The sequence below is a fragment of the Dermacentor silvarum genome, chromosome 11 (genome assembly GCF_013339745.2).
Source record: "Dermacentor silvarum isolate Dsil-2018 chromosome 11, BIME_Dsil_1.4, whole genome shotgun sequence".
Lineage (NCBI taxonomy): Eukaryota > Metazoa > Arthropoda > Arachnida > Ixodida > Ixodidae > Dermacentor > Dermacentor silvarum.
This window is the reverse complement of record NC_051164.1, coordinates 77,159,198-77,447,555: the sequence shown is the minus strand read 5'-3', so window position 1 is coordinate 77,447,555 and position 288,358 is coordinate 77,159,198. Positions and strand designations below refer to the sequence as shown.

At 48.5% G+C, this 288,358-nt stretch overlaps 2 protein-coding genes and 2 pseudogenes across 2 annotated transcripts in view; all 4 read left to right on the top strand.

Annotated features, from left to right (window-relative positions):
• Window positions 1-81,429, top strand: part of LOC119434143 (serine/arginine repetitive matrix protein 1-like) — a 124,915-nt gene extending 43,486 nt beyond the window's left edge. Inside the window, exons 4-12 of the mRNA XM_049659074.1 lie at window positions 16,219-16,276; window positions 20,624-20,903; window positions 23,229-23,412; window positions 24,080-24,172; window positions 44,532-44,584; window positions 45,607-45,770; window positions 54,943-55,412; window positions 63,179-63,356; window positions 81,138-81,429. Coding sequence (XP_049515031.1) covers window positions 16,219-16,276; window positions 20,624-20,903; window positions 23,229-23,412; window positions 24,080-24,172; window positions 44,532-44,584; window positions 45,607-45,770; window positions 54,943-55,412; window positions 63,179-63,356; window positions 81,138-81,208 — 1,551 coding nt within the window. The 3' untranslated portion in view covers window positions 81,209-81,429. The remainder of the gene's footprint in view (window positions 1-16,218; window positions 16,277-20,623; window positions 20,904-23,228; window positions 23,413-24,079; window positions 24,173-44,531; window positions 44,585-45,606; window positions 45,771-54,942; window positions 55,413-63,178; window positions 63,357-81,137) is intronic.
• Window positions 81,430-101,488: 20,059 nt separating this feature from the next.
• LOC119433767 (uncharacterized) lies at window positions 101,489-229,580 on the top strand. The gene is made up of 9 exons (XM_037701015.2): window positions 101,489-101,722; window positions 117,194-117,235; window positions 127,491-127,703; window positions 158,237-158,410; window positions 161,717-161,872; window positions 163,406-163,573; window positions 187,858-187,976; window positions 189,357-189,507; window positions 227,172-229,580. Exons 1-9 carry the CDS (start codon window positions 101,635-101,637, stop codon window positions 227,675-227,677), a joined length of 1,617 nt encoding a protein of 538 aa, XP_037556943.1. The 5' UTR covers window positions 101,489-101,634; the 3' UTR covers window positions 227,678-229,580.
• On the top strand, window positions 154,147-154,290 carry LOC119434205 (U2 spliceosomal RNA; annotated as a pseudogene).
• Window positions 182,511-182,681, top strand: LOC119434208 (U2 spliceosomal RNA; annotated as a pseudogene).
• Window positions 229,581-288,358: the final 58,778 nt, after the last annotated feature.

Sequence of the window (288,358 nt, the reverse complement as noted above, 5' to 3'; positions counted from 1 at the left end):
GCGGTATACGACATGCATACGCAAGGTTCCTAGCATGTCGCGTACTGCTGTACGTATCACGTACCAATAAAGAATAAATCTCTCTAATATCGCCAGTAATGAGACAGTTACGGCCGGAAATATATTTCCCTGCGCAAGGATATTGCCTGTGTACGCATCGTACCTTCGGCAGAGCGGCAAATGACTTGTGAGATGGGGAGTGTATGTGGAACATATTTGCAAGAATCATCCTCTTAGTTGAATTATGTGGAATGAGATTAAGAGTGTAACTCTGCAGGAGAAAGAAAAAATAAAGGTGAAAGAGTGAGATTAAAATCCATTATCGTCGTTCTAAGCTGAGATGAAACGGAACTTCGTGTCGCACCAGAAAACAGTTTAAGTGCATCGTTTAGAATTTCGTTCTTTTTTAAGGCTTTTGGCGAATAGAAAAGAAAGAATTCATTGGGAGCTTCCCGAACGTTGTTCATTTTAGCCCAAGGGCACGAAAATACACATTTTCGATAAAGGTGTTTAGCTTTGGAAGACTACGCGGCCCGGTTAGTTCAACCGCGGCTAGAAGTTGCAGTACTTTAGGAGGTGCAGAGAACCCTTGGCGATGACTTAGTGGCTTTGACGTTCTTCTGCTAAGCTCGAGGTCCCCGGTTCGATCCCGCCCAGCGCAATCGGCCGCATTTCTATGTGGGCGGAATCCAAAATAACGCTCGTGCACCGCGCATTTGTGTGCACGTTGAATAACTCCAGGTAGCCAAAGCAACCCGTAGCCCGAAGCTATGGGTTGCTATGTTTGGTCTGCAATTCACGTCTAAGGTGCCCATTATTTCGTGAAGTTTAATACGTTTACGCGGAAGGTAAAAAACTCTAAACAAGAAACGGGCTGCATCCTGAAAAGTTAGAGGAATGCAAAGGGAATCTGCGAGTCGTTTGAATGTTTCTACTTTGGCGATCAGTGGATAGGGTGTGACAATGATTCGACCCCACGCTGCTTTGCTATGCTTCGTAAGTCTTTTTTTACGACGCTTGGCTGTGGAAAGTTGACAGCTGCCACAGCGCGGGTATTTTGCGGTCGCCTGCATTTCCCGCGCTGTGAATATGGGCCGCTTCGTAGTCGCCTTCGTCGGCGCTAGATGACGCCACGGTGCGCGAGTGCTTCGACGGGTAAAGAATATTACGCATCAAGAATATGTGCCGGCGTTTCGGTTTCTGTCGGACATCGGCAGCTGACGTTCCTTTCAGTGAACTTCCATTCAGAAAAGCCGGGTGTTTTTTCTTAGTTATTGAAACATTTTTCTTCACGACTTGGTTGACCGACCAAAGCATAACAGCGATGAAAGTCGTAGTGACCTAAGACGGCCTTGCATAAAAACTCGCCTACGCACTGCAACGAGTACTCGAGTTCCCTGAGCGCGGACGCATGACGGAGAACAGCTCTAATAAAAGCAACATTATACAGGGTGTTTCATTTTAGCTGCACCAAATTTTTAAACATTGCCTGTGGCTCCTAGCACAATTATAATCCTCGATCTAAACTACTCGATGAGGCGGCCATTGCTTCCACGAAAGATCAAATCGCGTAATTGAGTAATTAACATAATTACGCTGGTTAGCTTTTTAATTAATTGTTTTACGGCACATCTTTCAAGCTACGAATTATAGCCGCTGAGTTCGCAAGGCGTATCCACTTGGAACGAATTCTCAGGACTGAACCAGTTTCGAGATAGTAATTTTCAAAGGTTCCGACGAAATGCATGGGCGTTCCAGTCAACTTTTTGAAGAAAACTCTGTTTTATGCATTGAAGCACCCCCCCCCCCCTTTTTTTTTTGTTTAACCCTCACGTGGCTTCCAACTTCGAAAGTCGACTTACATACGTTGCCGACCGAAGCTTTATAGGCTCACAAGTTCCGGCGGTGGTGGTGCCACGCTGAAAAGTGGGCCGATCCTGGCGATAGTGCAGAAAGGGTCCAAGCTCAATGGTGCATACCAGGGAGAAAAAAAAAAGAGAGAGAGAGAGAGAGAAGGAGAGAAATGAAGCGAGGAAGAGAGAGAGAGAAAAAAGAAAGGAAATAATAATAATAATAATAATAATAATAATAATAATAATAATAATAATAATAATAATAATAATAATAATGATGATAATAATACTTTTATTGCAAATAATAAAATCAATACATACATACAGGCATACCAAAGCCTTTGAAGGTTTGAGCGGCAGAGCCTGGCAGGCAGCAAAACCATACACGGTACACTAATAGATTTATAAGCAACCAACTCGAGTATAGCATTGGAGAAAAAGTTATTAAAAGTTATACACTGTTTATGAAGGGAATTTCCGTTGAGCATAATTAAACAGAGAAAAACAGCAATCCGTGTGAACAAAATGACCATAAGATAATATGTAACCATACACCTATCTGACCGTCATGGTGCTAAGAAATTGCACAATCACATGCACGAACACAAGCAATAACGGTAAGCAAAAGGAACAAATACGCCTTTACAAACAGATATGCCTTAACAGTCTCTCTAACTTGTGTTTCGTTTTTGCACAGAAGGTGCTGGGGGGTAATTTATTGAAGTAGGTTGGAACGTAATGGGCGCGAGCTCTAGTGCTGTACCTTGTGGAACAACGTGGCCTCCAAAAGGGGTCCCTGGGCCTTAAGCAACGGCAAGAAGTGTACGGAACTAGGAATTCACTGGACCAGAAGTGTTTTAAAACAACCGTTTGTAATTAAGGATCATTGGAATTCGGCATCAAAAGTATTTTGAAACGGTCTGCGTCAGCATTCAGGCTCAGATCATGTGTTTTTTTAAACAGGGTGTGCAGTATAGCATTTATTTTGTTGTGCCAACGAACAGCGCAGTGCCCGTAAATTGTTGTTCCATACCGCAGCAGACTGTAATCTAAAGCGTGTGTTATTGTTTTCCTTACCGATAAGGGCATGTAATATCTGATATTGTACAGTAGACATGATACGGCCCGAAGTTTTTTGCAAACATAAGCAAGGTGGCTGTTCCAAGAAAGGTCGCTATCAAGATATAAACCAAGATACTTTACAACAGATGAATACTGTGATGGTCTACAAGAACAAGATAAACAATCTGAACAATGCAAAACAAGAGGATAATCAAGGGTTACCTTCCTCAAAGGATTATGGAAGCAGATTAATTGCGTCTTGGATACATTTATATTAATTAGGTTATTTCTAAACCAGTCCATAGCAGCAGACTGTAAAGAAGCAATTGCATCATAGTAGCTGTTGGCAGAAGTTACGATCATCGTGTCATCGGCGTATTGATAAAGAGAAACTGGTATCATGCTACAGAGGTCATTTACAAAAATATTAAATAATAATGGGCTGAGTATAGATCCCTGCGGAACTCCAGCATTAATAATGGATAATGCACTATGAGCTTGTCCAACTGAGACGAGCTGACGCCTATCCCGAAGGAAATTAGCTAACGACGACCAGAAAGCACCCCGAAATCCTAACAAGTAAAGCTTATTTAACAACATACCATGGTGAACACTATCAAAAGCCTTGCTACAATCAAGGAGCGCACAAGCAATTTTATATTATCGAGAGCTGCATTCAACTGATCAGAGAAATCTTCCAGAAGGGGTTGAGTGCTTTTGCCGGGCCGGAAACCATACTGACTAGGCGATAAAATGCTTTGGGTTTCCAGAAAACTTGTCATCGTTAACAATAAGTGTTTTTTTAGTTTGAGCAATGGAAGGCAGAATTGAAATCTGCCGATAATTTTTCAATTTTATTACGCGCACCGCTTTTCTGAAGAGGTATAACTGTGGCTGTTTTCAGTTTTACAGGAATTTCACCACTTGATATTATGCGATTGAGTAGTGCTAGCAAAACCTCTTGGATGTATTCATATGTTCTGTGCAAATCATTGATGGAAATACCGTCAATTCCAGGAGCCTTATTACATTTTAAACTGAAAGTAATTGATCTGAGCTCTTCCTGAGAAATTGAAGGCAGATATGCGGTTTCACTAATGCTGTGATGCAAAGTGCACAAACCTATATACCTATAAGTTTGTGTTTCTTATTACACGAGAGAAGTGGTTGTTAAACTGATCAGCAATATTCTATCTGCCGCTGGATAGACTGGGAGGAAAATAATTCATTATATTAGCTCGCGTATTAGCGCCTCTAAAGCTGTTAATTAACGACCATGTTTTCTTATTGCTGTAACTAGCAGCCCTTTCCCTGTCGAGAAAATGGGTTTTTCGTTCCCTTTCCTTCTACTTTTATTTCCCTTTCGTGCAATTTTTCCTTCCGTTGCGTTGTACGTTTCCTTCTCGCGATGCATATATTTAATAACGTTTATGTTTCATTACCGTGCAATTAGGAAAAATAAATGAATAATATATAATCGTATCATAAGAAGCCAACAAACAAAGACACCGAGGACAACAGGAGAAATAACTTGTACTTAATAATTGAATAAAAGAAAATGATAATATAATGGAAATGAAAAGAGGGATGGAAAAAAAAAAAAAAAACGGCCGGCAGATCCCACGCCCTGTGGGAGTCGATTTTATGCGAAGCAGTGTGCGGGGAGCCTACCAAGTTAGCGAAACGACCATGAGAGCACCAAGATGTCGGCGGCAGTTTCATGACCTGCATGACACGCATGTCATGACATTCATGTCATGAGTCCTCAGGAGTCCCTTTAGCTACGCCTAAAAGACCTTAAGGCGAAAGACTTAGCCATGCTCATGACTATGACTGCGACCATTAACCTTTATCCTTCATTTAATTACTACAACATCCGAACCGATTTCGTTCGTTTTTTAGTGTTAATGTTTTTTCGCTGAGTCATTGTCATTTTTTGCTGAGTCATGGTATGACTGGCTTCTACCACCATCTATTAGTGTTTCCTTCACTTAGTACCCATGTCCGAACCCATTTCTGTGGTTTTTGAGTGTTAATCTTTTTGTGCTGAGTCATTGCCATGTTTGATGAGTCATGTTCATGACTATGACTCCTACCATCATCCTTTAGTGTTTCCTTCACTTAGTACCCACGTCAGAACCCATTTCAGTGGTTTTTGAGTGATAATATTTTTCGCTGAATCGTTGTCATTTTTCATGGGTCATGCTCATGACTATGGCTTCTACCATCATCCTTTAGTTTTTCCTTCACTTAGTACCCACGTCAGAACCCATTTCAGTGGTTTTTGAGTGTTAATGCTTTTTCGCTGGGCAATTGTCATTTTAGACGGCTGTTTTATTACCTGCATGACACGCATGTCATGACGTTCATGTCATGACCTATCATTTATGTTCGTCATACATTGTTGTCATACTATTCTAATTTTGGTACCTGCCAAGTTAACGATACGATCATGAGAGCACCAAGACATAGGCAGCTGTTTCATGACCTACATCGCGCACATGTCATGATGTTCATGTCATGACCCATCATTTATGTTCGTGATACATTCTTGTCATAGTATGCCAATTTTGGTAAATATCAAGTTAACGATACGACCATGAGACCACCAAGACGTAGGCGGCTAGATAGATAGATAGATAGATAGATAGATAGATAGATAGATAGATAGATAGATAGATAGATAGATAGATAGATAGATAGATACTGTCAAAGTGGCAAATGTTCGCCAAGAAATGCTTCGCATTTAAAACAACTTGCCGCAGGTGGGGGAGCGATCCCACATCTTCGCATTACGCGTGCGATGCTCTTAGCATTGAGCTACCCACCTGCGGCCGGTTGTTTTTGTATTTGGATATTGTATCTTTTTCGGAATTCTCGTTTCCGTTTAACTTATGTTGACGTCAAGTACGAGACTTGATGTCAACATAGTCACATTCAACATGTTTAGTATTTAAGAGATTTGCGGCGCTGCATATGCTAGTACGATATTTATTTAAAAAAAAAGCAAGTTGTGATGCAGCCACTGCACTGCAACTACGAGATGGCGAAGCTGTTGTACATTAAATAACAGGCATAGTCTTCTGGAACAATAGGCTTCAGTCTGGCCTACCATGGCAGTTACCGCGGCAAGCAGTCACATCTCGCCAAAAGCGATCTCGATTTGTGTTTTCCTTCTCGTCTTTTTGTCCTTTTTGTTTTTTCTTGTCGTTTTTGTTTTGTTTGTGATGGAATTACGCTAAAAATGGGCCCCACTGCGCGCCGACAAAATGGTTAGCGGACGAGACAAACCGCTGCATTGCAGCAGTGGAGAGCCATTGCGGTTTGATACTTCAAATATGTCGTGTATATATATATATATATATATATATATATATATATATAGTGTTTTCTTAGTTCTTCACCTAAACACGCGCGACAGTTTTTCGCAGCTGAGTGAGATGATTTTTCCCCCCGTTGCAAACCGTGCCGTGCGGGAGCTACATTTCCAACATCGGCGAAGTGCAGTTCGGCGTCCGATAACAACGATTTAGGAGTGCGGAGTAAAACTTCCCAAGAAGGAGCCGGGTTGAGGTTTACGTGTTCGGAATAACCGCGCAGCAGATAGAAGCGCCATCTGGCGAGTCTGCTCAGACTAATGCACCGAGGCTGCCACTTCCCTATGCGCCACTGGGAGTGTATTTGTTCGCGTAATTTGTTGTAGAGCTGGTTTGAAGAAAGAAAGAAAGACAGACAGAAAGAAAGAAACAAATAAAGAAGTAGAATTGAATAAAGGAAAGAGAAAAGAGAATGGTAGGTAATCCTGAATCATCATCATCATCATCATATCATCATCATCATCATCATCATAATCATCATATTTTTATGTCCACTGCAGGACGAAGGCCTCTCCCAGCGTTCTCCAATTACCCCTGTCTTGCGCTAGCTGATTCCAACTTACGCCTCAAATTTCCCAATTTCATCACCCCACCTAATTTTCTCCCGTCTCGCTTGCGCTTCCCTTGCATTTACACCCCTTCTATAACTCTAATAACTCCCTACCCTACGTATGGTATCTACCCTACGCATTACATGGCCTGCCCAGCTCTATTTTTTTCTCTCAAGAGGAAGCTTTAGCTCGGGTCCAACTCCGATGCCGCCTATACAAATACATGTAAGACGCAGAAGCTATTTTCTGAGATAGCCACACGGCCAATTTTCATGAAATGTATTTGAGAGAGAAAGTTAAATTATAGTGACTGTTCGAAGCGGAATATTTATTTAAGGCCTAAAAGTTTTTAAAAAACGTTTCCATAATTGCATTAAGTTTACAAATTCGCAGCTGTGCACCCAGAACAGATGCCGCAGTTCTGCAATATGAGCCATCAGGTAATTAGTTAAAAACTTAATTATTGAATTTCTGTTAATTATGCCATTATGTACTGTCAATTTCATTGCGCAGGTAATGTCCGCTTCTTCGAGTAGACCCGCTCATGAACTAGAATTGGGCTATTTGCGACAGGCAACCTTTAAGAATTTTTGAAAGTGTTCGCTGAAACACCCTGTATATATATATAATTGGTGTACATGCACATGTACAAAAAAGTGTACATGTGTGAAGTGTGGGATGCAAGGTTTAGTGTTACGCTTGGACTCCTCGGACGGTGTTCTAACCGTACGCGGGTGTGACCTGGCAGCTCCTGCTGTGGAGAAGGAAACAGCCCCGGCAGCTACCAGGCGTCTCATAACGCTGGCGCGACGAGGAGCCCCGCCAGTGGCGCTGCGGGCGTCGCATTCTTGATATGGCAAGCGAGACGAGGGCGACGAGCAACCGTCGGCGTTCGGCAGCAGCCAGTGACGTGACGTTCAGCTGACATTTATTGCCCGTTACGCTCGAAGCGTAACGGGAGATTGAAAAGTGTGCCATCATTGCATTCTACCGGTGCTACCATACGGTGCAGCAACTTGGAGGTTAACGAAGAAGCTCGAGAACAAGTTAAGGACCGCACAAAGAGCGATGCAACGTAACGTGCTAGCCCTAACGTTAAGAGACAGGAAGAGAGCGGTCTGGATCAGAGGGCAAACAGGGATAGCCGATATTCTAATTGAAATTAAGAGAAAGAAAATGAAGCTGGGGCCGGCTATGTGATGTGTAGGATGGATAACCGGTGGACCATTAGAGTCACAGAATGGATACCAAGAGAAGGGAAGCGCAGTCGAGGACGGCAGAAAACTATAGGTGGGGTGATGAAGTTAGAAAATTTTCAGGCGCAAGTTGGAATCAGCTAGCGCAAGACAGGGGTAATTGGAGATCATAGGGAGAGGCCTTCGTCCTGCAGTGGACATAGACATAGGCTGATGATGACGATGATGACGATCAGAGCAGTGCATACTGTAACGTGGTAGGGACGGTAGTCACGTGGTAGTACACATGTCAATACACAACAACTCAGCAGGAACGCTATATAGTGTGTTTATCTCTGAGTGCGTGCTCGCAACGCTTATGCCAGCTGCGGAAGGCAGAACGCTACCCTTGCTCCGCCACCGAGGCGGTTGAGCGTAGCGTTGACGTTGCTGTGTTCACGTGGCTTCGTCTTTTTCGCAGCCAAACGCACTCGGAGCCGCTGGAGACTCCGCGCGCGAACCGCGCATGCGCAGTCGAGCGAGACAGCAATCGCGGGACAGCGTTCGGGCATGCGCCTCGGGCGTCCGTACGATTGTTATCGCGATAGAAAGAAGGAAACGGAAGAAGTAGTAAATTATGGACGGAGAATAAATTAAGAAAGCAGAAAAGAAACAGTGGGAGGAAGGAAGGTGTGAACCTTGTAGACAACGAGGGAAGAAAGCGAGGAAGAGGAAGCACGGTAAATGGAATACAGAAAGGAATAAATGGGAAGGGAAGGAAGAAACGAAAGAAGGATGGAAGGTATGAAGTGGGGTGAAGGAATGAAAAAGGAAGAGAGGAAGGAATGAAAGAAGTTAAATAAGGAAGGACCCATTGCGTCTTCTGTGAAGCAGCCATAGAATGAACACCATAGCAGGTGTTGCTGGAAGGAGGAAGGTGAGGCAGAAGTAGGGCGTAGAAGGGAGAGGGGGGGGGGGGCTGAGGAGGAATTGGCGTTAGATGAAATCACTCTGAGTGCGCACGACGCTGTGTCTCAATATGTGGCAGTGTTGTGCGCGCCCACCGCCCGCTCCCCCCCCCTCCTCCTCCTCCTTTGGAAGTCACGTGACGGCGTCCAACCATGCTTGCCAATGGCAAGCACGTACCGGAAATGACATCGGCGCACTCAGCCCGCTTCCTGTTTTGCAGTTTGACGGCGCCGTCACGCGCGCGCACACACATACACGCGCGCATGCTGTCGCCCACTGTCTGTCTCTCTGCAGAGTGTTTTCGCGTGCGCGAAGTTTTTTTTTTTTCTTTACCGTTCTTCTTGTTTCTTCCATTGCATAGCGCACCGGCATTTTCCGACGTCAGTATTCCTGACACTGCGGCTGCCGAACTGTTGTCGATCGAAAGTGTAAGGCCTTGACGGCGGTTCGTCGTGGTATGCTATGTACTTTTTTTTTTTTTTTGATAGACACCAGGGCGACAGAAAAACTATATTCTCCGTTCCCTTTGGTTCTTTCTATACTTTTTTTTTCTTTTTGTCTCTTGATAGTCTGTTGTTTCGCCGATGAAGCCGCACGGTGAAGTGCTCGAAAATCGACATTTACACTCGATAACGAAGGCGCGTTACGGAGCTGCCAAACATGATCGAAATACAATTAGGAGGCCCCGCGGACACCGGGCCCGCGTAGCGGCACGCTTTCTTTCAGCACTTCGAACTAGTTACCCAGCAACAACGAGAAAAAAACAAAAAACAAAAGCGTTAGCGAGTTCTGCGGTGCGCCCGATAAACACGTCGGTATGACGCAAACAAATCGCCGCGTCTGGTTTGCGCGTGCGTGCGTGCGTTCGTGCGTACGTGTGTACGTACCTGCGTGCGTGTTCGCGCACGCTGATAGGAGGAAAAATGGGGAGCTGAAAGGGAGAATTTATTAGCGGCAGAGGCGGACAGGGGGGTCTGGACTAAGTCTTATCTGCGTGCTCATCATCATCCTTCACGACCCTCTTTTCCGTTCTTTTTTTTTTATCCTTATTCCCTTCTTGCAGTGCAGAGCTGGATGCTATAAGGCGGATTGATAAAATGACGCGGGCTCCGTCGAGCGAAATAAGTTCCGAGGGAGCTTGCAGAAAAGGAAGTCGACAATGCGGTTTATTTCAGTGACATTTCACCCCTTTCATAAACCCCTGGCGTATGCGCTTGCTACGTTTAATGCGTAAGCATTAAGTAGAAAAAAGTGCATGTATGTGTGTGTATGTGTGTATGTATAATATGTATGTATGTATTATGCATGTATTTTTGTATGTATGTATGTATGTATGTATGTATGTATGTATGTATGTATGTATGTATGTATGTATGTATGTATGTACACACACACAGAGATAGAGAGGCAGGACGTGGAGCGAGTGAGCTCCTGAAAACACTTTGTAATGTGGTGAACGCGGTTTAAATAATGGATCCGGGGCCTCAAAGAGGTGTGACATAGTGCTATCGCATTTTTGTCGCATTTGCCGCTACATCGCCACTGAATTCCTTTTTTTTTTTTGCAATTCTAACGAAGAGCAAATGAAAAGATGCAATGCTTTATCTGACAAGACAAAAATTACTGCTCGAATGTAGTCTTTTGTTTCGTTTGGTTCGTTGGTTTACGTTTGCTTCGCGTGTCGTAAGTGTTGAAAGCCGAATTTCAACTTTAAAGTCAGTTATTGCAATCGCTATATTTGCGGGCAATAAATTGACTGATTTATTGAATTATTATTTAGTATTGATTAATATTTATTGTTTAATTCACTGATTAAGTTTGATGTGTACGTTCCACAGCAAGCATAGAGGCTCTGAAAGCCGCGGTAATGGCAAGCTTCGGGACACTCCAGATGTCGTGATTCACTGTTATTCATCATAATTGCGCGATAAACGTGCAAAAAAATATATAGGGCTGATGCAGGAAACCAATATAGTGATTCAATGGGTTTTCCGTTGTCGTGGGACCATGTTTAAGATTCAAATTCAGTTCGGCATTGTTAAAACGCGATACGCTCATCTAAAATAACATATTGTGGCAACCAGCGTAGGTGTAGTGCTGTAATATGATTATTATTATATTAGTATTAGTAGTAGTAGTAGTAGTAGTAGTAGTAGTAGTAGTAGCAGCAGTAGCGGCAGTAGTAGTTGTTGTAGTAGTTGTAGTATATTAAAGTGAAGAACATTTAAAAGGTAAGTCTCTTTAGGACCGGATAAAAGCTTATTCGAAGCGAGCGCTAAACAACAAGCACGTTCTGTCATTCCCGAAATATAGCATGCGTGTTGCACGTTCCAATCGCCGGAAGCTGCGCGCCGCTAACAAGCGGCTGGATGAGTTCTTTGAGAAAGAGCGCCGAGGTCGTGGCATAAGGCGACTCGGAACGCCTCCGGGTCTGTTGCAGACATCCCGGCGTGATCTGACTCTGAACCGTGAATATCAAAATTACGCGCGTGTCGTATATACTGCCGAGGAGCACGCTGGAACGGCGGCTGTATATACTATGTATATATGGCTGTATATACTATGTATATACCATACATAAGCTCTCGACGACGCATTAAAGCCGACTATCATCATCATCATCAGCCTATATTTATGTCCACTGCCGGACGAAGGCCTCTCCCTGCTATATCCAATTTCCCCCGTCTTGCGCTAGCTGATTCTAACTTGCGCCTGCAAATTTCCTAACTTCATCACCCCACCTAGTTTTCTGCCGTCCTCGACTGCGGCTCCCCTTCTCTTGGTATCCATTCTGTAACCCTAATGGTCCAACGGTTATCAATCCTACTCATTACATGGCCTGCCCAGCTCCATTTCTTAGCCGACTATAGGCGCTATAGCCGACTATAGCGGAGGTAAATAGTATTGCAGCCGAGCGTGTAAGTGGCTTTCGGGAATTGTAGCTCCAGTGTCGGCGGGAAGACGCGTTCTCCTTCCCAAGCTAAGAAACAAAAGTGTAGACAGTCGAAAGAACGTTTCTTTTTTAAATTAGTTATTAAGACGTATAAACGTAAGAATGTGGGCTACGTCATAACTAGCATAAGTGGGGCCTAAGCCAGAGTAATGCCTGCGCTCCCACGGTTCGACTGGCGCGCGGCTGCGAAGCAAGACAAAGGTCAAAGCCGAGCACGAACGGATCTCCGAGAGGCTCGCGCACTTGTGTGTACGGGGTGGTGCCTCGGTGGGGTTGCTGCTTTTGGTGCAACGTGGTAAACGCGCCTATCTGTTTGTTTTGCAACAGCAACAACAACAACACGTTTCTGTTAGCTGACTTTTAGAGCGCGGATCTTAGGCGCCCGTTCTGCGGCGAATGTCGGCGTAGCCGAGCGAACGAGCACAACGAACGATGAAAGAGCGAATGCGGAACGCAGCGGGGGATGAAAGACGCGAGTATGAAAGCGGAAGAGGGAGGGTATGGCGAAAGCGTGAGAAAAAAAAAACGTAGTGCGGCGGCGATGGCTACGAGTTGGCGCCAGAGTAGCGCGCGTCGTCTGGGAGGTCTGTCGGAGGCGGCTGCTGTGAACCGCGCCCACGCGTCACCCACGCGCTGCCTCTCGCGATGTCCCGATTAGCGAGGCAGTCGCGCCACACTTCGCTCCGTTTGCAACGTGCCGCACGAGACAGACTGTCCGCGCCAGCCAATATATCGCGAAATGAAAAACACGTATAGAGCGGGGCTCAAATTTCGCATTAGGGAGTATCGTAATCGTCGGTGAACGTTTTAAGCGAAGCTTTTATAGGCTCACAAGTTTCGGCGGTGGTGGTGGTGTCACGCTGAAAAGTGGGCCGATCCTGGCGATAGTGCAGAAAGAGTCCTAGCTCAGTGGCACATACCACTGTGGGCTCGGGGACCTGTAACGCGTCCTTTTAACTACCCTTTTTCACACGTGGGACCCAAAGAGACAAAATCACACCAGCCCTTCCCCTGTCGAAAAAATGGGGGTGAGGGAAGCTTGGTCGTCTGATTTTAGCGTGAGCGCTTTCGAAGCCCAGGCGAAACGCCAACGAAGAGCCGCGCACCCCGAGTTTCGGGAGCGTGATGTTGAGGCCGAATGTCAGCGAAGAGCCGCCGACCCTGAGTTTAGGGCAAACGAAGCGGAATGCCTGCGACAGTGTTGTCTTGCCACAAGCTTCGCTTACCCCCATTTTCTCGTCAGGGGAAGGGCTCTGAGTTTTGACTTCCCTTCTCTTTTTTTTTTTGCTTTAGCGTCGTTCTTTAAAGGATGGAAAGGAAGAAAATTATCCAGATCCAACGCACGTGGATGCTGGAATCTGTCTGAAGCGAAGCTACTGTGAAGCGCTTACCTAAATGTCATAAAGCCAAATGCGATGGGTACAGTTTAGTGTCTATTGTAATCAGTGCAACGTCTAATCTCTAGTGCACTGTTTATATTTATGCACCGCACCTGTCACAACAATAATGTAACAGAACGTTTATGTTTATACGCTATACCATTTACAGTGTAAAAAGTATGGTTGATCCCTCTTTCATAGGAATCTGTAAAACGTGAAAGTGAAACGTGTCTTCACAGACGCTGTTGCATTTTTGCTACGTGAACTCACGGTCCTCTGCAGCGAAAGGCGCAGAATTTGCGGGTCGGCGACCACGTTGCAGGTTTGCTTAGCGCGCGGCGCCCTGTTGGCGAGCGCCGTCCTGCTGGCGAGTGGCTTCGGCGAAGGTGCGAGCATTCTGGTCCGGCTCCGCAGTGGCTACGGTAGCCAGTTGAGTTGCGACCTGCACAGCTGCAGGAATGTCAGCGGCAGAATTCGCACTGTGCGCCGCGAACGCGCGAAGGCGTTCTGCTTCACGCTGGAGTGACTCTCGCGGGTGCAAAGCGACATTCGCCCGGCGACGTCGTTGCCTTTCTGCGCCTTGCAGCGCAGCAGTTGTCTTAGGTGGTGCCATCGCAAGCGAAGCAGTAGGCGATGCACTGCTGATGCACGTTGAAGCCGCAATCCGCAGGTGACGAGAGGCGCCTTGGGCCAATCCGACGCTAACTGCCCACACGAGACCACAGAAGTACATGTATTTGTCTGATCTTCGTGCTTGTGGATTTAGACGGTCTTGTGACTTTGTTTATTGCGCTTCATACGCCTTCATTGTTGTAAATTTCCGAGCAATGTATACTTTTCGAAGTCCAGAAGACGCTGCGAACACGCACAGTCGATGCTAATTACAACGGTTCAGCTTGGCTTGCCCTTGATAAATTCATAAGGGCGTTTTATGGTCGCGTGTCGAGGCGTTCGTCCGTGGCGTAATGATTTCAACATCGGGCTTCTCTTCCAGAGTTCCTTTGTTCGAATCCTGCCGTCGGACAATATCAATAGTTTTTTATTGTATGATTATTGTCTGAAACTATGCACGAGGCTATACTGTTTATTCTATGGCTACACCGCGTTGGACCCTCCGCTGTGCTGTGACTACCGAAGCGCTCCCTGTCGGAGCTCGTTAGTGTCACATGCAGTGCTTTGCTTCACCGCTCCCAGATGGCGACTATCACATCCGTTACATGCGTTTCCGGAGGCACGCCGTAATTGGGGCACTTTAGGTTAATTTTGACCACAAGGGTTTCCTTAACGTGCCGCAAATGAAGGGTACACGGGCGTTTTTGCATTTCACCCCCATCGAAATGCGGCCGCCGTGGCCGGGATTCGATCCCGCGCCCTCGGTATTAGCAGCGCAACGCCGTAACCACTACTCCATCACGGCGGGTTCATTTACAATTTAAGCCATAATGCAAACAGCAGCCCATGTGAATGTACACCGCGAGACGTCGACGCAGTGACGTCGTGAGGAGGACGGTGTTATGTGTCCTTGGAAGAATGGCGAGGAAAGGTGTAAGCTGAGCGCAGTACGACACGAAAGACACTGGTAACGTTGACTTGTATTGTCTCACAAGTGTCCGATGGCATCACGCAAAAAAAGAAACCGCTTTTCCCAGATACCCGGTCGGCAGGATTCCAGCTTCGCCGGCGCCAGATCACGTGTCGCGCGCGACCAATCAGGGTCGTTTGATGTGTCGCGGGAGGGAAAGGGAAGGAAAGGGGGTTGGCGTGTGCTCCGCCGGGCTTCCCTCGCCTCAGACCAGTCTCGGCCACCGTATGGGAAGGCACGCGTGGTGCGTTCCGCCGAGGAGCAGGCTGCGTTTGAGCAACGGCGCCGTGAACTCGCTCGCGGAAGGGCGAGTTTCTCAACCGGAACTTCGGAGCCAGCTGCAGTGTGTGTGACCGGTTGTGGTTTGAGCACAACGTGGTGCTCGTAAGTGTAATTCGTTCCGACGAACACCGAAGAAACACACGACAAGCTTCGCTTACAGACAGAAAATTACGGTAGGATGTCGACACGGACAAGCGACACGGTTTGCGCTTGTCCATGTTGACATCCCCTCATGATTGTCTGCCTTTGGCCCAGCATCTTAAGCGTTATGAAGCAACTCGCCTAACACTCAAGTTTCATTGCCTTTTTATGTTTCAGATGTGCTCTAAAGGGTAATACTAAATTTGTCCTTGGACCGTACGCCACATGCGTCGCGAGCTCAGAAAGTGACACTTACATTATTACAGTTACCTTAGCCGACAGACCTCAGTGACTGGCTGCAGTCACTGCCCGTACATGCAGTGCCAGCATGTGCGGGTTCCTTGGATAGGTCTTTTTATGCTTAAAAAAAGATGCTGCGCCAAAGGCGGGCAATCATGAGAGGATGTCAACACGGACAAGCGCGAACGGCGTCGCTTGTCCGTGTCGACATCCTCCTGTAATTTTCTGTCTTTGACGCACTATCTTTTCTTAAGCACAAAAAGACCCATTGAAGAAGCCCGTACATGCCGGAACTCGTATATCCAATACCACCGCATATCGTATGAGTCTCTAATAAGGCCCCCCAAAGCACCATTCGTTACTGTAGTGTATCTGCATACGATGCGGTAACCATATATGATTTATCGCGTTGCTTGATGTATGGGGTTAACGCTGCTCATGGGCACTTTTGAAAGTACGGCTTGGTTACGACCAAATCGTCCGCGAGACCGCTAATGTACTCGCAAACGGTCAGCTACCGGACAGTTAGCTGAGAATTCGATCATTTCGCTCGTCTGTAGCTGATCACGTAACGCTCACCACTGGTAACGTTGCTTGCCTCCGAAGCTTTGAATGAAATTTCTAATTCACTTTGTTTTTTCGTGCACGTTGCAGAGACCCGCCGAGCGAGGCTTCAGAAACCAGCGGGAGTCACTTCCGGCTACGAGAGGCGGTAAGTTAAGGACGGGGCTCCACGGGGACTTTACAGACTGTTTACAGACTGTTACCCTAAGTATGAAACATAGCGATACCTGGCGATAGCTGGCACAACTGTATAGCCGTGATGAGGATCTTGGTGATGACGGTCCCGAAAGCTGCCGACGGTGGTCCTTCCACTGTCTGCCCTGAGTACTGAATCGGAAACGTTAATTGTGGGCTCTTTACAGCGAAGCTGTTAGCGGTATTTGTGCAACAGTTGTAGCCTGGTGCCGAGGGCAGGCGCGCGACGCGGTGTGGTCGATATCAAATTTAATTGGAACGAGAGGCGTGTCAGAGCCGTGACTTTGCTTTGAAACGTAATGCAAAACGATTACAATATAAAAGAGACCTTGCATTTACCGCACTGCAATATGCAACTTCTCTGCGTTGCGTTTTTGTTTCGCCAGAAATCCGTAACTGTGTCTTGTCACGTTGCGTTTTACCATCCCCACACGGCAGGCCAGGTAGGAGTTCGTAGGGCTGCGGCGGTTAAAGCTTGTCGGTGATGAATCATAGGAACCGCCAACAGATGCTTAGTACTTCAGAAGGGTGTCTGAAGTCGCTCGTACACCTTGGCTGTCATTGATTTACCAGTTGCTCAGATTGGCATATATATGCGAAGGATACTTTGCTCGTCTTGTGTCTGGGCTATTCCCTTCATTTGCTGTGGACACATATGTCTACGCGACTTATTTTAACCCATTTCTGTGCAGTTGTGCAAGGAACAGACCACAAATACTAATCTTAGAGTAAGTTCAAGGAGGTTGAAAAAGAAATTCTGGAGTGGCAATGCTGCTTTGAAAGTGAAGCCAGGCCGCCGCCATCTTACTCAGGGTACGAAGAGACGTCAGGGAATAGTGGAATATTGGAAACGCCTGCTTTTCGCCTCCTTCATGTTTGAGGTGGCTAATTTAGCTGTAAAAATTCTATTAAATGTGCACCTTTGTTTCACAAGCTTTAGGAGCAAACCTGAATGCCGTGGTGCATTTTTTTTAGAGTTCTTTATACCAACATTTAGCCAAATATAATATTTTAGCTAGAAACAACGCCCTGTTATTTTACAATTATCCTAGCGTTTACATTCGGACAACAAAAGCACCTAAAAGTGAGCGCGGACTGCAGCCTGCGCGGCATTCTTTCAGAGTTGGTCAGGGCAAGCGCTGGCTTCACCCCTGCTGGTAAACATTAGTGGGCGCCGCCACTCCAGAATGTTTTTTTTTCAACCTCCTTGAGTAAATTATACGTTCTGCTTACCTCTAGTACCTTCATTTTACTTTTGAGGGAAATCTATCGCTACCAAAGATCGCTTTGGAGAAGGCACTACAGTGTTTGACGGGAGGTTCACGTGGCGTGGGACGTTTCTGAAGCTATCACGAAATAATGTTTTTCTTTCTAGTAAAGCTTGCAACCAATAATTTACTTGTGCAGGTAATTAACACTAGTGATTCAATTCTATTTTAGTAGGAAACGTATCATACAGGGTGCACAATAATTAGATACTTAATCACTCTGGAGTTATGGTGACTGATCATAAAATGCAGAAAGAGCCATTCTACCACCTTGACTTGCTCTTAATGGAGTCTGCAGCACCGTGGCATAAAATTATGTAAATGTTATGCATTTTTGGATTGTCGATCATATATCTTGAGTGAAGGGGCTATCTTATGCGTCGCACTCTGAATACAGCTATATCCTCTTGAGACACGGAGAGACGTCAGGGGCGCAGTCGCTTTTCAAATCGGTTCTTACGACTGAGTGGAATGTTATCGAGGTAAAAATCACATTTTTTTTCTTCCGATTTCTTCAGCATCTCAGTTGTCGTGGACAGTCGTTTCTACGCGTGTCCTTGAAGTGGGAAACGGCGAGGCAAGACGAGGGCTGACAGGAAGTAGAAAACGCACAACACTTCCTGTCTACTTCTAGTCAGTCCTGCGTTGCCTGTTTCCGGTCAGTCCTCGTCCTGCCTCGCCGTTTCCCTCTTCAAAAGCATTCATTACCAACAAGCTCGGCCTCGCCCACCGCTGTCCTTGTTTGTTTGGGGGAAATGCACTTTTCTCTGCCTGAACGCAGAGAGGAAAAAGGGGCGAGCGGCATCGCGGGGATGGTTAGTATATTGATGCAGTATCCTGGATTTTTACGTCTTCCCCCGCTGTTCAGAAATCACTTCGCATACTCTTTTAGTCGTCCCTGACGACTTAGCGGTCTCGATCAAATGCGTATAAATTTTTCTGCAACGGCGCGTGGCGGCAAGTATCTGGCTTTATACGGGGTGTCCCAGCTATCACGCAGCACGATTAAAAAAAAAAGAATAGGAATGGCGTTACGAGGAGCAAACCTAGTACGTATTGTTTCCAGTGCAGTGGAGTAGCCGCCAGTAATTTTTTAGTTCTCGAGGTCTAATTAGCTAATTGTAATTAATTATCTAACTCGAGAAGTACTGTCCCAATTAATTGTCAATATGTCAATGAGAAATTGTAGAGAAACGGCCGTATCGGCCGTTTATCGGCCGTATCGGCCGCACAAGCAAACATGAATGCATCTCGCTCGATAACCGCGGGAACTCGCTGTCAGAACGCTGCCGTGAATGAACGCTGCAGCAGCAGCGAGCGAATTGATCGTCCTGCCGCCGCTCGCATCAACGCGAACTTAGCCGCAAAAAATCACCGCATATCCACGACGTGAACGATGATGAGTGGGCGAAGCACCGGGGGATCATTCGGGTAAACCAGAGCTACGGACGAGAGAGAGAGCGCGCGTCGGGAACGAGAGAGATAAAGCCCTTTAGAGAGAGAAAGTTAAACACCGCATATCTACGAAGTGAATGATGATGAGTGGGCGAAGCACCGGGGGATCATTCGAGCAAAACGCCGGAAGCGTTCTTCGGAAGCCGGAAGCTGGCTTCCGGAACCGGAAGCGAAACCAGAAGTGGAACCGGAAGCGGAAGCCAGCTTCCGCTTCCGGAGCTACGGTCCTACGTACTACGAGTCTACGAGGGACAAGGCTCGGCCCTAAGGTGCTTCGCCCCTAAAACACGGGGCAGGGAGGACTCTTCCGCCTCCGCAGATGGCTTTCAAGATACAGCCGTCCGTCCGGGCGGGCGCACGTGGCGCAGAACGCGGCCCCTCTCCTGCCTACCCTCCCCCCGGAGCTTTGCGGGCCGGCGGGTGCGCGTGGTCGCTCGGCCCGCGCGGAGTAGAACCCCCCTCCGGAGCGTTGCGCGCGACTGGAAGACGGCGTTCTTCCTTCCCGCACCGCGCCCTTGCGTGCGCGAGATCGATCCGCGATCGCCGGCTCACCCTCGCACGCTTTCACTCTCAAATACTGGATACGGCGCGCGGCGACGACTTTATCGCCCGTGTACTTTATACGGAACCTCATGGCGACGACGGCGGTAGAAATGCACCTGGAGTGTCCATACAATTGGTATCGCAATAAAAGAAAATGCATGGAGAATGATGTGAATACGTGTATATAAGTGCGCACGATAGCCCTGCGAGTGTTGACCAGTTGAATAACATTCCCATGACTAGTGTAGAGTACGCATACGCAAATACCCGGGCAATTGGACAGCAGGATGGCCGCCGTCGTAGGCCAGCTAATAAAAAACACCGCACGTGTAATACCGGAAATGTGGGTTCGGCTCCGCTTACGGCATGCTGTTTTTTTTCTATCAGCTTTGCTTTTGCGTTATTCTTGCTATTTCAATGAAGGATAAGAAATAATTTTTGCTGTGCTATCTCTCGCTTCTTGGTCTATTTTCTTCGCATGGTTGTAATTAACAAAGATCCGGCCCCCTCAGATTCAGCTACTCTTCTCTGTAGCGACCGTCACGTTTCTTTTACCTCTTATCGCGATCAAAACGTTGACGAAGCCGTAACGCTACTCTTTTAACTTTTAATAATGAGATCGGTAAGAATAACTTGTTTGTCGTCACTGTCGAACGCTGAAATATATACTAAAAAGAAAGCATAATTAAAGTTGAATTTAACCGCCGGCGACCTCTGCGTTTCTTGGTTTGTTGTTTGTTTGTTTGTTGTTTGTGTTAGCCCAAGTTGAAGCTAGCCCTAAGTAATACCCGGGTTCCTCTCGCGGGCTTCAGTGCTATAGGTAGTTGAGGTTTCCGCATATATACATTAAGAAATTGACGGTTCGCCTAACCCGAGGCGCAGCTACAGCGCAGGTCCTCAACCGAGCTTCAGTTTATAGACAGGTGGAGAGGGGGAGTAGAATTAGTGCAACTGTTGAGGAGACCGGGTCCCAGCAGTTACACCAGTCGCGCCCGTCGCGTTTGCCCACGGGTTGTCTTTGGTACGCATCGCAGAGACCGCCGCTCCCGCGCACCTGAGCCGGCGCCTGGAGCAGGACCTGCTCAGCCTGGTGTGCGAGAAACGCGACGGCCCACGCGCCAGACAGCGCTTGTCGTCGCCGTCGCCGCAACGCCCGCGGCAGAAAGGACGCAGCCGAGAGAGCCGCGGCAGCAGGGTCCAGCGACGGAGGAAGAGCAGCAGGCCAAGAAGGGCCGCCCCATCGCCGTCCACTTCGCCTTCCTTGTCGTCCTCCGATCGGAGCCGCGAGGAACGTCTCCGAAGCCCTCGCCGGAGGTAACTTTTTTTTCTCGGAAATTGGAATATTGAACCCTTTCAGTGTCGGGCTTTTGTTCCGGGGGTGACGTGGGTTTTTTTTTCTTTTTTTTTCTCGAAGAAGTCGAACCTCGATATAACGAAGTTGTATTTAGTTTAAGTTGGACAAGAGAAAGCACATATGTCTTATTTGCAACAGAAAATCAACATAAATACCCCAGAAAGTCTATGGGAAAACGGCGCCGCGGTAGCTCAATTGGTTAAAGCATCGCACGCCTAATGCTAAGACGTGCAATCGTTCCCCAACTGCGGCAAGTTCATCCATTTTCATTTCCATTAATTTATCGTTTATTTAATTGACTTGGTAATTACAAGTAATTTCCCCTATGTTGTCCCTGGTGTCGTTGTTCGTTGGCTGCTTATGATATGATTAATAAAAATCGGGCCCCGCGGTTCCCTTTCTTCGCTGACAAGTAAGTGTGACTTATTTCTCTGCTTTTTTCTTTCCGGATTTGGGCGAACGCGAAAGCATCACACGTGGAAGCCAGGCTGATTAAGCCCAGTGTCTGTTTCAAGAAACCAAAAGCGCTGTCAAACGCTGCTGGAATACTTAGCGCGATAATTAACATGCGTTCAGACGCCCCGCCCTTAAAACCTTCATCGCCGCAGAGTGTTGCCCGCGAGTTTAGGTTCATGCTAAATCTCATCTAATACAAAAGTTTCATTACTACAGATGTAATATTCGTTATGGAAGTTTAGGTAATCGTACAGAGAGAGAGAGAAAAACATTTATTTAGACCATTCAGATCGTTGATCTTGAGGACGAGTGGGTGGTGTCCTCATTCCAGGACTCCACTGGCCATGGCTGCTCGACGTACGTACAATCGGCTGGTTTTTACCGCTCGCCGACTCGAATTGCGACTATGCAGACACCTTTCTAAATCGGAGTCAAACAGCGTGCTCAAGCCGAACGTGCAGCCGCTCGTCAAAGTAGTCACGGGCTGGAAGGTTAATTAAACACGTGAGCGCTTCTTGTGTTGTAAACAAATTTAACACGGCGCACAGTGCGCCAAGGCGTCCTCCCGGTACCGCCGCGGCCAGCAACGGAAGCTGTCGGAGTCACGTGACCGGAACTCCGCGAGGTCTCGTTCGCCTTAGCTGACTGAGCTACCCCGGCGGGTAGCTGTCGGAGTCACGTGACCGGAACTCCGCGAGGTCTCGTTCGGGATCCCAGTTCAAGGTGAGAGCGCCCGGCCTGCGAGCGCTCTCAACTAAAAGCCTTCACTTATGTTTTGAATTACTTTTTATTTGTTAATGGACTATGCATGTTTAATCACGTTAGCGCATGCTTGTCTCATTCCTGTACTACCTTCAGTGACTTTCATTGACTCGCGTGCCGAACTTCTTTATGTATATGTGCTCTGTGACTGTGTTTATAGTTTCGTTGTGCGTTTTGTGATTTCGTGTTAATCATACGAGGAGGACGATAGCCGGTGCCGCTAAAAACGCCAACCTGGCCTGTAATATCTTGGTTGAAAAGGAAAAAAAAAGTAGGTACGCGAACTGCCCCGATGCCTTGTCAACCTTTTCCGGCGCCCATTTGCCCATATATTGATGATGGTGATCATGATGACGGCATTAAAGGCAGTGGAACCTACCCGTGCCCCCTTCGAATCCATTCCTTCCTCCGTGCTGGACATGGTTATATTATCTGCCATATCTTCAAATTCCGCCATGTTGACGCTTTGAACCACTCAGAGAAGGGCATAGCCGCCGTGTGAGTCAATCAGAACAGACAAGATGACGAATTTGACGTTATTCCTGAGCTTGACGGGGTCCAGAAAAGCGCTCCCTGGATGGCAGCATTAGCGGCGGCCATGACACCTTGTGGCACTATGTTTCAACCACAACTTGCTAAAAACTTTTTTGTTCTACTTTTTATGTGTGTGTAGCACGAGTGTTCGTCGACGAAGGATCGCTGTCGAAGAGCTGCTCTATGGTAATAAATATGCGGCTTCCAGTGCCTTTGTGCCAGGAGCTAAGGAGGCTTGGTTGAATTCATCCTCACGAGGTGACATCAACTGCAACACGTGCACATAAAGACTTATACCTCTTGTAACACGGCTATAGGTGCGAAGATTAGGAAGATTAGGCGCTATTGCATTTTCTTAAATAACTGTGCCCTTGCAGCAGCGAAATTGTTGAACGTGCCTTAGTATGCGATCGGACGTCAGCTCCGACTGCCAACGCCGTAGCTTTGAAACCTTACGAATACTGTAGATGTCGATATATGCCTACAGATCCCTCCGGTAACCGATTGACGGCGATGATGTTGCGGCTCCGCAGGTCTCACCGGAGTGGTTCGTCGGACGAGCGCAGCCCCGAGGCTCGGGCACCGCCGGCGGCTCCCATGGTTCGGGCTTCCTTTCGGCGCAACGCTCGCCAGTTCAGTCCGCCCGCCCGTTCGAGCGGTGACGTCATCGGGAGTGGCGGCGGCTCGGCTGGCTGCCGGCAACCGAAGCTGGCGAACGTAAGCACTCCTCGTTGCAGCCCTGCCTGGTACAACTACAACAACTCCGGATAATACGAATTATTTTTTATATCGAACGCTCGGGATTCACTGACCGATGAGCATCGAAAGTACCACTCTCACAGATAACTAGACACCGGATATTCCGCTAGACATTGGACAAGCATTAACAGCGTCATAAAGTTGAACGCGAGGAACAGCGTCGCTTGCAGTCATGGTTGAAAAAGAAACCGATAAAAAAATGATTTAGGCAGCCAGCGGCCTGCGTACAACGCCTGACATTACATCTGCATTAGACTACGTTACCTCCGTGTGGAATAATAGTTTGTCTTAGCGGAAATGTTCTTAAGAATAATTGGCTGAAAGTGCAAAGCACTATGCTGGCTGATCTGCCACGCGCGCGGACTTCACGGCGGCGCTTCTAGATGGCGGCACGTGACCAGAGGGGTGCGCGAGACGGGTACCCGGCTGCAGTACGCGCCTCATCGATGACGCGTTTCGGCGTTGGTCGCCACATTGCTTCAGTGCTAATCGCATTAGCATCGACATTTATCGTGAAATGGGTTCTGCCGGGTATTTTGTGTGTGTGTGTGTGTGTGTGTAAGTGATTGTCTATTTTACAAAAACACGTAGGTTTCGTCCTTACGATGACACTCACCTGTCGCAGGAGAAGCGAGAGCAGCATATCCTGGCGCAGAGTCTGCTGCAGCTGCACGAGGCCTTGGACGCTAAGCGCCGTCAGCTGCCCTGGGGCACGAGTAAGTGTACGCACGTGTATTTTGTTTCGCTTATACAGGACGTAACCTTACGCCCACGAACGGCTCTTCGTTCAGGAAGAGCGTTGTCTTTCGTAAAAAGAAGGGGGGGGGGGGGGCTTTCTTAGTCTTAAAGGAATACTAAAAAGAGAGAAAAAAAAAGAAACATCGCAGTTTCGCCTGAAAGGCGAAGCATCCATTGCGATAGTAAATTAGTGAATAGTGAGGATAGTAGTTTTGTCGGCCGTGTAAACTTGTACACATAGGCACACTCACTAAATTAACAAGCATCGTGTCACGCGCGCACCAGGAAACATGAACGCATCTCACTCGATGACCGCGGAACCTCGCTGTCAAAACGCTGGAGTCAGCGCACCAGCAGCAGCGAGCACATTGAGTTTCGTGCTGGCGATCGTATCAACACGATCTTAGCCGCGAAAACACGGGGATGGCCGTCTCTGCCGCCGCCGCAGATGGCTTTCAAGATACAGCCGCGCAGGCGGGCGCTCGCGGCACATAACCCCCCCCCCCCCCCCCCTCCCCTCGAAGCCTACCGGCGCGGCGGGAGCGCGCGGCCGCAGTAAAGCGCGGCCCCTCCACTTCCCTACCTTCCCTTCGGAGCGTTGTGCGCGACTGGAAGACTGCGCGCTTCCTTCCAGCTTCCCGCCCTTGTGTGCGCGATCCGCGATTGCCGGATCACCGTCGCATGCTTTCACTCGCACATAACAGCGTACGGCGCGCGGCGACGATGTTATCGCCCGTGGAAGTTATAAGGAACTTCACGGCGACGGAAAAACCTCGCCTAGAGTGTCCATATAATTGCTATCGCCATAAAAAAATATTTCAGCTGTCTTAGCAAGTCTAATAGAGGTGGGTGCATATCAACTTTTTTCGAATACGAATCCAATACAAATGTCCGCTGTGATTGCTTAGGGGCTTTGGAGTTGCGCTGCTAAGCACGAGGTCGCGGGATCGAATCCCGGCCGCGGAGGCCGCATTTCGTAGGGGGCGAAATGCAAAAACGCCCGTGTGCCGTGCATTGGGTGAATCTTAAAGTACCCCAGGTGGTCGAAATTAGTCTGGAGTATCCCACTACGGCGTGGATCATAACCCTCTTCCTGGTTTTACCACGTAAAACCCCAGAATATAATGTTTTTTTTTTATCGAATACGAACAGTAAGTGTCGAATACCGAACTGAATATCGAATAGTCAAACGCAGATGTATATTTTTACAGCAGGAACATTTATTCCGGCATACCTAGGTACCACGCCTGAAGGGACCAGCGCAAGAACGGCAGCTGACTTCCAGGGACAAATGAGCAGTTTTAAACACAGTGCACTGATTGTGATTAGGGAAACTGTTCTAATGTCCGCACAACCTTAGAGCCGGGTTGCAAACAAGCTTTTCGAGAAAAAAAAATGGCTGCTGTATGACTAGCTATTCTATAAACGCTACATAAACTGTTACGAAAAGATTAGTTGTGGAAGGGAAAAAAAAAAACGCTGATGTACTTGTGTGCCGTACACACGTGTTTTGAGGGCCTGTTTCGAAAAAGCCATCGCTGGTTGTAGCATAATGTATAAAACTGCTACATGATTAGACTGCGCCGTCCACTTCCCCCCGAACCGCGAAAAAAAAGTAATGACTGACTACACGCAAAAATTACAGGCTCTAGTGTACGCGCTTCCGCCGCAAAACTGAAAACGAAGCTTGCATTACCCCTTGTGTTTCGGCATTGTCTCGCTTCTGATAACTTGTGACAATGTTGAGCTAACGGATGAAGGTAACCAGAGTTGCAAATTTGGTTGTGTTGAAATAGTTGATTAATTTCAAATATTTTATAGTTGCTTTTCGAACATGAACACGAATAGTTAATCGTTTAGTATTCGATTCGTATTCGAAACTTGGAATGTTCTTCCAGCCCCAGGAAATTAATTAGCGTTCTGAAGTTACTTTACGATAAGTTACTGTAGTAGCTTCTACGCGAACCAGTTTCCATTTCGTTTCCTGGGAGATGTATGGGCCGTGACGTCATGGCGCAGAAGGCTTTCACTTGGGACCAGAACTTCGTAAAGATTTGGCACTCGCTTAGGCTCGCTATGCTGCTATGATGTGTCTGTTATGCTGCTAAATCAGGCCGCGTAGAGGTACCTTTTTGAGCCAACATGGTAGGTACAGTCGTGAGCAAAGAGTGAAGCACCCCTGCGAGCGCGCGCCGAAGAGAACGCCAGCGCCACCTGGTGCCGCGCCGCTCAAGCTCGCGTGACGTCACTTCCGGCGCAGTGCGCATGTGCGAACGTTATGCCGCCGAATATGGAAAAGCGCATGTGCACTGCGCCGGAAGTGACGTCACGCGAGCTTGAGTGGCGCTGGCGTTCTCTTCGGCGCTCGCTCGCAGGGTGCTTCACTCTTTGCTCACGACTGTACTGGTTTCGTGTAGTAATTTATTACTTTATTAGGCAGAACAAAAGTGCGCTTTGTGACATTACCGTGTATGTCTATAAATTCCGTGCCATATAACGATGGCGGCTACGGAGTTTCTCAAGAATGGAGTGTCGCAAATACAGGAAAATCACAGAAGCGCTATCATCATATGTGCTATATACCGATAATACGTCGGTGTGCTTTAGACATATATCTGTGTGCCAATGTTATACGTACGTGCTTTACGTCGCCATTTATTGTTTGATCACTCTGAACAGAAGTGCCTTCACTGGAACGACATGGTCGGTTCTAAAGCTTGGCTCGCGCGTCCGTTATGCGAGAAACCGACGACCCACGCTGAACTCGCAGATTTATAGGGAAGAAAAGCTTATCTTTAAAACTGCGTATGTTCCGTCTGGCTTATTTATATAGCGCGCCATCAGTGTTTTGGGCTTACAAACAATAAATAAGTACATAAAACCTTGTGGGAACGCCGACATTATTAGCGGCGTCAGAGCCAACTGTGGACGAAGAAGACGAGGGACGCGCGAGCTGCGGCTGGGCGCCCTTGGGCGCGGCTGGCCGAGCATGGAGCCTGCTGGCGTGGGCTGCGGGATTGAGCCGTTTCCCACATTGGCGCCCAACGTGGGGCCAATGAAATCGCTTATAATAACGGCCTATAGGTATTTCATAGCGCACATACCTCGTAATAGGATTTATCATAATAGAATAGACATGATTTTCAGTGGTTTCATTTGTTTTATATTATTTATAGTTGCGGTACCAATTCTTGGGCCACTGGTAATGTGCCATTAATTGGGTATGTGGAACTGTGACATCATGGGTACGGAAGCCTTAAATCGTAATTTTAAATTCTTAAAACCTAAATCCGTTTACACATGTCTTGCACCTGTCTCTGCGTACATCTCTCCTCACCATTCATCACCCCTAGACGAACATCGTATTCGTTCTCCTCACATTTCTGCGTACAGGTCTCACACGTTGTGCAATCGCATGAACTGCGTTTCGAATTTCGGCATAGCTTGCGAACGGTGTAGCGCATATAACCATAAAAATTGCACGAAAAGAAAGATGGTACCGATACGGTGCATAAACCTTGCAAGAGATTAGACGTTACATTGGGTTTATTATTTTGTTTTATAGCATTTAATTAACCACTTCCTGAACGCTTCGATTCACATAAATTCCAACGTTTGTGTTGGACCTGCATAATCTTTCTACTTCTGTATTTCAATTTAATAAACGCAGTTTATTTGATTTATTTGGCTTTATACGATTGTAACTGTGAAAAAAGAAAGTCAAGCCCCTCGGTCCCCCTGATTCTTCTCGCTTTACAAGCCACATGTGTCATATCATCTTTAGCTACTCCTTTTTCTGGCTGCCTCTTTCACGTCTACACCTTTTGTTTCGAGAGTCGAAACCTATACTTCGGAACGACCACAAGAAGAAACATAATATTACTCTGCGTATTTATAATATCCTACGAATGTTCCGTACGCCATGCGCCCGCCAACCAGATGACCTACACGTTACTTACAACTCATTCACGGCGTTAATGAGACTACGTAGCTAATTCCAGGGAGCTGCTCAAGTCTTAACGTCGAACGCTCAGCGTTCCGGAAAGTCGCGCCACGCCTGTCCTCCTCGCACATCACACGTCGCGCGCGTCTCGGCAAATAATGCCGTCCGCCTTTACTCGTCGCTAAATCTAACGGACTAGACGAGAATTGCCTTCCCTGGCCAGAAACTGCACTGCAGTGCCCATAACGTGGTAAGAAGGGGCCGCTCGCAGCGCGTGCGCTTCTATTAAACGACCATCTAATTGGCGTGCGCCGAAATCGACCTTCTCCTATAGCGGCGCCCCTCTACGGCCGCACCCATACTCCCAGCCCTCCCTGGCACGGCGTTTGCCTGTATATACATACACATATATATTAGCCCACCGCTGCCTTCTTCGTTAATCGTCGACGCAGCCCTTCGAGACAAATGCTTATTGCCCGCGGGCCCACTATGTTTCGTCAGCGCTGCTGCAGCGTTAGGCGTGTGGCCGTTCGGCCTTCCAAGGGGCTGTCGGAGCTCTGAGAAGTTTTGGGTCGCTTCTCAAGTCTTGAAAGGAGGGAGGTGGGAGGGAGTGGGCGGATCCGTAATGCGCCATATTTTACGGGCGTCTTTTCCCGACTCTGTCAAGTTTCCCACAAATTGCTTTCATCGTTCGGCGCTTGTTCCATTGCTTCTGGCAGAACTCTTTGCAATACTGCTTGGGGTGACGTCGCTGGCAGGCGTGCTACACGCAATAATGACGCTTTGAGTCCCCGCCGCTATGAGTCACGATGCTAAATGTCCCGTTTCTGGGACCATTGATGCATTATGAATAAATAAGTAAATAAACGAGAAAGGGCAATGCGAATTAATAGGGCTGTTGCGAATAGTAATCTGGGAGACCGAATCGAATACCAATCGAATAGTGCCGGAAGCCAATCGAATATCGAATAGTTTTAGAATGGTTGTCGAATAATGAGCAGCCGTTTCCACAATTAATACAGAACGCAGTTAACATACTTGCATATACATAACGTTAGCAAACTCCTGCCACAACATTGCACACTATGGAGCGTTGTTCACTAGAAGCACAAATTCTAGCATTAGGAACAAATAAGCAGTCTGTTTTGCATGCCTAGAACTCTTCGGTTTCGGTGAGCGCGAATGATAATGGTTTCGCTAGAAAGGTCTGGCTCGCTGAGCGATGTATAGCGTGCTCTACTATCTTAACTTCTCGTGTTCTATGTCTACTGTGGCCGCCGGGAAGAAAATTATCACACTTTCTGTCATAATTTGTATGTTGCGCACAGCTGGCGATTTTGACCGCGAGCAGCCGACTAATAGCGACCATTCGATTACTCGAAGACCGAATCGAATTGGACAAATATTTGATTCATTATTCAAAAGTTTCGAACATTCGCACATCCGCTGTGCTGACTTAGTGGCTATGGTGTTGGGCTGCTGATCACGAGGTCGCGGGATCGAATCCCGGTCACGGCGGTCGCATTTCGAGGGGGGCAAAATGCGAAAACATCTGTGCTAATTTAGGTGCTCATTAGAGAACCTCAGGTGGTCCAAACTAATCCGGAGTCCCCCACTACAGCGTGCCTCATAATCAGATTGTGGTTTTGGCGCATATAAGACGCATATTTTTGAACATCGGCACACCCCTAGAAATTAGCATTAATTGGACCTTGGATTCCTGAAATTTGCATAAATTTCAGTGACTGTAGCTGGAGCAGTGCAGATTTTTAAAGGAGTACTTACATAATATTTTTTACTCAATGAATTTTTTGTTTTTGCGTGAAATGAAGATCCGAGACTTCGAAACTATAGAAAAAATGCAGCAGATTCAACGCGCCTTTTTGGAATATATATATATATATATATATATATATATTGTGTGCTCACGAGGGTTTCGACGGGAATTCGGGACGCAGGCTCCTTTCCCAGGCGTGTCACCCCTGAAGGAAGCCGAACGCCAGGCAGGGGGACGCTTGTACCCATTTGAACCAGTGGGTGCCCGGTGGCGGTGGGAATCGAACCCACAACCACACACATCTAAACTTTCCGTAAATGCATAAGGAGTGCTGAAACACGTTTTGTGTTTGTACAATGTCAATACCAAGTGAAACCGAACGCTTTATTCATGTTGGCGAATAATGCAATACACCTTTGAACGCAACCAGCGCTACAGGGCTTGAAAAAAATGTCACAGTTTCGCCCTAAGGGCGGAGCAATGAATGCGATAGCAACACAGCAATGTCATACGAAGTAAGGTGAGCGGCTTTGGTAGCAATATGAATTGTAGTAAACATGAGCTGATTAAGTAAGCAGGTGTGCTGCGGCGTAAGTAGACCGACATGAAGAGAGACTCGATGACCACGAGAAGGCGCGTGTGAAACGGTGGTGTTGATGAGCGCGCGTGCGAAGGGACACACCTGTAGCGCTGCAATGCCGATCCGGGCAGCATTACATGTGTATCGTGCGTTGGAAAATGTGGCCCGACTATTACTAACTGAATGAACAAGCTTGGTGTGAGCGCGCTCAAACAAACATGAATAGATCACACTGAATGACTGCAGACAGCGACTGTCAAAACGCTGGCAGCAAGCCCATACGCTGCAGCGGGCGAAGGTACGTGCGGTCTATCGCTTCAACAGAAACTGAGCGGCGAATGCACAGTGCATAAAGGTCAGAGCCGTGTGGAGATAAGAGACGGTGCGGCGAGCGACGAGCGCGATTGTTGGCAGAGTAGAAGTGCCCCCCCCCCCCCCCCCCCCCGTTCCCTCCGGCGCTGGCTTCCTGCTTCCTTGCTTGCGCGTGGGAGAGATAAAAGACGGTGCGGTCGCGCGACGAGCGCGGTTGTTGGCAGAGTAGAAGTGCCCCCCCCCCCCTCGCTCCCTCCGGCGCTGGCTTCCCGCTTCCTTGCTTGCGCGTGGGAGATTGAGTGCGTTCGCTCTCCGTGATAGCGCGCGTCCCCGCACGCTTCCGCTCGGACATACGGCGCGCGGTGAAGATTTTATCTATACGGAACCTCACGGTGACGGCGACGGCTACGGCGACGGCTACGGCGACGCCGACGGCAGAAATCCGGTTGAAGTGTCCATATAATTGCTATCGCAATAAAAGGCAAGCTGGCTTTCTGCGCCATTTGTTCGGAGTACCCGACCTCCACTTGGAGGCGCAGATGCGACCGCTCACGCGGTTGCCAAGCGGCACAACGCATGCGCAACGTGAAGCCATCTCCTTCGGTGCCCTCATCCCCGTCTCATCGCGGTTTTCCGCGTCGTGGCCTCCACGCCCTTCCCACCAGCTGCAAACGACCAGCATCAACCCCTCCTAGATAGCAGGCCTGTGCACTCTGCTTTATGACGTCATGCTTCGTGGACCGAAATTTCCATTGCCAAGCCTGGCGTGACGTCAAAGTCACCGCGGCTTACTTGGGAGCATCCCCATTAGATGCTGTGGCAGTCGGGCATGGTAGCATGACGTCATGGGTTGAAGTGCACAGGCCTTGTGCTGTCTAGGAGGCGTTGCCCGCATGCGCAGGCCGGTTTCCCCCCTCTACCTTCCACTGCTGCGGAAGAAGTAGTGTGACCCATCGCTCCTAGATGGCGTCGCCGTCCCGCCGCCGAAAGTGAGCTATTCGGCGAGAACGCACGAGCAGCAGCAGCAGGCAGCCACGGTCAGCAAGAGCGGCGCAGTGGGGGTTCGCAATGAAACCTTCGCTCTAAAATGCTGACAAGCCTCGGAGCGCGCTAAGTAATTTGTTATAATAGCTTTTATGCAGGCCAATTTTGTTTTCCTCTCCCAGAAGGTGACTGTGTCGTGACGTCATGACGCAGGAAGGTGTGGTCACGTGGAAGCAGTACATGCGGACGTTTTGACACTCGGACTCGCTTGGTCTTCTGCACCGCTGCTGTAGGTCGGATCACCCTGAGTAGCAGCATAGGTGGCGACAGAGCAGAACCGGAACGAGTGGCAAAACGTCGTGATGTCCGCCTCCCGCGTGACCAGCCTCTGCGTCATGGCGTCACGAGGTAGACACCTCCTGAGAAACGAAACCGGAACTGGCTCTAGAAAAGCGATTATATTAAATTCTCTAGGCCGCTCTGAAGCTTCCCAACGATTTCTCTCCGACAGCAACTGCGCATTTCGCGGCCGCGAGGCGCAAGGGGAACCGACGCTCGCGGCTGAATCTCGCGCGCGCTGGGAGGAAAGCGGGGAGACAGCGCGGGAGGGAGGGAGGGAGCGGAGCGCGGCTTTCTACTCCGGTACCAACTTCGTACTTAGCGCCGCCACGTGCGGTAGCCTGCGCCTCATCTTGAAAGCGATCTGCTGGCGGCTCATTCCTTCGCGCATGCTGTGTTCCCGCCGCACAGTTTGCGTTGAAGCGATGGACAGCACGAAGGTCACTTTGCTCGCTGCTGCTGCTGCTGCCGCGATTCCTCACGCGAGCGTTCCTGACAGCGAGTGTCCGCGGTCGTCGAGTGTGATGTGTTCATGTTTGCCCGTGCGCGCTGACACCATGCTTGTTAATTTAGTTAGTAAGGGAATGTTTCCAAGTTTATACGGCCGATAAAACTACCATACTTACTTCTTATGGCTGTATACTAATTTGCTATCGCAATCGATGCTTCGCCTTACGGGCGAAACTTGCGATTTTTTTTTTTTGTGCCTTTGAATTCGTGCTCTCCGATTGCACCTTTCTTCTGCGACATACAGTTTAGCACAATTCACTGCGCTTAGTTGTCGATACTGGAATTTCGCAAATCTATTCAAATGTCAGTCATCATTTTGCTTTACTTACCAGATTCTTGGCGAGTCTCCCGTAGCGAATATGTGCCATTGTAAAGGACAAACAGCACCACCAACAACAACCATCTTATAACACGGGTATCGCGAGATAGAAGTCCGAACCGCTCCTTTATAAGGCTACAACGTTGCCAGCGCGTGCTTGATCGTCCCAAGCTTCCGCGCAAGAACCCCCAAAAACTGATTTTTTTTTTTTTTGCTCACGTTGTACAGAATTCAGTTGGACGCACTCGCGATAGTCTCACTTTTTCTTTTTTCTGGAAGATCGCGGTTTCATCCCTTCCCCGACATGCATACATAGCGGCGCTCACGGCAGTGCAAGGTTTGGCAGCAGCCCGTGTGCCTCGCCGCCCCATCGGGCCGTTAGCGTCCGGCCCGTTTGTCTCGAGTAACGAGCGTCGCGCGCGCTCTACAGCGCTTGCACGTGTACACGCACGCGCCAACCAGACGTTTGCCGCACGTTCCCGTTGGCCCGTGAAAGATTTACGAGAACGGCCGTTATTCGGCCGGGCAGGGCGGAGCAGCTCGGCTTTTTTTTTTTTTTTCTTTGCGATGCTGCTGCGGCCTGCTTCCTGTGCGCTTGCTTGCTCGGTGGCGGCGGCGGCAGGCTGTATAGGTGTCGCGTGTTGTTCTCGCGGGGTTTGCATTTTTTAACGCGATAGCGTTAAGGGCCCCGTGTCGCAGAAAATCCGGCGTCGGCGTGCGGCGTCCGCGGCCAAGAAAAATCATCCCGTATGATCCCGACCACACAGGCCCTCCGCGTGGCGCAGAGGCGCTGGTGAACTAATTGAATCTCTCGAAGTAAAATTTGTCAGGAAAATCGGAAAGCACGACTTAACCACAATCTACAGGCATGATAGCGTCGTAATGTGATTTCAATATACGAGAAAACGTAGTTCTGTTACGCGGAAAGCCAAACACAAACCCCTTTTCCAGCATTTCTACCTCTCATGGAGCTGTGCGCCCCGGTCGGTGTTCCTTGCAAAAATAACATCCAGATGGCGCTCGCCTCGTTTTCTTTCTCGTTTTTTTCTTTTTCTCCCTTTTCTAAGTTCTCCCTTTCTTTCTCTTTCTTTTTTTTATCGCCATGTATAATTATTTGCTCCGGCTCCGGCACCATAAAGCCCCTGTAGAAGAACTAAAGTAGCGCCAACACTTCCCCTTCGCATCCTCTCCTAGCAGCTGCAGCACTCTTTGGTGTCCACAAGGAAACTATGGACGCGAGAGCCATGAACACGACCGGGCTCGATGGCATGCGCTCGATAGCGTGGAAGCTACATCTTTCGAGCCCCTCGTTGTCCTTGTGCGCGTGCTGCGTTGCGTCAAGTAAACACAAAAGTGAGAGAACATTCAAGATGGTGCTTGCTCGACCTTCTAAAAAAATGTCGCATTTTCGCCCGAAAGGCGAAGCATCGATTGCGATAGCAAATTAGTAGAGAGCTATTCGGAGTAGGGATAGTGGTTTTATCGGCTGCATAAACTTGGACACATTCGCTTACTAACTGAATTAACAATCGTGGTGTCAGCGCGCACAAGCAAATATTAATAGATCACACTGAATGACCGCAGACAACGACTGTCAAAACGCTGGCAGCAAGCGCAGCCGCCGCAGTGGGCGAAGGCTCGCGCGGTCTATCGCTTCAACGGAAACTGAGCGGCGAATGGACAGCGCATACAAAGGTCAAAACCGTGTGGAGATAAGAGACGGTGCGGGCGACGGCCACTGCCGGGCAAAGTGCAGAGGATTTGTGCAGAGAAATTGTTGGCATAGGAAAAGCTGCCCCCCCCCCCCTCCGTCCCGCGCTGCCTTGCCGCTTTCTTGCTTTCGCGTGGGAGATTGAGTGGCCAGTTCCCCTTGCGCCCGGTTGCAAGATAAGCATTTGGTGAAGCAGCACACCGTCGCCTCCCTCCCTCCCTCCCATACCCCCACGGCCTTTCGCGCGACGGTCGCGTTTGCTTTCCGCTGTGCGTTCGCTCTCTGTGATAGCGCGCGTCCCCCGCGCGCTTTCACTCGCGCATTAGCGCGCGGCGACGATTTTATCGCCCTTGGACTTTATACGGAACCTCACGGCGACGCCGACGGCAGAAATTCGGTTGAAGTGTCCATATAATTGCTATCGAAATAAAACATAATGCGTCACATTTCAACACCTGCGATTTCTCAGCGCCGCCGGGATAACCTGGATGTCCGTTGCTAGCGCAGTGGCGTTGCCTTCAGGAGTGTCATAAAGCGCGTCAACGCCGAGCGCGTCTGCATGCAAACGCACTCGCGTCCGGCCCTCTTTCTTGCGCGGATGGTTTTTGCCACTACAAGCGTTTTGCGGACTGAAATCTTCTATGAAGCACCTCCATGACACGGTGTACCCTTAACATAGTGAACAAGTGGTACAACACCAACTTATATTGAAACGTTGCGAGGCGAGAAGAGGTAGCAACTTCCGACGATACTCGTCAAGGGTCCAATTCACTGGTCGAAACCTGTCGAGCTGCCGCCAGGAGCATCGGCTGCAGTCACGGACACCGCGCGTGTTCGGCGCGAACGCGGGGAAACGCGGACGGCGTCGGCAGCAGCTCTACGCGTTGCGCGTTATCCGAAAGGGCTCGCCGCACAGAAGCACCTTCTCTTATCGCCTCTCCTCCTCGCGCCCAGCGCGGCCTCTCATTGGTCGCTTCCTTCCCCCTGCGCGCGCCCTTTGATCGCCGCCTCCCCCAGCATGCCACTCCTCCTCTGCTGGTCACGTGACCGGGCCTCCCCCGGCGCTGCTCTCATCCTCTCCTGGTGCACGTGACTGCGTGACGCCGAACAGACGGCGAAGGTTCGACTAATAACAGCGTCGCTGTTAAAAAAATGTCGCAGTTTCGCCCGAAAGGCGAAGCATCAATTGCGATAGCTATAAGGAGCAGGGATAGTAGTTTTATCGGCTGCATAAACTTGACACATTCGCTTACTAACTGAATTAACAAGCGTGGTGTCAGCGCGCAAGCAAACATGAATAGACTCGATGACCGCAGACAACCACTGTCAAAACGCGGGCGTGGGGAAGCGCGGCCGCCGCAGTGAGCGACGGTTTGTGCGGTCTATCGCTTCAACGGAAACTGAGCGGCGTATCCACAGCGCATACAAAGGGCAGAGCGGTGTGGAGATCGCTGTCAAGATATTGTGCGCGCGACAGCCCGCACCGGCGCAAAGTACAAGTACGCACTTGTTGGCAGAGTAGAAGCCGTCCCCCCCCCCCCCCCCTTCCCGCGCTTCCTTCCGGCTTTGCTCCTTTCACGTGGGAGATTGCGTTGCCAGTTACCCTTGCGCCCGGTTGCAAGATGCGCATTTGGTGCCGCAGCACAGCGTCGCCCCCTCCCTCCCTCCCAAACCCCCACGGCTTGGTGCGTTGCGTGTGAAGGCGCACGTGCGTGCTTTCACTCGCACATTGCGTCGATCCACTTGAAGTGTCCAGCTGTAGACTATTAGTTCAATCATTGAATGCCGCGTTTCTTAAAGGTGCCCTGGAGACAACATTCTAGCGACGCGTTGGAACGCTAGCTTAATAACTGTACGTTGCGTCGAAATAGACTATTATTGTAAAAAACACTCAAAAGACAGGTTCCGTAGACGTCAATGGTGAAATCGCGACCGCGAGTGAAAGGGCCTTTCACGAGTGAGTTCGTCTGTGCTCCCTTAAGCTGCAGAAGTAGGCGTCTCTTTCTCCTCTAGAGATTTTGACGCACGAAAGGCGTGGGGGGGGGAGGGAGGGAAGGGAGGCGACGTGCTCGTAATTAGAGGCTCCGGCAAATTTTGAGCGAACGCGGGCAAAACGCCGACGGCGTCGACAACAGTTCGTTTGCCGGTGCTGCTGCATGTCCAAGTATCGATGCTTCAAAAATAAACTTTCAGTGCCGCCATCTTGGGCGGTTAACGCTGCTTAATAAGCCAGAAAAAGACAAGATGGGTGGCGACCGCTGCCTTGAAGTTCGTGACGCCAGAGATTTTGACGGCGTCTGCTCGTAGTTAGTAAATCGTTTATCGGTCAAAAATAAACTACATTGTATTCTGAAAGAGCCGATGACTGCTCGTAGCTAGTTTAGTAAACATTTACTGCTACAGAACGGCCTTAATATGAAAAAAAGAAAAAAAGGAAAAGATGCATTGAAAGTCGTGACGTTAGACTACGTAGTGGCGTGGAGGTTTGGGCGCAAGAGTCAAGAAATCTAACTCATCACCGTGAAATCCACGAACATAGAGCCCACACACACTTAGTTAGTGCCAGATAGATAGATTGATTGATTGACAGCGTTAACATTTAAACGGGCGGTTCGGACATGTCTATCAATTCAGCAGTTGTTGTCGTCGTTCCAGGCCGTCTGGTCACAGCTACATTCCGAACGTCGCGTATAATTACATCCACAGAATAAGAACTTGCAGCTCTTCGTGCCGCTGGTGAATATGTTGTACAGGGATCGCCATATGAACGGGCAGTGTACTGCGATTCTAAAGCAGCCCTTCAAAACCTGCAGGCAGCTCTGCCCCGTTGTGAATGATGAACAGTTCATTTCAAACATAGTAGAAATCTACGATCGGCGCTCTTGGAAGACGTGGTGATGTTATTTTCCAGTGTCTACCTCGTCATTGCGGCATTTTCGGCAATCACCTCGCAGTTGAAGCTGCCAGATCAGCCCACGGCAACTCACAGACCATACTCTAACCACTATCAGGAACCGACGCAACCAGAGGACTTCAATGAATCGCTCGCGATATCACGCCGGCTTCTTTTGAAACACTCCGAAGTCTTCGAGCCGTCGTTTGTACGCATGCTTTTATCCATCACTGCAGCATGGACTGCCATGAAAACCTCTCGCGGTGTGAATCTAAACACCGCTTGCGACTGGGTGTAGCCTTCAGAAATTCATACTCCATCCTTGCTACAATGGCTGACTGCCCGATATGCGACCGCTGTAACTGTGACGAGACCATCGAGCACCTGCTCGACTGCTGCACCCGCTTTAACGTCGGACGTCAGACCCGCCTTGCGAACTCGACGGCAAAAATTAGTAAATTGCGATATGGGCCATAAAGTGATTAGTTAAAAACCTAATTATTGCTTTGTGTTAATTAGTCGATTATGCATTTCAACTTTTTTGTGCAAGTAATGTCTGCCTCTTCGAGTAGACCAGCTCACTAACTAGAATTGTGCTATCTGCCACAGGCAACCTTCAAACATTTTTGAAAGTGTTCGCTGGAACACTCTGTATATCAACTGCGTTGTAGTGTAAAGGAGCCAAAGAGAGTACTTACAGAAAGTTCCAAGAATTTTTACTTCGTTGTATAAGCCCAAAGACAAGAGAAAGAGAGAGCGTGAGACAGGAAAGGCAGGAAGGTTAACCAGAGGCGAATTTCCGGTTTGCTACCGTGCACTGGGGTGGGGGTATACCAGGATATAACCGCCGTAGTTGCTCAGTAGCTATGGTGTTGGGCTGCTGAGCACGAGGTCGCGGGATCGAATCCCGGCCACGGCGGCCGCATTTAGATGGGGGCGAAATGCGAAAACACCCATGTACTTAGATTTAGGTGCACGTTAAAGAACCCCATAATTTAATTAATTTTATACCAGGGTATACTTTGCAACCTATGAGGTCACACTAACATGCCGACACTGAGTTTCCTGCGCGATATTCGGTAAATTAAAATGTGCCCTTTATTTCTTGTTTTTTTTAGTACCTGACGTGCCTCAGCGAAATTAACTAAAGTTTTGAAAGGGTACTTTATCAATGTAAATTAATTTAGCCTTTGTCTTTACCGCCCTTTCAATAAAGCTCAATAAAAACGGGTTGTTGGGCTAGCTGGATGCTTCACTTTTGGATGGAATTAGCGTATAGACTCGTGTAAGGGCCGCACCCGTGTAATGTCGCACCCCCAACTTGGCAGGACAAAATTTGGAGAAAAAAAAAACATTTTCAAGGGCGAAGCAATCGTGTTCGGTGCCCCGATACCGCGCGCGTGCATCGGCGAAATTTCGCGCGCTGTGTACTTTCGCGTGCCGCTACTAGATAGCGAGAGCCGGGGCGTGCACAAGGTCTGGGGGAGTGCACAAGTCGCTGGCTGCGCCGGCACCATTTTGACCAGAAGGTTCGGTCCCATGTAAGGGCCGCTCCTCGTCAAAAATTGCGAAAAAAGTGCGGTCCTTATAAGAGACTATATACTATGACGCAGCAGTAATACGGACGACAAAGATGACGTAGACAGGCGCACATAAATGTGTGTCGTTATCGCTGCGCCATAATTCTTTCACGGTGTCTCTTTAAGTTCTGTCAGTAAGAAGAAATATTTTGTTTCCAAAATCTCGTTTTTTTTAATAATCCGAGACAATCGTCGGCAAAAAAAAGAAAAAAAAAAAAACACGCGGCGTAATACGTAGAGTTCTTTCAATCGGACTGGGAAGCTAACGTACGCGCGCCGCCAGAGGACTCTCTTCGCACGGGTGACCCCCGGCTTAATTTGCATTTCGGAATGACGCTGGGATTGCGTTCCCCGCAAATTGTGCGTGCCTATACAGATCGCGCCACGGGTCTTGACGCGGTGTTGATTGCTCGGTTGGGATCCGCGCTAGCATGGAGGCGTGAAAGAATTCCCGCGTAATACGTAGCCCGTCGAGGTGAGCGCGCGGTTCACCGGGCACAGTGATGCGAGAGAGAGAGAGAGAGAGCGTCCTTGACAGACGTCCTCTCACAGTAGACGACGTGCTTGGACCGGGGTCATTCACTGATAAGTCAGGGGCGAGCCGTCAGCGCCCTTCGCGATTTCTTTTAGTCAACACGAATCTCGTGGGTTGCCTATCAGTGACACTACGCTATTCAGCTGCAGGTCTTTTTTTCGTCTTTTTTTTTGTAATTGCGATAGCAGTTATATGGACACTCTAGGCGCATTTATGCAGTCGTCGGCGTCGCCGTGATAATCTGTATAAAGTCCAAGGGCGATGACATGATCGCCGCGCGCCGTGTGTTGTATGTGCGAGGGAAAGCGTGCGAGGGTGAGCCGACGACGGTGGCTTAATCTCGTGCGCGCAAGGGATGAAAGCGGGGAGGAAGCGCGCCGTCTTCCGTCGCGTGAAATGCAATGGTGGCGGGGGGGGGGGGGTGGAGGCGAAAGAGGAGGGGCGTTCTACTTCGGCTGCGACTGCGTATGGCGCGGTCGCGTATGCACTATCTGGAAAGCGGTCTGCAATGGGGACAGAGTGCGCCGAGTGCTGATAGCTTCGTGTGCGCTGCGTTCTCGCCGCTTAGTTCGCGTTGAAGCGAGAGGCAGCACGAAAGTCAGTTCGCTCGATCCTGCCGCCGCGCCTCCTCACTCCAGCGTTTGGACAGCGGGTGTGCGCGCTCATCCAGGGAGATGTGTTCGTGTTTACCTGCGCGCACATGCCACCTGACTTGTTAATTTAGCTAGTAAGCGAATGTTTACAAGTTTATACGGACAATGAAACTACTATCCTTACTTCGTATAGCTGTCTACTAATTTGTTATCGCAATCCATGCTTCGCCCTTCTGGCGATACTGCTACTAATTTTTAAACGTATGCATGCCGCGACCATGTCGTGCTTTCCGCGGTCAGGTTTATGAGCAAATACGGATACATGAAAGGACTTATGTGGGCGCCACGCTTCTATAAGGTGGGTGACTTTTGCAAGTGCCGGATCGTGTTTGCGATACTGGTGACCGTATAGTGTGCTTGTGACTTGCGTTCGTGCGCGTCTGATGCTTTGTTGATATATATATATATATATATATATATATATATATATATATATATAGTGTGTGCGTGTGACTTGCGTTCGTGTGTATGGGGTCTTGCATTGTCATGTAGTAAGAACCAGTCCTGAGACTGCCACAAATCAGGGTGGCGACATCAAATTGCTTCTCGCAAACGTTTCAAGACTTCGATTTAAAGAGTTTGCTTCACTTTTGACCTGGAGGAATATACTCATTGTGAACCAATCCTATACTATCAAATAATGCGATCAACATTGTCTTTGTTCTGGAAGGTTGTCGTTAGACTTTTTTCGAGGCTGGTGATACGTCTGGCTCTATCCAATAGTTCAGCACAAATTATTCGTTTTCCTCTTTCTGTTCGTCTGTTAGTGAGTGACGGACGATTTTTGCAGTAAGTTTCTGTTTCCCTAAATCTTTGCGTAAAATCTTATGACATACATCACGATTGAAATTCAGTTCTTCTGATATTCGCAGTTACACGACGGTCTTTTTGGAATAACTGCCTTACACGCTCCACGTTTGCATTGGTATGTGCTGTAGACGGGCGACCAGCTCTGGGATGGTCTTGCACTGAATCTCTGCCTTCACGAAACCTTTTGTGCCACTCGAAAACACGACTTTGTGAAAGTGCCTCGCCTGCATATGCTCGCTTAATCATGTTCCACGTTTCACTAGGGGTTTTCCCGAACTTAACTCAGAACTGAATGCTCACTCTTTGCTCACAATCAGCCTCCATTGTGTCACCTTAACTAATGCGACGACAACCCGAACAATGTGTTACTAAGCACAGCTCTGCCACCTAGTGAGTTTGCGCGGATATATGGCCAAGGTCATGTCAAGTAAGAACACATACCAGGTAACATAAAAACAACGTTTGTTCCTTTTTAGTATTGCAAACTCAGAAATAAAAACAATTGTCTTGGAACTCATCTGACAAAGGTTGTGTGTGTGTGTGTGTGTTGCTGCTGCTGTTTTTCTTTCTTTCTATTCTAACTGGAGTATTGGGATTTTAGGATAGCCATGCCCTGAAGAGGGTTACCTTGCTATTTTTTACATAAAAATCCGAGGGCACTTAAGCACTTCTTGTGAGTTGTGAATGCGAAAGCATTAATGTCCAATTGAGCGGCGCTGAGCGGTCCTTCGAGTTTGGCGCTTCGAGTAATGTACCATAGCAGTACGTGCTGCCCGAGATAGCAAGCAGCAACAGCAGCCTTCGGTGACAACGCCGCATGCCACCGACGTCCTGCGCGACGAGAGACCGAGGAAGCAGCTGCGGCCACGAAGGCCGACAGGCGCGCGCAGCAGCTAAGCCCAGTGGGGGTGAGAGAGAGAGAGATACGGACCGCGCTCCGGCTTCCGGACCAGACCGAGGGTGACGTGGCGTCGCGGCGACGCCCTCTCCCCTCACACGCCACCTGGCGCGCCATCGCCTAGCAGGTGTTGTTCCATTGGACCCGCTCTGCCCCGTCGAGGCGCGCTCGTGACGTAGCGTCGCAGGCAATGGGAATTTAGGTGACGTTTCGCCGCTACTATCGGCCATTTGACGCTTTCGCATAAAGCAATAGAGATCCTATGCCCCTGAAAACCCGAATACAACGAACTGTTGGGCTGAGTTGGTTGAACCAGAGTCCAACGTTTTGAGGGACTAGGCGTGCAGTACTTTCCACGATCATGTTTATGTGTAAATATGGATGGTGCATATGTGTGTACTACACGACAACATTTATAGTGACATTGTGTGCTTGAGACTTTACGAGGCTTCTTTTTGCAGTTTTTATTTTATTGGTCTCTCTTTTCTTTTCTTTGTTTGTTCGGGCCTGAGTAGTGTAGTTGACGTAGCCTTCTCTAGTAACCTGGCCGACCCCCCCCCCCCCCCCTTCCCTAAAAAAAAAAAGCAGGTGGTTTGCGGTAATTATAGAAAAGTACAATGCGATTAGGAAGAATGGGTGTGTTCTTTTGTGTGATTTTCCGTTCTTCCCGTCGCGGCAGTAGTTTCCTATTGATGGGTCAACTTGGCAAGGGATAAAGAACTGCCCACTTAGACAACGACGAGTGGAATCCCCGTAAAGAGCGGGAACTCCCAACTGCGCGTGTTGTTATCGAAACGAGTGTTGCCGGCGTACACTCTTCTGCATAGTGCAAGTAGTACAGCGCGAAAAGATGACGACGAAGAAAGTCTAGACACATTGACACACAGGACCAGCACTGCCTGGTCCTGTGCGTGACTGTTCTTTTTGTCGCCATCTTTTCGCGCGCTGTGTGTCGCAGTATTTGCAGGATTCCGCACCAACTTGCCGAAACTGAAGCGCTAATCTTCTGCATGCTATCCTGCGCACAGTTGTTCTTCAGTCGTATCAGTTTTACTCGGCTGCTCATCGGACTGTAGACATGATAAGAGTTTCTTTTAAAAAAAATACTAGAGCGAAATCTGGCGCCGCGGTCGTTTTGTTGACACACGGACTAGTCCAATATTCGTCCCTGTGGCTTCAAGCGTTCTTGTGACGTAACTTATTACGCCTTATCTTATCCGAACTTCAATGCACTCACAGTTTTCTGAACGCAGCGAGGCATTCATTGAGAATGGCGGCATTTCGAACGCAATGTGTTCTCGAAAGTGATCGAATGGCGAAGCCGTTTGAAGCCAGAAGGATAAAGCTTACACAAATTCACGTACTAGCCATTCTTCCCATGGTGGCTTCAACCCTGTAGCTGTTCACTTGCAGCAACGTTTTTGTAGGGTATGGTAGTCATATTCAGTAGGGTCCTGCGGGATTGTCCGACAGCAGCGACACCGATGAGCGACGAAATGAAGCTTGAAAGCTTGGGCGCTTCGATGCCGTCGTGGCGTATCGTCTGTACTAAGCGCTAGCTCGTATATTATAAGTGTTAGGAAGTATGCTCAGATTGCAGATCCGGCTAAAATGACCATTGTCGTTTACTACTCTGCGCGTGTCTAGAACTGTGATGATTCCTTTCTTCTTCTGGTGCCTGACGAAGTGACGGTATTTCGCAGACACAGTGGTTTTGTAGTTGCGATTCACGTGCACTACACAACCTGCACTGTTGCTTGATAAATGTGTTAATTGTCCGCTTAAAATCAAAGTTGGTTGCGACTGGCGCAATTTCTAAGCTATTTCACTCGCCTGTTGCGGGCGCAGCGGTTTTTACATGCAAAGCCCGTTACCAACTAATTGAAAGAACGAGTCTGTTTGAAACATATTGGGCAGTTTTAGCACGGCGTAGACTTACAAGCGTATGAGTACACCGAAACATCCTATGAAGCTTTGTTCAAAAAAAGGCGCGTGGAACACCTATTGGAATGTGCTGCTTTGTTGTACATATTCTTCAGAATCTACATAAGACCATAACACACGCATATATTGCTCTTTTTCTTTCTTAGTTTTTCTTTTATTCAAGGATGTCCATGGAGTAACATATGGTTGAATACAGCGGAGCGGCGCAAAATGTTTCGGTTGGCGCTGTTCCCGGCAACGTCGTTCGGCGTTCGCGGTATGCGTTTGCACTGGTACAGACCTCGTAGATGACTAGAGCACACGAGTGCGTTATTACTGAATGTCGCGACATTTATACCCTGCTTGCTGAAAGCTGCTGTTTGTGTGTGCAGAATACGATTTGTATTGCTGAATAAGAATAGAAAAGCTGTTTACAACGCCCAGAATTACTAAAAATAACGCGGGGGCGCGTTGTTATTGGCAGTTTTGACATGCGCCCGCCTATACGCTAAGCTGAAACGTTGTGACTCAATATAGCGGGCTAATGTGCGGATGTCACTTTCTCGCAGGTCGTGCTGGCTGATGTGCGAAGTTACTGCCGGGAAATTGCTCGCCAGGCTCAAAGGTGCGCTGTCTCGTTTTCTTCTTTTTATTTCGATCGCTTTTTCAGTACTTCTTGACTCCTGCGGGTTTCAAGCAAGCGCTTACGTTGTGCACGCTTCATGCTAGATACGTTGCGTGTCGTCCCTGCCTAAGTGTGCACACTGTATGTAAACTGGCAATTTCGACGCTTCGCGATCGCGCGTGTGGTTGAAATTGCGAGCGAAATAGCTACGCGATATGTTTTGAGCGAAAATTTAGAAGCTAGTAAATACTGCAGAAGCCGAGTATCGACGTACACGGATAAGATGACGTCACGAATGAGCACTTGTGTCGTCTCTTGTTGTTCGTGCCCATTCGTCGCTCTGCTACATGATGCGCTATTGACATGCGCTCTACCGTCGCCGCGCCGACAGGCCGGATCACTATTGAGCATGACGCCACTACCGTACGTGCTTTTGATCAGCAGTTGCCGCTTGAAGTGCACCGCTGAGGAGTTTGCGCTAACAAGGCGTAGATCAATAGTGCATGTTGTTGGGCTTCACGTCCATGTTTGTATCGCGCAGCATCTTGCTTAACGAAGGCGTAGATACTACGAGCCTTGGTGAATACGCTGTGTTTTCTGCGGCCCGGTATATTGCGGCGCCATCTAGCACGCACTTATCAAATCATGGCTGCCGAATCCGAGTTTCCGGTGCATACTTTTCTGTTGTTTCGTTTTTTCTTTCTTGTTTTTTTTTTTTTGTTGAAATTATTAGACAGATAGCGCACAAGAAGCTTGCCTGATTACGTGGGTCAGTGCAAAGAATAACTATAACGCGCTATAGTAAGTAACATTTTGCTTGAGAGCACACTCGGAGGCACATATGACACCGAAGAGGCTTCAGACAAGGCGCTTCACCAACAATTGCGAAGGTAAAGTGTAACTTTCTGTCGCAAGTAAAAAAGAAATTACTGGTTAAATAAACGCTCGTTGACACGGCTCCACCGGAGTTTCAGCACCGTGTTGCGCGACAGACAGCAGCTGCGACACTTTCACTTCCATAGCGAGGTGCCACCGATGGAAGAGGGGCTGTCGCCGTCACCGCAGCCGCAGCCAACGGTGGAGGAAGAAGAGGCCGTGCCTGACCCTAATTTCATCGTCCTCGACGAGGAGCCCGGCGACGACGAGGTGCTCTTCATGGAATTGTCGTCGGAATCATCGCAAACCGGTGAGCGTCAAATTTCCATTTCTTGCGGGGCGTTTACGTTTCAGCACTAAAACGTATACGTGGCCTGCGCTTAAAGCGTGCGCACGAACACATTGCAAGCACCTGAAAGGACGTCTGCATGTGTGCGCATATATGTGAATGTGCACACACACACAAGCACATAGACGCACACATGCACGATCACACACGCACTTTACTTTGAATTCAGTGGGACTTTAAATCCCCCCCCCCCCCCCCCCGCAAATCCTTAACATTCCCGCGAATACCTCCTTCCCCAATTCTGTTCATGGCGTCGGTTTAGTTTCGACTCCACAGCGGCGCTTTCCGGTGGCGCAGCCCGCGATGCTTGTATGCCGTGAGACAAAACAGCAGGAACAGTCATTGCAGCGTTAGTTGCGCTGTTCCAAGCTCGCTTTCTCACACAGAGCCAGGAACGTTTTCGGCGCGTCCACTTCGACGCGCGATATCTTACGCGATGTCTTGCGAAGGTGATCGCCCAAATTACCGCGCGTAAGGTCGAGCTCTAATCGCGCACCGAAGGCCGGCAGTCTTACGACCACACGGGCAAGCCCAACGTTCGCGTGCGTTTCGCAGCAGCCGCTTAACACGAAAAAAAAAAAAAGAAAAAAGAAAAAAAAGCTGGCAGATCCCACGCCCTGTGGGAATCGATGTTATGCGAAGCAGTGTGCGTGGACCCTACCAAGTTAACGAAACGACCATGAGAGCACCAAGACGTAGGCGGCCGTTTCATGACCTACACGACACGCATGTCATGACATTCATGTCATGAGTCCTCAGGAGTCCCTCTAGTTATTCCTAAGAGACCTTAAGGCGAAAGCATTAGTCATGCTCATGACTATGACTTCTACCATCAACCTTTAGCCTTTTCCTTCACTTAGTACCACATCCGAACCCATTCCATTGGTTTTTGAGTGTTAAACATTTTTCGCTGAGTCATTGTCATTTTTGCTGAGTCAATCTCATGAATATGACTTCTACCATCATCCTTTAGTGTTTCCTTCACTTAGTACCCACGTCCGAACCCATTTCAGAGGTTTTTGCCTCCTCGTCCTCTTTTGAGTGTTAATTTTTCTCGCTAAGTCATTGTCATTTTTGCTGAGTCAATCTCATGACTATAACTTCTACCATCATCCTTTAGTGTTTCCTTTACTTAGTACCTACATACGAACCCATTTCAGTGGTTTTTGAGTGTTAATATATTTTCGCTGGGTCATTCTCATGACTTACATTACACGCATGCCATGACATTTATGTCATGGCCTATCATTTATGTTCGTCATACGCTCTTGTCATACTAGGCCAATTTTGGTACCTACCAAGTTAACGAAACGACCATGAGAGCATCAAGACGTAGCCGGCTAGATAGATAGATACTGTCAAAGTGGCAAATGTTTGCCAAGAAATGCCTCGCATTTAAAAGCGGCGCATATTAAATCCCGTGCCGAATAAACGCTGGGAGTTACCTTATAGTGCAGTACGAAACAAACGTAAAATCGCAAAGGACTATAAGTGCAGACCGCAGACCGCAAACCACAAAGTGGTGGCCCGAACATTTAAAACATCAGCCGAAAGAATGGGAAAAGTATATAATTATATATATAATATATATATATATATATATATACGTAGCGTTGAAAGCCTAAACGCTCAGGTGCTACATGCACTCGAGAAAGAACCGCGGTTCCTTCCTGCGTCAGCTACGGGCTATAGATATATGAGGTAGGCGGGGGGGGGGGGGGGGGGGGAGGCGGGCGTTTTTAATTAGGCAGGGCGCCGTCGTCGGCCGACCGGCGGCGTTTCACGGCTCTACGAGTTCCTCCTGGAAACCCGCGCTGTATTATACGCGCACGCGTAGCTCACTCTAACGGCGCGTAAGCAGACGTGCGTGCTACCGCGCATGCGCGTTCCGGCGGCGGCGGCATGCGTAGGGATGACGTAGGAAAGAGGAACAGGGAATTGAGGAAGAAAAACACACACGCAGACGCCTGGAGTCTTGCTGCTGCAAAAGTTCGCGCGCACCCAAGCTCTTTTTTTTTTTCTCCGGTTCTACAGCCCACTATGCTTCAGGGAAAAGTTCCAGGTGAAAGCGCCGACGAGGCTGTTTCCATTTTTTTCCCTTTTTTCATCTTTTTTTTTTCTGCTGGCCTGTGTAGGAGAGGATGGGAGATGAGGGGGAGAGAGTTAGACTTTTCTCGCTTTGTTCCGGGGTTTCTCGGAGAGTTGAGGAGAAACAGGAGCAAGAAATGGGGAAGCGAGGCAGAAGGAAGGGGTCGGATGGGAACGAACGGGAAACGTACAGGGAGGAATGCGGAAAGACGAAACGCAGCACAACGGGGGAGGAGGTATGCGAAGGAGGTATACAGACACGGCGGGAAGAAAGATGACGGCGTATAACTAAGGAGGCTAACATAGAGGTTGCGAAGAATTCCGAGAATACGCGGATTGCAAAGAAGAAGAAAAAAATACAGCGAGAAATAAGCGGGGGAATGAGGAAGAGGTTCGGGAAAAAATGCCGGTGAAGAAAGAAAAAAAAAAAAAACAGAGAAAGATACGGGAGAAGGCAACTAAGGTAAATCAGGAACAAAGTAGAGCGATAACTAAGAACGACTGAGGAATAGAGGAATGGTGGGGAGACGGACGAGCCTGGAAATAGTTTAATAAGAGGAAAGAGAGAGAGTGAGAGGAGCAAAAAAAAAAAAAAAGGTAAACTAATGAACGCTCCAGAGATGGAGATAACGCATAGAACCCGTCGTCCAGCTTATTCCCTTCCGCGGGCCGCAGCGGCAACAAGCGTCCGCCGCTGCTGTTTCTGCTCCTGAATTTCCGGGGTTTCTTCTGCGCGCCAGGGATAAATTAGATCCGTTCCCGATTCGACAGCCATGCCGGCGGGAAGGTGTGCAGAGGATCCTGCCCTCCCTCTCTTCTTGAAGGCGACGCCGAGGCATTTTTTCCCCTTCTACGTTTCTTTTTTGTTTCAGTGCATGGTCGTGCTTCGCTGTACACATGACAAAGGCTACAACGTACAGAGCGGACCCTGCCCCGCCCCACGAGTCGAATAAGGTTGAGAGAAGGGCGGTGGGAAGGATGGGGGGGGGGGGGGGAGGGCGAGGCGAGTTAATCGCCTTAAGAGAACACGGAGAGCGCTCCGTCGGGGCTGCAAAAACTAAAAATAAAATAAAAACGAGAGTCGAACGGGCGTCGACGAATAGAAGCGGTAACGAAATTATTGTTTCTTTACTTTATAATTGAGTCGCGGGCCCCGGCCGCAAATTAAGATGGGCAAGGAGCGCGGCTGCCACTTCCTCCGCTTCACTCTTTACACTTTCTTCGTGCGATTTCTTATTTGACGTTCTTTCTTCTTATTCGAGTCGCGTCACACCCGTGGCGAGGTCGCGTCTGCGGCGAGCTTTGTTCTCAAATTAGGTTGAGGGCCGCCACCCCCTGCTCTCCCGATCTCAATCTTGCTCTCACAAGCACGCGCACACACGCACGTACAGGCGCGCAAGGACACACGGTAAAGGTGTCGTGTTCTCTCACGCTTGCGCGCAGCGCCGAATGCACTTGTCACTGTAAGTCGGCGGCGGTGTTCCTTGAGCGCCGTGCTCAAAGCTCGGGCTCCGTTACTGGAAGCGCTCTTGTCTGGCGAAGTGATTATACGACGGGTGCCACCTCAGGCTGTTTCGTGAACAGCGCTGTTCAAACTGAACACTTCGCTGGAAGATGCGCTTGAGCTTTGGCGGGTGCAGGATTACTTAAAGGCGGGTAATGGAAAGCTGGAAGGGGTAGCTGTGCGACTGAATCAACTGACAGTGCACTGAATGCCGCAGTCTCGGGATATATCTCGGGATTTCCTACACTGGCTATATATATATATACAGGGTGTTTCAACGAACATTTTCAAAAATGTTTAAAGGTTGCCTGTGGCTGATAGCACAATGCTAGTTCATGAGCTGGTCTACTCGAAGAGGCGGACATTACTTGCACAATAAATTGAAATGTGTTATCGAATAATTAAGAAAAACAACACTAATTATGTTGTTAACTAATTATGTTATGGCCCATATAGCAATTTACAAATTCTAGCCGCAGAGTTTGCAAGGCGGGTCCACTTGAAACGAATTCTCATGATGACGCGAGTTTTGATATATTTATTCCCGAACTTTGCGGAGAAATGCATTTGCGTTCCAGTTACGTTTGTGCGTCATTGCATAAAACGACGCCCCCCCCTTTTTTTTCTGTAAATGTCACCCCGAGAAAACGACGACACTAAGAAATGGAATCACATTACATGGCCGATCGAACGTTCGAGTAATGGATCTTGTTCTTCTACTTTGAGGTGAGTTTTAGCACTTACCCAGCAGAGGCTAAGCAGAACACAACTTCAAATTTTGGCAGTATTTCTACGCACTTGTGTCCGCGAGACGTCTCAACGGGCGCTGTTATTGCGGACCAGTTCTGTGTCTCGCGGCAGTACGATAACGCTGATCTATGTGATTCCGCTTAAAACGAAGCAAACGAATAAAAATCAAAGAAAGAGAGGGAGAAAGAAAGACAGACTGGTCTAGTAAATGGCCATAAGTGCCCGCTTTGTGCCGGGTGAGCTCTCAGAGGTACGTTAAACGCCCCCCACTCTATTCGTTAGTCCCGCTTAGTCCCTGCTTACAGTAATGGGATCGCGCTGAGCGATCATCTGCAACGTTGCTAAGTGTTTAGCGAGCCTTGATACACCAAGCGCGCTCTGCCGCGCAATGCTCTTCGCTGCACCGTGCATTGCTGGGTGTAGTTAGTCTCGCTAATGTAAAGACCGGATTGTCTACCAGTGCGTGTACGGCTGAGTAGTGGATGGAGGATGAGGCGGTAAACCCACCGCGCTTAGGATGGATGGATGGATGGGTGCCATGAGCGTCCCCTTTGGAACGGGGCAGCGGGTTGCGCCACCAAGCTCTTGTTATTATTTTGACCAATGTCTTACCTATCATCAAAAAAAGAAAAAGAAAAAAAAAGAACGCGAGGAATTCTCATCGCCAATCTTTCTGAACCCATATTGGGAACCTTGTTTTTTTACGCCTCCGTTGCTTGTCGTCTCCCTACTTTTCTGCCACCAAACTTCTAGTCGCCTCTTGCTAAACTCTGTTGCGGGCATGATTACTATCCCCCTGCTATCGCTGAACACAAGGGCTTCAAGGAGGCCAGAAGGGCCTAAATCGACTGCTGGGCAGATATCTTCACATTCCAATAGAACGCGCTCCATCGTTTCCCTAGCTCAGGGGTGGGACTCCTGCGCCAATTGCGCCATTTTGATACGAACGCAGATTCGTGCGCCGCACTGCGCCAAACCCAGAAAATTGACCGAAACTGCGCGACGTTGCGCCAGAGCGGCTTCGGCATGTGTGCTCCGGCAGTGGCCGCGAACAGCGAACGGATTCGTTCTCGAAAAAAGAGTGCAGCCGTTCACATTCCGCAGACCGCGCGACGGTGCCTCCCGCAGTTTCTCGTAATTTTCGCGCTTGTGACACTGGACTTTTCGGCGCTTCCGGCAAGTGGCCGCCGGCGCGCGCGCGGCCACTCTCGGCTGTTGTCGCTACGGTCGGGACGGCCAGGGCGGTTGTATTTAGAGTGCTAGAATACGGTTGAGTGGGCTGAGCGGCGCGGCGCTCCTTAGCTGAGGCGGAAAACTACGAAAATAGGCTTAGGGCTCTGCGAGCGAACTAGATATTAGCAGATATTGAAGGACCCTGATATTAGGGAGGCGCGCGCGCTGCAGCGGGTTCAGCGGGCGGGTGTCTCTGTCCCTAAGGCCGGTATGACGTAAAACTATTTCAATCTGTTTTTATGCCCATAGGAGCGAGGCTTGAGTTATTTTGACCCATCACGAAGGGTCAATGCCGGATTTGGAATAAAAAGTCGCAGTTTCGCCCCAAAGGCGAAGCGGGTATTGTGGTAGCAAATTAGTAGGACAGCCATACGAAGTAAGGATAGTAGTTTTATCGGGCGTATATGCTTGTAAACATTCGCTTACTAACTAAATTACCAAGCATGGTGTCATGCGCGCACAAGCAAACACGAACACATCTGACTGGATGATCGCGGAAACTCGTTGCCAAAGCGCTCGAGTGGGGAGGCGCGGCAGTAGCAGCAAGCGAATTGACCTTCGTGCTGCGTCTCGCTTCAACGCGAAACTAAGCGGCGAAAACACAGCGCAAACGAAGCTATCAGCACTCTGTCCCCTTCGCAGATGAGGATCGCAGCCGCCGGAGTAGAAACCCCCGGCCGGTGCATTGCGCGCGGTGGAAGACGGCACGTTTCCTCCACGCTTTCTTGCCTTGAGCGCGAGATTGAGCAGGCACCGTCGGCTTTCATCGCGTGAAAGCGTCTTTCGCGCGGCTTTCACGTCGTCAGCTTTTCGTCGCGTAGACCTTCATTTCCTCATCGCGCTTCCACTCGCACATGCAGCATACGGCGCGCGGCGACCATGTTATCGCCCCCTGTACTTTATACGGAACATCACGGCGACGATGACGGCAATAATGCGCCTGCAGTGCCCATATATTTGCTATCGGAATAAAAACAGATAAGAATGGTTTTACTTGATACCAGCCCAGGGTTGATTGCGGCTCTCTGGCTCTGCGGGGACATATGGTGACTCAGAAATTGCTACCGCGTCGACTGGACCGCATTGTCTGAGCACATTTTACGCTATCATCATGAGCGTCGGCGCCGGAATATAGTTCGATCGTAGTGCTACCGATGTTTTCGGCTTTACAGGAAAGCATGCGCTGTGCCGCCGCTCGACCCATTCTTCGAAATTCTACTACGCTATGGATATACAAAGCGCGCTTCTACTACGCGCTTCGTGTTCGGTTATTCTGTCTCGTCGTGGTTTCGAAGGGCGCTGCCATATTCCGTTATGCCACCAAAATTCAGATTGGCCTGCTCCAAACTGCTTCAAAACGAAACTTTACCTGCTCCAAATCGCTCCAAAATGAAATTTAGTCTGCTCCAAGCTGCGCCAAAATGCAATTTTGTGTGCTCCAAACTGCTCCAAAACGCAATTTTACTTGCTCCAAAAATGGCTCCAAAATGACTTTGTGCAGTCCCACCCCCGCTAGCTTTACTGCAGCAAGCAGATGCTTATCTTCCTCCTTATTGTAACTCACTTTATACGTGCGCGTTCTAAGGCATGCTATCTCGCTTCGAAAAGTAAAGAGCTTCCCAAAGCTTGCGCTGCTTAGTGCGTGCGCAATCAGTGTCACCTGCCGACGCCACTACCCCCCTCCCCCCCCCCCCCCCCTGTTTTTTTTTTTTTTTTCATGGTCGTTGCTTTCTGAGGCTACCCAATGCGAATAGATATAGGAATGTTAGGAAATAGTACGTTTACAATCTATTCATGTTAGATTCCGAAAGTTGAAGCGTTTTTATTATGCACTTATTACGAATAAAAAAAAAACGAAAAGGTAAGATCCAGTCGTTTGCAGACATTACTTAACTAAAGAAGGTGTTCGTGCCACTTACATAATGTTGTGTTAACTGTCTTTCCACTCACGGATGTATAGTTATGTACGTACGCACGCACGCACGCAGGCGAGCACAAGCGCGCGCTCGTACACTTCTTAGTTGGCGGTAATGAGTTATAGGTTGTTCACGGAGCCCGGGCATTGAGATTGGAGCTATATCAGGCTATTTCAGCATCGATGAATCCAGCGCTACAAGAATTTGGTCTCGGCGGGGTGCTATAGGTGCTGCTGTCTATATCTGGACGACTTTACAGCCTCAGGGTTGACCTTGAGGGTCTTGCCATGTATGAGTGGAACCCGTTTCTGGGAGCGATGAAAGTGCCCGCGTACTTGACAATGGCCCCCAAGCCCGTACACCGCCTGCAGCACCACGAATATAGATTCACAGCTAATGAGGCGATAACTACGCTCTCGCATCTAGGGACTAACGGCACGCGTCTATCATGGTTGTAATTTGGGCATGCTGGTATACGTCAGTATGAAGGCATTTAGCGTAATGCAACTGTATAGTACATGGACGCAGAACACGTGCGCGTATACGTCCTGTTCTTCCCCTGCGTCCATGAACTATAGTTGTGCTGCGCTGAACGCCTTCGTGACACGCGTCTGTGTTCTATGTCGTCTCTCTGTGTGTGTGTTGTTTAATGCACGTATAAGTCGTAATGCGAGATTCGTTATATTACGCCTCGATTCCTGATTATGATGATAAGGATAGACGCCGAGTTGTGTTGTTCGATGGCGCGTTTGGTGTGCAAGCGTAGCTGTGTGCGTGTGTGTGTGTGTGGGGGGGGGGGGGGGGGGCGGTGTCTTGGCTGATAGGAGGGTAGGGCCGCATCTGACTAGGATTTCCAGTCTACACGAACTTATACGCCCACGCACCTTATACAGTCGAACCCGCATATATGGGATCCGCATATAACGAATTATTGTGTACAACGAACAACACTAAATTCCCCTTAAAATTATTGTACAAAATTTTTATTTTATATATCGAATTACCTATATGTCGAGATTTTTGTGGTCCCCTTAAGATTTGATATATCCCGGGTTCGACTGTATACGCTCAATATACTCGGGGGCCTGCGCGCTTCTCAAGGTGGCCAGCTACCCTAAACGGAAGTTCCGATTGCTTGAGGGGAGCTTACAAAAGTAAACGAGACGGGAGTATTAGCATATCTGTAGGGGCGTGGTCGTCGCGTCTTTCTTCGCCCGTCGGGGAAACAGTTGCGAGGGCGTTCTATAAAGGCGCGACCCGCCGTGGTTGCTCAGTGGCTATGGTGTTGGGCTGCTGAGCACGATGTCGCGGGATCGAATCCCGGCCACGGCGGCCGCATTTCGATGGGGGCGAAATGCGAAAACACCCGTGTACTTAGATTTAGGTGCACGTTAAAGAACCCCAGGTGGTCCAAATTTCCGGAGTTCCCCCACCACGGCGTGCCTCATAATCAGATCGTGGTTTTGGCACGTAAAACCCCATAATTTAATTTTATAAAGGCGCGCGAAGTTACGCTTAATTGTGCATGCGGTTCCCGCACGACCACCTGCGACGTCAACGTGCGCAGGCTGATATGCGCGGGAGCGAGGCGCAACCTATAGCGTCGCCGCGCGCATTTGTTCGCGTGTCCGTGTACGCGCAGCGAGTCCGGCATCTAGCCTGCTGCCTGACTCCCCCAGGGGGCAGCAGCAGCAGCAGCCGTGGCGCGAGGAAGAAGAAGGAGAGCGTCTCGGCGAACCGGAAGAAGAAGACGTCGAAGAAGCCACGGACGTCGTCGCCAGCGTCGGGCACTGGCAGCCGGGTGGCGACAACAACGCCGCCGCCGCCGCCGCCGCCGCCAACATTCCGGGCACTTCAGCCTCGTCGTTTCTGGTGCCGTGGAACCGGCCCGCAGCCGCGCAGGCTGGTCCGCGTCTAGCGCCGGAGCCGGCGCCCTGGGTCTCCTCCTCCGCCTCCACCTTCTCCTGTTCCTCCTGGCCGGCAGGGGGCTGTCGCAATGCCGGAGCCCGGGGCCGCTGTCAGGGCTGCCACCGCGTGGGGAAGAAGAGCGCCGCTGCTGCCGACGCCTGCTGCGGCGATTGCGGCAGCGCGGCCAGTGCAACGTTCCATCAGGTTTGGCGTGCCGGACGTTTATTGCCCGGTTTCCAGCGAACTTGTTGCTGTCCTAGTTGGTATACAGTGAACGACACACTTTTACGGAACACGAGATCTGAGGAAAAAGCTGGACATCTGCGCAGCCTCACAGCGCAACCTAGTACTCGCATTTGCAGCCTCTACCAGTGTATGCGAACAACATTATGATGTTCGGTTTTAATGACTGGTGTTACAGGCTGCTCGGAAATTGATCGTTTTATGAGATCCTGTGGTCCGTAAACTTTTGTGGTTGACTGTACCTATTCATGTCGGTAAAGATGGCGCAAGACAATTCGACAAATAAGAAGAAGACAGGATAGGTGCCTCCTGTCGCCTGCTCTTGCTTGTCGTCTTGTATTTTTGTGTCATTTCTAACCAAGTGTAACGAACGGGCTTATGCGCTCAGGATAGTTCGATACATCGGGTAATTCGATACACCGAAGCTCGCTTATAGCGAACATCAACAAAATTTGGTGACGCATTCGTTATGTGCGGATCTGTTATCTCTATCCAGCGAAGAAAAGAAGCAAAGAAGGAATCGTAGATAACAGAACAACGCCGTGGTAAGCGGTTAATATTTGCCTCTGTTTAAACTGTTTCTTAGCGTGACCTAAAATATAGTTCTCGATGCGCTAGATTGTGTAGACCTGCACCAGTTCATTTTCCTCAATGTCGGCAGTGGTGCCGGAGTACCACTTCCAGCTGAAGTGTCGGGCGGCGCCCCGATTTCGCTAGTATCCAATGCCGAGTTAATTAACAGGGAGTTATTGTGCGTGCGTATCGGTCGGTTTGTTTCGCTTTTTCGATATAGAGAATAATTCGCCTTATACAGCTCGAGAATCTTGCTGCCAAAATCACAACGGCTTGTGGGGTAACGCCAGACAGCTGACAATATCGCTGTTGAGCGCCACTCTTGTGCATAGATAGAAAAAAATATAAAAAAAGAAGGAAAGAAAGGCAATAGAAATGCCTGCATTAGATATGTTACACATATTAGCCGTTACATACAAAGAAAAGTCGACGCTGGTATTTGTCCCAAAGAACAGCGTCGACTGTAATCGCCTGTCTACCTATGTCGTCTCCTTCGCAGCCCCTGCACCCGTTGAAGTCTGCAATTCAGGGACTTTTGTGATGAAGCGTACCTGCTCTTATACTTTCCTATTGCTGTTCACACCCCCACTCCCCTCTGTAACGCCTTGCGGTGAATAAGTAAATGAATAAATAAATAAAAGTGCAGCATATTAACAATGACACAACTAAGAAATCAATCAGAAAATCGCGCAATATAAATTTAGCTCGTCCGCGACTGCAGCTGGAAAATATCTCTTCTGGCACTTTGTTAAGAGGAAGCTTTAGCTCAGGCGCTCCTGTCTAATTACATGGGAAAGGAGAAATAGTTTGTCTGTGCAACCACTGCGCCAATTTCGATAAGGTTTGTTGCATATAAAACGAAAAGCTAAAATCTAGTGGCAGTTGGTTGTGAATTATCGATTTTTAGACCGTCAGTATTTGAATACAAATTCTCGAAAATTGCAAGTTTTCTGAAAACTAAACGATCGAGTTTTTAACCTCTGTAACTCTGCAATGAAAAACAATATCACAGTTTTCTAAATTGAACATAATAGTGCATCTAAAGCGGGCGAAATTTATGTATTACACATGGCTCTGAATTGAATTGTGGTGTTTTGCGTGCCAAAACGACGATTTGATTATGATGCACGCTCTAATGCGGCACTCCGGAGTAATTTGGACCACCAGGGGGGATCTTTATCGTGTCCCCATGGCACGGGACACGGGCGTTTTTGAATTTCGCGCCCACGGAAGTGCGGCCGCCACGGTCGCGATTTGATCCCGCGGCCTCGTTGCTTAGCAACGCAACACCATAGCCTCTAAGCCACCGCAGCAGGTGACGTGACTCTCAAATATACCACTACTATGCGAGTAAGACTCTTGCAACACTCTTTTATACATTGTAACAAAATGGTGTAATATATAAATTGACATATCAAATTTGTCTGCTTTGGATGCCCTAACGGATGCCGTTTACTGAACTGCGATATCTGTACTTGGTGCAGAGATGCGAATTTGTAAACTTCGTGTTTCTATTCCTTTTTTCACGCTTACAAACATTTGAAAATTCGTTTTAAAAGGTCCAGGCCATTAATCAGAATTTTGTTTCTCAAGTGCAACAAATTTAATTCAAATGGGCCCCGTGGTCGTGTCGTAAAAGCATTTCTGCGTTTTACATGTGTTTGAATAAGCGAAGTCGGAGTTGGGCCCGAGCTAAATAAAGATAGAGAAAGGTAAAGGAAAGACAGGGAGGTTACCCAGAGATTATCTACGGTTGGCTACCCTGTACCGGGGGAGGGGTGAAGGGATGCGAAAGGAGAGGGAGAAGAAAAATAAGTAAAAAAAAAGGAAAGAAGAAAATCACACACACAAAACAGAAATGTTTCTCCGGGCACTGTCACGATGTCTGCGAAGGCGTTCTCGTGTTGGATAGTGTCAACGTTTCATCCTACGTCACACAGTGTAGAGTCACAATTTCTCACTGAGTCCGGTGTACTTTAAGTAACGCAGCAGTGCCTTCAGGGCGGCTCGCGCCGTTGTTTGTGTAGGCCAGTTTCCAAGGATGTCGTTTTCTGTTATTGGGCGTCTGTCCAGTTTATCTATTGTCGCTGAGAGAGCTGCTCTCTGCGGGTTGAAATGAGGGCACTCGCAAATAAGGTGTGCGATTGTTTCGTTGCACCCGCAGGATTCACAAAGTGTGCTATTGGCCATTCCGATAAGAAAGGAGTACGCATTTGAAAATGCTACTCCACGCCGTAGACAGACTAGAAGTGCGAGCTAAATAAAGCTTGCTCTTAAAACAGAAGGCACGTATACTATTTTCTAATACGTTTTTCATGGTAGTATTGTACAACGAAAAGATAAAACACACACACACACACACTTGCACACACACACACACACACTTGCACACACACACACACTTGCACACACACACACACACTTGCACACTCACACACCCACACACACACGCACACGCACACACACACATACGCACGCACGCACGCACGCGCGAAATAATAGACGGGATACGGCACAATCTTTTACTTCAACGTATCGTTTTATTTGGAACGGGGCACAAATACATTAATATATTAAATCACAGGTGACTTGGCAACGCAAAGGTTATTGCGAAAAGCCGACAATAGCGGGTCAATTCGGATTGTCAACAGGTGTAGCCCTCGGAAGGATGGGCGAAAAAGCAAAAAAAAAAAAAAAAGCATGGAGAAAGTAGGCATGATCGCTCATGATGGTGGCCGGTTATTACCGGCGCTGCATGTGTTACACCGGGGCCTAATGAGCGCCATACCGGTCACTCTCCTATACAGAGGCCTCCATTTCACCCTCTTCTCCGTCGCTCGTTCGTTGCTCATTCTGCCTTGCAAAGTCTTTAAAACTTGAGACGAAATCACCCAGCGAGCGCACACCGCTAATTAAAAATGGATTCGCGGGCACCTCGTGGGAGAGATTGCAGCTGCCACTTAGCTACCACTAAAAGAAAGAAAGAAGAGAAAGGTCTGTGCAAGTTCTTCGCCCTGACACTCGTGTTTCTTGAGGGCCGAACGACTTAGAAGAGAAGGGCCGCTTAAAATGGCGGTTGAACACCTTGAGCATCAGCGAACTGTCCTCCTGGACCAATAGACCTTTCCATGATAAAAGTCTATGTCTAGCAAGTCCCCTTGGACTGTTGTGCATAGGAACGAAGCTCTGCCGAGGCCAGCGCAGAAAGTTCTCGTGACAGCGGAAAGCGAAATTGACCGGGTCTCATAGTGCCGTTGCCTGGAATTATGGATGTAACTTTATACCATGCGATCCATTCGAGAGTGTGAGTGAAAGCTTCTGCATCCAGTGGCAGCGAGTATCAGAGCGTGACGCTGACAGTAAGCCAGAACGCCTGCGTTGCTTCATTCCATCTAATAGCTCATTGTGGTAAAATTCAACGAGACATCAATAACGCCGTCAGTCAAAACAAAAAGAAAACCTCACAGTTTCGCCCGAAAGGCGAAGCATCGATTGCGATAGCAAATTAGTAGACAACTATACGAAGCAAGGATTGTAGTTTAATGGGCCGTATAAAGTTGTAAACATTCGCTTACTAACTAAACAGACAAGCACGGTGTCACGCGCGCACAGGTAAACATGAACACATCTCGCTCGATGACCACGGAAAGTCGCTGTGAAAACGCCGGAGTGAGAAAGCGCGCCAGCAGCAGCGGGCAAATTGACCTTCGCGCGGTCTCTCGTCTCGATTCAACGCGAACTAAACGTCGAAAGCACAGAGCATACGAAGCTACCGGCACCCGGCGAATGCACTTTGTCCCCATAGCAGGTCGCTTTGTAGATGAAGCCCGCGCGGGCGGCCACTTCGCCCAAGTCGCAGATCGCTTTCAAGATACGGGCGCGCGGCCGCGATGGGAGCAGCAGCCGACGGAGCATAACCCCCCTCCCTCCCTCCCTCCCTCCCTCCATCCCTTCCTCTCCTTCTCCGTCACCTATAGCCCCCGTGCCTCGCGTGCGAAACACCGCGCGCTTCCGGCCTGCCTTCCTACCGCGCGCGCGCTACATTGTGCCGCGATTGCCGGCTCACCCTCGTACGCTTTCACTCGCACGCACGCCGCACGCGCGTACGGCGCGTGGCGACGATTTTATCGCCATTGGACTTTATACTGAACCTCACGGCGACGACGACGGCGACGGCATATATGCGCGTGGAGTGTACCGTATAATTGCTATCGCATAAAACTTCTTGAACAATGCCTGACGGGAGTTTATTTGAAGTTTCATTATACTGGCTCAGTCAGGTTTGAAAATGCATTGAATTTGATTCGAATCAAGGATAGCTAAATAAAACGACAACGGAAATTCAATAATAATTTTTGTAGGGTGAGACAAAGGCACTTGCGGCAACTTCTTCAGCAGCTTTTGAGACGGGGCGCATCTGCGCTCGTAACAGTCCAGAGGGCATTATGGTAACGCCTATACGATGCTCTCGTTGGAAAAGTCTATACGAGTACCGGACTAGGTGTTAGTGCAAAATGTTTTGCAGTCTCGAAAGGCAGGTCGGGTCCCGATCAACTGAATTGTTTTTCAATAGATTTTCAATTCACAGAAGCAAAGGTCTTGGGAGCCTGGCCTCTGAGCTCATCAGCCAGAAAGCCATTCGAGCCTTTCTGCAGTGCCTGAAGACTACAGACTTGAGTGCCCGACTTTAGATATGCTGCACCTGCCTTAGTGCATGTGAAAGTGCGATTGAGACTCGTGTCTTCTCTCTCTCTTGCTTTCACTCCCCCAACCGTGTAGGGTAGCAAACTGGACAAAGTCTGGTTAACCTCCCTGCCCTTCCTTCCTCCCTTCTTTCTCCCTCTCTTATGTGAAACGAAACAGCCGACAAATGCGGACACCCTTGCATCGTTGATGCCCCTCTTTAATTATGCAAGCGCCAGAATATCCGAACGCTTTTCTAGAAAGAAACCTGCTTGTGGCTAATTTACTTGTTTCGACTGGGAATGCATGTTGCGTTGTGCCTTTCTCAGTAACGGCGCATGCTCCACGAATAAGGGCCGCCCTCCCTCCTCATGCATTTCTGTATTACGCCCGCGCTCACGTGATGTGAACCTCTGCAAGAAGACGCCGAGCGCCAGGTCACGAGGCGTCCCCTAACATCAAAGTGCAAAGTAATTAAGAGGCACATTGCGAACGATGGTGCTTGAATTCGGTTACAGTGCCTTCTTCATTCGATGCGAATGACCGTTTCGTATTTGGCGCGCGACGCTGTGCAGGGAAGCTACGCAAGAAGTTCGGTCATCAAGATGTGTCACTCCGCGCGTTTCTTCGTGAAGTCTCGTGGTAACACATGCTTGCGCGAGCCTGTGCGTAATGTTGTCGTGACAGGCTGCTAATGAAAAACCCGAAAAACGGAAGAATGACCCAGAACAATGTATTAACATCCTTACAACACAGTTTGTTCATTATTAGGGATTGATTTTATTGCGATAGCAATTATATGGACACTCCAAAGCAGATTTCTGCCGTCGTCGTCGCCGTCGCCGTTGCCGTGAGGTTCCGTATGACGTCAATGGAGATGAAATCGTCGCCGCGCGCCGCCGAACGCTGTATCTGCGAGTGAAAGGGCGCGAGGGACGCGCTCTTTCACGGGTAGTGAACCCACGGCGGAGAACAAACGCGCTTTCTGCGCCGTGCTTCCTTAAGGGCTGCAGAAGTAGGCGTCTCTTTCCTCCTTTACATTCACCATATATGTAGAGCAAACGCGCCTTCTTCCGACGCGCGAAAGGCGGTGGGGGGGGGGGGGGAGGGGGAGGGAAGGGAGGTGACGTTTAGCTGTGGCACCAAGTGCCTATTTATATCAGAGGCTCCTGCAACAGTCGGCAACGCCGCACGCATTTTGTGCGAACGCGGGCATAACGCCGACGGCGTTGACATTAGTTCTGCGTGTTGCCGGTGCTGCTGCATGTCCAAGTTTATACAGCTGATAAAGCTACTATCATTACTCCGTATAGCTCTCTACAAATTTGCTATCGCAATTGATGCTTCGCCTTTCAGGTGAAACTGCGACCACTTTTTTTTTTCATTTATTAATGAGCTTTAGTACAGATCGCTTTCACATAATGGCTGGCAAGAAACACCAAACTATTTTTGTTGCGATCGCAGCTATGCTGCAAGAATTGTTGTTAGCCTCCATGGCGCATGAACGCTGTGTTTGAAACGCAGTATAGGCCGTCGCTGCTGTCGTGGGGGCCCGCCATGTCACCAGGCGTCTCTTACTCATTAGAAGAAAGTAGCAGTGTGTTCTCGGTAGAGCTGAGATTCGAACCCAGTACCTTCTGCATTCGAGGTGTAGTCTTTGACATTATGCCGTCGCTGTTGTCACGGTGGCCGCCTCGCGCTGGCGTCTCCATATGTACTCTCCGGCGCAGCTTGAGATCTATGCCAAGCTCAGCTTGCTCCTCTTTGAGGGGCAACACGGTTAGAGAAATCCATGTACTGCCCACTGTTCTTATGGTAGCGGAACTTTCTCTGCAATATCATTTGTCGGCGAGTTATATGCGCTGAGGGTTCTATGGATTTTTTGTGTCTGTCAACAGATCGGCGTGTTCGGAAACTCAGCTCCCGAATTTGATGCAAAATCGCTTCATTCTGTGCAAAAGCTTAAACGTCTCATCACTTGGATATGCATTTTCAGTAGATTAATTATCAATAGGCACCATTTTCAAAATCAGTAGACTCTCAGGTAGATTATAAGGGTTTCTCAAAAATTTGAGAAATTTTTGGTCGAGCGTACACGTGGTCGACGCGGGTCTGTGCGACCCGCGTCGACCATGTGTACGCTCGCAATGCACTCTCTTTGTCGTCGATCCAAGCGCTTGCGTGCCTAGTTTCCGTCCACTCTTCCGGCGTGGTGGTCCCGTCGTGCTTGTCTAGTTTCCTCCGGCTCCCTGAGATGGCGGTAGTCTTGCACGTGAATGTATATGCCGCCGATCAAGACCGCCTATCAAAATAGAAGTCTTTGTGCGAAAGGGAAATAAAATGTGCTTACACCTTTGATCTAAATTGTGTGTCACCTCTTATGTCGTGTGCTAAAGTGCTTCGCTGGTAATCCACCTACGCCGCAGTGGAATGGCGCGTGATTTTTTTTTTTTTTTTTTTTTTTTTTGCAGTTGGCGCGAGGGGGCGTACCTGCCGACGGCGCCAGCTCCCGCTCGGCCTTCCATGCCGTCCTTGTCCGGCCGGTCGTCGTGGCGAGCTCTTCCACCGTCAACGGTGTCAATGTTTTCGGGAACACTGCGAGCGCCACCTCCTCCGCGCGCGCCACCACCGGATTGGCAGCGCCCAGCCGTACGCAAGATAGGCTGCTCGCTGTTGATTTCTCTCTCGAAACACACCGCTCGGGCGCTCTCGAGCGGGAACCTCGTGAAACACATTTTTTTCCCGACAAGTATTCCCCGCGACGTCGCGTGCCGTCGACGGGTCGATTTCATGCTCCGCCATTGGCTACGCCGTTATTAAGGTCAAAGCCTTAGATATGGCTCATAGGTCGAAAAATCCGACAACCGTCCGGGGTTATGGCGCCGAAATTCAAGTGACGTCTCAGACACATTAAATGGCACGATAACTGATTAGAGATGATACGTTTAGTTGTGAATTAAGTGCTTCAAGTGTTAAATGTGAATCTAAGGTAAATTACGTGAACGAAAAAGTGAATTGAGTGAAGTAAAGTGAATTAACGCTAATCTAAGGTGAAAGAAGTGAATCAAATGTTAATTAACGATAATTCAAGGTGAAAGTCAATCAAATGTTAATTATGTGTCTGCCATGTCTACCGCGACCAATCATACCTTGCCTGCGTTTACATCCGGTTACGCGCTTCATGGGAAAAACCCGTGCGATGACGTGACGCCTCATATAAAGCGCGGCGCGGAGGCGGCGCGCTTCAGTCTGTCTCGCCCTACTGAACGCACTGTATCGCGTGATGGAAAGTACGTCTTCGGAGGATGAACTACCTATACCTGCAGCGAAAAAAATTAAGTAAAAATAAAACAAGTAATAGGAAGTAACAACGCAATCGAATGAGAATGTCAAAGTAATTTAAATGAATGTCTCGTGAGCGCGCAGGCTTTCGCCTTCGTCATCTTTAGCGTATGCTAAAGTGACTGTCAACATTTCGTATTAGCAGTTTTAGCCCGTCCCTAATCTTCTTACATTTTACGCGTAGAATATGTAAGTAACGGCAGCATTAGCTGAGCGTGTTATCTGGTTAGACTGTGCGTCACCAGATGTCGCTGCAAGCGTTGTTGCTACTGCACACCTCTCTGGTAAACCTGGTATTCCGCAAACGCGCTAATGCGTTTACGTGTCAGCTAAAGCTCTTTAGTATTGGGTCTCTAGTTCAGTATAATGTGGTTAGTCTCTGCAGTGAAGCGGTTTTCTTTCTGTAGTTACATTCTACGCCGCAAGGCGGCGCCAGGAACTCGGCTGTTCACGCCTGTATCCGGCAACTCGGTAATCCGTAAACTGCTATACGCTTACAGACAAGATAACTTTAGGTTGACCGCGAACTTCCTACCTTTTGCGGATTAACGGGCTACCGGAGGCGTAAACCTGAGTGGTTTTGTTGGTGGGGCCACCTGGTGGCACATAGCTCAACCAGACAAGCACAGAGATATTACTGCAGCGTCAAAGTGTATTGTACTTCGCAGTTGGTGTAAAATTTCGGCAGTTGTTTAATCGAGAACACATTACCTTTTTTTTTAATGTGCTTTTCGGCAAGAACACTAGCGGTTAGACGAAGCTTTACAAGATGTCGCTACGATCGTTGTTGCTGCCGTACTCCTCTCTGATATGCCAGGAAACTGCAAACGGTAAGAATCAGGACTTGTTGCTGGGCTAGTTGGTTCATCTTATTCCGTAGTGTTTAGACGCAACCAAGAACGGGGGAAAAAAAAGATCAGGATAGGAAAGAGCTCTTTCCTGTCCTGATCTTTTTTTTCCCCCGTTCTTGGTTGCGTCTAAACACTATACGGAATAAAACGGTAAGAAACTTGTGGACGAGTTAAAACTTCCTCTTACCGTTACTCGACGTGATGTTTTACTCGCAACTTTTTTTCATAGCGTGGCGCGATATGGATGCGTCTGTGATGGGCGTCGTCGCTTTGAAAGTGTGTCGGAGGTACTTTTCGCTTGGTTACCACTTGAGGCGTCAAGATGGCGTCTATAAGAAACCCCGATTCTCGGCGTCGCCTCATTGTCGGCTCGGCCGAACTACCCTATAGCCGAGCGGTACCGCGTTCGCGGTGCAGGTCGATCCGACTCGCCCACGTGACCATCGCGGCGACGCACGCTGATGGCGTGTCACTCATTACCCTCGTGATCGACCACCGCGGCGGTCTTGTGCTTTTCAGCTTTTGCCGTTCGAGGTCAAGTCAGTCAAGTGCGGTCTATAGTCAGGACCAAATCTCAAGGCCTTAAGGGCTCTGCTGAAGTTTTTAAAGGCTTGTGAATTGTGCGACCGGCTTTGAACGTTGTAGCGCGTAGGGTCGCGTTATTGCGCAAATTTTCTTACTTCAATGTTTTTTTTCCTTCTATCATCTTTTATTCCCTTTGCCCCTTTTCCCAGTACAGGGTAGCAAGCCGGTATTCACACTGGCTAACCTCCTTGTCTTTCTTTCTCTCTCTCTCTCTCTCTCTCTCGGGCAACGAGAGAGCATTGTAGCGCGAACGTGCGGCCATAGATAAGCTGTTGCCGATAATATGTAGATAAGGTGCTGCCATGGATAATCTTGCAGAGATTCACATTCATTGCATGGAGGACACACAGGTCATATAGCCAGACCAGAGCAGTGAAGGTAACAAATTCAGTGGAGGGGCTCGGTGCCGTAGCCTCGTAGTCGGTACTTCAATTTTCCTATTGGAGCACCACTTGTTGTTCCAAGGAAAATTGACATACGGGAAATCAAACGTTGACAACGATTATTTGGCGAAGTTATTTCTAGCAGCAAATTTTCAGAGTGGCACCGCGGTGACGAAAACCGACGTTGGTAAAATGGGAATTACGTAACCATTACGTAACCATGGATCTGCATATTCATTGAAATCTAAACCTTTGTGGCCCTAGCGTGTAATTTCTGTCTAGTACTTTTGCGGACATTTATTAAGCGCTCCTCCGTCATCTGTATACTGTCATCATCATGCGTGTTCCTTTCTTTTTCTTCGGCTTTGAGGGTGCATAGTCAGCTCGGACTGCGCCGTGGTGTCCCTCGCCGTATCTCTCGGGCTAAGATAAGATAAGCCCCAGAGGGTGGAAACTTTTCTTAAGAGTGAATACAATCTTTTTTTTTTTTCAAGAATTTTTGATCAATTCACAGCGTCTTCGCGCGGCACTCTGTAGAGACACCACATTACGAGTAAGTGGTTCTATTGAGTCTGCGTCAACGTGTCTTAGATCAGTAGCTTCCAGCAGTAAGAAAGAGCTATTTCGCAAGAGCCGCTGGACCAATGAAAGACCTTTTCCTTGCGTCCTGATTCTTATCCCCCACGAGGACTATTTCTTTACCTGTGCATTGTCGGTCATCCCCCCCCCCCCCCCCCCCTCTTTTACATTACCGCGGTGTTCACCCGGTTTACTCTTTTCCGTTCAAGTCTTAAAAAGGAACACTTAAGTGGCCGTCTTAGAGGTGTTATGGTTGCTCCTCCTCTTTATTGTCAGCCTTCGAACATTAAACAGAGACATTCTTTTTGTAAACGTTGGTTAAGCGTGTCCAACATAATTTTTTTTTTACAGCCCAGCAATTTTTGTTTTTGATTTGTTCACCCTCGAGGTATCCTCAGGCGTCTACCCGTTTAGGGAAAATCCACAGAACAGCTGCCATCGCTTCGGCGCTCTCTTGTTCGCGATAAAATAGAACGTCACTTTTCACCAGCCGTTTTCATCAAACTCGGCACAAAGCATCTTTTCTTACAGGTAAAAAAAAAAAAAAACTTTTACACGAGGTTTTGCGAGAGGCGAGCAATACATTTCAACTATACTTTTAGTCTTTGTCCGAATAAACTGCTTGGGCAGTGTGCTGCTTTATAAATACGTGTGGTTACCTTGACGGTTTTCATCGCCCTCTTGAGGAGGAACGCATCTGAAAGCTTTGGTCAGACCGGGACAGACAGTACCAAGCTATTGTTTGCGGACCGTCGCGGAATAAAGGACAGCCCGCTCCTGCAAGTTCCTCTTGGCGACGTTCCGTCTTGATCCGGCTCTCTGGACTCATCCTCCGCGAGAACAGGTTAGCGTGCTGTAAATATGTGCGCTTCCCATCCGATTGCGGAGTGGGCAGCTGCTCAAAATCCTTTGAGTGAAGCGCAAGCCGCCGCCTTTCGGAGGCCCCGGCAAAGCTCGTCGCGCGTTTCTCTTTATTGGTGGTCGTTGACGAAAATGTTCACAACTACTCCCTTTTTTATTGTTTCTCACGATGTGCTAAAGTGAGCCTGAATGAAGCGCCGACGGTTTCGCCGGATACTTTAGTCGTTGCATTTTTTTTCTGGAGGTGTAGTGAACTGTTCACGAGCGCGAAAAGAAAGGGGGGGGGGGATTAGAAGGATTAGAAGGCACGCGTACGTCTCTGTTAAGACAACCGTCTAAGCACACAAGCAAACATGAATCCACAAGAGGCTACGGCGTCGTCTACTGTTTCGTATTCTTCCTTGTACTAGCGCTCGAGCTGAAAGATGCTGCGACTATCTACACAGAGAGAGAAAGGCATAGGAAAGACAGGGAGGTTAAGCAGAGGTTATCTCCGGTTGGCTACCCTGTCCCAAGGGAGGGGTAAAGGGAGGCTATAGGTGCGAAAGAGAAAAAAAATTAAAAAGCCCCCCCCCCCCTCCCTCCACACACACACACACACACACAAAACCGAACTGTTTCTGTGGGCACTGTCACGCAGTCCGCGAAGACGTTCCTAGTTTTACACAGTGTCAACGTCCTATCCTATGTCACAGCCTTTGTGAAAAGTTTACGGGCTCCTCGCGCCTTTCACCACATGTGTCCTTCGACTGTGTGCTGCGTTTCCGGCGGCGTACCTGACACTCCAGACGTCTGGATGATGAATATGATAGTTATCGTCATATCAGGATGTTGGAACTTAGGGCTTGCCACAAAAACTCATTTAAAGAGCCCGTAGTCAGTCAGCGTGGCGGTCGGAGGCAACGTAGCTGCAGCTCTACTTCGACGTTTTTTAGTGACGTCGCATTAAGCATACCTCGTGCTTAGCAGCCCAACACCCCTAATGCAGCCCATAATGTGCGCGCGACGCCCGTTATGTGCTTTCTCGTATTTGCTTGACAGCACAAGCTTGCTCGGTAACGTTTCTGTTGTAGCAAGTTGCAAACGATTGAGCGCTTTATTTTAACGCGACAGCTAAAGGCCCCGTGTCGCAGAAAATCCGGCGTCGATGTTCGGCGCCAGCTTCCGCGGCCGAGAAAATCATCCCGAACCACGCCGACAACGCAGGCCGTCCGCGTGGCACAGAGGCGTTAGTCAACTAATTGAATTTCTCAAAGAGTAGGGCGTCAGAAAAATCGAATAGTACGACTTAACCACAGCCTACAGACGTGATAGCGTCGAATTGTAATTTGAATATAGGAGAAAACATAATTCTCCTACGCGGAAACTCGAACACAAGCCCCTTTTCCAGCATTTCTGCCATTCATACAGCCGCGCCCCGGTTAGTTCCTTGTAAAAACACCATCCAGATGGCGCTCGCTCTCTTAGCCAACCGCGCGCGGAGGCGAAGTTGGAGAAAAAAGAAAGCTGCAGTTGCCGGGAAGCCTGCCAAGCTTTTAATGCTATTGCGTTCCACTCTTCAAGGCGAAGCTTAAGCGTCCTCCAAATTTTTTATGATTAGGTAGCCCATTTCTAAAAATAATGCGGACCGCAATGTGAGCAGCGTGTTATGTTGCGAGAGGATCGAGGGCAGCGTTAGGTTGAATCGCTTTAGCTCGCGGTCGTTCTTCAATACAGGTGCAACGCGGGCACTTTAGATCGCGATCGAGCCCGATACACGTCAATGTTTTTTTTTTTTTTTTTTAGGTAGCGATCAAGAATGGTAGCTGTTACACGCTCCAAAGATCCGGTTGCGCTCAGTTGCGCTCAGATGTTGGTTGCGCTCAGTCAGCATTACGGTGCAGACGACAGCCTACGATCGCGATGCACTGGATCCGGATCGCGTAAAATCGTGTTCAAAAGTTCCCGTGTAGAAGCACTCGATCCGGACCGAACTCGACCACGATCCAAAGTGCCTGTGTGACACGGGTGTAAATTTATCACGGTTTTCGACACCTCCGAGATGTCACAGTCGTTGTTTCGCGTGACGCGATGGTAAAATCGTCTATCTCGGTACTTGTGACGCGGGTTCCACGCGAGCTTTTTCACGCTTCTTTTAGTATTCGACGAATCCTTTGCCTGCTTCTTCGTCTTCGTTTTTTTTTTAACTTGCTTGCATTGATATCGCATCGATTCGCTGCGCCTGCGCGAAGCCGCCGCTCCTGCCGACGCTCGGCGGTGGCGCCCTGCGGAGTTACACCCAGGCGAGAGCCTCGATCCTCGACCGACTGCTTGATGACCAGGATAAAATTTCACTCGCGAATGCCTTAAATTGGCGTGAGAATGTAAACAAGCGCGACTTACTTGACTCTGCCGACAACAGCAGTGGTCCATGCTTTTCTCCTCTCTTTTTCTGCCGCTACCTGCTCCGGAAATATGTAAAATTTCACGGCCGAGTGTCGGCCCTTCGTGTTTTCGAGGCTGTTGTGGCAGTAAATGGCAGAATTATGCGGACAAGTGCACGGAAGACACAATCTCGCAGTACGTACTCCCGCTCACAACACACCTACGCAACCGCGCTGCCTGGCGACCTTTTCATTTGCCCCCGCGAGCGGCGTTGTCTAGGATCATCTGTAGCGCCACCAAGCCCAGGTTGAGAAGTCTATAGATGGCAATACTTCCAGGTACGCGTCTTTAGGGGCGAAGCTCCTTAGGGTGTGGGTCGTTCCCTCCTCTGTAGTAGTAGTAGTAGTAGTAGTAGTATGTAGCCACCTCTAGTTTATCAATTGCTCAATAGATGGCGTTGTGTGTCCATAGCCACCTGTAGTTTTATGAAGTGTTCACTAGATTGGCGTAAGTTCGTAGCTCTGGTTGGCATCGAGACCGCTATGTATGTATGTATACGCATATATACATATATATGTATAATATAACCGGAAGCCGACTTCCGTTTCCACTTCCGGTTCCGGAAGCCAGCTTCCGGAGAACGCTTCCGGCGTTTTTCTCTCTCGTCCGTGGCTAGGTGCGCTGCGGTGCAAAGGGCGTTCGTTCCCGACGCGCGCTCTCTTTCTCGTCCGTAGCTAGGGGCGCTGCATTGCACAAGGGCGTTCGTTCCCGACGCGCGCTCTCTTTATCTCTCGTCCGTAGCTGTGGTTTACCCGAATGATCCCCCGGTGCTTCGCCCACTTATCATCATTCACTTCGTGGATATGCTGTGATTTTTTTTGTGTTGGTGCGCGAGCACACGTGGGTGTGGGTGCAAGAGCATGCGCGCACCCACACCCACCTTCAGTAGCAGCCGCTGGATGAGCGATGAACCATGCTTGCGCGACCCAATTACAGCAGAGGAACGAAAGATTCTGGGGTTTTACGTGCCAAACTCACCATCTGATTATGAGGCCCGCCGTAGTGGCGGACTCCGGAATAATTCTGACCACCTGGGGTTCTTTAACTCTTTCCGTACCGCGCCCATTGGGCATGGTTAGCCCTCTAGCGATGGTTTGAAACGCCGCTTTCGAGACCTTCCGCGCTTCTCACGGACATACTGCGCTATCGGACGTGAAGGAGGAGAACTGTATTTTAGCTTTCTAAGCAGTTCGCTTTTTCCCGCGAGGCGGTGATTTTTAAACGCGCTCCGAAGCTTCGCGATCGTCGAAGGAGAATGAAAAAATGACCGCCCGCTATCGATGGTTTGAAACGGCGCTTTCGAGACCTTCCGCACTGCTCACGGACACACTGCGCCATCGGACGTGAATGAGGAGAAACTATATTTTTGTTTTCTGAGAAGTTCGCTTTTTTTCCCGCGAAGCGGTGATATTTAAACGCTCTCCGAAGTTTCGCGATCGTCAAAAGCAGAACGCAAAAATGTCCGGCTCTGGAAACGGCGCGCGCGCTTCGGGAGATCGCCAATATCGCGATTCCGCTGCCTCTGAAGCTGATATTATCGATGCATCGAATAGCAGCGAGTCAATGAACGCTGACTTTTCATCGGACTTTGAGTTTGAAAGCGACGACGACGCAAACCAGCCCTGAACATCGGTGGCCGCAGCCCGGCACGCCCAACTGTGGTGCTTGCAGTTAAATTTTTGTAGCGGAATACCTGTATAATTAAAAATTTAGATTTTATCGGAGATAGTGCCTAATAGACGGTAATACATTTTCTATATCTCAAAATTTTTGTGAATTTTTTTCTAGAAGTTACAAGCGTGTCTTTACAAACTTTGTTCAGTTTTGTCGCACAATCTTGATTTTAACAATTTATATCTTTTTTATGACATACATCTCGGTAATAAAACTTTTATGCGTGAAAAGTGCATTCATCTTGCTTTCTCTTTATGTATTACATAAATATTGAGTGCAGTAGTTCCTTCAGAAAAAAAAAAAACATCTGCCGTAACATACAAAAAACACATTTTCCCCATGGTAGGGAAAGAGTTGACGTGCCAATGCACGGGACACGGGCGTTAGTCCAGCAGCACAAGGACGACGGTTTAATTGGGCTGGATGTTTACGGTGTAGTCGCGCCAGTATTCCGGTAAAGACTACATTCGGAACCTAAAATAAACAAGAGGGCAGACCCTCTCTTATCGAGGAAGAACAAAAATTTATGAGAAAGTGAGGTGCTACGTGTAAGGCCCTAAGTACAGGCTCCCACAGGCGGTTCGCGTAAGGTCTTGCTTGATGTGGGCCTCCAGGTACACTTACGTCATATACTTATGGCATACCAACCGGCCCAGTTAGCTATACGTTAGTGAAGTACATCTCCAGGTACACTTGGCTTTTCAGGAGCTTAGCGGTGGTCAGCCACTCCGGCGAGAGGATAGCCTATATCGAAGAGGAGCTGAAGCGAGCAGACAGCCCAACACATCTATTCACACGTAGTGTTTTGCAAACTCTATGCACGCGCTCTTATCTTGTTTTTCACTATCCGTAACGTGGAAGCTGTCGCGGGACCTTCGTATCGCGCTTTAGCGAGTGGCGCAGTTTGTTTTCCCCCGGCGCTATCAAGGTTCCTCTTCTTGAGCGCCCACTTCCTTCCCGACCGAGCAGCGCAACCTTCCACAACAGCGATCCGAAGTGCGCCAGCCTGCATGGCGGCTGATGATGAGGCTTCGCCGGCTTTCACGTGTTAGGAAGCGCTTCCCGTTGACTCATCTTTCGGGCGTCTGCGCTGCGGCCGTGCCCGACGTTCGAAGCGCGTTGTTGACTCATCGCGTCAATGCGCGATGTACTAGGACGCAGCAACGCGACGAGCAGTCGCGACACCGAGCAGAATACGTGACGAGCGCGTGGTAAGCGTTCAATTGAACCGCGAATGCGACGGAAAGAGAATGTTTCGCGCGCGATTACTCGAAAAGTGCGATGTTGCTACGCGGACGTCACGAAGTAGGTAGGTGGGTAGTAAACTTTATTGAGGTCCTGAAGTAAAGAAAAAAAAAATACTGAGTGGCGATTTAGCGGTAAAAGTGAGGGAAATACGTTAGGCTTTTGCAACGCACCACATTGAGGTCCCAGATCCCCGTTTTAAACCGCGTTCACCGCATTGCAAAGTGTTCAACACACCAACACACACACGCGCGCGCGCACGCGTTTTTTCCGCTTTGACACTTCTAATGCAAATGCATTCAATGATAGAAGGAAGCGTCATGTGATAGCCTTAAAGTGCACCCGAAAGGAGAAAAGAGAATCCAGGGGTATGCCGGGAATTCTACTAGAAGCGCATGATTGTTTACCATGATAGGCAAGCACCATGTTTACCATGATAGGCGTCTGGCGGTGCCCCGCGTTACACGACGGCGACGATGTCACGTCGACCAAATGGGAGGCTGTCCTAAGCAGCCCCGATCTTGAAGCACAGCTATGGGCTGTCCATCGGGCCCGCGACGCAGCAGAGAGGCTCGGCCTTTCTGTGCCGACGTGGGAGCGGCCCGCTACGTGCTGACGCGCGTTCCGACGGACAATAATAAAGTTTTACCATACCATACCATAGGCAAGCAATGTGCCGCACGCCCGACCTCGGCGCACTCTTTTCGTCTGTGCTCACGCGAGTTCCACTAGGCCGTCTTTCAATGCGTTTAGCATTCCTCGCGTTCTTCGGTCATATTTAGTCTATCTACCCTCTTACGCCGACCCAGCGGCCCAAGTTGTCTACCAACTTCGGTCACACGGAATTTGCTCGTGGTGGTGATGCTGTCGCGGTCATTCCAGCGTCGTCATTCCAGCTTCGTGAGACGTGACTCGTCAAACGGTCGTCGTCGCGCTATCGTTGTCTTACAGTCGTCGTGCATTCGTTGTCACGCTGTCGCCGTCGTGTCGTCGCCGTGATTCCAACTTCGTCATCCGGTTGCCATCTTCCGGTTGTCGTTATATACTGTAGTTTTCGTTTCAGGATCGCCGTGTCATTGCCGTCACTGTTGACGTCATACCGCCTCTGTCGCTCCATCGACGTCATTCTCTATTCGTCATTCAATCGTGGTCACTCTGCGTCGTCGTCTTTGATTCGTTGTCGTCTTGCCGTCATCTTCATGGCCAACCTTGGCAAGCGAGCGCCGTGGCAAAGTGGGTCGATACCGGATATAGTGTATGTCGCACACAGCCGAAGCAACTGACGTCTCTGATTGCATCTATGAAATGGACCTGCATGCTTATATTTAGCTCTATTGTAACGTTATGCCTAAGACCTAAGAGCAAGAAAATGAAAGTACAGACCTGAAATAAACGTGATTCATCGACATGCTTTGGTCGCTACATTGCCTGAATACTAATTGTATTACTGCCGACAATCGTCGTAAGACTGGTTATGCCGTAATTTTTATTGCGATAGCAATTATATGGACACTTGAACCGGATTTCTGCCGTCGGCGTCGGCGTCGTCGTCGCCGTCGCCGTCGCCGTGAGGTTCCCTATAGATAAAATCTTCGCCGCGCGCCGTATGCCCGAGAGGAAGCGTGCGGAGACGCGCGCTATCACGGAGAGCGAACGCACCCACGCGCAAGCAAGGAAGCAGGAAGCCAGCGCCGGAGGGAGCAAGGGGGGGTGGGGGGGGGGGGGGGGGGGCGCACTTCTCTGCCAACAACCGCGCTCGTCGCTCGCTCGCACCGTCTCTTATCTCCACACGGCTCTGACATTTAAGTGCATTCGCCGCTCAGTTTCCGTTGAAGCGATAGACCGCACGTACCTTCGCCCGCTGCGGCGTATGCTTGCTGCCAGCGTTTTGACAGTCGTTGTCTGCTGTCATTCAGTGTGATCTCTTCGTGTTTGTGCGCGCTCACACCACGCTTGTTCATTCAGTTCGTAATAGTCGGGCCACATTTTCCAACGCACGCTACACACGCAATGCTGCCCGGATCGGCAGTGCAGCGCTACAGGTGTGTCCCTTCGCACGCGCTGCCCACGGGAAGCGCTTCTCATCAACACCACCGTTTCACACGCGCCTTCTCGTGGTCATCGAGTCTCTCTTCATGTCGGTCTACTTACGCCGCAGCACACCTGCTTACTTAATCAGCTCATGTTTACTACAATTCATATTGCTACCAAAGCCGCTCACCTTACTTCGTATGACATTGCTGTGTTGCTATCGCATTCATTGCTTCGCCCTTAAGGCGAAACTGTGACATTGTTTTTTTTCATTCTCCGGCTAGGTAAAATTCCCAGCGTGCAGCGCGCTGAACAGCCAGCGGTAAAGCAGAAGAAAGTGGCTTCAGGGGAGGTTTACTTGTGAACGCTAGTCGCGCTCCCTCGCAATCTTTCTGTCTGAGTTTAAGCAGCATCACAAGCACCATTACGTGACTGGAACCGCAACGTCGCACAATGGGTCCAAAGTTTTAATTGCGGAGCAGCGGCGTGACTAAATCACGAATGCAGTGGGTAGCAGGCTGTTCACTTGTCGCCTTCCCTATTCGAGTGCACGGCGTTCTCGGTTTCTACTCTAGATACTTTGAGATTCCGCCATGTTGATATTTGGAGCCAATCACAGAGGCCGTGGCAGCCTTGCGAGCCAATCGGAGCGGAGCGAGATGACGAATTCGACAATAAGGTGGAATATGAGAGCGTCCAGAATTCACTTGTGTTACGTCATGGCTTGGGGTGGTAATGCAATGGGTTAGCGGGGTTGTGTTGGTCTTTGCACCGGCGATTCGTGTTCGGTAACGTTTCGGACCTTGTATCAGTTGCTGTCTTGTTGCGATAGGGTGGAGCAAGCAGTGAGAGAAAGAGAGGACGCAAAGATAGAAAAGGCATGGAGGTCAACCAGACGAGCGTCCGGTTTGCTACCCTACGATTGGTGTAATGCAAAGGATGATTGAAAGAGAAAGAAAAAAGGGGGGGGGGGGAGGGGAATGACCACTGCGTGCACCTGGGAACGTACACAAGAATACTATAGACGGTCACTCAGGTCGGAAGAGCTTCTAGCTTTTCTTTCATTTTCGCCATTCACCTAATTTCATAGTCCGATCCGGCATTGTCCGTTGATCTCCCGTATAAAGGGATGTGGCTGCGGACACAATCGTCATTAGCGTCAAGGAGGGCAGCAAATTCTGCCGCCTTAGATGTCGTCATATGTGAGACACCTTAAACGTATGTAGTTGTGACCTTTGTCGCTGGAGCCACCAAAGCTGCTGCTGAGCTGGTAGGGACGGTCGAATCGTCGGTATAAATAAATGCTCGCGGTCTCGGTATGTCTGGTCCGCAGTGACAACAGCGTCAGCTGCTATTAATGAAGTTTTAGGAGTTGCCGCGCGGTCATGCTTGGTTCTCTTTCGCATTTGGCCACGCGGATAGCTTGTTTTCCCACATTGCTGCTCGGTATTCCCTGTTTTCAGTGACGAGACGTACCCCGGTGAACAGGCAGATAGTGTCTGTTCTCTCAGTCGCAAAGACAGGCCAGTACATAACTTTTCAAGTCGTTTATTATTTTCACTGGTACCTTGTGAAGATAAAAATCGTGTCTCTTTCTTCTTCTCTTTTAATACCGCTGTTATAGGCTGAAAAGAACATCTTTGTGGACGTGGTCAAAGTAACCTTGTCCAATAGTTTGTTATGGTAGAAACAACTTTTTCCCTTGCCTCTAATGCCTAAGCACAAATATAAAGATGCAATATCGAGGTGTGGATTGGCGTGTTGACGCCGCAACGTCTTTTTTCATTTTATCTCGTGGTACTCGAAACGCACTTTATGGGGGGCCTTCTTTGTCGTCGTCGACGATGCAACGTTCTAGTTCAAACCATAGTATCAATTTTCTCGAAATCTTGGGGAAACAGCGCAATCAAATCATTTCCATAGAGTTCTCCGTGCATCAGACTTCGTATCAGGAATTGTTATCTTGAGTAATCGCTTGTGACCTCAGAAGGATATAAACGGACGGGCTTGTTTTGAAGTAGTCAAAAGCAGGGGTAATATACGGGGCGATCACTTTTAAATCTTACAGAATTTAAAAAAATCGCCTGTGGCAGATAGCGTAATTCTAATCATTTAGCTGAATTATTAAAAGAGGCGGACATTAGTTGCACGAGAAAGGAAACACATGTTCCACTAATTTCTTAAAGTTTACTAATTTTCTTGGTATCGGGTGAAAACAGACTCCGATGACGCCTGGTCGACGAAAAACGTCACCCACATGCATGGTCTTCGAAAGCCGTTGGCTTTGCCAAAATGTAGCGTTCATAACTAGAACGGCGATGCAAAAGACGTAATCTCAGTGAGACGGGTGTCGTCTGCCATTTAAACTCAGTTCTTCATCCTCACTTCTCCCCTAGCCGACCTCTTCGTATTCTTTCATGCATTCAGTGCAGGCCACTTCAATTAACTTATTTAATTACTTTACGCCTCATATTGCAATTTACAAATTGTCGGTGAGCTTTCAAGGCGTACCCGTTTGGAAGTAATGTCCAGGGCGGCACCACTTTCGAAATATGCGCCATCAAACTCGCTTTAAAAATGCACTGTTGTCTTACTTATTTTTTTTATTAACAAAACGATCTTTTAGGCATTGACGCACAAAGGTAACTGGAACAGCCATGTTTTTCATCCCACACTTTGAAAATTAAAATATCTAAACTGCTGTCATCCTAGAAATTCATTCCAAGTGGATAGCCTTGTAATTTCACCTGCTACAATTCGTACATTGCAATATGTGCCGTAAAATATTTGTTAAAAAGGTTAATTAGGGGAATTTTCTCTGATTAGTTTTCTGTATGTTTCGATTTCTCGGTGAAGTAATGTCCCCCTCTTTGAGTAATCCAGCTCAAGGACTAGAATTATGCTTTGTGCCTCAGGCGATTTTTTTCAATTCTGTAATAAGTGATAACCTTGTATGTTTCTCTGAAAAGTCTTAAAGACTCTGTTCACTCGAATAAAACAAATTTTGTACATAATGTTCTCGTACTCCTCTTGGTTGATAGCTGAACTGGCTAAATGAAAAAAAAAAAAAGTACTTGGTTTAACATTCCTAAGCTGCGCATTGGGCTATCAAGGAAGCCATTTTGAAGGACGACTGGTTAATTTGGACCACCGCGGGTTCTTTAACGTGCGCCGAACTGGCGGTACTAGAGCGCTTTTGCTATCCGCTGCCATTGGAACGCGGCCGTCGTGGTCGGGACTCGAACCCACGACCACGTCAGGCACGGCAGCAGAACGCCACAGTCACTGACCTGCCACGATGACTGACCTCAGAGTTGGGTGAACATGCCTTGAGGAACAACGGCAGTAAGGTAGTAGCTTCGAGCAGTTTATTATGACACTACCTTGCACTTGGAAGCGGTAGTGATAGCTATCTAATTAGCTCTAGGTGTTCCGATAGGCCTGATTAGGCGTGCAAACTTTTGCGTTCGAGCATGGAACCGCCGAAATATCATTGGTATGCTCAGCGATAGCTTTCCGGTTGCCCGTCGGTGTTTTTCACATTTTCCTTGGACTGTGGGGTACCTCCTCCTACGTGCGTGGCATCATCGCCTGCGCCAGCCTATCATGTGCCTCCCTTCTCCTTCTATGCGCGCATGCGCTTCCATCCGCGCTCTCTACTCGCCTCCTACTCGCTCTTGTTAGCCAAACCGGATTGTTCCCTTCTGGTTAACCTCCCCGCCTTTTCACTTTCTTGGCATTAGAGGCCTTCACGCGAAAATCGATGACTGAATACCCTGTGTCTATTAATGGCCAGCCTATCTTGTACAAGAGAACCCATCGATATTTAGGGATCATTGTCGAACGCGAACTCTCCTGGAGCCCCCACGTATCCTACCTAAGGGACTCCTCTCGATCAGTTACCTTTTCAAAGCGATCACCGGAATAGCATGGGGATTCCATGCGCTCTTCATGGATTTCTTGCTTTACATCACTGCGGTGTTGTCAAGCGCCCGGAGGACAAACCTCACAGTGCTTGAGAGCATCTCAAGCACTTAGAACTTGTCTTGGTCTGCAGCGATGCGCTTCAACAGCCGCAACAATTGCCATCGCCAGGAAACATCCCATCAGTATACGTATGTCGCCACTTCGAAATCATCTTCGACACCTTTCCCGACTACAGTCTCAACGCCTTGCTTCTCTCTCGGAAAGTAGACCAGATGCAACTTTTTCGGACATTGTAATCACCTACCGATGCTCTCTTCCATCAGACTTCACGCCTGCAGCAAGATCACCATGTCCTTGGTGGTGTCTCCGGCAGCCACAAGTGCGGCTTTCCATTCCAGGAGTTGCAAAGAAGTCCGACTTGCCTACTTGTGCCCTGAACCAAGCCGCTTTAAATCTACTGCGTGATTCCTACTCCAATCGAATTCACATTTATACAGATGGCTCTTCGACTCTGACCAGCTCTACTGGTGCGCTAGTTATTCCGTCGCAATCATTCTGCAAGAAGTTCAAGGTCAGCGCCGTCACAGCATCGATAGGGTCTGAACTTGCCGGCCTCCGTAGCGCAGTGCTTTATGTGCACCAACAGTCACCAAATCAATGGGCGACAATTCTGTGACTCAAAGGTCAGCCCTACAGTCACTCTTATCAGTTCTGCGCCGCAGCCCACGTGAACAATGTGTAGCAGAGATGCGATTACGCTACCATCAAGCCACGGCATTGTATTTCAGTGGCTACCTGGGCACTGCAACATCAATGGAAATGAATGTGCCGACAAAGCTGCCCGTGAGGCATATGAAGAATGTGAAAGAATCTCGATACCATTATTGAGAACGGATGCAGCGCGGCATCTCAGCGGTCTTGCCCATATTATAACTCTAAAGGCTTATTCACACTAGGCAGACACGACACCGATTTTGGTCTGCCGACTGTTGGCGACAGCAGTTTACAGGACGGAAAGCGCTGTGGCCAACGGTTTAAAGGAAGGAAAACGCTGTCGCCAACAGTCGGCAGGCCAAACGGGGTGTCGTGTTGGCCTAGTGTGAATGAGCCTTAAGAAAATGGAATACACCGGAGTTTACCAACCGGCGCCTATGTTCCATGGACCCACAGATACAATTACATTTACCCCGGGTTTACTGTGCCGCCTGCGAATAGGCGTTTCTTTTACAAACGCCTATTCATTCCTAATTGGAATGGCGGACAGTGCCAATTTCATCACATGTGGCGTTGAAGAAACCACCAGACATCTCTTATGTGACTGCCGCAGATACGAAGATGAGAGGGGTGCCCTTCGGACGGCTTTGGGGCGCTTAGATGACAGGCCTTTTACGGAGGAGAAGATCTTGGGCCCGTGGCCTCGTGCGTCGGCTATGTGCAAGGCTACAAAGGCGCTGCTGCGTTTTTATGTGCGAAGCACCTTATGCGCTCGGGCTGTCGGCGTCTCCCGTCGTAATCGTCTTCGTCGTAGTCACGATAAGCAAGCCGCTCGTGCTCGAGCTCGGAACACGCTCGTGCCACTGCTCCCGCGTTCGTCGTCGTCGTCGTCTTCCACAGCTGGCGGCGTTGCCGCTCATCATTACAACGTAGAATTTCACTTCTCTTCGGTACTCGTAATGAGAAGGCCGCGTTTACGGGGTTATGAGATATTGCTTAAGGCAGTATGAGCCCATTAGCGGTGCATCACTGCATGCTTCGCACCTCCCCAGGTTTCACGTTAGTGGAGCTGCATTTCGCTGAATGGGTCATTCGATCACCTGAAGAAGAAGAACGTAAACTTTATTATCAAGTCAATGAGATTGGAGTCCGGCGTAATTTTAGTGGGTCTGGGCACCCGTCCAGACCCACTGTCCTGTATGACCACCTGTGAGTACCTCAGCGATGAACGCTTGACTGTGTAACTGTGCATGGTGTAACTTCTCTCTTCCTTCCCCTCTTTCAATCCCTTTCCCCCTTCCCCACAGCAGGGTAGCCTACCGGACTCAGCCTGGTTAACCTCCCTGCCTTTCCCCTATGACCGCTTCCTCTGTCTGTCTTTGTCTCTCTTTCTCGCTCTACTTTGTAAGACCCGGTGAACCCGGTGAACTAGCCCCCTCCCCCTCTTCCCGGCCCCAAAAAAAAAAAAAAAAACTGTCCCTTTGATTATTAAGGCAAAAGCCTTGTATGTCTCATTGGGGAGTTGATTGAGCAAACACGCGTCGGCGACACGAAATGTACAAAAAGGCTACGAACCCTCGACCTTTGGAATTAAGAGGGATGGCTAAGCGAAGTACACATAGCGAATTAAGGGCGCTCGCTAAGCGAATTAAGAGGTATGACTAAGCGAATTAAGGGGGATGTGTCCGTCTTTAATGCTTCGGCCTTTCGCCTTCGAGTCGTCTTAGGGATAACATAAGAGACCCTGTGAGTTTTCGAAAGCCTTTCTTTGACTGGGCTCAACTGCTGCGTGCCATGTCCTTTCGTTCGTGCAGGAGGAGTTCATCACGGTGATGGAGCCGGCGGGATGGCGTGCGGCGCGGCGGTGCTTCAGCCCCAGCCCTGACTACATCGACCCTTTGCCCCTCCAGTACCAGCCGCACCTGCGCGCTCCGGTGCCGCGGCCGATGTACACGAACCGCGGGCACCCGTCTGCCGGACGTTACAGAATGGAGGGAGCGTGGCGGTTCTCGGGAAGGAGAATGTTTTAAATTTGAAAAAAGAAATAGAGGAGGGGAGGGGGCGCCAGCAAGCAGTGGCACAGTCTGGTTAATAAAGACACGGCCTTACTTACATGTTCTTAACGCACGCCGTTTTCCTTCAGCGACGACCTTCTGGATTGCAGCAGGTTGCAGTACTGACAGCCCGCCAACGTTCTTCGTCAACAGTCCTCGCCGGAGACGCGGCCATGGTAGCTAGGTTGGCTTGCGATCGAACTTGGGTCCTCTAGCACAACACCCTGGTGCTCTGATAACGTCTGATAACTTCTGATAAGGTGAACAGATTCTACTTGTTAAGCGCATGATGTCGTTAAACGCCAGGGGACGTATTCTCGGAAGGTTACTTTCAGTAAGATTGTGATACTATTCGGTGATATTACTTTCGCTGCGAGCTTATTTGCCGGTTAAGCACTACGCCACGCGAAAACGATAGTGTCGCCAAAAGTGATTGTCTCCGAGAAACCGTCCCCAGTATGTGCTCCGAAATTCTGGTGACCTTCTCGTGGAAAGCGAGCACGCGGACTACACAATGCTCGGAGGAATACAAGATAGCATACAGTCCAACCCGGATATATCGAATCTGAAGGGGATCACAAAAAAAGTTCGATATATAGGTAATTCGACACATAAAATAACAAAATTTATAACGAAATTTTCGAGCGGATTTTACTGCTGTTCGTTATACACAATAATTCTTTATATGTGAGTTCGATATATCCGGGTTAGACTGTATTACCCCGTTCCTCCGAGCTTGCCGCGGATATTCTTTCTTTTACACCAGCTGAGCTATGCGTATAGTGTAATTGTAGTCATAAAAGGGGTCTGTGATCGTTCGGCAGGTCGCGCCGCCGGTGCAGCAATCGATGAAACACGAAAACCCGAGATACGTTTTTTTTTCTTAAGCGTGTTTGTGCTTTTATTATTTCTACTGTTATAACTCGAGGATGATCTGTTATAAGGAATTCATAAGTTGGCACAGTTATTGTTCTTATGACAAGATTATCTGCTCCCTGGTGCCACCGTGTTTGCAGAGAACCCGTAATCTTTGTTTTAGTATTTATACATTCTTTATAAAGTGAAGATAAAAGAATGTAATTTGCGATATTCTATTACAGCGTGATTCCCCTCCGTGAGAAATGTTTGCATCGGTGAATGGAATGATAGGTTTAGCTAGGGGTTCAGTTGGAGCGGTTAGAAGCACTTACTTCCTGCTATGATTTATTTCATGTCTATGCGGGCTAAATCGTTACGAGTTCTGAGAATTCCTTGAAACAGGAAAACGATGATAACCTTAGATAATATAAACTTTGGGCTTCGTGCGCCCTACCGTTATAGTTTTCGGGAACACAACGCGCGAGACAACGAAAATTTTTTGTCGCAACCAAATTGAGTCCGCCTTCGAAATGATACTTGTAGTTTGTACTTTTGTGACGCACGCTCGCATAGCTCAGCTGAATTCTAGGCTGGGATGTCAAGCCTCGAGGAGATCAAGCTTTTTCGAGAATTCCGTTCTCCAAAAAAGCCTTTGGGCGTTGACTGTAGTGTGGTCGCGGTTTAGTAATGGCATTTCGTTTTTTGGTTGCGTGTTAATGGGATTACGCCTATCGTTAAACCCTGGCAACTGCGGTAAAAAAAAATTATAATGTAAGGGCATCTTGTAATGTGCGAGTGGGCTCCGCATATATATTTATATTTTTAGTAAAGCACCCTGAAACGAGGCACGCCAGGGACTAAGGGACTACCTACAGCAAACGTGTCGCACATGAGGCAAATAACGGTTCGCATTAATAATATTTAAAAAAATGTTCATAGAAAGACTTACAGCCCCCGCACACATCTCTAAAGCATGACCTTGCGTTTTGAGCAGTGTTATAATGTTATAAGGCATCGTGCGTAAACGGGTAACGCAGGCGAATGGTTCCATCGGCGTCGTTGATTGATTCGCGATATCGTTCGCCACATGCAAAACTCCAGCACCTATGGTTCATGCGGCTGCAAAGTGGATCCCGTATTCGTGCGTATGGCGGAGTGCACAGAAGTTAGATGTTGATTTGATTTCGTTTCAGTTAGTTGCCCCAAGGACCCATATTTTAAATGTAAAATTACGTTGGAAAAAAAAAAAAGGGGGGGGGGGAGGGGAGTATAACCACAAAGTATGTTCATAGAACTAGGATCAACACCGAAATTGTTATAATGAAGCATGAGGGTACAATAAAATGCACTGAAATGGGAAATTAAGGAAATGTAGTGCATCTGTAGTAGAAGTAAAAGTAGCGATAATTACAAACGATATGATCACAATAATACAAGCTACAATACGAGTTTCTATAGTAATGCTGTGTAATCATAGGTGTATTATAATACATTAAACAACGGTAAGCAGTAAAAAGCAGTGCGAAAGCACGGATGAAAGGACTGTGTTTCTCGTCGCGGCATTTTTAACTGCATTTTTAAGAAGTTGAACAGCCCGCATTAATATCAACAGCAGAACATACGGGAAAAGATTCTCATTGCGATATATAGTCACGTCTCAATTCGGTATACTTGCGTTCCGTCTTTTTTCTACTGGTACGACAAATTTCGCATTCCCTTTGATGTCCAGCGTTTACATTATTGCTTAGGACAGTCTAGTTTTCGATGCTTACATACGGGTGCTGTCAAAGTTTGGTTCGATACCGCCTGTCGTTTCCAATAACTAGACGAGGAACGAACCTCGTAGAATACGGCAACTGCTATATGGTACTTCAGAGCTTAGCAAAAGCGTGTGATGTACGCATGAAAGTTTGCTTGCGCGAACTTCAAGAGGCCTCCGGAAGTTGTTCGCACAAGCAAGAGTTGTGTTCAAGATAAACGTAAACGGACGGATTCCTACCAGCGTGGGGATTTTGTGTTATCGTTCAAACTGACAGGTTTCTTATCTTCGAGCAAATGGTATTTAAATGTATCGCTAGGTTCCTAGTAACTTAGGTTAGTAAACCTAACGAGAAAGCTGATCAAGTGAGACAGGAATATAGTTGTCCTGTCTGACGGACACGAAAACAATACGGCTTTTTATTTAGCCATCAACTTAACATCGGCGGGCGAACTGCCCGGTTCTACGTTACAGGAATGAAAGCACGTGCCAGCTTGAATGTCGGCGCTTTTGAAAAAGCACAACCAAAGGGTGATAAAACGGTCGCGCCGCTGCCACGTCGCGTGCTTAGCTGTGACGCCTTGTCGCCTACGCGCGCGACATATTAATAGTAAAGACGTTTCTTACTAATTCGCGACATTTCGGCCAATCTATGAATACCAGACGCCGAAATGTACAGCTCCAGTAAGCACGAAAATTGGCAAGTTTTATAGTAACGCGAACTATATGACTAAGGTATATGTCACACGTCGTTGATATTACTGTCATTGGGAGTAGAAACAGCTTTCACAGATCGACTGCCACTGGCATCTCACTCCTACTTAGTCTTCGTGCCGTCTGGTTTGGTCCATGTGTAAGATGTGTCTGCGTAACCGCCTAATGACCACTAATAGCATTTTAGTCCTGAAAGGAAACCCATATGGACTGGTTCTTTTTTTTTTAATTTTTTTTACCACGTATGGTGCTCTCGCGATTTTGTATTCCACTGCACCGAAATTGAGTCACCATATTTGGGACTCGAACTCGCTCCATCGCTCTCAACAACTGTAAATGCCTTGAGAGTTTCAGTGCCAAATAACAGCCAATTGAATTTCAACGCACATTTGTAACTTACACGGAAGGTATACGTAGTCAGGATTGCATGGAGTTCAATGGAGATGTCCGAAGCGGTAGGCCTTCGTCTACTCCATTTTATTTATACAAAAATAGGCTTGCTTTAAAAAAATCAATAAAATAAAATGAGAAAGTTACAGACCCTTTAGCACGCGCTAACATGACGCACACAAGAGGAGGGAAAATGCGAAACTACAGCGTACGTGAGGCGCTGTGCATAAAATTGTCCCCGATATTTTGAGCACATGTTCGTTATACTGAAATGCACTAAAATACTTCTTTCATTATTGACGCTGCGCCGTGAGGAGCAGAAATAAGCGTCATTTTCTTCAATAAAATCACTACTGCTACTTCTTTCATTAATTTTATGCTAGGGTGCTCAGCCAGAGCTGCCGCTGACGATATGCTACCTTGAAAGCTTACAGAACCAGGCCGTCGTTTTTAAGGATGCTGCGTGAAACTTTCAAACGTTAGTGGTTTCAACTTCGTTAGTGGTTTCAAACTTCGTTGCGTAACGCAACCGCCTCATAGTGGCTGACCGTCAAGCTATCACTGTCTAAGTTAACGAACCAGTCACCTGGTTTCCCTCGGACTTACAGCTACTCGATGTACGTTGCGAGGAGTGTTCAGAATTTGAGATGGGCAGCTGTCTGTCTCTGCATGAGAATCTCCTGAGTAATCAACGGCTAGGGTAATGATCCGCGCGTACATCGCGACATGACGCAAAAATGCCGTCGCTGCTGACTTGAAACACGTAACCGCCTTGCCGAGAAAGCAGTGATCTCGTTCGAGTCAGGTTTGATCTTATAGAACGATCAAGGCGGGTCTCGTGGGAGATTTGAGTTTTAAATGTCGGCGGAAAAACTTTTGATGTTTTTTTTTTTTTTCTTTTTGAACAGTGGAGCTGTATATCTTTACCCTCCCATAGAGTTTTCAATGTCCGCGCCTGAAAACTCCCGCGCCCTCTTGAGGACGCAAATCAAACCCGTAAGACATGTGCTGACACCTGGAGTACCAAGAGGAAAGCTAAGAAACCACCCAATAATAGAAATAGTTTCATACAATAACTACTAGAGGGAACTCTGGCTCAAGTGCTTAAGGGAGCTGCAACAATTCGATCGATTCAGCCAGCATGGGAATTATGGGAAGTACACGAATTTGCCTAAATTCTATCCTTTGGCTTTAAACGTCTCTTCGACTTTGTAAATTCGGCATTTTCAACAAAGTACGGTGTAATAAATAATCAAATAAACATCGTTAAAATCATCCGCCGGCAGGATTCGAACGCAGGATCTCTAGCGCAGAAGCCCGACATTGAAACCATTACGACACGGACGCATGCATCGACAGGTGGCATAGAACGCTCTAATGAATTTGTTGTGGGCGAGCCAGCGTTTTGACACGCCTGGAGCGTTTCAATTTGTGCACCTCGACAGGTCGAGCCGCTATAAGTAGCGAGTGTGCGTGTTCGCAGGGTTGTGCGTTGTCAATAAACGTTAATTTTCGTAGTTACTCGCATAGTGATTTTTGTGTAGTTCTGTTACAGCTCCGCTGGTAGGTAGCCCACATTCACAGAGTGAAATGCCTGCGAATTTTTCTTCCCCCCCCCCCCCCCCCCCGCTGACCTTCGCATAATTAGGCAACAGTGGCTAACAACTTGTCGAATCGAGCGCCCGGCTTCGTGAAAGCTTCCTGTCCTAGTCTGGTTCGCGATCCGCCGCCTTTGTGCCCATGGGCTCAAGTTCTCGCTCGAGGAACCTGATAAGGATTGACTGCGTCCCCGGAGGCCACTTTGAAGTTCGGCACCCCGGAGCGGACAGCGAAGTTGCATTAGCCCTCCCTCCCTACCTCCCTTTAACCGACTCCCGACGACGACCCATCGCCTTGACCGGTCAGCTTTCGGGAAACGTTGTGCGACACCACCAGGCTTGTTACGAAGCTGCGTCGAAGACTGGGGACGTTAGTCAATTTGCGCTTCCCCTATAGCGGGGATGCGTGTTGACAAAGTTGTGTGAAGGCCGACGCCAGCGCCAACAGTCGCCCGGATCACAACGTTCCTAAAGAGAAAGTTATGTCGCCGATATATTTTCTGTCAGTCACGTTGGACTCCTCCTTGTCCTCCATATTGATTTTCGTTTTGACTCTTCGTAGCCACACGAAAGCTGTGGGCAATGTAGTTGAATCAAAGTGTAAGGCCTTTCGCTTGCGATGCATCATTGCGTTGCATATGAACGAAGCTTTAGTAGTGCACATGGTTAAATATCTGGTAGTTTTAAACTGATAAATGTTTATAATCCTTCTGTTGACTGGGGAAAAAATACTAAGAGGAGCACACTTAACGGGCATTCATTAAGGCTGACACCCGTGCTTCTGATAATCGCCTGGTAAAAAAAGTAATATATTTAAAAAAAATGTTACATCCAAAGGTGCTGACTGATGTTCTGTTGAGATTTTGCATAATTTATTGTACGGTATGTTGGCAGCAAAAATTTAAGGCAGACTTCAAATGAATGTAAAACGAACTGCTGTGAATTGTGAGGCTAACTTCTGTGAGGAGAAACCAGCAGGACTGCTTCAATGTTATTCCTGTACCGAGTCCTCTTCGCTTATAAGATGCGGCAGCGAAGTCATTAACGACTGCTTCATCGAGCGGTCATCGAGGTCAATTGCACTGAATTCCGAGCCCCATTGGTATAATTACAAACGAGGTAGCCGACCGACTGGCGGTGGTGCTCACTCATTGAGCCGGAGTAACCATTTTCAATATGTTCCTTATACTCCGCGAATTTTTTATTTAGCAAACATAAATACCGGCCATGACCCGCCATGCTACCTCAATGGCAATTGCAAGGTCACGGGTTCGACTCGGGCCGTGACGGCTGCACTCCTCCGATGAGACGGAATGCAAAAGCGCTTGTGTGCTGTGCATTATGTGCGCGATAATGAACCCCAGGTGGTCAAATCAATCAGGCAGCCTGCCTCATGATCAGATTGTGGTTCTGGCACGCAAAAGCCGAATATATATATAAGTGAGCAGCACAACTTCGCGATACTTGATTAAACGTGTGCACCGTTAACGAGTGGGCGTGGCTTGCACCGCTTGGTTTCCGCACCTTCTGAGAAAAGGGTACAAAGTCAAAGTGTTCACATACTGTGACGCCGTGGATGCCATCTGTAGAGTATTATCTCATCTACTATTCACAACATAATGAACGACGAGTCTCTGTGTTCAAAGGACCTGGTCTGTGGTGATGATCGGTTGCACAGATACGTGCTTTGACTGCCCTACGCGATTATTTACTTATGAACAGCAACCTGATTCTTCTTTAATTCTTGTTCGTCGCTGCTGTTTCCAACTGGGCTTACACTGAATAGTTGGTCTCATGTATATTTGAATTATATAGCATTTGTGGGTCACCAACGCTACCCTTTCCCCTTGTGATACGCGTACACACATTACAGAGAGGCTTAAGGATAAAATAGAAATCAAAGCGAAGAAATAAGACTATTCAAAGAGACATTTAATACGCACAGTCTTATGCAAAAAAAAAAAAAAACAATTCACAAGTTGATGCAATAACAGCACTATATTAATGGTAAACATGAAAGGGCATGGGCTCTCCCACTCTCCTGTGTGATTGATGATTCTCCCAAGGACGCTATAACGTAAAGTTATTTCTATCTGTTTCTATTTTAGCTCTGAAATGAGTCCTCTACGATCGGTCAAACTTTTTTTCGGGCCACCCCCACTTCGCCTGTCTGATAGGATGCAAGCTGATTATACATGATTAGACCGAACAAAAGAAATTAATTTATTTCCCATTGCTGCACCCGCTTCGCCTGTCTGTCAGGCGACGTCGCAAAACCGCAAGAACTCACCACGCAAAGGGGGCGTTTATACATTAAAGATTCATTAATACGCCGAACAAAATTGAATTCTTTAATATAACGGTAATATAACGGCGTCGAGCCCTTTCGGCACGTATACGACATCGCTCTGCCAACTTTTGTCCGCTGAGGATCCGTTCTAGCGGCATTTTTTTTTTTTTTTTACCTTCCGTTGCACGTCGCCGAGATTTTCGACCAGCCACCGCAAGCTAAGCAAGGGGAAGCTGGCCAATCGCAGACGCCGGTGCTACCCTCCTCATCAGGTTATCTACTTTCACTGCGCTAGCTCGTCCCCACTGAAACCCTCTCCACATCTGATGGCTCCTCGCCTCTTGTCCGCCAATAGAGATAAGAAATGCTTGTCAAGGTAGACAATGCAATTCGCTTTGAAAGCAAACAAATGTGACCTCCTATAAATGAGAAGAGAGTTTGATTGGGCGGTTCGAACAACGCGGCAGGTCACTTCCCGATCCTTGCCTCGGCGGTTACTTAAAATTTGACGTCAGCAGATTGGAATAAAAACAGATTTGAATAGTTATTCATTATGAGACCCCAGGTACTGGGCTGTACTGCCGATGCTAATGCCGGTATAGTGAGACTATTTGAGCGCTTGTGTCTTGTAATTGAGTGCCTAGTGCGTGCAGGTTTTTTTCTTAATTGCTTTATTTTTCTCATTATACTTGCCTGAGTAGGTTATTTGAGATTTCTTGATAGCCGAATCTAAATATTCCTTTTTTGTATACTTAAAATTTTAATAATAGTATGGACGTTTGTGGTAAGAGTGCATAGAAATCTACCTACGTCTATTCAACCAATATATGTTTATAAGCACGCTATGAACTAAAAATTAACTATGTAAATTATATTCAGGTGGAGTGCAAGTTTATCGAAAAATGTCTGCAAAATTCCTGTCAACGTCCCACTAGCTTAAGATGGCTGCAGTGTTCCCGGCATACTGCACGGATTTATCAATAGACTCGGCGTAGACCGTGAATCGAAAAGACAACTTTCATGCGCCGACTTTCAAGGGCGGCAAGCTTTTAGCGCCACTCTGCCAGACACTGGCCGTCGCCTCAAGAAGTGGCTTAACGCCTGGCTTGCCTCTTTTATAACAATCGTTGTCGCCGCCGTGCCGAAAACAAAACAGGAAGAAGCTTGGGATTTGCCAACAGGATGAGAGAGACGCCGGCATGTGACGCCGCTCCCGAGGCGTCGCGACTCGAGACAATGTGCGACACTGTCGCAAGCGCGCAAAGCCTGAGGGGTTGTTTATCGGGCGCGAGTGGGATGCGAACGCCCGGCTCATTGAACTCTGATTGCCTTGACCCTCCAGGTTCGAGCAGCGTGTGTGAACACTGACACAGCTTTCTTCTTTGCGTTTCTTTTCAAAGGCGGAATGAATGCAGGCGACGTTCATGGGGGGTAGGGGGGAGGGGGGGGGGGGGGTCATGTTAGGTAGCACACACACGCACACAAACACACAATGCTCGTGAGAAAATTGACTTGCGGCACTAAATATATACACACAGAGCGAAGCCGTGAGCTCTCGCAACGAATTTGCGAGAGCTCACAAACACTTTTCAAAGCGGGCACTTTCAGCTGCACGCTGGAAAGTCCAACAGAAAATGGAGTTGAAGCGAAATTTTCTTTCTTTATAGAGTGGACACGTAGTAATGCTTTTCTTTACTGCGTATTAGGGTTGTGCAAATAGTGATTTTTGAGACCGAATCGAATACGAATCGAATAATTCCAGAAGCGAGTCCAATATCGAATATTTTTCGAATGGCTTTCGTATAAAGAACAGCCATTATCTTAATTATTATAAAACGATGTTCACATTCTAGTATCCTCAAGTTAGCAATGTTCTGTCATTACATAGACGTTATGAAGCGTTGCTTATTAAAATCACGAATTGAGCACTAGGAGCAAGCAAGTAGTTTCTTTGTATGTACAGGACTCTTCAGAAAGTGCGAATTATCAGTGTAAAGCCTTTAAAATATGGCTACATAAGTGTGTTAGCCTGCTACACTGCGCGAGTTCTCAAATTTTGTCTTGGGGATGGAAGTTTACCGTACTTTTGCACTAATTGTCTAATTGGACGCAGTTGGCGTTTTGAAATATTCGAAATGTATTCGATAAATATACGCATTTGCGAATAGTGACTATTCCATTTGAAGACCGAATCGAATAGGGTATTCGTAAGTTTCGAACATTCGCTTACCCCTACTACGTATCTCGTGCTTGGGCAGCGAGGATTGTAATTTGTGCCTCTCGGGACGCGCTGTATAGCGGACGACGCGCGGGATTTGTCGTACACGCTCGTTTGCGTCTCGCCCTAACAAATTTCCGCTTGCGCTACTTACATCATACCGTATTTTCTGGAACCGCCCCTAAGCGTATTTGAAACCACAATAACCTTGCTATATTTAACCTGCAGGCGAGGGGAAGAATCCGGATAAAGTATTATAATCAGCCGCGCCCAACGGTTCGTCTGCTTTACGGCGTGAAGTCGTTGGATTATGAAATGCTGGAACTATTGAATCTCCGTCCAGAGATATAGTGTGCATGGTGTTGCAGTCTCAGTCTTGTGTCACCATGAAAAATCTAATCAAGCTTCTTGCAGGTCTAACTGTCCGATTTCATTGTTTAATCACGACTTATCGTAGATAGGTTAGTGAAAATGACCGTGGTCGAATGTGCAGAGCCATTTCAATACAAAGTGCGTCACTTCTGACTTTGTCGATTTCATTTTCAGGCTGTTTCTAAATAAGAGTTACACAAGCACTTATTTACTAAAAGGAGCAAGAAGAGCAGATATTTCATATTTTTGAGAAATGAGGGCAACTTTTTGCTGACGTGTACCGAACATTTGAACTGTGTCGGCTGCTTGTGTGCGCTGAAAACAGTTACTTAATACTCGCTTTATTCGAATTTTTATCAGGTATGCATGACATGTAGTTGTTTTTCCCCGGTGTCCTTGGTAAAATATGCCGGGTACGGTGTTTTTATTCATTCAGATTACGAAGCAATGTTTTGACGGACGAGCGATAAATGTCTATTCGGTGTAGGTTCGAATCATTACTGGCTTTGTAGAAAGTTACTCATTCAAGCGTTCTAGGGTGTCGCGCTGCCGCTAATCGAAATGTTTCCCTGGCTCCTGAAACAACAGCAAGGGATACGGACTTGAAATTCCGTGAACATAGGGAGAGCTTTAAGCGCAGTGCTCTGAAGGGTTAGGGTTAGGGCATGCTTTAAATGTACATGTTGCAGATAAAACTGAACCCTTGTTCTTCCATGTGTTTTCGTGCATCATACGAGATTCGTAGTTTGTTTCTCCGGTGTCCACGGTGAGCTAAACAAGGCATCTTGTTTATATTTGGGGACAATTATGGGTCTGGTATGGGTAAAGTATAGGTAATATGTTTCAAATAGGTGTATTAAATGCGCTTTGTTTTAGCAAAATACGTATGAAGGTGGTCCATAGCGCTATTAGTGCGTTTTAAGAGCGGCGTAAAACGCAGACTGCTGCGCTGGCATAATTACAACTACAACTGAGGTCAAATTTTGTAAACATAGGGGAACAATGCGCCAAATTTTTATGTGATGGTAAATGCGTTTTGATCAAATACATATTTTAAAAAATCGTAATCAGGTATTCGAAGGTACCACGCTGCTGTTATTGGCTAGGTTTCCCAATGTCCCAAGAGAACTCTGCGTTTCAGAAATTTTATACATTGAAGGAATGGGCAGCATTTTAAGTGCAATGTGTCGCGAAGATTTAATGTTTCTGGCTTATTCAGATGCGTTACGAATAATTATTGAACTCTTTCTATGTTTATTTTTCAGGCGTTATATATTAGGTTCGCGTGGTCACCTCACTGAACTAAAGGAGACTGCTTCTCTATGTTTGGCGACTGTAAGGACCAGGTAACGGGTGATGTGTAGGTAAAGTTCAAGATACACGGGTAATTAGGGCTTTCGCAATAAATTACGTGTGCAAGCGCTCTAGAGCCTTATGAGCGTGTCATGAGTGTTATGTGTTATGAATGTTATGTTAGAGTGTTATGAGCGTTTTATGAGCGGGGCAGACTAGAGTCCGCTGCCGTGGTAGAACTATATATAAACGCCACCAAGACCAAATTAAGCGAACATTGCCGGTACGCTATGGAAACTCTGTGCGAGGTTAAATGTGGTTGGATCAAGCACAGCCTTTCAATATATATATATATATATATTCAAGTGTCGGAGCGTGTGATAAATGGCCGCTATCATCTATTCTCCCCGGTGTCGCGACGTAGTTGTAGGTTACAACAGCTCTATATTTCAAAGAGGAGGGGGGTCATGGCAAATGCAATCTGCGACAAAATTTGTGCGTTCCTGGTCGTGTTGGAAGCGTTGCCAATAATTACTGAGCCGTCGTTTCTTCCCCCTATTTTTATGCGCCATAAGACGTTTCCAGTTGGTTTCAGCGATGTCCTCGGTGAATTAGCACAGCACTTTGTTTATGTTTGGCGAAAATTAAGGATGACTTTTGGGCAATGAGTATGCTAACTTCGTAGTCAGAGGTCTAATTATGACATCTGCAGTAAATTGCGCGTGCAAGCGATCCGGAGCTTTATGAATGTGTTTTACGAACACAGCAGAATTTATCTCGCTGCCCTGGGAGAATTGTGAACTCAAATGATATCAAATCTAGCGAGAATTGGGTGGGGGGAGGAGGGTTGTAGGAGAGAGGGAGGATATCATGAAATTGTCCAGTGAAGGAAAATGCGTGTTGAAGAATTACTGACTTTTCAAAAATTCCAAACAAGTCGAGCCCCTAACATTAAATGCGAGCAAGGTTTCAAACGGAACAGTCGTATGCGGGTAGCATCTTAAACTGTGCGATATAAGTTCGACTTTTCTTAAAAATTCGTACGCGTTGTTTCTGACGGTGAAGAACGAAACACTGTCAAAAGGACTGGTGAAAAAATGTAACACTTTATTGAGCAGCTTGTGCCCAGAAATACGAGCAACCTGTATACACCACAACAGTGGCGAGAACAGTCGCTTAACAGTCATGAAATCTGAGCCCATAGGTCAAGTCCGACCGAAGTAATCGCTCGTGCCCGCTTACTATGGAGAATGTATACAATGTAAAGTGTAAAGAAAGAAGCAGAAGGACTGAGCTGGATATCAACACGGATGAAGGAAGAGGAAGAGGTGCACCCGCCGTCGTGGCGTGGTGGCGCTTTGGTGCTACGCCGCTAAGTCCAAGGTTGAGGGTTCGAATCCCGACCGGGGCGGCCACATTTCGATCGCGGCGGAATGCAGAAACACCCGTGTACCTTGCATTGGATGCACGTTAATGAACCCCAGGTGGTAAAAATTAACCCGAAGTCCCCTGCTACGGCGTGCCTCATAATCACATCGTGGTTTTGGCACGTAATTGCCACAGAGAGTAATTTTCACAAATCTTCATTGTCCGCTTCTGAATATTCGCATCTAAAGTTTTCTTATAGCAATAGATGGTGCTCCACTAGAAAAGCTGAAGTGTCGCTTACAAGACTTCGTTGCGAGTCCTCTCCCCCCCCCCCCCCCCCCCCCGAACGTTTACCCTCACAGGTCTGGTTTGGCGATATCACCATGGTGTCATTTCTGCAATTACAGTGAATCTAGAACATTTCCTTTTAGCATGTCTCTGTTTTTAAGGTTAAAAAAAAGATTGTTGGAAGAACTATTGCGCCAACTTGACGTTGACTCTCCCGGTGGTTCTTTCCTTCGGTGCTACCGAACTGCGTTTTAGCCACAAGGACATTTGTGATGCCCTTTGCAATTTTTCTGTGTGAGACTGAAATAATTCAATGCTAAAATTTCCGTTTCATTTTTGTTTTGTAATTCAAATTGTATTGTGTAATACGTAGATACAATAGAGTTTATACGTATATCACATTCACTTTAAGTCACGCAAGTTCAAATTACCAGTTTTTATTTTATACATACGACACAAAATTACTATCTTTATTCTATTTTTAACCCCTGCACCGCACGATTCATGACCGATCCCCCAGAATAAGTTGTGCCACGTTATTAAGGAACAACAAAAAATGTCGCAGTTTCGCCCGAAAGGCGAAGCATCGATTGCGATAACAAATTAGTAGAGAGCTATTCGGAGTAGGGATAGTAGTTTTATCGGCTGCATAAACTTGAACACATTGGCTTACTAACTGAATTAACAATCGTGGTGTCAGCTGCGCACAAGCAAACATGAATAGATCACACTGAATGACCGCAGCCAACGACTGTCAAAACGCTGGCAGCAAGCGCAGGTTCGCGCGGTCTATCGCTTCAACGGAAACTGAGCGGCGAATGCTCGGCGCATACAAAGGTCAGAGCTGTGTGGAGATAAGAGACGGTGCGGACGACCGGCATCCCCGGGCAAAGCGCAAAGGAGAGGTTTGTTGGCGGAGGAGAAGCTGCCCTCCTCCCCCCCCCCCCCCCCTCTTCCCGCTTTGTCGCTTTCGCGTGGTAGATTGAGTGGCAAGAGACGCCTTTGGTGCCGGAGCACAGCGCCGCCCCGCCTCCCTCCCTCTTATACGCCCACGGTCTTTCACGCGACGGTCACGTTTGCTTTCCGCCGAGCGTTCGCTCTCCGTGATAGCGCGCGGAGGGGGGGGGGGGGGGGGGGGGGCTTCGCCCTCCGTGATAGCGCGCGTCCCCCGCGCGCGTTCGCTCGCGCATACGGCGCGCGGCGACGATTTTAGACACTTTTAGTTGGGCGTACGTAACGAGCCTACGTACGCAGGACGATACGTTGCGCACGGTGCAAGCGAAGCGCGCAACAACACTTTTGGCAAAGTTATCTATCACCGAGATTCGCGAGGGCCTGGCGCCACCTACTCACCTGGCGCCACCAGGACGGCATGATTCTCCGCGAGTCACCAGAACACTGTCTGAGGACTGCGTCCAGGCCTCCTCCGCAGCTTCAAGGCATGGCTGTGTTCATCGACTCACCGACGTCGTCTCCGCGCTTGTTAAGCAGCTGCAGATCATAGCGTTGTATTAAACTTTTGGAGGTGCCACCCGTCCAACGAAAGCAACAACAGTTCTTCCAGAGTTTCCCGGATTCCAAGCAGGACCCCGACATATGGATTCGAACAGTGGACTCTGTTGCCGCAAGCCACGCTTGGCCGGCGGTCACCAAGAAAGCTTTCGCGGAAGGGCCGCTCAGACGTGGCACTTGTGCGAAGGCCACAACTACTTCTTGTAAGGCTGGAGTCGCGCCTTCATAGCTGCATTCCTTGAGCGTACAACACGCGTTTCATAGAGATGAGATCTTGCCAGCTATAGCACCGTGAGGATCTATGACAATTAAGCTACGGCTTCTGGATGCTTGAAGCCTTTCCTGGGCCTCTCAGGGTGCGCGGCAGTATGTACTGGACGTCCTCTACGACCCTACTGATAGTGGCATTCTATCCGGACTGCCAGCGGACATTACGCCTCAGGCATTCGTCCGAAACGCAGCGGAGCTGCAAGACACCGAAAATCGGCGTGTAACGGTCCCGATACCGGTCGCACTTGCAACAGACGCTGATATGCGGCGATGTCCTTCCCACGGACATCTGAAACGTGGCTGCAAGAATTCTATCCCCACGATTCACGACAGCGCGTACACTACCAGACGTCCACGGTTCCTTTTGCCAGCATCCATGTCGAATGTGTCGGGAGATTTGATGGCTCTTCTCGGTACCGCAGCGGAGCGCACAGCGTTGCTTCGACGGCACGCCCCGCTTGGACTCCAGTCCTGGACGGAGCCTGCCTTCCCTTCGAGGGCTAGGGGTAAACACACTGCCAATGGGGTCGTGGACTCATATCCGCACTGATGCGGGCAGAAGTAACCTGCAGGGAGTTGTCGTACATGAGGACCTACCTGCCGGCGTGATTTTGGGAGATGATTACCTGCTATCAGACGACGTTCAGCTCATCAGACGTGATGTCACACGACGTGCAGGCTTTGCCTCTGTCTCGTACAACTGCAGTATTCGTTGCGTGCGCTATAGCTGATTGTAAAGTATTATTTCGTTGTAGAGCTGGCGACAACATCAGACATTCTGGATACAGTGGACGCGTCTTTCGTCTGACGACAACTCGATGACTGTGAAGCACAGTAACGTAGGCAAGTTGTTACGGTTCCATCGTATGATCAGGCCGTTGTTTGGCTGATCTTGACTTTTGATTTATGAACGCCTCAGCATGTGCCACGCAATATTTCATCTACAGCAGAAATTTAAGGATCAGAGGTGCCGCTAAAATATTTTTTTTCTTCGCAGTCTTGACATAAAGACTGAAATCAAGTGGTACTGCCTACGTCGCCTGTTTGAACATCGTCATGCATTAATACAATTTCACGTTTCACGGCTGTGCTAGAAGAAGAGGAGGAGGAGGAATAAACTTTTATTGTGGAACCAGCATGGGAGGCCTCATGCATGTGGAACCAGCACGTGGAACCTCTCATGGGAGGCCTAAGCCTCCCATGAGGGGCTAAGCCTCCCATGAGGGGACGTCGAGGGCTTGCCTCGCCGCCGCCTCACGGGCGTGCTGGGTCGCCCAACATCGTCATGCATTAATACAATTTCACGTTTCATGGCTGTGCTAGAAGAGGAGGAGGAGGAATAAACTTTTATTGTGCAACCAGCATGGGAGGCCTCATGCATGTGGAACCAGCACGTGGAACCCCTCATGGGAGGCCTAAGTCTCCCATGAGGGGACGTCGAGGGCTTGCCTCGCCGCCGCCTCACGGGCGTGCTGGGTCGCCCAGGTTTGGTCGTCGAGGGCGGAACTCCGCAGAGCCTCACGCAACCTCGACGAGAGGGTCGTGGTGTTAATTTGTGGGTACTGTACTAGAAGAAATTATTATGATTATTGTTGTTGTTGTTGTTGTTGTTGTTGTTGTTTTGCTGATGCCGCGGTCTCTAGAACTTTGCACTCTACTGTACCTGTATTTAATACTCGTTTTTCTCTTAAAAACCTTTTTTGCAAGTTCTGCGAAATATCGGGCTCTTTTTTTCTTGAAATGTGTGTTCGTGCGCTGTTTTTTTTTTTGTGTCTTTTTTAATACAGGATACGAGGACAACAGTGGTGATCCAGTGAAAAGCGGTCGCCGGCAAAAAGTAAGACAGTGTGCGCGTGACAATATCTTATACGGGCCGCTGTTTCGCGGCGATTGTTTGCGACGATACTTTCGCGTGACGTATAATACGCGGCGTTATGCGCATTCGTGCGCACGTGTGCCACACCGCTTTGCATAATAACAGCCGTCGACCGCACGACGGCTTCTCTTGTCAATCGCTCAACCGTCCGCCCACATGCGCGCGTTTCTGGTGCGTGAGAATAATTCAGGTCTTCAATTCCGCGGGCCTCTTCACCTATCGATGCGCACGTCAGCGCATTTTGTTCGGCATAAAGTGTACAATGCAACTACAGGAATGTTTAGGCTCCGTAGCTCCAAGATGGGTCGAAATAGATAGAAGTTGAATATTACAAGCAAAAATTGATTTGCGTAGACACGTTGAAAGCAAACACAAGGAAGGTTTGCCCTAATTTCGCCCTGTTTAGCTTAATAAAAGAGAAAAAAAGTGTTGAAAATGTAAAATATTTGCCTGCAATGTACCAGCAATTATTTTCTTTATTTCCTCTCTCCACCTTTTCATACACTTCCAGCAGCGCAGGGCTATAAACTGATCGTTCGTCCAGTTAAACACTCAGCTTATTTCCTTGCATTCGCTCTTCCGTCGCCCCCTGAGGTATTCGTCATTAACTCATGCGCGTTATCTTCGTTCGGAAACTTGTCCTTTTTCAAGTTTCGAAATTTCCCCTTTTCTCCTCAGGAAATGGCACGTGCCTTCCATTAAGCGCGATGGTTATTTATTGTAGTTTGTATGCCTACTTTTAGAGACCGATGAAGTATGCGTGAACCATCTGCTAGCAGCGGGCAACCAAAGTTTTTTTTTAAAAGATAGCTAAACAGAAAGAAGGTGCGGAATTAGTCGTCATAACAGCGGGCAGCAAATTGCCTCAACTCCCCCGTTTTGTTTATTTTTTGGGGGGGAAACCGAGAGAGCGTGTGAACCTGGCACTGACTAAGGAAGAAGGATAAATCAAAAAGAAAGAGAAAGTTTACTTCGAGTCAAGCATCAAAACTTCGTCGTGTTAGTCAAAAATTGTGCGCCGTAAATCTTCCACAAGGAAGCTTGATGTTTGTTAACTTTCATGTTGGTGAAGAACTGTAGTTTACTTAGCCGTCATGCGCGTGGTACGACGTCCAACGCTTCTCTCTCTCTCTCTCTGGACAGCTTCAAACCGGCTGGACTCCAGGCCATTTCGCGAGTCAAAAAATACTGGCACCGCGGCCACATCCGTCGTTGGCACAAAGAGAGCTATTCGTGCACTAGTGCAGTTCTTGGAACGCAACGGCCAGGGCCCTGCGCATCCTATCGCACACCGGCACCGTTCACACTCTGCCTCACGGCTTTAAAGCCTTGAGGCAGAGTGTGAACAGAGTGTGAGGCAGAGTCTTTGGCTCTTCCTTCGACTTCCCCGCTGCTGCTAACTTGCTGAACAGCTCATATGTAGGACGGCGCTCCTAACTTGACTACCGCTACTTGGGATCATTCCTCTGTTGTCATGTCGTCGTGGTGTTCCATCGTCGTCATTCTGTCGTAGCGATTCCAGTGTCGTCATGCCTTTGTCGGGGCGCCATCTTCGTCAATGCGTTGCTGTCACTGCGTCGTCGACATCCTATATTGTAGTCGCTGCAGTCGTTGTAGTGTCATCGTTGTCACCTAGAGCCGTCATGCCTTTGTTGTCGTGACGTTGTCGCATGGGCTAGGGTAACTGGGTGAGGAAGACCGCGCACTGTTTTGTGAAACATCCCATGTTATACGTATTTGAGTCACAATGAAGAGGGGTGGCGCGCGTCTCACCCGTGCAAGTCAGATTCGTCTCAAAGACAAATTCAACCTTCGTCTCACTGACAACGAAAGGAAAGAATGGCAGATAGGTAGAGAAACACCACTGCCACAAATTGCCGCGAACTTCCGAAGCTCCCTGCCACTGGCAACAATTTGTACGACGTCGTGCGATCACCTACAAAAGCTCGGAGGAAACAACATCAAATCGCCTCGCGAACTCCAGCCATCCATTCTGAACAGGAAGTTTCTGAACCAAACGCTCGAGCGCTTCACCGGCAGACATCGTGCACTTCAATGACGTGTTGGCTTAGAGCTGTTGGGTACTCAATACATTAAATATTGCCTTTCAAAAAAAATTACAAAAAGGACAAGAAAGAAGTTTTGAAGAAAAAGTTAAGAAGACTGCTCGAAGACTAATAGCCGGCTCGAAAACAACAACGACGATGTCAAAGGACGCTATTCTGGACGTTCTCAAGTTCCGCCGTATCGTCAAGCTCGCCATCTCAATTTGTCTGTTCTGATTGACTTGCAGCGCTGCTATGGCCTCTCTGATTGGCTCAAACACCAACATGGCATTATATGAAAGTGTCCAGAACAGCACCTCTTGACTGCGGCATGACATCATGAAGGCAGGGTCAAATCCTCATGCAGTAATAATTTTGTTTTCTGCCCTAGTACATACTTTTGCCAAGGGAACGTGATGAATATACCTGCCACAGACACTGCAAAAACAATCTGACGTACCCCTAAGAACTATCGAGATGAATAGTAAGAAAAAAAAATGAAGTCATAATAAAGGGAAGAAAAGTCAAAGACTCCACCAACCAAACTAGGCGTAACTGAAGATACTTTGGCATAACGTAAGTCGGGTAATCATTCGAAACCTCGTTTCACAGACACCGCGTGTGTGTATGGCAACGCGTACAAAACATCATTCACATCCACCACAGTCAAACTCCTCAAGCATTAGCGTAATGCTATCGTGTCTTGATACGCCTAGCCATTTGATGCTGATGACTAAGTGCTTCCGCACCGTCACGGCGGATGAATGAGAAATTCTCTCGTTATCTCTCTCTTTCTCTCACTTCCAAAATCCTCTCAAGCCCGCACACGTATCTCCCGCGTCCCCACTGAATGATTCGGAACCGCATCATTATCACGCCGGCGAAGAACCAACGATCGCGCCGACGTCACATGAAATGGGACTCGCGCAATGCCCCCCTCGATCCGTTCCAAATCTGCCAGCTCGCTCGGTTAGAATGAGCTGTTGTCACCATCCCGTCAGGCGGTGTGTTACACACACTCGCCGAAGCGCATATACGAGGCGGAAGAACAACAAGAGAGAGAAAAAAAAGACAGGGTCGAACAGCAGGGGTTGCCCACGCCAGCAACCCATAGATGCTGCTGCTGCTGCCGCCGCTAGTTGTTCTGGCCGGGCCAATTACGGGCCCGGCCGGTTCCCCGCGCACTGGCTAGGTCCGATACGCTGATTCCGGTGTCGTATCCGGTTCGACTCCCAGATAGGACCGATGGCTTCCGGTCGGAACTAGTGCCGTTGCATGCCGCCTCCGACGACCCCGGACATGCGGAATAAGCTGCGAGAGGGCCCTCCGCGCGCGGGAATCGAGTCTTGTCCGCAAATCGAGACATAAAGAAGGGACGCCTTTGGTGACCTTACACGGCCTGAAGGATGCCACGAGGGGTCTGGATTTTCGGCCTCGCGCTGCCGATGCTGCTACAACAAACGCTGACGCCTGTGAAGGCTCAGCGGTATCCAGGTCAGTGTACGGTTTCCGTGCTAGGCGGGGGAAATTGCTTGCAGGAGATACACTTTGGGCGTGACGCGCTGCTGCGAGCTCTGAAGCCGTTTGTTTATGTGTGTGTGGTGAGCTGTTGTCTGTGGCCGAACGTGGCCGTGCCAACTGGGACTCTCCTGCCACCTGACAGTGGCAGAACGCTTTGCCCCAGCCTGCTATATTAGGTTGAACAAGATAACCAGCAAGCAGGCGACTATAGGTTACGGATTCGCGTGCTTACGATTCATAGTTGAATTGTTTATTATAAATTGCGCGTTCTTGTGACACAGCGATGGGCCACAAAGCGACGTACAGGCTCCTGCTTTTGTCGTGTGACTTGTAACTTCCTAAGCCTACGTCGAACTATTGCAAGTGGAGCAGTTTGGTGTGGCCTTCGAGATCTTGAACTGTTGTTTCCTGTGTGCACCACGAGCCGTGACAGGATCTTGGAGGCAATGCTTTTCTTATATTGCATTAGGGCAGCGCTTCTCCTCAGAAAAGTGAAAAACATCCTGTAGACGAGGTCAAATCAATCGCAAAAGCCAGATTGGTTCTGCGGCGTTAAAGTCGTAGCTGGTAATCCAGCCACAAAGCACTAGTTGACATTAGCTTTCTAATACGAACACAATACGAACAAGCGGGTGGTCGGTAACTCCCGAGCATGCATTAATGGCGCCGTGCATGGACACCAGCTATACATTTTAGCAAGACGAATGTGGTTCTTGACTGATTAGCGCAATACCCTGCACGTGGGCTTTTGAGCGCCGAGTGTCGAAACTCCGCATATGTATACTTTTCACGGAATAGATGGCCGATTCGTTCTTCGTATAGTTTCTGAATAATTTTAGCTCCTGTCAAGTCGCTTTGACTTTGGCTCTTGCTCGCGCCTTGCTCCACTAGATTCTTCGGTCTCTTCGGAGTGCTCTGACTCGAGTTATATCATTGTGTTCTTCAATTTGCGAAGACAGGTTCAAAGCCCCGTTTGAATCGCGCTGTCAAGTCATTGCTTGTCACTCCACTCGGTGCGTCGGAAGCGTGCAGCTTTCACCCGTTATGTCTCTGAGCTGATGGTGGCGCTGGTGGGGTTGCAACAGGTGGTGTTAGTCTGGCGTACTTGGCCGTCAGTTGTTCGGCCTGAGCACTTCTTATGCTACTACCGCGGGTGTTTTACCAAACATTCACGAACTCGGTGTCTCGGTGGAAGGCAATTATTAGGCGCATAACTATTTTTCTTACTACTACGGACTTCTCGTGGGTCACTACGTCTTGAAAGCTTGCGTGTGGAATAGCCCTCTTCCGTAGGCCTGCGCTGAATTTTCTCATAGACGGTAACTTTTCTGTTGCGAATACCCAGAGGGAGATCCGTCTCTTATTCCCAGAAAATCTAGGAGAACAGTATAAATCTGTGCGAGAGGGCAAAGCCACTTTGTTGATATTCGTAGCATCCAGATGCGAAAGAAAAACAAGAATTCGCTGGACCTTTATCAAGCAGCAACCTTTGGTGTATACCATCGGGAGTACTTTTGCTTACTTGCGGAGGGTAATTTTTGGGTGAAACCCTAAAACTTTAAAAAATTAACCTTACAAAAAATCTTGCATGTCTCGAACCGGCTAATGAGCGCCTCAGATGATAGGCTTCGCGTCGTGCTGTAAGGGTCAACAATCTGTCTCGTTCGGTTAAAATGGTAATTGATCTAACATTCAGATTACCTTGTCTAGTCATTACACCGAGTCGTATTATCATGTGTGCCTCTATACCAAATGCAAAATCAGGGAAATCGCTTAATTATCGCGCCTTTCTGATTCTTAAATAAGTTCTACGCATTTTCTGAAGCGCGTACCCCTATATATATGCGGTCCTTTCCGGTTGCCCGACATCCGTGTGTGCGTTGGGCGAAATTAACCAATCACGTATCAGGCCACTATGTGCCGAATAAAGGATGGAATGCCGTACAACTCTTAACACTGGTGATACTTAGCGCGAAAACAATAAAACAAGAAGATAGAAGAATAACACGAGCATACAGGACAGTACACTTAGCACTGTGCTTCTAATGTAAAAGCATCTGGCGGCTTTATAGCTGCGCACTTCACAAGCATACTTATAGCACAACTTATACATTGCCATTTGATCCCTATACCCCTTTCAGAATTGAAGTCGGGTGTTCTACTGCAAATCTGAAAGGGGTATAGGGATCAAATGGATCAAAAGTGACAGGGGACCCTGATCACGAGAAAGAAATTTACAGAAGAATAAAATTGGGTTAGAGTGCATACGGCAGGCATTGCCAAATCCTCACTGGGAGCTTACCACTGTCGTTGAAAAGAAAAGTGTACAATCATTGCATTCTACCGGTGCTAACATATGGGGCAGAAACTTGGAGGTTAACAAAGAAGCTCGAGAACAAGTTAAGGACCGCACAAAGAGCAATGGAACGATGAATCTTAGGAGTAACATTAAGAGACAGGTAGAGAGCGGTGTGGATCAGAGAACAAACGGGGATAAACGATATTCTAGTTGACATTAAGCGGAATAAATGGAGCTGGGCAGGCCATGTAATGCGTAGGATGAATAACCGGTGGACCATTAGGGTTACAGAATGGATACCAAGAGAAGGGAAGCGCAGTCGAGGATGGCCGAAAACCAGGTCGGATGATGAAGTTAGGAAATTCGCAGGCGCAAGTTGGAATACGCTAGCGCAAGATAGGGGTAATCGGAGATCGCAGGGAGAGGCCTTCGTCCTGCAGTGGACACAAATATAGGCTGATGATGATGATGATGACCCCTTTCCCCCAGTGCGGGATAGCAAACGAGATTTGCGCCCGGTTAACCTCCCTGCCTTTCCTCTCTTCTATTTCTCTCTCTCTCTCTCTCTCTCTATACATGCTCATGCCGAACGTCTTTAAGCCTGGTTATGCGCGTATAGCCTGGATTTGGCGAGACGAAGGTAATTGGCAACGAGCTCTGATTTAACCATTATAGTAAACGTTTGCGGCCTATTGAAAAAAAAAAAGCTAGAAAAAAAAAACAGCTTGAAATTTGGTTTGACGACAGCGATCTCTGGCTAACTGGGCAAGGCGATTACAGATGAACAGGAGCGCGTGCGACATCATGTCCTACGTTACCTAATCACGTAGATTCTGACTACAATTTTAACCATAGGAAGATTGATTACACCCTAAAACGGTGGCGTGGTAGCCCCATTATTTCGTGCTCAGCTATTTCTTGCGCACTCGCAACTGCGAAACAAAATGGGACATTGTTTATCGCCGCATAATAAAGCTTTGCGACAGTGTATACGTTGCAGTATTCCAACTGCCTTCTCGTCCGCTTTTATTTTCTCGCTTCATTACGTTCCACTGACGATGTCGGCAACATGGTCTCAACCTGTCAGCATGACGTTAGTTTAGTTCGATAGTTTATACAAAACGTTGCTTCCCAGTTGGCTAAAGAACCAGCCGGGTGTCGCCAACCACCGTCAGGAACGCTGTCATCACGCGTCTCTTATTATTATCGTTTTTCAAGACATGGAATGCCATCGTATCTGCACAGCGCTTCATTTCAGTTCCCTGTCGCTGATGACGTATAAGACAGGCACGCCTGCAGCGCTGCATGGGATTCGAAGCGTGCCGTGCCAACGCCGTCGCACGACAAATACCGCTTCGTCACGACCCAAATGCGGCCAGGCACATCCGATAAGAGAAAGCGCTCAGTCACGCCGGTCGTTTGCGAGCAGCACAGCACTCAGGTCTGGATAAGGCCGCCGTGGATTTATCCGCGGCTTGCTCTTGGCGCTCGTTTCTGACACGTCTCGAACCCAGCGGCCACCGCCAGGGGTCGTAGGCGCAGTCAGAATTGTGTACTCAGCCGCTTCGGACGTGCGCGGCCTTTTGTTTTCTTTCTTTTTGTGCGTCGGGAACATTCTTTAGCTAAAGCAGGTTATAATAATGTTTTAATGAAAGCCAGTGGCATGTATGTTTCGAGCTTCGCGGATGTGTATCGTGGTCAAGTGGGACACCTTGTAGACGGGCATTCTGCGACAATCTCGACTTCTTCCTCTCCGGCCAGGTATGTGCGTTGCTCATGCTTGTGTTTTCAGTGGCGTCGGCTAGTTAGCGTTAAGCTCCCGTACTCTGCAGCTGACGACGTTAATGTTCGTTGTATAAACGCGCGTCCCTGCACGAACATATTGACGCTCGTGTCAGCACGAAGTAAACGGAGCACACGTTATCACGTGTCGCATGGCCATCTTCCGCCACCAGTCGCAGCTATTGTTGTCTCTTGCAATATTGTTGCCTCTGGCAATATTGAAACGGCCATTGTGCAATCTCTGTCGTATCGTGGCCACTGTGTACGCGATTTTGTCGGCGCCTCGGATTGCATAACCGGTGTTTTGTCTTTTAAGCTACACAGAATTAAGAAAAAAAAGTCTCCTACGGCAGTTTGCGTAATTATTATCATTGAGCTGGATTACTGGAAGAGGCGGGCATTACTTGCATGGCAAATGAAAATGCGCGATTGACTAATTAGCGGAAACTTTCCAATTAACTTCTTAATTACTTTAGGGCACATATTTCAGTTTAGGAATTGTACGTAGCCGATGAGTTCGCGAGACGTGTGCCCTTGGAACGAATTATCGGGATGACACGTTTCGAGATAATCATTTCCGAAATACATTAGCGTTCCTGTTACTTTTTAACTTCAATGCATGATGATTAAGCTTTGTTTACTGGGATGGCTCATTGGCCTATGCTTCAATGCATGAAACGGCGTTTTCTGCAAAAGAGCAAGTGGGTTAACAGTGTATTTTTACCGCAACTTTGATGGTGTATATCTCGAAACAGGTGCCAACTTCATAGTTCGTTTCAAGTTGATATGCCCTGCAAACTTATCGGCTACACTGCGTAAATTGCAATATGATCGTAAATTATTCAGCGACATTTTGTTAATTACTTACGCAAGTAATGTCTGTCTTATCGAGTAATCCTGTGCGTGGATTACAATTCACGCAGGCTATATGCCACGGGCTATTTTAAAGAATTCTGTATAGCTTTAAAGAAAGTACCCTATAGGCTATATATTTGTTCGGAGCTTTATCTTTCCTTCTTAGTTAACGCAGCCAACAACGCAGTAACTATTCACCGGCTTAGACCTCCCCGAATGCTGGAGTTTGTCGCTTCTCTTTACAGGTCACATGCCTAAATAAAGATTTCATCGCGCAATTTCGTAACACTTTTGAGTTCAAGTCGCGTGTTTGAGTGGTAAAGTCGAATAACTCGCAATCCGAGTCTGTCTGCTTCTTCTTTCTGCAATATTTTTTTTTGTTATCAAGACACGTCATATCTACAGCTAATATAAAGCTGTTCTTAGAGAGTTATTGACGCAATGAAATGTGCGCAGCGCGCTACCCATTTCCCTGCTTAATTTGGTCGTCAGCTGACCCTTCTAGTTCTCATTTTTTTCTCTGGATTGCTACGAATTGCCCAAGCGTGCATTTGTACGAAAATGGTGGGCTATCGGGCGTGAAATGAAACGGCGAAGAGTGGAGAACTCTTAGCCGAAGGTATGGACGGGTACCAAAAAAAAAAAAAACCGTCTGTGCCAGATGATGCAAATTATCTTTAAGCCCCGTCATGCCCGACGCAGAGCAAGATTTCAAGTAGCGCCGATTCTGGAATACGGCGGTGCCTTTCGCTCTCTGCCCCCTTAGTCTCGTCTACGTCATGCACCCATGGCGTTCCGAAAGTGATTTTACCCTTCGCTTCAGCTCCTCGCTCGTTCTCAGCTTTGCACGCACTGTCCCTCCACTTACCCCCTCTCCCGGCGATTATGCTATCTGCTCAGAGTTATGTCTGGGTGAAAACCGAAAACGATAACGCCGTTCAAGCTAGCATTTCGCGGCCGAAAGCCAACGCTTAACCACGCTAGCGGCAAAAACGCGCGCGTCATGCCGCGAGCGGCAGAAGCGGCAGGAATCGGGGGGGGTTTGCGGCGTGCCGCGAGATGAATGACAAATCAAGATCGACGAAGGTGACGTCACGGATCCATGGCAACCGGACCGCCGCCGCTCCGCGCCGGGTTTTCAATCGACGATCGTCATCTCTCGCGGTTCCATAGAGGGATTTCTGGACGCTGTCCGATCGTATCCTTTCCGCTCATGGCGATGATCGCGCTGCTGCGCGGCGAGATGCGCTTGTCGCGAATGGTGGCCTTCGCGGCAAGGCGCTGACGCGCGGCAACTAGCCGCTCGCGGCATGACGCGCGTGTTTTTGCCGCTAGCGTAGCCGTACTCGGTGCTCCTTTCCAGCGTCGTCAGCTACAATAAACGAGTCTGTGGCGGGAAGCCGCCGTCTGGTATATCTTCCGAAGACCCGAGCACACCTATGAGACATAATCGCTCGATCTTCAAGATGGTTTTTATTGTCTACTGTTATGTTTTAAACTGAGGCACTACGATTTCTTTCCAAGGAGCCTCCACGCGCATGGACGATATTCTGCGATTCCAAACCAGCTCTTCAAACCATTGACTGTGTCCACAGGCGGGGCCCGTATCATTCAATGGCTATAGAAATCGCAGAGCTACTCGACCATGCAAATAGAAATGGCCATATCACCTTTCAGTGGATACCTTCACACTGTGGCGTGATAGGGAACGAACAGGCAGACGCTGAAGCGAAAGCTGCTTTAAATAATGCGACTGAAGTACGCATTCCATTCTCACGAACAGACACAAATGCCCTACTTTGTTGCGTAATACGCAATTGTACGTTGGAGCACTGGACCCAACCAGATCGTCAACACAAGCGAGTGCATAAATAGGACACAGAAATTAAATACCGTATTCCTCACAAGCTCAAAAGAAGCCAAACAAGCATGGTGCACCGGATTTGCCTTGGTGTCGCATTCACGAATCGTTATAGACATACGATTGGTTGCAGTGACACTAGCCCCAATTGTGAATACTGCCAGATACCAGAAACACTTGATCATATATTTTGCGTTTGTCCCGGCTACGCGCAAGAATGACAGAAACTGGTCTCGAATTCAATTGTAAAAGTCGATAAGAGGCCCCTATCACACGAGGGAAAACAAGGGGAATGCGGGAGATGTCGATTCAAGACGATGAGTACCACGAGAACAAGGTGAGAGCAGGAGCCAACGTTTCGATGTTCTCGTGTTACTCATCGCCCTATCAGACGAGTTTCGTTTAGGTCCTTGGCCCAACGCAAACAGCGCAGCCCTGATAACCAGTGCCGCTTTAGTCTTTCTACAAGCCACTGGGCTGGACGCACGGCTTTAGAGATGCCACAACGTTGTAAACTTGTATATACACACCTTCTCCTCTTATCATCATCATCATTCATTAACCCTTTTCCTCCCCGTCCCTTTTCCCCAGTGTAGAGTAGCAGGCCAGAGCAAGTTAGAGCTCAGGCCGACCTCTCTGCCTTTCTGTAAATAAATTTTCCTCTCTTGAAAAACAAGTTTGAAAATTTATATACCACCGTTCGATGCCAAAAAAACTGCGTCTCCGTGTACGTGGTATCCCCATCATCTCCTCATCTGGTAAAAACTGCATTTCATTGCTTAAACGCAGAGACGAGATGGTACTAATACGTGTAGTACATTGCCATGTTGTTGTCGCTTCCGGTATTTTCACGCAATCTGAGTGATTTCGAAACGCGCCGCAAGGTTGCCTTCGGCCGTCTGGGACGATCGCAGAGCTCTAAATCAATTGTCAAATTTCTCGAAAGCGGATGACAAGAGTATGGATAGAGCACTTCTTTACTGTTACAGATGCACCGTACTTCATAGCCGGAATGAATATTTTGCGTAATCACTTGAGTGAATTTTGAAAAGAACGTTGAAGTCAATGTGCAATGTATTGTACAAGGGGTCTTAGGAGGATGTAGGGTGTCCCAGCTTGCGTCAGCCAAGCTCTTCAACAAGAGAGAGTGAGGCAGAAGAAAGGCAGGGAGGTTAACCAGTTCGGAAGATCCGGTTTGCTACCCTACGCCGGGGAGAGAGGGGAGGGGGAGGTAAAGTGACAGGAAAGTAGAGATACAGAAAGAAAGGAGCACAGATACACAATCACAATCGGTCACAGGTGGCACAGCACAGTAGCACTTGTAGCACTATAAACATCTGTCCGGGCTACAGCCGCTTGTCCAAGTACTGATTGTAAAGAACACGGCGCAAGATACGATTATAATACCTAGGGTGTTCGGTCGTCAAGCCTCTGACGACCAAACACCATAGGTCTTATGATTTTATCTTGCACCCTGTTATTGGAATTTTTTTTTCCTTTGAGCAGCGTGGATAACGTTAGCTGGGACACACTGTATATCTTTAACCGCGGCCTAGTCAAATAAAGGCTGTCGCTGTAACGACGAACGAGCGGCCGCGCTGTTTTCCCGACGCGTCAGCAAGTTTTCGGTCTTCGGTCCTCATCGAATTCTAAGCCACAAGATGCACAGGTCCACGTCTGATACCGCCGCTATCGCTGGCACGTGGAAGCGTTGTGACACGGTCTTTTCTTTTTTTTTTTTTTCGTTGGGACTAAATACCACTCAAGACCTAGGTTGATCTAAACGCACTTTATCGGTCATTTCTCGTCATCGTCCGTAACATTTTCATTGACGCTTTATGGATTGGCTATTTAGAAGTGAATTGATTAAACTTCGATGTTTACTTGTGCAAAGTGATTGTGACGGGGGGGTGCGGCGGTGTTGAAGAAATGCTGATTGCCAACAAACACGTTGATATGGCGGGAATATGTACGCAGAAAGAGTACATAATTTTTACTGCAATATTTAGGTACTTACGCCTTCTAATCCGATACCACAGAGTGGGCAGCACCATTTCAATCAGGAAGAAGTATGAACAACGCCCATTAACGCGCAGTGGTTGCCCTTCCGTAAATTTATAAACCTTTTTTGGGGGAAACGAATTCCACGAGCAATTCTCACTTTTACTTGCTAGGGTACACAGGGCTTTTCTTACACACCCTCATTACCATAAAATCTACGGCATTACGCCAAGCCCGTTTCTTTTTCGCATACTCCGACCTTGACATTTACTCGTTCGTGCAACGCCGCTGCAGAACACTACGGGTTTCTGTTCTATAATGAACGATGGTCGCCATTACAGATTCTAAACCCACAAGCGCGCGTCACCAAAGTTCTTTACGAGCAGCGCGAGCTAAAACTTCGTGTAGTAGAATTCCCGTGGGGGTCCGGGTGCTCTAGAAATAAAATATGAGCCGGCGCATTACGGCCAGCTTACTAACCTGAAATTACGGAGCATCTCGGACTCCATTCTCGCAACTACAGGCGCCGCATGTCTGGGCCAGCAAGCTAGGTGAAGGAACTGTCAAGCTAATTCGTATGCATGATCCACTTTAGGTACGCGAAAAGAGAGTCCTCCTTCCAAGACGCTGTGTGGAATAGCGCACTCTGCTAGATTAACCCTAAAGAAAAAGCAGGTGTGGTCAAGCGCATTTAGTATTAATTGTCAGGGGTCAGTTTGACTATTGTGCGCCGACGTCATTCAATCCCTTCAATTTTATTGTGCAATGTTAAATTTAGCAGTGAGAACAGTGTTTATGCTCCCAATACCTACACAATCGATAGTCCTGCAATGTCGACAGTATTAATTACGTAAAATGCAAATTAAAACAACTGGTTCCCCTTAATTTCTGGACAGGGGCCGTATTATGATTGTCTTACCAATAGGTTTAGACGAGGAGACAATAGGGGATCGAAAGCGAGAAGGACGACGGGCACGGCGCGATATGACAGAAGCGACATCCCGTAGAGCCACGTAGAGCTAACGATGGATTCGATAGACGACATAGAACGCTCAATACATCTATCAGCCCGGATCGAACTCGCGAGCTCAGCAGCGCGACGCCATAGCGACACCCACCTATCTCGTTATACAGCTGCAATTACGCAGATTCTTGCCGTATATCCTCCGTAGACCCTTTGTACTATATATTGCACATGGCCTTCAACTTTTTACAGAGAAAGCTGTATATGGCTAGGCGAAACGAAAAACCGTTCGCCACATGTTTCGATAAAGGTCTCATTGGCTGCGCCGTTAGTGACGCAGTTCTCTGCGTCGTACCCAGGCACGCGCAACGTCCCGGCGAACGCGTTCCCGCCGTTGCCACGTGGACACTGGGCCTCTTCGATTATCCATTCCTGACAGTCCCGGACTGCCCGAGACGGTGCTTTCAGCCAATGAGCGTTGCGAATGCAGTCTTTCGGACAGTCCGAGACTGTCAGAGACGGATAATCGAAGAGGCCCACTGCTCTGCGCGCAACGCCGCCTCCTCGGCTCGCCGTAATCGCATGCGTTCGATATCTCGAGTTAGCTTGGCGTCGTGGTTAGCAGCATCCGCCCGCCATTGGCGCTTGCGTTCCACTTCGTGATTTCAACGTGGACGTTTCGTCGCAGTCGAAGCCAAAGTGCCGCTCGAGAAACTCCCACCGAAAGCGGACGTTGGCCTCGGTACGGTGGCTAGACCCATCTAGCCACCGTAGCCCCGGTGAACGCGTTCCCGCCATTTTCACGTTGACGCTGTTCTGCCCGCAACGCCTCCTCCTCGGCTCGCCGTTGTCGCATGCGTTCGATATCTCGAGTTAGCTCGGCGTCGTCTTCATTCTGGGTATGAAGTACGGTACATGTGTAACTGTAAAGAAGTGGTTTACTCATATTATCGGCATCCGCTTTCGAGAAATTTGACAATAAATTGGTCTATACCTCTGTGTCGTCCCACATGGCCGAAATCAACCTTGGGGGTGTTTCGAGATCACTCATCATCATCAGCCTATATTTATGCCCACTTAAGGACGAAGGCCTCTCCCTGTGATCTCCAATTACCCCTGTCTTGCGCTAGCTGATTCCAACTTGCGCCTGTAAATTTCCTAACTTCATCACCCCACCTAGTTTTCTGCCGTCCTCGACTGCGCTTCCCTTCTCTTGGTATCCATTCTGTAACTCTAATGGTCCACCGGTTATCCATCCTACGCATTACATGCGTAGATTGCGTGAAAATACCGGACGCGACAGCAACACGGCAATGTACTACACGTAGTTCCATCTTCGCCTCTGCGTTTAAGCAATGAAATGCAGTTTTTACCATAGCAAACATGAGGAGATGATGGAGGTACCAGCGTACACGGAGACGCAGCTTTTGGCATCTAATGGTCGTATCTAAATTTTAAAAATTGTTTTTCAAGTTCAAAACATAACCGTAGACAATAAAAACCACCTTGAGGAGCGATTATGTCCCATAGTTGTGTTCGGGTCTCGGGAGGATATACATAAGTTTTTAAGGGTGTGGACCCGATCGCAACGAATGCCGTCGCGAACGCGCCCAGATAATGTCCCTTCATGCTGCCCTTAAACAGACCGATGATAGCAGCGTCATCCGTTGAAAAAAAAAAAATCTGCGCAACATATAATAGCGATAACTAGACCGAAAGGAAATAGTTTTGTCGCCATGGCAACTGGCAGACAGTCCGCTCGCTTATCGCAAAAACAGGGCCGGCGGGAAGTTTCTGCCTTGTCAGTGGCCGGGCCACCGTTGTCTTTTGCGCGTGGCGCTATACAGTATAGCATGCTGTGACGGCTTCGCGACTAGCAAAATGGGACGGTGCTAATGGTTATACTCGCGGGACACGTTTGAATTGAGCGCCAAAAGTATGTCTCTCTCGTAGCTTGTAAAACTGACTTTTTTCGGTGACTTAGCACGAAGTCGTGCTCTGACGACGACGTTTTCACGAGGGAACGTAGGCATGTAATTTCATTCATAGCAAAAAAAAAAAAGAAAAAAAAAGGAAAAAAACGGGCGTGCAGGAAAAAAAAAATACTTCCATCACAGCGGACGTTTCCCACAGGAGGGCGTTACCACCTCACGTGACCAGCATATGATCGGAGTAATCTCCACGCGCCTTATCAAAATACAGAACAACATTATCAGGCCTTCCTGCAAGTGGCGAGGTCCACACCTAAAGAGTGTACTTTACACCGGGGACGAGGTTACAGAGTACTGTAACGAGGCTTTTACGTTTGATAGCGCTGCAAGCTTTGGAGCGTGAGGACGCATTGTCACGTGGTATGTTGCAAATTTTGCCGGCTTTCTATTTTTGTCGGGAAAAAAGGACCACAGAAAACTTGTGGCATATTCGAGCCGTCGTCGTCTCAGACCGCTGCCTAGTCTCTTCTTTTCTTTTTTTTTTCTTTAAGCGAAGCTCTCTTAGTGATCCCTCCAAGACTCTCCTGATCGTGAATACTGCTTGTCTTGCCAAACAGCCACGTGCTTCACGCCCTGTCGCTGTATCTTGAATATTTGAACTGTAGTTGGCCATACACACAGTTAGTGCACTTGACTGCACATCGAGACTGGGGATGGAACGCACCCGGTGGTGTTGTACACCCGTGAACAAAAAGCATATACGGACCACAGGGTCGCCGGAAAAAAAAAACAATTTTATTTCTTCGTAGTTAACACGCATGAACTGAAATTGACGAGTGCTCATGGAAAGTTCCCAACACCCAAGGGAGAAAAATAAATCAGCTTTATCGCGCATTCCCTGGTCCGTTTGCACTTTTGCTCACGGCTGTACGTGTTTCGTGCCCGTCTCAACAGCGCCGTCAAGTGCATTCGTCCCTTTGCCCGCTCGCGCGTGAGCGCACGCGCGTTTGTGTTTGTTTGTGTTTGTGTTTCCGTGTACGGGTGCTTATGCGCGCGCGCGCCAGTTTCCATAACGCTGGAAGCGTAGGATTGAAACGTGGAAAAATACCTTACTCCCCTGTGTTTCGCGTCGTACCTCTCTCGGCATGCATCTTTCGTTTGCATTCTTCAACCTCGACATACGTGACGTCACCTTCGTCCCGGTGACGTCACTGCGTCGGCTTCTCGCGTTGTGCATTAATTCGCACGAACGGCTGTTTACATTTCGGCTTGGATTGCGAACAGTGTGGAGCGTAAACGAAAAACAATGGATCGCATTTAAAGTTGCGATCGGTTAACGTGGATAAACATGAACACCACCAAAAAAAAAAAAAAACATCGCGTGAGATTACCCGTTGCATACATGATAAATACAGTTGTAGGCGTCGCATTTAGTTTTATAGCATTTAAGTATAACCGCTTCACGAACGCTTCGCTCCACACAAATTCCGTCATGTGCGTGGATCCGCATATATTTTTTTCTATATTATTTTAGAAGGCCACTGCAGCGTAAGAAATGTCAATAAAACTACGACCAGGTGGAATGAAGCCCGGATAAGAAGAGTGAAAAAAGTTGTGTTGTTGCGCACTGGCGGCAACATCTTGTGCCTTCCAAAAAGAACATCCCGCGTGCAGCTAACAACGTCGCCCTTTAGAGGTGCAAGTTAGGTCACGTTGGTAGGTGACTCTTCTGCAGAAGCAAGTCGGTCACTGCTACTGAAGTGGTTTTGGTACGCTAGGAAGTCACATAACGGCATATAGAACGGATGCCGACGTCACGTGATCACATCATTTAAATACTGACTCGACATTTCCGACTTTTCATTTTTTTTAACAGCTGAGTTGTTGAAGCCGGAGGTTGGCCCGTATAGCTTAGGCGAGAAACTGCGCCTGGCGATGACGTCACCGCGCGTTGCCTAGCAACCACTTGGCACAGCTGCGCCTGGCTTCGCCGCCGCTCCGCACCGACGATCTGTTACGACCACAAACCTGCTCCAAGGTCGATTTCCATAGGTCGCGAAGCTTCGGGCGAAAAGCGGTTCATAACGAATTGTCACCGACATCAGCAAGGGTGGTTATGGGAGCAGCGATTGAAGCGCGACTATGTTTGGAGGGAACAAACATTGGGAAAGGAAAAAGCGTTTTATAATTAAAGAGAGACACAGATATTCATTCAACGAAAATAAAGTTCCTAATCAATTTTATATGCGCATGGCGAGAAAAAAGTGACAATTCTATTTTACTTTATCATTATCAATAAATACCTTTTTTTCAGCGCCCACCGTAAGAGCGCCCATCGATAGCGGCGGGCGTTCACGCCGCAATCACTTGCAATGCAATGCAGCTCTTGGAGTGCGTGGAATGGCGCTCTCGTAAAGTTCGCCTGTTACATTACGCCCCCCTCACATGTTGTGTTGCTTTGTTTATCGACGTTTGTCTAAATTTGGTGACGCGGGTAGTTTCATTGTTTCTTAACCTGTTCAGTCAAAAGCAGTAAGTTGCAACCGCCAGATAATTGTTTAATTTAGTTGTTTTCGTGCGACAGCTCTGGCCGACGGGCTTGGCGTCTGACGAAAGAACGAGCACTCTACGCCCAAAGCGTTCGTCTACCTCCAGCGAAAGTATGTTTAGTGCAGGGATGCGATTTCGACACCCGTACGGCAGACCTTTTCCTGCCTCGCTTTCCGTGCTGAAAGCTCGGAACGCCTACCAAGTCGTATGGCGGGGAATTTGAATATACAGCTGTATGGGCGAAACAAATTTCGCCCCTTTGAGAACAAAATGACGTCACTTCTGTTTTCAACGTATATGACGTCACATTATTTTTTTTCCGCCGTAAGTGTTCCCTCCTCACACAGATGGCGCTAAGCCCCATGAACCGCCGATGAACCGCCATGTTTTGAACGTATGGGCTTCTATGGAAGCTTCGCTACCAGGTATATATCTACCTTGCCTGCTCCGTCTAGCCATGACGTCACTTCGCGTCGCCTAGCAACCGCGTGTGCCTCGCTTCGCCTAGACTTGTCAACACTTCTCCAGTCAGCGTCTTGAAGCGCGTCGTGCGGCCAAGCGAGAATCTGCGCGTCGCCGGCGAGCCGATCCGGAATACCGTGCCGAAGCGGCAGCCGAGAAGGGGCGTCGTCGAGTCGAAGATCCCGACTTTCGAGAACGAGAGCACGAGAGTCTGCGTTTGAGTATCCAGCGTCGTCGGGATAGCGACCCTGGCTGTAGCTTGGTCGATCACAAGCTGCGCTGTTTGCTCCAGCCTTGCACAACTAGTGCAAGCTGCGATAATATATATATATTGCTTCAAGAGAAGGTCACTGAACTTGATAATCTAGAGAAATATACTGATAAGTCTCACAGCGCCCTTAATGTTTCACTCTATTAGCCTTTCTATGAATCAATTGCGGTTCTATTACCTAGAGGTGTACGTGCCACGACGTCATGACACGGAATGTGGTCACGTGGGAGGAAAACATTGTGACGTTGTCGCCCTCGCTCCTGCTCGCCCGGTGGTCTGTTACGCTGGTACGTACATCGGGCCACGCAACGAGCAGCAGAGTGGCCGGAGTGAGTGCCGAAACGGTGCAACGAAATTTTCCTCCTCCCACGTGACCGCCTTACGTATCATGACGCCATAACTCAGATTGAACAGCCACTATGGAGGAAACAGGGCTAACCTTTCGTCGTCTTTTTGTCTCTCAAACAGAACTCGATCACTTCCGCTACCCACGTCCTGCACGACAGCATGGTAAGTTTCGTTCCGCGTTTGTTCCACGTTTTACTGCTTTCTTCAGAATGGCGAAAATGTCACTCACGCTATGGTCGTATTCTCGATCGATCCCTTTTGCCTATATGGATTTCAGTGAGTGTTCGCGGACTGAGTGAGGGGGAGCGTGGCGAAAGGAATGGCGGATCTCCCAATCAGCGTTACTTTCACGCGGCATAGTTTTCGAATGCATTAACAAGATGTCCAGCCAAGACCACGCCCGGAGCGCCCAGAAGCGGCGCTGCAGTAACAGGAGACCAACGCCGACAAATCCCTGCAGTTCAAAAGCGCGAAGTGGAGGGGCATCATGCCCGCCGTGAGCATGCCGCAGCATGTGAACGCGAGGCCGACGCAAGGCGACAACGCCGACGAGACCCTGAAGTTCTAGCCGGTGCGGCTCACGGTCATCGAGTTCTTCGGTCCATGTGTGTGTGCGCGCGCACGGGATGCCACGCGTGTTTACTTATCCAGCTTATGTTTACTCTAATTCACACTGCCACTGAAGCTACGAGTCTTATCTCGTGTAATATGCTATCATGTTGCTATCGCATTAATTGTTACGCCCTTATGGCGAAATTGTGATTTTTTTAGTATCTGTCAATATAATTTTACAACGGGCTGAATTTTTACAGATGACATCTAGCACAGAAGCCTCACACTTTTATAACCATTACGCCGCGGATGCTTTTCTACCATAACGCAGTGCCTCATAATCGGATCGTAGTTTTGACATGTTAAATCCCGGAAATTATTTCAAATTATTGAACACGTCATCATACTTCAAAATCTGGGCCGATCCCGGAGAGCACAGTAAAGAAAATTTCAATTCGACGGTCCTCCTACACCCCTGACGTGAGTAGTGACACGATGAAGTGCGGGGCGCAGCGACTCTGCCCCTTTCTCAACCCCAACCAGGGTGTCGGAGCGAAATGTTTTTTCGTTCTGGTTTTAGTTTCGTTCCACTGAAAAAAAGGTCCGTTCCGGTTGTGCTCCGGAACGAAAAAAGAATGCTCCGTGATGGTTCATTACGGTTTTGGTTCGCATGCAAAAATTATTTAAGCAGTATCCCTGCCTGAGATACGCGTTTACGCGGACCCCTGAGACACGCGCTAATGCGGATTTTGACTGACGTCGGTTCTTTCGGATTGCCGACTTTCCCCTTGAACCGAAAACCGATCATGACGACCATGCCCTTTGCTGGCTCTCGTTGCTGAAGGATCCTACAGGAAGGCTTGGCCGCTGGGCGTTACGACTACAGGAGTACACCTTTGACGTGCTCTACAAATCTGGCCGGATGCACCAAAATGCTGACTGTTTATCCCGCTACCCTGTCGACCCGCCCGACACCGCCGAACGTGGTACCGGTGACTTCGTCATGGCTATTGCAGATCTGGCCAATATACGCACTGAACAGCAAAGTGACGACACGTTACGATCTATAATTGACCGCCTCCATTCTCGTCAGCCCGACCCATCGCTTCGTCTGTTTGAGCTTCACGACGACATTCTTTACCGTCGTAGTACCACTCCCGACGGCCCAGAGCTTCTGCTTGTTCTCCCCAAGCATCTTCGTGCTACTGTTCTCCAAGAACTCCACGATGCTCCGACCGCTGGCCATCTTGGCGTATCCCGCACATACGATCGCGTGCGGCGCCGATTTTTCTGGCCTGGTCTGTACCGATCTGTTCGACGCTACGTTGCTGCGTGTGACCTTTGTCAGCGACGTAAACGGCCCTCAGGGTTGCCTGCAGGCCTCCTGCATCCTATTGACATACCCCAGGAGCCATTCTACCGCGTCGCTCTCGACCTCCTCAGTCCATTCCCTTCGTCTACTTCAGGGAACAAGTGGATCGCAGTTGCGACCGACTACGCCACGCGTTTTGCCATCTCGCGAGCTTTGCCGACTTGTTGCGCCACTAACGTCGCCGATTTCCTCCTTCATGACGTCATCCTTCGTCATGGTGCTCCTCGGCAACTGCTCACAGACCGAGGCCGCTACTTCTTGTCGAAAGTTGTCGATGACCTCCTTCGTTTCTGTTCTGTGGAGCACAAGCTCACTACTGCGTACCACCCGCAGACCAACGGGCTCACCGAAAGGCTGAACCGCACCTTAACCGATATGCTGTCGATGTACGTGTCTGACGATCATCGGGACTGGGACAGCGCTTTGCCATACGTCACGTTTGCGTACAACTCCTCCCGTCACGACACCGCCGGCTTTTCGCCGTTTTACCTCCTGTATGCGCACCACCCTGCATTGTCCTTTTGACACGCTCCTACCTGCTGTTCTACAACATACCGGACCTTACAAGGTTTTACGGCAACTTAATTAGTGACGTGAACTATGAAATCACCCCACTGAACAGTTCTTCGCCATCTACCCTGCCATATCGTGACGTCGTGCACGTATCCCGACTGAAGCCGTACTTTTCCGTCGCCTCCTCGTGTAATTAGTCTGCGCCGAGACGGCGCTCAGCCCGCTGGGGCGGTTAGATGTTACGGGCCGCCTCCTTGCATTAAGGAAGAAGACGACAATCGCCGGGAAACGCTGCGTGTGTTGAGCCATCTTGGCCATCTCTGCCAACAGTCCCTGTACATAAATACTGTCCCTTTTTTATCTATTTGACGCCCCGTCACAATATTTCGGTTTCACTCCGAAACAAAATAACGCATAACGTTTCGGTTACGTTTTCGTTCCGGTGAAAAATATCGTTTTATGGCGATATCAATTATATGGACACTCCAAGCGGATTTCTGCCGTCGCCGTGAGGTTCCGTATAAAGTCCAAGGGTGCTTTCACTGAACATTGGATTACTGCGGTCCGCATAAGGGTTGTGCGCTTACTGTCACGAATTTCAGCATGCCAGAAACAGAGGCACGACGCAAACAAATTAAAGAAACATTTATCTCAAGAAACGATTTTAACTAAGGAAAACGAAGACCAAAATAATATCACGTATCATAACCCTTATACTCGCACGAAAGGCTTGAAGAACTAGCTATATACATAAAATACATATACAGCGAGTCGAACCTGGATATATCGAATCTGAAGGGGATCACAAAAAAGTTCTATATATAGGTAATTCAATATATAAAATAAAAATTCTTTGCCAAAATTTTCAAGTAGATTTTATTGCTGCTAGTTATACAAAATAATTCGTTATATGTGGCTTCGATATATCCTGGTTGGACTGTACTGTATAAACTATAAATATTATATACTACACTGTTATACGATACTATACTATACTATACTACCATACTATACTATATACTGTTCTTCAGTTCGGTTAAACAAGTAACAAGTAGTCACTAGGAATCGAACATTGTCACCGTCACCAGTAGTGGAGGACGTCAACCTGCGTGGTTCTGGCGTGGGGTGGGCGTCGACCTCTGTTGCGAGTGACGAGGTTGTGGTCCTCTGCCGAGACCGGCGTGGCACAGGACGTGGTCTTGGCCAGTCGGGCGTTGTGCCGCTGACGTGGCCAGGCGGTTGCCTCCGGGCAGTGGCCGGTCACGGATCGCGGGGCCTGGACCGGGCCCGTGGAGCGATGCCGCAGCGACGTGTAGTCGGGGCTTCGAGAGTCCATCTAGTGGACAATCCATTTCGGTTGTCGCGATTGGCGCCAGCTGCACGAGGGAGAAGGAGACTGGCTCGCTCGTGCAGCTTGAGCTGATCGCGACAGCCGAGACTTGCAGAATACCCCTCCTGCTCGGCGCGGCAGCAGCAGCGAGCGAAGTAACCTTCATGCGGCGTCTCGCTTCAACGCGAACGAAGCGTTGAAAGCACAGCGCATACGAAGCTACCAACACTCGGCGCACTTTGTCCACATCGCAGATTGCTTTGAAGATATGGGCGCCAACGCTGCCTAAGCCTCAGTTTCACCTTGGCTGAGCTTGAAAGTCAGATTTACGGAACCAGACGTTTTCTGGGTTTGTGCCTGGAGTAGAGCTCTCGCTCTAAAAGATTATACGAGTCTAAAAAAGAAGCACTATGTAGATGTAGAGCCTAGATTGTAGTGGCACATACCTGTTATAGGGAATTATCGGCCTTCGCCTCCTTTTTATTCATCTTCTCTCGTGCTTCACGTGTCCAAAAGATGCTTCATTTCGCCCACCTGCGTCGTCGTCGTCTTCACACAGCATCTTCGCGCCTTTTTTTTTTTCGCCGCACGTGTTTAGCCTATCATTCGTGACACTTCTTTCTGGGGTTTTACGCGCCAAAACCAGTTCTGATCATGAGGCGTGCCGTAGTGGAGGGCTCCGGATTAATTTTGGCCACCTGGGGTTTTTAACGTGCACTACAACGTAAGCACACGGGCAATTGCGATAGCAATTATATGGACACTCAAAAGCAGATTTCTGCCGTCGGCGTCGCCGTCGCCATCGCCGTCGCCGTGAGGTTCCGTATGACGTCAATGGAGATGAAATCGTCGCCGCGCGCCGAACGCTGTATGTGCGAGTGAAAGGGCGCGAGAGACGCGCGCTTTCACGGGGAGTGAACGCACGGCGGAGAACAAACGCGCGTTCTGCGCTGTGCTCCCTTAAGGGCTGCAGAGGTAGGCGTCTCTTTCCTCCTTTACAATCACCATATATGTACAGCAAACGTGCCTTCTTCCGACGCGCGAAAGGCCGTGGGAGAGGGGGGGGGGAGAGGGAGGGAAGGGAGGCGACGTTTAGCTGCGGCACCAAGTGCCTATCTATATAAGAGGCTTCGGCAACAGTCACCAACGCCGCACGCATCTTGAGCGAACGCGGGCAAGACGCCGACGGCGTCGACAACAGTTCTGCGTGTTGCCGGTGCTGCTGCATGTCCAAGTTTATACAGCTGATAAAGCTGCTATCATTACTCCGTATAGCTCTCTACAAATTTGCTATCGCAATTGATGCTTCGCCTTTCAGGTGAAACTGCGACTTTTTGCATTTCGCCTCCATCGAAATGCGGCCGCCGCCGCCGGGATTCGATCCCGCGACCTCGTGCTCAAACAGCGCAACGCCTTAGCTGACTGAGCCACCGCGGCGGTTCGACGATCACGTACGTGTGTTTCTCCGGGAGTGTATTTTTTCTTTCTTTTACTCTTTTCAGATAAGTAAATGAATGTAGTTTCGTTCTACTTTCAATACGAGCTTTTTTTTTTTCTTTTCACCCATCTTTCTTCGCTGCGCCGGCATATGAAAACATCACGAGTCATCGTCTACGTGTTTACGTTTCTGAGTCACTAGCCACAGACAACACCAGGAGGCATGAAGACTGAAAGAAACAAACAAAAGAAGTGAAATACAGGAAATGAAAAGAAGAGGTTGCACAAAGCCCAGCCGAGCAGAAGTATGTCGGAAGACGGTGTACGACGCGCGGCTTACTGCGAGTTATAGATATATAACGATGACGCAGTAGCAAGCGAATAATAATAAAGAAACACTGGAGTTAGAGAAGAGGTCCCCTGTACTTGGGAACCCTATAGATCGCTTCGATAGTTGGAACACGCTGAAACGACAAATCCGGACCGGAATCTGCTGGTAAACACACGAAGAAGAGCCGTGTGTATACCTGCAGCGGTGCTCGACACCGCGCGCCGTCGCTCGCTGAAGAGGGCGACACAGTGGAGAGATGGGTACTTGAACTGGGACAGTGTTCTAAAAAAGTTACGGACGGCGGAAACAAACCGAAAGATGAGCTCTTGAGCTCTGCGACAGTGGCAAGAAGTTGTCTTCGCTTGAAAAATAGAGAGAAACAACTAGGGGGAACAGAAAGAAGTGAATGCTGGAAGCTGGCTGTTCAATCAGTTGCAGAAAGAATTTAGCTTTTTCTCGTTGTTCTACGCTATAACCGAGAACAGTCAGGTTCGCGCGTAGAAAGCTCACGTTTTAAGGTTTAAAGCTTCGAATTGTATTTTCTTGCCGTCACGAAACGGAAATGCTTGATTCTTTTACGCGGACGATGAAAGGGGAAATGAAAGAGCAAAAAAAAAAAAAAAAAAAAACTGCGCAGGAGATTACGAAGCAGTATTCTGAAAAAGGGGCGCGCGGTGCCATCTGTTAGCCTGCCCGTACATTTCAAAATTGACGTTCGCACTGAGGAGTCCTCAAGCATACCGTATTTTCAACGCACTCGATGTCGCATTTCATACTATATAGCAAGGTTGTCAAAGCTCATCATTATATATAAGGGCCGCAAGAGCACGGCGCGTGGCTGTCTACGGCGAAGTACTTGCTCCGTAAAAGCCATGCAACTCTCAGCGACCAAGCGTGCAGGGTTGGCATTCACGCGCAAATCAATGTCACAATATCCCATCGTTGTCGACGGAACGGTGCTCCCACCACAGATTTCTTGGTGCTATTATAGACCGTAATCTTTCTTGGACAAAACATGTTACTCCGCTTAGGGCTACAGCATGCCTGTGCTACCTAACATGGGGTCATCTTGTATGTCCACGCTGGAGAGCCTTCAGGAACAAGCACTGCGGATATGCCTTGGCTTGCAACGCTGCACGTCAACTAAGAGCACAATAGCGGAAGCACGGGCTTAACCTATCGACGTATACAAGTCCTGTGAACCTGTGCGCACCTATCTTCGCCTGCTCACCAGACACTCACACCATCCTCTCTCAACACTTCCCAGAACCAACCTTGATTGTGATTTTTCTGAAGCAATTGTATGCCACGCAAGTATTATACCTGCAAGGTTCCAGGCCACCAACATCCCCCAGACGCCTCCCTGGACATTACCCAGATCATTAGTGAGGCTTCAAGTACCCGGAATTACGAAGAAATCCCACATGCTTTCCGTTGACTTGAAGCAGCTCACCACGTCCCATATATTTACATTATATAGCGGGACTGTACAAGTATATGCCGGTGGTTCGATCACACCATCTATCACAACGGTTGCAATTGTTATACTGCAAATTGGAATTAATCGGCGATTTCAATTGGACCACAAATCGACATCTGCGGCTGCGGAACTGACGGCAATACGGTAGGCTGTCCGTCTTAGGAGAACGCAGACACCTCATAAATGGACGGTGTTCTGCAATGCCAAATCAGCGCTGCAGGTGCTAAAATGCCTTTTTTTTTAAGAAAAAAAAAACCGTATTACCTGCTCGTGCTGGAAATCGCCGGACTTCATCCCAATGCCCAGTGATCACATTTCAATGGGTGCCTAGTCATTCTGGTGTGATTGGCAATGAACTCGCTGACAGTGAGGCAAGATCGGCATTTTCTTCCTGTGATGAAGTACGGATTGTCTACTCACGACCTGTGCACCAACTCCGCGATGAAGTCACTCATGCAGAACCTTACAAAGGCACACAGAGCCTGTGCTGACAACATCCACAGACGCCTACATATGATCGACGCAGACGGTAAATTCTGTTTGCCCCCAAAAGTTACGCGGAGCAAAGCGTCATTGCTACACAGGATTCGGCTGGGCGTTGCTTTCGCCCATCGCTACGCACACCTCATCGGCCAGTCGAACAGCCCGGATTGCGAACACTGCCAGACGCCTAAAATGCTGGAACACATATTGTGCGATTGCCCAGCATATATGATGGAGCGAAGGACGTTAGTAGGTTCCCTAGCCAGCGTTTGCTGGCTATCACTGTCGGAGGACGCTATTTTCGGTCCATGTCAGACACTGCAACTTCAATGCGGCAAACTACAGCGCTGTTGAAGTTTCCGCAGGACATGAAGCTAGACGGGTGGCTGTAGTAGGGCCACCGTCTAATGTACATAAGCCTTCACCACTCCTCTTATCACCACTCCTCTATCAGTAAAATCTACCTTGAACAAATTGGCGCATGTGTTTCAACATTCTTGCGTTTTCAAAAAAAAAAAAATTTCTTCCTCGCGCATGTATGCAAATCCGAGCGACTCGTATGCATCAGATGGCGAAGCTGTATGAGGCATGTCTGTTCCAACGCCCTTATAGGAAGTCCTACGCTCGAAATTAATTTGCACCCTTAGGGCTACACATGGATGTAAATTGGTCTATAACTCGGACTCTCACAGCCGTAATGGTGTATGGGTGTTAGTTATAGACCAATTTACACCACCATATGCACCCTTAAAGGTGTATATTATTTACACTGTTTAAGAGTCTGCAGGGTTTGCAACTGCCCGAAATACACCAAATGCTTTGAAAGTGTTTCACTATATCCGGTGGAATTTCTTCGCTATACACGAGCCTTTTCAGACGCTTTAACTGCATTCGGTCTTTGCACTTCGTTATAGTATCCGCCGTAACCGCCGCGCTTTCTTGCATGTTGCACCGGCTCTGCCGTTTCTGGCTGCGTGCTCCGCCGGACTGTTCATACAGGGTGTTTCATGTAACTTGAGCGAAACTTTAAAATATATACAAATGGCCACGTAGCTGGACAGAACCAAGGTAATGTTTGCCGTCGCTTGGAGATGCTGAGATTACTTTTTGCATACCGCCAAATTAAATAATTAGTCCTAATTAATTAATCAACTTCTCCAATATTACAAGTAGATGAAAAGAGTCAATGAGGAAATTGTAGAGCAACATGAAAAATTCGTCGGCCCATCCACTCCGTCAAGATGGCTAACCAGCGAAGCTGAAACGTGCGGCCCCGGTGTTTATCACTGGGTTAATCCCGAGGGTTCATTAAAGTATTTCTCAATTATGAAGTTACACACGCGTTCGGCTGCGACGGAGAGAATGACGTCACTGACGGTATGCCCGCAGTCTGCCGTTGTCGATTGCGTTCGATGTCTCGAGTCTGCTCGGTGTCGTAGGTTTAGCAGCATTCGCCCGCCATTGCCGCTTGCGATTCTCCGAAATTAAATTGCTTCAAAATTAAATCTGTTCATTACGTAAGACAATGAATGGCTCATACTCCCTTAAGCAATACGTGCTACATAAAAGTGTTTTTCCGAGTGTGAAAGAAATCCGCAAATACACGTAAGGTGCCTCGAGTTGCCAGTCACGCGGCAGTTTTGCGTGTATTCGCTGGCTTCTTTCACTCTCGGAAAAACGCTTTATGTAGCAAGTATTGAACAACAGAAAGCTATATCGAGAGTTTCTCATGTTGCTCGACAATTTTCTCATTGACACTTTTCATCTGACTATAATAATTGAGAAGTTGAATAATTAAGTATAATTATCTGATTACGAGGAATGCAAAAAATAACCTGCGTAACTCCAAGTGACGGCAAACAACATTACCTTGGTTCTGTCCAGCTACGTAGCATTTGCATAGTTTTAAAGTTTGGCCCAAGTAAAGTGAAACACCCTGTACATAGTAGAGATGCGTCCTCGGTTTGTTGTTGTCGTCGTCCTCCTCCAAAGTGTTCGTGACGCATAGTCACAAGTGGGGTATTCGCCATGCATCGGGTGGCTAACCGAAACGGAAGAGGAAATCGGAATTAACAATTTGTAAGCCGCAACTTAGAAATATAATTATAAGGTTCGGAATAAGTAAGGTAAAAACACAAATACGGAAGATAACATGCCCCCAGCAACCTCTTCTTTTGTCACCTCCGCGAATTCCCTTCAATCTGTTCTCTACACGGAATTAAATTTCGTTTTTTTTTAAATTTCAAACCTAGTTTCTGCAACCGTCTCTGACGGAGCTATAAGAATGTTCATTACGTCGGCAACTCTGTCTGTGAATCTTCTCCCTTTTCCCGGTTCACGGTAGCCAACCGGGCTCAGCCCTGGTGAATCTGCCTGCCTTTCATTGATTCTTTTTTATCTCTATCTCTCTCTTTCGCTGTGAGAAGCAGCACTAGTCTCCAGATATTCGTAAAATAGCTGTCGAAAATTGCCACAATGCCACAAGGCAGAGACACGCCTTGACAATCAGCCCTTTCGTCACTCGTAATAACACTTCTAAGTATTCATTTTTGTACAGGACAATTACCGATTGGAATAACCTTACTAATGAAGTTGTTTCACAACCATCCTTAAACCTTTTTGCCGCACACCTCGAGTAGTGACTTGAACGTAGTGCTGAGTATATAATGTGTTCTTATGCTTGTTTCCTGTGGACCACTGTGTTGCATTGACATAGTGTATATACTTCCATTTTCTGTATTTCTTTTAGCGTTTGCCAATTTGTAAAACCCAACAAAATGTAAATCCACTCTGCTGAAACCCCAAGTGAGGGTTGCAGTATTTACAAACAAATAAATAAAATTGCCACAATGGCGTCGCACCTTTGCCCAACTCATGCTCTCATTTTTTTCTTTAAATCCTCTTTCCCTCTCGACGCAGTGTCACTACTGGGAGGCATTCGACCGAGCCGGTCGAGCGTCGTGTCCGCGCGGTGCGTGAATCCGCGGCTCTACTTCCGCAACGGTTTCACGAAGCTGCGGTTCCGAGGTCGCGTCGTCAAGTACACCTGCCGGCCGGGGTACTCTCTGTTCGGCGACTCGGTGTCAACCTGCAACGCCGGACGATGGGACCGACCCGTTCCCGTATGCGCAGGTATGTTCGTTGTTGTTTCCTTTTGCGTTGTGGGCTTAATTAACCGCTAAATTGAAATTTTGCTTCACACAGGCTCTATCTAACTTGTGCGTTGGATCTGCGTTATCTTTTAACAGCGGAGCTGTTTAAGCTCTTGGTCGCGCCGCGTTGTGCGAACAAAAACTGCTCCTGGCGATGACGTCACCGCGCGCTGCCTAGCAACCACCTCGCGGATTGGTGTGTGCTTAGCCTCATCTCCTTGCCGTGCACATGTAGCCTTGACATGGGACGTTAAGTAGAGGGAAGGAGAGCATGCGCGCGGCGCGGGCTATGCTCGGGAGAGAGAAAGAGAAAATGAGAACGAGAGAGAGAGAAAGAAAGTGTAGCAGCACCAACGAGGCAACGCTCAGAGCTGCATGCCGACGCCCATCCGCATTTCCCCATTTTCCCACGTTCGCACCGAACGCGTGCGGTGTCCGTGACTGCAGCAGGCGCCTCTGGCGGCGCCTCGGCAGGTTTCGACCAGCCACGCCCCGGCAGGTGAGGAGGCGCAGCTTGGCCGTGACGTCACCCGGGAAGATAAAGGTCGGAGCCGCCGCGATGGCGACAGAACCCTCGTTGACTCTGTGGCGAGTACATGTAGCCTTGACATGGGACGACCAACGAAGATCCAGATACCCGAAGAAGCTGCTCATATTGAAACACGTCGCGCGGCCAAGCGAGAATCTGCGTGTCGGCGGCGAGCCGATTCGAAATACCGTGCCTAGCAGCACTTATCATTTCCTAGCAAAACTCGGCCAAGCGTAGTAAAACCTGGAAGAAGCTAAGTCGATCACCAGCTCCGTTGTTTACTCTGGCCTTGCACCACTAGTGCAAGCTGCCCACATTTTTTTCTTTGTAAATGCTTCGCTCTAACAGTACAAGAAAGAAAAGTCGTCTGTTCTTTCTTAGCCCATGCGTGTTGTTTCGCAGTTTTAAAATTGGAGACCCAAGTGGCTTGAGGACTTAAGAAAATTGCGGCCGCTAGTGCGCAAGCGCACAACCCAAGCCAGTCTTGGGCTCTTGCGTTCGCGTTGACCCAATACCCAAAACTCGAAAACTAGTGTGGGTCCCCAAGCCGTGTTGGGTCTTAAAACAGCATACTTAATTCGTAGTACTAAACAAAGCGATTACGTTTAGTACATTTTATTGTTTGCCCCTTTTTTGCTCAAAAAGGCATTCTGTTCGTTTTCACTTGTAAGAAAGACATCTGCCCTTTTTTGCTTTCAAGCATCTTTTTATTTTCCCCACTGCGGCGTCGCGACTTTACAATTGCTAGTAGGTACAGTGGGGAGACTTCCGCTTAACACGTGTTGTCATGGTAATCGTGGAGCTCCTAGGTGCCTAGCGACATAACGCTTAGGGACTCTTGAGGCACTGGTCTGCGGGGCCGCACGTCGTCTGCTAGTTACTGAGCGGGCTCTCTTATCTCCGGGACGCGTGTTTCTAGTTGCGCCCACGCTCAGCGCTCGACCGCTGGGGCCGCCATGCGCCGCTCGCGTGTACCATGTTTCTAGGTACTTTCTTTCGCTGAGGGCGCTCGAACGCAATCATATGGTTCGCATGAATACATGCTCTGGAAGCGTGGCTATGTATGGCCGCCTAGTGGTTACGACGCTCGTTTTGAGACCGCGGGGTCGAGTCCCGCTCTGGCTAGAAATTTTTTAGATGCGAAGCAGCTTATGGCGGGGGCTTTGTCTGTCCCTCCTGCGTCCCGCGGCGTCCCACACCCTCACAGCGCAAGCGCGTCCCCTCCCCCGCTCTTCTCCTACGGTCCCCCTTTCTCTCCTCTAGGAATCCGGAGCGGCGCGCACGACAGGTGATGCGACAGCTGCATACTCCGCTGGGGGCGCCACGGTAGTTCCGCGGTATGAAAATGACGGATCGCGCGCGCCTCATTCTCTCTCCTCTGCAGCGCCGCGATGAGCGCTCGGGCGGCTGCCGCGAAACCATCTCCCGCTCAAGCTAACCATCTCCCCGCTGCTTCACATTCACACATGGTTCTATTTAGCGGGAGATGGAGTATTTCTTTTCTTGGTATCAACCTTTTCTTTTTTTCCACTCTGTTATTTGGCGGTGCGGTAGGTTGAGCCCCGGTGCCGCGGCGGAAGCCGCGGTGCTGGGTGCCGACGCGAAGCGGCGGTCGTTGGGGTATTGCGGAGTGCAGCGTAGCAACACCCCAAATAAAGAAAAATATTGCTCGAGTCAGGTAGACTGCTCCCTCCTTGATAGTGAGATTATATTAGGATCATCAAAACAGTGAGGCGTTCATTTAGGAATACCATCGCTTCTCTCTCGCACCCGCTTGTCCTCGCGCCTGCGGACAAACTACTGGCGGTCCCTCCAAAGACCGTCTCGTGCCAGACCAGTGCCTCAAAAGTCCCTAAGCGATTATGTCCCTAGGCACCTAGGAGCTCCACCGGAAGTCCCCCCGCTGTACCTACTAGCAATTGTAAAGTCGCTGCGGGCGTCCCGAGCGCTCCACCTAACGCTGTCTGCGCTTCACGCAATTCTCAAACTCTGCTGCTCCTCTAAACCCAAGAGCGGCCCACTCTACGCGGCTTGGGTACCCAGATCCTTGGGTTGCAATATATGTGCCCCAATGTGATCAGTTTAGAAAGTTAACTATCAAAATTTAGCTTTTTAGTCAACTATGCGTTTCGATTCCTTTTGCGAGCGTTGTCCGCGTCTTCAAGTGGACCAGAGGAGCGGAATTGCGCTGTTAGGAGAATATGTCGTATGATAGAGAATATGTCGTATACCCGGCCGTAAACCGCCGCGTTTCTTGTTTGTTTGCGAAATTTATCCAGGAGCCAGCGACATCGCAGCGGTGTCGCTAATACTGGATTTCTGTCCTATGTCATCGCCATAATTGAGTATTATAATTTTCCGAGATGCATGCGACTATGTGCCTCTACATTCGGGTTTCGAAACACGCTCACGCAAAGCATGATAAAATGAACGATATAAGTATATTACGGGCACTGTACTAAAGGTACTGAACAGGCGATAGGAGTGGTTCGTCCGTGTCTACCAGCTGTCCGAACTAAATGTCACCAATAATTTAAAAACAACGGAGGGCTATACGGGAACGGCATCCGCTGTGTGTTGGTTGGCGTTGACGTTTGTCCTGAGTATCTTTTTTTTTTTGTCATTGTGCGTGAATAAGTATTGGATTAAGTTGGTACAGCTCACTTGTGGTCACTAATATACGTAGTGAATTGTCATTTGCCATGTCTTTTTTTTGCCGTGCCTCGAACGCTTTCAAGGCACATTTCGTGGTTTTCACTGGGATCCCTTTCATTCTATTGTTATGGGAATCAATAAACTTTAGCCTTTAATTAACTTTGATCGATACGGTAATCAAGCAAAAGTTGTTGAGGATTACTAGGATTGACAGATAACGGCGTCTTTAAAGCAATCTAGGTCTCTCGTGGTCCTTTTTTATTTCAATAGAAACAAAAAGCTCGCAAAATTTATAAAACAATATAATACACACGAGTAAGAACAACGCCTATCGACGTCCAGTGACGTCAAGTGAACACCGTTTGCGTAAAGTCCTCGGTATAGACGGTATAGCCCTTGCAGACGGTATAGTCCTTGCATGTGCGCGCAGCTGGTTATGACGGACAAGGCAATGCCACTTATAATGCAGACAGAAAGAAATGTAATTGGGTACAGCACCGCTGTTGGACTGAATACATCACGTGAAACGAATGACTAAATACCTGCCACGTTATGGCCTGAGCTGGCGTTATGTCAATAAATTCCGAAATGCACAAAAACATTTCGGTCAAGTAATGACAATTGATTGTGTAAAGAAATGAACGGCAGAAATAAATTGAAAGAAAGTATACGCGCAGTATACGAGTACGTTAGAGCTAGGCACTTGGAACAAGAACTGGGCTAAATATGAAAAGTTTCCTGAGATTTTTTTTTTGCTACTCTGGATCTGCTACGCTTGCAGAAAAACGAGAAAACGCAACTGTACTGTGCACAGCGCTTTTTGTGTGCGTGTGCTTGTTTTTTGTTTTGTTTTTTGAAGCAGCGAGACGATTGCTTCTTTTTTCTTGCATGTCACAAGCAGCCGGTGATATTAGCGTTCGCAATTTTAATCTATGCCATTAGAACAGTGGACAGCGAGGCTCCGTAATTAGCAGATATTCCAACGATTTTTCTTCATGTACGTAATGGCAAGCGGCGCTTTTATTAAAATAGCGAGCACAATCCAGTCGTAATGGAGTCCATCATCAAAGCACTCGGAACTTGGGGAAAGGTCATTCTGCACTCACTTTCGAAAACGGCTGTCGTTTCATGTGATACGCTCGAAGATATATTTGGCGCCGACTCGGCATTGCAAAACTTTCAGTGCAAAACAATATTAAAATATTTTCAAAGGAGGTTATACCGAACATGCTTGACGGTGGAACAATTACGGAAAGTGTCTCGCGAAAAAGGGCAGTTGACTCAATGTTGTTAGGACAACCTGGTGCACAGAAATCTAGAATTAATACAAATGTATTCGCCTGACGCGGACCGTGCTCTTGTGAAGTTTCGTAAAGTGCAAAGCTCAACACTGTGACGATGACGTTCGTTGCCATTAGAGCTCCGGTCGGTTCCATGCGGAATATATCCATCGGAAGATACTCATTTTACGTTAGCGGTGTATAACATGTGTTTGGTTTGTCTCGCGGCTATCACCTGTGTGCGATCGAATCTTTGATGGAGACAAGCTTTCTTTTATGGCGATTTTTTTTATTGTGGTGACCAGTAAACATTATAGCTGCGAGAGACGAGAAAAAAAAGTTATGGTTGATCCATTTCTCGTGGGAATCGGTAGAGCAGGAAAGTGAAACGTGTCTTCACAGAAGCTGTTGCATGTTTGCTTCGTGAACTCACGGTCCACTGCAGTGAAAGGCGTATTATTTGCGGGCCGGCGACCGTGTTGCAGGTTTGCTTAGGGCGTGGCGTCCTGTTGGCAAGCGCCGTCCAGCTGCCGAGTCGTTTCGGCGACGGTACGAGCGTTCTGGTTCGACTCCGCAGTGTTTTGGGCAGCCAGTTGCGACGCGCTCAGCTTCAGGAATGCGATTGGCAGAGTTCGCAGCGCGCGCCGCGAACGCGCGAAGGCGTTCTGCTTCACGATGGCGAGTCTCTCGCCGGACCAAAGCGAGATTCGAGCCTGAACGCCGCTGCCTTTCTGCGCCGCTTAGCGTAGAAGATTTCTTAGTTGTTGCCGTCGCAAGCGAAGCAGTAGGCGGCCTTTAAGTACTGCTGATGCATGTTGAAGCTGCACTCCGTAGGCGACGAGGCGCCACAGGCTAATCCGACGCGAAAGAGAAATCAGGTGCGGAAAGTGACAACACCAGGATATTGACCCTTTTCGCGGCACTCCCGTGGGCGCTGCCATGTTTGATCACGTGGTGACTCGTCCATTACTTGCCTCAGCTGCCTCCGCTGCATCCGCGTTTACAATGCAAGCGCGTGACGCCGGTGTGGCGCAGCTAAGCTTCGTTTCGACGCATAGCGTAGACGGTGACTGTGTGAACGACACGGAGCTTTGGCCACAGCTTTTAAGGGCATGTAAGTGCTTTCAGAGTTCATTACGCCTTGTCCAAACTGCGTATACGGTGCTTGTACATACTAAAAGCGGGGCTAGAAATGTATTCCAAGGTGTCCAAACTTTCCGCTTATGAATTAAATCGGGATCAGTGTGCTCTTCGTTCTTTATTTGGCAAACATTTCGAAGTCGCCCCCCCCCCCCCCCCCCCCTTGTCATGTTTGACTCAGTAAAGTTCATCGGTGCGGCGGCCACTATCCGATTGTTTATTTTCAGCCTAATCGCCAGCGCGTGTGCTCTGCTGCGATAGATTTGTTCTTGCTGCGCACAAAGCTTGGAATCTACATGTTCTGTACTTACCGGTAGCTTGTAGCAAAGACATATTATCGCTAGTACCTCTCTTACTCCGTGGGCCGTCACAAAACGTTCAACTTCAAACATTCGTGTCTTGTCGGTGTATTCACCGTCGCTCATGCTTCGGCACATTGGTTGAAGCGTGCACCCATTCACTTATTATTGATACGTTGACGATATGGTGGGCGTAAGTTTGCGTGCGAGTAGGCGTGGATGTGTGTAGAAAACGTGCCAGAAGCTTACTATGCCAGTAAGTGGCGCTTCTTCCTTTTGCAACGAGCGGTACTCCTTAAGTGCCGACGTTCCGGAGTTGATCGAAGTCCTTTCTTCGGAGGTTAGCTATACAGCGTTGGTGGATGAATTATCTTTTTTGATCCTCGAGGAAAGCCGTGCATCACGAAGGGCGGCAACACAGGCAGTCCTTATGTAGCAGTGGCAACACAGGTTAATTCCATTCCTTAATATGTGAATCACTATTTTTGCAGCGAACTACCGCACACGTTTCCTATATCGTTACACAATTTGGAGCATGAATTGGGCACAGTGCATTAGCGAACACCCAGTTTGCATTTCCGACAGCTGATCGCATAGTAGCCGGGCAGAAGCAGTAAAGCCCGGCCCACATGGAGCGAACTTTCACGGCGAACTTAGTGCGGCCCGCACAAGCGTTGCGGAAAGACAGCGTTCAGTATTCCGAATGGTTCCGTATGCGTGCGCATTCGCTGAGGCAACGTATGGCGCCCCGCCGAAAGCGCCATCTCGTTCATCTAGAGTAAACTGCTGCGCCAAAAGGGTCAATACCGCGTTGGAGCCTCCGCTACGCTTTGACTACCGTAGCGCTCCCTGTCGGTGCTCGTTAGTGTCACGATGCAGTACGTCGCATCACGGCACCTAGATGGCGGCGCCATCCCTGTCATCGAAGCATATTTTACTCGTTGGCGCCGAACGTCACATCTGTTACATCCGTCACGGAAGTAATAGTAATAAAAATAAGTTTATTTACCATCGGGGTTGATGGGGGAGGTAGAGAGATAAAGCTAGGGCATGCTTATCTAGCTTTCTCCTCCCGTAATGAAAATACATTTGGTTTCTTTGACTTTGAGCATGAGCAGCTTGAGAGAAACATTCATAAACAGATATGAAATATAAAAAAGAAAAATAAAAGAATTTAGAAATGACAGTAAGAAACGACAGCATTCCACTATATAAAGTTGCTGTTGGAATATACAATTGAAATGGCGCAGATTAAGATACACAAAGCAGCGGAAAACAATGCGTGAATAAAACATAGTCAAAATACCATAGTCAAAATTAACACCAACGTTAATACATGTAAAGAACTATAGAGAATTACAGCTAGAACAATAAATAATGAAAACACTGGTTTAAGGATTTTAAGTAATACTCGAGGCGAAACATCGTATCTATTTTCTTGTCATTTGAACCGGGTTTAGGTTATTATAGAGGCATACATTTGGTAGTTTAGGTAAAGTGCGCTTTATCGTTTGTTCCCCATATGTTGTTCTGCAAGAGTATATGCGCCACATATCGGAGTTTCTTGTTGTGTGTGTGATTTCTTTTTTACGGAGAAGGTGCTATTTAAGATAAGACGCATTATTTTTTTCTTCCGTTCGATACTGTGACATTATGCGGTAAATGTAAATATAAAATACCTGTATTATGCCTTCTCTTTCAAACAGTGATGCTGAAGGGTGGTGATATGCCACATTGTATATTATTCGTAACATTTTTTTTTAAGTAAATGAAGTTTCTTTAAGTTCATAGCGGACCCCTGCATTACCCACTTTGTGTTCATATGCTAAAGCATGAAATGCTTTTAGCTCCCGTTATCGGCCACCTTCATGTGACCTTGAGCCGAACTCAAACGAGAGCATCCGGACAACCAGTCAAAAGTTAAAAAATTCAGTGTCTGGTCCCCAAGCCTTTGTACCCGCCGCGGTGGCTCAATCAGCTAAGGCGTTGCGCTGCTGAGCACGAGATCGCGGGATCGAATCCCGGCCGCGGCGGCCGCATTTCGATGGAGGCGAAATGCAAAAAGCCCCTGTGCTTGCGTTGTAGTGCACGTGAAAGAACCCCAGGTGGTCAAAATTAATCCGGAGGCCTCAACTACGGCGTGCCTCATAGTCAGAACTGGTTTTGGCACGTAAAATCCCAGAAAGAAGAGCCCTGTGTAGAGGACCGCATTACATACGCCCGTTACTGCCCAAGCAAGATAAAAAAAAAATATTGCTTCCGATTTCTTCCTAATGTTTGTCCAGAATGTCAGTGAAGCTGTAACTTCTAGTGCGCTGTTGTTTAATTTGTCATTTCCAATGGCGACGTTCAAAAGGTAGATACAGGGCACCATACACTTGATTGTCATCTTTTGGCGCCTAGACAGGGTTGCCTGCGGTTTTATTGCGATGACAATTATATGGACACTCCAAGCGGATTTCTGCCGTCGGCGTCGCCGTTGCCGTGAGGTTCCATATGAAGTCCAACGACGATGAAATCGTCTCCGCGCGCCCTATGCTGTATGTGCGAGTGAAAGTGCGCGAGGGACGCGCACTTTCAGGGGGAGCGAACGCACGGCGGAGAGCAAACGTGACTTCTTCCGTCGCGCGAAGGGACGCGGGTGGACGGGAGGGAGGGGAGGCGACGTTTAGCTGTGGCACCAAATGCGTATTTATATAAAAACGTTGCGAGGCGAGAAGGTGGTAAAGACTTCCGACGCTGCTCGACGAGTGTCCCGTTCTGATCTCGTCGAAAACCTCCGAGCCTCCGCCAGAGGCACCGGCAACAGTCACCAACGCCGCGCGCGTTCGGTGCAAACGCGGGTAAAACGCCGACGGCGTCGACAACAGTTCTGCGCGTTGCTGGTGCTGCTACATGTCCAAGTTTATGCAGCTAATAAAACTACTATCCTTCCTCCGTATAGCTCTCTACTAATTTGCTATCGCAATTGATGCTTCGCCTTTCGGGTGAAACTGCGACATTTTCAATGCCAGTGGTCTGCGAGTTCCGCGGCGTGGGTTTTGCGCCGGCTCGAGAGATGGCGGCACACTGCGTGACCAAGCCGGAAGCGTCCAGCGCGCCGATGATGGCTGTTTGGCCGAGACGACACTTGCAATGAGGTTCTGTCTGTGACAGGAAACTCAATAATTAGAACAGCTTACAAAACAAAGAATGGACAGTACAGCAGGCCGCCGACGCAGCGTCTACCTTTGCGCGTCAGAGCGGTCTGCAATGTGCACCCGAAAAATCTGAATTCATCCCTATATTGCCCCCGCGCAGCAGCGTAGCAAAAAAAAATAAAGAAATTGTGGAGCTTTTCGTTGACGGCCACCGCATACAGGAGGTACCCAAACTCAGAAAACTGGGCTTCTGGTTGCAGCAGAATGGGCGGGCCATTCATGCAGTCCGGGCCCTACGAACGACGACCAACAACGTAGCGACAATGATACGTCGAAACACCTATCACAAACAAGGAATAAAAGATACAGACACAATCACACTGGTGCAGTCCTTAATAATCAGCAGGGTCACCTATAGCCTTCTCGTTAAACAAGAATGAAAAACTCCAGGTGAACACAATAATTAGAACAGCTTGCACCCAAAACACATCAACGGAAAGGTTACCTGCGCTGGGCATTTGCAATACCTACAGTGAACTCGCTGCGGCAAGTCTGATCACTCAGCGCGAGAGACTCAGCAGGGCCACAGCGGGTATACATATTAAAGATGATTGGCATACCACCCTACCCACAGCACGTGGAAAAGGAGCTGGAGGAGCTTGATCTCTCGCACAGGGACCACTAATTCGTGGCCTCTTTGCCGAGGAACATACACTCAGAGCGTCACGAGGCAAGACGTAAGGCTCGCACAGCGTGCCTACGAGCACTACTTTGCCGTCTGAATAGGAAGGACGTCTACTATGTCGATGTCGCCCCCTACAAACAAGCTAATTCACAGAAGAAACGCAAATTACGCAATGGCCACCAACACTTCGTTGCAGGGGTGCTCAACGAACACGGCGAAACGGTAAATGCGCTATGCTTCAGAGAGTCCTCAGTGACGGAAGCGGAGACCAGAGCTATCGCGCTGGCCATACAACCGGGGGAATGTAGAGGACGTGACAGTAGCATCGTCACCGACTCCCAGGTCCCATGTCGCCTCCAACTACGAGGCAGAATTCCCAAAGGCTGTAGTGCAGCCTCGCCTCCACAACCACCACTCGATCTCCTGGTGCCCGGGACACCAGGGGTTGGAGGGAAACGAGAGGGCAAACGCCGCGGCTCGCGCTTCAACTTTCCGAGTAGCGACACCGGCCCCCTCAGAAGACTTCCAAACCACAGCCCCTATCAAAATTATAACCCTACAATCGCAAGGGACTTGCTCGCCCATCAGCGTTTTATCCGACAAGTATACACCCCTCCGCATAAACATCTGACAGGAGAGGAGCCCATCAATGGGACAAAAATTCAAACGGGTGTTTATCCCCACTTCAAAACAGTACACGCCATGTTCCCGACGTGCTGTCGAGGTTCCAGCTCCTGGGGCTGCTAAAAACAGCCCTCCCACCTGAAAGACACAGATTTGGCAGCACAACACACGTTGGAGCAGTGGGAGGCGCGACTGTTCAGCTCTGACCTGGGTGACCAGAAATCGCTGATTGACCAGGTTGGACGGGCGGCTAAGACCAGTGGGGCTCTCGACTAGAGCTCTCCCATGAGAATAATGGGGAAGTCAAGTCAGTCGAGTGGCTTGCTTTGAGAACGGCGCGCGGACTTTGGTCTGAATATTCGGCTGTTCTTGCAGCGTACGTCGGTGTAATGCTTTGCGTATACATGATCCTCACTGCATGATCAACGCAGTTTGTGCGTTTGTTTCTAATGCCCAAACCTGGTGAGGGGTGCCTTTATTATCGTTTTGGTTAGCCTCCACGCTTTGCACAACGCTGACCTCAAGCGCGTTCTCTCTCTGTGATTCTCGCCTCTTTGATCGTCGATCGTCCAGTGTCTGGAGATGATTGGAGTGCTGCGATGTAGGCTAGCATGGAACACCGCTGCCTTCCGCTAATGCGCTGGGCAAACATTAGGACACGGAACGATTACCGAGCTGCCCCCCGTGTGCGACTGTATATATATATCGCCACGCTGCTCCCGCCATCTGTAGACTGGCCCGCATGGAGAAATGAAGCTGGGTAATTACTCGCTCCATCAGCTGCTTCAGCTCAGAGCTCGAGTGAGGAACACAGGACTGCTACGAACCGGCGGTAGTTTCAGATTGTTGAGGGCCGATAACGGAGCGAGGCGTTTTTTTACTATTTCATTTCCGGCAGACCGCGAACTCTGTGTGCGTCACTCAGAATAGGAGCGCGCGCAGCGCATTAAGCTAAGAGTAAGAGCCTGCGCACTTTGGTGTATAGACCAGCTGTATCGATCTATATTCTATATTATACGCTGGAAACCGCCCGTGATTCAGTGTAATCTTGCCGGCGGCCGTATTGTGTTTGCCGAGAGCATGAGATTCGGCCTAGGGAAAAAAAAGACTGCTTGACCGTTTATCTGCGTACAGGGCGAACGAAACGCACAGAGAGAGAAAGGTGAAGGAAAGGCAACCAGACGCACGTTCGGTTTGCTACCCTACTTAAAGGAGAAGGGGTAATTGGAGATTACAGGGAGATAGATGCCTTCGTCCTGCGGTGGACATAAATAGGGGCTGATGATGATGATGCAGATCGAACGCGCATCTCGGAATACACGCGAAGCGAAGCCTTCGTGAAGCGGTTAATGCTATAAATCTGCGCCATTTTCAATCCTGCGTCCTTAGCTTAGCGGCACCTGGCGCGCGCGCGCATGCGCAGTTGGCGATGGCTCGATAAAGGTATGCGTGCCATTGTTCCTTTATGGGTGGTGCAAGAGGTTCGATTTCTATTTTATTTGTTATTTCTTTTAATGCGCATTTGGGCAAGACATCAGCAGGCAGCCACGTTCAGGAAAACCCGCGAAGGTTCAACGAAGAGAGCTTCGCCTTAAAAGGACAGCAAACACCGAGGGTGTCGCTTGGTCGTGAAGTGTGGTGCGTGTCGAAACCGCAGTCGCTCACTTGAAGTCTGTCAGCGTCAGCGCGTATATTGCTTTCTGTGGGGGTCAGGAAAAGGAAAATGTGGCCCGACTATTACTAACTGAATGAACAAGCGTGGTGTGAGCGCGCACAAACAAACATGAATAGATCACACTGAATGACTGTAGACAACGACTGCCAAAACGCTGGCAGCGCAACGTACCTCCGCTGCGCGGGCGAAGGTACGTGCGGTCTATCAACGGAAACTGAGCGGCATAAAGGTCAGAGCCGCGTGGAGATAAGAGACGGTGCGGTCGAACGAACGACGAGCGCGGTTGTTGAAAGCGTAGAAGTGCGCCCCCCCCCCCCATGCTCCCTCCGGCGCTGGCTTCCCGCTTCCTGGCTTGCGCGTGGGAGAGATAAGAGACTGTGCGGACGAGCGACGAGCGCGGTTGTTGGCAGAGAAGTGCCCCCCCCCCCCTGCTCCCTCCGGCGCTGGCTTTCCGCTTCCTTGCTTGCGCGTGGGAGATTGAGTGCGTTCGCTCTCCGTGACAGCGCGCGTCCCCCCACGCTTCCGCTGGGGCATACGGCGCGCGGCGAAGATTGATGTGGTGCGTGTCGAAACCGCAGTCGCTCACTTGAAGTCTGTCAGCGTCAGCGCGTATATTGCTTTCTGTGGGGGTCAGGAAAAAAAAAAAGGAAAACGTGGGAGCGATGCACTGAAGGGCTCGTCAGCAAGTGTGTAGTGCGCCTGTACGCTGCGTAAGCAACACGGTACTATTAGCGCTGGTAACTTGCCACGGCGGGTTGCGTAATGTGCGTCACCGCGCGTATACTTTCGGCGCGACAGCTGGGTTGCGTCGACCGGGACTTGGGGACACACGAGCCGGCCGTGTACACAAAGTATCGCGCGGAGCGTGGTGACATTGGTGCGCGCGCGCGTGTGTTTGTTTGTCACCGTGCGTTCGTCGCAAGGGGTGTGTGTGTGTGTGTGTGTGTGTGTGTGTGTGTGTGTGTGTGTGTGTGTGTGTGTGTGTGTGTGTGTGTGTGTGTGTGTGTGTGTGTGTGTGTGTGTGTGTTTGCAGACAGCAGCGCTGCTCTGCTGGCGCGTAGACTAGGTGTGGCCGACCAGTCGCTGTCGCGGGCGGACCTTCTTTTCATTTGGCCCATGCTCAGAGCGGCGGCTGCTTCTGCCGCTGCGGCGGCGTCGACGGCGCATTGATTCCGAAAATCGGCCTGCTCATCGATTTCTGCATTAAGAGAAGGGTCCCTCTCGGGCCGTTTCTGTCCGTGTCCTTGGTTTTCATGCGCGCATTTATTCTGGGCTCGATGTATCTGCTGCTGCTACTTCCGCCGCTGCTGGCTCCTTTTCTTTTTTTTTCTTTCTGTTTCCTGGCTGTCACCGACGACCTCGATGCGGGCACTACCCGGTGGCTTGCGTTTCTCCCTTGCAGCTGTAATGCGTGGAGAGCAATACTTCAGCTCGCGCTTCTGCACTGACCTGTATGCTGGGGCAGTATTCTTCGACGATCACTTTCGGCGATGGTATCGCCTCGGCGACAGTACCGCCGTGAGGCGCGCGATGATTGGCTGGCTGAGAAGAATCGGATGCGTTGATTGGCTGGTTGAGCACGTCACGCGAAGGCGATAGTATCGCCTGGGCGACAGTATCACCGTCAGGCTCGCGCCGATTGGCCGATTGAGCACAACGTCAGGCGTGCGCTGATTGGCTGGTTGACCAAAATCGGATGAGCTGATTGGCTGATTGAGCCCTACGTCGCGCGAAGGCGATCGTATCGCCTCGGCGACAGTATCGCCGTCAGGCGCGCTCTGATTGGCTGGTTGACTAACATTGGATGAGCTGATTGGCTGGTTGAGCACAACGTCTTGCGAAGGCGAGAGTATCGCCGAGGCGATCATCGCAGAATGCGTCCCATGTATGCAGGCCCCACGAAGTGCAATCCAACTACTGAACGTTTCGTCGGCGGATTCCAGGTTCATAAGACGAGGTGCAGCGATTCGAATGTGTTCAGGCTGCGGTGAACGAATCCCGGTTTTCCCGCAGTATATACGTGATGTCTTGAATCCGCAAGCTTTAGCACAGCTCTTACAACGTGCACCGGCCGGACTGCGTTGCAGTCGTTCATTTTACTTCAGCGTTGATGACCTCATTACCTGGCTGTCTATCCTAGCCGCACTTTTGCCTGCTGAGCCGATACTTTTGACACTTTAGGACTGTACGCCTGCTTTAAGAATTCGTGCCTGAAAGAAACAGTGTAGCATAGATTGAAGAGGATAGAAAAGTGGGCAAGTCGGCCACAAAGACGCAGACACAAAAGCTGTCATCAGCGCTTGTGTTGAGTCTTCGCATTCGTCTTCGTTTTCACTGCATTGTTGTTTTAGCCACGGCCAGAATTATCACGGGACCAGATATACCGCAATATATTTGCTGTGAAAACGCGCGTCCGCTTGATCTGACGCTGTCCCCTCTCGCTAAAGTTAATGTTTATTATGACAGCAATAATTGTTTAGCGCGACGAGCCGTTTCACGTGTGCTGCCGTTCACAACGCCGACTGTACGAGGAGACGACGCGAGCAACACTACGTACGTTTTTTTTTTTCCTCTGCATTGCGAAACTAGAGCGCTGGGGCGACGAAACATGAAAAAAGAGGACCCGTGCAAGCGCGGGTCTCTGCATGTCACGTCGTCCCAGTGCTCTAGTTTTCCAATGATGAAATGCCAACTATAGCCCGACTATCCATTCTGTAGGTAGTTTTCACGTGACGTCGCGTACGCAGCTTCTCACCGCGCTAAAAAAAATTATGGGGTTTTACGTGCCAAAACCACGGTCTGATTATGAGGCACGCCGTAGTGAGGGACTCCGGATTAACTTGGACCACCTGGGGTTCTTTAACGTGCACCTAAATCTAAGTTTACGGGTGTTTTCGCATTTCGTGCCCATCGAAATGCGGTCGCCGTGGCCGGGATTCGATCCCGCGACCTCGTGCTCAGCAGCCCAACACCATAGCCACTGAGCAACCACGGCGGGTTCACCGCGCTAGTACCCCGGCATGATGGCCACGATGACGTCAGGGCAAGTACCGTATCATCTAAAAAAGGTTAATGTTACGGCTTCCACACGGAGCGGTGTTCACAGATGAGACTAACCAACGCCTCCTACATAGCAGGCCTGTGCACTCTGCTTTATGACGTCATGCTACTTGAGCCGAAATGTCCATTAACAAGCCCGGTGTAACGAAAGTGGTGATGTCAAAATCACCGAGGTTTACTCGGGAGTGTCCCCATTAGATTCTACGGCAGTCGGGCGAGGTAGCATGACGTCACGGATCGAAGTGCACCGGCCTTGTGCCATCTATGAGGTATTGAACTCATCGAAGTCTTTTTCAAATCTTTTGTGGTCACTGCTTCGTTTTATTTCACCGTGTTTCATCCCGACCCGACCGGATCCGTCACACCATCAACTTCGTACCATATCATCACGTCGACACTGAATTGCCTTTTTTTTTTTTTTTTTACGGTGACCATTTTCCCCAGGATATCGCTTAGTCGCTCGAGACAAAACCCGCCGGTAGTGCTGTGACGTTTCTTGTACATGCAACATCTGGATGTGCTTAGTACCCTAACATTGCTGATCGTGAGGACGTCAATGCAGACCATCTATTGAAATGTATTTTTATTGTGCACGGATCCTTTACATGTCCTCTGTCTCCGTGTTTGTTCTTATTATGTTGTGATAGCAATTATATACACTCCAGGCACATTCTTGTCGTCGCCGTGATTCCGTATAACGTCCACGGGCGATAAAACTGTCGCCGCGCGCCGTATGCTATATGTGCGAGCGAAAGTGCATGCGCGAGGGGAGCGGATGATCGGGGCTCAATCTGGCGCGCGCACGAGAGGAAAGCTGACAGGAAACGCGCCGTCTTCCGTCGCGCGAAAGGCCGTGGGAGGATGGGAGGGAGGGGGCCTGAAAGTCTGAAAAACCTGTTGCCCCGGCGCAGCTGGAAGCTAGCAGTGCTAGTCCTGCGTACTTCGCTTTTCTTCTTCCGTCGTATTTTGAGCTGTTTGAACAGAATGTAAAAGTCCAGAAAGACCGAAGTCGCCTCAAACCAAAGGATGCCATTGTATTCCTTGCCTAAATCAATGTAATTAATGCTTTCAGCGTAGTGTAAGCGCGTTCGCGACTTGCTGATTCTTCAAAGGCGAATTGGTTAAACGATGACTGGTAAGATAAGATAATTCGTCACGCGGCTGAAATATGGCACTGCGTCCATCCATGATTGTACGCATGTTCTCAACCGGCGGCCTAGCAGCAGCGCGTTACGCTGCACCATGGAGGAACGAGAAGCTTTCTTTCTCCATTTACTCCATCCATGCGCAGCGCTCACGACCTGACGTGGCTGCGCTTCGGCTGGGGTGTACTAGAATACGGTTGAGTGGGACGAGCGGATGGGGCGGCGCATGCTTTGCAGTGAGGCGCCCGACGTGGAAAAATACTGCGGCGGCGTGGCGATAGAAGTGGATTGGGCCGCATCAAAGTCGCGCCGTTAGAAACTGCTGGCGATAATGCTCGGCAGGCTCATTTGTACTACTTCGCGCGCTGGTATTTGCGTTCAGAACGCTCAAATGGTGTTCATAATTGCATATGACATGTATTTATGCCTTAAGAATAAATTGCTTTCATTCTCTTCTTTATTTTATTTTTTTAGTGCCACTCAGTGGTCTTTTTCGGTCTCGGGCCGGGCTCGGGCCTAAGGTAAACGGGTGGCGGGCCGGGCCGGGCGGGTAACGTAGATTATTTGCGGGCCCGGGCCTGGCCCGGGTCTCGCCATAAAACTTTTGGTCGGGCTCGGACGGGCAGCCCGACGTAAAATGTGGCCCGGGCCGTATTTTTCACTGCACCGGCCGATTTTTTCAGCCTGGGCCCGGGCCGGGCCCGGGCTTAAAAAATCGGCCGGTTCAGTGCACTATAGGTCGCGCGCGCCTTATCTTGAAAGCGATCTGCAGACGACTTTTACCTTTGTGCGTGCTGTGTTCTCGCTGCTCAGTTTGTGTTGAAGCGATAGATAGCACGAATGTCACTTCGCTCGCTTCTGCCTGCGCGCTTCCTCACGCCAGCGTTTTGACAGCGACTGTCCGCGGGCATCGAGTGAGATGTGTTCATGTTTGCCTTTGTGCGCTGATACCATGCTTGTTAATTCAATTAGTGAGCGACTGTTAAGCTTATACGGCCAATAAAACTACTATCTTTACTTCGTACAGCTGTCTACTAGTTTGCTATCGCAATCGATGCTTCATCATTCGGGCGAACCTGCGACTTTTTTTCTTTAAAGTAGGTGGAGAGGGTGTTGTACCACCAACTTACTGACTCCGCGCAAATTTCCTGAATGTGTGGCGCCGAAAACAATCACACTTACAACGCCACTTACAGTATAAAGAAAAAAAAAAAAACCTCATGTGAACTCCCAACCCCACTTTTTTTTTACATGCTTCAAGAACGAACGGAGGAGGTGGGGAAAAGCTCCGTAGTCTGTGTCGCGTGATGGCACATATGACGTCACTGAAAGCTCAACGGCAGGTAGCGCCATGGTGTGTCCTCGCGCCCAATACTATACATTTGCTTTACGTGCGACAGGTGTCGTACGCGCACGCAAGTAAATCGGATTTCTGGCAAGGGCTTGACGCAACTTCGTAATGCGTACTGGAAAGCCAGTTGCGAAACAGTGATGGCCCACTCTTTTTTTTTTCCGGAGTGCAGCGCTCTATGATTTATGCAACAAGAGTCTTACAAAACAAATCACCTTCGTATACATAGCGTAGTCGGCTTGGTCCTGTTTTATCATTCGGAACTGTAAATAAATAGTGAGAAAAGTTGGCGAAACGAAATATTGCTTATGTGACCGCTATGCAGGTGCCAGGATATTCAAGTATTGCACACGAAACAGCAGTAATACCTCCCGCTTAAGAAATTGGACATCTGAAGTTATTGACATATATGTAGTATGTGTATGGCCAAAAAGCTATTATTATTTGGTTTGAAAACGCTTATATGTATGAAAAAAGAGAAAATGAAAGGAAGGAGCAAGCTGGCACCTGAAGGTGCCACTTTGCCTTTGCCATTTGTCACTTTGATAGTAGATATCTGTAGCGCCTCAGCATGCGGCGCCCGTCAAGGAAGACGAAGTTGGCATTCGAACGCGCGGCAGGTGCAGAGCGCGAATAAAAAAAATCAGTTCGAAAACTCAACGCTGTCAGGGCTGGATCTTTCTCGTGTTAGCTCCGACAGTTAATGGTGACCCGATAATGAACACGCAACCCCAACCATCCCGCATGGATCCCGCCGGCTCTTCCACCCAGCCTACCGGTCCTGACGCCCAAGAAGACGCCAGACCTAACAGTGCTGCGGTGGCTGCGATCCAACACGTCAACCTGCCACCATTTTGGCCAAACAACCCCTGCACATGGTTACTGCAGGTCGAGGCGTACTTCCGTCTACGGCAAATCACCAGCCAACAGACCAGGTACTGGCATCTGGTGTCCTCCTTACCTCCGGACGTAGCCGAAGACTTCACAGATATTTTCGCTTCGCCGCACCCGAGCCATCCCTACGACACGTTGAAGGAAGCTATCATTTCCCGCAAGTCCGAGTCTGAACACAGCAGACTCCAACAGCTCATCACGGCCACAGAGCTCGGTGACCGTCGCCCATCCCAGCTCCTGCGACACATGCGCCAGCTCATTGGCGGGACCTCCGCCCCTCAAGAGGAGAAGCTTTTGCGTGAGTTGTTCCTTCAGCGCTTACCGCAGAGCATGGTCCCGGTCCTCGTCGCTGCAGGAGATGTCCCAGTAGACACGCTCGCTGAAATGGCTGATCGAGTGGCAGACTACTCGCGGGCAGATAGCCTCAACGCCATGACCACGTCGCCACCGGCCACCGCTGCAGACCCCGCGCTCGCGAGCATCGACAACCGTTTGGACGCCATTGTCAGACGTCTCGATGACTGCGTACCTGCGCATCGCCGATCGGCATCCAGGTTCCAGTTCCACAGTCGCTTCTCGACGTCTCCACGCTCTCCGGGACTTCAGACAACCGACGCGCCACGGGACGACTCGTCCTCGACCATGTGCTGGTACCACCGCCGATTTGGGGCCTCTGCACGCAAGTGCACTCGCCCGTGCTCCTGGTCGGGAAATGCGACGACCGGCCACTGACGGCGGCGAGTGGTCCTGGTAGAACGTCATGCCGCCTTTTCTATGTTTCCGATAAGATCACTGGCGCTTGCTTCCTCGTCGACACAGGAGCCCAGGTTAGCGTCATACCGGCCTCCTGTGCAGATCGCCGTCGCAACGAACAGACCTGCCCACTCCAAGCGATCAACAACTCCGCCATTCCCACATACGGCCAACGCTCTCTTACACTTGACTTTGGACTACGCCGTACGTTCCGCTGGATTTTCATCCTCGCTGACGTCTCGCAAGCTGTTCTTGGAGCTGACTTCCTCAGTTTTTTCAACCTTGCTGTGGACATGCATGCTCATCGCCTCATCGATCTCAACACGCGCCTATCCATCAACGGTATACCCTGCACTTCCTCGTCAACGAGCCTTCGAGCTCTCACACCTGCTTCGCCGTATGCAAAAATTCTCGCTGACTTCCCCAACCTCACGAAGCCGCACTCCAGAGAGTCACCGGTGAAGCATTCCGTCACTCACCACATTGTGACCACTGGACCTCCCGTTTTTACACGGCCTCGTCGACTTTCTGGAGAACGCCTCACCATCGCCCGCCGTGAGTTTGAGCACATGCTTGAACTTGGCATTGTGCGGCCTTCCTCCAGCAACTGGGCATCGCCACTCCACATGGTCCCGAAGAAAGATCCTGGCGACTGGAGACCATGTGGGGATTACCGCACTCTCAATGCCCACACCTTACCAGACCGCTACCCACTTCCTCACATACAGGATTTCACATCAAATTTGGCTGGGTGCACGATCTTCTCTAAGATTGACTTAGTGAAGGCTTACCATCAGATTCCTGTAGAACCCGCTGACATTCCGAAGACGGCCATCATCACCCCATTTGGCTTGTTCGAATATGTAAGGATGCCTTTTGGACTGCGCAACGCAGCACAGACTTTTCAGCGCACTATCAACGAGGTCACGCGAGGTCTCGATTTCGTATTTGCCTACCTTGATGACCTCCTGGTAGCAAGCTCATCGGGCCCTGAGCATGAATACCACCTGCGCACCCTGTTTCACCGTCTGGATGATTACGGCCTCGTCATAAATCCCAATAAGTGCGTCTTCGGCGTCGCTACAATCGAGTTCTTAGGCCACCTTGTCACTCCACAGGGTATACAACCGCTCGCCTAGCAAAGTGAAAGCTATCCAAGACTTTCCACCCCCGACATCAATGAAACGACTCCGAGAATTCCTGGGCCTACTAAACTTCCATCGCCGCTTTCTTCCTAAGTGTGCCACTTTCCTAAAGCCCTTAACCGACCTATTAGCTATAAAAAAGACCCGGCTGCGCCACTGGAATGGACCGACGACGCCGCATCTGCCTTCGCCACTGCCAAAAAGGCTCTGGCAGACGCCACCATGCTCATACATCCCGTTCCTGATGCCCCAATTCGTCTCATCACCGATGCATCGAGTGTAGCAGTTGGCGCTGTTCTCGAGCAGCACGCATCAGGTTGGCAGCCCCTTGGATTCTTCTCGCAAAAACTCAAACCACCGGAAGTAAAATACAGTACATTTGCCCGAGAACTCCTTGCTGTGTACCTCGCCATCAAGCATTTCCGCCATTTACTGGAGGGCCGGGACTTTTACGTCGTTACAGACCACAAGCCCCTGACGTTTGCCTTCCATCGCAATCACAGCAATTACACTGCAAGGGAGATCCGTCAACTATGCTTTATCTCCGAATTCACCGTGGATTTCAGACACGTACACGGGTCGGAAAATGCCGCCGCTGATGCACTCTCACGCATCGATGCCTTGTCGACCCAGCCACCACTAGACATGGAAGAGCTAGCAGCTGCCCAGAGCAACGATCCTGAGCTGCATAGTCTTCGCTCTTCATCCACGTCTCTATCTTTCACGGAGTGCCTACTTCCATTTTCTACCTCATTAATAACGTGCGAAACGTCTACTGGTGTTCCTCGGCCCTTCGTGCCTAAAGCGTTTCGTCGTGCAATTTTTGATCAATTGCACAATATGAGCCATCCGGGTATTCGTGCGACCCAGAAGCTAGTCACATCTCGTTTCCTTTGGCCAAGTATCAATGCTGACGTCCGACGCTGGGCGCGAACCTGCCTTCAGTGCCAGCGTGTTAAAATTCACCGTCACACGGTCACTGCACCATCCCCCTTTCGGCCTCCCGACGCAAGGTTTTCCCACGTCCATCTCGACATCGTCGGCCCTCTTCCACCATCACAAGGGGCCTGTTACCTACTGACATGTGTGGATCGCTTCACCAGATGGCCGGAAGCGTTTCCCGTTTCCGACATTACAGCACCGACAGTGGCCAAGGCTTTCACAAACGGCTGGGTATCACGCTTTGGATGCCCTTCTGTCGTCACCACTGATCGCGGCCGTCAATTTCAATCGGCCCTTTTCACCGCACTTGCCAATATCTTGGGCATTCGACACATCCACACGACTGCCTACCATCCTTCAGCCAATGGCATGGTCGAACGGCTTCATCGACAACTGAAAGCTGCCCTCACTGCTCACCAGCCAAGAGAACGTTGGCTTGATCACCTCCCCTTCGTACTTCTGGGCATCCGATCAGCATTGAAGACGGATCTCGGCTGCTCGTCAGCTGAACTAGTCTATGGCGTGTCTCTGCGTCTTCCAGGTGAATTCTTTGAGCCGTCGTCGCCCCCTTCCACTCATGATGCCGCTACGTACATTCGAGAGCTGCGCACCACGTTTCACGACCTTGCTCCTGTAATTCCTGCCGACCGACACCCCCAATCTGTCTTCGTCAGCCAGGATCTGCATGACTGCAGTCACGTTTTCGTTCGGCGTGACCAAATACGGCCACCACTCACACCGGCCTATGATGGCCCATTTCGCGTCCTCCATCGTACACCTAAAACGTTCACGCTGGACATCAACGGCCGTGAAGACGTCGTGGCTGCCGATCGACTAAAACCTGCATACATTGCCGCTCTCGCGTCCGCGGAGCTTCCATCTCAAGTCTGGACTCCCACATCCAAGCACGTTCATTGGGCGACTCCTATGGCTCACGCTCTACGGGGGGGAGCCCTGTAGCGCCTCAGCATGCGGCGCCCGTCAAGGAAGACGAAGTTGGCATTCGAACGCGCGGCAGGTGCAGAGCGCGAATAAAAAAAATCTGTTCGAAAACTCAACGCTGTCAGGGCTGGATCTTTCTCGTGTTAGCTCCGACATATCTATCTATCTATCTATCTATCTATCTATCTATCTATCTATCTATCTATCTATCTATCTATCTATCTATCTATCTATCTATCTATCTATCTATCTATCTATCTATCTATCTATCTATCTATATATCTATCTATATATCTATATATATATCTATATATCTATATATATATCTATCTATATATATATCTATATATCTATCTATATATATCTATATATATATCTATATATCTATCTATATATCTATCTATCTATCTATCTATCTATCTATCTATCTATCTAGCCGCCTACGTCTTAGTGCTCTCATGGTGGTATCGTTAACTTGGTATTTTCCAAAATTGGCTTACTATGACAAGAGCGTATGACAAACATAAATGATAGGTCATGACATTAATTTCATGACATGCGCGTCATGTAGGTCATAAAATAGCCGCCTAAAATGATAATGAGCCAGCGAAAAAAAGATTAACACTCAAATTGGTTCTAAGTGATGGAAACACTAAAGGATGATATTAGAAATCATAGTCATCAGCATGACTCAGCAAAAATGACAATGACTCAGCGAAAAAAAGATTAACACTCAAAAACCACTCAAAGGGGTTCTAACGTGGGTACTAAGTGAAGACAACACTAAAGGATGATGCTAGAAGTCATAGGCATGTGCATGAGTCAACAGAAATGACTGACTCAGCAAAAAAAAAAAAAAAAAGATTAACACTCAAGAACCACTGAAATGGGTTTGGATGTGGTACTAAGTGAAGGAAAAGGCTAAAGGTCAATGGTTGAAGTCATAGTCATGAGCATGGCTAAGGCTTTCGCCTTAAGGTATCCTAGGCGTTGGTAAAGGGACTCATGATGGGCATGTCATGACATGCGTGTCATGTAGGTCACGAAAAATCCGCCTACGTCTTGGTGCTGTCATGGTCGTTTCGTTAACTTGGTAAGCTCCCCGCACACTGCTTCGCATAACATCGATTTCCACAGGGCGTGGGATCTGCCGGCTTTTTTTACATGACGAGGAGTCGCGGTGTTTTTACATGACTAACGTTCGTCAAGCTAAACAAAATAACGGCTGCAAGCCTTCGCAGTAACTTTCGGCCTGGGGATGCAAACGACATTATCACACAAAAGGGACAACCACCAAGAGTCGGGGTATTTTTCTCTTTATTTCGTTGCGGAAACCTAACATGATAATCGCTACCCTTTTAGTCAGGTACACAACGTATACTTCACGGTATTCGAGGAAAGCCTCAAACGACGACTGAAAGGCTCATGGACGAATACACTGCAAGTACTCACAGTGTCGACGTGTCCCGCTTTTTTCTTATTTCTCTCGTCCTATTTGCTTATAATCAGTCAATGCACTCGCTTGTGTCTCGGAAGGCTTCATTATATAGTGCGCCGAAAGCTTTTTTTTTTTTTCTTTTGCACTCTTTCTCTACCTGACTGCCCTAATTCTATTCTCTTCTTCGCGCTCTTAACTCGGTTATTTGCGCTTATACTGTCTCCTCTAGTTTCCTCTCGAGGTATTAATCAACGCTGAAAAATTGGATCAGATTATCGGCGCGTGGAAGCAAAAACTTCCTAGCTTCTTTTCCGTCCACTTTGACGGAACTCTTGCTGATCCCGTTTCGGAGCACCGGCTTGAGACTTCGCTTGCTAATCGATTTCTGTAGTCTCTCGCCATGCAGGTTCGCGTCGAACGTGTGCTTAGATTTAGGATGTTTTGTACAATTTCTTTAGGCGGTCTTTTTTTTGGGGGGTATTGAAGCTTCATTTGCGTTTTCTGTCTTTTTTTTTTACATTTCTCGTTCAGTTTGTAGGAAACAGAGAAGGAAGAGGGAAAAAAAAAAACAGGTTGTCGTTGAGGATAAATTTAGCCCGGAGGAGACATCATTAGGCTGTCATTAGGATGTCGGTACACGCTGCGCTTAATAGACTTGGAATTTCTCCTTTGCTCTCGAGCAGCGCAGTTAAGAGGATGCGTAAAAAAAATAGCAAAGACAGCGAACCGACGCACCTTGAAGCCTTCTTTTCGTCCCTTTGATTCCTTCTCGCTAAGGCAAACGCCGGAAACAGGAATTACTGCTTTTATTTTTTTTAAAGCTCTGTCTAGCCCTTGATGTTTTTCTTGGCTACCAGACATGGCGTCTCCGCATGGTGTAAGTGAGGAAGGATTAAGAACAGCGAAGACGGGGACAGCAGACCCACGAAGATGTCCAACTTACGAACTTTAATTTTTTAAATTTTCTTTTCTTTTTTTCCCCCTCTGTCGGCGCCGAAACAACCAGAATAAGCTGTTGGACTTGCGGCGGAGGATTTAATGGAGTAGGAGACAGTTTTCCAAGTATTGGGGGGTTTCCTTGTTTCTTTTTGATGGAACACTTAGCCTAAGATTCTGCTGGGCATTTTGTTTTACTTCTGAATTTTTTTTTTTTTTTTTACAGTGAAGGAGTTCTGCAACGTTTTTTGCGCAGATGGCTGTGTGTAGGCCGGCTTGCGATGGCGTGTTTTGTATCAAATGTACATGCAACGTAACGTGTGTTGATCGGAACCCCGAATTTGCTTTGAAGCGTAATTATCAATTAGTATACAGTAAACGTTCCCTCGCGTATACTTCACTTGAATAGATGTATTCTTATGTGGTTTGTTGTACCAGCAACCTGTACTTACTGTTTCCCACGTCGACTTTTTACCGGCTTCATGTTGGAGGTCAGCTTGGAGTCGCCTAACGCGCTTCGCTGCAAAGTAGCCTGCGCGGAAACTCTCACTAAGAAGTGCTACAATAGTAAATAATGAAACCCATGAAATGTTCAATGTCACTAGGGATTCCGCAAAGGATACGCCCCGAGTCCCGTTTTATTTATATTATCGCTTGACTTGCTCCTTAGGAAGATAAACAAAACGAAAAAAATGGAAGGCTTCCCGTTACTTGGGCAGAGTGCGGTTAAAGTAGCAGTTTATGCAGACGACGTTGTCATATTTATAAGAAACGGAACACACTTTAGTTACCTTATTGAAATGTTTAACGCATGCGCGTCCGTGTCTGGCGCTCAAATAAGTTTAAGTAACAGCAATGCTTTAATTGTTTGGCGACCATTGAAAACATCCGCCAGAAATCTACAGTCGAAAAAGTAAAAGTGTACTAGGCGTTCTTTTCGAGCCAGGAAAAGTGTTGCCGCAGTTGCGATAAACAGTAATAACAAGAATGTAAGAAAACGCTCAGAAACATAGCAACCCCTGGTCATTCACGACTAGCTGTCATTCTCCGTAAAGCGGTACATCAAATCAGAACATTAGCAAATACATATTTATGGGAAAACAAACCACCGACTGCAATAAAACAATCCCTTCAATCACCTATAAAGAGGGAAGGACTAAGCCTGCGAAACCCCGTAAGTCTCGCGTATACTAGCCAATAAAGAACATCAGGCATGATTCAAGGCGACAGTTTTTCAAGGGCGTGATCTTGTAGCATATTGCCTAAGTGCGCTCAGCAAGTCCTTCGACAAAAAGTCCCCGGGCAGAACAACTATCGGCATTGTACTAAATTATAACAAATATGAAGAACATAAAAAATTCAGTCCCATTCCACTCTGTGAAGGTATGTGAAGCTGTGTATGTGGTGATTGACCGTTGGTCCGTTGAAACGTTCCAAGTTTGTGGGATCGGGGCCACACGGACGGTTCGCATTTCTTTCCGCTTCGCGGTCCTGGCGGGCAGCACGCTTACGCTTGGCGTCCGCGGCCTGCTCATCGTCGGTGGTCTCCTTCCGCCGCCGCCGCCGCCGCCGCGTCCATTCCCTTTTCTGTTCACGCCGTCCTTCTTGGTAGGCACGCTGTTCTTCTTCAGACCGTACAACACGCGGCCTACCCATTTAACATTCAGAGCAGAACTCAGAAAATGAGCCTATCTAGAGCATGACATCACGAGATAGAAGACACTCAGATTGGTAGGCACTATAGTTTGAATACGCGGGATAGCGTACACGTGTATTGTGCGAACGTAGACATGGCCGACGCGGGTGAAAGTGTAGTATCTGTTATTATCAGCTTAATATCTGATACGGGTTGTATTTGGACCCAAGATATTATGCTTCACCTGCGCCGTGGGTCGGCCTGATATTGCACTATCTTCGGGATCGGCCCACGGTTTTTGGTCTACGGACGTCGATCCGCTGGAAACTAGCCATATGCAGCTTCGCTGTAATAAATGGAGGATTCCCGCATGTAGACATACAGGAAACACTAGTGACACAGATAAATGAGATATTCGCAAGCAAAAGCTTAACCCAGGAAGAGGAACAAAAACCGATTAAGAAGAAATTGTCAGTCTGGTGTAGAGCGCCGATGCCGCAAGAAGTAAGACTTCGAATGGGAAAGACAATGGGTAGGACTCCCGACAACAGAGAGGCTTTATGAGTTACGCATTACACCAAGCGAGAGATGCCCGAACTGCCACCAAAACGGAACAGCTACACACGCACTCTTAGAATGCAGCTCAGCCTGTCCAGTACAGCGAACCTGCCCAGTGCAACGAACGTTTCAATGCCGACATTAAATACTTACGTAAAGTGATTTTTCTGAGCGATTAGTTATTCTAATCACAATGTTTGTCATATGGAAAAACAGGAATGTAGCAGTAGTTGTAAAAAGCCCAAAGAAGCAGCATTCCCCGCCGTGAAAAAAAAAAAAAAAAAAAAAAACTTACTACGGGGAGTTTCTGTCAAATGAATTAGAGAAAGAAGGTGACGTGTGCTTTCTATGACGCCGGCGCACAAGGGTTTTCAAAATAAGGGCAGGTAAACTTTAAATGCCAGTGATAGAGTACTGAGCAAACTAGAAACAAACAAATCATGTAATAAAAAAGAGAAATGCAATTTACAAACAGTGTCATACAAATATAGCATAATTGTATAACTTTGTATGTAAAGTGTATGCTTGAAGTGTATTGACACAAATAATCAATTTGTACAGTGTCCGCTACGCACTTATGTGATTGTATTATTTTGTATAACATTCATGAAACGTAAACAATCAAGAGTATGTAGGCTGTAAACACCATACAAGATTCAATAAGCTTCCCCTTTGAAACATCCATTACATGATTGTGTTAATTGTATATCGTTGATGAAACATCGGAAACAATTAGGAGCATCTAAGTTCTAGAGGTGTTATCGGCTTCAATAAACTTGGGCTTTGAACATATAGCAAACAGACCCCTATAGTATACTTACGATGGGTCTGATAACTGGCTTATACAGCTTCGGTTCATTACTTTCTTTTTCTTTTTGTTACATGAGCACTTCTACGAAATTTGTTTTATTGCTGGAACGTTTTTCGTATTGCCTGATTTTGTCGTCCTTTAATCATTCAACAATTGATTTTTTTTTAGAAGCCGACGACGCTGTTGTTGCCAAGATTTCAAATTTCATTCAAATAAATCACTCGCTCTACTTTGAAAACAGTCGCTTTCAAAATTATGGCAATCAATAGGGAGAAACATAGAGAGACCTAGCACGAGCGCTTCAGCTATTCTGGGAAAAGGAAGAACTTGTGAATGAAGTAAATGGTCTAGTCCTTTGGATACTAAGCACATTAGCGCACAAATAGAAGTGCGATTTGAAAGAATGATTGTTTTAATATAGGGCGCTTAGAACTGTAAATGATTGTCTCATGCATGATGTTTTTTTTTTCCCTTGCGTACTATGTAAAGAATTAAATCGAGTACGCATGCTACGCACAGACTTAAGGAGCCGCTAATTCAATTCTCGCTTGAATCAGTCTCGGGAGAAGTGCGTTTCTTTTATTTGTCCATTCTTACTCTGCTCATAAAACCTCGATTTGCCAAACAAAACAGCCTGGGATACATGATTAAGACTATAAAAGATAACGGCACGTTCCGGTGCCGTTATTAAGCGATAGAAATCGGCAAATTAAGTCTGCATATTTTAAACATAGCAACAGATAATATAATAGAAGTGGGTTGGAGAGTACATGTCGTTCGAATTCATCGATCGTTTTTCTTGAAAAGGAATTTTTTTTTTTCGCTTTAGGAGAGGGTGAAGCAGATGACGGGGCCTGATGACGTCACAACAATAACAAATACATACTCGTCCATTTCATCGCGAGGGTCTCGAATCCGGCAGCTTTGATGCCTTCAAGTAGCATGTGTGGATTTATTGACGAGCTGCCATCACCCAACAAGTTAAGGTACTAGGGGACGCCTGCGGTTGATAGGATGTCCCACATCCACTGCCATGGCCGGGAATGGTGGCGCTGGCTAACACTCCCAGGGTGACTTCTAGTAGACAAATATATACGCCAGAAAGTGAATGGGAAAATGGCGCCGTGGTAGCTCAATTGGTAGGAGCATCGCACGCGTAATGCTTAATTCAATTAAAACTACAAATAATTCCCCCTTTGCTGTCATTCATGCCATTGTTGTTGGCTTCTTATGATTTGTTTATATGTGTATAAACTGCGACCCCAAATTTCAACATGTGTTGAAACTTTGCGTTGAATTCTATCTATCTTAAACCTGGAAGTGTTAGGCCCAAGAATGGGGACGTGAGAAAAGCCAGTGCCGTATAGCACAATTGGTAGTGCAACGCACGCGAAATGCTGAGGTAGTGGATTCAGCTCACACCGGCGGCAAGTTGCTTTTTTTTACCCTCCGCTTTCGTTTTCGCTTTAGGTTATTTCTGCAATTCATTTAAATTTCCATGCAACTGGTTATCACTACGGAAAATTCGGGCCGCTCCGTTGCCCTTCTCTGTAAAAAAAAAAAATAATAAAAAAAAACTACGAAGAACCATGCGTCATGTCGCCATTCTTAACATTTTTATTGTCCTCTAGCATTTCACCCTCTGGAATTTGGTGTTCCTGAGATGATCTCTTTTTCAGCTTTAGCATTCAATTCTTCCTTTCAATCCCTTAACAATTTTTCTCCTGAGTAGGGTAGCAAACCGGACGTGCGCCCTGTTGACCTCCACGTCTTTCCTTCCCCTTCCATTTCTATCTTTCCATTGCTCGTTATTCAATGGTGCAGGAAGATGATGATGTGGGTGCCGATGCGAGATTTGTGCCCTGTTTTCTTACGTTTGCACGCAGCTCTATGGCAGTAGCGCAGTGCAGTGGCACACGGCGCTGCCGAGAAAACCCTTCAGGATGCCTAAGCCGGAATGATGACCGAGGCCTGGAGTCACAATGCTCAGTTACACATTGTATTTCGTTGCTTCGATAAAAAAAGAAGGGTACAGCTAAAAATTTGTCCTGCAGCATCGACATTCACTATGCATCTTTCAAGGCAAGCGATCTAAATGTTAGCAGCCAAACATTGCATCCGGCAACATACCTGGGCAAACAAGGTTCGCTTGAGGCACGGCTTTTGTCTCCTTCCAACTAAATTGGTTCACTGCAAGGGATCGTTATCTTCTGTTTGGAAGTGCAACATGCAGGCGTAAGGTGGGCGTCGTTAACACAGGGTAGTTATAATGGGAGAGTACTTAGGAGATGGGCTTGTGCTGGTGTGAATTCTACTAGGCTGATAGTGATGACGCATATAACCCGGCCGTGGTTGCTTAGTGGCTATGGTGTTGGGCTGCTAAGCACGAGGTCGCGGGATCAACTCCCGGGCCACGGCGGCCGCATTTCGATGGGGACGAAATGCGAAAACACCCGTGTACTTATATTTAGGTGCACGTTAACGAACCCCAGGTGGTCCAAATTATTCCCAAGTCCCCCACTACGGCGCGCCTCATAATCATATCGTGGTTTGGGCACGTAAAGCCCCATGATTTAATTTAATTTTAATCACGCATTTATAGTTTGCCATCTGAGGGAGGGACGGGGGGTTGATTGTGTTATGAACCAGGTGCTTATGTTATCGCACGTGATACTCTGACGTCATCACGTCGGAGAAGAAGCCAACGTTTCGGCAAACCGACTTGTCTTCGTCGGGTGATCAACGAATTGTGTCGACATGCGTCTCGTTACATTATTACGTATACTTGTTCAACTCCGAACTGCGTGTCTTCCAATTGTGTTACAACTGCCCCACTGTGTAACTTATTCGTCCTGCCACGCGTGCTTTCTTGTAGCCCCTGGTTGCCGCCTTCCGGCTCGAGACCTTCTCCCCCGTGGCACGGTGGAAAACATACGTGGCCGTGGCCTGATGCTGCGCTTCCGGTGCCGCCTCGGCTACGTGCTCCGAGGAGGAGCGTCGGCGTTCTGCGACGGGCGCGCCTGGAACGGCTCCAGACCTGTATGCGTCCGTGAGTGCCTTGGGAGCCGCCCTGCTCCAGAGGGAAGCGTATATTAACCGAGAAGGTTTTTTTTAAAAAAAATTCTGGACTGGGTAAGATGTCCCAAAGGTGAAGCCGACCGCCGCCATCTTAATAAACCACCTTGATATAAACATTTCCTTTGACGACGTGCCGCCCGCGGAGGTCAGTGCGTTCTCGCATACGTATACTGCGTAAGGAAGACAACGGTGTGGATTAGAGAGCGAAAAGGGCGTATTAACCGATGTGCTGGTTGACATTAGGAGGGAAAGGAGATGCAGCAGGGCAGGCCATGTAATGCGTAGGGCGGATAGACGGTGGTTCTATTAGAAGTGCAGAGTGGATGCCAAGAGAAGGGAAGTGCTATCGAAATTGGCTGATCATTAGGTGGTCAGATTAAATTCGGAAATTTGCACGCACAGGGTAGGGTAAGCTGGCCCAAGTGGTACATGGATATCGCTGGGAGGGGCCTTCGTCCTACAGTGAATATAAGAATAGACTGATGACGATGACATAAGGAGGGATAGAGAGAGAGAAAGTAAGGAAAGGAAAGGTAGGGACGTCAACCAGATGAGCGCTGCGGTTTGCTACCCTGCACAGGTGATCAGAGAAAGGAGAAAAAAGGAGATAGCACTGGAGTGCTTGTGGGAGAATGCAGGGAATGATTATAAACGGTCATTCAGGCCAGTGCATTTCAATAACTGCCCTAGTTCACGAATAGCTTTTTCCGCCAACAACGGGTGTGCCATGGTTCCAGTATTTCTGACCCTCAAGATGGTCAGGAGTAGAGCACTGCACGGGCCGACTTTTTCAGCCTGGGCCCGGCCCGGGCCTGTTTTTACATTGGGCTGCGCGCCCGAGCCCGATCAAAACCTTTATGGCGAGACCCGGGCCCGGCCCGGGCCCGAAAATAATCTACGTTACCCGCCCGGCCCGGCCTGCCACCCCTTTACCTTAGGCCCGAGCCCGGCCCGAGCCAGGCTCGAAACCGGCCCGAACCCGGCCCGAGACCGAAAAATACATGTTTGTCAGAGTTGAGACGCCCGAGAATAACTCGCTGCTCGTTACATGCACACCACCAGAAAGCCCGAGCCCGGCCCGGGCCCGCGTCAAAAAACCCGAGCCCGGCCCGGGTCAAAAAGCACACGCCATGCCCGAGCCCGGCCCGAGCCCGTGAAAAAACTGCTCTACCCGGCCCGGCCCGCGGGCCATGCCGGGCCCTAGCTTTCGGGTAAGCCCGAGCCCGTGCAGTGCTCTAGTCAGGAGCCGTTTTACATGTGTCTCGAGAGAGATAGAGAGAGAGAGAGAGAGAGAGAGATACAGCGAGTGTACAGCGATAGTGAACGGACGCCAGCATGTTTAGAAATGGGTGCTCCACTGCTGAGCAAGAAGGTTTCGGTTCTCGGGTGGAGTGATTGTCGGCCTTGATCGCCAACCTAAACTTTCCTGTTGCTACAACCCACCACCACTCCCGGCAGCAGCGGCAGCATTCCGTTGCAGGCGCAATGCCAACACCCTCGGGTGCCTCGCTTTGGGTACACGTTCAAGAATGAACCCTTGCTGGTCGAAATTAATCTTGAGTCCCCTACTACGGCGTACATAAGTTTCTGGAAGTTACCGCGCAATTTGATTTGACTTACTGAAGCATATTTCGGGAATCTCTAAAAACACCTATTGAAAACTACATGCAAACCCCATGCAAATGTTTAGAAATCTTTTTCAACCATCGTGCGCAAGCACTTAGCCCAGTGCTGCGCAATCCAAACGATATGCAAAGCGTCTCTGAAGCGCCTGGCTTGCTAGACAAAAATTAATATGCGAAACGATGGGCAGCATGAGCAGCTTGCGATGAGTGCCTTTCAGGCAGAACGCCGAGTCTTCCACCAGCTCTACTCTTTATCGTGAATTTCTTGGACTTTACCCAGCCCAAGAAATTACTCGTTACACGCGTAAATCACGGCGGCACCGCGCTGCCGCCGTGGAAACGTCATATTAAAGCCGCATAAGCATGTAGCGCAGGTCCTGGCCGCGGGAAGTTAAGCGATGAGCAGGCACCCGACTCTTTTTGCCACGCGTGCGCAGTGGGTACCTAACTCGAGCCCAGCGGTTAACGTTAGATGGCGCTCCCTTGCCCCGCAGAGTCCCGGCGGCGGGCCTTAGACAAGGCTGCTCACCTCTGCGCTACGCGATGCCTGCGGCTAACAGGAAAGGCCACATCCGCCGCCGTGGCTATGAGTGGCGCTGTCGAACACTCGCGGGCAGACGCGGTATCTAGGCACCCTACTCACAGGGCCACATCTAGCGCGCGTACCCTAATACACGTGCACGTGCATATACGAGAATGTGCATCGCACTCGTGTTGCGGAAGGTATAGGGTGCGACTCCCGCCGGCGGGGAGTTGTCATTTCGGGCAGTTGCATTTCTCCTCTTTCTTATACTCGATTTCTACATTTGAAGATCAGCCAAAGTTGATTTCCGCTCGCTTTCGTTGACGTCATTGTCTATATATTCGCTTTATTTGATCACAACGCTACTTCCACGAAAACACGCTATAGGCGCATCAGCGCTCGCGGGTATCAGCGCTCGCGGGTATACGTGGCAACTCGCGCTTAAGTGACGCAAATGCATCACGTGGGCACAATGAGAAACCGTAATGCTATTTGAAATCCAGAAGGTTAATCGGAATCCAGAGGGAAATTCACGCGCGGTCAATAATTTTCTTGCCTGGTGAGCATTCATATCACACTGTAAACAGGTGTTACGGGGCGCAAAGTGCGGCAGGTCATTACAGCGCTTTCGCATTTGCCGAAACGCGGCAGAGCAAAGCGAAAAAACAAAATCCCAATTTAACGCTTAGTGGTACGTAGTGTGTCTTATTTTAATATAGGCAATGTAGTAAGTAAGGTGCTCGTATTTTATATTCGCCAGCTTAAAATCGAATGACACTATGGGACTATTTTCGCGAGCGCTGTCACGTGTGCGCTTGGCCTCCGTAGCTTTTCCTTCGCTGGCACTGAAAGTTGTCCGCGGTTATTAGTACAGTCGAACCCGGATATATCGAATCTAAAGGGAATCACAAATAAGTTGGATATATAGGTAGTTCGATATATAAAGTAACAATTTTATACACACATCTTCAAGAAGATTTTACTGCTGTTCGTTATACACAATAATTCCTTATATGTGGGCTCGATATTATATCCGAGTTATACTGTAGTACGGAAGACTACGCCGTGCACGTCTGCTGCCTGGAGCAAGACGACACTGTCGTTTGTTTTCAATCTTCCCGGTTTGCAGCGGCTATCACGGACCCTGACCCGTCGTGCGACTTCGAGGCCCTGGACCAGTGCGGCTGGTCGTCCGACTTGAGCAGCGGCGTCCAGTTCTCCCGGCAGCACGACAGCGAAGACGATGACGTGGAGCCCAACGTCGACAACGTCACCAGTTCTGTCGGTGAGGCGACGCTCGCCGGCTTTTGTGCCAGCATGGCGTATAGAAAAACGGGCCATGCATTTATGACAGAGACAGAGAGAGCGATTAGAACTTTATTGTGCTAAATATGACCGTATATAGGTGTGCGAAACGTAGTTGCGTACACAAAGCACTAGAATAAGTTGCGGCGTTAGCTCTTTCTTTTTTTGTACGGCATATGCAAGCAGGGTGGTTTAGTCAGCATATAGGAATGATGGCTAGCACATGTCTGTGCCTAAACCTCGTCCTCATGGCTTCAAACGCTTCTTTACCTTGTAAATTGATAACTTTAAACAGTATATCGCGTTATCAATCCAAGAACTTGCTGTGTTAAGCATGTGCGCAGTCTGGTTGTCTTGCGGCGTTTGGAACGCTACGATTGCGTGGTATTTTAGAAAGACAAAGCCTAATAAATAATGACGAAAGAACGTCCGACGCCATGGTCTCGAAGATTATAGAAGTACGCGCAGCGATCATCATTGCTCATGGTGGTTGAACTGTCGCGGCGCCAGAGCTCTCACCCTCTTTTTAGGTTTCGTAGGAAACGATGCCGTCGAGCAGGCCGGGAGCAACTCCATTCAGGGTGATCTTGCGTCTTGTGGCACACCGGCGTCGTGCAATTCCGAGATGTCGCTCACAACAGTTGGTTAGAGGAGTTTAAGCTTGGGCGTAGGGTTCCACAATGGCGAACCTCCTCCTCCCCCACTCTGGGTGAGGAGGAAGGGCATCGAGGAACCCTACTTGGGCGAGTCCACTAGCGTGACGGCTGACAGCAGCCTCGGTGGCGGCTGCCTGTGTCTCCCAGGTTAGCTGCCGATGAGGTAAGATGTATACCCCGAGCCAGAGACAGGATTGAGGCGGTAACTCGTTGGAGCCTACTTGAAATTGTTGGACGTGGTTGTTGGAACGACAGGTACGACGGCCAAGGTGAAACAGCATGCGAATGAGATAGGACAAGAAAGAAAGCCGGAACACGTGCCCTATATATGGCGAGGCTGAGAAGCCTATATGGGCGCGAAGCAGTCGCAAGAAGCGTCGTGCATGACGATAGGTTGTGGCGAGCTTGGGAAAAGAGGCTTGGAAAAAGGGCCCGCTGTGTAAGAAACAAACTGCACGAGACAGTTTCGTTTTTCTGTCTTGTCCTATCGCCGTGGTGCTCGCAGACCAGCTGGCCCAATTTCGTGCTCTCGAACGACAAATTGCATTTATAGAAGCGCGATGAATGGGACTAGTTGGCGGGCTTCTGGCTGTTCTTGAGCCTCTGTACGGCATAAACTAACGCGATGAAAGGAACACAATCCAAGAAACAGCAAAAACGGACACTTTCGGCTTTTTTGTGTCTGCTTGCGCTTTGGTCGGTGTTCCTCTCGTCCCGATTGCGTACACAGCTCAAGAACAATGAATGAATGACGGATCTCATGCTGAATAATCGTACCATGCGTATCCTGCTTAATTCTCAGCTGAAAACATGCACTATGTGTATAGTATAACCCTTATTGCATTTACTCTACGCAGGAGCCTCTGAATCTTCGCCCTCCGGCCACTACATGGCGCTGGAGAGCCTGGGTCATCGACTGGCACTTCAGGACCTGGGAATTCCGGCGAAGCTGGTGTCGCCCCCTTACCGGGCACTCAGGTTTCGCGCCTGCTTCCGCTTCTGGTACCGCCTCTCCTGTCGCCTGTGTAAGTCATTACTGTCCGCTTCACTATCAAAAGTGGCACAGCGCATACTTATTCGGTGAGTGACGCCACAATAAAAAAATTATATATTTAAATTGGGGTGTTTGGCGTGCCGAAACGGCACAGTCCGTTATGAAGGACGCCGTAACAGAGTGCTGCGAATCACTTTTGACCTCCTGGGGTTCTGTAACGTGCACCCGATAATGGTACACGAGCGGTTTTTGCATGTAACTTTGACATTCTTAACTTTACTAACAAAACGTCGTTTCATACATTGAAGCGCAAAAGTAACTGGAACGCCAATGCATTTCTCCGCAGAGTTCGGAAATTAATATCTCGAAACTGGTGTCATCCTGAGAATTCGTTCCAAGTGGATCAATCGCTTTGCGAACTCCACGGTTAGAATTTGTAAATTGCAGTATGGACCATGAGGCAATTAGTTAAAAACTTAGTGAATTTCTATTAATTAGTCGATCATGCGTTTCAGTTTTTTTTTGTGCAAGTAATGTCCGCCTCTTCGAGTAGACCAGCTAGTGAACTAGAATTGTGCTATCTGCCGCACGCAGCCTTTAAAAATTTTTGAAAGTTCGCTGAAACACCCGGTACAGACAGGTTGGGTCACCGGGTAAGGCTGATTCACACTACGTCGACACGACAACGATTTTGGTCTGCTGACTGGTGACGACAGCAATTTACAGGACGGAAAACGCTGTGGCCAACAGTCGGCAGACCAAAATCGGTGTCGTGTCGGCCTAGGGTGAGTCAGCCTGTATGAGCTGCCTGCTTCTGTCTGGCCCAGTGGAAAACTTTACGCAATAGCTATGTGCAACTGGGGTGCAACTGCCCATTCTTGACTGATCCCCCCGAATGAATGTGCCGCTATGACACAAGGGGTATGAAGCCTCATATATACAGGTACTTGCATGTGTCATGCTTCCCTGTGCCCATGTGCCTCCCCTTAACATTCTTCACTCAACAAGCATCACGCATGCGCATTCGTGCTTCTGGCGCAGACAGCGAACAGCTAGTGGTGACGGGGCGACACTCCTTGTTATCTGCTATAATTTGCTGCTACTTCGCTAACTCATTCAAGCCTGCGTTGAATTTGACAGGCAATCCGGCACTGGATATGCCAGTTCTTTGAAGAAATTTTTTTCAGGGAACCTGTTTTTCTTCTTGAAGCTGGTCAAATGCATAGCGAGTAACGGTGCCACCTTCTAGAAACCAAACAAACAAACAAACAAACAAAAAACACGTTATTCATCGAGCCTGCGCTGGTATGGCCAACAGAGATTTAGCAATACTCCATCATCGAAGTCGTAATTTCCGTGCCGTTCGTAGGCAATAGATATCCCTGGATCAACCTATTGTTTTCCGTGATCTGCAACTGTGCAATCAAAATGTGTTTACCGCCGAAGCGTGTCCTCTACATCAATCCACCCACGCATTTTTTTTCACGGACGTTTTGTAACTAGATGTCGTACAGCTATGGCACGAACGTTGATGAAGGGGCACGGGGAGTTACGTCTGCAACGAGAACGAACTTTCGCAAACGCTACAGAGGAGTGTGTATACATGAATCGAGGGTATCAATATCTGTTTATCCTGGGACAAGACGCGTCAAACACACATACACAAGTAAAAGAAGCCACGTTGAAGGACTTGCGCTTCGATTTCGCTTCAAATTTCCGAACGAGGAACAGTTCTATTCGCCGCCATCGAAACGTGCGTGTACAGAGACGCACTTTTTCGCCGCCTTCTATGCTGGAAACCGTCTCCCTAAAGAGATGCCGCAGGGGGAAGATCCGAATAACATTATCTTAAAAATGTCTTTTTGTTTTCTTTTTAATATCTGCAAGCGTACTTCTTGCACCCGTGGTTCTTGTTTTCGCGACGTATATATTCCCCGGTCCCGCTGAAAATGTCATCGCGTCGGCTCCCAAAATATCGTCGCCGCTCTGGAGTTGACGTCGCCTACGGGTCGAGAGACAATGAAAAAGGTAAATATGCGTAAGCGAAGGAGATATATGAAACGGGTCTGCAAGAAAGTCCGGAATATTCAAGATTCCGGCAGCAGGAGGGACACTGCTGCTTCTCGACGTCGGATTGGGAGAACGTAATGAACGTCAAACACAATCGCCCTTTTTTTGTTTAACCTTGTCTCGCTGTATATTTGCATAGCGCGCTAACGACGGGCACGTTATTTACTTGCTTTGCGCGCGTGCATATTTGCGAGACTGAGTGTGCGCTTGTCACTCGATATGCGCGCGTGCATTCGTAAAGACGAAGCGAAGACAAAAAAAAAAAAAATTAAAAATATCTACGTCAGGGGAGGATGGGCCGTGCTCTATACGTTGTTAAAACGGTGCACTATTGTAGAAGTTGTAGAGTTGGTGTCAGTCCCGTCTTGTCCCGTGTCGTCCGTGCTTGTTGGATGGCGCCATAGAGACAAGTCGTAAAGTAGACCAATGTGCACGAGCTTAATTGTGAGAGCGCGAAGGTGAACATGAGCAGAGGAAGGCGAGAGGCGTGTCTTGATGTGCTCCATGTCCACGTAATGCTTCGCGTCGTACGGTTCAAGAGTATTAAAAAAAAGAAACATCTATTGCACTTTTTCGCGTAACGGTAATTATTGCGCAAAGCTTGCTGCTTCAAAGCGCGATATCGTAACATTTCGCGCAACGAGAGCTCGTGTTCCAAGTAACGTTGACATCAGTGTCACGAAAGCGACAATTGTTATCCACCCGATTGCAACACGAAGCTACAGAGAAAGGCGCACGCGTCTCTCAGAAGGAAAGCTAGCTAGTCGAAGAAACAGTGTGATCTGGTCGCCCGGGGTTTTATCCAGGGACGAACACTTTTCCGGAGCGGTCCTTTTACCAAATGAGCTAACCAGGAGGCTAGCAGATCTCAGTGAGGGGAGAGGGCCGAATCAATCGTCATCTCGATAATCCAGTGTTCAGTGACCCTGTACTTCGAGTCCTCGGATAATTCACCGCTGCTGAGCACGAGGTAGCGGGATCGAATCCCGGCCACGGCGGCCGCATTTCGAGGGAGGCGAAATGCAAAAACGCCCGTGTGCTTGCGTTGTAGTGCACGATAAAGAACCCCAGGTGGTCAAAACTAATCCGCAGCCCTCCACTACGGCGTGCCTTATAATCAGAACTGGTTTTGGAACGTAAAAACCTAGAAAGAAGGATAATTCCCCTTCGACCTACGATCTGCTAGCCTTCTTGTTACCTCTGTTGGTATATAGCGGCCGCCCCGGAAAGGCGTTGTTTCGGGGTTCCATCCCAAGCCAGGACAAATTTTTCTTCGTCTGCTTTGTTTCTGAGAAACTCGTATGGGTTTCCTTGTAAGTTCGTGCTGCACTCTGGTGGGTGAAAAGTTGCCCTCTTGGGAACCTTATTCCACCTTCTGAGCTTCCACAGGTCTGACTTGCCTTCAGTAGCAAATGACGGGGGCGTAACCATAATGGTCCACCGGTTATCCACCTGTTATCCAAACCGGTGGACCATTAGGGTTACAGAATGGATACCAAGAGAAGGGAAGCGCAGTCGAGGACGGCAGAAAACTATGTGGAGGGATGAAGTTAGGAAATTCGCAGGTGCAAGTTGGAATCAGCTAGCGCAAGTCAGGGGTAATTGGAGATCGCAGGGAGAGGCCTTCCTCCTGCTGTGGACATACATATAGGCTGATGATGATGATGATAAAGGGGGCGTATACCATGAGATATAGAAATGACGTCGATATTCTGTCTATTGCGGTATGAATTTCTATAGCGGCTGGTACCGGAAGCCCAACTCGTATGTTCCCAAACACTGCACTGATTTAGCGAGGAAAACTACAGATACGTTATTCGGAAAGGGCGAAATATATCTTGGGCCTATATGCCCCCATCTTTGTCGAAGCTCGCAACAACACGTCTATTTTCATACAGCCGCATAAAAATGGGCGTTGAAAGAAAAAGAAAGGTAAACAATAGAGGGCGTCACGACGTGTTTAAACTGTTGGAGCATGATATGCAAGCTCTTATTTTATGCGGCAGGCGGCGAGATTCGTTTAAGCGCAGCTTCCGGCACGTCGTCATTGTTTCACGTACGCGGCTGCGCTGATTTGTCGACGTGAGCGCACGATCTTTTCGTTCCGCTAAGGCGCCGAGTGTTTGCGGAGAACGCGATCTTCGAACGGCGGCTGAGTGCTGTGTTTGTTCTCTGGATCTCTTCGTCTTCGGTTGGAAATGCCTGTAGTTTAGCGGCGTGACTGCTTCCTTTTGACTTGCTTTTTGCGCTCTTCGAGCCTGGGAGGCAAGAAAAGAAAAAGTATGCAGAATATGTCAGAGCTGTATCTTTCTTATTAGATCGTGTACCGCCAAATCCTGGAACAAAAACGTCAAATTGGCATAATTAGGCGATCCATAAAAATAATTACGTAGATCTGACGGACGTCTTCAAATCTATTTGAATCGAAGCTTTCGTGAAGCGGTTAATCTAATGCTATACCGTATATACTCGTATAAGGGCCGCACCTTTTTTTTTCAGTTTTGACGAGGTGCGGCCCTTAGACGAGACCGGACCTAATGGTCAAAATGGTGCCGATGCAGCCAGCGAATTGTGCACAACCCGGATACCAGGATGGACCATTGCATAAGAGGTTATTGCGCAGCTCTTGCCATATACTAGCGGTACTTCGCCGGAAATGTAGTAGTGGTACATCGACGAAAATTTGCCGATGCGCGCGCAGCATTCGGGGGCCGATTGTGATTGCTTCTCCGTTGAAATGTGTTTTTTTTTTTTCCTAATTTTGGGCTGCCAAGTTGAGGGTGCGGCCCTTACATGGGTGCGGCCCTTACACGAGTGTACAGGGTAAATTTGCTCAATTTGTTTCTGCGTCTTCAGCGTAAAGGAAACTGGCGCCCTAAGTGCTCTTACGCACCCATACTACGCAATGCGACGCACGCGGCGAACTGGTTGGCGTTGGCACAATAGAAATTTATACGTGCGATCGTGACGTAATGGACAGAGCATCTTGACGCTGCGCTGGGAAACCCGAGGCTTGATTCCACCGTCGGGAACGTAGTTCAATTCTTAAGTGCGTGCCATTCGGCCCGACAGCAGCAGGAAAGTCCCAGGAGGCCTGCCAAAGAAGGAGGAGGAGGAGGACAGAAAGAGAAGGCAGGGAGGCAGGCCAAAGAAAGTTCGCTTTAAAGATACTGTGCCCGCACAGATCTCGAATCGCACCTTCCTGCAACTTTCCTATTCTCATCACTCCATCTTGTCCTCTTTCCCCTTCTTAGTTTATTTTGTATTGATAACAGTTACGCTACTCTGCTAGACAATCTATTATCTCCACTTTGTGCAATTACCTTCCCAGGTCCAAGTTTCTCTGACATCAGTTGGAATGCCGTTCTCCTGTGGTGACCGGCCCCTTATGTGGGAAAAGGGCAGCTGCGCGAAAAATCAGCGTAATGCAAACAGTACATCTCGGTGCTTATCAGAAGGGCCCAAAATTATACACTTAAAGACAGCGGAAAAATATATCGATGCCTCTGATGATGGTTAAATAACCTTCGCCGGCTATTCACTTAGGCTTCAACGAATATATGCGTTCACTTTCGCCCATCACTGAGAACAATAGCGTACAGCTTGTATGTGTTTATGGATACATCTGTGTCTATTCTGCGTCACCACAGTTGCTCCAAGTGAAGTGAAGCGAAGCGTCTTTGTGGCACTCATAGGGTTTAGTTGCTGCGCTCAGTAGTGGCTGGACTGTGTCAGTGTTGTACACGTTCCTCTAAAACGGGAACGAAAGCTCATTCCTCGTTCGTTCCCAATCTTCGAACGAGTTCCCGTTACAAGTTCCTTTAATGCGAAAGGAACGCGTTCCACTTACACTTCAAACATTGGAACGTGTCGTTACGTTAAGGTTACGTTAACGTTACATTTGATTTCTTTTAAAATTAAGATATAGTGTCGCATAATCCTGAGGCGAAATAAAGTGAGCAATTTAGAACTCACCATCGAGCTATATTATACGAATTTTAACAACGCCGGTGGCAGATTATCTAGAGATAAAATAAATCCAAAGAAACGCTCCTAGACGAATTTTTTTCAGGCAGCACCGGACATACTCCAGACGTGTCTAATCGCAACTTGGTGCTCGTCTATTATAATTGCAACACATATGGCACTTTCCACTTCGGTCTTCAAATGCGCAGTCAGGATACTGCGATTCAGATCTGCAAATATAAAGTTGCACGCACCAGTATCTTCCTAAGACCCGAACACAACAACGGAGCACAATCGCTCTTCAAGGTGGTGTTTATTGCCTACTGTGATGTCTTGAACTTGAAAAGCAAGTTTTAAAGTTTGAATACCACGCATAAATGTCAAAAGCTCCGTCTCCATGTACGTGAAAAAAGAAATGACTGTCTCCATCATCTCATCTTGTTAGCTGTGGTAAAAACTGCATTTCATTATTTAAACGCTGAGATGAAGATGGGGACTACGTGTAGTACATTGCCATGTTGCTGCCGCGTCCGGTATTTTGACGCAATCTCGGTGACTTCTAAACACGCCTCGAGATTGCTTTCGGCCGTCTGGGACGACTCAGAGGCCTAGACCAAATTATTGTCAAATTTCTCTAAAGCGGCTGACAAGAATATAAGTAAACCACTTCCTAACCGTTACACATGCACTGTACTTCATACTCGAAGAATATTTTGCGTAATCACTTCCGAGTGAACTTTGAAAAAAAAAAAAAAGAGTTGAAGGCAATGTGCAATGTATTGTACAACGGGTCTTAGTAGGATATAATTATATTTCTTGCACAAAGAACTGCATCGAAAGAAACAATACATGGGCGTTTAATGAATGCTGATTCAATATTGCAGTGTGAGATGGGGAAAAATGTCCCAAATACATATTCTCAATTTAGTATAGACGCCTTGTGTGAACTGAGCAAGAGTTATAGGTCGATGTTGGCGTCCGACAGGCCGGCATGGAGGAAAGAAACTATAGGAAGGAGCGTCACCGGACAGTCTTGAAACCTAGTCATAAAAAAAAATATAACGGAGAACTCACGAAAGAAAACGCACCATAGTCACGTGACCGGCAAGCGGTAGTTCTTTGCGCCTCACGCGGTCGCCCATCCGCCCTGCATGATGCACTGCGTACGTGCGTGCGTCTGTTCAATGCTGTGGAACGTTTACAGAAGGAACGCCGTTCCCTCTGCCGTTCCTTCGTAAACCTAACGAGTTACCGTCACAGTTGCAGCGACCCTTACCGGTGGCGTTCCTCCCAAGAGGAACGCCATTCCTCGGAACGCCGTTCCGTACAACACTGGACTGTGTAGATGGTCTGTGTGGTGGGAAGGGGGATATCTGCTGCGCCGAGAGGAGGAATGCGGTAGCACAGGTATGTGTGTGTCGATTGGCAGAACCCAACAATGACGTCATCAGGCCGTGGCGGCGTAGTGGACCAACACCACCTAGAGCTAGTCTAGGTGGTGTTGAGTGGACACGCCGCACACGCGCTAGGGGTGGCATGATATTCCTGTCGACAATTGTCGGGATGCAGGTCCCCTTGCTGCGCATTGCAAGAGATGCTGATGATCACCGCTATACGGTGAGACGGACATGTTCGCACGTGGAGATCACAAGGATATAAGAAATGTTAACACTCCAGTCGTATTTCTGCCTTCGTCGTCGCCGTGACGTCCAAGGGCGACAACATCGTCGCCGTATGCTGTATGTGCGAGTGAAAAGCGTGCGAGGATGAGCCGACGATGGTGGCTCAATCTCGCGCGTGCAAGGGAAAAAAGCGGGGAGGACGCGCGCCGTCTTACGTGGCGCGTCCTCCCCGCCCCATCTCCCTCCCCCCAGCCACCGGGGGAGGGTGACTGTTTTCGGATGGCTTCTTTTAAAGTCTGTGGCCTAGACACTCCGCGCGCTTGGCCATGAATATCATCGCGGGATGAGAACAGTGTGTCAACGTACCAGCTATACAGCTTAACTGAAGCTTCATAAAATAATGCACTCAGTTTATCTACTGTCGACCAAGTGGTTTCGTTTAGTACCCTTTTAAGGGAGTCGACGCGGTCGTGGAGTCGTCTTTTCGTCGTCTTCGAAGTATCCATCACTAATCTTGCGGTAAGCGCTGCGACGAACAGCTCAGCGGGAAAAGCAGTCGCCGGCTTCCGTGCCGCCTAACCGACGTTGCTGGCTTCGACGGCGCTCATGAACTGCATTGCGCAGTTACCAGCGGGGAAGGAGATAGTGCGCGGACGGGCTTCCGTTGTACCAAAGCGTCGCGCTGACGTACAACTAATGAAAATCTCTCTGCGAGCGCGCAAAGACCGGAACTGAACAAGAACCTGATATAAAAGAGGAGAGATTAGAAGAAAAAGAAGAAGAAAAGACAAGAAAAGATGCCTGGTCGGGCTACTGTTGTAAAGGTATAACGAATTAGCTTCATGGCATCGACGCGATATACGAAGAGGGTATGGCGAATAATAAGATATCTAGCGCGAAGGATATAAAATGAGCTTCAGAGTAAGAAAACAAAGGCATTTTAGAAAAAAAAGAAAAGGTCGAAATAGGAAAATCTTGCCCGATATGCGGAGTCTAATGGGCTCACATGGGACAGATCGTTCATCTTCGGGAAGCTCTGACGCGGGCGCCGTTCTCTGGCGCCCGCAACCCTCTCCCTCAATATTTCTCCTGCCAACTTGCTGTGTTTTTGTTTTGTTTTTTTGGTTGGGCTGAGTTTTTGTTTTTTCTCCTTATCCGAACTGAAATTGACAGCTGTGTACATTTTCCTTCCCTTTTCTCTCTTTGCTCGAACTTTTCTATGCCCCTCTTAGTTGCAGCAAGAGAAAGGTATGTTGTTTAACGAGCTAGGTCTTACCTCTTCGGTCGGTTGCTTCCGTGGTCGGTCGGCAAAGGCAGCGTAGAAGGGCGTGCCTATTGATTTCCAGGTGAGAGACTTTAACGGAGAGGAGGGGGAAAGAAGAGGAGGAAGATATTTGGCTCGAAGGACGAAGACTCGAGAAGGAAAGGCGCGGAAGACATTAGTCTGAATTATGGCAACCCTGGCTTGGAACCATCGTCTTGGATTTGCTCTCGGGGAACGAAGATAAAATATATTTAAAAGGAAGGAGGCAATCAGATTATGGGTGTATATATACGCGATGTGCGTGTGCAGTCGATCCATTTTGGCTGCCTTGCCCCGTTCGTTTCCTTTTCGCGCGACGTACGTTTCTTTAAATCCACGCGCTACGCCTCCCCCCCCCCCCCCCACCCTATCCCACCCCCTGCCCCAAATCCCGCCCCCTGGGACCGTGATTGAACGTAAGTGCAGTCTATGAGCGACGACGATGATCTCGCACTCCTCTTGTGGAAATGCTCTGCGCCGCAAGCAATGTAATCGAACGCCGCGGTAATCGAACAGACTCGCGCGGTGCTATTGGGACATCGATGAGTGCAGTATTGCTAGTCTGCGTGTTTTTTTTTTTCCTCTCTCTTTCCTGATCTTGCTTTCTTCTTGCATTTCGAGAACTGGATCGCGCAAAAAAGTGCGCCGTCCTCTAAACATAAACAATAAAAATACAAGTTTTAAACAAAAGCGACGGAAAGACGGAAAGAGTGCGAGCTCTCGCTTTAACAAAGCACCGGGGACGTCGAACAAAAGATGGAAACGCAACGGCGTCCACGAATGACGTAAACCTTATGGCGCCGACGGGGGCTTTCCGATCATCAGCTTTGATCGTGAGAACCTCGTGTTTTGCCGTCTCTTTTTATTTAGTGTATAGCCTTGATGATTATGGTCGTTTGTGCAACCTTTAGCGCGCTCTGTAGCGGAGTTTAACCTGCTCTATATGGCTGGGGATGCGCGCTTTTCATTCAGGGCGATCGCTGCGAGCTGAATTCCTGCAGTGCGCCGATCAACCGATCGTTCGCCGTTGCGAACATGTTTGTGACGGCACTCTTCTCGAAAGCTTACGTTAAAACTGAACGCGCTCTTTACAGAAACTACATTGGGAGTCATAGAATCAACATGAGACCCGACAGAACGTCGGGAGCATGTTTGGTTTATCGGGGAACGGTGTCAATAAACACAAAAAAAAACTTCGCTTTCGGGTTTCTTTGCCGTCGTTTGCGCATATCTGGGCATTTGTCTCACTGTCAAGTTTTCGAGAAAAAAATACGCGTGGCAACTGCTGCAGAGGTGTCTGATGTGACTGTGGTCTGAATGAGACCCGCCGAACGCCAGGCGACGTCATGCCACTAATTCTTGCAAAAAGCTGTTTTGTGTAGTTGCTGCTCAAGAGTACGCCTAGAAAGTGTGCTCACAAGTAAGCCTGTATCCAAAAAAAAAAAAAAAAACATGACACGCAAAAACGAGGCCTGTCAGAACCCACCTATCAATGACTGTCGCGATCAGTGCAAGAACTGAATATGTCGAGTTGAAGACTCGCCTAGTGACTGAGTCCTCACCTTCACGTCACCATCATGACCCCCGCGGCGGGCCACCATCACCGTGAGCTTTATCATCATTGCGTCCATCGCATTATCATCATGGGCACAATAATAATGATCATCATCGACGTTAACCTGGGCGTTCGTCAACATCATCGCTATGGGCAATCGCATCAGAACGACATTGTGCGATGTTGTTGCTCCGACATGCGCAATTTGTGCACATGAGGCTGGTACTATGGCTCCGTGTATGAGGCCCTAGCTTCGCACGGAAGCTAGAAACCCAGATTCAGCTAAGCGATTACAAAGAGAGAGAGAGAGAGAGAGAGAGAAAAGGAACAATTTTGACAATGGGCAGGAAGTACCCCTAAGTCGCGCCTCCCTGAAACACTGTACATACAACAAGCAGTGCCCTGCTTTTGCGTCGTTTGCGTACAGCTTTGACATGCTGAACGTGTATTTTTTTCATTTTTTTTCTTTTTGATATCGCAGAAAAGTTCATGAATCGTTAGGGCAGATATGTAATGTAAATGTAACAAGACGCGTAATGCGGAGGTTGCGGGTTCGGCTCCCGCCGGCGACAAGTTATCTTTTCGTCCACTTTCATTTTTTTCCCTTTTCTTTAGATTTAGGTGCACCTTAAAGAACTCCAGGTGGTCCAAATTTCCGGAGTCCCCCACTACGGTGTGCCTCATAATCAGATCGTGGTTTTGGCACGCAAAACCCCATAATTTAATTTTTTTTCATTTCCCTTTTCTTCATTATTTTCTACATTCCAATTTCAACTACACTTAATTTCCCCGATGCTTTCCTTGGCTTCGTTGTCTGTTGGCTTTATGTGGTTATGACTAATAAAATCGAGCCCCTCGGCTCCCATTCTTCTTTCGTAAGACGGGTTATGGTGGCATCGCGAGAATAGGAAATACGCCTTTAACCAGGCCGTCAGTGAGCGCGGCAACGGCGGGATAAACTGCAGCACACAACTCACAAAGCAAGGGTTCAGACAAAAAAAGAAAACATTCGCCGGTTTAATCAGCGCAGACAACGGACCATGCCCTCGTTGTTACGGCTAGAAGCAAATGAGTTGAAAGAGCGGTTGCTTCGAGAAAATGTCGCGTGTTTCGTGTCAAAACGAAGGCCGAAACAAAAATAAAGCTTCAATTTATATGCGGAAGCGCCAGCGAGACAGTCCTGTCTTGATAAGAAACTATGTAGCTTTACAGGCCCTCGCTATAGTCACGACTGGCTGGAAAGATAAGCGAATTGATGTCGGTCGGGCTTTCAAAACTGAAGCGGACGCAGCTTTCCAGGACTATAAAGTAACGTATAATACAGAAAGAGGAAGGAAAGAGAGAGAAAAGAAACGGGAAAGGTATGGACGTTAACCGAGGACGTGCCCGGTTGGCTACCCTACAGTTGAGGGGGAAAGGGGAAGAATAGATAAGAAGGAAAGAGAAGGAAGGAATAAATGGAAAGACAATGAGGTTAGCCAGATGGGAATGTCCGCTTTGCTACCCTGCACTGGGAAAAGGGTAAAAAAGGAGTATATAAATGTAAGGGAAGAGAGAAGGTACACCATGAGGGGTCGCACAATGTTGCTCACAACTTGCGGCACAGAACTGCTCCCACTCATCGAGCGCCCCGATCCAAGGGCACGGCGTCCAAGTTCCGCGCTCGTTTATGAGCGGCTCATCCTCATTCTGCCTCCGACGTAAGGCGTTCTAAAAGAGGAACTTTGAACCCAACAAGGAAAAGTCCTTACTCGTGCCAAATGTGGCGCCGCCTATTGAGAGCTTTGTGAAAAGCTGTAAGCTTATGAGTTTACAACGCACCTTACCATTGTGAACGCGGGCGTTAGTGCATAATGTGGCTGCAAGTAGGGTTAAGGATCGATGGTTAGCACGTGGATTTGCCTAAACTTCTCTCTTCTACTGCCAAACGGCGTTGCCACGTTGCGAATTGATCATCATCAACAAAATATTCCCTTATGATTGCAACGATTCGCAGTGTTTGTCCGTGTGCTCGGAAACTAATTGCATTGCTGTGTTTAGAAGGACTACGAGTGCTTGGAAATTTAGAAAGACAAAACGCAATAAATAACGCCATAGGAATGTCCGAAGCCCTAAGTATGCGAACATTAGACAAATACATGTACTATTATGAGGAATGTGAAAGGGAACACAGGAACGCGTGGCAAACAGCCTCGAAACAGACTCGGAGCGATACGCGGATGGCGCTGTGGAAAACTAAGGGGGAAAGGAGGGCGCTCTTCCACTAACTGTTGACACTCCCACCACGCTGGCATTTCTACAAAGCAGCAGCTTACGTCATTTCGCCGATAATATGGTATCGTCCGACAGCCGATAAGACGGTAATCGTCGCGGTGACTTACACCGATTCATTTTCCTTTCTTTCTTTGATTAATTCTTTTTTTTTCTGCGCGCAACCGCTTGATAGTACTCTTAGACCAAGCTTGCCCTGGGCCGGTATCACGGTGTAAGATATATACTCTTTAGGTGGGGACACTTCTCGGCTTGCTTGCTAGACGCGATCGACTAGATAAAGTAGCACGGGCGCGCGTCTATCGGGGCGGTGACGGCAGCGAATACCTATCGGCGGAACGACGCAACTTCAGTTAGAACGCAGGCGAGAGCGCGCGCCGACAAGGAACGCGTGCATGCCCTCTCCCCGGTGACCTACTTTCGTGCGTCACTCAATCATTTCGGATTTCCCGCGAACCACCGGTTGCTATAACAACGGGAGATTAAACCAATAAAAAGCTTTCTGTGTTGAAGTTGCGTTGTACTGCCGATAGGTATCCGCTGCCGTCACCGGGCAGATCGGCGCGCGCCTTTGCTACTTTATCTGGTCGATCGAGTCTGGCGAGTGTCCTCACCTAAAGAGTATATATCTTACACCGTGGCCGGTATTTTGCAGCGATGCCTTTAAAGTAATAATGCCTTTTCGCGCTTATCGCGCTTTGTCAGTGGTCAGAGCGACGGTCCGCTCACGATATCAACGTTGATAACGCGAGCGGACCGTCGCTCTGACCACTGAAAAAGCGCGATAAGCGCGAAAAGGCATTATTACTTTAAAGGCATCGCTACAAAATACCGGCCCCGTATTTCAAACCGATTCTTTATTTGAATCGAAGCACGCAGTTGTCAGTGACGCAATATTTAACAGTGTTATCACTGTCTGCTGGCGATGCGAAGTTCCGCACTTTGCAGACGCACGGCGGGAATGCGAACAGTTGTTCGAACAGCGTCCCCCTTTCCACTTTGTTTCCGACGGCGGCCGCTGTGTATCACCCATAGCTGGGTCCGAGTAAAATCCCTATATAAGAAAAGTACCGCCATCCTTTGATAAACGCCGCTTCTCTCTCTCCCGTATCTCCGATTGGGCGATGATAGCATGCGCTTTTCACTTCTTTATATTTTCTTTTTTTTTCCGCCTCAGAGCCATGTTCAAAGTCCTCTGCGCAGCCGCAGTCGCCGGCGGCGGCGGCGGCGCGCGTCCCGCCTGAAAGCTTCAACGTGGACTTTCTAGGTGCGCCACCGTCGACTTGGCTTTCGCAAGCAAAAAGTAAAGAAAAAAGCAAGCGCTTTAGGAGAGGAGGCGGCGGAAGAAAGAGTAGATGGCGGTACTTTTCTTATATAGGGACTTTAGGTCCGAGGGTGTTTTCTACGTGTTCCTGTGTTCCCTTTCATATTGCTCATAATAGTACTAACCACCATTCCCGTGACAGCTGAACGATGCAATCGCCACGGTTCTCTATAGTGATAGTTGTAGGAAGCTCTACGCGGATATGAGTGGCAACTGCTCTTCGCGATGGCGAGCCTGTCTGTGCCGTTGATTTCGACACATGCAAAGCGTTAAGGACGTTTCGCCACGCGCGCCCTCGGGAAATCTTCGAGGCTCACGTTATTTGCAAGGTGAGATGGATGATCCGTGCGGTACCGGTATAGGTTTCGTATTTTGCAGCAGGTATGGGATGGTCATCGTGATGGAGTACTTCCTTTGAGCAAGCCCTTCCGCCATCTGTACCCTATCTTTTTCTGTTTAGGTGCTACGCTAGCTTTACTTTCGCGTTTTTCGTGCATTTTCCTTCCCGGCCTTATCTGCTGCGAGCGCACTATGAGTAACCGACACCGTAATCGACACCCACGTTGTCTCTACGTGGTGTTTGCCATTCGTGAAACGTGACCCAGCTAGCATTGCTCATTATCTTCATATACTATAGACGCCCAAATCCTCAAATGAAGGCTTGATGAGCGCGCTCATCATACGCCAATGAACCTGACATAAAACTGATATGTTGTATGAAAAAGAACCTGTACAATGAAAAATTGTACTCGATTTTACCCTCTCGTGAACCTTCGTCCGCCTTGCGAACTTCGACAGAACTGAGTTTCCGCTCATTGTAGGTGTTACCCAATCGGTACGCTGGTACAGTCTGTTTCACACTTAGGGGAAATCTCGGAGCGCATTGCATCGCGATGCGGCGAGCGCTGGAGTCGGGTGCCGGAAGTAGCTCGCGCAGGCGCAGATGGTCGAGGCGCGTTATCTCGAACCTCGTCGACTGCTACGGCGGCGCGCGCTGGCCGCATCGTCGGGAAGCGTGCTACTTGTCAAGGGCAGTTCATCGTTACTGCGGGCACTGAGCCGATAATGTTAGCTAAATGTTTAATACTCATTTCAATACTCATTTTAAGGCACATATTGCAAATTCAGAATTCAAGCCAGTGGGTACTAAATTGGTTTCCTCTTGAAACTGATCTTAAAGCTAGATGCCGTAAGGTGAGCACCCTCGAACGTCTTGTAAATTGCGCTTTTCTAACACGCTTTGGAGCAGTGCGGGACAGACGTAATTAGAACACGAATGTAGTTCGTCGCACAATCTGGCGCCAGCCTCAAAATATTTCTGTATTTCAATATCTCAATTTTTCATATAAATTCTAATTGCGTTTTTATTAACGTGTTTACCTTTTTTGTACTTTATGACTTGTACCCACTTCATGAATGGCCCTTCCTGGGCTGCGATATCTTCAGTTTTAATAAATATACTATTGTGTATATGGCTTTGCGAACTCACCGCGCTCTCCAATTCCTAAATTTGAATATTGACCCCGAAAGTGATTAATCAATTTTGTATTTTGATCTCTCGTACAAGTAAGGCTGCGTCCTGTGGGCAATCTAGGTCATTGAGTGGAATTCTTGTATCACCACCAGCGATTAAAGCTTTGATAAGATTAAAATGGAACGCCCCTCTATAGTGGCTAATTGAGACTGTGCTGATAGGTAAGTTTCCTTGCTTTCTTTGCTTTCTTTGATGCTTTTTTCTTCCTTCTTTGTTTCTTACTATTCAGCAGAATTTGTAAAAGAAAATGTATTTAAACGACATGGTACCATGGCTACCACGGTAACGTACTAACGTGTTAGGTGGTGTGGTGAGGTGACGAAATTTGCAGGCACGGCTATGTGGAACCAGCTAGCGCAAGACAGCGGCAAATAGAGAACGCTGGGAGAAGCCTTCGTCCTGCAGTGAACATTAAAATAGGCCGATGATGGTAATGATGATGATAACCGTGGAAACGAGTTCAAACAGGATCTCGAAGAGCCAATATAGCCAATAGTATCAGGCATTCACACCTTATGATATATTGAGGTATCGCATATGTTATCGCACCGACAGGGTATTGATGTTTCGCGTGGCCATGCAAGAGAATGTAGCTATTCACGCGTAAGGTATGCCCACCTCAAATAGATAACGGAGGCAAAAACAAACTTGGAGCACACTTGGAGATACGGTTATCTATCCAGCGTATATAGTGTACGATAACAGTGGACTTCTTGAAACGACTGAAACTGGAGCAGGTTGGTGTAAGGGTTCATGTTACTGAACGGCAGGCGCGCAAACAGGGTCACAATAAGTAATAAAAAAGTACAGCACAAAGGGCGGTGCTTATGTTGTCCTTCTATTCCATACCCGTGTCCTTGTTTGCACGCCTGAAGTTGAGTAGCGGTACTCCTTGGTGCAACACTAAATAAGAACAGATAAAAGACGTGGAAAATTGCTGCAGTTCACATGACTGCACGAAGAAAGAAATTACGCACGGTAAGAGTTTACTCGATTAGTTTTTTTTTCTTTCTAAAAATAGCATTTCGTAGGCATTACGCTCAAGCGGCCTTCACCCTCGCGTTGGAGACCGATGCCAAACTGGCCATAGGCTGGCGTATTCAGATTCTGTCGCGCACCACGCGGGCTGACGCCGCATTTAATTAGCCAGGAATTCAACTGCTACGGCGTCCTTCATAGCTGGCGAGATGGCACAACGGCTTAATTACGTCTCTAAATTGTTGTCGCCGGGGCCACGTACCGCCGCAGCAAACTTTTGTCGTGTGCCAGTGAAAACCGCTAGGGTTTTAGCTGTAGCTATATATAGTCAGTTTCTTTTCTTTTTTTTTTGTAATGCGAATATAACTCTGCAAGTGTTGCTATAAAGCGAATTCTACTGAAGTTCGCAACGCTTGTCAGAAGAAACGGTTCAATGCAGTGCCTGCAGGCCTTTTCTCCTGCATCATTAAAGTAAACCGATGCATTTGCTGGGCCATTGCTATAGGAGCTGCGTTTAATTCTACATGCAGACAAATATATATATATATATATATATATATATATATATATATATATATATATATATATAGTTCAAAAATAGAAGCACATAGGCAAAACATAACAGGACTTTACTGACGTTTCGGCCGGGGTCCGGCCTTCATCAAGACTCTTGATGAAGGCCAGACCCTGGCCGAAACGTCAGTAAAGTCCTGGTATGTTTTTCCTACGTGCTTCTATTTTTTGAACTCCTTCTGTGCCGGCTCCTGTGATTCTTCTTTGCTTCACTGATATATAGAATATGCAAATCTACCGCTTTAGTAAAGTGATCTATTAAATGCTTCACAACCAACGTCGATGCGTGCAAATTGCTTACTTGTAACGTGTAATCTCTTGTAATGCTTGTTTATCTACCGCAAGGGTCGCAAATTTATTCTCATGCGATTTTTTTTAATGTTTATGCACTACACTGCTCACAAGGTATCCCGAAATGCAGACACCAAATCAGGTGGATTCACTGTGTGTGACGTCTACGTACGTAGCAATGTCAAGTGACTAAGGAAGAGTTTCGAGGGAAGAACGGTGATGACAGATGTGTATGCGCAGAAACGTACGACACGCATCTAGCTTCGTTTAGAGATTCTAGATCTCATGTGTTGCTTGAATCGCTGTACTGGCAGATTTTGTTGGCGCTGAAACATTAAATTGCGGGTTTGTTTGGCCTGACAGAACCATAATCTTATGTGGTACGCCGTAGTGCATTCCTCATATTAATTTGGCCACCGGGATTTGATCGTTCCATTAACCTTGACTACCTGGGGTTGTTTGACGTGCACCCAATGCATGGTACACGAGCTTTCTTGCATTTCGTCCCAATCGATATGCGGGCGTTGCGGCCAGTATTTCACCCAGCAACTCAGTGGTGCAACACGATAGCCTAGTGCCTAGCGTAGTGACCAGTGCCTATAGTGACTAGTGCCAGACCTCCCACTAGTGATTTTTATGGGAAACCTATGATTCCTAGGCCTTTTTCCACGCCGATGCGTGTTCTGAGCCCTACGGAATACAGAGTATAACCGTACGCTCCCAGGAATAGTACTCACTAGCCGTTTGTCACTGTGATTCAATTGAGTTAACGCGCATTAACATAGCGAACGCAAGACGCAGAAACCCAATAGCGTATAGACCACACGTTGCAAGGACGAAGCTTCTGCTTTACGTACGTATGTTGGGCGTCTACACTTGTTTGGGGACGCCTACTCTAACTCTTTTAGCATTTTACCTGAACGTAGCCTCTACGTACGGTGTCAGGAATGCCGTTGGCAAACATGCCGGCACGCGTGACTCCCGGTTTAGCGGGAACTGTTGTGAAGGCGGCGCTGTCGCTATATTCTACAGCCTATGATAAATTGAGCTATCAAACAATTCAGTGTCATTTCATTTTTTGAATGTGGACGACCAGGGAAGCTGTGTATGTGGCGGTTGACCGTTGGTCTGGTGAAACGTTCCAAGTTTGCGGGATCGGTGCCACATGGACGGTTCGCATTTATTTCCGCCTCACCGTCCTGGCAGGCAGCACGCTTACGCTTGGCGTCCGCGGCCCGCTCATCGTCGGTGGCCTTTTCCCTTTTCTCTTCCCTTTCCCTTTTCTGTTCACGCCATCGTTATTGGTAGGCACGCTGTTCTTCTTGAGACCGTACAACACGCGGCCTACCCATTTCACATTCAGAGCAGAAGTGAGGAAAGGAGCCTACGTGGAGCATGACGTCAGGAGATAGAAGACTCGATTGGCACTATAGTTTGAATACGCGGGATGGCGTACACGCGTGTATGGTGCGAACGTAGACATGGCCGACGTGGGTCAAAGTAGTAGTACCTGTTCTTATTAGCTTAATATCTGGTACCGGTTGTATTTGGACCTAAGATATTAAAGTTATTTTTGCAAGTTGACGGATTGATTGAAGCCTGCTTCACCTCCGCCGCGGGTGGGCCCGCCGGCCCGGTATTGCACTATCTTCGAGATTTTTGGTTTACGGACATCGATCCTCTGGAAACTAGCCATATACAGTTCGATGTAAAATTATCTGAACCAACCTTACAATCACAAGTCACGAGGAAATCGTTCGGCGATTCAGGGGGTCCACACGTCTCACGAGACGCATCGACACGGACGACACGCTCGCGCCAATGGATTGCCTTGTTTCGTAGAGCTTTTAAACTAAACACCAGATGGCACAACGCCCGCTCACAATTTATTTACGTTTGCTTTCCCGGACATTAACCTAAAAAGTCTTCAAGTCGCGCACATTGTAACGTCATGCAAACTGCTCGCGTTGAACACGCGTAAGGGCCCTTACGCGCTGTTCTTAAACTGTCTAATCCTACAGCAACGAAGCGAGCGCTTCAGCTAAAACCGTTGCACACAGGCGATCCTTGCGGGAGTGTTCGAAAAGGGTAGAACAGCATAAAGGGGGGATGTCTTTGACGTCATCGGCGCGCTAGAGACGAAGTGCTCGTCCAGGCATTAACTTCGGCGCTCTTTGTTGCAGGTCCAGTTCGACCGAAGTTCCATCGCGAAAAAAGTTCTTTGTGACTGGAAAGTCGGAAAGCGATTCGGTAACCTCATTACGGGGATGTGCGCGCGGGTTTCCTAAAAGCGCCAACCACCTTTCGAGTCAGTCCGAGATCTCGGAGAGAGAACTGCAACTGCAATTTTCACTCAAAGCGAGGAGGCGCAAGGAGGTGAAGGCTTTGACAGGCCGCGTCCGCTAAAGAACGCGGCGCTTGGCCAAGCGGTGAGTTCAGTGCTTTTGGATGGCACGTGCCGCGTAGAGAAGTGAATAGCGGAATTAGGCGAAATGAGTCGTTTAGGGAGAACGTTTGAAGTTAGAAAGTAAAAAAAAAGGAAAGCTAAATTTAACTGGCAATTTGGAGGTAATTTCTCGCATTCCTGCCTAGGCCAGTGACATTACCAGCGGCGAGCTTTCGTCGTAATAGCCTTGGTGTTGGTAAGAAACAAATCGAAAGAGCGGTTTCGAGAAAGCGATAGTTTCGCTCAGACTGTAAGATAAGAACTCAAGAAAGTGATGCGGTGATCGTAATTGGTTTTGCAGTTTGTGCAGCAGCTGCCAAATTCCGGACGAATTTGGCGAGCTTTTAGAATATGCGTACCCTCAAGTGTGGTCAGAAAAAAGCAAACGTAAGCAAACGTATGGGCTTCGATTCGCATGCTCAGTGGTAACGGAAAGAATTAACGGGGTTGGGCACAGTGTAGTCTTAAGAGTTCAGCAGACACTTGACTACATCTTCTTCTTATTCTTCTTTTTGGGGTTTTACGTGCCAAAACCAGTTCTGGTAACGGAAAAAATTAACGGGGTTGGGCACAGGGTGGATTAAGAGTTATGCAGATACACACCGACTGGACTGACTGACTGACTGACTGACTTGACAGGACTCAGCTGAAATGGCTTAGCCAAACTGTCTGACTGTACTAAGTTTAACTGGCTGCCAGAGCTAACTGAACTCGCTGACTATTGGTTTAACTGAACTGGCCGACTGGACTGAGTTTACTTTGTTAACAGGACCGACTAACCTGACTTGGCTGATTGAACTCGCTGACTGTGTCACTTCTTGTTCCTGAGTTAGTTATTGCATACTTTTCATGATCTAACAGAAGCGAAAGGTTTGAAGAAAAAAAAAAAGACGACAGGACACGAAAGAGCGTCTTTTTTCTCTTTCCTGTTTTGCAGTTTCTTAATATCAATTTGCGCCTGTTGCATCATAAGCTAAACTGAACTGGCTTCACTTAGTTAACTGAACTGACATGGTTAACTGAACTGACTGACTTAGCCAAGCTGACCTACTGGGCTGAGCTGAACTGACCTCACTTCGTTAACTTTGACTGAACTGACTTGTACTTCATATAGTTAGCTGAGCTGACTTAGTTAAGTGAATTGACTTAGCTTAACTTGCTTAGTGAACTGAACTGCCTGACTTTCCGCACTGATTGACTGGACCTAACTGTATTGAACTAACTGACTTCCAAAAGCTGGGCAAGGACTAGGAGAGACTCTATAATGAAGGTATCCAGATTAATTTACATCACCCGCGGCTCTTTAGACTGCGCCTAAATTAGGTGCACAAGCGTTATTGCATTCCGCCGGCACTAGACCGTGGCCTGGTTTCGATCCCTCTATAGATGCTGCTTAGCAGCAGTACGCCATATCCACTAAGCCACTGTGGCGCGCGCGGTAGCCCTTCAAAGGAAAATTGTGATAATTGTGGAATGCATGACTTACGTCGTCTCCACCGATGCTGAGTGAACTACCTTAATGCTTTTAGTCGTGGCACCGGTAGGACACTCGCCGCTTCCCAAAGTGGGCTCTTTGATCTTTGGGGATGTTCAGAGCTGCCGATAGACCTGGTTTCCTGTGGCCCACGTGGCGGCAAGCGCCAGCAAGAAAAATATGTATAATGCGGGATACAAAGAGCACCGTAGTTTATTATAGAGTGGTTTCCACCCAGCAAACGAATTGGCGCGCTGGCTCAACGTTCAGAAAAGAAACGAAAAAAAAAAAAAAACGCTTACGACACAAGGTTCTTTCGTGGGCTGAAAGCATGTAAATATTTGCTCTGTTGTCATTCAAAGGCGAAAGACGCTTTTAATTCCACAGCCGTGTTCGTTCGTTCGAAACAACGATGCCGTACACCTGATGCCATTTTTACTGCCTTTTTATTACTTTTTTTTTACATTTTACCAAAGCCTGAACCCACTCTTTCGCCATGGGGAACCTCATCGAAAGACTTCGTAAGATGAAGGAAAGCTGCGTCCTGCTTCTGTACGTAAAGTACGCCCGAACCGGCTATACGTTTCAATCACGGGCTATAAAATGCGCGAAATGCGTTATCTATAGGTCGATGCCAACCTTGGGGGCACGTCTCCGTCGGTACACATCGGTCCTTTAACTTGATGGCGCCGCTAATGGACTTCAGTATGTGGGTGCACATTGGAGCGGCAGCTCTAATCTTGCAAGGTGAGCAGCGCAACCGAGCACGTGAGAGCTCGGGAGAAAGAAGGGCGAAACAAATCAACGCAAAAAGTTAGTGAGAGAGAGAGAGAGAAACTTTCTGCTGATCGCATCCGCGGCTGGTCTCAGCCCGTCAGCTCCGATCGCGTCCGTCGCACTCAGTCGCGATCCACGTCGAGACATCTGGGAGCCACAGAACGCTCGATACTGTCCAGGTCGATCGAACTTCGCTGGCGGCGCGTAACTCGAACGGAGTGGACCCGGAGTGCTAGGCCAAGTGAACGTTCGGTAAAGGGGCTGACCACCCACAAAAAAGGCAGCCGTAGTAAGAAAGCATTATAGGAGACAAACTGCGACATTGTTTCGTGTAGCTATAGCGGCTTCCATGAGGAGATGAAGGCTGACGCAAAAAAAAGCAAACATTCTTTTGACAGTGGCTTTTCTGTTCTTCCCTTTAGTGGTTTCCATTTGCTCACAGTCATAAGGCAATTGCTGGTACGCTTGTTATACGCCACGCATTCTGCGTGATACGTGCTTATAATGTAGATTGAAAGTTTGGTGGCGTTCCGCCGCGGATATTTGTCGGCAATGAAGTTCTGGCCTCATCGGATTCAATTCTTGGCTGTAACGGCCGTATATTGATGCAGGCGCGATGCGAATGGCAATGGAACACCCATAGACACTTCTGTGGGTGTTCAACTGCCTCAGCACAATGAGAAATGCTTACACTCTCTGGGACGTATCTTGGCCCCAAACAATAACCATTATTAATCTTACGCGTCTTTCGTTTCTTTAACCATGCGCGCCCGCTACTTCGAGGTCACGAACTGCATGCACGTATCTGCTTGACACAGTGTTCTTGATAGGGAAGAATCGAACGCAGAGTTTAGAAGGAACCGTGAGCTTTAAGGATTACTATTATTATTTGGGGACGAGATGCGCCCAAAAGGGCGTAATCTTAAGGCACTGTAGTATCAGTGGTCTAGATCTGAAGCCGTTGAACACAAGATTAGTTGGGGCTTGGAGCGTCGGACCAAAATAATCATTACAAATTAATCTTAGGATGAGTCAGTGGATGAATCAGAGGCTTGCATGAAGTTGCTGTCGGAGTGGTTACTAAAGCTAAACTTTTGCTGGGTGACTGAAGTGTGCTGAATAACATGGCGAGACTTCCAAGTGATTGGTGCGGCGCTAATACCGCATAAGGGCGGGGGCATGGCAGTGGCGAGCGAACACACCTCCCATATCTCACTTGAACTTTTTCTTACCGCTGGGAATCGCGGTGCGTTACTCCGAAAACCACTCTGAACATTTCTCCGTGGCAGAGACCACAGACCATGTGTTTTGTGTGCACCCACGGTACTTGCTAAACAGACAATGAGCGTATGGATCTTTGCCATACATCGACAACCGGCCACTGTTTTCGGATGGCTTCCTTTAGGTCTGTGGCCTAGACAATCCGCGCGCTTGGCCATGAAGGCCGTTGCGGCTTTTTTGGGAGGGAATGAAACTGGATAAACAACTCTAATAAAAGTTTGCCCGCCCCCCCCCCCTTTTTTTTTTATTCATGTCCTTTCTCTTCATATCATCATCTTTATGTTCTCGCTCTCTCTTTTTGTTCCCCTCCTTTCCTATCCAAACGGTTAGTAGTAGGCTAGAACACGGTGGTTCATGCTGACTCCACATCTTTTCTCTGATCTCTCTCTTGAAACTATCAGCTTCCCGCAGTAAGCATTAACACGGCGGCGCGGACATTTAACGCTAACAGCTATAGTGGAGGAAGAAGTGGAGGAGAGCACGTTAGAAAAGCGCGTTAATAGAGCAGAGGCGAGAGTTGGAAGAGGGCACTGCGGAAAGCTATAGGCACGGCGAGTATATAGCCGGCCAAATACACTGCAATATAAGCGAGTCGTCGCTTGTTTTATCGGGTTCAACCCCTGTGATTCAATATGCGGACATGGTGGTCTGTATCACCGTTGCTGCTGTCGAAGTTGCACTTGCGGCCGCATGTTCACCCATTAAAACAGTTGCCAGCCTTTTGACGTTTTACTTCCTACGCCCTTCTCTCTGCACACAACGTTATACTACTACTACGTTGAAATATTAATAGACCGGTTCATTAATTACGTTATTCTTTTTCTCACGCTGCTGTTGCTGCCGACTGCAGGCACCCTCCAATTATTGCTGTGGAATTCGACGGATGAGACTGCCCTGTGGAGCTCTTATGGACCACGCAAGGGCGGCTGGGCTAACGTCGAGTTGCCGAAGACCTTTGAAGATTTTCAGGTAACATCGAGATGGAGAGTACCTCGTGGCCGACGCTGACAGCGGCTTTGTGCTCGAGCAAACTCGACTCGTTCCGTGGATTCCGCGCTTTGAATACTTTCACACGCAAGTGAACACTCGCGTGTGAGCATGGTAAAGAGAGAGGATGTCGAATCTGTAGTATTGTGTGACCCATACGCATTTCGTAGTCGAATACCAATTTGTGCGCTTAGCCCCAAAGCTATATATATATATATATATATATATATATATATATATATATATATATATATATATATATATTAAGAGGGAGAGAAAGGGAGGTCGGGCTCACAACAAAGCTGCCCTGGCTATAGGATTAAACTGGATCTCTCGGAAGGGTAACTGTAATTTCGCGCAAGGGAAATTGCCTTCGCCGTCTCGAAGATTTTCACGACAGCATCCATGTATATACGAAAGCATGACAGTAAAATTTCTATTGTTACAAGAAGAAATAATAGACAAGCCTTTTCTCTCAATCGCTAGCAGTAAGAACGTGAGCGTGCTCGCATCGCCGCGCCCTTCGAGCTTACAGGTGGTCGGGCGGCGGCCTGGATAGCAGCTCGAGAGACACAGTTATAAGCGGCCTTGCAACAAAGGCTGGAGAAAAGGGGCTTCCTGTCGCTGCCGTTCCGTTGTTGCTACGGAACCTCGACAAGATCGCCTGTTGCGCGGTCGCGTTGCGTGACTCTGCCTCGGCGAACTTCATCGATCGTCCGCGCGTAAATGACAACTCGTCACACGACCACAGGGCCACGAGACCATTGGCCGTGAAGAAGGTGGCTGAGTTGGTGAATGCAGGCGACGCGATGCACGAGATGCAGGTTGTACGGAAACAGCGCAAGACAGGCTTGACACACATGATGCGGGCTGTATAACAAGTGGAACTTTACTGGAACAAACACACGTCTAAGGCAATAAAACCTAGCATGTTCACGCGCTCTATACTTAATGAAAATTCTTTAAATCTCATCATGGTACCCCTTCATCTAGGTAAAACGTGTATGTGGATAAACTTTTCTTTTTGTTGTGGAATCACGCGTATTCTTGTTTTCATGCGTCCGTGGCTCCTGTGGCTAATTGTTCACGTAAAAACTTTGAGAGAGACAATACAAGGTAGTCTGACAGCGAGTTGGTGGAAGTCCTGACAAACCGAGAAGATTCGCATCATGCTGCAGCTGAACCGCCGTACTGTGGGCACAAGTTGACATTCGTGCCACGTTTCTTTTTAACTTTAGCCGGAAATCTTGAGGCAAGCGCGTCTTGAACAAAGCAAGTGGCGTTCTCGCTAGACTTGATGTATCTTCGTTTTGTTATTATATTGACTCGCCCTTTTGTTTATGGTACCTTTTGCCCCTACAGTTAGTCTTTGCGGCGCGGACCCGACAACCAGGTGAGGGAGGCGTGGCCATCGATGACGTCAGGCTGGGTCCGGAGTGCCAAGACGTGCCGACCGCAGAGCCGCCGCCGGCGACAACCACATTCTTGCCGGATGACGTCACCACTGAGCTTGGTCAGTCGTGCGCTTCATTTTTTGATCACCAGGGTTATATTGAAGTCAGTTAAGGGGCATGCGACGGTGAGCTGTAGATTAAGTGCCTCTGAGATTTCCAGCGTGCCACGCGCAGTGTCGTACCGTAGATCTCGGAGGCAACGTAGAAAATGTGCGTATCTGTGTGATGAGATTCTTTACGAGCTGCATGCGTAGCTTCCCAATTAGGCGAGCATTTCTTTTCAAGTCGGTTTTTTTTTCTTTCGTTTTTTTTTGTTACTAATGGCCCGTTATGCTGCGAATGTGAAAAATACTATTGAGAGCGAAAGCTCTACTACGCCATGTCTCGCAAGGTCATTCATCGCGCCGCAATGACCTTAAGCCGCCGGAACGCAAGTGTGGCAGGTGTGACGTCACGCCACGTGATCCGCTGCGGAGAGGCGTCGCAGCTGCGCTCGCTCGGAGCCTCTCCGCTGCAGTACCACGTGACTAGGCGAGGGTTTAACAGCTGCTTCGCCGGCGCTTGGTCGCTCAGTCTCGCCATAGATGGCGCGCCGGCTGGGCCGTCTGTGCATGTGCCTCAACGCAAACGACAGGCTGAATCCAATCATCCAGTAGATATAGCTAGACGGCAGGCTGCGAAATCTCAACCACACATCATCAGATTTGCAATAAAGCCTAACTTAACGTAACACTTTGTGTTTGCAAAACCAAGCCAAACAGGACTTTCGCTCGTGATAACTAGGTTTACAAGAGTAAAACGTCAGCCAATTTTTTTTCACCCACGACTTGTTATGATGCGAACGTGAAAAAGCTTTTTTTTCCTTTATCTACCATGTATAAACGATTAAAACATCTCCGTGTCGGCAAAGGAAGTAATCGTCTCCTGATGCATGTTTTTTGTGTGTTCCTCAGTAGAGGATTTGCAGGAAGCTATATGCTTGGTCTGCAAAAACTCGCTATAAGTTGATCTGGTGCTTCCTTTAGAATGCAGTGTAATCCTTTCTGTCGGCAAAATATTAAATTTCTCTCGAGAAGACATTCTTCAAAATCGGTGAGTTCATGGGCTGCTATAGTACTGAAATGGGAAGGTACGTGACGTCGGCACCCGTCCTTCGATTTGGCGCTAGTTATCGCTTACCAAGCGTTTGCGTCCGGCAAGGCTGACATTTTTCTGGCGTCCGCGAAGAGTAACCTACAAAGCCAGCCTATTCTTCTTTAATTGTACCGTTAATGTCTCTTTAGCTGCTGTTTGCGATTGAAGCGATAGACAGCGCGAAGGTCACTTCGCTCGCTGCTGCGGTCGCGCTTCCTCACGCCAGCGTTTTGACAGCGAGTGTCCGCGCTCGTCGAGTATGATGTGTTCACGTCGGTTTGTGGGTGCTGATACCATGATCGTTAATTTAGTTAGTAAGCGAAGGTTTGCAAGTTTATACTGCCGATAAAACCACTATGCTTACTTTGTTTAGATGTCCATTAATTTGCTGTCGCAGTGGATGCTTCGCCTTTCGGGCGAGACTGTGACTTTTTTGCCGGCATCGCCGTGAGGTTGCGTACATATTTAGGTATATGTATGCTATATGCCATGCCATGCTATATGAATATGATTTGCGCTATATGCGGGTTATATTGCCAGACCATTCCATCCCCAAGGTTGCTCATACCAGGTCTTCGATTTTTCACAAAATTATTCCTAAGAATTTCGAGAATGGCAGCTCACCGACAAATGTCACGAAACAAAACAGCGACAGCGCATGCCTTTAATCTTAAACCACCTCAGACTTAAATCTTAAATGTTTGAAACAATAACAGAGCTCAAACCTGAAAATGATGTCATTTTATTGGCGCGGCTGTGCACTACCTCCCAGATCGGCCCAGGTGAAAGGTTTGAAACATAACCGATACGGAAAAGTGGTGGAGTCGCTAAGAAAGACGCCAAGGCTTTAAATAATAACATAAACGAAACTATCCGATCGCAGGATTCAAACAGAGGACCCCTAGCACAACGGCTCGGTTTTACTTAGCTCACTTTTACTTCAGTTCATACTGCCACTACAGCTACGAGTCTTACACTTCGTGTAATGTTCTAACATGTTGCTATCGCATTCATTGCTTCGGCTTTATGGCGAAACTGATATTTTGAGCTCACATATCAATCGAGCTACTCAACCCTGTGCCGTTCACTTCTTGCTTAGTTGGCTGAGAAGACAGCATCAAACTGACCGAGAAATTTACGAAATCTCGAGGCGTGCTCACGCAGCCAGTGTTGCGTCATCGCCATCGTCCTGTCACGGTATCAACGAGGGGCGCGTTAGGTGCATGGCGGTTCTGGAGCGCGCGTATGGCGTGTTTCCGAGCCCTCTTTTATTGCAATAGCAATTATATGGACACTCCAAGCGCTTTTTTGCCGTCGCCGTAGCCGTGAGGTTCCATATAAAGTCCAACGGCGATAAAATCGTCGCCGCGCGACGTACGCTGGTGTGCGAGTGAAAGCGTACCAGGGTGCGCCGGCAATCGCGGCTCAATGTAGCGCACGCCAGGGAGGAAGGCAGGCCGGAAGCGCGTGGTCTTTTTTCGTGCTGTACCAGGAGGGGGAGGGAAGGGGGTGTTGTGTTCTGCTTTGTCGGCTGCTGCTCACAGCGCGGCCCCGTGGGCGTCGTATCTTGAAAGCGATCTGTGATGGTGACAAAGTGCACATGTGCTAAAGCGAATCGCCGACGACGCTTTCAATTTGCTTGTTTTCAGCAACGTCTCTACTGCATGCCCCGAGTGCCGGTAGCTTCGTATGCGCTGTGCTTTCGACGTTTAGTTCGCGTTGAAGCGAGACAAGAGCCAGCGCGAAGGTCAATTTGCCCGCTGCTGCTGGCACGCTTTCTGATTCCGGTGTTTCCACAGCCAGTTTCCGCGGTCCTCGAGCGACATGTGTTCATGTTTACCTATGCGCGCGTGACACCGTGCTTGTCTATTTAGTTAGTAAGCGAATGTTTATAACATTATACGGCCCATTTAACTACTATGCTTGCTTCGTATAGCTCTCTACTAATTTGCTATCGCAATCGATGCTTCGCCTTCCGGGCGAAACTGCGACTTTTTATAGTAGTGTCAGCCTTTAAAGGGGTACACGCTGCCGCCCGCTAAATGATAGGCTAATGTTTCCGCTGAATTGTGCTACTTTGAAGATTCAAAGTGGTGGTCGACCATGAGGCCACCCAAACCTTGACAAAGAGGAGCCACGGTACCCACGATCATTGTTGCCGTCCAAGTATAATCTCATTTCCGAAATAAGCTTTGCGCCCAGCCGCCGAAAATAATGTACCAGTTCCAACCGAGGGGCGAGCCATCTCCGGCTGGCCACAAAGAAACAATGCCCTGGGGGCTACCAGGCGCCTCAAGATGCTGCCGCCATGAGCACCACCTTGCTCTGCCACCGAAGCGAGTGACCGTAGCGCTTACTGTGCATTTTATTGCGATAGCAATTATATGGACACTCCAAGCGGATTTCTGACGTCGCCGTCGCTGTGAGGTTCCGTCTGAACTCCAACGGCGATGAAATCGTCGCCGCGTGCCGTATGCTGTATGTGCGAGTGAAAGCGCGCTACTCTCACGGGGAGCGAACGCATGGCGGAGAGCAAACGCGACTTCTGTCGCGCGAAAGGCCGTGGGAGAACGGGAGGGAGGGAGGGGAGGCGACGTTCAGCTGCCGCACCAAATGCGTAAATATATATGAACGTTGCGAGGCGAGAAGGTGGTAAAGACTTTTGACGCTGCTTGACGAGTGTGCCGTTCTGATCTCGTCGAAAACCTCCGAGCCGCCGCCAGAGGCACCGGCATCAGTCACCAACGCCGCGCGCGTTCGGTGCGAACGCGGGCAAAATGGCGACGGCGTCGACAACAGTTCTGCGCGTTGCTGGTGCTGCTGCATGTCCAAGTTTATACAGCTGATAAAACTACCTTGAGTCGACCCCCATGGCTGCTTCGCATACTACTCAGGGTTCCCCTATGGGAAGATGGTGTAATTTTTTTGAGTGTCCATATAATTGCTATCGCAATAAAACGCATACAATATCTTTTTGCTCTAACATTTTGAGCACACCGCTCGCGCTTCTCTCATGGCAACTGCACCTGTCCAGGTAATGAAAGAACTGGACTTGTTCAGCGGGAAAAGTTGGGTCGAGATCGCCCTTGTACGCTTCCACTAATCCACTAGCTTGATTGACCAAGTCGTCATCGCAATGAACTTCCTTGAGAAGCGCTATGCACCGAAATTTCTGGCAGAGGCTGGTGTACGCAGATATCCGAGCTCGTAACGCTGTGCTTAAGTTGTCAATAATTACATTGAACGACCCCATTTCGAACTTTCTGCTGCCACATGTCCTGTTGTCGTCCTGTTCTGCTACAAGATCCTTTCAAGTGGATCGAGTGCGTTAACATTGATAGCTCTTATCTACGCTAAGTGCCTTTGTCCTTACCTCAAAACTTGGAATTGTGGTCGCAGTGGACGCAAAATTGCCGCGCGACTGGCCGCTCGAGGCACTTTGCGTGTATTCGCGGGCATCTTTCTCGCTCGGAAAAACACTTTTATGTTGCACGCATTGAGCAACAGAAAGCTGTATCGGGAGTTTTTCATAGTGCTCTACAATTCTCTCATTGACACTTTTCATCTAATTATAATAATTGAGAAGTTGATTAATTAATTAGGACTGATTATCTAATTAGGCGGAATGCAAAAAATAATCAGGGTATCTCTAAGCGACCGCAAACAGCATTACCTTGGTTCTGTTGAGCTAGGTGGCATTTGCATATTTTTAAAGTTTGGCTAAAGTTACGTGGGACACCCTGTATAGCCCTTGTGCACCGCAGCGCCCCTAGCGGTCTCCATGCAAACCAGCGCTACGGACGGACAACGGACGACGAGGGACAAGGCTGGGCCCTAAGGTGCTTCGCCCCTAAAAGGCGAAAGCTCGTACTAGGCCGCGCAAAGCTCAAGATACAGCGAAGCTGGCCGATTGATATCGAGCGGCTAGCCTCCAATGCGTTCGGCGTCGACAAGCAGCGTTCTTGGCACTGTGCCAACCTTGGTTAGCCTGCCTGTGTTTGTGGCATGCCAGGAACGCTGTCGCTCGTAGGCGCCGACGCGTCCAGCGCTAGTAACGCGAAATGTCGCCAACGCAGTTCGGCGTCGACAAGCGACAGCGTTCTTGGCACTGTACCAAAATTGGCTAGCCTGCCTCCGTTTGTGGCATGCCAGGAGCGCTGTCGCTTGTAGGCGCACACGTGTCCAGCGCTAGTCACGCGAAATGTCGTGAAAGGGAAGGTACCTCCGAAAATGATCGCTCGAGAATACCTTCCTACATGCATAGTTAACTTAAACCAAGTTAAGACCTAACAGCAACCAAGTTCATACCTAGCAGTAGCAGCCAGTAAGCTTCGCTGTGCCTAAGCTTTGCGCGACCGAGTGCAAACTTGCCTGATTTTATGCATAACTTATTGTCACTTTGTAATGACGGCCACAATTGCTTTGTGGTCGCTATGATATACACTGATCAGCATACTGTCAACTGCAGACATATTCTTTGATAATGTCAAATCATGCACGTACGTCGCCGGGTGACGGTTGGGCCGGATCGGTGTGGCTTCGGAAGCGAAATGTCTCCAACACGAAACTACTCCTTTTTCGGTCCCGAAACATCCACACAACGACCACTGGCCCACTGGCCCCCCACTACCTGCACTTACCTGCCCCCACTGGCCTGCCGCTTACGGTTGGCCTCCCTGGCACTATCTTCGGTGGTGTTTGCCGCCCGCCGCCATCGATCGTACTCTCGTCTATAAGTTCACGCCGTTGAGCTTCGTGAGCGAGCTGCTCTTTGGGAGTCCTAACCACGCGAGGCCTGCCCATGGCAGCTTATACTCAACACTACCCAACTAGGTTCTTTAAGGAGCCGCAATAGAGCCTCGACGATACCAACCATTGTTTTCTCCGAGGCAGCCGAATCCACCATCGCACCGAGCGCGGAACGCCCTGTAGTATTGCGTGATTGCCTAGCTTTTCTCTTGCTATGCCAGGTTTCAGCACATGCCTTATTGGTGCCCTTAAATTTGCTCCGGCACCTCATAGAGGGCGGCATCTGTAGGCCTCAGAGCCCCGGGAGTCTGTGTGCAGACACGAAAATTTTATGGTACCCTAGTTATATGCAGCTCCGCTGTAAAATTACGCAATAATGGTTTAAATATGTCCATTCCATGGTTGAAGGTGCAGTTGTAGTTTCGCTTTTTCTGTGTATTATAGCTGTTCGCGTTTAGAAAACGTTCATTCCAGCAAAAGACGATACCAACACTGAGTCAGATTGACGGCACAATTCCACTAGGACGATAACATATACAAAGTTAGGAGCGCTGTATGAAAGGCACGTTTTGGAAATGTCCGAGTCCGCACTCACTAACATATTAGGGAGCCTACATGTGACAGAAGCACTTCACATAATTTTGTAGCGATGCTAAGGGATGTGTTTATACAAAAGCTATCGCTCATACAAGAGCGCATACTTTAACAAGTGGTAAGCAGCTCCCTCCGCTGCTTTAGAGCCAATTTTTTGAAGGACAGCACAGCTTGGAAGCCATAACGTGGAACCCTATCACCTGCTCCAAGTAGTATCCTCTATTTCGACCAAAGATTTCTTTAGCGCTTACCGCAATTTTTAAGTTTAAGTAGCATTCTAGGGTGTTTAATATTATGCATGTTTCCTTTTACTTAATCATGGATGCATTCTTCTTAAAGACAACATTTGTAAAATAGTTAGACAATATTGTGAACAGTGTTTTGTTTCCGAAAAACATAGCCACCCATATTTTCTTCCGATTTTTTGCGAACCATATCATTGCGTTCCAGCGTCGTCGTCTTCGAAGAAGAGGTTTTGCGCACTATGCTCGGTAGAGAGATAAAGTAAATGACAGCGAGAGAGAGAGATAAAGTAAATGACAGCGAGAGAGAGATAAAGTAAATGACAGCGAGAGAGAGAGATAAAGTAAATGACAGCGAGAGAGAGAGAGAGAGACGCATTCACGGAACAGGTCTGCTGGAATGCGTTGTCGGCATTGCAACGCGGTGCAATGCGGTGTCGGTTTTGCAAGCTGTGCTTATGCAATGCGCAGTGACGGCCGTAAGTCCGAGAGAGAGAGAGCGAGAGACACGCATTCACGGAGCGGGTCTGCTGCAACGCGTTGCCGGCATTGCAACGCATTGGAACTCGGTGTCCGTGGTGCAAGCTGCGCTAAGCAACGCGCAGTCACGGGCGTTTTTGCATTTCGCCTCCATCGAAATGCGGCCGCCGCGGCCGGGATTCGATCCGGCGATCTCGCGCTGCTGAGCATGATATCGCGGGATCGATCCCGGCCGCGGCGGCCGCATTTCGATGGAGGCGAAATGCAAAAACGCCCGTGTGCTTGCGTTGTAGTGCACGTTAAAGAACCCCAGGTGGTCAAAATTAATCCGGAGCCCTCCACTACGACGTGCCTCATAATCAGAACTGGTTTTGGCACGTAAAACCCCAGAAAGAAGAAGAACGGCCGTAAGTGTGAGACGCGCGAAAAGACATTTTCATCATCTTGAATAAGATGAAAAGTACGCCCGCACTTACGGAAAATGCTGGGCTACGATCGCCCAGCTTCGCTGTTTCAAGCCTTGCGCGGCTGAGTGCAAGGTTAAGCGTTTTCTTTAGGGGCGAAGCTCCTTATAGCGGCACCCGTTCGTCCCCGTCGTAGTAGGTAGCCACGTCTAGTTTTATGAATTGCTCAATAGATGGCGTTGTGTGTCCGTATATGTATGTATACCCATATATATGTATACGTATAGTATAACCGGAAGCCGACTTCCGGTTCCGGTTCCACTTCCGGTTCCGTTTCCACTTCCGGTTCCGGAAGCCAGCTTCCGGCTTCCGGAGAACGCTTCCGGCGTTTTATGAAAAAAAAAATTCCGAAAGTTGTGTCCGTAGCACAGAATCCAACCAGGGACCCCTCGCTTCCGAACGCGCGGCGCTAACCACTACGCCACGAAGCGCACATAGACACACGCATCACGATGGCAATAAATACCCAACATTAACGAAAGGCCGCGTTTCTAGCGCGTTTCTAACGCGTTTGTGCTAGCGCGTTACGGCACGTGTAAGAAGCTGGTGTAAGACGCTGTGGCCTCTCCGCCTTACCTTCAACGCGTTTCGAACGCGCTGCCTAAGGCGGTGGCAAGTCAAGTTCAAGTCGAGGAGCGTTTATGAATACGGGGGGTATACTCTCTCAGCAGTCATGTGATGGGGTCGGCAAACGCGGTGCACGTTCCGGCATGTGTAAATGGCTGCGTAAGACGCTGTGGCCGCTCCCCCTTACTAGAGAGTACTGCACGTTTCTAACGCGTTTGTGCTAGCGTCCCCTTAAGCGGGAGATCCGATGATTCCCTCCGGAGCTTCGCCCACTCATCATTCACCCCGTACATATGTTGTGATTTTTATTGCGATAGCAATTATATGGACATCCAAAGCGGATTTCTGCCGTCGGCGTCGCCGTCGCCGTGAGGTTCCGTATGACGTCAACGGCTATCAAATCGTCGCCGGGCGCCGTATGCTGTATGTGCGAGTGAAAGCGCGCGAGGGACACGCGCTTTCACGGGGAGCGACCGCATGGCGGAGAGCAAACGCGCGTTCTGCGCCGTTCTCCCTGCAGGGCTGCAGAAATAAGCGTCTCTTTCCTCCATTACAATCGCCATATATAGAGAGAAAACGCGACTTCCGTCGCGCGAAAGGTCGTGGGGGGACGGGAGAGAGGTAGGGGTGGCGGCGTTTAGCTGCGGCACCAAAATCGTAATTATATAAAAAAGTTGTCGCAGTTTCACCTGAAAGGCGAAGCATCAATTGCGATAGCAAAATTGTAGAGAGCTATACGGAGTAATGATATTAGCTTTATCAGCTGTATAAACTTGGACATGCAGCAGCACCGGCAACACGCAGAACTGTTGTCGACGCCGTCGGCGTTTTGCCCGCGTTCGCTCAAAATGCGTGCGGCGTTGGTGACTGTTGCCGGAACCTCTGATATAAATAGGCACTTAATGCCGCAGCTAAACGTTGCCTCCTTTCCCTCCCCCTCCCCCCTCTCCCACGGCCTCTCGCGCGTCGGAAGAAGGCGCGTTTGCTCTACATATATGGTGATTGTAAAGGAGGAAAGAGACGCCTACTTCTGCAGCCCTTAAGAGCACGGCGCAGAACGCGCGTTTGTTATCCGCCGTGCGTTCACTCCCCGTGAAAGCGCGCGCCCCTCGCGCCCTTTCACTCGCACATACAGCGTTCGGTGAGCCGTGTTCCCTCAAGGGCTGCAGAAGATAGCGCCAACCTTTCCCTTTCCCTCAAGAACCACTTACCTACCGGCGCTGAGCCGTGCTCCCTCAAGGGCTGCAGAAGATAGCGCCAACCTTTCCCTTTCCCTCAAGAACCACTTATCATCGCGGCGACGATTTCATCTCCATTGACGTCATACGGAACCTCACGGCGACGGCGACGCCGACGGCAGAAATCTGCTTTTGAGTGTCCATATAATTGCTATCGCAATAAAATATTGTCGCAGTTTGGCCGATTGATAGCAGCTGATAAAACTGCTATCCTTCTCCGTATAGATCTCTACTAATTTGCTATCGCAGTTGACGCTTCTCTTTTCGGGTTAAACTGCGTCATTATTTTTTCAGATGATCGAGTGGGGCCCCTGAAAGTCGGGGGCCCTGGGCTGCAGCCCCCATAGCCCCCACCTTAATCCGGCACTGGCCGTCAAACATGATCAAACACGTGACGCACAATCGCTATCGCATTTCAGAGCTAATCAACGTACGTATGAGCATATATGAGGCTGCGTTAACATTTTTGTGTACTGCCATCGGAATGAATGAAGGCGTCTAGCATCACTGGATATCTGTCCGTAATATACCTAATCAGGCGGCGTAAATGACAGAGAAGGAAACCATCGCACGAAAGAAGCTGCAATAGTGTATATTCGTTACGAACTGAGATTACTCGATAAGCGGAATCAAATGAGCGAAAGAAAAAAAATGAGAGCGAGAAGTAACCCGCTACCAAAATCCACACCGCGTCGATATATAGACGCATTTATTCTTTCGTTACATTTTTTTTTTCTCTCGAATCGCAGCTGTTGTAAATAAGCTACCCCTCCCTTTCGGGGGCTGGGTTAGGAAAACTCATTTTGATTCACTTCTCGAGAAAGATGAAGAGGCGGATGCGAACGGGGTTGGGGGTGAGGGGAGGGGGGGGGGGGAGACTTGTGAGCGTATAGGACGATGCGCAACGCATTATTTTTCGGTATCCGGCAACGTGGCTCGTTTATCACGTCGCCGGGGCGAGCGCCAAGAGCGCGGTCGACACCCCAGGCGACCTCCGACCGATGCGCTGCGCGCATTTTTTATTTTGCCCACCGCATCAAATGATGGCTGCCCGCTCACTGAATTAAGTCGGTCGCGCCGACCCGACTTGTATATGCGCTCTATATATATTGCAGCAGGCGCGCGCTTTCTCATAGGTGCGTATACAAACAAGAATCTCTTTGCTCGCATTAAGCGCGTCCCCCATATTTAAGCGCATGTGTGGGCCCTCGCGCCTTACAGAGCGATTCAAGAGGAAAGGGCCGAGAGTTGACGGAAGAGACAAAAGGGGCGAGAATTACTTGTTATGCGCATACACTGCATCTCTATATCCGTGCAGTGGGCGGCAGTCTTTACTTCGGCACGGAAGATGGCCACCAACGAGCGCGGACACAAAGCGGAGAGACTACTACACACGTCCCGCGAAATGGAAAATTATATTTTGCTTTTATTTGTGAGACGCGCGTAAGTATTGGGAACTTGAAGGCATGAAAATTAAAAAAAAAAACGTTATGTAATCACATGAAGTGTAAACTGTCAGGCTTCCATTTGCGTAAGTCGACAAGAAACGCCTGCGACGGAGCAAATTTATCGTTGGTATTTCGAGAATATAAGCTTTAAACGTCATTGGATATATGGTCAGGTCATATTTATGACTGTTGGCCGCTACTTCGGCGTCACAAGAAGCAGTGGGGTGACAACCGGATTGAAACGTATGTCAGAAAAGTGCATGTGAGTGTTACATTTTTTTTGTTTTTTTGTTTTAGCGATTTTCTAATGCTCCATCAGCCTCGGGCATAAGTAATTTAGAATTAAATTATCGGTGAACCATGCCCACGTCCAGTAATGTCAGTTTGTAATCATCACGCATCTTCACCGTTGCGTTTTATTGCGATAGCAATTATATGGACAATCCAAGCGGATTTCTGCCGTCTGCGTCACCGTCGTCGTCGACATGAGGTTCCGTATAAAGTAGAAAGGCGATAAAATAGTCGCCGCGCGTCCTATTCTGTATGTGCGAGTGAAAGCGCGCGAGGGACGCGCGCGTTCACGGAGAGCGAACGCACGGCGGAAAGCAAACGCGACTTCTTCCGCCGCGCGAAAGGCCGTGGGGGTTGGGAGTGAAAGAGGGAGGGAGGGAGGGAGGGGAGGCGACGTTTAGCTGCTGCACAAAATGCGTATCTTGCGACCGGGCGCAAGTGAAACTGGAAACTCAATCTCCCACGCGAGAGGAGGAAAGCGGGAACGCAGCGTGGGAGGGAGGGGGTGCGGCTTCTACTCTGCCAGCAACTGCGTACTTTGCGCGGCTCCGGGCTGTCGCGCGCACCGTATTTTGAAAGCGATCTCCACATGGCTCTTCGCTTTGTATGCGCTGTGCTTTCTCCGCTCAGTTTCCGTTGAAGGGATAGACCGCGCGAACCTTCGCTCGCTGCTGCCGCCGCGCTTGCTCACGGTTGTCTGCGGTCATCGACTGTGAAATATTCATGATTGCTTGTGCGCGCTGACACCAAGAATGTTAATTCAGTTAGTAAGCGAATGTGTCCACGTTTATGCAACAGACAAAGTTCCTATCCTTACTCCGTATAGCTCTCTACTAATTTGCTATCGCAATTGATGCTTCTCCTTTCGCGCGAAACTGCGACTTTTTTCTGTGCGTCGCGAATGACCAGTGCGCTGCCGCCCGCAGATAAAGTATCACCCACAAGCGGCGAACCACATGGAAGCTATTTCCGCCGCTCATTCGACGTCGCGTCGGCGTGTCTATTTGACGATGCTCCGCTTGCGGTGCACACTGTGAGAGCAGCTTAAAGCTTTAGCCACTTGACACAGTGCTCCGATCGTTAATGCAACTCGCGAACATAGCGTGACGCTAAATAGACGCGAAGGGCGCGGGAAATACGCTCCGTGGGGGGTGCCACTCCAGGCGGGGAGAAATTTTGTGCGTTTGCAGCCCCGATTGTCTCGACGGGAAGTGTTAGGTTCCACGAAACACGCTGCACGCTTTTGGGGGAAAGAGGGAGAAACCAGGCTACAACGAGGACGGCTGGGGGGATAGCAAGACCGAGAACGGACAAATTTATGACGTCTCCGCCCACTCTTGAGAAAGTCCCGGCTATCAGGTCGGCGCGTGCCAGCTTTTCTTGCTCCTTATTTCTTTCTTCTGCGCCTCGTGTCGCTTCAGCTGTCCTCTTTTCCTTCCATCTACTGTAATGCCCTGTTGCGATGATGCCGGTTGAGTCTTTGCCGGCGCCTGTTTCAACTAGGGGAAGGAGAGCAACAGGAACAAAGAAAGAGGAAGCAAAAGAAGCGACGCGGATGCATGGAAATGCGTCGAATGATATATGTTGCGCCTCGTTCGCTTTTGGATGCTTGCCCGCCGCTCGTCTCACAGATTTGAACGACATGGAAGACTGTGTGTGTGTGTTGTTGTGTTTGTTTTTGCGTGTGTGCGACCGACGGAAATCGAAGCGCAGAAATACCAGTATCCCCCTTTCCCCCTTTCTTCACCCCTTTCCTATTTCTTTGAACTCCCCTCTTACCTTATTTTTCTTGCTCAACCTCTCCCCTTTCCCCGTGTCTAACACTTCCCTATTTTCACATCCCTTCCTTTTCCTCGTTCCGTTTGTTTCGTGCTTTATGTTCCCCATCTCCCTTCACTTGAAGACCATTGTTTCCCTAGTCGCCCTTTTTTACTCTCCATACCGATTTTTTTTTTTACATCTTCGCTTCTTCATTCCTCCTTCCCTAGATTTCCTTGCATCTCATACCGGTTTTGGTTTTTTGTCGCAACGCTTTCACTATTTCACCGAGCACACAAACACATGAACCAGCAAAGAAACAAAAATCGAAGCCATTGTCTCCCGGGCCGTTCGGCATCGCAATTTGATGCTCTATACGCCGTCGCCGTTGCAACCTATCAGCGAGGCAAGATCACTGTACTCGGCCCGATCGCCGGGCGGCCTGTATTTCGGATTCCTCCTTCTCGGCACTCCTTCGCTATCGTTTGAACATTTATACCCCCTCGCGTCGCGTGGCTCGGTGCCCTAGTTCTCCGCATCGCTCGTATGCCTTGCGAAACGACGAGCACGGTTTCTTCTACTCTTCTTTCGACGGCGCCGTGGAGTTCTGCATGCCGGTCTCGGTCGTATGCTGGTTGGAAGAGAAAAGGTTTGAGCAACCGGGTTTCAGAATAGGCTGCGTGTAGTCGTCGAATGGTCCGGCAACAAATTGGCAGCGTTGTGGCGTCTAAGGGCATACGCATGACGTTGGAGGTGTCTTTAATGAGCTTACAAGTGTGGGTTTATTCGCTGAGCTGCCGTGGTTTAAATCGGCGTTCGGCTCGTCTCGCCAGGCCAACATCAGCAGAATGGTCGAGTCATCCCTTGTTCGTCTAAAGCGTAGTAATTATTGATGATGATGAACTAAGATATTGCTTGGAGCGCATATTTCCGTTTTCGATGACTCGTTTTCTTCCGTATATAGCTTCCTCACTCACTCGCACTGCCTCAGCCTACGTCGCTCGCTCTTCCCCACGTTTAGGGTAGCAAACTGTACAAAGTTATGTTAACCTCTTCTTTCTTTATTCCTTTGTTCATTTAGTGTATTTGTTTATTTAAGACAACCTTAACAATAAATTGCCTTGGGGGCACGGTTAAAAGCGAAAAATTGCCTGACAAGGCCGTGACACCCTTACAGCTACAGCAGTAAGGCAGGAACAAGAAAACTTGTGCTTACAATGCGTACTATTTTGCCGATTTTTTTTACAGTTCTTTTGAAAACATTGCACATAATGAACTTTTCGAACACTCGCACCTTTAAAACGTGTTAAGACATTAACAGAAACATCATATTGGTTACCGCAAAAATGTAATGGCATCCCTATTGAAAAATTCATATGCCTCATATCCCATATCCAATAATTCGATATGAAACATATAGGATCCCATACAAAAACCTGTCTTTCCTATATGTCGTATGATGTTATTGGATGTAGGAGTTATGGGAAATACGGTGTTTTCTCAGTAGGGATGAAATAACACATCTGTATGTGTTCTAGTACTCTAATACCAGTTCTATCACTTTCTCCTAAAATTATTGAGGTGATATTTCAGTTTGTATCAGCTCTTTTACCAAGAAATAATCATTTAAAATGTTGACAATTTTATGGACTTACTTTTGTTCCAGATATCTTGTTCTCGACCTTGGCTTATATATAATACTTATTCTTAAGTTGTACACACTTTCCTTAATTCAATATTTCTATATAAATAATTATTTTTCCCTTTGGTATTGTCGCAACTCCTCTAGCATTAGTTTGTATCTGCAAGTTTTTAGTATGTCGAGTATTTTTGTACTTGTTATAGTATGGTGCGACAATACGTCTCTGTGGCTTACGTTACTTACCTATTTCCCGCACTGCTCGATTTTGTAACGTTCTTAACGAGCCCGGATTTGTCTGTGTTGTTGACGCCTACACTAGAAAGCAGTAACAAAAGCGTGATTGCATAAGTGCATAGTGTATTGAGCGCTTCACTGTAATTGGGACAAGGTGCGCAACCTGCCCAGCTTGCCAACAGCACCTGAGCTGTCGGGATCAGTATGCGGTGGCCACGGTAGGTTCTCCTGAAAAGTGGTTGCAGGAAATCGATCAGTTGTTACCCTTTGAACGGGATTGTTGAGGAGTAGTAAGCCCGCATTTCCATTGGTGGTGGTACCCTTAGATTTGAAAATTGGGAGCTTGGGTTTGTCCGTATTTAACTTCAGCTTGCTGACTTTCAGCCACAAGACCAAATCCTGTAGCCAACCATTTGCTTTCTTTACAAATATTGTGTGTATCTGTACCTAAAAGGAATGCTTTCGCATCGTCTACATATAAGATAATCATGGAGCACCCCTTTACGTTTACAATATCATTTATATATAGGATAAATAAAATTGGCTCTAATATCTCCCCTTGTGGTACTCCATATTTGATGTATCCGATCTCGGATCTAACTCCTTCTATGGCAGTGAACTGAGTCACAATTGTAAGATAGCTCTTTGGTAATGCTAGCGCAACACCACAAATTCCACAAAAAGGTAGTTTTTTTTTTTTTTTTTTTTGAGAAGGATGTCGTGCTGAACACTGTCGAAGGCCTTTTTTTTTAAATCGAGAAAAAAGTCCCAGTGTTAATATATGACTTTCTATGTGGTCAGGTATTTGCTTTTGTATTTCTAACAGGGCATTTTCAACACACTTGTTCTTTCACAAACGATATTGCTCGTGAGCTATAATATTGTGCGAGTTAAGAAAACCGATAAGTGGCCTGTATATGCTGGTCTCAGCTATTTATTTTTTTTTTTGAAAATTCAGAGAAAAAAATGGGTCTGTAGTTGTTTAGTTCATTTACCTATCCTCTCTTCCTTTTATTTGCCCCATCTCTTTCTCGAACGCGGTTCACTGAATTCGTACGTTTGCTTATTAATTCTCTGCACTAGCCGCATACTTTCCATAACTAGTTTCCTCACTTTCACACATCGATTCCTTTCCCACCAGACTTTCTTGCACGCTCACTCACCCGAATCCTTTTCCTCACTCACCAACTCGCAACCTCGCCCGGCGCCTCATTCCCGTCGTGCTTGTCGCCTGTCTCGTTTCCTCCTTCGCTCGAACACTTGCCCGTCCATTTGTTGAACCTAACGCAACCAGCTTGCGCCCCCCTCCGCGTTTGAATATTACCAGCGGCTAACAGCGTGGACCGAATGCTCCGGGGCCATTCTGGCGGGCCTCGTCGCGAGTTCGTCGCGTCTGAAACGCGACGCGACAGACAAGATCTGAAAAGAAGGGGGTGGCGACCCTTTTTCTCGATCTCCTCATGCCCGCCCGCCCGCCCGCCGCTGGTGTTTCTCAGTGGTGGGCTTCTCTCTCTCTCTCTCTCTCTCTCTCTCTCTCGCGCGCGCAACTGCGACCCATTCGCACGAGGCCGGCAGGCGACGGCTTGGCAAATGGGGCCCCGCATTCAAGCTGACAGCGACACGCCGTCGCAGCTTTGTGCATGTGGGCAGTTGTGTGCAACACGGCGTGGGCGGCGGCTGCCTCTTCCTTCGCTGTTCGTCTCTTTAGTGTTTCTTTAGAAGGGTCGTTATATAGAAACCCCAAACCAGTCTGGACTGATATTCTTTCGGGACTCTGTTGTCGTTGATATCGCGGTGATGGGTCGATAATTACAGGCGAGAATGAAGGTTGAGATTTTATTTTGTTGAAGTTCGCGCCAAAGCATCAGCGCCAATACTGACGTACTGGTGCTGAGGCTTTGGCCTGGATATGCTGTCATTATATATATGCTATCATATATGCTGTTGACTGAATATGCTCTCATATCCAGTCATTATCTATCGCCGAAATGGGACGTTTCAGAATACGCTCCCAGGTATATTGTTCTCACGCTACGTGAAGCTTCACGCAAACAAAAGTTATGTGGTAGCCTCCGCGCGCTGCCGAACAGTATACGTGCGTATGCGTGCGGCTAGCGCGTTGACCGTGCCTACGTGCGACCATCAGCCGTTTGATCTGCGCGCAGGCGTATACCTTAATTTGTCGAGCCTTGTTCTCTCTTGCACCGCATCCGCCAACCTTCACTTCGCTGCGCCCCTCGAGGGGCGCGGTAAGGAGGGTTCGTCCCTTAATTACTCACAGCAGCCGCTTTTTCCCATTATTCCACATGGCTGGTTTGCGGGCCACAAAGGCATCGTCCGCTGTCAAAAGCAGTACTGCACAGTTGCCTCTGACCTGCAAGACGTTTAACGTACTATCGACCACAAAAGTTTGCGGACGAAGGGATCTGACAAAAAGCTGAATATATCCACAGCCTCAAAACTCAGCCTTCTATTCCCATTTCCAGCCTCTACTGGTATATGCGAACAACATTGTGATGTACGGTTTTACTGGCTACTTTTAGAGGCTGCTCAGATATTTAGCGTTTTGTGAGATACCGTGGTCCGTAAACTTTTTTGGTCGATAGTACATATTATGAAGCACAGTGGTTGCAGTCTGTGATGACACTTTAGCATAAATCACGGTGTACGATATAGGTGGGCACACTTCTCGGCTTGCTTGCTAGATGTGATCGATCAGATAAAGTAGCAACGGCGCGCGTCTATCGGGGCGGTGACGGCAGCGGATACCTGTCGGCGGAACGACGCAACTTCAGTTATAACGCAGGCGAGAGTTGGCGCGGACAAGGAACGAGCGCGTGCCCTCTCCCCCACGTTCTACCCTCTCCCCGGTGACCTACTTTCGCGCGTCACTCAATCATTTCGGATTTCACGCGAAGCGCCGGTTGCTATACCGACGGGAGATTAAACCAACAAAAAGTTTTCTGTGTTGAAGTTGCGTCGTATACCGCCGATAGGTATACGACTATAGCGCGCGCCCTCGCTCCGAAGCGCGATGGCGCGCGCTTTCACGGAGAGCAAACGCGACGTCTTCCGTCGTGCGAAGGATCGTGAGGGGGTGAGATGGAGGGGAGGTGACTTTTAGCTGCGTCAACCAAATGCTTATCTTGCGACCGGGCGCAAGGGGAATTGGCGACTCAATCTCCCACGCAAAAGGAGGAATGCGGGAAGGCAGCGCGGGAGGGGGGGTGCGGCTTCTACTCTGCCAGCAACTGCGTACTTGTACTTTGCGTGGCTGCGGGCTGTCGCGCGCACCGTATCTTGAAAGTGATCTCCAACGGCTCTGACCTTTGTATGCGCTGTGCTTTCGCCGCGTAGTTTCCGTCCAAGTGATAGACCGCACGAAGCTTCGCTCGCTGCGGCGGCCGCGCTTGCGCATGTCAGCGTTTTGACATTGGTTGTCTGCGGTCATCGAGTGAGATCTATTCATGTTTGCCTGTGCGCGCTGACACCATGCTTTGTTAAGTCAGTTAGTAAGCCAAGGTATCCAAATTTATGCAGCCGATGAAACTATATATATCCCTACTTCGCATAGCTCTCTACTAATTTGCTACCGTAATTGATGCTCCGCCTCTCGGGCGAAACTGCTACTTTTTACTTCTTCCAGTCCCACCTGGCCACAACAGCCGGGAGAGCATGGTCTAGACAACACAGCGGAACAAAACACGGAGACTAACGCAAATCTGCACACATATGAGCACACTACACCTTAACAAAACCGCCACTGCGTTTCGACAATATGGTCGCTACAGCGAAAAATAGCACGTGACTTCCACTACACTTTTCTCCTAGCGCGCGGGCTGGGTAGGACCTCTCAGTTCTCTTCTTCCTCCATGTAAATACCCAAGGAAATTGGGACGAGGGGACAGGCCTCCACTGTAATTCATTTGGTAGAGCGTCGCTTGTCTAACGTTCCATCGTCGACCTCCCGTCGTCCCACATTGTGCATCCGCCTGGCTTCGGGTTTGGATTTCGTCACAGCGTGTGAGCGGTGTAGTGCATAAACATTTTAAAAAATTCGTGGGGCCGCAACGTTCATATGGGGACGAATTACCAGCGAAGCTGTTTAGGCTGCAACCATGGGTTGCATACATTATGAAATAACATCTTTTCATAAGGCATCACACTACGCCACAACCACTGGTGCAGCCTCGCCGGCACCTCCGACGCGCGTGACGTTACAACCGCAGAAGCGCAAGCCACGTGCACAGGCGCCGTCGCCACACTCTTCCCCCTCTCCCCTACCCGTCTTCATTGCTGCAGCGCTGTTGTCACACTCATACCCCCTCTCCCATCTCCCCATGAACACGCGGGACGTTATAACCCCAGAAGCGCTGGCCATGTGCACAATCGTATCCATTTCTGTCGCCTATACGGACGCAAGCCGCCCAGAGTAGCCCCCCCCCTCCTCCCCCTGTGGAAATGTATGCGGGGGATGCATGCGGGGGCTAGAGGTAAACAGCTTCGCTGTGAAGAAATTGCATGAGGTTAAAGTTGTGATCTTTCCTGTGGATACACATAATCAATTCCATAAGGCTACACGCTGCACAGGGCGAATGTAAGCATCGCCGTTAGTTCTGTAGGAGTTAACCGCTTCGATTCGATATTCACATACATTCCAACGTGTGCGTCCTATCTGCGCATTTTGTTTTCTTGTGGTTCTCCTTCGCTTCATTGTTTGTTGGCTTCATACGGTTCCAAAAAAAAAAAAACGAAAAGCAAGCCTCTCGGTTCCCCCGTATTTGTCTTGTTCGAGATTCGTTCCACCACTCGAGTCTACACCGCGGTGTCGTGCGTGTATCAGTTCCGACAATTTATTCACGTCTGTCATGCTTTGACGTGGTATGAATGCATGCAACAAGGTTTCGTTTTCCTTTTTCCTCTTAGCCAGCCTCATTTTCTGACAAGTCTCGCAAAACAGCTGTTATTTTGCAGACGGCTGTGAACGATCAAGAGAGGGGGGGGGAGGGGGGCATCTGTAGCTATTCAGGACGTTGTGTGATGAGCACTGCTCGGCTTGTCTAACGGCTCAGGCTTTGGCCAACTGTCGCGACTGGTCTGGCATCTCATCCTTCTCATTAAATCTATGGAAATCCATCTTTCGCTTCCTCGCGCGCCATACGTTCTTGGCCCAGAGAAGGCCTAAAAAAAAAAAAAAAAAAAAAAAAAAAACAGGGAGGCAACCCTACTTTAAATGCAAACTCCCTTCATGTCAGGAACACTCTTCGATCGAATCTTTCTAACCAAGTTTTACGACTGTTCGAGTTTGTGTACGAGAGAAGAAAATCAAAAACGAGGTAATAGGAAAGAGTACATATATGCATGCGGCGTTTTGACTTTGGAATATTTTGAACTGTCAGAAACTGTTTGGCATCTCATTGCTCTTTCGCTAAGACATATTGATGCTATCCTTTCGACCGCCTCTCTTGTCTTTCTCGGGGCGGCCTACGACAGCTCGCGGTATTAGAACATATTGGAAGACAACTCGTCGCAAATGTTTTCTTCTTGTTGACCCTTTTGCAGCGAAGCGCTGAGGATGAGTGCACAAGCTTATATCTCGGGAAAGTTGGCACATCTTTACGCCTGTGATCGTTACATTGGAGACGGAATCTCGTTGCGAGGCGGCGACATTTTCTTGGTTCCTATAACAGGAATGATAACGCCATGAACTTTTAGTGGGAACTATTGCGCAACTCTAATTTAGGCAGAACCAGCCCAGCCAAGAAAGTACCATTTTTGCTATGTCGTACGTGCACATGCTGGTTGCTCACAAACATAAATTAAGTTCAGTTCCGGGAACAGGGACCACAATGCAAAGAGCAGCAGGAAATACGTGATTTTTTTTTCAGTGTGTTGTCTCTATGCAACTTTCAAATTAGAAGCGTATAAATTTTAGCAGGAATATTGTAAACGGAGAAAAGGCCGTCTACCTTCATGTAGGTTTACGAAATTTGGCACGCAAATTGCGAGGTCGCTTAAAAAAATTAAATTCTCAAATTTTACGAGCCAAAACCACAAAATGATTATGAGGCACGTCGTAGTGGGGGACTCCGGATTTGAATTTGAATTTATTAATCACAAGAAGATATGTACATTGCGTATGATACAAAGGTGGGGCCCTATAACTCTCGTAGGAGTTGTGGAGGGGGCCCCTATGTTATATGCTGTTATATAAACACACGAGCGCGTGCGCTCTAGGGTGAATACCTCGGTTTCTTTAACGTGCTCCAAATATACGGTATACACGGGTACTTTTGCATTTAGCCCCCATCGAAATGCGGCCGCCACGGCCGGGGTTAAAGCCGTTTTTAAAGAAGGCTTGTTACAATTATGAATACCAGCATGACGCATCAAGAACTCGGAAAACTCTTACAGAACAAGCAATCATTTATGCAAAACGCAACGAAGAAGAATTCGTTTCGGTAAGTACTGAGCATAGCAAACTGTGCTACATTGTCACCTCTTGGTAGCTGGCGCTACATGCAGTTCATGCAAAAAGCAGGTCTCTCTTCCTTCAGATGTTGTTATTGAGTGTCATCATCATCGTCATCATCATCATCATCAGCCTATATTTATGTCCACAGCAGAACCAAGGCCTCTCCCTGCGATCTCCAGTTACGCCTGTCTTGCGCGAGCTGATTCCAACTTGCGCCTGCAAATTTCCTAACATCGTCACCCTACCTAGTTTTCTGCCGTCCTCGACTGCGCTTGTGTATTGAGTGTATAATGACCATAATGGCGGAGGCCCCTGCACATGAATTGAAGTGGCCTACAAATGACATCCCTTCCAAGACAGACTATCGGCGCCTTGGGCTGAACCTTTCCGTAATTATCAGCACCAGAAGCCAGCCTAGCGAGCGGTGGAAGCAAATTTAGAGGGCCGCGATGAGCATTCGCGGTGACATCTCCGATCGACTATCGCTAGACAAGAGTGTGTGAAACCTGAATGTACTACGTACAAGTGCGCACGCTCCGCATGACTCAGCATGGTTGCGACCGAGATTAGAAGCGTGAACTTTCCCGAGCTACATCTCGGCAGAACTCGGGGCATAACCCTTCGAAGGAACGATGAAGCATGGGCGCTTGTCGTTTTTAATGCGGTCTCATTTTGTTCGCATCTGTAACGGCCATTGTCGGTGATGCCGAGCCGATAAATTACAGCGTCGAAGCGTCCTCTGGCCGGTGCAAAGTGCGTATACTTGCTCTTTGCACTGGGTTAAAATGAGTGCAATCCATCGCAATATGTGAAGGCCAGTCTGAATTCATTCAACCATTCGTTGCGCTTTCGATTACCGCCTGGTCTATTGCGCTGCGAGGCAAGTTTACTGTCTCGCTTGCGGCTGGGCGTCACGTTTTCGTACAAAAACCCACTGCATATTATCGGGGTTGATGGGCAGAGCATTCGGCAAATTTCGCAATTATAAGACGAGGTCATTGAACGTATCCTGTGCCTTTGATTTGATGACCAAGAACATTCTGTAAATGTTACGTTGTACCATGAGTCGTTGCGTGGCGGTCGCCGCGTCGATTGTGGTTTGACGCAGAGTGGCAATATACGGGCCACATAATCGTTTCGACCCCGGCTGCAGCGTTCATGTGGCCCGTTGTCATGATAAGCGTGATAGAAGGTGTCTACATACCATTCGCTAGAACGTCGCTTACACGAGATACTATTTTGTTGGAGTTCATTTGTCCGGCACGCTGTTGTAAACCACCTGCAGTGTTGACGAAGATTTAGACAATTTAATTTGTATTTGCAAACGTTTTAGTACCACAGTGACTGTGTTGAGAAACACACTAAACCCTCAAAAAGACACGCGACTTAAGATTCAAGTTACAAGTTTATTTCTTTACTGATACATTCAGTCGTAGTAATATGAAAAAAAAATGTCGCAGTTTCGCCCGAAAGGCGAAGCATCAATTGCGATATCAAATTAGTAGAGCGTTATTCGGAGTAGGGATAGTAGTTTTATCGGCTGCATAAACTTGGACACATTCGCTTACTAACTGAATTAACAAGCGTGGTGTCAGCGCGCACAAGCACACATGAATAGATGACACTGAATGACCGCAGACAATGACTGTCAGAACGCTGACAGCAAGCGCAGCCGCCGCAGCGGGCGAAGGTTCGCGCGGTCTATCGCTTCAACGGAAACTGAGCGGTGAATGCACAGCTCATACAAAGGTCAGAGCCGTGTGGAGATAAGAGGCGGTGCGGGCGACCGCCACCGCCGGGCAAAGTGCAGAGGAGTTGAGCAGAGGAGAAGTTGTTGGCAGAGGAGAAGCTGCCCCCACTCCCTCCCGTCCTGCCGTCCCGCTTTCTTGCTTTCGCGTGAGATATTCAGTGGCCAGTTCCCCTTGCGCCCGGTTGCAAGATAAGCATTTGGTGAAGCAGCACAGCGTCGCCCCGCCTCCCTCCCTTCCATACCCCCACGGCCTTTCGCGCGACGGTCGCGTTTGCTTTCCGCCGTGCGTTCGCTCTCCGTGATAGCGCGCAGCCCCCGCGCGCTTTCACTCGCGCATACGGCGCGCGGCGACGATTTTATCGCCCTTGGACTCTATACGGAACCTCACGGCGACGGTGACGCCGACGGCAGAAATCCGGTTGAAGTGTCCATATAATTGCTATCGCAATAAAAGTGTTCGGACTTATAGCCAAAGGCTGTGAAACGTCCTTGAACCAGGGCAGTGTTCCTGGCTCGGAATTGTACCCCACAATGCGCTTATGTCATTCCTACAGGACAAGGGCGTCAATGAGGCTATGTAAATAACTGTTGCGTTAGTAGATTTTGCGAGCGTGTATCTATTGGTCTGTATGTATTGGGAAGGGGGAAACCGGGCCTTGCACCAAAATTTACGGGTAGGTCCCCTTCACTTGGCGATCAAGAAGTGCGTGTCTCTGCCCCCCTCCCCTTTGTCCGTTTGAATTTTGTCCGTTGAAGATTTAGTTGCACCAATTTTTTTTTTGCGTCCTCGGAATCACGAAAATCGTACTGCTCCCGAACGGAGTGAGAATTTTCAATTCTTCAGCGGGTTTTGTTAAGTTGACAGAATGTGAACTCCACGCAAACACAGTCTACAGGAACGTCAGATATGCGAACATCAACCGTATTTCGTGTCTAGCATACTTGGAAAGCACCTAGCCAACTATTCGAAAAGGTCACCAGCGGCGGCGGCGGACACCATCGCGAACCGAAACGGCTACTGGAATGAGCCCATAACAGCTAGCTTACGCTGTAATATACATGGACCGAGATATCGCTCTGCCACCTACCTTCTAACTAGTTTTACTAAAACAATTTGCACGTATTATTCAGACTTGGCGCACCGGTCGAGTCAGAACTGTTCCAATTCGATGGGGGCGAAATGCGAAAACACTCGTGTACTTATATTTAGGTGCACGTTAAAGAACCCCAGGTGGTCCAAATTTCCGGAGTCTCCCACTACGGCGTGCCTCATCATCAGATCGTGGTTTTGGCACGTAAAACCCCATAATTAAATTTTTTTAAGAACTGTTCCAACCCGTTTTCGGCAGGTTTTAAATATCAGTAGTTTCGCCAGCGCCTCTCATGTATACACCTGGCGTGCATATTTATGCACACAGCGCTTGGTTGGGAATGGGGCGAGGGCGAAGCTCGGGATGAGGCAGCGTCCTGACGCCACGGGGAGATATAAAATGTCGTCTCGATTGAAGTGCGACTGGTGAGCCACGTGGGCGGGCAAGTAGGGCGAGTTGGGCTGCATGCCACGTAGCCTCTTTCGTCAGTTCAAACCCGTGCTCTCGTTTAGCCTGGGCTTTACTGGTTGTGACGAGATTCAGGCTCAACCGCTCTTGATAAGTGGCGCTCGGGCAGAGCGTTTGCCGGGCATCACTGCAAGGCTATAGGTCCGCCTGTGGCCAGCGACACTCCTCTCTCTGTTTTCTTTTGTCTTCTGTCATTCTATTTACGTTTAATTTCCTTTACCCTTTCCCCTGCCCAGGGTGGTCAGCCGGTAGTTAGCGGTGGTCAAGCTCCCTCCCTGCCTCCTTTCAGCCAAACTCCAACTGCTGCGTGCGGGCATAACCGTACTTCCCTGTCTGGCTCCCCCCCAGCGTTAACAGTGCCAATATACAGCAGCCCTACTTTTCTCGATCCGAAGCTCCTGCGTCTCTTGCAGTATAATTGTTGATCTCTGTATGTATACGCCCCGCCCCGCGACATCATTCACAGCCACTAACCTCATCTGCGGGGTCCTGTAATCTCTGCGGTGCAAAAAGGCAATCGCATTTGTACACGCGTTCCCAGCGTACATCCGAGTCTTCTAGTCTTCGCCGAGGCCGTTATCGCAGAAAGGTGTGTTTTCTGGAAAGCAAGCAAGCAAGCAAGCAAGAAAGCAAGAAAGCAAGAAAGCAAGAAAGCAAGAAAGCAAGAAAGCAAGAGAGCAAGAAAGCAAGAAAGAAAGAAAGAAAGACAGGCACGGGATGGCGAGAAAGGAAATCGGCCATTGCCCCCAGGAATGCAGCTTTGGGGGAGGGGGGGGGGGGGGGGGGGCAGCGAAATGGATAGTCAGCGCGCGCGAGAGCGCGCCCATCAGCTCTCATCTGCGAGCGGTTCGTTTTCCTTTTGCCCCCGGAAAGCGCTGTTCATCTCCGGAGAGTACGACACGGCGGGGCGGCTTGTTCCGCCTGCGTCGTCGTCGTAGCCGCCGCGCCAATGTTTTTGCTGCGACCACCGCGCGGTTCGAGCCGTTTTCCGTTGCCAGAAGCCCCTTCTGCTTCCCTGCGGCGACCGCTGTCACGGCCAGAACTGTGCCCAATCGTTCGCCCGCCTCGCTGCGTTCCTGTTTCGTATTTGTCACTTCCGTGCAGCGCACAGTTTCAATATTTTCCTTGCCGCACATTCTTTTGCCGCGTACCCAAACCTCTCCACCCGTCCTCGCTGTATTTTCGCTCGGTTTGCGGGGGCATCGTTACACGACGAGCAGTGTCGTCGCTGCCGGGGCGAGAGTGCGTCGCAAAACGCAGCTATGCCGCTGGCGCGGTCGATGGTTAATTATGCTCCGCCTGGCTGATTCCGCTGTGCTGCGCGAAACACTGTGTGCACCGCGCGGGCTACTTGCGCCGCGCGAAGTAGTTCGGCTTTTGGTTGCAGCGCCGTGACCATTGCAATGCCAGACGGGGAACGGTCGAGCGACCCGTGCCTCCCGGACAGACCGAAGTGCTTTGTGGCTTTCCATAGAATAAAGAAAAAAAAAAAGGCAGAGAAAACGAAAATCTATGTGCGAATCACTAAATGGAAAGTGATGTCAGCGGCTCATTTACTTTAGTATAGTTTCTGAAAAAAAAAATACTTCATTCGTTTTCGCGCTTCACTTTTAGCGAAAACGCTTGTAATGTAATCTCTAAAGAAAATAAACTGAACTGGACTGAACACCGTTAAATGTGGCGTAGTATTCAATATACCTGCAGCAAGAGGCCAAATTTACAAAGTACTTATCTCGTTAGAAAAGTGTCTTTCCTGTCCCGTCTCTTTCTTTCCGTACCTCTTCTGCGCTCCATTTTGCAAGATAAGTTGGGTCAACTAGCCCAACAATTTAATCTTCTGAAGGAATGCTTCTCGTTGTATAGCTTTCGAGGGAAATTAGCACCGAATGATACGCCCGCAAACGGTGGTGGATGAACACTAGCGCTTTTTCATAAATGTTCGCTTGTGTTCGTCCCCACTTTGTTATGGGCGCGTATTTTTTTCAACCGCTTATTTCCCTGACAGTTAGGCACGACCAACTAGCCGAACAGTCCGCCAACCTGCTCGTGATTGTTTGTCATTCACTGACTGTCCTAGGTAATATTGTCATCGGTATCACGTCTGTTGAACCGACCTAGCATAATAATTTCGTTGGAAAACAGGTTCTCACCATCGCTTCGTACCATGCTGTGACGTTTCCTTCTACTTGAAATCGCAACACCAGGACACTGCAAACCACATTTGACATGCCGTTGCCAAAGGTGTCCTATGCCTTCCGGGGATACATTGCACATCCCTCATCGTTAGTGCCATATCACATTCAGCTGCATGTTCCGTTCCTACTGTCTTTTGTCGAAGCTTTGGAAGCCATGGTGTGCGCGACCGGAAATGTCACAGGGAGAGAACGGGGTTTCCCTTAGATTGATTACGCGTTAGCTCCACAAGGGTTGGACTATATAGGACAGCGAAAGAGGCAGACAGTAGTCAAATATGCGTGCTGTCAGTCGTAATCATGTACTCCCAAATAGTCTCATTTGCAGCTAGTCCCAAACCTGCACGCTCTCCCACGGAACATTCGTTGCTCCAGAGCCCACGATGGGGAAATAAACAGTGCTTCTTTCTGCGCTGAGATTCGGTGCATATAGGCTGTATATCGGGTGCATATCGGTGCATATAGGTGCATATCGGGCATTTAGGGAGCCTAAAGGAAGCCTATGCAGTAATCTAGCAGTAGGAGGCTTGCAACGGCCTCTGGAGTCAGATTCTCTCACTCCCCTAAGGAGGAGGAGGAGGAGGAAAGGTAGCGATGCCGACAAGATGCGTATCCGGTTTGCTACCCTACGCAGGAGGAAGGAGGTTAAGCGATGGAAAGAAAGGAAGTGCAAGGAGGCATTACCCCAACAATCGGTCACTGAGCCGAGTCATTCCGAAAAGGGAAGTAACGCCCGCGTCACCTTGTGAGCCTGAGGCTACGCGTAAGGCCGTGGACCAAGAATCATCGTATCGGAAATTGGTCTACGATCTAGCCAATTTGACCCGGTCCAGTGATCGCCGCGTTCGGCTTTATAACGATGACAAAGAAATGCAATACGCGTTGGACTGTTTCTTTAGAGTTGAACGAGTCCGCACGTGGTAGTGTCTGTCATTTCAATCAAAATAAAAGCTATCCCCGACCAGAGACTCACTCGCCAAGGGTCTTCAAAACTGTTCTCTGCCTTATTATAGAAAACACTTAGTCAGGCGTATGCAAAGCACGCACGCACGCACGCACGCACGCACGCAAGAGAAACGAAATAGGGCAACGCACGAATCCTACCGACTCTCTCAGCTTTTTGAAAGGCGGTTCAAAAAACCACAACACGATAGTGCAAGGATAGGCTGGGTCGCGCCTCGCTAAAGACCCTCGAACGACGGCGCAGCCGTGGTTCCCGCCACACTGCATGCAACTAGCGAGAGGGTTAGCGCAAGCTTTAGGGAGACTGCGCGGCGTCCTGCTCTTTCGCAACCGAAGCTAGGTACAGTGGGAGACAAGAAGCAAACTATAGTGGCACCAGAAATTTCGTCAAAGGAAGGGGGAGGGGGGGGGGGGGGTAAATGTAGTGCCAGTGCCGGCTAATGTGTTTTCCGAAGAGGACGTCGATGGAGAGACGCGAAAAGCATTGCCACTGGACAATATGTAGGAAGAAACGAAAAAAAAAAAATAAAAAAGGAGAGGAAATGTGCTTCACATCTCGCGGTCATTGTCTCACGGCAGCGGGGAGCTGAATGGGCGACGACTTTGTGACCGAGTGCGTCGGCCGAGTTTGGAAGCGAGGCCTGGCGACGGACGACGAAAACGTATAAATGGATAACGGAATTGCCATCGTTACCATCGCGGAATGAGAAAAAAAGAAAGAAATGTTGCTGAAATTCCGAGAGAAGTTGTCGGAAATGGGCCTGACTCTCCGGATTGCTATAGCTGTCGACATTTGTGGAATAAATGTGCCTGGGATTTTAAAAGAGCCTATACTTCCTCGCGCGTCAACCTTTCACGTGCGGTTCGTTTTCTCTAACGCTATCGGCCGCTTCGGATAAATTGTTACCGTACCACCTGGGTGCCGGGGAAATTGAGTCTCGTTTACGAAGTTCCCCGCCAGCCGTCGCGGAATTGAAAGCTCTGGTCAAGGGGTCTTTGTAACGCCTCCAATCGAAACCGCAGTTTCTTAGTCTCTGGCATTATTATTACTTTTTTTTTTCACTTACAGTCTTCTCGCGGGAATACTAAACTGTCAGGCTCAGTGTTCCGTGCAACGACTATGTCAGTGTCATTCGCAGTCGACCGAATTAAGCGGTATAAAATGACTCATGCGCATCAGCGGATAAAGTCAATCAACTTTTCACGTCCGAGAAATATTCTTGGCTGGTAACATTTGCTAAAAATATTTTCGTTGTCGCGATCGCGAGGAACCTGTTGTAACACGCCTGGCTTGAGTACGAAGCGTTTTAGTAATGCGGACGTAGAACCGCGAAATCGCATGTTCCCCGTTAGTCGCTCTTCGTGATGGAACAAAGGTTTGTGCACCGTCACCGTTGGCCACCAATATATGTTTAAGTCCTCCGCATTTCACTAAGTTATTTTCGGGAAAACTATTATTTTTTTCAGTTGACTAACCCATTTTTTTGTACATTAATTGTCCCAATCAAGTTGGTGTGCGTACGTCATCGGGGTAATGGTGGTCGCCGAATCGGGGGGCTGCACTTAACGTGTTTTATAAACAGCACGTCGTGCGCTCAAAAAAAGAAAAAGAAAAAAAAAAAAAAAAGCCGAGCTTGTCGGCCCAGGTATCCCGGCCGCATTTTTTCGACATCTTCTGGGAGGTCAGTTTGCATAAGCGCTTTAATCTTCCACACGACATAGCCGGCGACTGCAGACCGTCGTTTGAGTTAAACAGAACCGATCGTGACGCAACGTAATACAAAAGGATGCAAAAGTTGTGAGCCGCACGAATCGGCAACATCTAATGCCCATGACTTCACTTAGGTAATTAGCATTTTGTACACGCTAAACTTACATAGGCGTCAACAACCCAGCTGTCATCTCTACAAAAAGACCTATTCGGGTTCTTTTTCTTCCTGAACTTCCCCTGCAAATGCGTAGTTCGTGCTCTGGGCGCTATTTTGACGTACACGTTGGGTGAATATAACGCACGCAGCGGTGCTGAAGATTGTCGAGGGAGTGAGAGAGAGAATTGGAGTGGGAAAGGCACAGGGCGGTTGACCGGAAGGAATTTTGATTTGCTACCCTGTACTGGGGGAAGGGGAAATGAAAGACGGCAAGAATATAGGAGAGATAAAGGAGTTTCAGACCTGCACAACGGTTTATGTGGGACACCATATAGTGGAGGGCTCCTGATTAATTTTGACCACGTGTAAGGTTCTGTGACATGCACCTAAATTTAAACGCGCGAGTGTTCAATGTTTTTGTTTTTCTTTTTTTTTTATATCGAACTCATTGAAATGTGGCCGCTGCCGGAACCGAACCTGCGACGTCGGGCTCAGAAGGAGAACGCTATGCTCCACTGAGGCATTGCTGTGTGTTTCATCGTCGGTGTGCTTATCAGGAGAGGGAGGTATGATACGTATGAAGAGGAGGGTAACCGAGAGGTAGTTTTGGTTGGCTGCCCTTCACGGGCGGAAGGGTAAGGGGAATAGCAAGACAGAGGGAGCACAGACGAGGTAAACCTCGTATACAGCCCAGCAGTAGCACCGGTGTGAGGCAACGTTTTCAACCTATGTGTATTGGCCCGAGGATGCCAGACACTTCAGCAACGCAGATATGTAGCCTTCTCTGCGGAGTTCCGTTCTCGAAACTCTATATACGCGACGTGTTGACATAGATGAGCTTACATACTTCTATAGATTGAGCAGCTTTGTATATTGATAAGTCTGGGGCTCGCACTGTTCTGGCGAGGCCTGGTCTTCGGTATGTGTGGGTCGTTCTTCAACGCGCCAAGGTTCCATCCATTGCCTCCTCCTTTCCGCTCCCTCGTTGTAAGATAGCCAGCTTTGTGAGGATTGTTTATCAATATTTATTTAATATATATACTATGGAATCGAGGTACCGGCAGGTAGGGTGCGGACCTACGGTTCTGGTTATTCTGGAAATTCTTGCTAATGTCATGCATTTTCTTCCCATGTTATCCTCTCAACTTTCCACATTGACTCTTCACGCATGACTGCTGCGTTATTCTGGTTCTCGCTTGAAGTCGACCATGTGCCAATACCGGCTAGCAGTGGTTATAGTTATGACCATATGCTAGCTTCGGCTGGCATACCTATGCAGTCCAAGTGACCTTTCTGACGCAGTGAAATGCTTTTCGTTGATTCTTTTTTTTACAATGTTATCGTGTAAGGTGCGACTTGAGATTCGCCTAATTTCATTTTTGTTCTAATAGCGTATTAAACGAGGGCGGAGCGTAGAAGAGGCATACACTGCAGCTCTGACTGCAGCTCTGGGGAACAAACAGAAGCAGGAACAAACAGGCGAGTGAACGGTGGAGGAAGACAGACTGCACAAGGAGGCGGCGCGTATACGCGACGAAAAAGAGTAAGCAGAAGAAAAGAAAGCCTCCTTGATTGAGACTTCTCGTGGCTTGTATTATGAGCGGGCATACAAAGCAATCGGCCATCGCTCAACGTCGGCTTTTGTGAGCGGCATTGCCATGCTCGGCGTCTCGAAGAAGCTGCAGAAGAAGGGAGGCACGGCGGTGCCTGGCCAGGCTGCGCCAAGTGCTGTCCGGTGAACTTCGCCATCTCTCTCTCTCTCACCTCTCTCATTCTTCCAAGATTTGTTCCTTTTTGGCGCATTCACCTTTACTTTTTTGTTTCGTTTCGATCACCACTCGCGTGCCTGCAACCCAATCGTTGTAATGGGCTTGGTTCGCTCGGTCGCTCGCTTACTCGCCGTGTAGCCCGCTCACCGCGCCGTGTCGAATATACAACGTCGGCGTTGTTGGCCCGGCCTCCTTCGTCTCCACTGTTTGCGCTTTCGGGAAGCGGCGGCGTCGGTTCCTGTGCCTGTGAGCCGCGTGCGCGCGCGCGCGCCCGTGGTGTGCAGTGTCTGTAGGCGCACCCGAGTGCTCGTCGTGGTTCTCGCCAGACTGTGTCTGTATTCTTTGGACAGCATGAAGGATGGACGCGGCTGAAAGAATAATTCGATTGAAAACCAGGAAACGCGAGGGAAAACAGAACGCGAGCACTTTTTTTGCTTCTGCGCTCGTCGTTTCTGAGGAGATATAGACGCGGATGCGCGCGGTTGAAAGACCAGCGCGTTTTATATAGCGAGAATTGTACGCGCAGTCCCGTCACGGAAGCTTTCCTGCGATTGCACTGTGTGTCTACATGTCGAGGTGGAAGGACGAGGCATGATGTTGCGAGTAAAGGAAGGGCGGGCCCATATGGTATGCGGTTGTCTTGCGGATTGACGTAAGAGGCAGGTTGCTCGGCAGTTGCACGGCAGTTCTCAGACGGATATGGCATAAAACTAATTACCCCTCCATGTCGCAAGTTGTCATACGCTGCCTATAAAGGTGTCAACGTTGCCCAATCAAGGTGGTAGCTAGGACAAATCGTTCTGTGTTTTCTAATGAGTCCACGTAATTCTGGAGTAATTAAATGTAGATTTACTGGGCAGTCAGTCACGTCGAGCTCTGTTTAGCATAAAACTGCATAAATAATAGTCTTAAAACATGTATGCGCAAATTAAGTTTTGGCTGCACGCATTCCGAAAAAGAAAGACATGTTTTTTTTTTTTTTTGTTTTTTTTCGCGATCGCATTCCGTCAAACATGGTACAGTGCCTTCATTGTTATCCGGAACGGTGTTTCACATGCCTGCAGCTTTTACACGGACACATCTTTGTTTTTTTCACACCTCTACGTTGAACGGTATTTAAGTACTCGCATGTGGGACGATAACGGCAGGCATTACCAAACCCGGGAGCATTACCATTGTCATTGAAAATAAAAGTGTATAATCATTTTATTATACCGGTGCTAACATATGGGGCAGGAACTTGGAGGTTAACAAAGAAGCTCGAGATCAAGTTAAGGACCGCACAAAGAGCGATCGAACGAAAAATGTTAGGCCTAACGTTAAGAGCCAGGAAGAGAGCGGCGTGGATCAAAGAGCAAACGGGGATAGCCGATATTCTAATTCGCATCACGAGAAATAAATACAGCTGGGCAGGCCATGTAATGCGTAGGATGCATAACCGGTGGACAATTAGAGTTAAATAATCGGTGCCAAGAGAAAGTAAGCGCAGTCGAGGACGGCAGACAATTAGGTGGGGAGGTGAAATGAGGAAATTTGCAGGTGCAAGTTGGAATCAGCCAGCACAAAACGGCTAATTGGAGATCGCTGGGAGAGGCCTTCGACCTGCATTGGACGTAAACAATAGGCTGGTGATGATGATTGTGCGGGACAATGTCCCGCATACTTAAGGGTGAATCGGATTGAGACTCTCGTTTCAGGCAAGGGGCGAAGGGGGGCAGTTACGAAGCTCCCCCCACTTTTTGAATTTGTTTTCGCGCCTTTATAACTCAGATTTGCATTTATGTTGCCGTGACTGGACTACCACATCTCAGAACTGTCGATAACCGCTCCATAGTCTTCGCAAATGCAACCAACACGAGTATGAAACGCCATCATTTAGCGGGATAAATAGATCGTTTTTTTTTTCTTTTCTTCTTTTTTATGGGCGCACTCTAAAAAAAAAGTTTACACCCTTTGGGTCGTATCTTGTCCTCAAACAATAACCATCGTCTGATTTCCTTGCGTTTCCTTTCTTGGAAACTCGGCGCTGGCTACTTTCCTGCCGAAAATGCTGTGTAATGCCGATAACGCGCAAGCCTTTCGTGACTAGGAAGTACAGGGCTCGCAGCGTTGAAGAAAGGAAATGCGGAGAAGACAGATCACGATTATCGTTTGGGGACAAGATACGACCCAAATGGTGTAAACTTTTTTTAGAGTGTTGTCCCGAATAAAGTGCGTTGAATTTCTGCGAAACTTGGTGGGTCCCAGGGGCTTCAATTCGCGCTCAAATAGTTCTAGCTATTGAGTCTAGTTTACTGTCACACTTGAGACCCCGCGCTTTTCCGGCAAGGGTGAATCCAGTCACTGGGAAAAAAGATGGGAGGAGGAGGGGGGGGGGTATTTATTGAGATATACGGCTGAGGACGTGTTTTCGATGTTTCCCAATTTATTTATTTACAATACTGCCAATCTCTTGCGAGGTCATAGCAGGTGGGACACAGCATCAAGTACAACGAAAAGGCGAAATTAATTACAATACAAAATATTCAAGTGTAACATTACGCAGTGCGGCAGCTTTTTAACATAAGCATTGTATCATCAGTTAAGACGATCCAGTCATCCTAATTAAGTATGTCTATGTTACAACTTTTACACTGAAGCGTCGAACTAGAGCAGCATAACAGGGCAGTACAGATGCAATCATGAATACAATATATGTACACTTGAAGAAACGAAGAAATGAAGAAGAGAACAAAAGAACTCGGAATAAATAAAATCGCCATACATAAAAAAAAGCATTCTGCGTAGGCATAAGTATTACTGGTTGGGTTACAGAGATACCATGCTAAGATATTATTTCTTAGGGGAAAAAAGTAACAGTACTTATTGTAACTGAGATGCTAACAGTGATTTTTCTAATATGGATACAAAACTGTTAATGACTCAGAGTTAGTGATTTATTTGTCTAATTTATTCCATTCCCTAATTATAAGTGGAAAATATGAATATTTAAAGTAACAAAACCTAATGCAAGCAACACAAGTAGAACAATCACGCGGGATGGTTACGCAGCAATAAGTACAACGGGAGTAAAGAGAAGATAATTAGATAGTATGTGGTTGACTATAGATTCTTTCTCAACCCCCCCCCCCCCCCCTTCCCCAGTGCAGGGTAGCCTATCGGGCTCAGCCTGGTTAATCCCCCTGCCTTTCCTTTGTGACTTCTCTCTCTGCGTCTCTCTCTCACAATGCGTCTCGGGAAATTTACTATTTCATTGGGCAACTTATTCCACTTATCTATGGAATCTGGAAACTAGGATTGGTTGAAAGCCTTCGTCGAACAATAGGGGTAATTGCTGTGTGCTTAAATAATTAAATAGCGCCGCTTAATAAAACGCGGTTCGAGTATGAATTTTCGGATGTGAAGGTCTGATTCGATACTGTCTGATGTTTATTCTTCTTGCGTTTATCTTGTTCCTTCATCGGCGTGACCTCAGTATACTCCATTATGATAATCACATTCGGAAAGCTACAACAATAACGACCTACCGCGACAGCCCGCGAAACAGTGCATGAAAATAGCCACATAACGTTTTATTCAGCGGGTAGAGCGCCATATATGCCGGGTATAAGCCAAACGTGACGTCAACCAACCCCGCACGTGACATCCTCGGTGGTGCTCTTAGCAGGAGCACTCGGCATTGCAGTCAGCGGGAGCACCAAAGCTCCTACCGGGCTCCGTTTTTTTTTTCCCCTCATCTTTGTTTGATCTGTACGTGCCTCGTTTTCCCGCTGGTGGTGCGACTAGCCTCATAACTAGCACTAACGACACCGCTGTGCTGACTATGCCGTCCGGCTAGGGGAAACGGCCTCATCTCGAACTCAGCAGGGCGCCGCTATATGAACGCGGTTTTATGATCGCGCGGTTGGTGGGACACCGGTACTGTACGGCCTCCGGCGTTGCAGACCTGTTGGTGCAGGGCACTTAGGGAAAGACGACGAGATGGGACGATAGCCCCACTTGAGGCGATACAACGTATTTGCGCCTAGGCTGTGGGCAATACACCCATGTGCTCAGGGGGGCTCGTTTTCTTAGGCGACGGGTGGCCATCTTTTCTGACCGTACCCCTATCCTCCGCAAACTCTAGACTGGTCCGAGGAACTTCAGGTCCGCTAACGATGACATCATTTGTCTCCTTTATGACTTTTTTTATTATTATTACCATCATACGCATATTTTACGTCTAGTCATTAGGTCAAAGCACTTGTAAGACACTGTAAGAGCGTGTGACAACAGAAGTTCCTCAGGGTTGCGTTTTAGGCCAATGGCGTCGTCTGCAAACAAGAGCAGTGCTTATGTGTGGTATTCTTTTGCTTCCATGCTATAACGCTTTACTCTGAAATGAGAAATCGTCCTATTCAACAGTTATTAGTGCTAAAATTGTCGGTCGTCAGCTATAATGTACTGCGATGGGCGTGTAAACGGTTCCTCGGTTAGTTGTCCCGACAACACTAACTCTACCATGTTTTCTTGGCTTCATAATCTTCAACCAAAGATAAGCACTAATTGTGGAATAATTTATTGGTGCTTTCCCTGCACATTTCAATTTGTAATTCTACACCTTACCAAAGTAGATTGTCTGGTCAGTTCAAGAACCATTTTTAAATGACTATAAGTAAATCGCTAAACTGGTCACTTTGTCACCAATTATATTTGTATTTATTTACATGTTTTGCTTTTTTTTCTACATTGGCCCAACTCTAACGTTATTGCGATGCCCGCGCAAATATATATGTACTGCCTGTACAGTGTTTTGCATATTAGCGTTGTTCGTTTGCTATTGTAGTTTTGTTGCAGAGTGCATTGTAGCGTGACGTTTACGCATACTGTGTAACCACGCTGGAGAATAATTTTTTTTAAAAATCACGAATTAGCAAAGGCTGCTCCGCGCATAGAGGTCGATTGAACAGGCTGTCGGTGACTGCGATCGTGTTTTTTTTTTTTTTTTTTTATCTCCGTCCTTCCTCCCAGTGTCCCCCTCTCCCTCTACGTCGTGTTTCTTCATTGGTCCGAAAAGAAAATAAATGCCTGCGCTGCGTTAAATGTGGTCTCCAGTTCCTTATCGCATTCGCACGTGGCGGCCGCTTTGTCGTAGAATTCTTTTCTTAAAACGGTACTCCCCTTTTGTCACTTAACGTCCATCGCAGTCACCGACAGCCTGTTCAATCGACCTCTGTGTGCGGAGCAGCCTTTGCTAATATGTTCAACTTACATTTGAGGGCACAAAAAGCGCCGCGCGTTAGCCGGCGGTCACGTGGTATTTTTTAAAAATTTCACGCACTTTAAAGAAACACTGGAAAAAAATTCATCAGGGCAGTTATCTTAGATCTTATTAAATAATCTGGTGTTTCTGAACAAGTGCTGCAACTTTTGCATTGAAGATTTTACCCTAGTTAATAATTAAAAAGGTAATTAAGTAATCTTTGTTAATTATCCAGCTTGGCGGATTTGAAAAAAAGATATGACGTGGGGCTTCATACGGCTCAGGACAATACTGCGCCAATACGACACGCTTAGCGCTTTTGTATTTTTAATACTTGGCCCAAGTTAGCTGAAACACCATGTATATTGGAACTTCACGGCTAAACGTGACCCTACATCTTCCACTGTGTTCTTTTTCTTTGTTTTTACCCATGTACGTCGTACTTTTTTCTATTTTCTTTTTCACTGATGCGGCTTAGCTCATATAGAAGTGTGAAATGTAGTAGTAAGCCGTTAATTCAAACACATCGCCCTGATTCTCCAGCTGAATGTAACTATTTTGGAAATCTACAGTGCAGTGCGTATTTACTAAGCTTGAGATCAAAGTCTCATAAGTCGAATACTAGCTGGTGGTGTGGTGATCTCTGTGTGGTGTGTGGTTTGAGTGTATGGCGGCGGGTGACTTTTACACGCCGCTATCTACGCTATGCCAGACAAGGACTGCTAGTGCGATCGATTTGCATATTTGATTGAAAGTAGGAAGGTAGTTCTTGGTTGCCTAGGTTACACCCCGCATGCCTTGTTCTTTTTTTTTTTTTTTTGACACCGTGCATCATGCTGTCGTTGCCGACATACAAGATCATGTGTGCGGTAATGAGGACTAAGGGACTAAGAGGAGAGCTTGTGTTGTGCGTTTGTAGTGTCGTCTCTCAAGTTTCGTACGAAAATGAAATAGCAACTATCCCTTTGCCATCCTATTGCAAAGATAAGGTGTCTTGGTTCAGGTCGTAGTGTTCGTTTTCATTCTTGCATTCATTGTATTCTTAAATCTGTTGCGCTTGACAGATTCCGGTGACACGTGGGATACGACGACGACGGATGCTGGCATTTCCGTGGACCAGGAAGACGGGACAGAGAGCAGCACAAACAAAGCCGGTCCCGTAGCAGCGAGCACCGAGAACTTGCCGACCACACGCGGGCCCGACCAGCGGGCTCCCGAGAGCCCAACGCCTACGACTTTGCTATATGAGCCCACGACGCAGTCAGGGTATCTCCAAACTACAGCCGCTGTCCATTCGCCATCGTCGTCCAGGGCAGTTACAACGTCACTTGCCGTTCCCACGACCAGTGGGATTCGAGGAGGAACGTCCGGTCCCTTCAGCCACAGTAGACCTCACTACAAGTCCGGTAACGTCGCTTCCGACGCATGCGCCCCCTGCGACAAAGGTATCGCCACATGCTACGAACTTGCCTACCGCGGCCTCGACCTACAGCGTGAGTTCAAGTTCTTCTTGGCGGGAAATAGACCCTACCACTACTGCCATTCCTACTACGTCACATCTTATTACTAGCAGCTCGCCAAAGCCGTCAACGGCGAGCGAAAGCAGAAAACCTCATGCGGCCACCGCAAGCCCCGCGTTCCCGGCCAGTACGTCAAGAACTACATCAGGGACAGTGTCGGGCACACGAGTGCCTACACCGACGCGGCAACCACCCACAACTTCCGCTGGGCTTCGTCCAACCACCTGGCTTCGTCCAACCACTTGGCCAAGTGTTTACCCAAGCGTTGACGGCAATACGGTGGGACCGGATGTTACGTCAGTAAAACCCTCAGGAGGCAAAGCGACCACAGCGGCGCCGTACACGAGAAGTCGCACTACTACGTGGCGCGCATTCACGCAAATGAGAACAGAAGCCGCCAAGCCTACAACGCTTCGGCTACCGCAAAGAACAGCGGCTACTCGTCCAACTACCCGCCTCTATGTCGCAGTGAACAGGACAATAGCATACAGCACTGCGTCGCCAAGACTGTTCTCAAGTGGTCCCACTACTAAAGGCCCTGCAACGAGAGCGGTCTCGATCACCGAGACGACTGCATCAACACCCTTGACAAAGCCGACCAAGCCGAGGAAGAAGGCCACAGAAATGTACACGAAGCCCGCCAAGTGGACGCGAAAGCCAACGGGTAAGCCGGAAGCTTTCACAACTTCGCTTCCCCACGTCCGCACTTCTACACCCTCTTACTCAAGCACGTCGACTTCTAAACCAACGATATCAAGGCAACCGACTTCAGGTACACCGACTTCCAACCGCCCCTATTCGAGCCGTCTTCCGCAGCCATCTTCTCACACTCCCAAATTCGCGCCGACGGAGGAGAGCAACCACGTGATGAAACCCGTCACGAAGCCGTCTGGGGCCTCGTCCACGTCCAGCCCCCGGTCGAGAAACGACGAAGGCAACGACGTCATGCTGAACGACATGTCGGGAATGCCGGTGCTTCAGGAGAAGCACTCGGCAGCCGCGCCACTTACCGGGTCAGCCTGGAGCGTCCCGGCCCTTCTCATCGCCGCTGGCGTCTTAGTCACTGTCTTGTTAGTAGCCACGGCGCTGTACCGATGCCGTCGACGATACAGGGAAAACGCGGATGATTCCGAAATGAAGCCCCTGTCCAAGTACGCGGATGTAGATGCCGGCGAAACTTCCTCTTGAGCACGCCTGCTCTGGTCACTGTGAGCTTTAGCGTGAAGAAGTATTGGCCGCACGTGGCGTTTTGTCGAAACCTGAGCGACAGTCTCCTGAGCGACCGTCTGAGCGAGCGTCGCGACATCCTCCGACAGAATGTCGTACCCCCCCCGCTGTTTGAACCGCTGCATAAAGATGTGAATTATTGAAATTGAAAATCAGACTGCCCCATATAGTGAGCGCTCTTAAGCTCGCCTTAGTACCGGACACTGCAAGTGAGAAAGAGTTTCCGTGATTCAGGCGAATGAAATGAATGGCTTGTTTGGCAATCTGCCGCCAGGTAGATATTGCGTGCAAGTACGTTCTTGGCAAGTAGGAGCAAGAGGAAACGTAAAGCTTTCCGACTTGGCTCATGACGTCTCAGCGATCAACAATTCCGTGCAGCGCAACCTTAGTGCTAAACAACCAACACTGACTGCGCGGTATATCTCTGTTCTTCCTTCTGAATCATGACTTTGATCCACTTCCGCGCTATGTGAAGTCGTCTTGTCACTTGGGCGCTTTATAGCATGCTGCATGAATCTCGGTGCTCACAAGTTAGCTTTAACGTCCCGAATCCATGGTGGAATCAAAGCAATCTGCCTCCATCTCGGCGACATCACTTACGCTCGTTAGGGTGGTCGTCGTCGTCGCCAAATGCGGAGACATGAGTCTTCGAGACACGTTTCTTGCTACTGGAAGGGGCATGTTCAGTCTTCATAATAAAGGTAACAACGTTGTTATATAACTGTCTATACTTGTTTTTCGAAAGACTTTCATCAATAGCCGCCCCACAATTTGTCAGAACAGGTAGGTGGTGGGCTTCTTTCCTTCCAAGCGGCCTGAACGAACTTTTACGGTAGTTCAGCGTATTCTATATCTTGGGCGGGTATTGTGCTTGCTCTAGATGTATTGTAATTTGTGTAACTTGCTTTTTTTCGTTCTCCAGGACGAGGTAGCAAACCCGACACTCCCGTGTAGATAACCTCCTTGCATTTACCTTTATTTAATTTTTTTTCCCGCTCGCTCATTTTCTGATGTGCGAGAAATCAGCAGTCTGCAGCGAAAGAGGGATCTCATCCAAGTAAGAAAATGAGATTCGTACAACGTGTTTTCTTGCTGTTATTTAAGAAAAAGCTTCACGTTGGGCACTGTCAAGTCAGGTGCATTACCAAGGCGGACATGCTCTCGTCATGGAACCGCTAAATGGTTTTGATCAAAACTAATCGAATAAAAAATATCGCAGCGATATTTTTTATAACTGATAACTGATAGTTAAGGAAATTAGGGGTTCGAAATATATGTGAAAATGAATAGTCAATTGTGCAAAATATTAAGTATTCCCAAATAGTAAATAGATTGGTTTGGCTTCGACGATTTCCCACGAAAGTTTTTTTGCATTTCGAGTGCACTTCAATTGGTAAAATCCGAGAGGTCCCTGCGCTATAGCTTCTTATTTGCTAAGAAAAAATAAATACCACGCCGCGCATTTCAATAACTCGTTTTGCAGCCCTCCACTGGAGCGACGTACCGCCTATCCACAGTAAGTATCGAAGAGTGATGGCGAAGTCCTTACTTTATGCGTGTCTGTTTTATGCTGTGTTGTCGCTGAAGCTGTGACTAGCTAATGACACGGTTCTCTTATTAATGATGAAGAACCAGTACACGAACTGAGCACGCGTCCTCCGATGGTAAGTCAAGTGTGGCGAGGTCATGTTGCTTCCACTGGGTGCACGAGCGCGCGACGCAAAATGAGCGCTAACTTAATAGCAAATGCGTATCATGAGATTAGTTAGCAAAGAAGAAAGGCAGGGAGCTGATGTTTTGAAAAAGTTTTGCTGCGTAATACTTGCAGCCAAGATCTTTTTCGTTTCCTCGCTCCATTTGAACAAGTTTGCTTCCTGCATATATATATATATATATATATATATATATTATATATATATATATAAACAGCGCATCTCATTGGATGGCAGGTAGTGTGCAAAATTGATTTCGAAACGCAGTCGGCTGCATCATATCCCCCCCCCCCCCCCCCCTATAGCGATGGGAATATAGCAAGTTTTTGTTCGCTGAGCAGAAGGCACGGGAGTTACTGCGACTAGCATGACTAATTTCGAAGTTATGTTGCCATCATCCACGATGCACTTATTGCGCACGAATGCACAAATTGTCGAAATCAATCTACTGCTACAGACTAGCTCCTTGCTGCAAACTGAAGTTTCTCGCGTGCAATCGCTTACTGACACCCTACAGAGTGAAGTGTACCATCGGATACCTCCAATGAAGTCGGCGACTTATGCGAAGGCAATTCACTTTTCCCGTATGGCTAGCCAACCTCCCTGCCTTTCCTTCCTTTCACCTGAAAACCTTTCCTGATTCAGGACCTTTCCTCTGAAAAAGGTCCTGAATCAATCTATCGATCGGTGAGTGAATCAATCAATCTCGTCTCAGAATTTTGCTTCCGCACGTCCGCTAAATCGCTGTTGGCGCCCGTCGAAGGGAACGCCGTTCTTCGTACGCGTTGTTTCTTGCGCTCCAGCGACTGCTTCCCCAGAAACAGCGGAAGCCGGGTACATTCTCCGCATTCTCCTTTGCGCGCCTCATTGGTTCGGCGGCAGGCGGCGAAAGACGGATGGCAATACGACGAGCTTTCATAATGTGCAACTGCTGGGCGCGCACCCGCGCAGCGTAGAAGGGAACGACAGACAAAAAGAAGCAAGCCGCGCTGCCCGTACGGTTTCGTAGCGTGCACAGCCACCATCGCGGTCGCGCCACACATCGTCGTCGGCAATAATGAAAACGCCGTGACTAATGGTTCTTTTGGCACGATCCCTCTCGGCATTTCTTTCTTTTCGCTTCCAAGTTGTGCGTCCATACTCTGGCTGGGCTCTTTGATTGGCCGGCATATACGCTCCCCTTCCACACTAATCCAACCATCCTAAACACCGTCCCCTGGTCACCTCTCGTGCCTTTCCGAGCGATGTTCGCAGAGTAACAACGGCACTGGCAGAGCAGGCAGGCTACGTTGAGCAGGCTCGTGCGCGGAATATTGCCAGAACGGCGCAAAACTGCGGCCCGAACTTGCAGCGTTCCCATTCTCCCCCACGTTTTGTAACGCGGCAGGAGGGGTGATATTTTCCGGGCGCCTCCATTCTCCATCAAGAAACAGGCTGTGTGTGTGTGTGTGTGTGTGTGTGTGTGTGTGTGTGTGTGTGTGTGTGTGTGTGTGTGCGTGCGTGCGTGCGCGCGCGCGCGCACGCCTGCACTTCTGTACGAAGCAAAGAAGACAGCTGGAGGCAACAGAAGCGCACTTGGGAGGTGCAAAGCGAGACTTTTCAAACTGCAATAAAAGAATGAGCTGCGCCAACCTATGAGCGCCTATGAGTGCGTTGTCAGTGTGTTCCTTGGCATGCCGCAACGATAGGTCACGATAACGACCGAGCTCAATGTCGGGCGATGAGGTCGGGGTGATTTTCACATGCATGGGCGGGGGTCGATTAGTGATGCAGTCGGGGCGATTTTCACGTGTATGGGGGGGGGGCGATTAGCGACGAGGTCCGGTCACTTCTCACGTGTATGTGAGGGGGGGGGGGGCGGTTCATTAGCGATGAGGTCGGGGCGATTTTCACGTGTATGTGGGGGGCGGGGGTCGAGTAGCGACGAGGTCCGGTCGCTTTTCACGCGTATATGGGGGGGGGGGGGTCGATTAGCGACGACGTCGGGTCACTTTTCACATGCATGTCGGGGGGGGGGGGGGTCGATTAGGGACGAGGTCGGGTCACTTTTCACATGCATGTCGGGGGGGGGGGGGGGGGTTGATTAGCGACGAGGTCGCGTCACCTTTCACGTGTATGGGGGGGGGGGTCGATTAGCGACGAGGTCGGGTCACTTTTCACATGTATGCGGGGAGGGGGGTTGATTAGCGACGAGGTCGGGTCACTTTTCACGTGTATGGGGGGGGGGGGGTCGATTAGCGACGAGGTCGGGTCACTTTTCCCATGTATGTGTGGGGGGGGGGGATCGATTAGTGACGAGGTCGGGGCGATTTTCACGTGTATGGGGGGGGGGGGGGTCGATTAGCGACGAGGTTGGGTCACTTTTCACGTGTATGGGGGGGGGGGGGTCGATTAGCGACGAGGTCGGGTCACTTTTCACATGTGTGGGGGGGGGGGGTCGATTAGCGACGAGGTCGGGTCACTTTTCACGTGTATGTGGGGGGGGGGGGTCGATTAGCGACGAGGTCGGGTCACTTTTCACGTGTATGGGGGGGGGGGGGGGGGGTCGATTAGCGACGAGGTCGGGTCACTTTTCACGTGTATGTGGGGGGGGGGGGGGGTTGATTAGCGACGAGGTCGGGTCACTTTTCACGTGCATGGGGGGGGGGGGGTCGATTAGCGACGAGGTCGGGTCACTTTTCACGTGTATGGGGGGGGGGGGGGTCGATTAGCGACGAGGTCGGGTCACTTTTCACATGTATGTGGGGGGGGGGGGGGGGGGTCGATTAGCGACGAGGTCGCGTCACTTTTCACGTGTATGTGGGGGGGGGTCGATTAGCGACGAGGTCGGGTCACTTTTCACGTGTATGGGGGGGGGGGGTTGATTAGTGACGAGGTCGGGGCGATTTTCACGTGTATGTGGGGGGGGGGTTGATTAGCGACGAGGTCGAGTCACTTTTCACGTGTATGGGGGGGGGGGGGTCGATTAGCGACGAGGTCAGGTCACTTTTCACATGTATGTGTGGGGGGGGGGGGGGGTCGATTAGCGACGAGGGTCGCGTCACTTTTCACGTGTATGTGGGGGGGGGTCGATTAGCGACGAGGTCGGGTCACTTTTCACGTGTATGGGGGGGGGGTCGATTAGCGACGAGGTCGGGTCACTTTTCACATGTATGTGTGGGGGGGGGGGGGGGTCGATTAGCGACGAGGTCGCGTCACTTTTCACGTGTATGTGGGGGGGGGTCGATTAGCGACGAGGTCGAGTCACTTTTCACGTGTATGGGGGGGGGGGGTCGATTAGCGACGAGGTCGGGTCACTTTTCACATGTATGTGTGGGGGGGGGGGGGTCGATTAGCGACGAGGGTCGCGTCACTTTTCACGTGTATGGGGGGGGGGGGGGTTGATTAGTGATGAGGTCGGGGCGATTTTCACGTGTATGTGGGGGGGGGGGGTTGATTAGCGACGAGGTCGGGTCACTTTTCACGTGTATGGGGGGGGGGGGTCGATTAGCGACGAGGTCAGGTCACTTTTCACATGTGGGGGGGGGATCCATTAGCGACGAGGTCGGGTCACTTTTCACATGCATGTCGGGGGGGGGGGGGGTTGATTAGCGACGAGGTCCAGTCACTTTTCACGTGTATGGGGGGGGGGGGTCGATTAGCGACGAGGTCGGGTCACTTTTCACATGCATGTCGGGGGGGGGGTTGATTAGCGACGAGGTCCGGTCACTTTTCACGTGTATGGGGGGGGGGTCGATTAGCGACGAGTCCGGTCACTTTTCACATGTGGGGGGGGGGAGGGGGGGTCGATTAGCGACGAGGTCGGGTCACTTTTCACATGCATGTGGGGGGGGGGGGGGTTGATTAGTGACGAGGTCGGGTCACTTTTCACGTGTATGGGGGGGGGGGGTCGATTAGCGACGAGGTCGGGTCACTTTTCACATGCATGTGGGGGGGGGGGGGGGGTTGATTAGCGATGAGGTCGGGTCACTTTTCACATGCATGTCGGGGGGGGGGGGGGTTGATTAGCGACGAGGTCCGGTCACTTTTCACGTGTATGTCGGGGGGGGGGGTTTATTAACCCCCCCCCCCCCCCCGCATGGGGGGTTTATTAGCGACGGGGACGAGATAGGGGCGATTTTAACGTGTACTGGACAGGATTATTAGACGAGGTCGGGGTAGTTTTCAGGACTTCTCCTTACCTTGAAACAGTATTTGTGCATTTTCACGTAACCGCTGCTGTGGCGTTAGGTGAGGTGCTCACGCAAGGCGCCCTTGCACGTGTCAAAAGAGCAACAGGTATCCACCCTCTCGGATACCCGGGGGACAGCGAGGAGAAATAGTGTGCACCATGGCACACAACTTCGCCTTGTCCACCACATTCCGGCGGCCGAGTGTACAGCCGGGTCTCGGAAATCGCCCGGAACACGACCTGCCTGGAGACCTGCATGCCAGTACTAGCGTGCAGGTCTCCGCTAAGCTAGTCTTAAGCGGTCGTTCGAGTTTTTTTTTATGGTTTTTTTTAATGGATCGAATTTGTTAATGCAATTTAAAACCAATTATTTTGAATGCAATTTAAATCCAATCATGCAATCCCGGTGCCAGGCAACTCACAATTGCCGGCACCGGGAATCGAACCACCGCCGTTGGGATTACGAGCTGAACAACTAAACCACTCGGCCACCGGAACGGCACAGATAGCATAGGAAACGGGGCGACCAGTAGCTTGAGCAGCTCGGCTGTTATCGCGGCCTATCTTTGTGGCGTGGAAAGGGACGCAATGATGCGACGCGTCCACGTGATTTCGGAACACTGCCGTCGTTGAGGATAGGGACTTCTTTAGGCGAAGTTCCTGACCGTACTCGTTACGGTCATGAGCTCACGTACTGATGAGCTCGAATAATCATTATTCAATCCTCATTGGATAATAATCGTGACCTCGGTCTTCGACCTCGTGCTCGCTGCTTTCGCGGGACATGAGGGCTTCGAGAGCTTGAAATAGTTCTGCGACGCCGTAGCGTTGAGTTGTCCACGCCGCCTCCACACCTGGACGGGATGGCATAATAAAACACTGTCACTCGATGGACTGCCATTCCACCAACAGGGAGGTTAATGAGATCCCATTCTGGCGGAATTCGGGACCTCAAATGCGCACGTGTGTGCACGCTCAAGACGTAGACCACATCGGCATTGTCCGCTAACGGCCGATGGTTACTTCAACTCTTCGGTGGGCGCTTCCGTCGTCTGTATGTCCTCGGGAACAGTGGACGCGCGTGATGTAATTCGCAATACTGCGCAGCGAAATGGCTTCTGGTAACTGCAGCGGCGCGTGCATCCAGATATGCACAGTGACAAAACGAAGTGGGCGAACCGTCACGCTTTGTTGCGAGCTATACAGAAACTACGCCGCGACTGGAATGCTTCTTGCATAGCCTAGTACGAGTACGGCGTTGAAAACCGCGCGTCTTGGATGTTTCCACCGTTCTCGAATAATGGAAACATTGTTACACGGTCGTCGTAACAAACTAGCAAGGAGTATCGAACTCTTTCCGTTGCCAAGTCTGTTGCCGCACCACACATTTGCGACAGAACAAAGAAACTCGCAAACCACACGTAATCGCGATGTCGACCCAAACGGAAGTTTACGCCCAGAACCCACGCGCGGATAACAGTCGACTTCGTCTCGCCGGTGTCGTGGCGCGCAAGAGCCTTACCGACAGAACAAACCCGTCTATCGTGGTTGTCCTTTTCACTCCTGTTTAGAAGTGCACTTCAAAGGAAACCTGGCAGTGGAGCTGCTCCCGTTGCTCTCTCCTGGCAGCGGGTGTCTACATATACGTAAATGACGCTTCGCCGATTTCACCTCACCTTCTTTCCCTTGGGGCTTTTCTTTCTCCGAACTTCAGCCACTTGCTGCGCAATCTAGCGAGCTTTTCTCTTTTCGCTGCGTAGATTTATTCGGATCCTCGATGCGTGGCGTTTTCCCTTCCATCAATTTGCTACATCGCTCCAACGTAGTTCGCACGTTTTCATTTCTTTCATTGCAGGCTGTAGAGCATTGTTCCGCGAATTTCCAATTCCAAGAGGCCGAAATACGCGCCTGTGGGCGCTTTTTCAACCCCTTGGCAGTCGAGTCGTTTTCACGGGCCGTATTTACATGACGTCAGCCCGTCGCCACCAAACGCTTCCCCGACGAACAAATGCGGCCATTCGTCCACTTCGCACAGTTCTGTGCAGCGATATGGAAGCCTCTTCTGCTAGGAAATCGGCGATTGCAATACTGGTTCAGCTCTCAACGGCTGCAGGGCATGGCGCTTGGTATAGGTGTTCCGAGACAGGAGACAGCGATGTGGGTAATAAAGCAAACGGGGGCCAAATTCTAGTTGGCATTAAGAGAGGAAATGAGCTGGGCAGGCCATGTAATGCGTAGACGAAGATAACCTGCGGTCCATTAAAGATCGGGTCAGCTGGGGCAAGACTGGGGTCATGGGAGATCGCTGGGCGATGCCTTCACCCTGCAGTGGGCATAATAATAATGATGCTAATTGGCTCGCTACGAGCGCTTGGAAATTTATACATATAAGGTGTAATAAACGTCAGAAGAATTTTCGAAGCAAGCACTGCGACTATAGACAAACCCATGTACTATCATTCCCATATAGGCTGAACGATCGCACCGTTCCCTCTGGTATAGTTTCTGTATAGGAAACTGCACGAGCCACCATACTAATGGGGATGCTGTTGGTTGAACGCGAGCTGCTTCGGACAAAATTCATCTAGGCTGTATTAACACTTCCAGACTCAGCTGCGACCGTGCGACAAGCAAATATCGGGATACTGTGAAGCAAGCAGATATATGGTTAGACTAGCTTGATCAAAAAAACAGCGGTGGATCTCCTAACGAGCGAATGCACACGCGTAAAGAACAAACGCCGAATTCCTCATTTACGTAATCACAGGCAAACCAACGTTACTGTTATCTTTCCCCCATAATGTTTGAGCGCGTATTCATCAACATCAAAGTGCTCCTGGCGTAAAGCAGCTGCCAGCTGACCTTGCGAACAGAGAATACGTGAATTAAATGTTATTAGTGGTGCGGCACAGGCGTACAACGATCAGAACTTAATGCACGATACGGATGCCTATACTGACCTGTTCCAAGCGAAAGAAAGGCAGCGTAATCTTTTAGCAGGCCATAAGAGTCCTCGGGAAACCTTGCACTAGAATTTTCTTAACAGTACCCATAGGAATGTGCCGCTGGATAAGTATACCACTGGTTACGTCATCACGCCGCTGGGTGTGTGCCATTGTCGTCGTCATCCGATCATCATCATACGGTCACCGTGACGGCATTCTTTCTAGGTCATTACGTTGTACAATCCTTGACATTTCAGAATCGCATTGTCGTGATACTGCCTTCGGCTGCCCCGATGAATGCTTAAAGAAGTCACACTCGTAGCCGTCCTGCGATTTTTTTTTTTATTTCCCGCTAGTTGGAGCCGATGCCAAGGCCTTGTGTCTGGTTCAATACACGCGCGAAAGCCAAGCACGTCAGTCGTGCACGCGTCATTTGCGTCCACGAAAACGACCGATGCGAAAAAGAACAAAATACGTACCGTGGCTTCATAATCGCTGGTTTGTTGTAGCTGTTGGGAGGACCTGTGAGCTGAGTTTATTATGCCATTTCGTGAGTGAGGGGGACAGAATTGAGATGAGGATGGCAGCTCGGTCAACATGAAGAATAACGTCTGGTTTGCTACCCCATACTGGTGGGAACGATGATGGAAGAGATAATTATGGGGAAGAAAATATAAACAGCCCAGTAGTGCCTTCGACGCACGCTGATGTGACGGTCGTATAGACAGGCATTCCAGGATCCCCTGCTCCAAAGGCGATCGGTCGGCGAGTCGCGGCAGCCCGGTCGTGATCGACCGCCTGTTCGTGCTGTAGTGAGGACATCGCCAAAGACAACGTGTTCGACGTTTTCCTCGCTGCCACAATGGATCGTCAGAGGCAGCAGTTGCGATCATTCTGGGACTGCAAGCAAAATAGTACGTAAAAGTCATAATCGGGTAAGAACAGTTGCCTCGATTCGATGTACGGGGTGATCATTTTTACGTTTACCGTAATTTTTTTTAAATCGCCTGCAGCAGTAACATAATTTTAGTCCTTGTTCTGGATTATAGAGAGAGGCGGGTATTACTTGTATGTGAAATCGAAACACATATTTAACTAGTTAAAAATCACTAATTCTTAATTACTTTAAGGCACATGTCGCAATTTACGAATTGTAGCCGGTGAGTTTACGAGGCGTATTCATTTGGAATGAATTTCCAAAATGACACCAATTTGAATATATGCGCATTAAACTCTCCGTAACAATACGCTGTTGTTCCAATTACTTTTTCAAGCGAAGCTTGTATACGTTAGCCTGCGCCGGCGATGTAACGCTAATACTACTACGGCTCATACCCGCATTGGATATGCGGGTATGAGCCAGGTACAAGAAGACAGAAGGAAAGAAAGAAGGATGGAAAGAAGGAAGCAAAGACAAAGAAAGAGCAGGTGCGGGGAAAGCTGCGATAGCACCTGATCACGTGACGCGCGCGACCAATCAGGGTCGTTTGGTGTGTCGCGGGTAAGAAAAAATGATCGCCATATCCACGAAGTGAATGATGATGAGTGGGCGAAGCTCCGGAGGTAATCTGGTACAGCGTGAATCCTCTGCAGATTTTGCCCACTCGATCATCATACAAAGATGTGACACAGAAACACGGGGGTGTGGTGCGATTATATATACAGTATATAAACAATGTTTTCTTATTTACATATTGATACGGTCTATACACAATGTTTCATTATTTACACATGGGGTATATGATGATTTTGTTCAAGAGCTATACGGACCACAAGGAGGGGGTTCCCCTGATTCTGTTTTAGTCATATATGACGTTAAGCTCAGGAGAACGTTTCCCTTTGAGTATAACGGCATTGTGGTCCGTAAAGTACAAAGCCAAGGGATCGTGAAGTGGATGTAAAACTCGAGAAGGCGATGTCTATACAAGTTCCCCTGATGGTGGTGGGAAGTTTGTATTCATATGAAATGGACCAGAGATCGTAGCGGGACATCGTGTGTTGTACTAGCCAGTCGTCGTTCATGATGTCCACGTTGAAGTCTCCGGTCAGCACGAAGGGGCCGTGTTTGTATTCAGTTTCATATTGCAGCATGGCCTTCTCGATGTACGTGACGATGTTTCCCTTGGACAGGTTAGGTGCCAGGTACATAGTCATGACGACGATCCCGTTGGAGATTAGGTTAAGTAAGGTGGCGAGCTCTCACCGCAGGGTCTTGACGGCGAGCGCGCGCTGCAGCCGCTTTGCGAGCCCTCCACTCCGCCGCCGCCTTGTCTTCTTCGATGTTCATAGTAGCAGGGTAGCAGTATCGAAGCGCATTGAGGGTCGACCGGTGAAAGAGAAAGCGCCATCTAGTGGGCGCCATTCAAATCAAACGAGAGCACAGCTGCGCCTCTAGCGGGAGCGGCGAGTACTAGCGTGGCTACAACGGCGCGACGGGGGACAAGGCTCGACCCTAAGGAGCTTCGTCCCTAAAAGGAAGGAAAGGGTGTTGCCGAGCGCTCCGCCAGGATTCCCTCGCTTCAGTTCAGTTTCGGAGCCCGGATGGGAAGACTTCGCGTGGCGCGTTCCGCCGAGGAGCAGGCTGTGTTTGAGCTACGGCGCCGCGAACTCACTCGGGAAAGGGCTCGTCGTCGACGTGGCGATTCCAGCGTGAGTGCTTCCGAAGCCCAGGCGAAAACCGTAGTTGCGGACCCCGAGTTGCGGACGCCCGAGTTGCGGACGCCCGAGTTGCGGACGCCCGAGTTGCGGACGCCCGAGTTGCGGACGCCCGAGTTGCGGACAGCCCGAGTTGCGGACACCCGAGTTGCGGACACCCGAGTTGCGGACACCCGAGTGGCGGACACCCGAGTTGCGGACACCCGAGTTGCGGACACCTGAGTTGCGGACTACAAGTTCCGGGAGCGCGATGTTGAGACCAAACATCAGTGAAGAGCCACCTACCCTGAGTATAGGGCAAACGAAGCGGAACGCCTGCGACAGCTTCGTCTTGCCAGAAGCTTCGCTTACCACCATTTCCTCGACAGGTTCCGGGAAGGCTTCTGAGTTTTAACAAAACTCTTTTATGCATTGAAACAAAAAATATCTACAACACCCAAGTATTTCGTCTCACACTACAAGAAATAATATATCGAAACTGATGTCACCCTAGAGATTAATTTCAACTGGATACGTCTCGCATACTCACCGGCTACAATTCGAAAATTGCAGTATTGGACATAAATTGAATCATTAAAAAGTTAACTTGGGAATTAAAAAAATAGTTCAATATGTGTTGCGACTCTTCGTGCCTGTAATTCCAATGGTAGTAATGCCGGCCTCGTCGAATAATCTAGCTCAAGGACAAGAACTATGCTATCTGCGATGTGTATGTGCTCTGTCCGATAGGCTATCTGCGATATGAACATCGCAGGCGTGAAACTCCTCATTTTGTGCCTCCAAGTTACACAAACATACGTAGAGTTAATTCATTTACAGAGATTATCGTTTTGTGGGAATCCCACAAAGGCCTCGCTCCGACCTACAACCCCCTCGAGTGAAGTGGTCCGTCAAGTGGCCTGGGCAGATCGAAAGTGGGAACTTGGATGCCCAAGGATCTGCAATACAGAGAAAAAATCATAAGTGATTATCCGACACGTACAGTGGTCAGTGACTGAAACGCGAAATCAGCCTACATGCGTGGCGGCCGGCGCTTTTTGCTCCACCGATGGGCGCTGGAGACACCGAGAGAGAGAAACATGCTTTAATGATAAGCTGGAGATGTTAGCCTGGCTGTTCGCCTGACATGCTACTCCAGGTGCTATATGATATATACAGCCAGAAATACATGAAAGCACATACATATTCAAGATTAATATGCAGAAGACAAAGATAATGCTCAATAGCCTGGCAAGGGAACAAGAATTCAGGATCGTCAGCCAGCCTCCAGAGTCTGTAAAGGAGTACGTTTATCTAGGTCAATTACTCACAGGGGAACCTGATCATGCAAAGAAAATTTACAGAAGAATTAAATAGGGTTGGAGCGCATACGGCAGGCATTAATTTACCAAATCCTGACTGGGAGCTTATCACTGTCGTTGCAAAGAAAAGTTTACAATGACTGTATTCTACCGGTGCTAATATATGGGGCATAAACTGGGGTTAAAGAATCTTAAGAACAAGTTAAGGACCGCAGAAAGAGCGATGGAACGAAAAGAACATCTAACTCTAAGAGACAGGAATTAAATAATTAAATTAAATTATGGGGTTTTACGTGCCAAAACCAGTTCTGATTATGAGGCACGCCGTAGTGGGGGACTCCTGAAATTTGGACCACCTGGGGTTCTTTAACGTGCACCTAAATCTAAGTACATGGGTGTTTTCGCATTTCGCCCCCATCGAAATGCGGCCGCCGTGGCCGGGATTCGATCCCGCGACCTCGTGCTCAGCAGCCCAACACTATAACCACTGAGCAACCACGGCGGGTTAAGAGACAGGAAGAGAACGTTTGTTCTCTGATCCACACCGTTCTCTTCCTAAGAGACAGGAAGAGAACGGTGTGGATCAGAGAACAAACGGGGATAGCCGATATTCGAGATGACATTAAGCGGAAGAAATGGAACTGGGCAGGCCATGTAATGCGTAGGATGGATAACCGGTGGACCATTAGGGTTACAGAATGGATACCAAGAGAAGGGAAGCGCAGTCGAGATTGGCAGAAAATCAGATGGGATGATGAAGTTAGGAAATTTGCAGGTGCAAGTTGGAATCAGCAACTGCAAGGCATGGAAAATTGAAGATCGCAGAGAGTGGCCTTCGTCCTGCAGCGGACATAAATATAGGCTGAATGTGATGATGATGACAGTCACAAACAGGCACACATACATCTATATACACTGTAGAGATATGAGGACACCGAGATGATGGACTGTGGTTTTCAATGACAGCAAAGGCCTTACAGTGAAGAGATATAGAAGAGGCACCCTAAACAGTTAAAACGTTTTGAGCTATATGAGTTAATTACCACGAGAAGAGGGCTTGATAAGCAAGAGAAGACACAAAAACGAGACACCGGTGGCAGCGGGCTTCTGTGACGCGTTGTGACGCAACTTGGCCCTCTCCGAGCGATCACCTAGCGCTCACTAGTGGCGCAAGATGTGCCGGCCGCCATGCGGACCGTTTATCGCTGAGGTAACTAACACTAAGTTAACACACGCGCTGAGTGAACTTTCACACATTTTGAAAAATTACGGGACTCTGCCACAACCACGGCATGATTATGGGGCACGCCGTATAGTGGGGGACTCCGGATTCATTCTTACCACCTGTGGTTCTCTAACGTGTCCCCAATGCACGGGACATGGGCGTTTTTGCACTCAGACCCCACTGAAGTGCGGCCGCCGCGACCGGGATTCCATCTCGCGCCCTCGGGTTTGGCAGCGCAGCACAATGCCAACGCCACTACGCCACCACGACGGGTTCTATTTGAAGAGCATTCAAATCCCGCACCCGGCGGCCGCATTTCGATGGGGGCGAAATGCATAAACTCCCGTGAACCGTGCATGTTAAAGAACGCCAGGGCGGCGAGAAGTATTTCGGAGTCCCTCGCTACGGGTTGCGTCATAGTCAGATCGCGGCTTCACGTAAAACCGCAGAAATGTCTTTATCTTGAATGGCATGTGCCACTGCGTATTTGTCTTGTGAATGGCTGCAGAGCACGAAATAAAATTATCGAGTGGTATTACAGGACCTATATAACCGTGCTAAACTGAAAACAACAGAAACAATAATAATAAATGTGTAGGTAGGTGAAATAGCGAGGCCAGTGTGCATGCACAAGTATAAATTTGGTGTTATAGTTGACGCAGAACAAGTACTGAGGCTCTACAGACATTGAGACGTAAGCAGCTTTTACGCAATCAAGGACTGACACGTCGAGGTAGTCACATTCGCAGTTATATGCTAATTAAACTTCATCACATCCGTAAAGTATACCGTTATTTTACGAATAACGTGCTGTTTTTTTTTATGTTTCTCTAGTTGGCCAATCATACTCACGTGCACACATATACACGTTACATGAAGTATTAATGTTTGTATACACATGGAACTATTCCCGACAACTCTGAAGCGGTGGTCACGTCTGACGCGTGGTAACTATTCCTCTTGATCACGCACACGCGCTTGACATGGATGTCTAAAAGAGCACGTAGCCAATGATTGGGCTTCACACGAGACATAGCTGGTCATCTGGTGCTGCTGTGTATCATATACTATAGTTGTCAGCACTATTGCCCCAGACGCGCATTGGAATTGCAATTTTTAACGTATATATTGCGCACAGATAACGATAGGCAATCTTTTTGCTGCACTTTTATATTTCCGTCTTTAGCTCCGAGAGGCAAGATCCCTTAGTCGTTCCGATGGTCCAAGCCGCGGGTCCAGCAGCCCTTCCTCTCTCGCTTCCTGTCTTGCCTGAGTTACGACTCGGCTCACCGGAAAGATCAAGCTGGGGAAGCCCACTGTCAGATGGCCTCGATAAGCTATGGGGGCGGCGAAGACAGGAAGAAAATGTAACCGTGGCAGAAAGAAAAGGGTTGCAGTTTCGATCCTCGTTCTTTGCTTTATGGGCCTCATTTGAAATTCTTGTGGCATTCTCAGTCTGACATTGCGAAACAGTCCTAGTGAGACGCCGTCACAATATTCTAACGCACAACGTTTCGCCGCCGTAGGGACCCCGTTTATATCTCAGAAAAAAGCTCTGGAAGCGTCGCGTGTGCGCGAAATGTGCTATGTGTCTCACTTAATGTTCTGCTCGGGAATGCCGCAATAGCAGATCAGAGCGAGCGAGCGAGCGAGTGAGTTAGTGAGTCGTGGTCTGTCAACCAACCCGACCGACCGGCTGACCGGCCGACCGGCATTGTGAGCGAGTTAGTCAGCAAGTAAGGAAGCAAGCAAAAGTTTAGAGGACGCTTACGCTTCGCCTTTAAGAGTGGAACGCGATAGCATTAAAAGATCCCTGAATGCTTGCCAGGCTTCCCGGCAACTGCAGCTTTCTTTTGCAAGCAAAAGTTTAGGGGACGCTTACGCTTCGCCTTTAAGAGTGGAACGTGATAGCATTCAAAGATCCCCGAATGCTTGTCAGGCTTCCCGGAAACTGCAGCTTTCTTTTGTAAGCAAAGCTTTATAGGCTCACTTGTGTTGGGGTCGGTGTACGCTGTTGCGAAAGTCGAGGGTCCGAGCGGCCACGAAGGTTCCAAGTATTGGTGCCGTGCCAGGTGCCAAGAGGAGGAGATATCCAGGGAGATTAGAAAACTGTTTTATATACACTGTACATGTTGTATTTTACAAGAGCTCCATAATATTGGAGCCGTCTACGTGCAAACATATTTGCATGTAGTAGCGTTTACATCTCCGAGCGTTCTACATGGTCGAGCGTCTCTACATGGTCAAGCCCCGCTGTTTTATCCCTTCCGTTTCCCTCTTTCACTCGACGAGGGAATACACTTTAGTTCTTTTAGTCAATAATAGTCTTTGATCAGGTGGCCATATCCCACACGTGATGTGTCGTCGTTTCCCGCCGGGCTCCGCCTCCAATCTTGCTAGGTCGCCCCCGAACACCGGCAGCGGTTGACACCTTGGGAACCGAACGTTGATGTCATTCCCCCGGGATTGCCAGACACTGGCCCCTTTCAAGATTCGCCTCTTCATAGCGGTCAGTTCGCGGAACCAGGAAGGGCGGTGGCTGTCTCGATGGCGCGTCGCAATCGGCGCCGGGCGTCGTCGTGGTTCGGGCGGCGCTGGTAATTCACGGAACCGCACCAAAGGGCGACGCTGCCGTTTAGCGACGCATGAGGTAGCCTGGAGACCAACTGCTAATCCCTCAGTCCCAGGTGACAATTCTCGGCCGCGAGAAAGGGGCGCCAGGTTGGCGCGTCTGAGTCGGCGCCGGCCTCCTTTGTCCCGAAGGACCGCCAGACACAACAACGCGTACGCGGTGTCATCATCAGCATTGGCTCGAGCGTCGTCATCTTCTTCCGCAACTGGACTTGTTGGCGCCCCTAGAGTTGTGCTCGTGCTCGGCAGGCACTCGTGCCACTGATCCCACGTTGGTCGTCGTCGTCTTCTGCCACAACTGGCATCATTGCCGCTCATCATTCTAGTGTAGAATTTCACTTCTGTCGTCGTAATGGGGAGGCCACGTTTACGGGCGTATGAGCCATTGCATAAAGGTGGATGAGCCATTCATTTTCTTACGTGACGGACAGATTTAATTTTGAAGCAATTTCGAAGAATCGTGAGTGGAAATGGTGGGCGAATGCTGCTAACCACGCCGCCGAGCAAACTCGAGACATCGAACGCAAGCGACAATAGCGACGAACAGCGAATCGTACAACGCAACGGAAGGAAAAGTTGGACGAAAGGGAAGGAAAAGTAGAAGGAAAGTGCAAGTAGTACGAAAGGGAAACTAGTAGGAAAGGGAAGAAAAAGTAGTAGGTCAGCGACACACAGGTTCACTAGCCAAGGCATCGATAACCGGACCAATTTTTCCGTATTGTCCTTTGACTGCTCATGTCACTGCTGCTAGATTTCGCAGGAGTGTCATTATGCAGGCAGTGTCAGGCTCTGCTCTAAATAATTCTTTGGATTACAGACATCTTCTATACTCTTGGCACATAGATTTTTGCTAAAGCCGGAAAACTGAAGTGGCCATCACGAGGCTGCGCTGTCGTATCTCTATGTTAAACTTTTACTCACACAGGTCTGGTCTGATCCCCCCACCATTATGCTCATTCTGTGGCGAAGCGGAGACAATAGACCATTTCTTTTTGTCTTGTAGGCGTTTTTCTGCAATAAGGAAAATACTACTGGAAATCCCGCTTCGCAATATTGACCTAGATTTATCGGAGCCTGTATAATCCTATCGTTTGGAGCCTCTATTATTGGGTTTAGCCACAGAAATGCTTGCTTGGCAATCCAAAATTATCTCATTGAATCAAATCGAGTACCATGCTAAACTTATTGTCACCCTTCCCACCATAGTTTTCTTTTATTCATTTATTTCTTTTTTTACCTATTATTAATTAGTTTTTTTTCTTCTCTCACAAAATCTTCCCTTCTAAACGCCAGTGTTCTAATCGTTAATTCCCTTGTTTTTATACGCCGAATATAACCACCCGATTCATGGCCAATCCCCCACTGTGGGTATGCGCCACAACCACTCAGGTCAACAACAAAAACAACAACTACACACGACAAGCTTCGCTTACCCCCCTTCTATCGACAAAGGAAGGGCTGGTGCATTTTTTCTTCCACCTTCGCCTCTGCGCGCCGCTGCCGTTTTACGCTGCCGAAGAGGCGACCGCCCCGCCCTCTGGATGGTGCTTCTGCAAGTAACCTACCCGGGCGCGCCGCTGTGTGAACGGTAGAAATGCTGGAAAAGGAGTTTGTGTTTCAGTTTCCTCGCAACAGAATGTTTTCTCGTATATTCAAATTACAATCCGACGCTGTCATGCCTGTAGGTTGTGGCTAAGTCGTACTTTGCGATTTTTCTGGCGTATTTTACTTTGAGAAATTCAATTAGTTTACTAACGCCTCTGCGTGGTCGGGATGACTTTCTCCGCCATGGACGCCGGCGCTTACGCCGACGCCGACACCGACGCCGGATTTTCTGCGACACAGGGCCCTTATTAAAAACGCAAACACGCTAACAAGCAAGCAAAGAAAGAAAAACGATCATACGGTCGCTGTTAGTGGTGGTGTCGTACTTAATGTACCTCTAAGTCACGTAACATTTTACACAGCATTTACTTCGCAGAATTATCAAAAAGGAATGAAATGACCTGCCTATGCTGCTGAGTACGCATGCTAAACGTTGGGCTGCAACACGGCTTCGTTCTAGAGCTCTATACGACGCGCACTCTCGCTCATGATGAATGTGCTTGACCCTCGCCTGAAATGAAATTCTACTCGCATACCGTTTGCGAAGACAGAATGCTTTATCGGATTTGGGAGCGCTTGCTCTGAGCTTTAATCTCGCCTTCATATTTGCACCCATTAAGAACGTACAAGGGGCCAGACGTAGATACCTTTGTCAAGAAAAATGTGCGAAGCTTCCATTTTCGTCTTTAGCTTAAGCGAAGTCGAAATATAGGGAAAGGCCCTTTGGGAAGCTTTAATAGATCTACTGCATAGATCTAGGCTTTACAGAAGAAGAAGAAAAAAAAATGTCAGGAAGAGAAGCATAATGAACTTGTCGTGCCTTATGCAGGAGTTTTCCTAACTTTCTTTTTTAATGTATGGTACATTGAAACATCTCATAACCGAAGAGGTTGATAAAGGAACCAAAATAGGGAGCCTTTTCTAAGGTGCCTTTTAAACCACCGCTCATTCGTTTTTATTTCTATTTACTGCTTCGGAATCTTTATAAGCAGAAAGAATGAAAAAAAAAAACGGGTTTCTATTTTTTGGTTCTTTAAGTGCACATATCTCTTTCTCTTTATTCAGCGTCGTGAGAAGTTCTGACTGTCCTTTTTACACGCGGTGAGGAAACGCCTGATGGCAGAAATGGCGGCAAATGTCAGCAAAACAAAAGCGGAGAAGCCTAGAGAATGGTCTCTTTCAAACAGGCAGACACACGTACACACACACACACACACACACACACTATCTGTCTCTCTTTCTATAAGACATATATCACAGCGGTTTGATCTCGCGCGGAACTCATCGCCTTCCCAATCGTCGAATTCGTGAATAAAACGCGGACTCTCCGGCGAGCCGTATCCTTCGGAGAAATGGAGAAAACAGAAATAGGTGATCCCATTTTCTTGCAACGCGCGCGCGTCGGCGAGGCGTGCTGGGATCTCGGTGGCGGTGCCGGTTCCTTTTTTTCAGGGCGCAGTGTGCGAGAGAGCTCGGCTCGTTGGCTCCGGCTACAAGGATGGCGAAGCCGGCCGGCAGTGTGTTTCCCACATGCCGTCTTCTCTCGAACATAACCTGCTCCTAGATTCTAAGGGCGACTTTTCTTCTTTGTTCCCTTTTTTCTCGGGGGGGGGGGGGGGGGGTGGAGGATAGAAAGCAGCTCGGTGCACGCGTATAAGCAGTCTGTTCTATTTAATATTTTTTTATTCGAAAGTCTGTTATAGGCATTTGAGGAGCACATGTTGGCCGGTGTGTAATGAATTTGATAGTGTGCCTGCGTATACAACCGCTCGTGCACATGTACCCATAGAACTGAATGGGGGGGGGGGGGGGGGGGGGTAATCCCTCCTTTAGCGAGCATTGCGGGCCTGTCAAAAACACCGCAGGCAGTCACAATTATTTTGTAGTCCTTCGCTATGGTGTCGCAGGGAGAGGCCTTCGTCCCGCAGTGGGCATAAATATAGGCTGCTGTCGATGATGATGACCATGGTGTCACTTATGTCCCTGTTTTCCTTTGAGAGTGTTAAAACGAATGAATCAGTCAATAAAATAACACTCACTCACTCACTCACTCACTCACTCACTCACTCACTCACTCACTCACTCACTCACTCACTCACTCACTCACTCACTCACTCACTCACTCACTCACTCACTCACTCACTCACTCACATCACTCACTCACATAAGTATTACTTCACTAATGCGCCAGTCGATCAGCCAGCCAATTAACTGAACGACCCAACACAAGATCCGACAAACCTGACACCATGACATTAAACAGCCCAATTAAACAAACCTGCTAGCGTAATTCGACAGGGTAAAGACAGTCATTTGATCTGATGACGAAAATATTAGGGTCAGTAGCTCCATCGATAGTAACTCCATCCCGTGATTAAGAGACACCACGTGAAGTAACAGTTCGTGTGACTGATTATCCAGAAGTATGACAATAGCAAGCGTTCCTTAGGCTATACGACTGATATTTTTCTGAAGCTCAAAAATAACACTGAACTATCTTGTTTTGTAATAAAACAAAAATTATTAACAAGCACCTGTCACCTGCCATTCGAATCTGAGCATCCACGCCAGTATTGGTCATCACTAACGTGAAAAAATAAAAGGGGTGTGGTTGGTGCTATATTCGGGAAAACACGGTATCTTCTTCGCGGCCGAAGAAAGGAAGGCCCTACGGCGTAGCGACGCGGCGAGAAGATAAGCTTCATCACCAAATGGCCGCACATATCGAGCGACACGGCCGATGGGGACGGTGCACTACGTGAATTATTGATTCATTTCGTTTTCTGTTCCTTTCATTTCGTTACCCAAGATTTCCCAGCGTTCTCTTTAAGGCGTAGGAGTAATACTTTGTAAAATAGGTGGATCCCGTATTAAGGCGAGGCAACGGAGCCGCTAAATCGAGCGAGGCGAAGAATGGGGCTGTCAACGCGGTCGCTTGTTTTCACCTAGAATTTCGGCGACAGCTCGTGCGATTGTTGGTCGCGCGCTGTCTTCGTACGTTCAGCAGATACGCGCGAATCGAAAGGCATTTGGCCAGTGGTGGCGGAACATTGCAGTCTTAGCAGCATGACCGGTACCGATCAGACATTGTCTGCGGAGAAGAAGGACCACGACATAACGAGGCGGCAAAGAGACGTGAAAACAGCGGTGAATATACAGCGATAGGCTACAGTATCATGCGATGGGTTTGCAGAGTGTCCGTCTGAACTACTGGCCACTGTGCGTAGAGCGTACACATTGAGGTAATTTGGAGAGAGAAGAGAGAAAGGAAAAGCGGAGATGTCAACCAGACCCGCGTCCGGTTTACTACCCTATACACAAGGGGAAGGAGGTCAAGAGATTCAAAACGAAAAGAAAGAAAGAAAGAAAGAAAGAAAGAAAGAAAGAAAGAAAGAAAGAAAGAAAGAAAGAAAGAAAGAAAGAAAGAAAGTAAATTATGCATATTCCATGCACTTTGAGAATCGATGTTATGCGAGGCATTTTGCTGATATTTGGCTAACCAGCATCATTTGGGGTTCCGCAAAGCGTTACACTAGGTGTCATTCATGTCACGTCGTGCACCTCGTACCATACACGTCATGTCATGCGTGCACTAATTTATGTGTCGATTTAAAGGAATGACCACGAGCACATAACTAGTGGCATGACGCATGTCATGTCATGACATTCAGGTTACCACATGAATGAGATCATTTTAACGCAGAACGCAGTAAAATGAAACATGCTTGGGAACCGAGTTTGAGCGTAAGGCTGTTAATGCAACCCTGTTTATGTAACACCGTCGTGTAACACTGTGCCGTGTAACAATCAGTGAAGAATCCTTAGACCATACCTAATGAAGCGTCGTCGTCATCATGTCGCTGCTGTAGGCATCGCCGTCGTCACCGTCGTCGGCGTCTTGCAGCCGTCGTCCTCGCCCTGGATTATTCGGGAATAAATGCATATACTGCACCCATAAAATGTAGATTTGTTTACCCCCTTGCGTTTCATTGAAATGAGCAAAAACGATTACATTTATTATAAGATTCCCTGGTCAGCAACGCAAACAGATGAAGTCGGATAACAAGGCAGCCACGGAAGGAAAGAGGAGGAAGATACACGTTAAGTCCCATTTACCAGATACTTATTTCATTTCAACTTACTTTTCCTCGAGTTACAACACTTTTTTTTCACCGCCCGATTCATGGCCGACCTCCCAGAGTGGTTGCGCCATTTCATTAGGGAACAAGATACAAGATACAAAAGAGAGATTGAACTAATTTATCTTAATAAATGCCCGAAGGCTCCAAGCCTTTGGGGACTTCTACATTTCAGCGCAGTCAGCTGCGGACTTGGAAATGTGGGAGACGTTCTCCGTGACACAGCAAGGAGGCCATCCAGTCATCACAGGCCGGAAGGGGAGGACTTCGCTTGTGCACAAGACGAGATGACCATCCCGGCTCTACTTGACGTCATGGTCACCAGGGCCAATACAACAGCTAGGGGAAGACGTCATCGCTAAAGGCACTGCAAGAATCAACGTGGAGCTGCGTGAACTCGAAGAAGTTTAGATAAGCCGCGGTCTTCATGCTAAGTGCCACGCAACCGTAGGCTCGCCTTCGTCTTCCATTAATCACTCGGATGCCTAAGCCAGGCTTGCCGCAATACAAACAGAAAGACTCAGCAGCCGAACGCTTCTCTTGCTGACTACAGCAGAGTTCAATTACCAGTGGAACCTGATCCGTTCAACGGTGTTTCGTCTAGCGCCACTACATGACTCCACTACTACGCGCCCCGCGGAGGGCCTCTATTAATCGGAAAGCCGAAATCATCCACGGTTTGGGAGGATTTTCTCCGCCACCGACGCCGGATTTTCTGCGACACGGGGCCCTTAACGCTATCGCGTTAATACGGGGGTAAGTCGCAATTAATGCGAAACGAAAGCGAACGTATACTAATCGCCGTAGTAAGCGGTGACGCTTTGCAGCTTTCATAAGCCCACCAAATGGGAGAATCCCTGTGGCGACAATAAATGAGGTGAACACTTTCATCATTACATAGGACAACGTATAACTGCAAAGGTCGCGAACGAAGCTACGTGCAGCGAGCGATGCTTCTCAGCACTCAGTAGGGTTCGGGCTTGAAAGGACGTCGCGGAAATATAAGTGTAGCGTCGAAATGTATCGATACATCATGCTATGTTTGTACAGCTACACATGTACACTAGAACACAATTAATGTGCTCGGAGGTATACACGACGCACCAAAGCCCAAAACAATGATCACGATGCAATCGTAACGCGAGATCAATTGTGGAAGTTTAGGCGAGTTGGTTATGCTTTATTTATATGGTTTTATTATGTACAATTACATTTCCCGGAATTAACTGATTGGTCGATTATCGATTAGCTATCGATTGGCTATCGCAAGGTAATGGCCACGTATTTAGGCTAGGCTAAGCACTACCGAGTCATCCGCAGCATTTCCCGGAATTTATTATTGATCAATTATCGATTAGCTGTTGCTTGGCTATCGATTGGCTATCGATGACTGACTAAGCTTAAGTCTATAGTCCCAACAATGCTTAGCTAGACTTATCCAGGCTCAGCTTCACTAGTTCACAGGGGTATATGCCATTGCGCTTGAACCCTTTCTGCACTGCCGCCAGGATCGGCCCACATTCTCTGTTTACGACTGACAGATTACGCTAGGCATAAACAGCTCCGCTGTTAAAAAGTGGCGACAGACGCTGAGCGCTTTGGACTGTTGCGAGAAGAAACTAGGGTTGGTAATATCGATGAATGATTAATCGATTAATCGACGAAATGTATCCCGCCAAACGATTAATCTTCATCGATGTCCACCTTTCATTTACCCGCCTTAATCGATTAGACCTACTCGATTAATCGTTTTCGAGAGTCTTACAGCAGTGGCGCGAAAATGTTTAAATCGTACTGGAATGGTGGCGCACGATTAGTGATTGTGCGGCTGTGGTAGAGCGACTGTCGACTGTTTTAGGTGCAAAGCACCTTATGCGCTCGGGCTGTCGGCGCCTCATGTCGTAATCGTCGTCGTAGTCACGGTAAGCAAGCGGCTACTGCTCGCGGTCGGCACGCGCTCGTGCCACTGCTCCCGCGTTCGTCATCGTCGTCGTCGTCGTCTTCCACAGCTGGCTGCGTTGAAGCAAGCGGTTCGTGCTCGCGCTTGCCACGTGCTCGTGCCACTGCTCCCGCGTTCGTCGTCGTCTTCCACAGCTGGCTGCGTTGCCGCTCATCATTCCAGTGCATGAATAAATGAAAAGCTTTATTTCATGAGCTTTTCAGCGCATGCGCCGGATGGAAGTGGTTCCCACTTCATGGGAATCCATATGCTGTTCTCGCCGCCTGGCCCCTGGTTACGAGCCAAAGCTGGTCTTCCAGGGCGGGATTGGACAGCAAGATCTTCCATCGCTCTCTAAGGGTGGGTAGGGGGATCATGTTGGGGTTAGGATTGGTGAGGAGTGGTGGGTGTTGTTGGCTAAATTTACATTCTGCAATCTAGTGTTGGAGTGTACCTGGCTCGTGACACACGGGGCATTCTTGCCCGTACCGGCTCGGGTACATGCGGTTTAGTAATCGGGGGTGGGGAAACGACTCTGTCTGGATCTTCCTATATGTTGTCTGCTGCTCCCTCGTTAACTTGAGGTGTGGCTCGGGGAAGTTCTGTCTCCTATTTCTGTAATATTCCACTATGTCTTTGTACGTGACCAGTGGTTTTCTCTTTGCGTTCTCCTCTTCCCTCTCCGCGGCTGCGGCTCGGTGTGATAGCGCTCGGGCCTGCTGGTGGGCAAACTCATTGCCCTCCACTGCGGAGTGGGCCGGAAGCCAGATTAATTCTATCTCCTCCCCTTTCGGGGATTCCTTGCCTTTGAGCGCCCGAAGCACCAACCGGGACACCCAGCCCGACTGGAAGCTCCTATACGCTTGTTGCGAGTCTGTGACCACTCTGGTCCTGCCTTGTATAGTGAGGGCCAGGGCAATTGCCAGCGACATCGTTTGTTTTTACCGTCGCGCACGTTAGCAGCTTTTCGTTGGTTGTCACCGTTACGGTCGCCCAGCTTTTTCCTCTGTCTTTGGAGGCGTCTGTGAAGATTACCCCCTTCTGCCCAGCCAGCAGGCTGTTGTAAGCTTTTGCTCTGGCCTCCCGTCTGCCGCTGTGGTGTGCTGGGCTCATGTTCTTGGGGAGTGGTTTTACCTTGATGGCTTCTAGCCAGACGTCTAGTGCAGAATTTCACTTCTCTTATGTCGTCGTTATGGGGAGGCCAAGTTTACGGGGTTATGAGTCATTGCTTAAGGCTGTATGAACCCATCGGCGGAGCATCACTGCATGCTTCGCACCTCCCCAGGTTTTACGCTAGTGGAGCTGCATTTCGCTCAATGGGTCATTCGAGCGCCGAGTTTTTTCCGAATCACGAGTGATGCCGAGCCGTGCGCTTCCCCTCTATTCCCCCACACCACACACACCACCACGGTGCGCGAAGCCGGAGGCTTGAATGCGCTCACAATTGAAGGCGCAGTATTAACAACCAAGTCGTTGATCGTCATGCCACTCCCAGTCCACTAAAGATGTGGCACAGCATGCCCGCCGGTTTTGAGCATGTATTTGACATAGCGATGGAGTTTATGTCGATTAAAGCAAATTCATAGCGTCCTATTATATATTCTCTCATGCTGGTTATGTGACCATTCAAAGAAGGTGACGGTTTCACCCATACATCCCAGCAAATTGACATTCCTTCGCACTGTAGAAAAGAGCATGTCGTTCAAAGTACTAAACTATCAATTTTCTTTTCCCTGGTGCATACTGCAATTCCTTGCATATCTCAGTTGAACTGTACCGCACAGGGATTCACTAGTGCCATGTACGTTACTTAATTCCCCCCTAATTGCCATTTTTCAAAAGCCACTAGTGCAAAATATATTCAGTCTTTAAGTTAAAGGTTATCCTTTATCAAACGTTTATATAATTGTGTTTCAAACTTGGTTCCTACTACAAAAGCAAATAACTATGTTTCAACCTTTTAAGCGAAGCTTTATAGACTCACAAGTGTCAGCGGTGGCGGTGGTGGTGGTGATGGTGGTGGTGTCACACTAAAAAGTGGGCCGATCCTGCATGGTGTTAGTGCAGAAAGGGTCCAAAGCTCAATGGCACATACCAGGGACAAACAAAGAAAAAAAGAAAAAGAGATCAATAGAGACAGAAAGAGAGAAAGAGAACGGAAGAGAGAGAGAGAAAGAAAGAAAATCACCACGAAGGTCAGATACACACACAAGCTTCTCTTACCCCCATTTCCTCGACAGGGGAAGGGCTGATGATATTTAAAACTGCCCGCCCAAAATTTCTATTAATCAATTACTCGATGAAAAACCTTGCATCGAAAACGATTAATCAACTTTAATGATCAACCGTTTTTCGAATAAAAATAATAATCGACCATCCCTAGAAGAAACGCGGTTGAAGGCGGCGGCAGAAGAGGCAGCAAAAGACACCGTATGGTAGCCATTTCATGCTTACATCTACTCTAGATTACGGGAGAGCCAGCATTTTTTTTAATTATGTGTGCGCTGTGAACGCCTTCAAAATGTAACGAAAGAACCCTGTGACCACTATCGAAAGGTAGCGCGATAAGCCTGCGTCATGCAGGGACCGGCAGCGCTGCAACACGCCTCTCTCTGCGGATGCATCGTAAGAGGGCGTTGCGAGCCTGGAATACACCGGCTTCGCGGAGACCCCATTTCGGACTGTCATTCTCTGCATCGGAAGCTTTACGTGAATACACATAATCAAACTTGAAGGATAACCTCTCGGGATCTTATTGCTCATGAAAAAAACACCTTAAAGAAAGGAATAAATAACGTTTTACTTCGGCAGATCTCGCTGTTACTACAGAGCATAAACATTTTGCCCGGCATCATCGCGAGAACGTCTTTCGTCATGTTTGCCCGAAAAACGCCGTTATGCTCTCATGTGGAATCACTCTTCGCTCTGGCTCCGTTTCCAGATCTAGCGCCCATTTCTGTTTTGTGGCCCTATGAATCGTACGCGTACAGTTATTGTGTGCGTCCCTCGCACGATTCTAGCGTCATGGTACAGTATGAAACTGGCCATCGAGGACCGAAGAGTGGGACAAAATATTTCCTCTTTGCCGTTCTGGTGGTGCTGTGGCACCCCACTCGGACACCGTGAGCTAAACACAACCGAACAGCATACTGCCGGCTCACTGCATTCTGCAATGAGTATCTACTTTATGTATGTTACTTAACCTGAGACGAAACTTCGAGGACTATAGACTGACCCGCATGAGGGGTTTGGTCCCAGATCGTCTAACTGTAGGGGAGATGCATCACTACGTATTAGACAACCCGCGCACATCTAAATGTCCACACCGCCCAGATTGCCATCGAATTCAATGTAGAGTCGGCGTTTTCTCTTCTGTCTATCAACATGCATTATTTGTATTTCCATCGCATTGGTCTGCTCCCGATAGCGACAGTTGGAATGGTCCGCCGTTCGGCCAGGGCTGAGATTCTTTCGAAAAAGCATCGGGGAAGTCACAAACAAACGTTAGTAGTTCACTGTCACATATATCTTCTCAGGCACAACCTAGCTAATAGCGGTAAGTTTAGTTCAAATGACTAAGTCGGCAAGTTCGTTCCATAAAGAAGGATCGATTCATTCAAACTTGTTGCATGCACACGCTGCGCAATTTTTCATAGCAGGAGTGCTGAATCGCATGTAAATGCATAAAATACTACATATAAATAATTACGCTGCAAAAATTTGCAGCGTCAGCTTTTTTTTTTCATTTCTGAAAACGGTTATGAGGCCCTCGGACAAAGTTGCTGAAGAATCTTGAATGCTGTGGCTCAAATGAAAGAGGCCTACATTGGAGCCTGTTCTTGCCGGATCCGTCTGTGCCTCTGCCTTTATATCCGGCTGCTCGCCGAACCGGGCACTTGTGGAATAGAACTTGACCACCGCGCGTTTCTTGCCGAAATGCACTGTCGAAATGTTTCTTGTCGAAATGCACTGTCGAAATGCAACCTTCGTCGTCGTCATTCGATCTCTGTCACACTGTCGTCGTCTCACCTGCCGTCGTTGTTGCCACGTACACTGTTATGCCGTCTATCATAACACGTCGACGATAATTTGTGGCACCATCACCGAACACCGCTATCGGTGGGAGCATGCAGCATACTTCTGAAGCACTGCTATTGCGTCCATTCGATTTGTGTGGTCCACATAAAGATATTTGCTTACTTGGACAATCATGCTCGATGATCCCAGCGCCAGCTTGTTTGTGACATAAGAGCAGCGCGAAGCACCGAAATTATGGAATAAGAATAGCAGTGTATTGCACACACACAAATAAAGAAATAACTATATAGACAAAAGCGCTTACTAGCGACTAATCCCTGCAACTATAGTTCCTGCCTTTCTTTCCTTTAATCGCACTCCTACACTTTTCTTCCATTACTGCGGTGTTGCTAGCTGCTTTTACGTCGCGAACTTCCACCAACTCGCCCAAATCTCCATCCCGATTCTACGCCTATGCACGCATCCATACTACATACTACACGTGACGCCGGCGAGCCCGGGAATCACTGGAGAGCATCAAGCTGGGGGATATTCAGAAAAACGGCCCAAGACACTTCGCCGGCTGCGCCGAATGCCTCGCTCCTCAATGTTCTCGGAGACGGCGAACACAACCACTCGAGCTGGCAACCGTAAAATAACACGAGCGATGGGGGGAGGGGGGGGGGGGGTGTTGATTCGGACCTCGTGTACCCGGAGACGGTCTCTTCTCGAGCGCCGCACATATATATGCTGTGCTGCTCCCATCTGTGTCAACACGGGTGGGCGGACGAAGCGCCTCGCGTTGAATCTGTTCGGCGTCTCTTTCGTCTCTCCGCTATTGGCCCGGAGACAGTTCTTGAGTTGCGGCGCGGAATGCCTGCTGCCCTGCTGCAGTGCCGAGTCCGGAGTGCGGAAGAGGTGGTCCTCGGTGGTAATGGACTCCCCCCGTGCACTGCGTGCCACTAAAACGATGCAGTACGACACGACGCGTGGTGGGCCTATCGTGACTGTAAAATGCGCGGTAAAGAACAGTGGGGTTGGGCATCGAAGAAGCTTGTGGTGTGACGTGTATGCGTACTCTTAAACCCCTTCCACGTAGGTTCCATTGAGTATATTTGCAAGAAAATGTTCCGTTTAGTAAGCGGAACCTTTGGGAAACGAGATAATGATGCACCACTCAGTTCATGGAACTTATCTGGAACTAAATTACGAGCGTTATTGCAGTATGGCAATAAGCGCAATAAGGTCCTTAGTTCCGCGTCAGTTCCACTTAGTAAATGAAAATTTTGCATTCCGCTTACTTAATAGAACTTCTGTTGATCGAGATTGACAGAATGACCACAACAGGCGGTGAATGTCCGCCAGGGATTGAGGGACACTCGAGAGAGGTTTTAAAGAGTTGTCCAGCTACGAACGGACTAGACAGCCAGTTACAGGCGCGTCGTAGACGATAATTTTGCTAACTCGCTACTGCAGTTTCTAGTTGAGGAAAGCATCCGCGCTTTTGCTTTTAAATACACATTAGTGCCGCAGGGCAAGCTGCTCGAAAATAAAAAGAAAACAAGCGCTTGCCAACTCCGCCATTCCAATTTTATGGGCTTAGATACTCCAAAGCATGTGCTATACATAGTGAGTATACAATTTTCGTAATCACTAACGCTACGAAATTAACTAAAGCCGGTCGAGAAGGCAAATACTGCCGCTGGAGCACCGAAATTCAAGTAATAACCATTTGTACATCTCATGAAACTGAGTTAAGCATATTTCAAATTCACTTTAAATGGACACCGATAATAAGGTAGCCGACTCTTTCAGTCCCTTCCTGCGTATCCATGGCCAGATGTTTGGTGTTCACACTTTCTTGTGCTTCAATTATCAATTAAATGTACGCCGCCATACTGACTCGAATAGGCTCGTCGCATTTCAATACACTAAATAGAAAAAAAAAGTATCAAACTCTAGAATAACCGTTTTGAAAGGCCTTTGCGAGTTTTTGTAACGTCACCTGCCTTACTGTTGTCAGTAGCAGAGATGACTCATTTATTCTTGAATGAGCGTGCTTGCACTGGCTATCTCGGTCTCCGATTGGCCGCTGCGAAGTGTATAGCTTCCTACATGCAGCGCCGATTTAGTCGTGGTGCGGTTCTGCGTGTGAGTGCATTCGCTCTGCGAACATACTCTCCGAGCATCTTCTCCCGGCGGCGCTCGTGTTTGAGGTCGTAACGCGATACGACCGCTCTCCAAAGCGCCGCCGACTCCGGAAGGGTTGAGTTACTTGTCGACGGCGTTCTCCTATATCTGCAGCGCCCTTATCTGGCCTCCTACTCTCGGTGTTCCATGCGCGTGCACTGTGCTCTGCACGTACGTTTTCTGTATGTATTGTGGCTGCGTGAACTGCGTTCCCGGAGTCCTTTGGCGCGGCTTTATTTGTTTCGCCTTCCGATCGAGTTGCGCTGCGAATCGCAAGAGTGGCGGCACACGTGTACGTATACACGTGACGCACTTATGGGGAAACCTCACCGAGTCTATTTCGTCCGTTGCGGGACCTGAAACGTCTCCTGAACTCCGAGCGCGTGCTTCTTTGTGATTTCCAAACGCCGGCAGCTAACTCGGCTGTACACATGCCTGCCGTACAGGAGCTGCTCGTGGCATATCTTCAGTAACAACTTACCAAACTCGGCATGTACGCGCCTTTCGAATACCCGCGAATGAGTGCAGCCTTTCGACAACGCTCCGACACCCGGCAGGTCTTTAGTGGCCCTCCCGGGACACGGCACCAGGGCCCGACCGGATAACGTACAAAGTCCTTCGAAATTTAGATGACATATCTCTGCAGGAGCTCACGGATCTCTTTAACGAGCACTGGCGAAAGGGCACCCTGCCTGGCTATTGGAAACACGCCCAGATTAATCTTAGTCCCAAACATGGCAAATCCTTACTGCTTCAGAATTTACGGCCTATCTCGCTAACGAGTTGTGTAGGTAAACTTTTTGAGCACGTGATAGTCCGGCGACTACAACCGCATTTAGAAGCTAAACGTTTCTTCCCCGACACTCAGTTTGGGTTTCGCCCCAACCTATCGGCGCAGGATGTCCTCCTGCATATTAAAGGGACCTTATTCTATCCCAAACGACGGACGGCACGCACGAGAGCTATCTTAGCATTAGACATACAAAAAGCCTTTGACAACGTAGGACACGAACATATCCTCAGGAACCTTGCCACGACAGGATGCGGCCGTAGGATCTGGCAGTATGTCAAAGCTTTTTTGGAAAATCGCACCGCCGAGATTAGATTAGGCCCACTCACATCCGCCGCTTTTGCACTCCCAAATAGGGGCACACCTCAGGGAGCAGTCATATCACCACTATTATTTAACGTAGCCATGGCCCCACTTGCCAGAGAGCTCACAGATATACATAAATTGCACCACGCGTTCTATGCTGATGATATGACCCTATGGGTGTCACAAGGCTCCATTGGGGAGGCCCAAGATGTCCACCAAACAGCTATCAACGTCATCGAACAGCATATTAGCATAATGGGACTCTTCTGCTCACTAGAAAAGTCGGAATTGCTCACGATTAAACCCTACACGTGCGACCCAGGCATAGACCTGTTCGTACACGGTCAACCAGTACCTAAGGTTGATAAAATCAGGATCCTGGGTCTGCACATCCAATCTAACCTAGACGCACGTTTTACACTGAACCTCCTCGATAAGCAGATAAAGCAAATCTCAGGACTGGTTCACCGGATTACGTCACGCAATCACGGTCTGTCTGAAAAGGACACCATGCAAATGATTGAAGCTTTGGTGGTCAGTCGCCTCGCCTACCACCTCCCGTATCATCATCTCACTGAATAACAGCTGGATCAGGCTAATATACTAATCAGGCGGGCGGTTAAGACCGCACTGAGGCTACCAGTGCGCACTAGCACTACCCCCCTTCTGCAAACTGGTCTCTATAATACCGTCCAGGAAACCATAGAGGCACAGCGAAGTAATCAACTCCTGCGCCTCTCCCGAACACCCACTGGGCGAAACCTACTCCGAACTCTGGGGTGCGAGCCAAGCGACACAATCCCGAATGAAGAGCCGTGGTGCCCCATTCCTGTAAGACTCGCGGCTCACATGCACCTCAAGCCGTTGCCACGAAACATGAATGTTCAACGCTACCCGGGCCGACGCAAGGCGCGGGCCGATTACTACGCCCGGCGTTATCAAAATCACGAAGACGTCCTCTACGTCGACGCCGCGGTCGGTCCGCTCGAAGGAACGGCCACGGTTGCTGCCATGACGAAGGACGGACGCATTAAAATCTCTGCCTCGGTTAAAATAGCCCGCACCGACGTTGCTGAGGGAGTCGCATTAGCCCTAGCAGTGGCACATGCGGCCGCGGATTCTACCATTACAGAAATCTGCACCGATTCCCAAAGTGCATATCGTTACTTCCTTCAAGGCATAGCGCCTAAGACAGTCACACATATTTTACAAAACATCCCTCCGCTTCCCCATCCGGTGACCATCACGTGGGTGCCTGGGCATGAGTGTGTCCCCGGGAACGAGCGCGTTCATGCGCAAGTCCGAGGTCCTTCCCTCCGCACTCTGGACGACCACTCACCCAAGCCCACAGAAAAACCAGGAGAGGGGATCTACACCTACCACCAGATTACCACGTATTACAGGAAAGGTAGACGAGAATTACCTGCCCCTCACCATTCCCTTACCCCCCATCAGTGTTCAATCTGGCTCCAGATCCAGACCAAGGCAGTTATTTCCCCATATCTGGCATATTTATTTTACCCTGGTCTCAATAATCCACAGTGTACCCGCTGCCAAGCGCCCCGGGAAGATCTTTTCCACTGTTTGTGGAGCTGCCCTAATCCCATGGCGGTACAACCTATTCCCAACCCTTCGTTTTCCACGTGGGAGGCCGCTCTTCGGGCCACTTGCTCGGATGACCAGCTCTGGCTGGTGGACCGGGCCTGCCTAGAGATGTCGGCCAGGAGGCTCCCGGACATATAGGGGCCCAACCACATTTAAATAGATGAAATAGTTTTATACATCCATCCATCCATCTTAGTGGCCCTCCCTTGCGTCTGTGGTCGCTTGCATATATGCGTAAAAGCTAATTATCCAAAAAAGTAAACATTCAACATTATTTTGCTGCCTGTAGGAAATATATAAATATGTCATAAAGCTACAGAGCAAGCCGCAATGCAGTACATGCGGTAGTTTCTTGTAAATATGGTCACAACTGAGACACAGTTCGCCAAAACCATGTATCTCATGCTTGTTCTTGAACATTTATTTCTAAATCACAATAATCAATTTCTTTATATTATATATAGTTGGAATCTACAAGAATTAGGCTTTTTATGGTATATACGACAACTTTATATCCTAAGTAGAAGAGCCGCCACGATGCTCCAAAAGAACTGAAAACGGGGGGCTCGTGCCGTCGGAGTGGGACCGCCACCTTAAATCAATCACTGCCTCTCTGGAAAGGCCGAGCAGAGACTCGAAATTTGTAATTCGAGATGGTATTTTGGACCACCAGCCCTGAGAGAAGAATCAGAGAGAGGAGCGATATGTCATCGTACTCCCAAGCTCTATGCAATCGAAAGTAGGGCGCACCATCCATGCCTACAAGGAGGAAGATCACATTGGGCAGCGAGCCACGCTGTACAAAGTGCAAGAACAATTTTCGAGGCCGAGAATGCAAAGGAATATTCGCTCCTACATGACCACTTGCCAAGCCTGCCGAAAGCGACAGCCGGGCTGCGAGCACCATATAAGCACCACCTAAGGCGTGTTAAACCAACTACCATGTGCTACCACAACTTAGTTCGGACCAGAGACACGCGCATCAAAACGCCGCCTTCCAAGAAACGAAGAACCAGTCACTACTTCAGGAGAGAGGTACGGTAAATAGTGCCGTGTGCCCAACAATTAGGCAAGAGTTGCTGCTGGTCTGATCGGGTGTTCTGGTCTACAACGCAGACGACGCGCCCGCGGCTTCGTGAAATTTCTCAGGACCAAAAAACACTCGCCAAAATTGAGGGGCGGTTCAAGATTACGTAGCGTCGGTCAAGAAACTGTGCAAGATTTGCAGCGTGGCCGAGTGTAAGGAAAAAGTGCACGGTAAAGCGAAGGGAGAAGCGAAGCGTAGAAGAGGAGGCAGAAGTAAACCAGGTGTTCTGGTGGAAGGCCGATTGTCTGTCTGCTTCTCCTCATTACAATATATATATATATACTGCAGGTAAATACGTGTATATGATCTCCACCCTGTCATTAGTTCACTACAAACAAAATTATTTCTCCGATTCATTGCGTCACTTGGTTGTAGCTAGGTTGAACTTGGCTATGTCGAGCTTGTAGCGAGGTTGTAGCTAGGCCTATACTCATGTACGTCATCTGTGCTAGTGCTGGAAAGGTGCGCCGCGCCATCACACCACCGCCGCGCCTATCGCCGCCGCCACAGTTGGTATGACGTAATGCTCCCCCGCACCGTCGCGCTACCGCCGCGCACCTTTCCAGTACTAGCACAGATGACGTACACGAGTATAGGCCTAGCTACAACCAAGTTTAAATCTCTACATAGCCAAGTTCAACCTAGCTACAATCAAGAGACGCAATCAATGGGCCAGCTTCGCTGTGTCTTGAGCTTTGCGCGGCCTAGTGCAAGCTTTCGCTTTTTTTTTTTTTACTCTCTCCTGGCTCATCGCGCCGCGGAGAGAAGAGAGGCGGGGGCCGGGAAGGGAGGGAGCTGGCGAAGAGAAGACCGCGTGCGCATGCGCCGCGCTGACCTCCTGGGTGTCGTCGCCTTCCTGATTGCCATGGCTACGGCGCGGCAGTTTCTTGATACGAACCACACATTACGGCTGGGTTAAAAGCTCCGCTTTTAAAAAGAAACGCGCAGAGCACACCTTCGCACAGAGAGCACAGCTACCAGGTGAGACGTGCACTACCTACATCGAGGAGATTTTGAAATTCTGCAAGCAAGCCAACGCAAGAATTTCCGAGGAAGACAAAGTCGGGCACCTGCTCAAGGGCATAGCAGAGGATGTGTACAATTTCCTGATCGGCAAGGGACAGTCTCGCTTCCAGTGTCTGATGTCATGAAGCACTGCCGTACGTTCGAGGCATTGAATATGATGCGCCGAATAACGCCAAATTTTGGCCGATTGGCCGATGTTACTACTGTGGCCAGTATCGATATAAGCTCTTCACTTGACCTGGCGTCGACCATAAGACAGATCGTCCGCGAAGAGCTGTACAGGCAGAACGAGACGGCACGTCGCCTGCCTGATGTCTCTGACGCCCCCATTTCGCAAGCCCCGGCTACTTCTCCATCTTTGAATGTATGGCAACCGTTGGTCAACGTTGCGTATTCATCAGAGTACCGACACGCACCGGCATCGAGAGGCCACTACTCTTCGGATGCCCAATTTGAACCTCGCTCTTTCTACGCCCATTCCTCTGGACGCCTCACCAGTGGCAATGCTCCACGTTACGACCCAGTCATTCCTCCCAGGTGTGCTGAAGTGTCTGACTGTTCTGAAGACTACCGAGTCATTCTCTTTCTCGTTTCCTCCCACTACTACTTCATCTTTCACTTATGCGGCTACATTTACTGTAATAATATACAGACACACACAGTTCATGAGCCAATCACACCAAGAATGCTTAACTTTACGTAAATGTCATCTGGAGTCAACTCCTAATGCTAACACACTAACCAATTGCAAGTGTATACTTCTCTTGACCACTTATATTTTTAGTGCTGGAGGCTCACTGCCCTCATTGGTTGTGGTGCAGAAGCTTTATGTCAATCTACAATCGTTCTTTGTTGAAACTAGACCACGTGGAGGGCTATCCGTGAACCCATGGAACTCGGAATCCTTCCCGCGTTGACGCCATTTTGGTGCCATACGTGGAAATCGACTAAGCGACAGAGAAGCGATGTTTTGATTGACAACAGCTTGGGTCTCTCCCATGAATATTTCACAACGATCTTTTGAGAACCCCGAGCGCTCGATCGAATGCCGCCTGGTTCTGCGTTCTACATTTATATTTCTTCAGGCATATCTCTCTTCACTTCCTACTCTGCCGTACGCGCAATCCTCGGAGACGGCGGGGATAAGTCGATTGAAACAGCGGCGACAGCTCAAACTTTCCTTTTTTCTACTGAATGTTTTCATGTTGCGTGCTACGGCGTTGTGCGAATAATCATCTTGCTCCGTTCTTGTTTTCCAATTTTTTTTAATAACGCTTGTTTTACGTTTATCTTAGCGTAGGACTCCCCTTACTCAATGCCTTCATGGAGGCCTGCAAGGTATTGATAAATAAAATAAAATAATAAACATCTATATACGCTGAGCCTGCAGGATTTCACGGAACGTTGCCGTCACTCTGGCTACTGGTTTCTAGGTGAACTATTTTTCAGTTTCCCATTGTGAATGCGCTATCATGTACAGCCGCATTCGTTTCACGTATTCAAGTGCACCATCCTTATTTGACGTTAATGACTGGGATAGTAGTTCAATAAAAGTAGTATCAGAAAAAAAACGAGGGAAGGAAGTAGCACAGATGTTGCAAATACGAAAATATTAAACAAAAATACCAACGAGTAAATAACGCATGATCAAGCGCAAAAGATATTCACAGAGGGAACCGAAATTACGAACGGCGAGTCTGAACTCTTCAGTAGGTTCAGTACAACTGTCGCTGGCATGAAGACAGTCCCGGGTTTGCTGCAGAGCCGGTGCTATACCGAAGCTGGCCGTGTTAGAAATCGTGGTTCGGACACGCGGGGTCAGAAACGACAGGAAGCGAAATTGGCCTGCGGGAGAAACACCGGCGCCCTGCTTGGTGCTCGAGCAACAAGGAGGGAAGTTGATCTCTCTCACAAAGCAGAAACCCCGTAGTAAAACAGGAAAGAAAGAAGAGGGAACCGAGAGAGAGAGAGAGCAACAATGATAAGGAAAAGAAAGCAAGAAAGAAAAGTAGGCAGACCGGGACAGATAAGGGTCCAGGCTACTGCTACCCGCACCCGAAAGGACCACCGCGTCACTTGGCGTTAGCGCAAGATTGAACGGAACAGGCAGAGGAAGGAATGAAAGAGAGACAGAAAGAAAGAAATACATAAGCAACGAATGGAAGAAGGCGGAAATGATCAAATTAAGCACGGAACAAAAACATTTCGCATGCGGCGTCGTTCTTACCGCCGACGCTCCTCAGTTCTGTCCGCGCCAGCGAAACCATGCGGGGCCGAAACCGAGAACTATACAGGAGCCACCGGCACCGCAGTAAGCACTCAGCGCAAGATAGCAAACCACGAACGCGCCACGCAACCCAAGCCTTTTCCGAACGTGGCGGCGCGCCTTCCTCCGTGCGCCGTAACGTAAATCAACACGCGTTGTTCGCAAGCCATCGCTCATGGACGCTTCCCTCCTATCCCCCCGTCACCCCCCCCCCCCCCCCCCCCCAACCAAAGCGCTACGGTTTCTCCTTACGATCGAATTCCTCTAGCACTTTTCAACCACCGCCGCCTCCGTCGTTTCCTTTCCTCCATGGTTCCCTTCACTCCTTCTCGCTCCCTCTCTCTCATTCTGCACTGCTCTCAACCTCTGCATCCTCGCCCGGGGTTCCCAACACGGAGTTCCAGGTTCTCCTCCCTCGAGATCTGGGCGGTGGTGTGTTTGAAACAAAAGCCGCTGCTGTTTCAAGTGCTGCAGCCCTGGCAAACGGGAATCGCTCGGTGCCCTCGGGTTAGAGAGGGAGGTGCTAGAGCTGAGACGCTTCGACGTAGTTCTCTTTCTGATCTTCCCGCTTTTTTTTTATCTTCCCTATTCATTCGTTCCTGTTGCTTTTACGAACACTTACGTGCTGCCCCTCTCCTTGCGCCCTTCGTTCATCCATGTTCCTTTTATACGTTGTCTCTGGCTTCTTCAAAACAAACGCCGATATTTTCCTTTCTGGTTCTGGCAACATTCAGTTACATTTTTTCGCGCTCTGCTCTCTCCCCTCTCCTTCTCGTTCCTCCTTCGATCGCGCGGCTTTCTTGTAGTCGGTGGGGCGGCACCGCTTTTTTTCCCGGCGGCGATGGTGGCGGCATTTCAAGCCGTTCGCGCGCGCGCTTTTGTTCGCCAAGCGAGACAAAGCGCCGAGAAGTCGCTGGCTTCGCGCCATGGCTCGACTTCGGTCGGATCGGCTTGCCTTCCCGCCACCGCAAAAAGCTGAGCCACCGCAAAAGGCTGATGAATGAAAAAAAAAGAAAGATAACTGAAGATGATGGTCCCTGGAGTTAAACGTCCCAAGGAGAGAGCGATCGAGTGAGAGAGAGAGGATTGAAGGGGAAGGCGAGCAGGTTAACAAAATGGGAATATCCCGTTTGCTACCCTGCACTGGTAGAGGAGAAATGGAGGAATCAAAAGAAAACTCGGCAGTGCGTCCACGATCGAGAGCTGATTGGCGACTTTAATGATATTAGCAATCGATCCGATGCTTATTGCGCAATTGATGATGATATATATTATATAATGATTAACATGAAAGGCAGCACATACCAAGTTGATTGAGGTTCACAGAGGGTCACTGAAGAGCGACACGTACCCAGTCGGCCATATCACGTGACCGAAGTAGGTCCAAGGATTGGGTTTGAACCCGGTTTCCTCAGCACTTCAGCCCGACACTCTACCCATTTCACCATGGACTACCCAGTGTCCCAAGTTGGGTGGAAAGAGGTCAGGCGCAGGCATACGCAGATACATACATACATAGACATACCGCAAACTGGGGGAAGTTGCCAAAGAATGCTAATAGCACTAAAATATTATCAAAGAGAGAAAAAGTACAACACTTTCGCGAGCATGGGCAGTGCTGCCCCTATAACCGTGTCCTTTAACCTTAATACTGCCCTCCTACCTCTACCACACTGTATAGTTCGCATACTACTGCCCCTATCCTGACACGCAGTACTCATACCGAGAAGGCGCCAGTTGGAGATGGGCAAAATATATGATGCGTGCTGCGATCTTTAATGTAAATTATTCCGCGCGTTTTTTTTTTTTTAACTACCAGCAAACTACGTCGGCTCAAAGTACCATGCAGGGACACGACAGACTTGAGTACAGTGCCGGTATTGTTCGTGTAGAGGAATATTCCACGGGCTACAATAATTTCGCGTAAACAACCGGTGACGTCATAAAAGTGGCTAAACACACAACAACAAGAAAAAAAGTTAGTGATGTTTCACTTCGTGAACGCGGGTGACGCGCAAGCGCATGGGTGCTATAGCGCACATGAAGCTATCGGCCCTCGGTCCGCCTCGACTATCCGCATCGCAGATCGCTTTCAAGATAGGAGTTTGCGCAGCCGCGCCATAAGCAGCAGCAGCCGGAGTAAAAGCCCCTCTCCTCCACTTCCTTCGCGGCTTCACACTACCCCTCGCAGCAATCGGTGCGCCTAGCCATTTACGCTTGCGCGCAAAAGACGGTGCGAAACGTCCCAACGCGACACACTGGATATATGGGAAACACCACACTGGAGAGCTCCGCAATGATCTCGACCATCTGGGATCATTTCACCCTGGTAATGCCCAAACACAGTTCCACATCAAGGAAACTTGGAACAATTTATTGACATTTATTTCTGGCCACGGTGTACATTAGTGGGGGGAAAAGAACACGAAATGTTTTTTTTTAGTTACAGCTTAATTACCGTACTAATTATTAAAAAAATATAAAATGCTTTGTAACACTGTCCACTGCTGGAACGTCACTCCAGTATATTAGAAACGCCACTATGTGTTAGGATTTCCCCACTTCAATAAGAATTTTGAGGCATCGAACTTAGCGTAGCATATATACGTTTGGCATTACAGGGTTTTCACGTGCGCCCGAATCTCGCTAATAGTGACAGTCTTTGCATTGCGCACCCCCATCGAAATACGGTGGCCGCAGCCGCGAATCGAACACTGCGACGTCGTGCTCAGCCAATCAAATGAAGTTACAGAACGCCATACCTTTACACAGTCACTCAATCTTAGGGTCGCTTGAGGTGGCGTGGTCAGTGGCGCCGCTTGAGCTACTGCTGCTGCTGCTGCTTCTTCCTGTCGATATCCCTTGACGAATGGTCCTCCTGCTACGCTGCTGTCGAGCTGTTGGTGATGATAACCACGCTTTCTCTGCCGATAACAATTATGGAATGTTTACAGCTTTGTAAACGTCCGCAGTCGTTTGCCGTCTGTTGTAACACGTAGCCAAGGCTTTCTACGCAACGAAAAATAACAGTAGGCTTATAACAGAAGCACAACGTAATATGTATGTGTTTACACCATTGCGTCTAGGGAACAATGCGTGTGTAAGTGAACAGCGTATACTTACATGCATTGGAGCAATTAATACGCAGGCCTCCAATGTAGTTTCGGGACGTTTATATCCACGATTTATCAATGCGTTAGCTTCAAGGGGGTCAAAATGTGGAGAAAAGACGTGTGTGTGTGTGTGTGGGGGGGGGGGGGGGGGGGGGGAATCGAGTGACGTGTCAGATGCATATAAATGCTTGTCTAGTGAGCTAATGCAGTGAACTTGCGTGGTTCATCTCATGGATCTGTGACCTCAACGAGGTGCAACATAATGCTAACGCATTTACCGCTAAATTTCTCTTGAACTTTTTCTAATATATATGCACCTTACACGTGAACAATTGGCCTTTGTAAATTGAAAGCCAGGAAGCTTTATAAACTTCAAGCAAGTGTTTTTGTTCTGCCATATTTAGTAGAGAGACAGAGAGAAATGAAGTGAAAAAAGCAAGGAGGTTAACCGCATGGCAAACATCAGGTTTGCTACCTCAATCTGACGGAGGGGCAAGGGGAGACCAAGAGATGGAAAGAAAAGCGAAGAGTAGAGTGATTGATTGATTGATTGATTGATTGATTGATTGATTGATTGATTGATTGATTGGGAGTGGTGGCTACAACTACAATATTTCCCCTAGTCCTGCAAGGAAGCGCATGTGCGAGGGGAGAGAGAGAAAATAGAAAAAATAAAGAACGAAGGACTGTTAGAGTCTTCCAACAGTCGCTTGAAGTTATACGAACCTCAACAGCGCATTCGCCGCCTTCTGCTGTGACGACCACGTTGCTCCGAAAGCGGCCGGTCGCCGAGGCCCGCCAGTGCTGTAACGAGCGACCACCTTTGCCTGCTGTATCCAGAACAGTGGCAAAGAACAAGTTCGGCGGTTTTCTAAGCTGCAACAGTTGTAAAAAAGTAGCACTGTCTTTCATTACCATGCGACAAGCAAAACACATCGTAAACGCTGCACAAAGTCCACTGTAGGCAAGTGGCAGTTGTCTCGATTCGAGAAAGTGCAGATGGGATGGGGAGTCGCAGATAAGGTTCCAGGCGATACAAGAGGTGCGTGTATAGATTAATACGTTAGGTCTATTCCGTAAAGAGAGATATAAACAGAGGAGCGGTAGGGCGGTTAACCAGAAAAAAAAAAAAACATCTACCCTGCACGGGGCGAAAGGGAAAGAAGATTTGAAGAGGTAGAAACGGAAATCGGCGCCAAACTATTCCGTATTCTTATCACGTTTATAAGTTACTTAGCCGAGCTTGGGAGGCCAGACTATCAGACTATAAAACTTGGCGGAACAACATTAAAAACATGGCATCGGGTATAGTAAGCTTTCGCGAAGTGAAAGCGTGTGCTACTGTTTGTTTTTCCCTTGTTAACAACATTACCTATGGATAGCCGTTAGTAACCTACAAAGCATTTCCTATGTGAGACTTTTGCGCAAATTTTGCACGAGAACACAGGCTTTGAGAGAATCATCATCATCAGCCTATATTTATGTCCACTGCAGGACGAAGGCCTCTCCCTGCTATCTCCAATTACCCCTGTCTTGCGCTAGCTGATTCCAACTTGCGCCTGCAAATTTCCTAACTTCATCAGCCCACCTAGTTTTCTGCCGTCCTCGACTGCGCTCCCCTTCTCTTGGTGCACATTCTGTGCACATTCTGTAAGTCTAATGGTCTACCGGTTATCTACCCTACGCCTTACATGGCCTGCCCAGCTCCATTTTTTTCTCTTAATTTCAACTAGAATATGGGCTATCCACGTTTGCGCTCTGATCCACGCCGCTTTCTTCCTGGCTCTTGATGTTAGGCCTAACAGTTTTCGTTCCATTGGTCTTTGTGCGGTCCTTAACTTGTTCTCGACATTTTTTGTTAACCTCTAAGCTTCTGTCCCCATATTTTAAGCACCGGTAGAATGCAATGATTGTGCACTTTTCTTTTCAACGACAGCGGTTAAGCTCCCAGTCAGAATTTTGCAATGCCTGCCGTATGCACTCCAACCCAATTTTATTCTGTAAATTTCCTTCTCATGATCAGGGTCCCCTGTGAGCAAATTGACCTAGGTAGATCATTAAAGCTCAATCAATGCCCCAGCATTTCATGGCTCACCGAACGCCCACTATTATGAATGTGGCTACATCTGGCCTTCATACAGCGCGAAAGAACACAGCACCTGGTGAAAACCTCATGGAAATTACTGCGTGGATTATTACACAGATCACTACCAGGGCTAACTGCGTATGTCATTTTCGTAAAGCTTGGAGGTAAGATGGCCAGAGTAAGGAAGTAGATAGGTCATGCAATGAAAAGCCAGTTGGTCTCATTACTTGAAAGCTAACGTTATCCTTGTGCAAAATTTGCGAAAAGGTTGCACGGAGATCACTACGTAGGTTACTACGCCGCGCCTGCACTACGCGCAGATTACGTCGGTACAGCTTATAGGGCTGTCGTTAGCGCCGATAGCGTCATTCCGTCTCCCGCAATGTATTTGCTATGTCGATTCGGGAGAACGCGCAACGCAGACGTGAAGACAATAGCCGTCAGCTTTCGCTGGATGTGCGAACAAGGAGTCAAATTTTGTTGTTTCGCAAGATCTGTTCGTCGCTGGTGGATCGCCTCCGCTAATTATATGTTCTTAATTACCACAGACCCGCACCTGGTCTTACGAATCCCTCTAGCATATGAACTGTTTTCTCTGCAGGGGACGGCATGACGAATGTAATCAGATATTAGGTGCTCCGATTGCAAATGCCAGAACGTCAATTGTAAAAACGTCGTCAGGGAATTCAGGTTCCTATACCGTGCAGGACAGCAACAGATAACCGAGGACATTCCGGTATATCCCGCGGAACGAAAAAAACAAAACGTGATCTGGCGTGAAAACTACGCAGGTTCTCTCACTACAAGGCGTCAACAGTGGCGTGTTGCTGCGGATGGCGGTGACACTGCTGCTACCACGTGGTGCATGCGAAGGTGTTACTTGGAAACCACAGCCGGTGGGCCTGTCATCTTTATTGGCCTCCCAAGAAGCTAGTGTGCACCAACCTGCAAGACAAACAAACAAGAAACACAAACAAGCAAACAAGCAACCAGCAAACAACCAAACTAATAACGTTACATGTGTTACCTGTAGTGGAGAATGGACATTGTATACATCCTATACCGTGTTCATTTTTATTTATGCTTTTGTTTTTTATTTTACTACAACTTACTACACTGATGCGCTAGTTTTTATAGTTGTCATTAGTTAGGTCGACCTCGCTCTGATCTTATCCGTTTATTTAGTCTTCTCAGTTATACATAATTTTTCTTCTTAATTATGCTTAGTTCACTGCTTAGAAACTACGTAGTTTCGAAGAGAGGGGGTTGACCTCTTCACGCCCCTATCGGCCGGAAACATTAATATTGTCGCTCGTTGTTTAATAACCGCAACTAAATCGAAGGTTTGCCTGCTGAAGAGCAGCTATCTTGAAACTGTAGCTGAAAAAAAAAAGAAAACAAGAACTTCCCCCCCCCCCCCCCCCCCGTTACATTAGAGAAACATGGCAATGTAACCAAAGCCTTTCACAAAACTTAGCAAAAAAAAAAAAGAATGGACAGTAGCCTCTTGCGACCGTTCGGCATCGCATCCCAATTTGCAGTGAAGCTGTCTTTTCTCGAGCAGCGGCGCTAAGAAATTCTGTCGTCTATAATGAAACCACAAACTTCAAAGAGCTGCCTGCATATGACTCGGACGCTTCAATCCTCGCCGACATAAAAGGCTTTCGAGCACTTGTTGAAGGTATTTTTTACAACAGCTGTAACTCACACATACACATTTAACAGCGATAGTACATTGGCTATACCTCCCGCTCCTTATTTTTACTAAATTTTATTCCAGTGGTAGTTGCAGTTTTCTCAAGATAGCGGGCTAAATATTGCACTGTTAATTAAACACGCTTATAATATTCCGGAGTGCTTCAATGCGTTATTTACCGGAAAGTTTTGAGCTTCACTTACGCATCACCCATAACTATGGATGCCACTTGCTCAAACAAATTAACAAGGTGTGTGGTTTCGTTCACGTAAGACGCCAGGAAAACAAGACTTTGGAACACTTGCTTATGGATTTCTTTAACTTCGAAAACAACATTTCTATAATATTCTACCAATTTTCGCCCCATCTGACCTTGGTGGCAATTACAGTTCTCCTAGGGTGGCGGGCTAAATTTCGCGCCGTTTGCAACACACGTTCATAACGCTCCGGAGCCTTTGTAAACGTAATTTTTTGCAATGGCCATAATTTAACCGCACACTTTGAACTTCGCCTCACATAACCCATAACGTGCCCCATATTACATCAAATGTAAAAACCGTGTCTCGTTTAGTTCACCGAAGACGACGGTTAAGCTTAATGGGAACCTCGTATAACGCACGAAACTAGTGAAAAAATGAGAATTAAGAAATTATTTGTAAAGCTCTTAATTAGGATAGAAACGTTAAAGGTACGAGACAAATCGCACTTAATATTTTGATTTTTCTTCTTGCTTTGTTCTTGCTCTTATTGTTATTTTAGCTCTTTTGAAGTAGAATATAATCTTGTTTACGTATTCCCTAGTGATTCCGTGTTACTGTAGCTGTTGTGTGTGAGTACGCGGGTGTAATACTTGAAATTGGGCACTCAGAAATGCTATTGCTATAAAGAATAAAGACACGGCTTTAATAGAAATGGGGATTTCCTCGTACAAGGTCACACAGAAATAATCCTGATATATATATATATATATATATATATATATATATATATATATACTGGCTCCTGTGTATATTTTGCTTAGCGTGTTCGACAAACAAACAATTTTGTGCGTACCGCTGCACTGCTCTTGCTAAGATTTTGCAGGAGGATCGCATTTTGGAGTCCACGTGATTCAGTGTAACACTTTCCGCAGTTAATTGCCTGGTTTTTTAAGAAAAGAAGTGCGACTTCGCCTTTGCTTGTCGGGATGCGAGCTGCTGCCGCCACGGCGCCAGCATAAACTTGTGTCGCCGCCTGCCGGCAGCTGCAGAAAGCAGCCGGTCAGGGAGGGCTGTCGCGTGTTCCAGGAGCGAGCAATATTTGTCCTCAATGACTGCCTGAACACCCTAGAAAACAAATTTGTTGCCCTTGAAAATAGTCTGGAAAGCAAGCCGGAAAGTAAACTGGAAACCCGCCTCGCAACGAAAGAAAAGAAACTTGATGCCTTCATTTGTGAGGCATCTGCGAGGCTGTTCGAAATCCATGACACCTCTGAAAGAACACCCGGGACGCTAAAATCCCCCCATACCTACACAACGACAATAATAATGAAGCCAGCATATAGCCTGAACATCTGGCAGTGGAACTAAAGGAGGTTGAATAACGAGCGCGCCAGTCTAACACCTTCACTATAGAGTCTTAACGAGCTCTCTGACATTATTGTCTGGCACGAAATAAGCGGGAAAGTCAATCTATTCGGGTACAACCCGCTTCAAGACCCTCACAGACAAGCCTAACACTGCCACACTTGTAAAACGGTATCTCACAGTTAAATGGACACTTTTAGCAGTACTGACATCCCCCACGATTTCATAGAACGTTACCTCAAAGCCTCTAACAGCTCACCCTACACATATTGTATGTCCATAGCTCTCCCAATGCACGACAACGCCACTTTAAGCAGATGCTTGCAAAAGTCAAAGCTAACTCCAATAAATAGCTGCTAGCCGTAATAAGTGACTTCAATGCCACCCCATCAAATGTGGGACACTCCGCATCCACCCCTAAGAGAAGAGCGCTGTGACAGCACGTACAAAATCAGGGTTTCACCATCCACAATGGCTTCATTCTCCCTACCGGGCTAGGAAATAGCCTCAAAAGGGAAATATCTCTCGACCTCACCCTAACTGACCGCATCACCCTGGCGGCATGGCACAACCCCGAAACAACTTAGCAAGCGACCATTACATCCTCGAACTAAGCGTAGAATTTAAGTACATACCGCAAGCCACAAAATCGCAGCGCCTGACCAATTTGACAGAATTCAGGCAATCTTGCTCCACCTCAAACAAAGAAGATCATACCGACATAAAGCAATGGGTGAGCGCCTTACAAGCAGATGTAGAGGCTCCTACCAATCTACCGGAAGACACCCCCTTAGCTACAATTGATTCTAAACTCCTACACACGTGGGAAGCGAAGCGAACTTTGCCCAAATGGTCAACAGCCCGTTACAATAACAAACTCCGAATCAGGATCGCCAAATTAGACTCTCAGATCAAACAATACACCATCAAATTTGTGGCACAGCAATGGCCTCACGTATGCAAATGGGCGCACGGACACCTTAGCCCTAAGAAGACCTGGAAATACCTCGGACACCTGCTCGACCCCACCAAGTCTAGGACTCATAACAACTACCAGATCATTAATCTGTTACACGAACATGCAGCGGGCCTGCCAACTATGATCAGCAACCTGGCCTTCAAATATATGCCTCCACCTACGCAAATCCTCATGCCGGATTAGGAGGAACTTTGCAGCCCCATTACAGAAGTGGAGGTTCGGCGTGCCCTAAAGTGCGAACCACCATGGCACCGGACCCAGATTCTGTGACCAAAAAGACGATTCGCAACCTCAATGAGCAATCAGTGCGTAAGCTCACGGAGTATTACTACCACTGTCTCGAACAGGGCGAGATGACCCAGCAATGGCATGATTTCATCCTCAAGCCGAAAAGCCAGTTCGCATTGAACTTCCATCCCGTCACGCTGACCTCATGCACAGGGAAGATCATGGAGCTAGTATACCACCTATGCCTCACCAAATACATAGAACGCAATTTGTTTGTTTGTTTGTTTGTTTGTTTGTTTGTTTGTTTGTTTGTTTGTTTTGTTTGTTTGTTTGTTTGTTTGTTTGTTTGTTTGTTTGTTTGTTTGTTTGTTTGTTTGTTTGTTTGTTTGTTTGTTGTTGTTTGTTTGTTTGTTTGTTTGTTTGTTTGTTTGTTTGTTGTTTGTTTGTTTGTTTGTTTGTTTGTTGTTTGTTTGTTTGTTTGTTTGTTTGTTTGTTTGTTTGTTTGTTTGTTTGTTTGTTTGTTTGTTTGTTTGTTTGTTTGTTTGTTTGTTTGTTTGTTTGTTTGTTTGTTTGTTTGTTTGTTTGTTTGTTTGTTTGTTTGTTTGTTTGTTTGTTTGTTTGTTTGTTTGTTTGTTGTTTGTTTGTTTGTTTGTTTGTTTGTTGTTTGTTTGTTTGTTTGTTTGTTTGTTTGTTTATTTATTTATTTATTTATTTATTTATTTATTTATTTATTTATTTATTTCAAATACCTTACAGGCCCATTTAAGGGCATTGGGTAAGGAGGGACACAGAGTAAGTGTTTCAACAGGAGTAAACGATATAAATTATAATACAGGAAATCACAAGATGGGTAAAGGAAAGTTCAAAAAATGTTTGTCTTGGCTAAGCTTTAGACAGCGGGTTCACCAAATACATAGTACTTGTTCCCCTCAGAGATGACTTGCTTTCGTAACTTTTTCTTGCCATGATGTCATGCTCAGGCTCAGGCAAGACATTTTCGAACCGAACGACGCACGTGACACACAAACGTCACACGGCCTCGACCTCAAGAGAGCCTTAAAAAATTCAGAGCCCTTCCACTATTGTGAAGATGGAAGCCAGCGAAGCTGTGACTATGGAGGGTCTGCTATATTGAATATTGCTACAGTGAATTCATCTATTATCATTATTGACTATATTGAGCGTCTTCGGCATGTTCGTCAAAGAGCAAGGACACCGTAGTCTTGTTTTCGTCCGGCGCGATGACCAAATAGTGCGTTTGCTGCGCCAAGTCGGCCCCATCGTCATAGACTAGCGTATGAGCCACAGCGTTCATAGCCGCGGCACACTGCACGGCATCGTCAGGATCCTGGAAGAAGTGGTTAAACGAGCGTCCGTCCCATAGCGAGTCCAAAGGGCAACTTCTGATGACAGCGCTAGCGCGATCTCTACGTCACGAGACAAAGGGGCACAACAATTGGTGGGGCGTGCCACCACCGAGTATCGCGACACTTGTGAAAGAGGCATCGGCGGTGGCGAGGGGTATAATAGGCCATCCATCATCCGTTTTGACACCTGTGCTAAGGCACAACTGGCGAGAAACCCCACGCACATGGAGCCAAACCACAACGCACATGGAGCCGAAAATTGTTGATCTACTTCCGGTCTATCTATCTACTTCCGTTGTGGGACGCGATCACCTGGAATCTAGCCTTTAACAGCTTCGCTGCAATAACCTGTCCCACTTGGTCATTCCACGCGAACTTGAAAATACAAACTGCGGAAAACAACTCTACCGCTGTATACGCAGCTTCCTCACGGAGCGCAGTGCGACGCTTCAGTTAGGCAGCGAACAATCTGGTCTAATCAACTTAAGAAGCACTCGTACGCCCCAAGGGGCAGTCCTGTCCTCTCTCCTCTTCAATTTGGCTATGTGCCCTCTAGCTCTCAGTCTTAAGAAGATCCCTGACCTCCGATTCACACAAATGCAGACGGCATTACGCTGTGGATGACCAGAGTCTCCGACGGGCACATACAAAACACCCTCCAAGCGGCAATTGACCAGGTCGAACGAGTTAGGCCGTGACCTGAATCTCAGTTGCTTACCCCACCTCCCACCAAATCATAGCTTCGCCTTAGTAAAAGCAAAAAAAAAAAAAAAAAAATTGAAGGACGCTTAAGCTTCGACTTTAAGAGTGGAACGCGATAGCATTCAAAGATCCCTGACTGCTTGTCACGCTTCCCAGAAATTGCAGCATATGTAACCGTAATCTTTAACGGGAAACGCTGGCGGCGAACGCTATGCACGCAGGTGACCTTTTTGGTAGAAACGCGGCCTCTTGCTTGGGCCGACATTCTGTTATTGTTACGCACTTTTAATATTTCGGTCTGAGAAGATTTAACATAAAAGGCATGCGCTGTCGGCGTTTTGTTTCATGACATTTGTTTGTGGGCTGTCATTCTCAAAATTCCGAGGAATAACTTTGTAAAGAATGTAAGACAAGGTATGAGCAACTTTTGCGATATAATGGTGTGGCAATATCACCCGCATATACCGCATGTCATATAGCAAGGCGTGGCATATACATATACCTATATATCACAGAAACTCCGCCAACACTGACGCCGGATTTTCTGCGCCACGGGGCCCTCAATTCTATCGCGGTAATACACAATCACCACTTTATCACTACGCTCAAGCACTTCCGGTTCACAGCAAGTGACTGCGTTGACGCGATCTGCGTGTTGACGCGAGCTGCGCAGTCAGTGTCGGTCTCGTGGTTTCTTTTCGCGAGCGCCATGAATCGCCGTTGTTGCTTTGTGGGCTGTAAATCAAGAGAGTGGCGACATGTCAAGCTGCAACATCATGTCCCTCTGCAAGGCAACAGATGAGCGGAGTGGCTGCTACGCATCGGGCGGTCGGCAACCGATAGGCGCCACCATCTACGCGTTTGCGGCCGCATAGAGTAGGTCAGTTTCCGGGTGTACGTTTACCAGTGATCGTTGTCGTCTTCATGAAATTCCGGCGAGTTTGGTGGTGGCGAATCGTTGCTTCCGTCGTCAACGTGGAGAACAGGATTATGAAAAAAACATTTGGCGCAGTTTCACCCGAAAGGCGAAGCACCAATTGGGATAGCAAATTAGTAGAGAGCTATACGGAGTTAGGATAGTAGTTTTATCAGCTCTACAAACTTGGACATGCAGCAGCACCAGCAACGCGCAGAACTGTTGTCGACGCCGTCGGCGTTTTGCCCGCGTTCGCACCGAACGCGCGCAGCGTTTTCATATAAATAAGTATTTGGTGCCGCCGCCAAACGTCGCCTCCCCTCCCTCCCTCGCGTCCCCCACAGCCTTTCGCGCGACGGAAAAAGTTGCGTTTGCTCTCTATATATGGAAAGGAGGAAAGAGACGCTTAAGCAGCCCTTCAGGGAGCACGGCGCAGAACGCGAGTTTGCTCTCCGACGTGCGTTCTCTCCCCGTGAAAGCGCGCGTCCCTCGCGCCCTTTCACTAGCACATACAGCTTCCGGAACGCGGCGACGATTTCATCGCTGTTGACGTCATACGGAGCCTCACGGTGACGGCGACGGCGACGCCGACGGCATAAATCTGCTTTGGGGTGTCCATACAATTGCTATCACAATAAAACGTATCGCTATGCGAGTCAAAACGCTCCTCTTCACTCAACCGGCGCAAGCGCTTCTCAAGCTCTGGTTCTTTACGCGAACGATGGTCGAAACTGGGGTCGAGAATGCTCGCAACGCAGGCTGCTTGGATATATCTCTCGATGGGGATCGACGCCCAGGCGGCTAGCGGAGAGGTCGGAGAGGCTTCGGACGTTAACTCCAATTAAGACACCAGACGACACGACTTTACATCATGAAGCAGAGCCAGCAAAGGCGCAGCTTATCCCCTATCACTCTACGAACGAGTTGGAGGAGGAAAGGCATGGCTAGGGATGAGGGTAACTTGTAATCACCCGTAGCTTTCTTAAAATTGTGATGCGAGTGCTTTACTGTATAGCTGTACCCCTACGCGCCTATAAAATTTCTCCAAACCATTTCAGGGATTCTTTAACGGTCTGGTTGCTTATGTTGCAAATATCTGATTAAAAGGTTCGTTGCATGAAGTAACTAATTACTTCCTGCTTTCGTGCTTCGCGATCGCAGCAGACTTCATTGAAATATTAGCGAGATATGAAGTAGCAACCCTGAGAAACTACTATGATTTTGTAAGATAGCATAATGGTTACGTGGCAATAAGACTACGGCTCCGTACGCATTAATGATAGTCACATTCTGCGCAGTCTCGCATGATCACAGTGCATTTTACTGTATTGAGGCAAAAGCCTTATATGTCTCATCGCTCAGTCGACCTTCAACGTCATTGAGCGAAAACCGTGTCGTCGACGAGAAATCGCACGCAAAGACGACTCGACGGTGTAGTAAGTTACTTACTACATCGACCCGGCATCGTGTCTTACCTATATGCAAACGTTCACGCAACAATTGTGATGGTGCGCGTGTGATTGTCATCATCACCGTCATGGTGTTAATTAAGATACAGAGTTGATTCAGGCACTCCAACCCACGACCTTTGGTGGGAGTCGCTCCCTCGACTTTTGGTGAGAGTCGTAATCATGACTTTTGGTGTTAATTAGGGCGAGGTTAGTTAAGGCACAGTTAATTAAGATAGCGTCAATTAAGGCACTCGAACCCGCTACATTTGATCGGAAAAGACAAGTAATAAGAAGTAACAACGCATTCGAATGAGAATGTCAAGTAATTCAATGAATGTCTTTTGAGCGTGCAGGCTTTCGCCTTCACCCTCCTCGGCATATGCTAAAGTAACTATAAATTTTACACTTTAATCGTCTACGAAGCAATAAGTGTATGTCACCGCACTGGTGATATACTGCGCCGTAATCGTGACTCGCCATGTGCGCAGCGTGATCCGTCGGAATAAACCTATACTGTAAGCAGAGCATGAATTCATATTTTTCGTTCTTGCAATGTTTAAAGGGGTCCCAAACCACTCCTCTGGTTCCTTGAAAAAAAAAAAAAACAGTCCGGGGATAGCATGCACCAGCAGCTGCTGTGAGCATCTCATGAAATTGTGCAGTCATGCGCGTCACGTGGAGCTCGCAAGTGAAGAGCGAAGTCACCTTTTTCTCAAATACTCTTTTCAACAACAAGCCTTCTCCTCACTCTTTTCGGGCTGCCATATTTCGTCGTATAGCTGATTCCCATATACGCGGCTGGTATTGTCCAATGGCTGACATCAGTCAGGAAGGGTGTTTGGATGAGTGCGCTTTTTCATACTGTTACTGTTTACACAGGGCGTTTCAGCGAACACCTTAAAATTTTTTTAAAGGTTGCCTGTGGCAGATAGCACAATTCTAGTTCGTGAGGCGGACATTACGTGAGCAAAAAAAAAAAAATGAAACGCAACTAATTCACAAAAATTAAGCCACGCTTGTGAAATCTGATGAAACAGCGGAGTTCTGCAAGCGTGGGTGTATAGCGTAGTGGGTATGACTCTCGCCTTCGGACTGTGAGTACCCGGGTTCAAATCCCGCCTCGCTAAGAAAGTTTATATTGCGTTTCTTTCTTTCTCTTTCTCTGGCCCATAGCAAGTTGTGTTACAATCGTCGGTACAATGCAACCATATGGAATTCCCATAAATGCATGTTCTGCAAGCGCTGCAAAATTCACTAATAAAGTTTTCACTAATTACCTTATGACCCATACTGCAACTGAGTTTGTAAGTTCTAGCCGTGTAGTTCGCAAGGCGGATTCACTCGAAACGAGTTCACAGGGTGAGACCAGTTTCGAGGTATTCATTCCCGAACTTCGTGGAGAAATGCACTGGTGTTCCAGTTACTTTCTTAACAAAACGTCGTCTTGTGCATTGAAGCTTCCCGAGTTCCAAACCCTCGAGGTGTGTCGTCATCGTGGTCCGAAGCTCGTTACGCTAGGAATTCTTTCAATGCGAATCCGGAGTGCGGCATCCGTTGCTTAGCCCATGTGCGCGCTGGCGACGTACTCGCACGAGCCAACGTGAAATTTGTTCGACCCTCGGAAACTGTGTGATTTGTAGCAGAGATGAGTGCGAAAGGAAATGTGCTACTCATTTCACTAGGTGCGAGAATAGCCGCGTGTCTTGTACGCCGTAGCACAGAAAAGGGATGAGACACCGTGAATTCAAGCTGAGGGGTAGCGTCTGAGTTTGGTGTGTCGTAGGCGCCAAAATCTGAAGTAGTGGCGTTATGCGAACATAAGAAATCAAATTTGAACTGCGCGCCACGGTGACGTTGAACAGGCGGAGCATTGTGGGTGCCACTCCCCTCCACCGTAGCCTCCACAGTGCAAGGCATTGAAGAAGAACCGGGAGCACCGCAAAGGAGATCATAGGCGATCTTTGATTTCAAATAACTCCGCTTCTGATGGACGCATTGAAGTACTTTTTTGCGGTAAAGTAGTCTGTTAAGGTAAAGTAGTTTGCGGAAATAGTCTGTTATAACGTGAAATGCATTTCTCGACTTCGATACAAAGTGGTTCAGGACCTCTTGATTCGTTTCGCAGCACACTCATAGAGAAACTCCGGTACACTTGAGCAAGCAGGAGTTATTAGTATAGCCTGTGCTGCAAATCGTGATGCATTGTGACTGCAATTTCTTTCCGATTTGTGATGATGTCCTTGCTCTCAAGCGAACGTGAATTCTTGATTGGCATTTTTTTTTCGCGACGTCTCGTTTTCCAGGAGTAAGCATTATCACGGTCAATCGGGCCCTCCTGTGAGACGACCATGTCCTTTACGATGCTTTATTTTTATTTCAAATTGCTAATCTTGTGTGTGTACGGGCCGGCGCTAGCTGCGCAGTGCAATATTTTTTTAGAGACCTGGATCTGTATTTTGTTCACTGTCATCACATTGTCCCGATTGTCGACTTTCACTGCGTTTTAATTACGCGTACTATGAACAAGTTCCTGGCTGGGGTCGGCCTGATTGGAACTAGCATTCAACAGCAAGACACTCAGCTGAAAGATTTCGATTCACAGTCTTTAGTCGATTATCCATTAGAAAATGTCGAGCCTACCTCTTGCAACGGCAAATCCTCTGCACATACCGCCTGTACACTCGCGCAACTTCAACCGCCGGCAGAGCGTAAAATTGCGGCAAATTCAATCTCGGATGTTGTTGGCGCCGTATCTGCTGGACCGTTTCCAGCACAGCAACCTTCACAGAAGTAGAAGCAGTGGTGCCAATCAGCTAGAGTGCCCAACTTCTGGCGCATGTAGCCTGTGTCACGTAAAGACAGATATAAAGCACCTGCTATGGGACTGCCAGCTATAATCTGAAACTCGAAGCCGAGTCCTTGCCAGACTTGAGAGAGGCATCAGGCCTACCTCACTGCCCAAGAGTGGCCCTGTCCAATCAGCTCCACTGCAATAGCGGCTGCCAGGAAGCTCTGGCGGTCACTCATGTAATTCCTCCAAGACTCAGCTGCTCCACCGGTCGGCGCCCCGCTTCAGGGATACGCATGCAAGCTCGAGCCCAGAGACACCACCAACAGTGCCAGCAGTGCCTCCAGCAGTGCCACCAATGAAGGTTCTTCGATAGAGGACAGTTGAACCCCCTTCCCTTTCCCAACCTTAGTAACCGCAGCAAGATACTTGATCGAAAGTGATAATAAAACGTGTTTTCAATCACTAAATCACTAAATCAATCAATCAAATAATCAGGTGTGCTGCGCCTCCTTGACCGGCACGTTTCATTACTGGATGCACACAATGCCATGCACGAAACTAACTTTCTCTGGGCATGTCGACATGGACCGTAGTATAGCAGGCTCGATCGCGCTTACGTGCCGTGTGCCTTGGCACCTCATGTATCCAGTTTAGATACCCTGGACTTTCCGCCTTCTCCTGTGTTCGTCTATGATCATGGACATATTGTCATCTAGCTGTGCCTTCACGTTTCCTTTTCTCAAAAGTCGTGGTGCGTTGATGTCCATTTGCAAGACGATGGACGCTCCCGGTCCAGCTTGTCGCATGCAATCTTGTTGGATCTACTCACGATATTTGGGACACGCTGTAGACGCAGCGGTAATTACACTGCTTAATTGGAGGGTGCTTTGCGTCACGATGTCTTTCAGGAGTTGGCCGATATCGCGATGAAGCTCCGTAACGAACTTCACCCGCATTGGCCACCTCCCCTGCTACAAGCCCGGTGGTGTCAGCTGTATAGGAACGCTTTCAGTGAATGGTCGCCGCATCCAAGACCCAGCAGTCTTGGGTGGTAGCAGCTACCACCTGGCGGTGTAGGCGTAGCCACTGGGCTCATCCTGAGGTGCTACTTTACGCGAGCCTCTCGCTTTTTGAACAGGGAGTCTTCCGGCTCCGCGACAGCAAGGTCACCACCTGCGGCGCTGCCTCCTACGGGTGACAGGTCTCTGCTTGGCGCATTTTGAAGCAAAGGCGTGTTTTGCCATGCAGGCGCACTACGATATCCTCTCATCGCCAACCCCTAGAGGGCTACCACAGGTCCCTGCCCAAGCTAGTGATACTTTGCAATGATTAAGGCTTGCGTTGGGGCTAGTTGGAATAACATACCTGTACTTATAAAGCAGCGCTGTAAAGTTGAAACAGGGTCGAGATCAGGCGCTTACTCTGTGATGTACTCGTCCCTGTGTTTCAACTTTGCAGCACTACTTTTTATAAGTAAAGGTATGATACTTTGCAAGGTGCAAGCGGCACTGTGGTCCCTGAAACATGGGCCAGATGTTCTTCTTCTTTCTGGGGTTTTACGTGCCAAAACCAGTTATGATTATGAGGCACGCCGTAGTGGAGGGTGGATTGCCAGTCAAGTTTTACCTGATTGGAATTAAACTGGTGCTGCTTTTGTCGCGGTTATCCGCAGCTGCTTTCAGGACTGTGTTTTCCCTGCCAGTTTTCGAGGTGGTCGCATTGTGATCATTCCGAAGCGCGACGTATGTGTTCTGAAAAATGGACTTGTCACGTGCCTCAATGTTTACTACAATATTTCCGCGACGATTATCGTTCGGAGCTTGGGGACCCTGACAAGCTTCCTAGTTTGTCAGTGGTCTTACCTGGTAGTGGCCGTAACTCGTGTGTCTCTTCCTAGTCGTGTAACCCTCACTATATGCATCGTTAGATCACTGCAATCCCTTCTACGATATTTTTGCTTGTGTTATTTTTTCTGACAAGCACCTACTTTGGGGCGAACGCGCCCGGCCACGTTACCCTTCATCATCAACTAGGAGATACGCGAGCTCCCTTTTTATAAGTGAACTGTTGCTATGCGACGTGCTTAGCACGCCAAGCGTGTCAAGCGCTGGCTTGAACAAGTTCATTCATACTTTTCAGGTAACTTCTCGTGGCCTTATGTTAGAGCATCGAGTTTCTGAGCTGCGGGCCGGGGTTCGCAACCAATAATCGTAATTTTTGTTTACTTATTGATTTATTAATTTTCAGCGACAGCACGTGCCACTAGTGACCCATGTTGGCCATAAAAGGCCAGAAAGTGGCAAACCGCGAAGTGGGCAGAAGAGCGAAAGAAAGATATCGCTTTAAAATATGAACTCACAGGATGGTTACGAGTGTGTAACCCAGATGTTTAAGCGCCAGCTGCCTTGCGGGTTACGTGTTCTCGCTCCCGACCTCGAGAGAGCGAGAAAGAGAGAAAAGCAAAGGAAAGGCAGGGAGCTTAACCAGGGGATATCTCCGGTTGGCTGCCCTGTACCGGGGAAGGGGAAAGGGCGGGTGCGAGAGATGAGCGAAAAATAAGAAAGACCAGTGCAGAACTGTCTCTATGGACGCTGCCACAGAGTCTACGAAACGCCACATAGTCTTACACAGCGTAAATGTGCCACCCATTCGACATCACACAGTGCACAGTCTACTTGTCCGTCCGTCCGGTATCTCTCGCTCGGGGTGTGAGGGACCTGCTTCATCTATGACATCTCGGTGTAAAGGACGTTTTTACAGCGTTCTCGTTTAAACTAGCGCGATTCTCTCCTTCACCGGCTTTTTAAGCACGCACTGGCGCAGCCGAAGGTTGTATGACAATGACGGCCAATGAGAGGCCGATATTGAAATGATGGCGAAAGCGCAACGACGCCGCCGTGATTACGATGGAATGACGAAGAAGGAATGACGTCGATCGAACGACGAAGCCAACAATGAAGACCGTATGACAACGGTAGCGTGACGAAAATGGCGTGATGGCCACTGTATATGTGACGATAATCGGATGACGACAACTATACACGTCGACGAAGGCATGATATGGCGTGAGGACATCACTATGACGACGATGGCGTGACTCTATGATGATGATGATAACGGCGTGATGAGATTGACACAAACCCAGTGGCGTGAGGACGTGCCCAGTGAGGTGATCAGCGGTATACATACGAATGGGAACTGTGGACTGCACTATCTCCAGGATCAGCCCACCACTACGGACGGCGCCAACGGGCAAAACTGAGCGACGACCTTATATTGAAACGCTATGCAAAACGCAAAGCTGCGGCACAGCTGATGGGCGCGGCAACAGAAAATTACCTTGCCCATAAACCATCGGCGATGGCTGCCAATGCAAGGGAATAGTCGAACGCTTATGGAAATCGACTCGCTTTATTAAATGAAGGGTGTGCTTGAAGGCATACATCTGTTTCATTGAGGATGTTTATGTAGAGTTTGTTATTTCAATGTGTAATTCCGTAGAGTTAACCAGTCCTGTAGCGGTAGTATAGGCGGACAGCACCTCCGTCTCAAAGAGTGGTTGCTTGCTGGGCTATAGCTGGTGCATTGCAACTTATGTAGATAGATAGTTACCGTACTAACGCATTAATCTCTTGCAGGTCAGAACACCTGCCAGACTTGTATGCCACCTTAGTGCGCTGATCTTTTTCATAACTGTGCCCTTTTGATTGTATTTGCCATTATTAGTTAGTATTTGATTGTTTCTTGTACTTGAAGCCAAGTGGGTATGTATTTTCAAGAATGCCTTTGTTGAAATAAACTTCTTAAACAGATAGATTTTATTGATAGGAAAGACCAAGACGTCGACCTGAGCTAGTGTGCTCTAGTGTGCTACTCTGTACCGAGGGAGAGGGAAGAGCATGAAAAAAAAAACAAGAAAAAAAAAACAAGGAAGGGACGGCGATAGAGACAGAGTGAAAATAGCGCTGACTTCCAACGTCTCAAAGGAACTTTAATGGTTGGCGTTCACCGACACAAGCGTCCTCCAATGTGATTGTGCAACAGCATGCGCCCTTTGCATCGTCACCTCCGCATCAGCACTGAAAGTCCAACCACCGACTACGAAAAAAGGACGAGAGGGCCAAAGCAAGCTATTCGCTTTAAAAGGAAGCTTTAGCTCAGGGCCAGCTCCGCTGCCGCCTATTCAAACACATGTGAAACCTAGAAATGCTTTTCTGAGGTAAATCCTTGGCCGATTTCAATGAAATTTGTTGAATTTGCGAGATAAAGTTAGGTTGGGAGCAGAATTTCGATTTAAGGTATGAAAAATGTCTTTGCAGAAATCGCGAAATATTTGTAAGTTCGAAACAAAAACAGAAGCACGAATGCTTACAGATCCGTGACTCTGGACCAAGAGCTGATATCGTGGTTGTGTAAACTGCATCCGTTGGAACATGTAAAGCGAACAAATTCGATTTATTAATCGATATCTTACGTGAATTCGTTACAATGTTTACAAGAGTTTCGCAAAAGTACCACTCACATATTAGCGGCTTAAGAGCCACGTGTAATACACCTTTTTTCCCGCTTTATATGTACTGCAGATGCAATTTACAGAATTGTGATATCATTTTTTATTGCTGAGTCGCAGAGTAATTGATAGTTTTGTTTACTCAATATTTGCGATCTTCAACGACTTCCATAAAAAAATATCAATGGCCCAAGTCAAAAATCTCTTTCCAACAGCCACTATATTTTAACTTCTATTAAATGCAACAAACTACATCAATTTTGATGCCGTGGTTGACGAGAAAAATGATTTCTCCATTCCAATGTGTTTAGATTGGAACCGCCAATAAAAAAGTAAAAAAAAAATAACTGACAAAAATAAAAACGTTTTTCTTTTTGTTTTACTACAGCAGATTCCTTTGAAGTGAAAATACAGGAATACCACAGAATTGGTCCACATGGGATAAAGAGAAAATATTGTCCATGAATACTGTGAGCAAAACTTGGAGGAC

Excerpts from the sequence above, each read along its gene's own strand:
- LOC119433767 (XM_037701015.2), top strand. The coding sequence starts at position 101,635 with ATGCCACGAGGGGTCTGGATTTTCGGCCTCGCGCTGCCGATGCTGCTA. Across the intron at positions 158,411-161,716 it reads CTCCAGACCTGTATGCGTCC|CGGCTATCACGGACCCTGAC; the intron begins GTGAGTGCCTTG and ends CCCGGTTTGCAG. Across the intron at positions 189,508-227,171 it reads TGACGTCACCACTGAGCTTG|ATTCCGGTGACACGTGGGAT; the intron begins GTCAGTCGTGCG and ends TGCGCTTGACAG.